This window comes from Ranitomeya imitator, chromosome 3 (genome assembly GCF_032444005.1).
Source record: "Ranitomeya imitator isolate aRanImi1 chromosome 3, aRanImi1.pri, whole genome shotgun sequence".
Classification (NCBI taxonomy): Eukaryota; Metazoa; Chordata; class Amphibia; order Anura; family Dendrobatidae; genus Ranitomeya; species Ranitomeya imitator.
Window position 1 is genome coordinate 227,430,013 of NC_091284.1, and position 288,358 is coordinate 227,718,370.

Consider the following 288,358-nt stretch of genomic DNA (forward strand, 5'->3'; position numbering starts at 1 on the left):
TGACACCATTCTAAAAACTGCCCCTCTCAAGGTGCTCAAAACCACATTCAAGAAGTTTATTTACTCTTCAGGTGCTTCACAGCAGCAGAGGCAACATCAAAGGAAAAAAATGAACATTTAACTTTTTAGTCACAAAAATTATCTTTTAGCAACAATTTTTTTATTTTCCCAAGGGTAAAAAGAGAAACTGTACCCAAAAGTTATTGTACAATTTGTCTTGAGTACACCGATACCCCATATGTGGGGGGGAACCACTGTTTGGGCGCACGACAGGGCTCGGAAGGGAAGGAGCACCATTTGACTTTTTCAATGAAAAATTGGCTCCAATCTTTAGCGGACACCATGTCGCGTTTGGAGAGCCCCTGTGTGCCTAAACATTGGAGCTCCCCCACAAGTGACCCCATTTTGGAAACTAGAGCCCCAAGGAGCTTATCTAGATGCAAAGTGAGCACTTTGAACCCCAGGTGCTTCACAAATTGATCCATAAAAATGAAAAAGTACTTTTTTTTCACAAAAACTTTCTTTTAGCCTCAATTTTTTCATTTTCACATGGGCAACAGGATAAAATGGATCTTAAAATGTATTGGGCAATTTCTCCTGAGTACACTGATACCTCACATGTGGGGGTAAACCACTGTTTGGGCACACGGCAGGGCTCGGAAGGGAAGGAGCGCCATTAGACTTGAAAAATTAGCTCCAATCGTTAGCGGACACCATTTCGCGTTTGGAGAGCCCCTGTGTGCCTAAACATTGGAGCTCCCCCACATGTGACCCCATTTTGGAAACTAGACCTCCCATGGAACTAATCTAGATGTGTGGTGACCACTTTAAACCCCCAAGTGCTTCACAGAAGTTTATAACGCAGAGCCGTGAAAATAAAAAATCATTTTTCTTTCCTCAAAAATTATTTTTTAAGCCCGCAATTTTTTATTTTCACAAGAGTAACAGGAGAAATTGGACCCCAAAAGTTGTTGTCCAGTTTGTCCTGAGTACGCTGATACCCCATATGTGGGGGGGAACCACTGTTTGGGCACACTCCGGGGCTCGGAAGGGAAGTAGTGACGTTTTGGAATGCAGACTTTGATGGAATGGTCTGCGGGCATCATGTTACTTTTGCAGAGCCCCTGATGTGCCTAAACAGTAGAAACCCCCCACAAGTGACCCCATTTTGGAAACTAGACCCCCCAAGGAACTTATCTAGATATGTGGGGAACACTTTGAACCCCCAAGTGCTTCACAGAAGTTTACCACGCAGAGCCATGAAAATAAAAAATCATTTTTCTTTCCTCAAAAATGATGTTTTAGCAAAAAACTTTTTATTTTCACAAGGGTAATAAGAGAAATTGGATGCCAATAGTTGTTACCCAGTTTGTCCTGAGTATGCTGGTACCCGATATGTGAAAATCACTCAGAAGTGAGGGAGTACCATTTGACTTTTTGAACGCAAGATTGGCTGGAATCAATGGTGGCATCATGCTGCGTTTGGAGACCCCTGATGTGCCTAAATAGTGGAAACCCCTCAATTCTAACTCCAACACTAACCCCAACACACCCCTAACCCTAATCCCAACTCTACCCATAACCCTAATCACAACCCTAACCCCAACACACCCCTAACCACAACCCTAACCCCAACACACCCCTAGCCCTAATCCCAACTCTAGTCGTGTGAGATTTTTCCACACCATTTTTGAAAAATCCGCAGGTAAAAGGCACTGCGGTTTACCTGCGGATTTACCGCGGATTTCCAGTGTTTTTTGTGCGGATTTCTATTGAGGATCAGGTGTAAAACGCTGTGGAATCCGCACAAAGAATTGACATGCTGCGGAAAATACAACGCAGCGTTTCCGCGCGGTATTTTACGCACCATGGGCACAGCGGATTTGGTTTTCCATAGGTTTACATGGTACTGTAAACCTGATAGAAAACTGCTACGAATCCGCAGCGGCCAATCCGCTACGGATCTGCAGCCAAATCCGCACCGTGTGCACATAGCCTAATTCTAAGGGTATGTGCACACGCTGCGGAAAGCACTGCAGATCCGCAGCGTTTCTACAGCTGCGGGTCCGCAGCAGTTTCCCATGAGTTTACAGTTCAATGTAAACCTATTGGAAACAAAGAACGCTGTGCACATGCTGCGGAAAAAACTGCGTGGAAACGCAGCGGTTTACATTCCACAGCATGTCACTTCTTTCTGCGGATTCCGCAGCGGTTTTACAACTGCTCCAATAGAAAACCGCAGTTGTAAAACCGCAGTGAAATCCGCAGAAAAACCGCGGTAAATCCGCGATAAATCTGCAGCGGTTTTGCACTGCGGATTTATCAGAATACGTGTGCACATAGCCTAACCCTAACCCTAATTCTAACCCTAGCCCTAACCCTAACCCTATCCCTAACCCTAGTTCTAACCCTAACCCTAGTGGAAAAATAAAAGTAAATATATTTTCTTTATTTTATTATTGTCCCTACCTATGGGGGTGATAAAGGGGGGGTTCATTTACTATTTATTTTATTTTGATCAATGTGATAGGTTTTATCACAGTGATCAAAATGTACATGGAACGAATCTGCCAGCCGGCAGATTCGGCAGGCGCACTGTGCATGCGCCCGCCATTTTGGAAGATGGTGGCACCCATGGAGAAGACGGACGGACACCGAGAGGCTCGGTAAGTATGAGGGGGTGGAGGGAGCATGGGGGGGGTGGATCGGAGCACGGGGGTGTGGATCGGAGTACGGGGGCAGCGGACAGGAGGACGGAGGGGAGCGGACCACAGAACGGAGGACTAGGTAGATCTGTGGCAGTGGCGGGGAGCAAATCAGGGTTTACAGCCACGGCTGATGATATTGCAGCAGCGGCCATGGCTGGATTGTAATATTTCACCACGTTTCATAGGTGTAATATTAGAAATTGCTCTGATTGGCTGTTTCAATTTGAACAGCCAATCAGAGCGATCGTAGCCACGGGGGGCAAACCACCCCCCTGGGCTGAAGTACCACTCCCCCTGTCCCTGCAGATCAGGTGAAATTGGAGTTAACCCTTTCACCCGATCTGCAGGGACGTGATCCCTCCATGACGCCACATAGGCGTCACAGGTCGGATTGGCATCGATTTTCATGACGCCTACGTGGCGTCACAGGTCAGGAAGGGGTTAAATACCGCATCCAAATACACAGGATAAATGGAAGATCTGCCATTCACCATATGCAGTCATCTTCTACCACCAGGTCTCCCAAGTTGGCGTGACACACTCTTGACAATACCTTGCGCTCCTCCAGCTTCCATTTGGGGATGCCCCAACAGATGCTCAATAGGCTTTATGTCTGGAAACTAGTGATGAGCCAGTGTGCTCGTTAATCGAGATGTCCGATCATGCTCGGGTGTTCTCCGAGTATCTCGGGCGTGCTCGTAGATTATGTTTTTATCTCTGCAGCTGCATGATTTGCTGCTGCTAGACAGCCGGAACACATGTGGGGATTCCCTAACAAACAGGCAATCCCTGCATGTGTTCAGGTTGTTTAACAGCCGCAAATCATGCAGCTGCGGTGACTCAAACATAATTTCAGAGCACACACAAAATACTCGGAGAACACCTGAGCATGCTCGGAAATCTCGAGTAACGAGCAAACTAGCTCATCACTACCGACAATCTGCAAGGACTTTGAAGAGTTGGGGAAGAAAGTAAAGGAACTGGATGCACAGGTAGTTTTTTCTTCTATCCTTCCAGTAGACAGGCATGGCACCAGGAGATGGAACAGGATCCTTGATGCGAACAACTGGCTAAGACGATGGTGCAGACAACAAGGATTCGGATTCCTGGACCACGGTGTGAATTACTTGTACGATGGACTCCTTGCCAGATTCGGACTACACCTCAACAAACCTGGGAAACACATTCGCCAGAAGACTCGCTACACTCATCAGGAGGGCGTTAAACTAGAAGAAGAGGGGACGGGAAGAAAAACATTAGACTTGAACAAAGAAGACCCAGGAAAACATACTCAGAAGGGAGGTAAGAACATTTCTAAAACAATCCACAGCGAGGAGATTGGAACAAAACAAAATCCTCTAAACTGCATGCTCGCAAACGCCAGAAGCCTGACAAACAAGATGGAAGAACTGGAAGCAGAAATATCTACAGGTAACTTTGACATAGTGGGAATAACCGAGACATGGTTAGATGAAAGCTATGACTGGGCAGTTAACTTACAGGGTTACAGTCTGTTTAGAAAGGATCGTAAAAATCGGAGAGGAGGAGGGGTTTGTCTCTATGTAAAGTCTTGTCTAAAGTCCACTTTAAGGGAGGATATTAGCGAAGGGAATGAGGATGTCGAGTCCATATGGGTCGAAATTCATGGAGGGAAAAATGGTAACAAAATTCTCATTGGGGTCTTTTACAAACCCCCAAATATAACGGAAACCATGGAAAGTCTACTTCTAAAGCAGATAGATGAAGCTGCAACCCATAATGAGGTCCTGGTTATGGGGGACTTTAACTACCCGGATATTAACTGGGAAACAGAAACCCATAAAGGCAACAGGTTTCTGCTAATAACCAAGAAAAATTATCTTTCACAATTGGTGCAGAATCCAACCAGAGGAGCAGCACTTTTAGACCTAATACTATCTAATAGACCTGACAGAATAACAAATCTGCAGGTGGTCGGGCATCTAGGAAATAGCGACCACAATATTGTACAGTTTCACCTGTCTTTCACTAGGGGGACTTGTCAGGGAGTCACAAGAACACTAAACTTTAGGAAGGCAAAGTTTGACCAGCTTAGAGATGCCCTTAATCTGGTAGACTGGGACAATATCCTCAGAAATAAGAATACAGATATTAAATGGAAAATGTTTAAGAACATCCTAAATAGGCACTGTAAGCGGTTTATACCTTGTGGGAATAAAAGGACTAGAAATAGGAAAAACCCAATGTGGCTAAACAAAGAAGTAAGACAGGCAATTAACAGTAAAAAGAAAGCATTTGCACTACTAAAGCAGGATGGCACCATTGAAGCTCTAAAAAACTATAGGAAGAAAAATACTTTATCTAAAAAACTAATTAAAGCTGCCAAAAAGGAAACAGAGAAGCACATTGCTGAGGAGAGTAAAACTAATCCCAAACTGTTCTTCAACTATATCAACAGTAAAAGAATAAAAACTGAAAATGTAGGCCCCTTAAAAAATAGTGAGGAAAGAATGGTTGTAGATGACGAGGAAAAAGCTAACATATTAAACACCTTCTTCTCCACGGTATTCACGGTGGAAAATGAAATGCTAGGTGAAATCCCAAGAAACAATGAAAACCCTATATTAAGGGTCACAAATCTAACCCAAGAAGAGGTGCGAAACCGGCTAAATAAGATTAAAATAGATAAATCTCCGGGTCCGGATGGCATACACCCACGAGTACTAAGAGAACTAAGTAATGTAATAGATAAACCATTATTTCTTATTTTTAGGGACGCTATAGCGACGGGGTCTGTTCCGCAGGACTGGCGCATAGCAAATGTGGTGCCAATATTCAAAAAGGGCTCTAAAAGTGAACCTGGAAATTATAGGCCAGTAAGTCTAACCTCTATTGTTGGTAAAATATTTGAAGGGTTTCTGAGGGATGTTATTCTGGATTATCTCAATGAGAATAACTGTTTAACTCCATATCAGCATGGGTTTATGAGAAATCGCTCCTGTCAAACTAATCTAATCAGTTTTTATGAAGAGGTAAGCTATAGGCTGGACCACGGTGAGTCATTGGACGTGGTATATTTCGATTGTTCCAAAGCGTTTGATACCGTGCCGCACAAGAGGTTGGTACACAAAATGAGAATGCTTGGTCTGGGGGAAAATGTGTGTAAATGGGTTAGTAACTGGCTTAGTGATAGAAAGCAGAGGGTGGTTATAAATGGTATAGTCTCTAACTGGGTCGCTGTCACCAGTGGGGTACCGCAGGGGTCGGTATTGGGACCTGTTCTCTTCAACATATTCATTAATGATCTGGTAGAAGGTTTACACAGTAAAATATCGATATTTGCAGATGATACAAAACTATGTAAAGCAGTTAATACAAGAGAAGATAGTATTCTGCTACAGATGGATCTGGATAAGTTGGAAACTTGGGCTGAAAGGTGGCAGATGAGGTTTAACAATGATAAATGTAAGGTTATACACATGGGAAGAAGGAATCAATATCACCATTACACACTGAACGGGAAACCACTGGGTAAATCTGACAGGGAGAAGGACTTGGGGATCCTAGTTAATGATAAACTTACCTGGAGCAGCCAGTGCCAGGCAGCAGCTGCCAAGGCAAACAGGATCATGGGGTGCATTAAAAGAGGTCTGGATACACATGATGAGAGCATTATACTGCCTCTGTACAAATCCCTAGTTAGACCGCACATGGAGTACTGTGTCCAGTTTTGGGCATCGGTGCTCAGGAAGGTTATAATGGAACTAGAGAGAGTACAAAGGAGGGCAACAAAATTAATAAAGGGGATGGGAGAACTACAATACCCAGATAGATTAGCGAAATTAGGATTATTTAGTCTAGAAAAAAGACGACTGAGGGGCGATCTAATAACCATGTATAAGTATATAAGGGGACAATACAAATATCTCGCTGAGGATCTGTTTATACCAAGGAAGGTGACGGGCACAAGGGGGCATTCTTTGCGTCTGGAGGAGAGAAGGTTTTTCCACCAACATAGAAGAGGATTCTTTACTGTTAGGGCAGTGAGAATCTGGAATTGCTTGCCTGAGGAGGTGGTGATGGCGAACTCAGTCGAGGGGTTCAAGAGAGGCCTGGATGTCTTCCTGGAGCAGAACAATATTGTATCATACAATTATTAGGTTCTGTAGAAGCACGTAGATCTGGGGATTTATTATGATGGAATATAGGCTGAACTGGATGGACAAATGTCTTTTTTCGGCCTTACTAACTATGTTACTATGTTACTATGTTACTACTGGAAACATGTTTGGCCAATCCAGTACCTTTACCTTCAGTTTCTTTAGCAAGGCAGTGCTTGTCTTGAAGGTGTGTTTGGAGTTGCTATCATGTTGGAATGCAGCCCAGCTTCTGAAGTGAGGGGGATCATGCTCTGTTTCAGTATGTGACAGTACAAGTTTGCAGTCATGGTTCCCTCAGTAAACTGCAGCTCCCCACAGGAGGCTATGAGTGAATTTTAATCAGTTCTAATGGTCTTGCAACTGATATCTAGAATTATCCTGAGAAGAGCTATCCTAGTTGGTGGACTGCAGCCATTAACCTAGGTAAAAAATATATTAGCTTTAGAAGAGTGATATCCCATAGACGAGTCCCAAAGAAATGCTACACAGCAATAGAGTTGAAGATTTTGCTGTCAATAGCATGTTGTTAAGCCCCATGATATTATCTGCAGAATATATTGACATATACGATGGGCTATAATACAGACTATATTAAAGCATCAATACATGCAATGTAATGCAGCATATTTACAAAGTTATTAGTATCTGTATTTATCATTTAGAGGCTATGCTTTTTTTCTGCAGACAAAACCTGCTGTCTTGGCAATAAAGAAGTTCCTTTCAAAAAGCAGGTTTTGCTGCTTTTTATGTTGCGTTTTTTTTCCCAGATTTTCTCAGGACACAAAAGTTCACCTTTGCATCCACTTTCAAAGCAGGTAGAATGCAAGGTGTTAGTCCACCAATGCAAGATGTAAAGAAAAGGGCAATTTGATCATTTTTTTAGAGGGAAAAAGTTTTTTTATGTCTTAAAAATTAGTGACAATTCTGAACAAAAAAGCTGAATTCATGGATGAAGTGCAGCAGTGAACTAAGGTACATGAGTTCATGAAAAAATACTGAATTGCAAATGTAAAACCAGAGGGGGAAGTTGATCTGGTTGTCATTGTTGACTTAACGTATTGGTAGGACTTTCAGTTGGTAGGGCGTTGTTAAGTTTCACACATTGGTAGGGAATTGTTTGCTTTCCCACTTTTGTTGGGCATTGAGTTAGTAGGCCATTGCTTACTTTCACATACTACTAATTTAATTAAACTATACTAACAGCCATGACCAGGTGAGGACACCAATACATTATGGTTTAAACTTGGGAAAATAACAAAAATAAATGGGTTTCACATCCTGTGGTACCTGTGGTTTTTTTTTACAAAAACACAAGAAAAACTGATAACAGGGTTTTTGCTGCATTTTTGCACTTACCGTATATACTCGAGTATAAGCCGAGATTTTCAGCCCCAAAAAATGGGCTGAAAGTGCCCCTCTCGGCTTATACTCGAGTCATGGAAGCCGGGGGGGTCGGCGGGTGAGGGGGAGCGACGCCTGTCAAATACTCACCTGCTCCCAGCGATCCTGGCGCGGTCCCCGCATGTCCCACGGTCTTCGGGCATGGCAGCTTCTTCCCCTGTTCAGCGGTCACATAGTACAGCTCATTAAAGTTATGAATATGGACTCCACTCCCATAGGGGTGGAGCCGCATATTCATTACTGTAATGAGTGGTACCACGTGACCGCTCACTACAGGAAGAAGCTGCCGCTCCCGGAGACGTGAAACATGCGGGGACCGCGTCAGGAGCGACAGGAGCAGGTGAGTATGTTATATTCACCTTTCCGCGTTCCACCGTCGCCTCGTGTTCTGCATCCTCTGCAGTGAACTATTCAGGTCAGAGGGCACGATGACGTATTAGTGTGCGTGCCGCCCTCTGCCTGAACAGTCCGTGCGGAGAGACTGGACGCTGAGGAGCAGCGGGCAGCGACGAGAGGTGAGTATGTCATTTTTTATTTTTTTAGTGCAGCAGCAGCATTACATGTGGCACAATGCTATATGGAGCATCTATGGGGCCATAAAGAACTGCATGGAGCATTATATGGGGCATCTATTGGGCCATAACTGAATGGAGCATTATATGGAGCATCTATGGGGCCATAACTGCATGGAGCATTATATGGGGCATTATATGGGGCATCTATGGGGCCATAAAGAACTGCATGAAGCATTATATGGAGCATCTATGGGGCCATAACTGCATGGAGCATTATATGAGGCATCTATGGGGCCATAATGAACTGCATGGAGCATTATATGGGGCATATTTGTATATGGAGCATCTATGGGGCCATAATGAACTGCATGGAGCATTATATGGGGCATATTTGTATATGGAGCATCTTATGGGGCCATAATGAACTGTATGGAGCATAATATGGGGCCTATTTTGTATGGAGCATCTTATGGGGCCCATCATAAACTTTGTGGAGCATTATATGGGGCTCCTGATTCAATATGGATATTCAAAAACACTTACCGTATTTTCCGGCGTATAAGACGACTTTTTAACCCCTAAATAGTCGGGGGTCGTCTTATACGCCGGGTGCGGGTGCACGGAGCGATCCTGGATGGTTCCCAGGGTCTGAAGGAGAGGAGACTCTCCTTTAGGCCCTGGGATCCATATTCATGTAAAAAATAAAGAATAAGAATAAAACGTCACCTGACCACTCACGTGACCGCGACGTCATCGAAGGTCCTTCACTCACTGCATTCTTAGGAACGGAGGCAGACACTTGCAGCGGTGAGAGCCAGGGTCCTTCGGAGGGGTGAGTATATCCATATTTTTTATTTGTATTCTTTATTTTTTACATGAATATGGATCCCAGGGCCTGAAGGAGAGTCTCCTCTCCTCCAGACCATGGGAACCACACGCCGTATAAGATGACTGGGCGTATAAGATGACCCCCGTCTTATTTGGCGGGTATATCCCAAATTCCATATTTTATATGGAAAAGTTGGGGATCGTCTTATACGCCCAGTCGTCTTATACACCAGAAAATACGGTAACTTACTGATGTCTCAATTAATTTTACTTTTATTGGTATCTATTTTTATCTTTGACATTTACCGGTAGCTGCTGTATTTTCCACCCTAGGCTTACTCGAGTCAATAAGTTTTCCCAGTTTTTTGTTGCAAAATTAGGGGGGTCGGCTTATACTCGGGTCGGCTTATACTCGAGTATATATAGTACTTATTCTTTCTTTGGGTGAAAAAGCACTGCAAAAATGCTGAAAGAAGTGACATGTTGCAAAAATGCAGCAGTTTTCCCAGTTTTTTATTCAGTCAGGAAAAAATAATGTGTGTGCATGACATTTTTTAAATCTCATAGCTTTTGCTGATATTGTAAAAAGCAGCTTTTAATTTGCATAAAAAACACAGCAAAAACACAACGCGTGAACATAGCTAAAAGCAGATCTGTGACCATGTTTGTAATACAAGCTACATGCACTATGAAATAGATCTCTAATACCTGAGAATCTTTGTGTAATTACCTTGAACAAAAAACATGTAAGAATGACTGTATAATCCTGATATTAAAATAAGCATTTTAAGCGTTAAGCTATCACAGTCCTTAGCTGGACGGATAAAATGCTCATTTTAATGTAAAAAATTATAACACCATTCTGTCATTCTTTAACATTAATGGTCAGGTGTAGGAGGTGTAGGATCTGTATAATAATTTATGTGACCATCCAGTCATGACCGTACAATGACATATTAATTAGTTCCCATAGTTTATAGGTTATGCTTACCTGTTTTGTTTTTTTTTTCTCTGATTTGCTACATGAAAGCTTTTCAGCTTCACTCCATGAGAACAGAGCTATGATCCGTGACTATAGTCACACACGAATCTATCACAGACTCACCAGCAAGTCACTGCTTGAAGGGCTCAATTTCAGAACATCAATGAAGAATGTTAATAAAGTGCTGAACAAAACACTGTGAAAAAAAGAACATTATAAAGTAAGTGTTGCACATCGACTGAGGAAAATGAGCTCTAGTAAATGGAAACCTGGAGGGTTGCTTAAAGAGGACCTATTTTTCTTTTCTAAATCCGACATCCAGTTCCAGAGATATGGACACTTTTATTTAACGCTAATTTTTATGGTCTTTACTAAGGGATGGGGGAGCTGCCTACAGAGTTATTATGCTGAGCAGATTAAAGATATGCTCCCATATCTGTGAGGAAGACCCCTTGTAAAGACCATAAAAATTAGTACTAAATAAAAAGGCCCAAATCTCTGGAACTATACGGTGGATTCAAGAAAGAAAAAGTACAGACAACTCAGTGTAGCAATAGAAATAACGTAAGGGCAATAATTGCCCTCTTTGACCTGGTGACAGAACCTCTTTAATATTATGGAAATGTTTGAGGGCAAACATGGTGGCTCAGTGGTTAGCACTGATGTTTTGTAGCTCAGGGTTTAAATCTCACCAAGAATAACATATACAAGGAGCTTGAGTAAATAAATGTCTATGACCCCCCAAAGAAGCTACCATAGTAGATGTCTACAATTTCTGGCCTCATAAATAAAACAAAAATCTCATACAAGAAATAAATATATTGTAACGTGGAAACAATGAGTGGCCTATGGTTAATTGTGTAATTGATTATACTGTACTTGAAACCCAGAGATGTCTCATATGAGACCTCGAATATAACAGATTTCTTCTCTCTATGCTCCATTTTCAAACACTGATGTAGGGTGCGAAATTTTCATGTGTTGAATCTGGTTCATGCTCTAAAACTGCTAAAAGCCTAGTGATAAATATTATTGGAAGTGGTAATGTTTATCTGGGAAGACACTATCCAGAGACATGAAGCAGCCAGGAGGAAAGAAATTTCAGTCTACAAATTTCACTTTCTCACATTACCTCATTTAAATGAAACAAGCAATTAGGCCGCTTTCACATGTCAGTGTCTCCGATACGTGTGGTGACAGTTTTCTCACGTACCAGAGACACTGACACACGTACACCCATTCAAATGAATGGGTCTATGCACGTCAGCGTCTTTTCATGGACCGCGTGTCCGGGTGCAAAATACGCTGACATGTCTGTTTTTGAGCAACAGCACGGATCACATGGACCCATACAAGTCAATAGATCCGTGTAAACACATACTGCACACGGATGCCACACGGATGTGACACATCGATAGCACATGGATGTGAAAACCGACACACGGACAAGAATATCTCCGGTACTGGTTTTTCCAGTATCGGAAATATCAGGACGTGTGAAACCGGTCTTACACTGAATTCTATTAGCAAATCACCACAGTCCACCGTGCACTCATCTGTTAAAATACCTATAAGGAGGTTAGGCCAACATGTTATGGCCAAAGTGTGAAGACTTACTGGAAAAGATTCAAAACAAATGCTTGATATTTAACACCTTCACCCCAAAGCCTGTTTTCACCTTCCTGACCATATGAGATTTTACAATTCTGCGCAGTGTCAATTTATGTAGTAATAACTTTGGAACGCTTCAATGTATCCCACCGATTCTGAGACTGTTTTCTTGTGACATATTGTACTTCATGATAATGGTAAAATTTGTTCGATATGACTTGCATTTACTTGTGAAAAAATCTGAAAATATTGAAAATTTGGCAATTTTCAAACTTTTAATTTTTATGACCCTAAATCAGAGAGTTATGTCACACAAAATAGTTAATAAATAACATTTGCTACATGTCTACTTTACAACAGCTCAATTTTTGAACCATATTTTGTTTTGTTAGGAAGTTATAAAGGTTGAAAGTTGATCAGCGATTTCTAATTTTGCCAACAAAATTTACAAAACCATTTTTTAGGGAGGACATCACATTTGAAGTGACTTTGAAAGGCCTATATGACAGAAAATACTCAAAAATGTTGTCATTCTAAAATCTGCACCCCTCAACGTCCTCAAAACTACATTTAAGAAGCTTATTAACCTTTCAAGTGCTTCACAGGAATTTTTTTAACTTTTTTTTTTTTTTTAATCTTGAAAGGGTAACAGGAAAAAATGGACCCCAGAATGTGTTGTGTAATGTCTCCTGAGCATGCTCCATATGTGGGGGAAAACCACTGTTTGGGCACACAGCACAGCTCTGAAGGGAAGGAGTGCCATTTGACATTTTGAATGCAAAATTTGCTGGAATCATTAGTGGACACCATGTCAAGTTTGGAGAGCCCCTGATGTGCCTAAAGAGTGGAACCCCCCACAATGAACCCCATGTTAGAAACTAGATCTCTCAAGGAACATATCTAGATGTGTGGTGAGCACCTTGAATTCCCAGCCAGGTGCTTCACAGATCTTTATAACTTTGAGCTGTAAAAATAAAAAAAAAACATTTTCCCCACAAAAATGTTTTTTAGTCCCAATATTTTTAGTTTCACAAGGGTAACAGGAGAAAATGCAACATACAATTTGTTGTGCAATTTCTCCTGAGTACACAGATACCCAATATGTGGAGGAAAACTACTGTTTGGGCACACAGCAGGTTTGAAAGGGAAGAAGCGCCATTTGACTTTTTAAATGCAACATTTTTTGTAATCATTAGCGGATGCCATGTCGCATTTGGAGAGCCCTTGATGTGCCTAAACAGTGGAAACCACCTACAAGTGACCCAATTTTAGAAACTAGCCCCCTCAGAGAACTTATTAAGATGTGTGCTGAGCACCTTCAACCACCAGGTGCTTCATAGAAGTTTGAGTGGTGAAAATTAAAATAAAAAATACCACTTTCCTCACACAAATGTTTTTGCACCAAATTTTTTATTTTTACAAGGATAACAGGAGAGAATGGACCCTAAAATTGGTTGTGCAATTTCTCCCTAATATGCCGAAGGCCCACCTGTAGGGGGAAACTACTCTTTGGGTGCACGGCAGGGTTCGGAAACGATGAAATGGAAACCCTCAAGTGACCCCATTTTGGAAATTATACTCCTCAAAGAATTAATCTAAATGTATGGTGAGCAGCTTGAACTCCCAGGTGCTTCACAAAAGTTTATAACTTGATCCATGAAAATAAAAAAATCACATTTTTAACAGAAAAATGTTCTTTTAGCCCCCAATTTTTTATCTTCACAAGGGTAACAGGAGAAAATGGACCTGAAAAATTGTTGTGCAATATCTCCTGAGCACACCAATACCCCTATCCTGTGTATAGTGGTCTTCTGGCATCACTGAGGGCCAGCTTTAGACGCCCCCTATCAGGCCTATATCAGGCATATATAGTCTTTGTTCCCCATCTCATACCCCAAAATGTCCAAAAAATTGTCAATTTTTACCTTTTAAAAATTACGAAGAGGAAAATGGGCTGATGCAAAAATGTGGGCACCCTTGGAGATGTGTGCTCAGATAACTTTGACCAAAGTTTCAGACCTTAATTAGCCAGATAGGGTTATGGCTTGTTCACTATCCTTGTTAGGAAAGGCAAGGTGATGCAAATTTCCCAGTTTTATAAAAACCTCTTTTAACCTTGTGCCAAAAAACTGCCATGTGTTCTTCTAAATGAAAATTGTGGAGGCCCACAATGCAGGAGAAGGCTATAAGAAGATAGCAAAGTGTTTTCAAGCTGCCCTTTCTTACCTTAGAAATGTCATGAAGAAATGGCAGTTAACAGGAACAGTGAAGGTCAAGATAAGGTCTGGAGCAAAATTTCAATGAGAGGTGCTCGTAGGATTGCTAGAGAGGCAAATCAGACCCTCCGCTTTACTGCAAAAGACCTTCAGAAAAATTTAGAAGACTCTGGAGTTGTGGTACATTGTTCTACTGTTCAGGCACCTGCACAAATATGGCCTTCATGGAAGAGTCATCAGAAGAATGCCTCTCCTGCGTCCTCACCATAATATTCAGCTCCAGAAGTATGCAAAAAACATCTAAACCAGTCTAATGCATTTTGAAAACAAATTCTGTACACCGATGAGGTTAAAATAGAACTTGTTGGCCGCAATGATCAAAAGGTCGTGTGGAGAAAAAAAGGCACAGAATTTCAGGAGAACATCTCACCAACCATTAAGCATGGAGGTGGATCAATCATGCTTTGGAATTGTGTTGCAGTCAATGGCAAAGAGAACATTTCACATGTACAGGGAAGAATGACTGAAATTTCAACAAATTCTTGATGCTAACATAACACCATCTGTACAAAAGCTGAAGTTGAAAAGAGGGTGGCTTATACAAATGGATAGTGATCCTAAACACAAGTCAAAATCCACAATAGACTTCCTGAAAAGGCATAAGCTGAAGGTTTTAAAATGGCCCTCACAGTCCCCTGATCTGAACATCATTGAAAATCTGTGGCTAGACCTCAAAATAGCAGTGCATGCAAGTCGCCCCAGGAATCTCACAGAATTACAAGAATTATCCAAGGAAGAATGGATGAAAGTCTCTCAAACAAGAATTAAAAGACTCTTGGCTGGCTACTGAATGATTTTATAAGCTGTGATTCTTACAAAAAGCTGTGCTACTAGGTACTAGCAATGCACGGTGCCCAAACTTTTGCATCAACCCATTTTCTGTTTTGTAATTTTTAACACGTAGATGTCAAGGATAAAGGGTGTAACTACTGCCAGGAGACTACTCGCAACAATAAGGGAGCCCAGAGCAGAACGGCGGAGAACTCACTAGGTAGCAAGCAGGACTTGAACCATGTGACAGAGGGGGAGTGGCCAGGGGCAGAGCCAGGTGACAGGGTGCAAAGGAGGCGAACGGCGCCGGAGAGTAGTCAAACATGCCGAGGTCAATAAAAAGGAGATAAGCTAGGTACTGGAGGGAGAGACAGAAGGATAGTAAGGTGGAAGCCAGAGTTCAGAAAGCCAAGAGAATCAAACAGACCAGATCTAGCACAGAGAGCAAACAAACAACACAGTGTGCACATACACACCACGGGGTCAGACACGCAGACAGAACAAAAGTATAACTGACAGAGAATCCTAGTCCAGAGTGGTTATAAATATCCCTCCCAGATCCAAAAGGAGGCCACAACAATTAACCCCGAGAGGGGAGTGCATTAACCCTGTCCAAACCATGACAGTACCCCCTCTTAATGGGGGGGCACTGGACCCCAGGCTTCTTTGGACATTTGGCATGGAAGGCCTGCACCAGACGATCGGCGTGCACTGAACTGGCAGGGACCCATGACCGATCATCAAGAGAATACCCTTTCCAATGTATCAGATACTGGAGCTTCCGGCGCGCCACCTCGTACTCCTGCTGTCTCTCTTCCAATAGTGGCAGAGTATTAGACGAGGAATCTTCCCTAACCGTCCCCACTGACTTTAACAGGGACCTGTGGAAGACATCAGATATTTTGAAGGAGGAGGGCAGCTGTAGACTGTAGGCCACCTTATTGACTACCTCCACAATTTTGTATGGACCAATAAATTTGGGGCCCAGCTTCATAGAGGGTATCTTAAGGTTGATATTACGGGTGGAAAACCACATTTTCTCCCCTACTACAAATGCTAGACCTGGCCCCCTCCTCCTGTCTGCAAATCGTTTGTACCTTTTCTGGAATTTAAAGATGTTCATCTTAACCTCCCTCCAAAGAGTTCTCAAACGTTGTGCTATGCATTAGTGTTATGGCCGCCGCTGCTCGTCCGCGTCGCGCCACTTCTGGCCGCCGGCGCGCAGCTCCTGCTTGCGCTGGCCGCACTTCGTTCGGGTCCCAGCACGTCATTCCTCCTGCTTCTTCTGCGGCGCCGGCTCCTTCCGCCGCTGCTCGTCCCCGCCGCATTACTTCCGGGGGATGGCGCGCTCGTCGTCTGCTGGCCCCGCCTCCTCCTCATCTTAATGGGGATGTTCGGTGTCTGCGCCGGCACGCGGGGGTCTCTGGAGGGCGCCTGCGCTCCTGTCTGGTTTCTCCTACTTCCGGGATCCGGCACTCCAACCAATCCCGGTGAGACCCTCACTATTTCAGGCCACCTCCCCTGCTAGGAGGTGCCTGAGTGTCAATTGCTTTTTGCTTTGTCTCTGGCCTCTTCTGCTCTAGTGCTCGTACCTTCCGGTACTTCTTGTGTTCCCTCCGCCTGTGTGTCTTTACGTTTTCCCGTCATCCCTTCCGTTTTTTCTTTGCAGTTTCGCCTTCGTCTCCTGCTTCCCTCCAGTTCAGCTTGTCTGCCAGTCTTCGTGTCTTCCATTGTGCTCCAGCTTCCCTGCCTCTGTGTATCCCGCTCCTGTGTTCCGTTCAGTGTCTTCCTTTATTGTTTCTTCCTGAGCCGTCCCTTCTGGTATCTGCTACCGGGGTAGGGTCTTCTTCGGGTCTGCCCCAGCCAATCCCTGTATAGGGGTTGGTTAACACCTGGTCCGCTCGCCCGGAGGTAGTACCTTGCCACGGTCCAGAGGGTCCACTCTCGCTTTCGTCTCAGATAGCGTAACAGAACACTCAGGCCATGGACCCCGCAGGTGCCGCGTTTTCTGCCCAAAAGGAATTGGGACATTTGCGCGACAATCAACAGCGCATCATGTCGTTTTTGAAAAATATGGAGTCCCGTTTGACCTCATTACAGGCCGCCGACCCAGTTAGTGCTTCACATCTAGCGAGCCTTCAGCAAGAGCTCTCCCAGCAGCGTGATACGCAGGCACGCATGCTGACTTATATGGCCTCCATTGACGACCGTTTATTCAACCTGCAGTCTGTCCCTACGCCCCCTATTCAGGTGGTGTCACAGGACCCAAACTCTTCCTCCTTATCTCACCCGCCGCCTCGTCTCGGCAAACCTCCCAAGTATTGCGGTGATCCCAAACTCTGTAGGGGGTTCCTAAACCAGTGCCGTCTCCACTTTGAACTTCTTCCCCAGCAATACCCGACTGATCGGGCCAAAGTGGCTTTTATTTTTTCCCATTTAGAGGGAGAGGCCTTAGCCTGGATTAATCCCCTCTGGGAGCGGGACGATCCCATAGTCTCTCAGTTAGCATTTTTTCTGGAGACCTTTCGCAAAGTTTTCGATGAGCCCGGGCGATTAGCTTCCACTACGGAGTCTCTTTTTAGTCTCCAGCAAGGCTCTCTAACGGTAGGCCAATATGCTATTCGCTTCCGCGCTTTAGCCTCTGAGCTGGGGTGGAACAACAAGGCTTTAGTCGGGGCTTTTTGGCGCGGTCTGTCCAGTCGGATAAATGATGAATTGGCTGGATGGGATACTCCCACCTCTTTGGAGGACCTCATAGCCCTCGCTACGCGCATCGATCTACGCTTCCAAGAGCGCACCCGTGAAACCGCCAAGGAGAGGAAACCTGTTCGCTCCCTACCACCAGTCCGTAGGCCGGGGAGTCCGCGCCCTGTGACGTCCTCTGCTGCCTCTGGACCTGAGCCCATGCAAGTAGATCGTGTCAAGATGGCAGAGCAGCGTCGTCGGGAGAGACGTTCCCAAGGGCTCTGCTTTTATTGTGGTAGCGCTGCTCGCTTGTTGCGATCCTGCCCTGACCGTCCGGAAAACTCCTCCACCTAGGACCGGTAAGAGAGGCCTCCCTAGGTGTTTCTGATTCCTCTCTACCCCTGTTTTTCTCTGTTTTACTTATTCTTAATCTTAAACGATTTTCCGAGGTTGCGTATGTGGATTCCGGTGCGGCGGGCAACTTTATCAGTCTTGAGGCAGTTCGGAGACTTCGCATACCAGTTATCTCTTTGGATTCCCCTCGTCTGATTGCTTCCGTGGATGGGAGACCCTTGTAAGACGCCATCACCCAAATTACGGAGGAGGTCGAACTACAGATCGGGGCCCTACATCGGGAGAAGATCACCTTTTATGTCTTGCCTCACCTTGCCCATGCTTTGTTACTTGGGTTGCCGTGGCTTCGAACTCATGAACCCACTCTGGACTGGCATTCGGGTGATGTGCTCCGTTGGGGATCTACTTGTCAAAAGCGATGCCTACTGTCCGTTAGTCCTGTAGTTCCTCCTCAGACAGTTTCCATTCCCTCCGGATTGCCCTCTCCTTATTGGACTTTTGCCGATGTTTTTGATAAAAAAGAGGCTGAGACTCTTCCGCCACATCGTTCCTATGATTGCCCGATCCAACTTCTTCCCGGTTCCATCCCACCTAGAGGAAGAATTTACCCACTTTCTTCAACTGAGACCAGAGCGATGTCTGAATACATTCAAGAGAACTTGACTAAAGGTTTCATTCGTAAGTCCTCTTCCCCTGCAGGTGCGGGATTCTTCTTTGTCAAGAAAAAGGATGGTTCGCTTCGACCCTGCATCGACTACAGAGGCTTGAACAACATTACAGTCAAGAACAAGTACTCTCTACCCCTCATTCCAGAGCTCTTTGATCGACTTAGAGGGGCCCGAATTTTTACTAAGTTAGATCTCCGGGGAGCGTACAACCTTGTCCGTATTCGTGCCGGCGATGAATGGAAGACCGCTTTTAACACCCGAGACGGCCATTATGAATACCTGGTCATGCCGTTTGGCCTCTGCAACGCTCCAGCAGTCTTCCAGGAGTTCGTTAACGATATTTTCCGTGACCTTCTCTACTCTTGTGTTGTGGTGTATTTGGATGACATCCTGGTTTTTTCTGTGGATCTGCCATCCCACAGAAGAAGTGTTCGTTTGGTCCTGCAACGATTGAGAGAGAATCGTCTTTATGCTAAATATGAGAAGTGTCTCTTCGAACAGACCTCGCTGCCCTTTCTTGGTTACATAATCTCAGATTCCGGTCTCAAGATGGACCCTGAGAAAGTGAATGCCATTCTCAATTGGCCACGTCCCTATGGAATAAAGGCTATCCAACGGTTCCTGGGATTCGCTAATTACTACAGGCAGTTCATATCCCATTTCTCGTCTGTGATTCAGCCACTTTCTGCTCTCACCCACAAGGGTTCCAACCCGAAGATTTGGACCCCGGAGGCCGAGAATGCCTTTGTTCTTCTGAAGCAGTCTTTTTCGTCCGCTCCAGTATTGCACCATCCTGAGGTTAACAAGCCATTCGTTCTTGAGGTGGATGCTTCCTCCACGGGAGCTGGAGCGGTGCTCTCTCAAAAATCCTCTATGGGTCGACTGGTTCCTTGCGGATTCTTCTCTAAAACATTTTCTGCCTCTGAACGCAATTATACCATCGGAGACTGTGAACTTTTGGCCATCAAGTTGGCTCTGGAGGAGTGGAGACATCTTCTAGAGGGAGCAGTTCATCCTTTCGTTATTCTCTCTGACCACAAGAATTTGGCCTATCTTCAAACTGCACAGAGACTAAATCCACGACAAGCTCGATGGTCTTTGTTCTTTGCTCGCTTCGACTTTGAGCTTCGCTTCCGGCCAGGTGACAAAAATATCAAGGCCGACGCACTTTCCAGACTTTCGCAGCCTGAGGAGGTCGATGAAGAACCAGCTTATATTCTGGATCCTTGCAAAGTCGTCACGGTGGCTCCTGTAAGCATGATCCATCCTCCTCCGGGTAAGACCTTTGTGGCCGAGGGGGACAGAGAGAAGGTGCTTCACTGGGGACATTCCTCGAAGTTAGCAGGCCATGCTGGCATAAAGAAGACCCACCTTCTCATTACCCGCAACTACTGGTGGCCAGCGTTACGTCAAGATATCGAGGAGTTTATTGCCTCTTGTTCTTCTTGCGCTAAGAATAAAGTGCCTAGACGATCTCCTCACGGAGGACTGCTTCCTCTTCCCGTCCCGTCTAGTCCGTGGCAGCATATAGCCATGGACTTCATCACCGATCTACCGAATTCCTCAGGTTGTACAGTCATCCTTACAGTGGTGGATCGGTTTTCCAAGATGGCTCATTTTGTTCCTCTGTCTGGTCTACCTTCGGCTCCAAAGTTGGCGAAGATCTTTGTTTCAGAAATCTTCAAACTTCACGGTTTTCCTCAAAACATCGTGTCTGACAGAGGTGTACAATTTACATCTCATTTTTGGAGGGCTTTATGCAAACTCTTAAAAGTGACTTTAGACTTTTCTTCGGCCTACCATCCTCAGACTAATGGACAAGCAGAACGAACAAATCAAATTGTGGCTGCCTACCTTCGTCACTTTTCTAACGTCCACCAGAATGATTGGGTCAGTCTTCTGCCTTGGGCTGAGTTTGCATACAATAATCACTCCCATGAATCCTCTGCAAAGTCTCCTTTTTTCATTGTGTTTGGTCAACATCCGAATATGCCTCTCCCAGTTTCCTCAGCGTCTGCAGTACCAGCTGCTGATGCAGTAATTTCGGACTTTTCTTCTATATGGGGAGAGGTTAAAGAAGCACTTGAGATGGCATCTCTGAGGATGAAAAGACATGCGGACAAAAGACGTTTAGATTCTTCCCCGTTTTCTCCCGGTGACAAGGTCTGGCTTTCTTCACGGTACATTAGACTTAAGATTCCTTCTTGTAAACTTGGTCCTCGCTACATCGGTCCTTTTGAGATTCTGAGTCGAGTCAACGATGTCGCCTACAAGCTGAAGCTGCCCGCCTCGCTCCGTATTCCCAATACCTTTCACGTATCTTTACTCAAACCTGTTATTTTTAACCGCTTTCATCCATCTTCCTGTATCTCTCCTCAGCCCGCTCGTGCTGATAACATTTTTGAGGTGAGAGATATTTTGGCTATGAAGAGGGTTCGAGGGAAAAAATTCTTTTTGGTGGATTGGATGGGTTTCGGTCCCGAGGAGAGATCTTGGGAGCCGCTGGAGAATATTAATGCACCTCATCTTCTAAACAAATTTCTATCTAGTTTTGGGAGAGGGGATCTTAAAGAGGGGGGTACTGTTACGGCCGCCGCTGCTCGTCCGCGTCGCGCCGCTTCTGGCCGCCGGCGCGCTGCTCCTGCTTGCGCTGGCCGCACTTCGTTCGGGTCCCAGCACGTCATTCCTCCTGCTTCTTCTGCGGCGCCGGCTCCTTCCGCCGCTGCTCGTCCCCGCCGCATTACTTCCGGGGGACGGCGCGCTCGTCGTCTGCTGGCCCCGCCTCCTCCTCGTCTTAATGGGGATGTTCGGTGTCTGCGCCGGCACGCGGGGGTCTCTGGAGGGCGCCTGCGCTCCTGTCTGGTTTCTCCTACTTCCGGGATCCGGCACTCCAACCAATCCCGGTGAGACCCTCACTATTTCAGGCCACCTCCCCTGCTAGGAGGTGCCTGAGTGTCAATTGCTTTTTGCTTTGTCTCTGGCCTCTTCTGCTCTAGTGCTCGTACCTTCCGGTACTTCTTGTGTTCCCTCCGCCTGTGTGTCTTTACGTTTTCCCGTCATCCCTTCCGTTTTTTCTTTGCAGTTTCGCCTTCGTCTCCTGCTTCCCTCCAGTTCAGCTTGTCTGCCAGTCTTCGTGTCTTCCATTGTGCTCCAGCTTCCCTGCCTCTGTGTATCTCGCTCCTGTGTTCCGTTCAGTGTCTTCCTTTATTGTTTCTTCCTGAGCCGTCCCTTCTGGTATCTGCTACCGTGGTAGGGTCTTCTTCGGGTCTGCCCCAGCCAATCCCTGTATAGGGGTTGGTTAACACCTGGTCCGCTCGCCCGGAGGTAGTACCTTGCCACGGTCCTTAGGGTCCACTCTCGCTTTCGTCTCAGATAGCATAACAATTAGGCTGCAGGACAACCTGAATCCATGCGGGAAAATTCCCCAAAATGTGGGTCAAACCCATAGTTGACCTGAAAGGGAGACTTTCTAATGGACTGACTCACATGAGAGTTGAATGCAAATTCTGCCATGGGCAATACCTCACACCAGTCTTCCTGTCTGGAAGAGGCCAGGCATCTCAGAATTTGCTTCAAAGATTGGTTCGTGCATTCAGTCTGTCCATTAGACTCCGGGTGATAACCAGCGGAGAAAGACAGTGTAATCCACAGCTTCTTACAAAAAGCCCACCAAAACCTGGCCACAAACTACACACCTCTGTCCGACACCACATTCACAGGCACTCCTTGCAACCGAACAACATGCTGTATAAATAAGCGGGCCAAAATTTCAGCAGACGGTAATGCGGGCAGAGGTACAAAGTGGGCTTGTTTGTAGAACCTATCTACCACCACCCATACCACTGAGTTGCCCCTGGAAGGAGGGAGATTTGTGATAAAGTCCATAGACAAATGTGTCCTGTTGTGAATTCCGCTCTTGGGCTCCCTCCGGTGGTTGTAAGTGGCACTTTTGTGAGTTCTGCTCTTGGGCTCCCTCTTGTGGTTTCTAGTGGTATGGCTGCTCCTTGGAGTTAGCTGTCATCAGCTGCCTCCACTTATCGTCTCTTCTGCTCCGCTATTTAAGTCTGGCTCTTTCTTCAGCCTGTGCCACTTGTCAATGTTTCCTGGCTGGATTCACATCTCTGCTTGGATTCTCCTGGTTTCATGACCAGTTCTGCAAAGATAAGTTCTGGCTTTGCTCATTTCGGTCCACATGTTGTGGACTTATTGTTCTGTGCATTCTATATTTGTCCAGCTTGTCAGTATGGATTATTTCTGTTAGCTGGTAGCTCTGGGAAGCAGATTTACCCTCCACACCTTTAGTAAGGTGTGGAGATTTTGTAAACTCTGTGTGGATTGTTTTGTAGTTTTTATACTGACCGCACAGTATCCTTTCCTGTCCTATCTATCAAGCTAGACTGGCCTCCTATGCTAAAATCTGTTTTCATTTCTGCGTATGTTATTTCCCCTCCTCTCACTGTCAATATTTGTGGGGGGCTATCTTTCCTTTGGGGATTTTCTCTGAGGCAAGATAGGTTTCCTGTTTCCATCTTTAGGGGAAGTTAGATCTTAGGCTGTGCCGAGGGGTCTAGGGAGCGTCAGGTACCCCCCACGGCTATTTTTAGTTGCGCTGCTAGGTTCAGGGTTTGCGGTCAGTACAGATACCACCTCCTTCAGAGCTTGTCTCATGTTGTTGCTAAACCACCAGATCATAACAGTTTCCATGGCCTATTCGGAATCGGCAAAGGCACCAATTCCCTGGCCGGCCGGGTATGAGAACTCTTGGAACGCGGGCGCACACCCCATATGTAGTCACAAACGTTTTAATATCTGATACCATAGAGGGTCACCAGAAACCTCTAGCAACTGCAATCCCAGGATGGGCACTTAACGCAGAATCATTAAACTCCTGCAGGAGTCTGAGATAGAACCATTCCGGTACAAACAATTTACCTGGAGGTTTACTACCAGGAGTCCGGGTTTGGGCCTCTAAAATCTCTTTGCAAATCGGATGAGATTTCAGCTACCACTACTCCTGGCTGAAGAATGGAGGAGGGGGGTTCTGGAGGGGACACAGAATCAAAGCTTCAGGATAAAGCATCAGCCTTATTATTTTTAGATCCCAGGAGGAATGTGATGGTAAATTGAAATCGAGAAAAAAAATCACCCACTGAGCCTGTCTGGGGGTCAATCTCTTGGCAGACTCGATATAGGCCCAATTTTTATGATCAGTGATAACTGTATTGGGGTGGACAGCCCCCTCCAGGAAATGGCTCAATTCTTCAAAAGCCAACTTAACTGCCAACAATTCCCTATTGCTGACATCATAATTTCTCTTGGCTGGAGAGAATGTGTTAGAAAAGAAGGTACACGACTTCAGACTAGTGAGTGTGGAAGGACCCTGAGACAGAACTGCCCCTACCCCCACCTCTGAAGCATCAACCTCCACAATAAAGGATCTTGACGGATCGAGTTATACCAACACATGAGCTGAAGTAAAACATTTTTTTAGTGTCAGGAAATAATTTTTTGCAGCCACGGACCAATTTTTCACATCAGCCCCCTTGAGGATGAGGTCCGTCAAAGGCTTTACCACCTGTGAAAAACCCTTAATGAGCTTCCTGTAGAAGTTAGCAAAGCCCAAAATTCGCTCCAACCCCTTCAGGTTATGAGGCTGCACCCAATTCATAATGGCCTGGAATTTTTTAGGATCCACGCGGAATCCCTCCCCTGACACAGTTAAACCCAGAAAAGACAGTTCTTGCACAAAAAAATTACATTTTTCCAGTTTAGCATATAAATGATTCTCCCTGAGTCTCCTAAGAACTATACGCAGATGGTGCAAGTGGTTTAACTGGCCGCTGAGTACACTAAAATGTCATCCAGGTAGATGACCACATAACGCCCAATTAAGTCAGAGAAAATAACATTAATGAAATTTTGAAAAATGGCAGGAGCGTTATTGAGACCAAAGGGCATAACTAAGTTTTCAAACAGCCCCTTAGTCGTCAGGAACACTTTTTTCCATTCATCCCCTTCCTGGACCTTTATAAGGTTATAAGCCCCTCGTAAATCGAGCTTAGAGAACCATTTGGCCCCTGTGAGTTGGTTACATAAATCGAGGATCAGGGGAAGAGGGTACGTGTTTTTTACTGTAATTTTGTTCAGTTCCCGAAAGTCGAGGCACGGCCACAAACCACCATCTTTCTTTTTACGAAAAAGAATCATAAGAATGAGCGGTCACATGACACTACCGCGACCAATCACAAGCCGCGACGTCATCGAAGGTCCTTAACGCACTCATTTTTAGGAAGGGAATCATGGCGGTTGCAGCGGTGACAACCAGGGCGCGTCCGAGGGTAAGTATATCAATATTTTTTATTTTTATTCTTTATTTTACACATGAATATGGATCCCAGGGCCTGAAGGAGAGTTTCCTCTCCTTCAGACCCTGGGAACCATAGAGGAATACCTTCCGATATTTGTGTCCCATTGACTTGTATTGGTATCGGGTATCGGTATCGGCGATATCCGATATTTTTCGGATATCGGCCGATACCATCCGATACCGATACTTTCAAATATCGGACGGTATCGCTCAACACTAGTCTTTAGTTATCCAAATTCCCAGATATTTTATGAAGGTCGTGGACCAGTGGAAGGGGGTCAGATTCTGAAGTTTATCTAGTTGGTAATTCGATAGAGTTACATTGAGAGCTTCTGATTTAGAGTTAGAGTTAAATTTTAAAGTTAGATAATTGGCCGAAGTGGTTGAATATGTTTAAAATTACAGGGAAAGCTTTGATTGGGTTAGTCACCACAAATAGTAGATCGTCTGCAAAGGCTAGCGTTTTTATTTCCAATTTACCTATTTGGAGACCCTCTATTTGTATGTTTTGTCTGATGCTTTGGATCAGCTTCTCAATAATCAATATAAGTAAAGATGGGGACAGCAGGCACCCCAGCCTGGTACCATTACAAATCTTTAGACTATTCGGTTCCCTCCAGTGGTTGTTGGTGGGAATGCGGTTGTCTCTGACTCGCAGTCCTGGCCAGGTGTATCGGTAATTACAATTCTGACTGGGATATTTAGGTGTGCAGGATCCTCTAGCCCTTGCCAGTTGTCAATGTTTCTCTGGAAGTGTTGGATCTCTGCCTGGCCTCTCCTGCTTATCTGCCAGTTCAGCAAAGATAAGTGTCTGTTTCTTTTCCTGTGGCACACATGCAGTGTGCTTATTTTCAGTACTGTTCGTTAGTTTTTCTTTTTTCTTTTGTCCAGATTAGACTGTGTCTGTGTTTTCTCAGTCTGGTTGGTTTCACTGGAGTTGCAGATATACGCTCCTGCATCTTTAGTTAGATGTAGGAAGTTTTTTTATATTCTGCTGTGGATTTTTTGAAGGGTTTTAATATTGACCGCACAGAACTCTGTCCTATCCTGTCCTATCTAGCTAGAGTGACCTCCTGTGCTAAATCCTGTTTTTTCTGCCTGTGTATGTTTTTTCCTCTCCGACTCACCGCCAATATTTGTGGGGGGCTGTCTATCCTTCGGGGATTTTCTCTGAGGCAAGACAGTATTCCGATTTCCATCTTTAGGGGTATTTAGGTGTGTGTGTCTAGGTGTGTTAGGTACACTCCATGGCTACTTCTAGTTGCAGTGTTAAGTTTAGGTTTGCGGTCAGTATAGTGGCCACTTTCTCCAGTGAAAGTTCTCATGCAGCTCAAAGGTCACCGGATCATAACAGTACAACTGGCTAACAATGAGTTAAATGCATCTCAGAAGAAGGGAAGGAAGCTCTTGAGCCATTTTTGTTTCTCCAGTCTGTTTTGTGTTCTCTTCCCTCTTAATATCTGGGTGGCTGAGGATCCTGGTGCAAGCATGAATGTTCAGGAATTAGCTTCTCGTGTAGACCAGCTTCCTGCTAGGGTGCAAGCTATTTCTGATTATATTGTTCAGACTCCTGCTTTAAAATCGAAGATTCCTACTCCTGATTTGTTTTCTGGTGACAGGTCTAAATTTTTGAGTTTTAAAAACAACTGTAAACTGTTTCTTGACCTGAGACCTCGATCCTCTGGTGATTCCATTCAGCAGCTAAAAATCGTAATCTCCCTGCTGCATGGCGACCCGCAGGATTGGGCATTTTCCCTGGAATCTGGGAATCCGTCTTTGCTTAATATTGACTCCTTTTTTCAGGCTTTAGGACTATTATATGATGAACCTAATTCTGTGGATCAAGCTGAGAAGACCTTGTTGGCCCTGTCTCAGGGTCAAGAGGCGGCAGAATTGTATTGTCAGAAATTCAGAAAATGGTCTGTATTGACTAAATGGAATAATGATGCTTTGGCGGCAATTTTCAGAAGGGGGCTTTCTGAATCCGTTAAAGATGTTATGGTGGGGTTTCCCACACCTTCCGGTCTGAGTGATTCTATGTCTCTGGCCATTCAGATTGACCGATGCCTGCGGGAGCGCAGAAATGTGCGCGCTGTGGCGTTATCCTCAGAGCAAATTTCTGAGCCTATGCAATGTGATAGAATTCTGTCTAGAATGGAACGACAAGGTTTCAGATGTCAAAATAGGTTGTGTTATTATTGTGGCGATGCTTCTCATGTCATTTCTGTCTGCCCCAAGCGGACAAAGAGGATCGCCAGTTCAATTACCATCAGTACTGTACAACCTAAATTTCTATTATCTGTGTCCTTGATCTGCTCATTGACATCATTTTCTGTCATGGCGTTTGTGGATTCAGGTGCCACCTTGAATTTAATGGATTTTGAGTTTGCCAAGCGTTGTGGTTTTCCCTTGCAGCCTTTGCAGAACCCTATTCCTTTAAGGGGCATTGATGCTACACCCTTGGCTAGAAATAAGCCCCAGTTTTGGACACAGGTCGATTTCTGGTGTTGCATAGCTTGCATGATGTTATCGTGCTGGGTTTTCCATGGTTGCAGGTACATAATCCTGTGTTGGACTGGAAGTCCATGTCTGTGACTAGTTGGGGTTGTCAGGGGGTTCATAATGATGTTCCTTTGATGTCAATCTCCTCTTCTTCACCTTCTGAGATTCCAGAGTTTTTGTCTGATTTTCAGGATGTATTCGATGAGCCCAAGTCCAGTTCCCTTCCACCGCACAGGGACTGTGATTGTGCTATTAGTGAAGTATAACGTGGCACAGCTGTGTCGGTGCTCAAGAGAGGTTTCCCACACCAGTAAATATAGTAGATAAATAACTTGGCACTCAACTTCCGCTCCCACTCTTTATTGTGTATCTCTACAAGGACTTTTTTGCCTATGGTGAGCAACATTATATTCTTAACTTAGTCTCCTGCCTCATAGGCTCGATTACAGTGTTTTTTCCTCTTACCCATAGTTATCCTCTGGGCACATCGACTTCCCATATATGTGACACTATCCTTATAGCCACATATCTCCCCAGACATCTAAAGTAGGTGAGACCCCTACTCCTCTACTACTCCTGTAGTTTAGTCTCACTATTAGTGACTAATTATCTATTATCCTACTTCTGCAGCTCCTTTTTCCAAGTTATCCTATTCTATATTTTCTGTGGATGAAAACTGATGACCTTATGTTCGGTTAGTACATTTCTTCCCCCTATCCTGGATATTAATATGGCACACTTCCTCATATATCGCTCTATTATGCTAGGCTATATGCCGCCATCATTTAGGTCCTACTGGATTTATACATAGGACCCCTCAGTCACACACACATAAGTGCCGTATACATTCCACCATTACAGCAGTCGGGTATGTAAAATAATTTCTTCCCTTCCTCTCCTTCCTTCCTTCCCTCCCATCACGTATTTTGTTTTTGAGATTTATCTTTTATTTCTTTCATGCTTTATTTTCGGCATTGTAATTGTCATGTTCTGTTATATATTTATGCAGTTTACTGAAGAAGGTCTTTATGTTTGACCGAAACGTTTATTTTGCTGGACTGCTACTCTAAGTAATAAATTTTGATTTTCTTGACTACCACTATCCACCAAGTTGAGTGCCAAGTTATTTATCTACTGTGATTGTGCTATTGAATTGATTCCAGGCTGTAAGTTTCCAAAGGGTCGACTTTTTAATCTATCTGTGCCAGAACATACCGTCATGCGGAGCTATATTAAAGAGTCTTTGGAGAAAGGGCATATTTGGCTATCTTCTTCACCGTTGGGAGCGGGGTTCTTTTTTGTTGCTAAAAAAGATGGTTCCTTGAGACCCTGTATAGATTACCGCCTCTTGAATAAAATCACGGTCAAGTTTCAATACCCGTTACCTTTGCTTTCCGATTTGTTTGCTAGGATTAAGGGAGCTAGTTGGTTTACCAAGATTGACCTTCGAGGGGCACATAATCTTGTACGTATTAAGCAGGGTGATGAATGGAAAACTGCGTTTAACACGCCCGAAGGCCATTTTGAATACCTTGTGATGCCATTCGGACTCTCTAATGCTCCATCTGTTTTTCAGTCCTTCATGCATGATATCTTCCGGACTTATCTTGATAAATTCTTGATTGTATATTTGGACGATATTTTGATTTTTTCCGATGATTGGGAGTCTCATGTGCAACAGGTCAGGATGGTATTTCAGATCCTTTGTGACAATGCCCTGTTTGTGAAAGGGTCTAAGTGTCTCTTTGGGGTGCAGAAAGTCTCCTTTTTGGGCTTCATTTTTTTCTCCTTCGTCTATATAGATGGATCCGGTTAAGGTTCAGGCCATTCATGATTGGATTCAGCCCACATCCGTGAAGAGCCTTCAGAAATTTTTGGGTTTTGCAAATTTTTATCGCCGTTTCATTGCTAATTTTTCCAGCGTGGTTAAACCCTTGACCGATTTGACGAAGAAGGGCGCTGATGTGGCAAATTGGTCCTCTGCGGCTGTCTCTGCCTTTCAGGAGCTTAAACGTCGATTTACTTCTGCTCCAGTGTAGCGCCAACCGGATGTTTCTCTTCTGTTTCAGGTTGAGGTTGACGCTTCTGAGATTGGGGCAGGGGCCGTTTTGTCTCAGAGGGATCCTGTTGGTTCCTTAATGAAACCGTGTGCCTTCTTTACCTGTAAGTTTTCGCCTGCTGAACGCAATTATGATGTCGGCAATCGGGAGTTGTTGGCTATGAAGTGGGCATTTGAGGAGTGGCGACATTGGCTTGAGGGAGCTAAGCACCGTATTGTGGTCTTGACCGACCATAAGAATTTGATTTACCTCGAGTCTGCTAAACGGCTGAATCCTAGACAGGCTCGTTGGTCCTTGTTTTTTTCCCGTTTTGATTTTGTGGTCTCGTACCTTCCGGGTTCTAAGAATATTAAGGCTGATGCCCTCTCTAGGAGTTTTTTGCCTGATTCTCCTGAGGTCTTAGAGCCGGTCGGTATTCTGAAAGAGGGGGTGGTCCTTTCTGCCATTTCCCCTGATTTACGACGGGTTCTTTGGGAATTTCAGGTTGACAAACCTGACCGCTGTCCTGTGGGGAAACTGTTTGTTCCTGACAGATGGACTAGTAGAGTGATTTCTGAGGTTCACTGTTCCGTGTTGGCCGGTCATCCTGGCATTTTTGGTACCAAAGATTTGGTTGGTAGGTCCTTTTTGGTGGCCTTCATTGTCATGTGATGTGCGTTCTTTTGTGCAGTCCTGTGGGACTTGTGCGCGGGCCAAGCCTTGTTGCTCCCGTGCTAGTGGGTTGCTTTTGCCATTGCCAGTCCCTGAGAGGCCCTGGACGCATATTTCGATGGATTTTATTTCTGATCTTCCTGTCTCCCAGAAGATGTCTGTTATCTGGGTTGTTTGTGACTGGTTCTCTAAGATGGTTCATTTGGTGCCCTTACCTAAATTGCCTTCCTCTTCTGATTTGGTTCCGTTGTTCTTTCAGCATGTGGTTCGTTTGCATGGTATTCCGGAGAATATTGTTTCCGACAGAGGTTCCCAGTTTGTTTCTAGATTTTGGCGGGCCTTTTGTGCTAGGCTGGGCATTGATTTGTCTTTTTCTTCTGCATTTCATCCTCAGACAAATGGCCAGACCAAGCGAACTAATCAGACCTTGGAGACTTATTTGAGATGCTTTGTGTCTGCTGATCAGGATGATTGGGTGGCTTTCTTGCCATTGGCCAAGTGTGCCCTTAATAATCGGGCTAGTTCTGCTACCTTGGTTTCGCCTTTCTTTTGTAATTTTGGTTTTCATCCTCGTTTTTCTTCTGGGCAGGTTGAGCCTTCTGACTGTCCTGGTGTGGATTCTGTGGTGGACAGGTTGCAGCAGATTTGGGCTCATGTGGTGGACAAGTTGGTGTTGCCTCAAGAGGAGGCTCAACGTTTTGCTAATCGTCGTCGGTGTATTAGTTCCCGGCTTCGGGTTGGGGATCTGGTCTGGTTGTCTTCCCGTCATGTTCCTATGAAGGTTTCTTCTCCTAAGTTTAAACCTCGGTTTATTGGTCCTTATAGGATTTCTGAGATTATTAATCCGGTGTCTTTTCGACTGGCGCTTCCAGACTCTTTTGCTATCCATAATGTCTTCCATAGATCTTTGTTGCGGAGATATGTGGTGCCCGTTGTTCCCTCTGCTGATCCTCCGGCCCCGGTGTTGGTTGAGGGAGAGTTGGAATATGAGGTTGAGAAGATTTTGGATTCCCGTTTTTCGAGGCGGAGGCTTCAGTACCTGGTCAAATGGAAGGGTTATGGCCAGGAGGATAATTCTTGGGTTTTTGCCTCTCATGTACATGCTGCTGATTTGGTCCGTGCCTTTCATCTGGCTCGTCCTGATCGTCCTGGGGGCCCTGGTGAGGGTTCGGTGACCCCTCTTCAAGGGGGGGTAATGTTGTGAATTCTGTTCTTGGGTTCCTTCCAGTGGTTGTTGGTGGGAATGCAGTTGTCTCTGACTCGCAGTCCTGGCCAGGTGTATCGGATAATTACAATTCTGACTGGGATATTTAGGTGTGCAGGATCCTCTAGCCCTTTCCAGTTGTCAATGTTTCTCTGGAAGTGTTGGATCTCTGCCTGGCCTCTCCTGCTTAGCTGCCAGTTCAGCAAAGATAAGTGTTTGTTTCTTTTCCTGTGGCACACATGCAGTGTGCTTATTTTCAGTACTGTTCGTTTGTTTTTCTTTTGTCCAGATTAGACTGTGTCTGTGTTTTCTCAGTCTGGTTGGTTTCACTGGAGTTGCAGATATACGCTCCTGCATCTTTAGTTAGATGTAGGAAGTTTTTTGTATATTCTGCTGTGGATTTTTTGAAGGGTTTTAATATTGACCGCACAGAACTCTGTCCTATCCTGTCCTATCTAGCTAGAGTGGCCTCCTGTGCTAAATCCTGTTTTTTCTGCCTATGTATGTTTTTTCCTCTCCAACTCACCACCAATATTTGTGGGGGGCTGTCTATCCTTTGGGGATTTTCTCTGAGGCAAGACAGTATTCCGATTTCCATCTTTAGGGGTACTTAGTCCTCCGGCTGTGATGAGGTGTCTAGCTGTGTTAGGTACACTCCACGGCTACTTCTAGTTGCGGTGTTAAGTTTAGGTTTGCGGTCAGTATAGTGGCCACTTTCTCCAGTGAAAGTTCTCATGGAGCTCCAAGGTCACCAGATCATAACACTCCGGTACGTGAGGTGACAGTTTCCTCACGTACCGGAGCCACTGACACACGTAGACACATTCAAATCAATGCATCTGTGTAGATGTCATTGATTTATTGCGGACCGTGTCTCCGTGTGCCAAACACGGAGACATGTCAGTGTTCGTGGGAGCGCACGGATTACACGGACCCATTAAAGTCAATGGGTCCGTGTAAAACAGATACCGCACATGGATGTTGTCCGTGTGCAGTCCATGTGCCGTGCAGGAGACAGTGCTAAAGTAAGCGCTGTCCCCCCCACATGGTGCTGAAGCCGCAATTCATATCTTCTCTGCAGCAGCGTTTGCTGTAGAGAAGATATGAATAATCCTTTTTTTTTTGTTTCTCGTGTTTAACATAAAGATCCATGTCCCCACCCCCCTCCCACCCCCTGTGCGCCCGCCCGCTGTTATTAAAATTCTCACCGGGCTCCCTCGCTGGCGCTGCTTCCTGTCCTGGCCGCACCGCTACTGTATGAACGGTCACGTGGGGCCGCTCATTTACAGTGATGAATATGCAGCTCCACCCCACCGGAATTATCTGGACGTGTGGGACTGCCCTTATGCGCCTCCCAAACCATTGGTGTGGAAGGACCAGAGAGGGAGTTTTCTTTGAAAAAAAGGTCAAGGGTGGTTGTGAATTTGGTCAAATGTGAAGTGGAATCTAGAAGTGTTTCGTTTAGTGTCCAGGTGAAAGATGGCTTAGGCAAGGAACTAGCCAATAGTTCTAAGAAGATCGGGGTGTGGTCAGACAGAGAAATAACATCTATGTCTGCTGATTTTACTAGTTGTAGATGTGAGGATTGGAATAGTAGATAGTCTATTCTATGGTAGCTATTATGAGGTGGCGAAAAAAATGTATAGTCTCTTGATGTAGGGAATAAGATTATCCACGGGTCAGTCAAATTTAAAGATTGAAGGCCCAAATGAAGTTTTCTCAGGGCTTTTTGTGAAATTGAAGATCTGCCTGATGAGGTGTCAAACAAGGGGTTAAATGAGACATTGAGATCCCCTCCCACTATCAAAAGACCCTCTTTAAACAGATTAAGAGTATCCAATACCCTGCAGAGCCAATTAATTTGATTATTATTGGGGGCATAAAGATTGCAAAAAGTAACTTGTGTGTTGGCTAAGAGCCCTTTAACCATAACATATCTCCCCTCTGGGTCCGAAAGAGTGTCTTGTAAGCTAAATGGAACATTTTTTTTAATTGCAATATTCACACCCTTGGAAGCCGAGAGACCCGTGCTATGCTACCAGGAAGGGAAAAGCGACCGTGACATATCTGGGGTTCGACCAGTTTTAAAATGGGTTTCCTGGAAAAATATAATACTGGAGTTTTTGGAGTGTAGGAATCTCATAATCTGGCCACGTTTATTTGGAGAACGTAGGCCTTTAATATTATACGAAGCTACTGTTATAATAGTATTTTTTTTTTTTTTTTGCAAACAAAAGTATCAACTAGGGTTGAGCGAAACGGGTCGAACATTTTCAAAAGTCGCCGACTTTTGGCTAAGTCGGGGTTTCATGAAACCCGATCCGACCCCTGTGCGGGGTCGGCCATGCGGTACGCGACTTTCGCGCCAAAGTCGCGTTTCAATGACGCGAAAAGCGCCATTTCTCAGCCAATGAAGGTAAACGCAGAGTGTGGGCAGCGTGATGACATAGGTCCTGGTCCCCACCATCTTAGAGAAGGGCATTGCAGTGATTGGCTTGCTGTCTGCGACGTCACAGGGGCTATAAAGAGGCGTTCCCGCCGACCGCCATCTTACTGCTGCTGATCTGAGCTTAGGGAGAGGTTGCTGCCGCTTTGTCAGAAGCAGGGATAGCGTTAGGCAGGGTCCATTAACCACAAAACCGCTTGTGCTGCAGCGATTTGCACTGTCCAACACCACCCTCGGTGTGCAGGGACAGTGGAAGTTTTTTTTTTTTTTTTTTTCCCCTCAGCGCTGTAGCTCATTGGGCTGCCCTAGAAGGCTCCCTGATAGCTGCATTGCTGTGTGTACGCCGCTGTGCAAACCAACTGCTTTTTTCAAAGCACAAATCCTCTTGTTCCTTCCTTTCTGCACAGCTATCTTTTTTGTTTGTCCACACTTTTTATTTCATTTGTGCATCAGTCCACTCCTTATTGCTGCCTGCCATACCTGGCTGAGATTACTGCAGGCAGGGAGATAGTAGCTGCCTGCCATACCTGGCTGAGATTACTGCAGGCAGGGAGATAGTAATTGTAGGACATTCCCTGTTTTTTTTTTTTTTTTTTTTTTGGTGGGAGATTAAGATTGGCAATTTGGCATTTCTGCTAGAGTGCCATCCCTGTGTGTGCCATCTCTCTCACATAGTGGGCCATAGAAAGCCTTTTCATTTTTCTGTATTTTTTTTTGTGGGGTGTATAAATTCTCCCTGATAAAAATACACTGGGAGATTAATATTGGCCTTTGGGCTTGTGTGCCAGTCCTGAGTGTGCCATCTCTCTCACAAATAGTGGGCCATAGAAAGCCTATTTTATTTTTTTTGGGGTTTTATAAATTCTCCCTGAAAAAAAGGGAGATTAATATTGGCCTCTGGGCTTGTGTGCCAGTCCTGAGCGTGCCATCTGTGCCAGCCCTAGGCGTGCCATCTCTCTCACAAATAGTGGGCCATAGAAAGCCTATTTATTTTTTTTTTTGGTTTTATAAATTCTCCCTGAAAAAAAGGGAGATTAATATTGGCCTCTGGGCTTGTGTGCCAGTCCTGAGCGTGCCATCTGTGCCAGCCCTGAGCGTGCCATCTCTCTCACAAATAGTGGGCCATAGAAAGCCTATTTAATTTTTTTTTTTGTTTTATAAATTTTCCCTGAAAAAAGGGAGATTAATATTGGCCTCTGGGCTTGTGTGCCAGTTGTGAGCGTGCCATCTGTGCCAGTCCTGAGCGTGCCATCTCTCTCACAAATAGTGGGCCATAGAAAGCCTATTTAAATATTTTTTTGGTTTTATAAATTCTCCCAGAAAAAAAGGGAGATTAATATTGGCCTCTGGGCTTCTGTGCCAGTCCTGAGCGTGCCATCTGTGCCAGTCCTGAGCGTCCCATCTCTCTCACAAATAGTGGGCCATAGAAAGCCTATTTTATTTTTTTTTGGGTTTTAGAAATTCTCCCTGAAAAAAGGGAGATTAATATTGGCCTCTGGGCTTGTGTGCCAGTTGTGAGCGTGCCATCTGTGCCAGTCCTGAGCGTGCCATCTCTCTCACAAATAGTGGGCCATAGAAAGCCTATTTAAATATTTTTTTGGTTTTATAAATTCTCCCAGAAAAAAAGGGAGATTAATATTGGCCTCTGGGCTTCTGTGCCAGTCCTGAGCGTGCCATCTGTGCCAGTCCTGAGCGTCCCATCTCTCTCACAAATAGTGGGCCATAGAAAGCCTATTTTATTTTTTTTGGGGGTTTTATAAATTCTCCCTGAAAAAAAGGGAGATTAATATTGGCCTCTGGGCTTGTGTGCCAGTCCTGAGCGTGCCATCTGTGCCAGCCCTGAGCGTGCCATCTCTCTCACAAATAGTGGGCCATAGAAAGCCTATTTAATTTTTTTTTTTGTTTTATCAATTTTCCCTGAAAAAAGGGAGATTAATATTGGCCTCTGGGCTTGTGTGCCAGTTGTGAGCGTGCCATCTGTGCCAGTCCTGAGCGTGCCATCTCTCTCACAAATAGTGGGCCATAGAAAGCCTATTTAAATATTTTTTTGGTTTTATAAATTCTCCCAGAAAAAAAGGGAGATTAATATTGGCCTCTGGGCTTCTGTGCCAGTCCTGAGCGTGCCATCTGTGCCAGTCCTGAGCGTCCCATCTCTCTCACAAATAGTGGGCCATAGAAAGCCTATTTTTTTTTTTTTTTGGGTTTTAGAAATTCTCCCTGAAAAAAGGGAGATTAATATTGGCCTCTGGGCTTGTGTGCCAGTTGTGAGCGTGCCATCTGTGCCAGTCCTGAGCGTGCCATCTCTCTCACAAATAGTGGGCCATAGAAAGCCTATTTAAATATTTTTTTGGTTTTATAAATTCTCCCAGAAAAAAAGGGAGATTAATATTGGCCTCTGGGCTTCTGTGCCAGTCCTGAGCGTGCCATCTGTGCCAGTCCTGAGCGTCCCATCTCTCTCACAAATAGTGGGCCATAGAAAGCCTATTTTATTTTTTTGGGGGGTTTTATAAATTCTCCCTGAAAAAAAGGGAGATTAATATTGGCCTCTGGGCTTGTGTGCCAGTCCTGAGCGTGCCATCTGTGCCAGCCCTGAGCGTGCCATCTCTCTCACAAATAGTGGGCCATAGAAAGCCTATTTAATTTTTTTTTTTGTTTTATAAATTTTCCCTGAAAAAAGGGAGATTAATATTGGCCTCTGGGCTTGTGTGCCAGTTGTGAGCGTGCCATCTGTGCCAGTCCTGAGCGTGCCATCTCTCTCACAAATAGTGGGCCATAGAAAGCCTATTTAAATATTTTTTTGGTTTTATAAATTCTCCCAGAAAAAAAGGGAGATTAATATTGGCCTCTGGGCTTGTGTGCCAGTCCTGAGCGTGCCATCTGTGCCAGTCCTGAGCGTCCCATCTCTCTCACAAATAGTGGGCCATAGAAAGCCTATTTTATTTTTTTTTTGGGTTTTAGAAATTCTCCCTGGAAAAAAAAAGGGAGATTAATATTGCCCTTTGGGCTTGTGTGCCAGTACTAAGCGTTCCATCTCTCTCTCTCTCTCTCAGTCAGTGGGCCATAGAACGCCTATTTTTGGTTTTATTTGTTTTCTAAATTCTCCCTGAAAAAATCATTTTATTTTATTTGGTTTCTAAATTCTTCCTGATAAAATCATATTTTTTTTATTATTTTTATTTCTAAAGTCTCCCTGAAAAAAAAAAAAAAAAAACAACCAAAAAAACAGTGGGAGATTAATATTGGCCTTTCTGCTTGTGTGCCAGTCTTGACTCCTGGGTGTGCCATCTCTCTCTCTCTCTCTCTCTCTCTCTCTCTCTCTCTCCAATTGTGGTCCATAGAAAGCCTATATTTTTTTTCCTTGATTTGGGTTCTAAAATCTACCAGAGAAAATAACTACATCAATCATTGGTAGAAAAATATTGGCCTCTGGGTTTGTGTGCCACTCCTGACTCCTGTGTGCGTCATCTCTCAGTCAGTGGGCCATAGAACGCCTATTTTTGTTTTTATTTGTTTTATAAATTCTCCCTGAAAAAATCATTTTATTTTATTTGGTTTCTAAATTCTTCCTGATAAAATCATATTTTTTTTATTATTTTTTTTTCTAAAGTCTCCCTGAAAAAAAAAAAAAAAAAAAAAAAAAAAAAAAAACAGTGGGAGATTAATATTGGCCTTTCTGCTTGTGTGCCAGTCTTGACTCCTGGGTGTGCCATCTCTCTCTCTCTCTCTCTCCAATTGTGGTCCATAGAAAGCCTACATTTTTTTTCCTTGATTTGGGTTCCAAAATCTACCAGAGAAAATAACTCCATCAATCATTGGTAGAAAAATATTGGCCTCTGGGTTTGTGTGCCACTCCTGACTCCTGTGTGCGTCATCTCTCAGTCAGTGGGCCATAGAACGCCTATTTTTGTTTTTATTTGTTTTATAAATTCTCCCTGAAAAAATCATTTTATTTTATTTGGTTTCTAAATTCTTCCTGATAAAATCATATTTTTTTTATTATTTTTTTTTCTAAAGTCTCCCTGAAAAAAAAAAAAAAAAAAACAGTGGGAGATTAATATTGGCCTTTCTGCTTGTGTGCCAGTCTTGACTCCTGGGTGTGCCATCTCTCTCTCTCTCTCTCTCCAATTGTGGTCCATAGAAAGCCTACATTTTTTTTCCTTGATTTGGGTTCCAAAATCTACCAGAGAAAATAACTCCATCAATCATTGGTAGAAAAATATTGGCCTCTGGGCTTGTGTGCCACTCCTGATTCCTGTGTGCGTCATCTCTCACTCAGTGGCCCATAGAAAGCATATAGTTTGTTACATTTGTTTTCTAAATTCTCCCTGCAAAAATCTATTTTTTTTTTTTTGGGGGGTTTCTAAAGTGTTCCTGAAAAAAATAAAAATAAAAAAAAAATAATAGTGTGACATTAATATTAACATTTGTGCTTCAGTGACAGTCCTGCGTGTGGGGCATCTCTCTAATTTGCAGCCACCAAAAAAAGAGTGTGTAACATTGGGCCTGATTTTCGCTGTGGTCTCACCAACCTGTAAAGGGGTAGCTAAATCATACTGAAGTTATAGCTCACCGTGTAAGTTGTGTGACTGCAACAAATAACGTTAGTTTGGTTACGTTTTTAAAACAATGAGGAAGTCTAGTGGAAGAGGTCGTGGCCGGGGGCGTTCATTGTCAGCTGGTAATGAGGGTAGTGGTAGTGGTGGAGCATCAGGTGGTCGTGGGGGAAAAAATATTGCACCTAAGTCTGGAGCTGTGGAGCCAGGTTCGTCGTCCGGCTACACAAGGCCTCGAACGCTCCCTTTTCTGGGATTAGGAAAACCGCTTTTAAAGCCGGAGCAGCAAGAGCAAGTTTTGGCTTATCTTGCTGACTCAGCCTCTAGCTCTTTTGCCTCATCTCGTGAAACTGGTAAAAGTAAAAGCAGCGCGTCGTTAGTGGATGTTCACGGTCAGGGACAAGTCACTTCCTTGTCCTCTTCAGCAAAAACAACAACAGAGAAGAATGCAGCAGGCGACACAACGGGTTACTCCATGGAGCTCTTTACACATACCGTCCCTGGCTTAGAAAGTGAAGCAGTTAACAGTCCATGCCCATTACAAATTGAATCTGACATGGAGTGCACTGACGCACAGCCACAGCCAGACTACTATGCTGGTCCTTTGACTCAGACCACAACATTGCCCTCGCAGGGTGCTGATCAAGAATCAGACCCTGATGAGACTATGTTGCCCCATCACGAACGCTATACCACCGAACGACACGGTGACACAGACGAAGTTGCGCAGGAGGTACAAGAAGAGTTATTAGATGACCCAGTTCTTGACCCCGATTGGCAGCCATTGGGGGAACAGGGTGCAGGCGGCAGCAGTTCTGAAGCAGAGGAGGAGGAGGGGCCGCAGCAGGCATCAACATCGCCACAGGTTCCATCTGCCGGGCCCGTATCTTGCCCAAAACGCGTGGCAAAGCCAAAACCTGGTGGAGGACAGCGTGGCCATCCGGTTAAAGCTCAGTCTGCAATGCCTGAAAAGGTATCCGATGCTAGAAAGAGTGCAGTCTGGCATTTTTTTAAACAACATCCAATTGATCAGCGCAAAGTCATCTGTCAAAAATGTTCTACTTCCTTAAGCAGAGGTCAGAATCTGAAAAGTCTCAATACTAGTTGCATGCATAGACATTTAACCACCATGCATTTGAAAGCTTGGACTAACTACCAAACGTCCCTTAAGGTTGTTGCACCCTCGGCCAATGAAGCTAGTCATCAACGCAACATCCCTTCCGGCAGTGTAGGACCACCATTTAGCGCACCACCTGCTGTATCTGTGCAGGTATCTTTGCCAGGCCAAAGCAGTCAGGGTCAGGGAATCACCAGTTTCGTAGTAGGAAACACTGCATCTAGGGCACCGGCGGCAACAATACCATCTCCCACCGTCTCTCAGTCTGCCATGTCCACCGGCACCCCCGCTAGTTCCACGATCTCCAGCTCTCCAGTCCAGCTCACCCTACATGAGACTATGGTTAGAAAAAGGAAATACTTAGCCTCGCATCCGCGTACACAGGGTTTGAACGCCCACATAGCTAGACTAATCTCGTTAGAGATGATGCCCTACCGGTTAGTTGAAAGCGAAGCTTTCAAAGACCTGATGGACTACGCTGTACCACGCTACGAGCTACCCAGTCGACACTTTTTTTCCAGAAAAGCCATCCCAGCCCTCCACCAGCATGTTAAAGAGCGCATCGTCCATGCACTCAGGCAATCTGTGAGCACAAAGGTGCACCTGACAACAGATGCATGGACCAGTAGGCATGGCCAGGGACGTTACGTGTCCATCACGGCACACTGGGTAAATGTGGTGGATTCAGGGTCCACAGGGGACAGCAAGTTTGGGACAGTTCTGCCTAGCCCACGGTCTAGTAAACAGTTGTCTGTAGCCGTTCGCACCCCCTCCTCCTCCTCCTCCTCGTCCTCCTGCAGAAGCAAGAGCTCGTCCACAGACCGCAGTCGCACAAACACTCCATCCGCACCTGCCACTGTTGCACACCAGGTCTCCCATTATGGGGCAGCTACTGGCATACGTCAGCAGGCTGTATTGGCTATGAAGTGTTTGGGCGACAATAGACACACCGCGGAAGTTCTGTCCGAGTTCTTGCAGCAAGAAACGCAGTCGTGGCTGGGCACTGTAGATCTTGAGGCAGGCAAGGTAGTGAGTGATAACGGAAGGAATTTCATGGCTGCCATCTCCCTTTCCCAACTGAAACACATTCCTTGCCTGGCTCACACCTTAAACCTGGTGGTGCAGTGCTTCCTGAAAAGTTATCCGGGGTTATCCGACCTGCTCCTCAAAGTGCGTGGACTTTGCGCACATATCCGCCGTTCGCCTGTACACTCCAGCCGTATGCAGACCTATCAGCGTTCTTTGAACCTTCCCCAGCATCGCCTAATCATAGACGTTGCAACAAGGTGGAACTCAACACTGCACATGCTTCAGAGACTGTGCGAACAGAGGCGGGCTGTTATGTTTTTGTGGGAGGATACACATACACGGGCAGGCAGTAGGATGGCAGACATGGAGTTGTCAGGTGTGCAGTGGTCGAAGATTCAAGACATGTGTCAAGTCCTTCAGTGTTTTGAGGAATGCACACGGCTGGTTAGTGCAGACAACGCCATAATAAGCATGAGCATCCCCCTAATGCGTCTGCTGATGCAAAGTTTGACGCACATAAAGGATCAGGCGTCTGCACCAGAGGAAGAGGAAAGCCTTGATGACAGTCAGCGATTGTCTGGTCAGGGCAGTGTACATGACGAGGTACCGGGCGAAGAGGAGGTGGAGGATGAGGAGGATGATGGGGATGAGTATATTTTTAATGAGGAAGCTTTCCCGGGGGCACGGGAAATTGGTGGCGTGGCAAGGCCGGGTTCTGGTTTTTTGAGGGACACAAGTGACGTAGATTTGCCTGCAACTGCCCCTCAACCAAGCACAACCGCAGATTTGACAACGGGAACTTTGGCCCACATGGCGGATTATGCCTTGCGTATCCTCAAAAGGGACACACGCATTACAAAAATGATGAACGATGACGATTACTGGTTGGCCTGCCTCCTTGATCCTCGCTATAAAGGCAAATTGCAAAATATTATGCCACATGAGAACTTGGAACTAATATTAGCAACAAAACAATCAACTCTTGTTGACCGTTTGCTTCTGGCATTCCCTGCACACAGCGCCCGTGATCGTTCTCACACGAGCTCCAGGGGCCAGCAGACCAGAGGTGTTAGAGGGGCAGAAATCAGAAGTGGCGTTGGACAGAGGGGTTTTCTGACCAGGTTGTGGAGTGATTTTTCTATGACCGCAGACAGGACAGGTACTGCAGCATCAATTCAAAGTGACAGGAGACAACATTTGTCCAGTATGGTTACAAACTATTTTTCATCCCTTATCGACGTTCTCCCTCAACCGTCATTCCCATTTGATTACTGGGCATCCAAATTAGACACCTGGCCAGAATTGGCAGAATATGCATTGCAGGAGCTTGCTTGCCCGGCAGCTAGTGTCCTATCAGAAAGAGTATTCAGTGCTGCAGGTTCAATACTAACAGAAAAAAGGACTCGTCTGGCTACCCAAAATGTAGATGATCTAACCTTCATTAAAATGAACCACAACTGGATTTCAAAATCTTTTGCCCCACCCTGCCCGGCTGACACCTAGCTTTCCTATGAAAAGGTCTTGCCTGTGGACTATTCTGAATGACTTTTCCAATCTCGTAATTTTCTTCACCTGATTGTCCAGCATACGACATGTTTCCACCTCACGAAATGGCCAAACTCCCCACACGGGGCCGTGCTATCGCCACTTTGCGCTTGGACCCTTGAGAATGCTGTTTGTCTGAAGAGGTGGGTGTGGCCGCTTTTGGTCGACGGCACTGCCACTGGGTCCCTCATAGTACAATAAAGTGTCTCTGGCGGTGGTGGTGCGCACCCAACGTCAGACACACCGTTGTAATATGAGGGGCCCTGTGCCTGTACCGCCGGCCACAAGACAGTTCCCCCCCCCAGCTCAAACAGTGCTCTACCACTAGCAAAATTATCTCTCACAGCTTCACCAATGTGTAGTCTAGCCGCTGACATCCTTCAATGCCTGGCACTGACAATACCATTGTTTTGACATTTTTGTTATGTTAGGCCTTCGAAGCCTGTCTGCGGTCCCTTCTTTCTACAACTACTACACTGACCAGGCCACTGCTGGCCGTGTTACCCTGGAACCAATTTAAAAGTGCCTACAGTCAGCCCAATTTTGTTATGTTAGGCCTTCGAAGACTGTCTGCCGTCACTCCTTCCACTAGACTTCCACTGACCATACACTGCTGCCCATGTACCCCTGGAACCAATTTAAAGTGCCTACAGCCAGCCCAATTTTGTTATGTTAGGCCTTCGAAGCCTGTCTGCGGTCACTCCTTCCACTAGACTTCCACTGACCAGACCACTGCTGCCCGTGTACCCCTGGAACCAATTTAAAAGTGCCTACAGCCAGCCCAAGTTTGTTATGTTAGGCCTTGGAAGCCTGTCTGCGGTCACTCCTTCCACTAGACTTCCACTGACCAGACCACTGCTGCCCGTGTACCCCTGGAACCAATTTAAAAGTGCCTACAGCCAGCCCAAGTTTGTTATGTTAGGCCTTGGAAGCCTGTCTGCGGTCACTCCTTCCACTAGACTTCCACTGACCAGACCACTGCTGCCCGTGTACCCCTGGAACCAATTTAAAAGTGCCTACAGCCAGCCCAAGTTTGTTATGTTAGGCCTTCTAAGCCTGTCTGCGGTCCATTCTTTCAACTACTACTACACTGACCAGGTCACTGCTGCCCGTGTACCCCTGGAACCAATTTAAAATTGCCTACAGCCAGCCCAATTTTTTTATTTTAGGCCTTCGATGCCTGTCTGCGGTCCATTCTTTCAACTACTACTACACTGACCAGGTCACTGCTGTCCGTGTACCCCTGGAACCAATTTAAAATTGCCTACAGCCATGTGTTATTATTTTAGGCCTTCGATGCCTGTCTGCGGTCACTCCTTCCACTAGGCCTCCACTGACCACACCACTGCTGTCCGTGTACCCCTGGAACCAATTTAAAATTGCCTACAGCCAGCCCAATTTTTTTATTTTAGGCCTTCGATGCCTGTCTGCGGTCCATTCTTTCAACTACTACTACACTGACCAGGTCACTGCTGCCCGTGTACCCCGGGAACCAATTTAAAATTGCCTACAGCCATGTGTTATTATTTTAGGCATTCGATGCCTGTCTGCGGTCCATTTTTTCAACTACTACTACACTGACCAGGTCACTGCTGCCCGTGTACCCCGGGAACCAATTTAAAATTGCCTACAGCCATGTGTTATTATTTTAGGCATTCGATGCCTGTCTGCGGTCCATTTTTTCAACTACTACTACACTGACCAGGTCACTGCTGCCCGTGTACCCCTGGAACCAATTTAAAATTGCCTACAGCCATGTGTTATTATTTTAGGCCTTCGATGCCTGTCTGCGGTCACTCCTTCCACTAGGCCTCCACTGACCACACCACTGCTGTCCGTGTACCCCTGGAACCAATTTAAAATTGCCTACAGCCATGTGTTATTATTTTAGGCATTCGATGCCTGTCTGCGGTCCATTTTTTCAACTACTACTACACTGACCAGGTCACTGCTGCCCGTGTACCCCTGGAACCAATTTAAAATTGCCTACAGCCATGTGTTATTATTTTAGGCCTTCGATGCCTGTCTGCGGTCACTCCTTCCACTAGGCCTCCACTGACCACACCACTGCTGTCCGTGTACCCCTGGAACCAATTTAAAATTGCCTACAGCCATGTGTTATTATTTTAGGCATTCGATGCCTGTCTGCGGTCCATTTTTTCAACTACTACTACACTGACCAGGTCACTGCTGCCCGTGTACCCCTGGAACCAATTTAAAATTGCCTACAGCCATGTGTTATTATTTTAGGCCTTCGATGCCTGTCTGCGGTCACTCCTTCCACTAGGCCTCCACTGACCACACCACTGCTGTCCGTGTACCCCTGGAACCAATTTAAAATTGCCTACAGCCAGCCCAATTTTTTTATTTTAGGCCTTCGATGCCTGTCTGCGGTCCATTCTTTCAACTACTACTACACTGACCAGGTCACTGCTGCCCGTGTACCCCTGGAACCAATTTAAAATTGCCTACAGCCATGTGTTATTATTTTAGGCCTTCGATGCCTGTCTGCGGTCACTCCTTCCACTAGGCCTCCACTGACCACACCACTGCTGTCCGTGTACCCCTGGAACCAATTTAAAATTGCCTACAGCCATGTGTTATTATTTTAGGCCTTCGATGCCTGTCTGCGGTCACTCCTTCCACTAGGCCTCCACTGACCACACCACTGCTGTCCGTGTACCCCTGGAACCAATTTAAAATTGCCTACAGCCATGTGTTATTATTTTAGGCCTTCGATGCCTGTCTGCGGTCACTCCTTCCACTAGGCCTCCACTGACCACACCACTGCTGTCCGTGTACCCCTGGAACCAATTTAAAATTGCCTACAGCCATGTGTTATTATTTTAGGCCTTCGATGCCTGTCTGCGGTCCATTCTTTCAACTACTACTACACTGACCAGGGCACTGCTGGCCGTGTACCCCTGGAACCAACATCAGAAAATATAAAAATAAGTATTTTGCTTATAAAAAAGAAAATACTGGTGAGATATCAAATGCAGACATTTTAACATTAAAAACAAACACACAACTAAAATCTGGTACAGTACTAAAAATGGCCACCAGCTACAATTACTTTCTCCTGCAAGTAGTTAACTGAAAGTTTTTTTAAATTGAAAACACACATATGGCATCCACCGAGTGTTGTCCTGTCGCGTCTTCTTTATATTATTGCCGAGAAGATGCAAAATAATGAAAATAATAAAATCATTAATTACCAAAATAATAGAGAAAGTCAACACCACATTGCAAATAAACATTCATTCCAAATAAAGAAGCAGGGCGCGTCCGAGGGTGAGTATATACCTAATAAGAATATAATCACCCTCGGACGCGCAATGCTTATTTCCAACAGCCTTCCTTCCTAAGAATCAGCCCTTCTGTCGTGTAGAGAGACGTTGTGTTACACTCCAAGGTGTTCCCCAGGTTGCCTTTCCTGAGCTTCGATCTTCCGGCTCTCGTTTAGTAGTTCTTGGAAACTACTCTGCATTAGGCCTTCAAATTGGGTATGGGGTGTAGAGAGATGGTGTGTTCCACTCCAAGGTGTTCCCCAGGTTGCCTTTCCTGAGCTTCGATCTTCCGGCTCTCGTTTAGTAGTTGTTGGAAACTACGCTGCATTAGGCCTTCAAATTGGGTATGGGGTGTAGCGAGAGGGTGTGTTACACTCCAAGGTGTTCCCCAGGTTGCCTTTCCTGAGCTTCGATCTTCCGGCTCTCGTTTAGTAGTTCTTGGAAACTACACTGCATTAGGCCTTCAAATTGGGTATGGGGTGTAGAGAGAGGGTGTGTTACACTCCAAGGTGTTCCCCAGGTTGCCTTTCCTGAGCTTCGATCTTCCGGCTCTCGTTTAGTAGTTCTTGGAAACTACACTGCATTAGGCCTTCAAATTGGGTATGGGGTGTAGAGAGAGGGTGTGTTACACTCCAAGGTGTTCCCCAGGTTGCCTTTCCTGAGCTTCGATATTCCGGCTCTCGTTTAGTAGTTGTCGGAAACTACGCTGCATTAGGCCTACAAATTGGGTATGGGGCGTAGAGAGAGGGTGTGTTACACTCCAAGGTGTTCCCCAGGTTGCCTTTCCTGAGCTTCGATATTCCGGCTCTCGTTTAGTAGTTGTCGGAAACTACGCTGCATTAGGCCTACAAATTGGGTATGGGGCGTAGAGAGAGGGTGTGTTACACTCCAAGGTGTTCCCCAGGTTGCCTTTCCTGAGCTTCGATATTCCGGCTCTCGTTTAGTAGTTGTCGGAAACTACGCTGCATTAGGCCTACAAATTGGGTATGGGGTGTAGAGAGAGGGTGTGTTACACTCCAAGGTGTTCCCCAGGTTGCCTTTCCTGAGCTTCGATTTTCATGCTCTCGTTTAGTAGTTGTCGGAAACTACGCTGCATTAGGCCTACAAATTGGGTATGGGGTGTAGAGAGAGGGTTTGTTACACTCCAAGGTGTTCCCCAGGTTGCCTTTCCTGAGCTTCGATCTTCCGGCTCTCGTTTAGTAGTTCTTGGAAACTACACTGCATTAGGCCTTCAAATTGGGTATGGGGTGTAGAGAGAGGGTGTGTTACACTCCAAGGTGTTCCCCAGGTTGCCTTTCCTGAGCTTCGATATTCCGGCTCTCGTTTAGTAGTTGTCGGAAACTACGCTGCATTAGGCCTACAAATTGGGTATGGGGTGTAGAGAGAGGGTGTGTTACACTCCAAGGTGTTCCCCAGGTTGCCTTTCCTGAGCTTCGATCTTCATGCTCTCGTTTAGTAGTTGTCGGAAACTACGCTGCATTAGGCCTACAAATTGGGTATGGGGTGTAGAGAGAGGGTTTGTTACACTCCAAGGTGTTCCCCAGGTTGCCTTTCCTGAGCTTCGATCTTCCGGCTCTCGTTTAGTAGTTGTTGGAAACTACGCTGCATTAGGCCTTCAAATTGGGTATGGGGTGTAGCGAGAGGGTGTGTTACACTCCAAGGTGTTCCCCAGGTTGCCTTTCCTGAGCTTCGATCTTCCGGCTCTCGTTTAGTAGTTCTTGGAAACTACACTGCATTAGACCTTCAAATTGGGTATGGGGTGTAGAGAGAGGGTGTGTTACACTCTAAGGTGTTCCCCAGGTTTCCTTGCCATTGCTTCGGTCTTCCGACTCTCGTTTAGTAGTTGTAGAAAAGTACACTGCATTAGGCCATACAAAATGGGTATGGGGTGGAGAGAGATGGTGTGTTACACTCCAAGGTGTTCCCCAGGTTGCCTTTCCTGAGCTTCTATCTTCAGGCTCTCATTAAATTGTGGTTAAATGGAACAACTGCATTTGGCGTACTAGTTGGTTTGGGGCCTACTATCGGTGTCTGCCACTCCTTGCTGTTCTCCTCCACTGAACAAAGCTGTGCCGCCTGTTTACTACGGTTGCCAATTTTGAACTGCATTTCGACTACTTACTGATTTGGCCCTACTCTCTGTGTCAGCCTCTCATTCCAGTTGTCCTCCACTGCAATGCCCCCTGGTTATTCCTGTGTTACCAATTTTGAACTGCATTTAGCCCACTTTCTTCTTTGGGCCTATATCTGTGTTTCCACTTCATCGTGCCCATTGCCCAGCCAGTGATAGATGAGTCTGCTGGTACATTGACCCATAACGCAACATTCCCCGTGCACGCTACACAACAACATTGTGACCCTGCTGAAAGTCAGGTTGCTCTTCCCGCATACCATACCACCTTACACGGGGACAAAGAGGAAGGTGCAGATGAAAGTGCAGGTTCCTTCATCAGGTGGGGGGAGGAATACTAGTTGGCGACGTCACTGGCACAGGGCCTCTCATAGTACGCAAAAGTGTTGCTGCCGGTGGGAGGCGCCCCCGCCGTGCAAACACACCGCTGTACTTTGAGGGGCCCTGTGCCAGTGCCAATGCCAACGAGTGGGCCCCCCCTGCTTGCTCAGGTTCACAGCACTTGCAAAGTTGAAATACTTACCTCTCCCTGCTCCACTGCCGTGACGTGGTCCAGATTTCCTGGGCCCACTAATTACTTGAACCAGCCCTACCCCCCACAACTTTAGCCAAATGACCCCCAATTTCAAATGCCTTCCAATTATTATAAGGTAAATTACGCTTGACAAGCTTCATTAAGAAGAATGGATGGTTTTGACATTAAAATGGCCACTCTAGGTGTTTTCCTGGCCCCCACTCACTGCCGACTATGCTGCCCCATTGACTTGCATTGGGTTTCGTGTTTCGGTCGATCCCGACTTTACGTCATAATCGGCCGATTTCACTCGACCCGACTTTGGACATAGTCGGGTTTCGCAAAACCCGGCTCGACTCTAAAAAGGTCAAGGTCGCTCAACTCTAGTATCAACTAAATACTAAATACCCTTATTACTGTGATTCTTTTTTTTATACAACAGAGTATTTTTGACCTCACTGTGCTCTTTTGTGTCTTCAAGTTTCTTGGTGGTGTGTGAACAGGTTCCTATAGACTTGTTCATTGTGCAAGTAGCCCATGTGTTTCTGGTTCTGTTATAGTAGCTAGTTGTGAATCTTTACCTGCCATAACTTAACAATAATGTGGCTAAAAGAGGAGCAGCACGTGTGTACCAAACTTGAAAAGTAGACATAGTAACAATTATAACAATTATAACAGCTGGGGGGAAAAAGTTTAACATATCAACATAATAAATCCCATCCACGGCGGAGGCTGGGGCACGTAGCATCCTCCAAAGTAGATAGAACAGTCGCTGGTGATAAAAAAAAAAATTATATATATTGCCAGCAAGCAATATAAGGATATCTGTGGAAAAAGGTGGTTAAGATAAAGAACAAATTGTTGTTAGTCTCATAGCTACAAGAGTTAAAGTGAAGACACAAATGAGAATAGTAAAACCAAAAACACTCAGTTTGAAAAAATGTTGCAGTAATCCGCAAGTGCTAGTAAAAGATGTAAAAAACAGGGTATTTGGTTGATACGTTTTTTGCAAAAAATGTATACTAAGCTGCTCTACCAATCTTCACGGTATACCCTTATCAGAGCAGTCCTAACTAATGTATGCAATCCCTATCTGATGTATTTAAAAACCTGATCATCTGTATATAACCTGTGTGAACAGTATTCAGAGAGGAAAAATCCATGTGTGCATACAGGGTAGAACAGCTTTTGTGCAGATAGCCCAAGAGGAGTGGTGGAACTCCCCAGTCTTGTAGACACAAGAGAACAATTATGGAAACAGGAACACATGGGCTACTTGCACAGTGAACAAGTCTGTATGATCATGTTCACACACCACCAAGAAACCTGAAGACACAAAAGAGAATAGTAAAACCAAAAACACTCAGTTTGAAAAAATGTTGCAGTAATCCGCAAGTGCTAGTAAAAGATGTAAAAAGCAGGGTATTTGGTTGATACGTTTTTTGCAAAAAATGTATACTAAGCTGCTCTACCAATCTTCACGGTATACCCTTATCAGAGCAGTCCTAACTAATGTATGCAATCCCTATCTGATGTATTTAAAAACCTGATCATCTGTATATAACCTGTGTGAACAGGGTTCAGAGAGGAAAAATCCATGTGTGCATACAGGGTAGAACAGCTTTTGTGCAGATAGCCCAAGAGGAGTGGTGGAACTCCCCAGTCTTGTAGACACAAGATAACAATTATGGAAACAGGAACACATGGGCTACTTGCACAGTGAACAAGTCTGTATGATCATGTTCACACACCACCAAGAAACCTGAAGACACAAAAGAGAATAGTAAAACCAAAAACACTCAGTTTGAAAAAATGTTGCAGTAATCCGCAAGTGCTAGTAAAAGATGTAAAAAACAGGGTATTTGGTTGATACGTTTTTTGCAAAAAATGTATACTAAGCTGCTCTACCAATCTTCACGGTATACCCTTATCAGAGCAGTCCTAACTAATGTATGCAATCCCTATCTGATGTATTTAAAAACCTGATCATCTGTATATAACCTGTGTGAACAGGGTTCAGAGAGGAAAAATCCATGTGTGCATACAGGGTAGAACAGCTTTTGTGCAGATAGCCCAAGAGGAGTGGTGGAACTCCCCAGTCTTGTAGACACAAGAGAACAATTATGGAAACAGGAACACATGGGCTACTTGCACAGTGAACAAGTCTGTATGATCATGTTCACACACCACCAAGAAACCTGAAGACACAAAAGAGAATAGTAAAACCAAAAACACTCAGTTTGAAAAAATGTTGCAGTAATCCGCAAGTGCTAGTAAAAGATGTAAAAAACAGGGTATTTGGTTGATACGTTTTTTGCAAAAAATGTATACTAAGCTGCTCTACCAATCTTCACGGTATACCCTTATCAGAGCAGTCCTAACTAATGTATGCAATCCCTATCTGATGTATTTAAAAACCTGATCATCTGTATATAACCTGTGTGAACAGGGTTCAGAGAGGAAAAATCCATGTGTGCATACAGGGTAGAACAGCTTTTGTGCAGATAGCCCAAGAGGAGTGGTGGAACTCCCCAGTCTTGTAGACACAAGAGAACAATTATGGAAACAGGAACGCATGGGCTACTTGCACAGTGAACAAGTCTGTATGATCATGTTCACACACCACCAAGAAACCTGAAGACACAAAAGAGAATAGTAAAACCAAAAACACTCAGTTTGAAAAAATGTTGCAGTAATCCGCAAGTGCTAGTAAAAGATGTAAAAAACAGGGTATTTGGTTGATACGTTTTTTGCAAAAAATGTATACTAAGCTGCTCTACCAATCTTCACGGTATACCCTTATCAGAGCAGTCCTAACTAATGTATGCAATCCCTATCTGATGTATTTAAAAACCTGATCATCTGTATATAACCTGTGTGAACAGGGTTCAGAGAGGAAAAATCCATGTGTGCATACAGGGTAGAACAGCTTTTGTGCAGATAGCCCAAGAGGAGTGGTGGAACTCCCCAGTCTTGTAGACACAAGAGAACAATTATGGAAACAGGAACACATGGGCTACTTGCACAGTGAACAAGTCTGTATGATCATGTTCACACACCACCAAGAAACCTGAAGACACAAAAGAGAATAGTAAAACCAAAAACACTCAGTTTGAAAAAATGTTGCAGTAATCCGCAAGTGCTAGTAAAAGATGTAAAAAACAGGGTATTTGGTTGATACGTTTTTTGCAAAAAATGTATACTAAGCTGCTCTACCAATCTTCACGGTATACCCTTATCAGAGCAGTCCTAACTAATGTATGCAATCCCTATCTGATGTATTTAAAAACCTGATCATCTGTATATAACCTGTGTGAACAGGGTTCAGAGAGGAAAAATCCATGTGTGCATACAGGGTAGAACAGCTTTTGTGCAGATAGCCCAAGAGGAGTGGTGGAACTCCCCAGTCTTGTAGACACAAGAGAACAATTATGGAAACAGGAACACATGGGCTACTTGCACAGTGAACAAGTCTGTATGATCATGTTCACACACCACCAAGAAACCTGAAGACACAAAAGAGAATAGTAAAACCAAAAACACTCAGTTTGAAAAAATGTTGCAGTAATCCGCAAGTGCTAGTAAAAGATGTAAAAAACAGGGTATTTGGTTGATACGTTTTTTGCAAAAAATGTATACTAAGCTGCTCTACCAATCTTCACGGTATACCCTTATCAGAGCAGTCCTAACTGATGTATGCAATCCCTATCTGATGTATTTAAAAACCTGATCATCTGTATATAACCTGTGTGAACAGGGTTCAGAGAGGAAAAATCCATGTGTGCATACAGGGTAGAACAGCTTTTGTGCAGATAGCCCAAGAGGAGTGGTGGAACTCCCCAGTCTTGTAGACACAAGAGAACAATTATGGAAACAGGAACACATGGGCTACTTGCACAGTGAACAAGTCTGTATGATCATGTTCACACACCACCAAGAAACCTGAAGACACAAAAGAGAATAGTAAAACCAAAAACACTCAGTTTGAAAAAATGTTGCAGTAATCCGCAAGTGCTAGTAAAAGATGTAAAAAACAGGGTATTTGGTTGATACGTTTTTTGCAAAAAATGTATACTAAGCTGCTCTACCAATCTTCACGGTATACCCTTATCAGAGCAGTCCTAACTAATGTATGCAATCCCTATCTGATGTATTTAAAAACCTGATCATCTGTATATAACCTGTGTGAACAGGGTTCAGAGAGGAAAAATCCATGTGTGCATACAGGGTAGAACAGCTTTTGTGCAGATAGCCCAAGAGGAGTGGTGGAACTCCCCAGTCTTGTAGACACAAGAGAACAATTATGGAAACAGGAACACATGGGCTACTTGCACAGTGAACAAGTCTGTATGATCATGTTCACACACCACCAAGAAACCTGAAGACACAAAAGAGAATAGTAAAACCTAAAACACTCAGTTTGAAAAAATGTTGCAGTAATCCGCAAGTGCTAGTAAAAGATGTAAAAAACAGGGTATTTGGTTGATACGTTTTTTGCAAAAAATGTATACTAAGCTGCTCTACCAATCTTCACGGTATACCCTTATCAGAGCAGTCCTAACTAATGTATGCAATCCCTATCTGATGTATTTAAAAACCTGATCATCTGTATATAACCTGTGTGAACAGGGTTCAGAGAGGAAAAATCCATGTGTGCATACAGGGTAGAACAGCTTTTGTGCAGATAGCCCAAGTGGAGTGGTGGAACTCCCCAGTCTTGTAGACACAAGAGAACAATTATGGAAACAGGAACGCATGGGCTACTTGCACAGTGAACAAGTCTGTATGATCATGTTCACACACCACCAAGAAACCTGAAGACACAAAAGAGAATAGTAAAACCAAAAACACTCAGTTTGAAAAAATGTTGCAGTAATCCGCAAGTGCTAGTAAAAGATGTAAAAAACAGGGTATTTGGTTGATACGTTTTTTGCAAAAAATGTATACTAAGCTGCTCTACCAATCTTCACGGTATACCCTTATCAGAGCAGTCCTAACTAATGTATGCAATCCCTATCTGATGTATTTAAAAACCTGATCATCTGTATATAACCTGTGTGAACAGGGTTCAGAGAGGAAAAATCCATGTGTGCATACAGGGTAGAACAGCTTTTGTGCAGATAGCCCAAGAGGAGTGGTGGAACTCCCCAGTCTTGTAGACACAAGAGAACAATTATGGAAACAGGAACACATGGGCTACTTGCACAGTGAACAAGTCTGTATGATCATGTTCACACACCACCAAGAAACCTGAAGACACAAAAGAGAATAGTAAAACCAAAAACACTCAGTTTGAAAAAATGTTGCAGTAATCCGCAAGTGCTAGTAAAAGATGTAAAAAACAGGGTATTTGGTTGATACGTTTTTTGCAAAAAATGTATACTAAGCTGCTCTACCAATCTTCACGGTATACCCTTATCAGAGCAGTCCTAACTGATGTATGCAATCCCTATCTGATGTATTTAAAAACCTGATCATCTGTATATAACCTGTGTGAACAGGGTTCAGAGAGGAAAAATCCATGTGTGCATACAGGGTAGAACAGCTTTTGTGCAGATAGCCCAAGAGGAGTGGTGGAACTCCCCAGTCTTGTAGACACAAGAGAACAATTATGGAAACAGGAACACATGGGCTACTTGCACAGTGAACAAGTCTGTATGATCATGTTCACACACCACCAAGAAACCTGAAGACACAAAAGAGAATAGTAAAACCAAAAACACTCAGTTTGAAAAAATGTTGCAGTAATCCGCAAGTGCTAGTAAAAGATGTAAAAAACAGGGTATTTGGTTGATACGTTTTTTGCAAAAAATGTATACTAAGCTGCTCTACCAATCTTCACGGTATACCCTTATCAGAGCAGTCCTAACTAATGTATGCAATCCCTATCTGATGTATTTAAAAACCTGATCATCTGTATATAACCTGTGTGAACAGGGTTCAGAGAGGAAAAATCCATGTGTGCATACAGGGTAGAACAGCTTTTGTGCAGATAGCCCAAGAGGAGTGGTGGAACTCCCCAGTCTTGTAGACACAAGAGAACAATTATGGAAACAGGAACACATGGGCTACTTGCACAGTGAACAAGTCTGTATGATCATGTTCACACACCACCAAGAAACCTGAAGACACAAAAGAGAATAGTAAAACCTAAAACACTCAGTTTGAAAAAATGTTGCAGTAATCCGCAAGTGCTAGTAAAAGATGTAAAAAACAGGGTATTTGGTTGATACGTTTTTTGCAAAAAATGTATACTAAGCTGCTCTACCAATCTTCACGGTATACCCTTATCAGAGCAGTCCTAACTAATGTATGCAATCCCTATCTGATGTATTTAAAAACCTGATCATCTGTATATAACCTGTGTGAACAGGGTTCAGAGAGGAAAAATCCATGTGTGCATACAGGGTAGAACAGCTTTTGTGCAGATAGCCCAAGAGGAGTGGTGGAACTCCCCAGTCTTGTAGACACAAGAGAACAATTATGGAAACAGGAACGCATGGGCTACTTGCACAGTGAACAAGTCTGTATGATCATGTTCACACACCACCAAGAAACCTGAAGACACAAAAGAGAATAGTAAAACCAAAAACACTCAGTTTGAAAAAATGTTGCAGTAATCCGCAAGTGCTAGTAAAAGATGTAAAAAACAGGGTATTTGGTTGATACGTTTTTTGCAAAAAATGTATACTAAGCTGCTCTACCAATCTTCACGGTATACCCTTATCAGAGCAGTCCTAACTAATGTATGCAATCCCTATCTGATGTATTTAAAAACCTGATCATCTGTATATAACCTGTGTGAACAGGGTTCAGAGAGGAAAAATCCATGTGTGCATACAGGGTAGAACAGCTTTTGTGCAGATAGCCCAAGAGGAGTGGTGGAACTCCCCAGTCTTGTAGACACAAGAGAACAATTATGGAAACAGGAACACATGGGCTACTTGCACAGTGAACAAGTCTGTATGATCATGTTCACACACCACCAAGAAACCTGAAGACACAAAAGAGAATAGTAAAACCAAAAACACTCAGTTTGAAAAAATGTTGCAGTAATCCGCAAGTGCTAGTAAAAGATGTAAAAAACAGGGTATTTGGTTGATACGTTTTTTGCAAAAAATGTATACTAAGCTGCTCTACCAATCTTCACGGTATACCCTTATCAGAGCAGTCCTAACTAATGTATGCAATCCCTATCTGATGTATTTAAAAACCTGATCATCTGTATATAACCTGTGTGAACAGGGTTCAGAGAGGAAAAATCCATGTGTGCATACAGGGTAGAACAGCTTTTGTGCAGATAGCCCAAGAGGAGTGGTGGAACTCCCCAGTCTTGTAGACACAAGAGAACAATTATGGAAACAGGAACACATGGGCTACTTGCACAGTGAACAAGTCTGTATGATCATGTTCACACACCACCAAGAAACCTGAAGACACAAAAGAGAATAGTAAAACCAAAAACACTCAGTTTGAAAAAATGTTGCAGTAATCCGCAAGTGCTAGTAAAAGATGTAAAAAACAGGGTATTTGGTTGATACGTTTTTTTGCAAAAAATGTATACTAAGCTGCTCTACCAATCTTCACGGTATACCCTTATCAGAGCAGTCCTAACTAATGTATGCAATCCCTATCTGAAGTATTGAAAAACCTGATCATCTGTATATAACCTGTGTGAACAGGGTTCAGAGAGGAAAAATCCATGTGTGCATACAGGGTAGAACAGCTTTTATGCAGATAGCCCAAGAGGAGTGGTGGAACTCCCCAGTCTTGTAGACACAAGAGAACAATTATGGAAACAGGAACACATGGGCTACTTGCACAGTGAACAAGTCTGTATGATCATGTTCACACACCACCAAGAAACCTGAAGACACAAAAGAGAATAGTAAAACCAAAAACACTCAGTTTGAAAAAATGTTGCAGTAATCCGCAAGTGCTAGTAAAAGATATAATAAACAGGGTATTTGGTTGATACGTTTTTTGCAAAAAATGTATACTAAGCTGCTCTACCAATCTTCACGGTATACCCTTATCAGAGCAGTCCTAACTAATGTATGCAATCCCTATCTGATGTATTTAAAAACCTGATCATCTGTATATAACCTGTGTGAACAGGGTTCAGAGAGGAAAAATCCATGTGTGCATACAGGGTAGAACAGCTTTTGTGCAGATAGCCCAAGAGGAGTGGTGGAACTCCCCAGTCTTGTAGACACAAGAGAACAATTATGGAAACAGGAACACATGGGCTACTTGCACAGTGAACAAGTCTGTATGATCATGTTCACACACCACCAAGAAACCTGAAGACACAAAAGAGAATAGTAAAACCAAAAACACTCAGTTTGAAAAAATGTTGCAGTAATCCGCAAGTGCTAGTAAAAGATGTAAAAAACAGGGTATTTGGTTGATACGTTTTTTGCAAAAAATGTATACTAAGCTGCTCTACCAATCTTCACGGTATACCCTTATCAGAGCAGTCCTAACTAATGTATGCAATCCCTATCTGATGTATTTAAAAACCTGATCATCTGTATATAACCTGTGTGAACAGGGTTCAGAGAGGAAAAATCCATGTGTGCATACAGGGTAGAACAGCATTTGTGCAGATAGCCCAAGAGGAGTGGTGGAACTCCCCAGTCTTGTAGACACAAGAGAACAATTATGGAAACAGGAACACATGGGCTACTTGCACAGTGAACAAGTCTGTATGATCATGTTCACACACCACCAAGAAACCTGAAGACACAAAAGAGAATAGTAAAACCAAAAACACTCAGTTTGAAAAAATGTTGCAGTAATCCGCAAGTGCTAGTAAAAGATGTAAAAAACAGGGTATTTGGTTGATACGTTTTTTGCAAAAAATGTATACTAAGCTGCTCTACCAATCTTCACGGTATACCCTTATCAGAGCAGTCCTAACTAATGTATGCAATCCCTATCTGATGTATTTAAAAACCTGATCATCTGTATATAACCTGTGTGAACAGGGTTCAGAGAGGAAAAATCCATGTGTGCATACAGGGTAGAACAGCTTTTGTGCAGATAGCCCAAGAGGAGTGGTGGAACTCCCCAGTCTTGTAGACACAAGAGAACAATTATGGAAACAGGAACACATGGGCTACTTGCACAGTGAACAAGTCTGTATGATCATGTTCACACACCACCAAGAAACCTGAAGACACAAAAGAGAATAGTAAAACCAAAAACACTCAGTTTGAAAAAATGTTGCAGTAATCCGCAAGTGCTAGTAAAAGATGTAAAAAACAGGGTATTTGGTTGATACGTTTTTTGCAAAAAATGTATACTAAGCTGCTCTACCAATCTTCACGGTATACCCTTATCAGAGCAGTCCTAACTAATGTATGCAATCCCTATCTGATGTATTTAAAAACCTGATCATCTGTATATAACCTGTGTGAACAGGGTTCAGAGAGGAAAAATCCATGTGTGCATACAGGGTAGAACAGCTTTTGTGCAGATAGCCCAAGAGGAGTGGTGGAACTCCCCAGTCTTGTAGACACAAGAGAACAATTATGGAAACAGGAACACATGGGCTACTTGCACAGTGAACAAGTCTGTATGATCATGTTCACACACCACCAAGAAACCTGAAGACACAAAAGAGAATAGTAAAACCAAAAACACTCAGTTTGAAAAAATGTTGCAGTAATCCGCAAGTGCTAGTAAAAGATGTAAAAAACAGGGTATTTGGTTGATATGTTTTTTGCAAAAAATGTATACTAAGCTGCTCTACCAATCTTCACGGTATACCCTTATCAGAGCAGTCCTAACTAATGTATGCAATCCCTATCTGATGTATTTAAAAACCTGATCATCTGTATATAACCTGTGTGAACAGGGTTCAGAGAGGAAAAATCCATGTGTGCATACAGGGTAGAACAGCTTTTGTGCAGATAGCCCAAGAGGAGTGGTGGAACTCCCCAGTCTTGTAGACACAAGAGAACAATTATGGAAACAGGAACACATGGGCTACTTGCACAGTGAACAAGTCTGTATGATCATGTTCACACACCACCAAGAAACCTGAAGACACAAAAGAGAATAGTAAAACCAAAAACACTCAGTTTGAAAAAATGTTGCAGTAATCCGCAAGTGCTAGTAAAAGATGTAAAAACAGGGTATTTGGTTGATACGTTTTTTGCAAAAAATGTATACTAAGCTGCTCTACCAATCTTCACGGTATACCCTTATCAGAGCAGTCCTAACTAATGTATGCAATCCCTATCTGATGTATTTAAAAACCTGATCATCTGTATATAACCTGTGTGAACAGGGTTCAGAGAGGAAAAATCCATGTGTGCATACAGGGTAGAACAGCTTTTGTGCAGATAGCCCAAGAGGAGTGGTGGAACTCCCCAGTCTTGTAGACACAAGAGAACAACAGAGTTAAAGTGGTAGCAGTAACATGTAGCCTGTAGAGCTCGCGGAAGGCGAGTGCACATTATGAAGCCTCGGGAATTCAAGGAAACTCAGGGTGGAGGTTTCTTTTTAGCTCCAGATTTCCCCTGTTTGGTGACGAAAGTCTCTTAACAGGAGACCAGTCTCCTTGGTCTTTCAATGGGCGGAGTTTAGGGGGAGTGTTCAATGAGGTGTCAAGGGGCAGCCAGGAGGGAATCTCAATTGCCTCAATTTGAAAGATATCCCAAACTTTCATAGGTTGATTTCTCAAGAATTTCATTAGAGACACTTTCCGGTATGCCTTTGATTCTAATATTTTTTCTGCAGCTCCGGTTTTCTTGGTCTTCTAAGAGCAGGGATGCAGAGTTTAGTTGTGATCGATGAAATTCTAGATGATCTTTGATGATGTTTGAGTGACTTATTATGGAAGATTGGGTAGATTCAAGGGCCTCCACCCTATTGCCAATTTGTTATATGTCTGTTCTTAGGTCTGAGACCTCAGCTATTAATGGCTTCATCGCCAAAGCTAGTGCCTTTTTGAGAAAGGATTTTGATATTCCTCCAGAGTCCAAATGGGGAACATCACTCTCCGATGCGACATCACTGGAATCAGAATCATCTATATGTTCTTCCATTGCACTATTAGAGTGAGAATTTTTATGTGCTGCACGAGCTGTAAGAGGTTTGCGTTTTAGAAATTTCTCCATTTCATTTTGTTTGTCTTGCTGTAAGATAGTAGTAGAGATTTTGCAGCGGTCTTTATTAGTTTTGACCATTATATCTGTGTTTAGCGCCTGTTTTAAAAAATATCATTTGTGCACCAGGTTGGGGTTTAGCTCATCTTAATTGCTGGAAAACTCATCCCAGCCTCTCAGTATATGATAAAGAATACAATGTCTTTGTGCTGTCTGCGGCAGCAGCTTATGCTTGTTGAACGGATTTTACTAGCAGGGCACGAAGCTCCAAGATATGCCAGGGTGTAATCTGGACCGAAAAGAAAAAGGTTGTGGGCACTGAGACCGTAGCTATAGTTTATCTGGAGAAGATCTTTGCCACTTGCTGTGTCCCACAACTTTGACCGGGGGAGGTGGGGCGGGGGGCAACAAGGAGCGGGGAGATATGAAAGCAAAGTTTCCCCCTTATCTGGGCACAGCGGTAAGACCTCAGCTGCAGACAACCCCATTCAAGGACCCAGCATCTTCACCCCCTCACAGCGGGGTACAGCGTTCCTCCCTTCAGCTCATTCACCCAGCCGACTGGCACCGAGGGTTCTCCAGACTCCCAGCTCTCACCTGAACAGCCGGCTATCGTGGGGTTAGTATGGCGTCGCTAGATGGTAACAGCCGAGGGATCCCCAGCAGGTGGACGGCTATTCTCCCCGGCGTGCAGCGGTAGTCGAGGTGTCTCCTTTCTCCTTGCACTTTCCTCTCTCGCGTGTGGCAGGATGTGTTGGGCACGTGGCAAGATGGCGCCCGTGCCTGCAGGCCGCAGCTCCAACGCTGTCTCCCCCGTCCTCCGGTCACCTCAGATCTCTTGAGAGCGTCTCAGTCCTGTCGTATGACAGTCCTGTGCCTGTTCTGGCCAAAAAACACTGCACAGGTGGGCACTAACTGGGATTTGTATGGCCTGATAGCAGGAGCCGCTCTGCAACACGTCTCCCCTGTTCAGGATTCAGGCCACACCCAATAGCCACAATTTTAACAGGATCTGTAAGCCTGATCATCCCTATCTTTAAAAAGATGTGTAATAGAGGGGTTACAAGGACACTAAACTTCAGGAGGGCAAATTTCCAACGGATGAGAGAGGATCTTGGTGCAATTAACTGGGACGATATCCTGAGACATAAAAATACACAAAGAAAATGGGAGACATTTATTAGCATCCTGGATAGGACCTGTGCACAGTATATACCGTATGGGAATAAACATACTAGAAATAGGAGGAACCCAATATGGCTAAATAGAGAGCTGTAAGGGGCGCAATAAGTGACAAAAAGAAAGCATTTAGAGAATTAAAGGAAGTAGGTAGTGAGGAGGCATTAAATAAATACAAAAAATTAAATAAATTCTGTAAAAAGCAAATCAAGGCAGCAAAGATTGAGACAGAGAGACTCATTGCCAGAGAGAGTAAAAATAATCCTAAAATATTCTTTAACTACATAAATAGTAAGAAACTAAAAAATGATAGTGTTGGCCCCCTTAAAAATAGTCTGGGTGAAATGGTGGATGAGGATGAGGAAAAAGCCAATATGCTAAATGCCTTTTTTTTTATCAGTATTTACACAAGAAAATCCCATGGCAGACAAAATGACTAGTGATATAAATTCCCAATTAAATGTCACCTGCTTAACCCAGCAGGAAGTGCGTCGTCGTCTAAAAATCACTAAAATTGACAAATCTCTGGGCCCGGATGGGATACACCCTCGAGTACTGCAGGAATTAAGTACAGTCATTGATAGACCATTATTTTTAATCTTTAAAGACTCCATAATAACAGGTCTGTACCACAGGACTGGCGTATTGCAAATGTGGTGCCAATATTCAAAAAGGGGACAAAAACTGAACTCGGAAATTATAGGCCAGTAAGCTTAACCTCTACTGTGGGTAAAATCCTGGAGGGCATTCTAAGGGATGCTATACTGGAGTATCTGAAGAGGAATAACCTCATGACCCAGTATCAGCATGGGTTTACTAGGGACCGTTCATGTCAGACTAATTTGATCAGTTTCTATGAAGAGGTAAGTTCCGGATTGGACCAAGGGAACCCAGAGGATGTAGTGTATATGGACTTTTCAAAAGCTTTTGATACGGTGCCACATAAAAGGTTGATACATAAAATTAGAATAATGGGGATAGGGGAAAATATGTGCAAGTGGGTTGAGAGCTGTCTCAGGGATACAAAACAAAGGGTGGTTATTAATGGAGCACACTCGGACTGGGTTGCGGTTAGCAGTGGGGTACCACAGGGGTCAGTATTGGGCCCTCTTCTTTTTAACATATTTATTAATGACCTTGTAGGGGGCATTCAGAGTAGAATTTCAATATTTGCAGATGACACTAAACTCTGCAGGGTAATCAATACAGAGGAGGACAATTTTATATTACAGGATGATTTATGTAAACTAGAAGCTTGGGCTGATAAATGGCAAATTAGCTTTAATGGGGATAAATGTAAGGTCATGCACTTGGGTAGAAGTAATAAGATGTATAATTATGTGCTTAATTCTAAAACTCTGAGCAAAACCGTCAATGAAAAAGACCTGGGTGTATGGGTGGATGACAAACTCATATTCAGTGGACAGTGTCAGGCAGCTGCTACAAAGGCAAATAAAATAATGGGATGCATTAAAAGAGGCATAGATGCTCATGAGGAGAACATAATTTTACCTCTATACAAGTCACTAGTTTGACCACACTTAGAATACTGTGCACAGTTCTGGTCTCCGGTGTAGCTGAACTAGAGCGGGTGCAGAGAAGAGCGACCAAGGTTATTAGAGGACTGGGGGGTCTGCAATACACTCTGAGGATTGCGGCGCCATATTGGCAAAGGGAAAAACACCCGAATGCCGTATATTTCAAAATTCACAGAAAAAGTAGAATTATGTGACTAAAATGCCAATTAATGAAGGACCGGACCCACAAGATCATGATAAATGTATTGGAAGTCCTTTGAATTTTGAAATATATGGCAGATTCGGGTGTTTTTCCCTTTGCCAATATGGCGCCGCAATCCTCAGAGTGTCTCTGCGCAACTGCGGACAGGGGCAGTATGGGTCCCTGACGTGATGTGCTGTGACATGTGCAGTAGACGGCTAAGGACGCCGAGGATTAGTTGAACATGCTGCGAGTGTAATCGTAAGTTAGTGATAATCATGTTTCATAGGATGGAGACACCTGTGCTGGCTCAATTAGATGATTGGCTTATTGAGCATTTTTATAATGTTATGACGATATGGATACTGTATTATGGATAGAGAAAATGCTTGGTAGAAAAAATATTTTAATATGCACTTTTGCACTTTTTTATGTATTGTTACGTGATGCACTATACACCTATTTGTATTATTGGACTAAATGAATTTGCTAATGAAATTTGTATGTGACTTGTATAAAAAACTGCTTCACATATGTGTTCACTGCTTGAAAAAGGATAGTATATCCGAAACGTCGCCATGCCATTCAGGCACTAAAATTCACCTTTTTCTTTAGTTACTTTTTGTGCTGTTTTCCTTTTTTTGATCTTATGTTTGGAGGTCACTGGATCGGTGGTCAGGAAAGCGTTGCACACCTGGAGGTAACACTGGATGCTGTTCCAATTTTTCTCTATGTATTTGTTCTGTGGTAACTTGCATCTACTTTTGTTTTTTTATTACATATTTGGATTTTTGCAAATTTTTTGATATTTTCGTGCACTATGGAAAACAATCTGTTTGAACCTGGCGTGTTTGCATACACTAGTGAAGATGGGGAAAGAATTGTTGGAGGAGTGGAGACTGAAGCTACATTCCTGAGTACACCATCATTATATGACTTGAAATTTAAATATGAAAATATTTTGAGGAAATCTATAACTACACAACTAAATTTGGTTACCCTCAGTGAATATTATAAGGCGAAAAAAATTCTGAGGGGTCTTCGTTCAAATATTCGCCCCAATTTAATGACTAATGACTCTTCTTTCTGTGCAAAATTCTGCATGATATCTAACAAATATGGCTTGGATATAGTCCTTCTGAATATTGAATATTTGCAGCAGGAGGTAAAAAAAAGAGAAATCAGAAATACCAGTATTGGAGTCAGAAATTAAATGTCTTATGAAGGAGGAGGAGTGGACTGGTTTTAGGGATTCGTTGAAAATTAAGCTGGATAAAATGCGGTTGGAGTTGGAGGATGTTAAACGTAGAAAATGGAATCGAGATATGGATGACTATAAAGACGGAAATATTTACAACTGGCAAAAGGAGAATTCAGGAAATTGGAGGAAAAGAGTTCATTGGGTGGAGAAAACATTTCAAAAACCTGACCGGCACATCCAAACATAGACTCAGTGTGAACAGGTGCTGAACCTAGAGTCACCAACTCGTATATAGTTAAGTAAATAAGGCAGCACACTGCAGCGCTAGAACATACAAACTTGAAAAACGAAATTTGAACTGCATTACTGCACTAGAAATATGAAAAATGAGAGCTTTTAGCGCATAAAAATAGCCAATTTTATGTGTACCTGGTAGCCCCGTTACGGCATCTCTCTTATACCAGGTCCTAAACTTGCCTTACCTTGCTGAGAATAAACGTCTCCATCTGAATGGGTACATGTGAAAACCTCTTACTAGACTAAAATTCTCTCTCTCTGTGGAGGGGTATTGGACCTGCTGTAATTAAAACATCTGAAGCTAGGAGGCGGAGTGCACGATCAGAAGGCTAAAGAATACATTTCAAAAACCTGACCGGCACATCCAAACATAGACTCAGTGTGAACAGGTGCTGAACCTAGAGTCGCCAACTCATATATAGTTAAGTAAATAAGGCAGCACACTGCAGCGCTAGAACATACAAACTAGAAAAACGAAATTTGAACTGCATTACTGCACTAGAAATATGAAAAATGAGAGCTTTTAGCGCATAAAAATGGCCAATTTTATGTGTACCTGGTAGCCCCGTTACGGCATCTCTCTTATACCAGGTCCTAAACTTGCCTTACCTCGCTGAGAATAAATGTCTCCATCTGAATGGGTACATGTGAAAACCTCTTACTAGACTAAAATTCTCTCTCTCTGTGGAGGGGTATTGGACCTGCTGTAATTAAAACACCTGAAGCTAGGAGGCGGAGTGCACGATCAGAAGGCTAAAGAATACATTTCAAAAACCTGACCGGCACATCCAAACAGACTCAGTGTGAACAGGTGCTGAACCTAGAGTTGCCAACTCGTATATAGTTAAGTAAATAAGGCAGCACACTGCAGCGCTAGAACATACAAACTTGAAAAACGAAATTTGAACTGCATTACTGCACTAGAAATATGAAAAACGAGAGCTTTTAGCGCATAAAAATGGCCAATTTTATGTGTACCTGGTAGCCCCGTTACGGCATCTCTCTTATACCAGTGTTATGGTCTGGTGATTAAGGAGCGACATGCTTCTAGCTCTGAGCAGGTGGCAACTATACTGACCGCAGTCCCTAAGCTTAACACAACACTAGAAGCAGCCGTGGAATGCTCCTAACACTGCCTATGCATCTCGTCACAGCTGGAGAACTAACTAACCCTGAAGATAGAAGCAGGAAACCTATCTTGCCTCAGAGAAATTCCCCAAAGGATAGATTAGCCCCCTACAAATAAGTATGAAACAAGATTTAGCACAGGAGGCCACTTCTAGCTAGATAGGAAAAAGTACAGGACAGAGAGCTGTGCGGTCAGTAATAAAAACTAGAAAAAGTCCACCGCAGAGAAATGCAAAAATCTCCACACCTGACTAAAGGTGTGGAGGGCAAACTCTGCTGCCCAGAGCTTCCAGCCTAGCTGAATAGATCCATACCGATAAGCTGGACAAAGAACAAAACATAGGAAGTGGAAAACCACAAGACAAAAACAAGAGAACTGCAAAATAACAAGCAAGGACTTAGCTTTTGCTGAATTGGTCAGAGTGTCAGGAAAATCCTAAGAGCAAAGACTCCAGGCAGGAACAATGACAACTGGCATTGAATGAGGGAAAAGGCCAGACTAATATAGCCGAGCCAGGAAGACAATTAGTGAAAACAGCTGCTGAAGCTAAATCCAAGAAGCAGCCATACCACTCAAAACCACAGGAGGGAGCCCAAGAACGGAATTCACAACAGTACCCCCCCCTTGAGGAGGGGTCACCGAACCCTCACCAGAGCCCCCAGGCCGATCAGGATGAGCCAAATGAAAAGCACGAACCAAATCGGCGGCATGAGCATCGGAGGCAACAACCCAAGAATTATCTTCCTGGCCATAACCCTTCCACTTGACAAGATACTGAAGCTTCCGCCTCGAAAAACGAGAAATTTTCTCAACCACATATTCCAACTCCCCCACAACCAACACCGGAGCAGGAGGATCAACAGATGGAACAACGGGCACCACATATCTCCGCAACAAAGATCTATGGAAAACATTGTGGATGGCAAAAGAGGCTGGAAGGGCCAAACGAAAAGACACAGGATTGATAATCTCAGAAATCTTATAAGGACCAATAAATCGAGGCTTGAACTTAGGGGAAGAAACCTTCATAGGAACATGACGAGAGGACAACCAGACCAAATCCCCCACACGAAGCCGAGGACCAACACACCAACGGCGGTTAGCAAAACGCTGAGCCTTTTCCTGGGACAACGTCAAATTGTCCACCACATGAGTCCAAATCTGCTGTGACCTGTCCATCACAGAATCCACACCAGGACAATCAGAAGGCTCAACCTGCCCTGAAGAAAAACGAGGATGGAAACCAAAATTACAAAAGAAAGGTGAAACCAAAGTAGCCGAACTGGCCCGATTATTAAGGGCAAACTCGGCCAACGGCAAGAAGGTCACCCAATCATCCTGATCAGCAGACACAAAGCATCTCAAATAGGTCTCCAAGGTTTGATTAGTTCGCTCAGTTTGACCATTTGTCTGAGGATGGAACGCCGAAGAAAAAGACAAATCAATACTCATCCTAGCACAAAAGGCCCGCCAAAACCTGGAAACAAAGTGGGAACCTCTGTCAGACACAATATTCTCCGGAATGCCATGCAAATGAACCACATGTTGAAAAAACAATGGAACCAAATCAGAGGAGGAAGGCAATTTAGGCAAAGGTACCAAATGGACCATTTTAGAGAACCGGTCACAAACCACCCAGATAACAGACATCCTCTGGGACACAGGAAGCTCCGAAATAAAATCCATGGAAATATGCGTCCAAGGCCTCTCCGGGACGGGCAAAGGCAAAAGCAACCCACTAGCGCGGGAACAGCAAGGCTTAGCCCGGACACAAGTCCCACAGGACTGCACAAAAGAACGTACATCCCGCGACAAGGAAGGCCACCAAAAGGACCTAGCAACCAAATCTCTGGTACCAAAAATCCCAGGATGACCAGCCAACACAGAACAATGGACCTCAGAAATTACCTTACTTGTCCATCTATCAGGAACAAACAACTTCCCCACAGGACAGCGGTCAGGTTTATCAGCCTGAAACTCCCGAAGCGCCCGCCGCAAATCAGGGGAGATGGCAGACAGAATCACCCCTTCCCTAAGAATGCCAACCGGCTCAAGGACTCCAGGAGAATCCGGCAAAAAACTCCAAGAGAGGGCATCCGCTTTAACATTCTTAGATCCTGGAAGATATGAGACCACAAAATCAAAACGGGAGAAAAACAGGGACCATCGAGCCTGTCTAGGGTTCAGCCGCTTGGCCGACTCAAGGTAAATCAGATTCTTATGATCGGTCAAGACCACAATGCGGTGCTTGGCTCCCTCAAGCCAATGTCGCCACTCCTCAAATGCCCACTTCATAGCCAACAACTCCCGATTGCCAACATCATAATTGCGTTCCGCAGGCGAAAACTTTCGGGAAAAGAAGGCACATGGCTTCATCAAGGAACCATCAGAATTCCTCTGCGACAAAACGGCCCCTGCCCCAATCTCAGAAGCGTCAACCTCAACCTGAAAGGGAAGAGAAACATCCGGCTGACGCAAGACAGGGGCAGAAGTAAATCGGCGTTTAAGCTCCTGAAAGGCCTCAACAGCCTCCGAGGACCAATTAGTGACATCAGCGCCTTTCTTCGTCAAATCGGTCAGGGGCTTAACCACACTAGAGAAGTTGGCAATGAAACGGCGATAAAAATTAGCAAAGCCCAAAAACTTCTGCAGGCACTTCACAGATGTGGGTTGAATCCAGTCATGAATGGCTTGGACCTTAACAGGATCCATTTCTATAGACGAAGGGGAAAAAATAAACCCCAAAAAAGAGACCTTCTGAACTCCAAATAGGCACTTAGACCCCTTCACAAATAGAGCATTATCACGAAGGATCTGGAACACCATCCTGACCTGCTTCACATGAGACTCCCAATCATTGGAAAAAATCAAAATATCATCCAAATACACAATCAAGAATTTGTCAAGATAATTGCGGAAAATATTATGCATAAAGGACTGAAATACAGAAGGAGCATTAGAAAGCCCGAAAGGCATCACCAGGTATTCAAAATGGCCTTCGGGCGTATTAAATGCAGTTTTCCATTCGTCACCTTGCTTGATACGAATAAGATTATATGCCACTCGAAGGTCAATCTTGGTAAACCAACAAGCCCCCTTAATCCTAGCAAACAAATCAGAGAGCAAAGGTAAAGGGTATTGGAACTTGACCGTGATCTTATTAAGAAGGCGATAATCAATACAGGGTCTTAAGGAGCCATCCTTCTTGGCAACAAAAAAGAATCCCGCTCCCAATGGTGACGAAGACGGCCGAATATGCCCCTTTTCCAAAGACTCCTTAACACAGCTCCGCATGGCGGCATGCTCTGGCACAGACAGATTGAAAAGTCGGCCCTTAGGGAACTTACAGCCAGGAATCAAGTCAATAGCACAATCACAGTCCCTATGTGGAGGAAGGGAACTGGACTTGGGCTCATCGAATACATCCTGGAAATCTGACAAAAACTCAGCAACATCAGAAGAGGGGGAAGAGGAAATTGACATTAAAGGAACGTCACTATGTACCCCTTGACAACCCCAACTAGTCACAGACATCGACTTCCAATCCAGCACTGGATTGTGAACCTGTAACCATGGGAAACCCAGCACAACAACATCATGTAAATTATGCAACACCAGAAAACGGCAATCTTCCTGATGTGCAGGAGTCATGCACATAGTCAGCTGAGTCCAATACTTAGGTTTATTCTTGGCCAATGGTGTAGCATCAATAGCCCTCAAGGGTATGGGACTCTGCAAAGGCTGCAAAGAAAAACCACAGCGCCTAGCGAACTCTAAGTCCATTAAGTTCAGAGCAGCGCCCGAATCCACAAATGTCATGACGGAAAAAGATGACAATGAGCATATCAGGGTCACAGACAGGAGAAACTTAGGCTGCACAGTACTAATGGTAACAGATCTAGCGACCCTCTTAATACGCTTAGGGCAATCAGAAATAGCATGAGTAGAATCACCACAGTAAAAACACAGCCCATTCTGACGTCTGCATCCCCTCTGTTCCGCTCTAGTCAAAATCCTATCACATTGCATGGCCTCAGGACTCTGCTCAGAGGATACTGCCATATGGTGCACCACTTTGCGTTCGTGCAGGAGCCGATCAATCTGAATGGCCAGAGACACAGATTCGCTCAAACCAACAGGCGTGGGAAACCCCACCATAACATCTTTTAGGGCTTCAGAAAGACCCTTTCTGAAAATTGCGGCCAGAGCGTCCTCATTCCATTTAGTGAGCACAGACCATTTTCTAAATTTCTGGCAGTATAATTCTGCCGCTTCCTGACCCTGACACAAGGCCAACAGTGTTTTCTCAGCATGCTCTACAGAGTTAGGTTCGTCATACAATAATCCGAGCGATTGAAAAAATGCATCTACATTAAGCAATGCCGGATTCCCTGACTCAAGTGAGAATGCCCAGTCTTGAGGGTCGCCACGCAGTAGAAAAATAACTATCTTTACTTGCTGAATGGGGTCACCAGAGGAACGGGATTTAAGGGCAAAAAACAATTTGCAGTTATTCTTAAAGTTCAAAAACTTAGATCTATCCCCGTAAAACAAATCTGGAGTAGGAATTCTAGGCTCTAAGGCCGGAGTCTGAACCATATAATCTTGAATACTCTGTACTCGTGCAGCAAGGTGCTCCACACGAGAACATAAACTCTGAACATCCATGCCTGCATCCAAATCCCGAATCACCCAGAGATCAAGAGGAAGAAAAATGACCAAACAAACTAAAGAGAGAAAAAAAAAATGGCTCAGAACTCTTTTTCTCTTCCTTCTTTTGAAAGGCAATCAGCACATTTTTGGCCAGTTGTACTGTTATGGTCTGGTGATTAAGGAGCGACATGCGTCTAGCTCTGAGCAGGTGGCAACTATACTGACCGCAGTCCCTAAGCTTAACACAACACTAGAAGCAGCCGTGGAATGCTCCTAACACTGCCTATGCATCTCGTCACAGCCGGAGAACTAACTAACCCTGAAGATAGAAGCAGGAAACCTATCTTGCCTCAGAGAAATTCCCCAAAGGATAGATTAGCCCCCCACAAATAATGACTGTGAGAGGAGAAGGAAATGACATACCTAGTATGAAACAAGATTTAGCACAAGAGGCCACTTCTAGCTAGATAGGAAAAAGTACAGGACAGAGAGCTGTGCGGTCAGTAATAAAAACTAGAAAAAGTCCACCGCAGAGAAATGCAAAAATCTCCACACCTGACTAAAGGTGTGGAGGGCAAACTCTGCTGCCCAGAGCTTCCAGCCTAGCTGAATAGATCCATACCGATAAGCTGGACAAAAGAACAAAACATAGGAAGTGGAAAACCACAAGACAAAAACAAGAGAACTGCAAAATAACAAGCAAGGACTTAGCTTTTGCTGAATTGGTCAGAGTGTCAGGAAAATCCTAAGAGCAAAGACTCCAGGCAGGAACAATGACAACTGGCATTGAATGAGGGAAAAGGCCAGACTAATATAGCCGAGCCAGGAAGTGAAAACAGCTGCTGAAGCTAAATCCAAGAAGCAGCCATACCACTCAAAACCACAAGAGGGAGCCCAAGAACGGAATTCACAACATACCAGGTCCTAAACTTGCCTTACCTCGCTGAGAATAAACGTCTCCATCTGAATGGGTACATGTGAAAACGTTTATTCTCAGCGAGGTAAGGCAAGTTTAGGACTTGGTATAAGAGAGATGCCGTAACAGGGCTACCAGGTACACATAAAATTGGCCATTTTTATGCGCTAAAAGCTCTCATTTTTCATATTTCTATTGCAGTAATGCAGTTCAAATTTCGTTTTTCAAGTTTGTATGTTCTAGCGCTGCAGTGTGCTGCCTTATTAATTAACTATATGCGAGTTGGCGACTCTAGGTTCAGCACCTGTTCACACTGAGTCTATGTTTGGATGTGCCGGTCAGGTTTTTGAAATGTATTCTTTAGCCTTCTGATCGTGCACTCCGCCTCCTAGCTTCAGGTGTTTTAATTACAGCAGGTCCAATACCCCTCCACAGAGAGAGAGAGAATTTTAGTCTAGTAAGAGGTTTTCACATGTACCCATTCAGATGGAGACGTTTATTCTCAGCGAGGTAAGGCAAGTTTAGGACCTGGTATAAGAGAGATGCCGTATCGGGGCTACCAGGTACACATAAAATTGGCCATTTTTATGCACTAAAAGCTCTCATTTTTCATATTTCTAGTGCAGGAATGCAGTTCAAATTTCGTTTTTCAAGTTTGTATGTTCTAGCGCTGCAGTGTGCTGCCTTATTTACTTAACTATATACGAGTTGGCGACTCTAGGTTCAGCACCTGTTCACACTGAGTCTATGTTTGGATGTGCCGGTCAGGTTTTTGAAATGTATTCTTTAGCCTTCTGATCGTGCACTCCGCCTCCTAGCTTCAGGTGTTTTAATTACAGCAGGTCCAATACCCCTCCACAGAGAGAGAGAATTTTAGTCTAGTAAGAGGTTTTCACATGTACCCATTCAGATGGAGACATTTATTCTCAGCGAGGTAAGGCAAGTTTAGGACCTGGTATAAGAGAGATGCCGTAACGGGGCTACCAGATACACATAAAATTGGCCATTTTTATGCGCTAAAAGCTCTCATTTTTCATATTTCTAGTGCAGTAATGCAGTTCAAATTTCGTTTTTCAAGTTTGTATGTTCTAGCGCTGCAGTGTGCTGCCTTATTTACTTAACTATATACGAGTTGGCGACTCTAGGTTCAGCACCTGTTCACACTGAGTCTATGTTTGGATGTGCCGGTCAGGTTTTTGAAATGTATTCTTTAGCCTTCTGATCGTGCACTCCGCCTCCTAGCTTCAGGTGTTTTAATTACAGCAGGTCCAATACCCCTCCACAGAGAGAGAGAGAATTTTAGTCTAGTAAGAGGTTTTCACATGTACCCATTCAGATGGAGACGTTTATTCTCAGCGAGGTAAGGCAAGTTTAGGACCTGGTATAAGAGAGATGCCGTATCGGGGCTACCAGGTACACATAAAATTGGCCATTTTTATGCACTAAAAGCTCTCATTTTTCATATTTCTAGTGCAGGAATGCAGTTCAAATTTCGTTTTTCAAGTTTGTATGTTCTAGCGCTGCAGTGTGCTGCCTTATTTACTTAACTATATACGAGTTGGCGACTCTAGGTTCAGCACCTGTTCACACTGAGTCTATGTTTGGATGTGCCGGTCAGGTTTTTGAAATGTATTCTTTAGCCTTCTGATCGTGCACTCCGCCTCCTAGCTTCAGGTGTTTTAATTACAGCAGGTCCAATACCCCTCCACAGAGAGAGAGAATTTTAGTCTAGTAAGAGGTTTTCACATGTACCCATTCAGATGGAGACATTTATTCTCAGCGAGGTAAGGCAAGTTTAGGACCTGGTATAAGAGAGATGCCGTAACGGGGCTACCAGGTACACATAAAATTGGCCATTTTTATGCGCTAAAAGCTCTCATTTTTCATATTTCTAGTGCAGTAATGCAGTTCAAATTTCGTTTTTCAAGTTTGTATGTTCTAGCGCTGCAGTGTGCTGCCTTATTTACTTAACTATATACGAGTTGGCGACTCTAGGTTCAGCACCTGTTCACACTGAGTCTATGTTTGGATGTGCCGGTCAGGTTTTTGAAATGTATTCTTTAGCCTTCTGATCGTGCACTCCGCCTCCTAGCTTCAGGTGTTTTAATTACAGCAGGTCCAATACCCCTCCACAGAGAGAGAGAATTTTAGTCTAGTAAGAGGTTTTCACATGTACCCATTCAGATGGAGACGTTTATTCTCAGCGAGGTAAGGCAAGTTTAGGACCTGGTATAAGAGAGATGCCGTAACGGGGCTACCAGGTACACATAAAATTGGCCATTTTTATGTGCTAAAAGCTCTCATTTTTCATATTTCTAGTGCAGGAATGCAGTTCAAATTTCGTTTTTCAAGTTTGTATGTTCTAGCGCTGCAGTGTGCTGCCTTATTTACTTAACTATTGGGTGGAGAAAGACTCTGTATTTTTGCATAATGATAAATCTTTGTAACCTAAGTTTGATTTTTTTGGGAACAGACCCCCCAAAGGAAAAACAGAAAACAACAGGAAAAGGGGAGGAAGGAAACACCGGAGACAACAAAAAAGAGAAAAGAGGGAAAAACAAATCATCAGTGGAAAAACAAGTGGCAACGAGGAGCAAGGATCAAGTTTAATCGTAAATATTTCAAATAAAACTCTTACGAATAATCAGATATCAGTGTTAAACAAGGGACTCTCTTTCGGATTGAGTACCCATGTAAACTGGTTCCAATTGAGCATTGATTTACACCATTTTTTTAGGTCCATTAAACTTAAAGAGTGGTTTAGTAACCATATAGAAGCACAAAAAATTAATAGTAATGAAATCAACTTAAAACAATTAGCCTTGAGAAAAAAAGAGCAATTTTACTCCACCTGAAAATTCTTCTGTCATAGAGACATTTATTTCAGCTGTAAATCGTGATATTGAAATACTAAAAAATAACTGCCCAAAAATTTTTAAACACCCTAATATGACAGTTGGGGAAATTGAAGCCTTACAGTTATTGGCCCAAGATGATGAAATAATTATAAAAAAAAGGCTGATAAGGGGGGAGCGGTGGTTGTCCTAGACAAAAATGAATACATTGAGGAAATTAAGGGGCAGTTGGCGGACCCGGGGGTGTATGAGAGACTTTCTCATGACCCCAAATTTGATATAGCTAAGGAAATAAAATCAATTTTGAATGATGCTTTAGGTCTGAAAATTATTGACCAGGATGTATATGATTTTTTGACTATTAAATTTCCGATTACGCCTGTACTGTATACTTTACCGAAGATTCATAAGTCTCTCATACAACCCCCGGGTAGACCGATTGTTTCTGGCTGTGGTTCTATCCTATTGAATATTGGTATTTTTCTTGATAAAATGCTTAATCCATTAGCTAGTAAAACAAAGTCCTTTGTTAGAGATACATTGGATTTTTTGGGAAAAGTGAATACAATTCAATTGGCTGGACAGGTGTTGTTGGCGTCATTTGACGTCACTTCACTCTACACTTCAATTGATCATGATCGAGGGCTAAATGCAATTAACAAAAAATTGTCAACCACACAATACTCTTTAGAAACCAGGAAATTTGTCCTACAACTGTTGAGATTGGTTCTGACTAATAATTATTTTTTGTTTGGGGATGACTTTTATTTGCAGCGACGCGGAGTCGCCATGGGCGCTAACATGGCGCCCGCGTATGCGAATATTGTCCTGAGTGTTCTTGAGGAGGATTTTGGCTATGTGTCCCACCACTACGGCAATGTGTCCGCGTGGTGGAGATACATAGACGACATCTCCCTCATATGGACAGGCTCTGAGAGTTCTTTATCTGAGTTTCACAATTATCTTAACACAGTTGATGAAACAATTAAATTTACCCTTGTATATTCTAATAAAAATATACAGTTTTTGGATGTAAATATCAAAATTGAAGGTGATAAACTTATCACCCAATTATATACAAAGGCCACTGATAAAAATGATTTGCTGTGCTTTAACAGCCAACATCCCAGAAAAACAAAATAATCCACTCCCTATAGTCAATTGATGCAGGTCAAAAGGATTGAAAATAGTGAAGACTCATTAAGTAAATCTATGGATATAACTCTTCAGAATTTTTCTGAGAGGCTATCCAAAAAATTTACTACAATCACAAAAGAGTAAAGTTAATGCATTGAAGAGAAGTGATCTCCTCCAGAAAAAGCCAAATGTAAAAGAACTTAATCGTATTCCATTTGTAACCTCATATTGTGAGGAAAGTAGTAGAATTTCTGATATCATATGTAAACATTGGGGAATGTTACATAAATGCCTCCCTAAAATAGAGGAATTCTCGAAGCCGCCGATCTTTTCATATAAACAAAATCGTACTATTGCTTCCACTTTGATCCGATATAGGTTCTTTAAAAAAACAATGTCAGCCAACACTCACAGGTCAAAGTAGAAGGGGATGTTTTCCATGCTTGTCCTGCATTAATTGCAGTTTGATTTTTAAGGGTTCTAGTTTCACTCATCCCATAACTAACAAGAAGTTTGAGATACAACATTTTCTGACCTGTGACTCTGAGTTTGTTATATACCTGTTACAATGCCCGTGTTCCTTATGGTATGTCGGTGAGACTACATGTGATTTCAAAACTAGAATCAATCAACACCGACATACCATAAGGAAAAAACGGATGGATTTACCAGTCTCCAAACATTTTGCAGAAAAAATGCACACTGAGAAACAATTGCGGTTTTGTATTATCGATATGATACCTGTTCAAAGAAGAGGGGGAGACCATATAAAATTACTTAAAGGGAACCTGTCACCCCGAAAATCGCGGGTGAGGTAAGCCCACCGGCATCAAGGGCTTATCTGCAGCATTCTGTAATGCTGTAGATAAGCCCCCGATGTTACCTGAAAAAGGAGAAAAAGACGTTATATTATACTCACCCAGGGGCGGTCCCGCTGCTGGTCAGGTCAGATGGGCGTCTCCGGTCCGCTGCGGCGCCTCCCATCTTCTTTCCAAGACGTCCTCTTCTGATCTTCAGCCACGGCTCCGGCGCAGGCGTACTTTGCTCTGCCCTGTTGAGGGCAGACAAAGTACTGCAGTGCAAAGGCGCCGAGCCTCTGACCTTTCCGGCGCCTGCGCACTTCAGTACTATCCTCTGCCCTCAAGAGGGCAGAGCAAAGTACGCCGGAGCCGGAGCCGTGGCTGAAGATCAGAAGAGGACGTCATGGAAAGAAGATGGGAGGCGCCGCAGCGGACCGGAGACGCCCATCCGACCTGACCAGCAGCGGGACCGCCCCTGGGTGAGTATAATCTAGCGTCTTTTTCTCCTTTTTCAGGTAACATCGGGGGCTTATCTACAGCATTACAGAATGCTGCAGATAAGCCCCTGATGCCGATGGGCTTACCTCACCCGCGATTTTCGGGGTGACAGGTTCCCTTTAAAAAGAGGTAATTGGAATGGATTACAAGATTAAATACCCTCAAACCGTTTGGTCTTAATGTAGACTTCAAATTGAACCATATTTTATAGGTTATGGTGTTGGTATACTATTCTTTCCATGTCTGTATGATCTGATTTTTTATGATATTTATATATTGATTATACTGATGTGAAACTAATTTTTAATATCTTTTCTTTTTCTTTTTTGCAGATGTCCCTATCCTATGAGACGTATAAATTTTCTTTACTTTTTTCTTTATATCATTATTTTTTTTGTTCTGTTCAATTAATAAAGAAATTTTGATGAAAAAAATGTGTGTTGCTTGTTTCTGCATCACCGGACCACTGTGATATATTTATTTATGTTAATAACTAAAATATAAAGGAACTGAGTGAGCACCACGGTTTGGGTCATTTATATATTTGACATATGGATGTAGGGGTATACAAGATATGACCAGTATTATGGGTCTTTTGGTGTCTGGTGCATGGAGCAGGAGGATTATAGGGGAACTTCCACCTCTTAAACCTCTCTGATCCGGCTGAGGAATGGGATACCCTACTTGAAATGGTGGTGTTTTCCCAGACTTCATGACACATAGTAGGACATATGTCCTGACCCGGTTTATGAATAATGGCATTGAAAAATTGTTACCCTGGTATATGTGCGGTATGTGTCTGTAATGACCCTTCGTTATGGTGCTATATCCCGCTCCTGTTGTACTTTATATAAAGGACTTCCAATACATTTATCATGATCTTGTGGGTCCGGTCCTGCATTAATTGGCATTTTAATCACATAATTCTACTTTTTCTGTGAATTTTGAAATATACGGCAGATTAGGGTGTTTTTCGCTTTGCCAATATGGTGCCGCAATCCTCAGAGTGTCTCTGCGCAACTGCGGACAGGGGCAGTATGTGTCCCTGACATGATGTGCTGTGACATGCGCAGTAGACGGCTAAGGACGCCGAGGATTAGTTGAACATGCTGCGAGTGTAATCGTAAGTTAGTGATAATCATGTTTCATAGGATGGAGACACATGTGCTGGCTCAATTAGATGATTGGCTTATTGAGCATTTTTATAATGTTATGACGATATGGATACTGTATTATGGATAGAGAAAATGCTTGGTAGAAAAAATATTTTAATATGCACTTTTGCACTTTTTTATGTATTGTTACATGATGCGCTATACATCTATTTGTATTATTGGACTAAATGAATTTGCTAATGAAATTTGTATGTAACTTGTATAAAAAACTGCTTCACATATGTATTCACTGCTTGAAAAAGGATAGTATATCCGAAACGTCGCCACGCCATTCAGGCATTAAAATTCACCTTTTCCTTTAGTTACTTTTTGTGCTGTTTTCCTTTTTTTGATCTTATGTTTGGAGATCACTGGATCAGTGGTCAGGAAAGCATTGCACACCTGGAGGTAACACTGGATGCTGTTCCAATTTCTCTCTCTCTCTCTCTCTCTATATATATACACTGATCAAAAAATAGAGGGAACACTTAAACATCAGAATATAACTCCAAGTAAATCAAACTTCTGTGAAATCAAACTGTCCACTTAGGAAGCAACACTGTTTGACAATCAGTTTCACATGCTGTTGTGCAAATGGAATAGACAACAGATGGAAATTATTGGCAATTATCAAGACACACTCAATAAAGGAGTGGTTTTGCAGGTGGGGACCACAGACCACATCTCAGTACCAATGCTTTCTGGCTGATGTTTTGGTCACTTTTGAATGTTGGTTGTGCTTTCACACTCGTGGTAGCATGAGACGGACTCTACAACCCACACAAGTGGCTCAGGTAGTGCAGCTCATCCAGGATGGCACAAAAATGTGAGCTGTGGCAAGAAGGTTTGCTGTGTCTGTCAGGTAGTGTCCAGAGGCTGTAGGCGCTACCAGGAGACAGGCCAGTACACCAGGAGACCTGGAGGGGACCGTAGGAGGGCAACAACCTAGCAACAGGACCGCTACCTCAGCCTTTGTCAAGGAGAAACAGGAGGAGCACTGTCAGAGCCCTGCAAAATGACCTCCAGCCGGCCACAAATGTGCATGTCTGCACAAACGGTTAGAAAGCGACTCCATGAGGATGTTCTAAGTGCCCGATGTCCACAGATGGGGGTTGTGCTCACAGCTCAACACCGTGCAGGACGCTTGGCATTTGCCACAGAACACCAGGATTGGCAAATTCGCTACTGGCGCCCTATGCTCTTCATAGATGAAAGCAGGTTCACACTGAGCACATGTGACAGACGTGACAGAGTCTGGAGATGCCACGGAGAGCGATCCGCTGCCTGCAACATCTTTCAGCATGACCGGTTTGGCAGTGGGTCAGTAATGGTGTGGAGTGGCATTTCTTTGGAGGGCTGCACAGCCCTCCATGTGCTCGCTAGAGATAGTCTGACTGCCAGAGATGAGCTCCTCAGACCCCTTGTGAGACCATATGCTGGTGCGGTTGGCCATGGGTTCCTCCGAATGCAGGACAATGCCAGACCTCATGTGGCTGGAGTGTGTCAGCAGTTCCTGCAAGATGAAGACATTGAAGCTATGGACTGGCCCGCCTGTTCACCAGACCTGAATCTGATTGAACACAACTGGGACATCATGTGTCGCACCATCCACCAAATTCACGTTGCACCACAGACTCTCCAGGAGTTGGCGGATGCTTTAGTCCAGGTCTGGGAAGAGATCCCTCAGGAGACAATCCGCCGCCTCATCAGGAGCATGCCCAGACATTGTAGGGAGGTCATACAGGCATGTGGAGGCGACACACACTACTGAGCATCAATTCCTTGTCTTGAGGAATTTCCAATGAAGTTGGATCAGCCTGTAACTTCATATTCCACTTTGATTTTGAGCATCATTCCAACTTCAGACCTCCGTGGGATATTAGTTGTGATTTACGTTGATAATTTTTAGGTTTTATTGTTGTCAACACATTCCACTATATAATGAATAAAGATTTAAAAAGTGAAATATTTCATTCAGTGATTTCAAGGATGTGGGATTTTAGTGTTCCCTTTATTTTTTTGAGCAGTGTATATACACATATATTTTCACACAAACACATACTCAAACACATACATACATATATACACTGCTGTATATATTGTGGCCTGGTGGAGGTCATTTTGCAGGGTTCTGGCAGTGCTCCTCCTGTTACTCCTTGCACAAAGGTGGAGTTAGTGGTCCTGCTGCTGGGTTATTGGCCTCCTACGGCCCCCTCCATGTCTCCTGGTAGCGCCTTCAGCCTCTGGACACTACCTGACAGACCCAGCAAACCTTCTTGCCACAGCTCGCATTGATGTGCCATTCTGGATGAGCTGCACTACCTGAGCTACTTGTGTGGGTTGTAGAGTCCGTCTCATACTACCACAAGTGTGAAAGCACAACCAACATTCAAAAGTGACCAAAACATCAGCCAGAAAGCATTGGTACTGAGATGTGGTCTGTGGCCCCCACCTGCAGAACCACTCCTTTATTAAAGGGACTCTGTCACCTGAATTTGGAGGGAACAATTTTCAGCCATAGAGGCGGGGTTTTCAGGTGTTTGATTCACCCTTTCCTTACCCACTGGCTGCAAAATTGGATTAAAGTTCATTCTCTGTCCTCCATAGTACACGCCTGCGCAAGGCAGCGGTGATGCGCCCTCTGCTGGATGTCCTCATATGAACTCGAGCGTGGGAAAAAATTCAGAAAAGTTCCCAGGCTCGAGTTCATGAGGACATCCAGCAGAGGGCGCCTCACCGCAACTGAAGGTAACTACAGGTCATTGACCTACTTTCCGTTCATTCGCTGGGGTTTTACAGCCATGAGCACAGCTGCATTAGCAGAGCTCCTGGGTGTAAAATTATTTAACCCCTTTAGATGGATTTACAGCGTGGGACGTGACAGATCATCGGAAGGTATGGGATATTGTTTTTTTTATTTTTCCTTTGTTACAGAGCGAGGGTCTTCAGGTGGATTAAGAGTCTAATAAAATATTACAACAACCTGTGTCTTTATTTCATTAAAAGACTTTGGAATAATGTGTGTGTGTTTTTTAACCATTTCATACAATTGGATTAATAATGGATAGGTGTCATAATTGACGCCTCTCCATTATTAACCTGGCTTAATGTCACCTTACAATAGCAAGGTGACATTAACCCTTCATTACCCCATATCCCACAGCTACACGGGATTGGGAAGAGAGTGGCCAAGTGCCAGATTAGGCGCATCTTCCAGATGTGCCTTTTCTGGGGTGGCTGGGGGCAGATGTTTTTAGCCAGGGGGGGCAATAACCATGGACCCTCTCCAGGCTATTAATATCTTCCCTCAGTCACTGGCTTTACCACTCTGGCGGAGAAAATTGCGCGGGAGCCCATGCCAATTTTTTCCGCGATTTAACCCTTAAATATAATAGCTAGAGTGCCCAAATTTTGCACATACACACTACTAACATTAGTTGGTAATTAATAATTAATTACTAATGTTAGTAGTGTGGAATATGCAAAAAAAAAAGGGGATATGAGATGGTTTACTGTATGTAAACCATGTCTCATGTCGGGTTTGTGAAGGAGATAGCAAAAGCCGGCAATTGAATTACCGGCTTTGAAACCATCTAGCGCTGCATTTTATATATATATATATATATATATATATATATATATATATATATATATATATATATATTATATATATATATATATATGTGTCTCCCTGACACATACATATATATATAATATGTGTATATATCTACTCTAATCTAACCTGTCAGTGTGATTTTACTGTACACTGCGCTGAATTACCGGCTTTTCAAAGGAGACCCATGCGTAAAAATCGGACAGCAATACGGATGTTTCAATAAAAAAAAAAAAAAAATCGCATCACACTCTCACACTCGCATACGTTACATCTGTTTTTTCGGTCTGTAATTCGGACCGTTTTTTTTCTCTCAAGTGAAAAGGGGCCCTAAAGCACAGTGGACCTACACCAGCAGATGACATGGCTCCCCAAATCATCACTGATTGTGGAAACTTCACACTAGACCTCAAGCAGCTTGGATTGTGTGCCTCTCCACTCTTCCTCCAGAATCTGGGACCTTGATTTCCAAATGAAATGCAAAATTTCCTTTCCTCTGAAAACACCCTTGACCACTGAGCAACAGTCCAGTTCTTTTTCTCCTTGGCCCAGGAAGACGATTCTGGCCTTGTCTATTGGTCATGAGTGGCTTGACACAAGGAATGCGACACTTGTAGCCTATGTCCTGGATACATGTGTGGTGGCTCCGGAAGCAATAACTACAGCAGCAGTCCACTCCTTATGAATAGTAGTTTTGAAGCTGCACTGACCGCAATAAAATGCAACATGTTGCGTTTGACGCAGGTCAGCGTAGCATCAAGATGACGCATTCGGAGGCATCCGCATACATCCGTATAACCTGCGTACCCAATGTTAAAGATAGATACATGCAGATGTAGGCAGAGCTGAAGGAAGAGGCGCGGCCTTAGGCGGGGCTTCGCTGCGAAAGAAGACTTTCGTCCGCAGCCCTGCCGAACGCTAGTGTGAAGCTAGCCTTAGGAAGCCTTTGCCAGTGTTTTTTATTCTAAGTTACTGAGATAATGACTTTTGGGTTTTCATTGGCTGTAAGCCATAATCATCAACATAAACAGAAAGAAACACTTGAAATAGATCACTCTGTGTGTAATGACTCCATATAATATATGAGATTCAATTTTTGTATTGAAGAACTGAAATAAATTAACTTTTTGATGATATTCTAGTTTTGTGAGAAACACCTGTATATATACACAACATCTCAATCTGTTATAGATTAACAAATCATTCTTGGTTACAAAAAGGTCTACATTTTTAAGGTGGGCATGGATGACTAAGCAATATTGTAAAAGACAATGGTTAGTTACATACTGTAAGAGGCAATTCATCAAAACATACATTGAGTTGTGCAAACTTTTGTTGCTTTTATGCTAAAATAGGTGGAGTTGGGAAGACGTAGCTACACCGGACTATCAAAATCATTAAAAGTGCTATGTGTTATGAACCGGTGACCTTGGAGCTGCATGAGAACTTTCACTGGAGAAAGTGGCCACTATACTGACCGCAACCCTGAACTTAACACCGCGACTAGAAGTAGCCGTGGAGTGTACCTAACACACCTAGACACCTCGTCACAGCCGGAGGACTAAATACCCCTAAAGATGGAAATCGGAATACTATCTTGCCTCAGAGAAAATCCCCAAAGGATAGACAGCCCCCCACAAATATTGGTGGTGAGTCGGAGAGGAAAAAACATACACAGGCAGAAAAAACAGGATTTAGCACAGGAGGCCACTCTAGCTAGATAGGACAGGATAGGACAGAGTTCTGTGCGGTCAGTATTAAAACCCTTCAAAAAATCCACAGCAGAATATACAAAAAACTTCCTACATCTAACTAAAGATGTAGGAGCGTATATCTGCAACTCCAGTGAATCCTACAAACAGAGCAGGAATAAACAGAAACAAGCACACAGCAGTGTGCCACAGATACAAAAACAAAACACTTATCTTTGCTGAATTTGGCAGCTAAGCAGGTGAGGCCAGGCAGAGATCCAATACTTCCAAAGAAACATTGACAACTGGCAAGGGCTAATGAATCCTGCACACTTAAATATCCCAGTCAGAACAGCAATTAGCAGATACACCTGGCCAGGACTGTGACTCAGAGACAACTGCATTCCCACCTACAAACCACTGGAGGGAACCCAAGAGCAGAATTCACAACAGCTATGGTAGACTTTTAGCATTTCTGGCAACATTCACAGAGGTGCAAACCACATAGGAGATGTGCTAAATTCAATACGTGGTGTCTGCCGCCTCATGAATTTGGCACATCGCTCTCCAGCAAGCCCTTCATTGGTGTGTACAATGAAAGTCTTAATGAATCGACCCCTAAATATGGATGTAGTAAATTGGGCAGGTTTTTTTTCTGTGTCAGTGGGTATTTGTGCCCACTACTTCCCTTTATCTTATATTGTCTCAAGTGTAAGAGAATTAGTGAAAGCTGTTCCAGGACTCTCCATACCTCATCAAGAATAAGTTTAATTTGTAACCAGCAATTGGTCTTGGGCCACAAATCATGCTGTTCGTTTCGGTCTTGAGGCTGGTGGTCAGATTGGGAATTGTAACAGTAAAACAAATGCAACAATCTCTTGCCTTCCCCCAAAAAAACTATACAAAAAAAAAAAAAAAAATCAGCAAATGGTAAAGTAACTTGTGTAATGTGTTTTAATTAAACAATTCTTGCTTAGTGAAAAATCAAGGTTGTAAGGGGAATACATTTCTTTCGTGTCCATTGGTATAGGATGCAAGTCATATTCTAAAAGTTGTTTTTTCCATGGCTACACAGAAAATAAACATTTCATAACAGAAAACAATCGAACAGCAGACCCAAAAGGTTAAATAATGGTCTGGAAAGAGATATGGTTATAACTTTTTCAAATACATTTTTGTTTTATAATAATAAAAAAAGGCAATAGGTGTATCACTTTATTCCGGAGTCTCTGCATGTTCCCCTTTCCTGCTCCTGGTAGGGATGCAGACATACTTATCACTGCAGTTGTTTCTCAGCGTCTCCCTTTCCTGCCGCAGTGCCTGGCTCCTGCGCACAAATTTTCTTTCTCTTAAAAGGGCAGTGTGCCCACTCGGAATATGCCCTCAGCCAAAAGCTTGGAGGCATCTAGTATTTAAGACTCACTCACCTGTAGGGAGGTGCCTGTAGAACGTCATCAGTGTAAGTTGAGTAGCCCATGGCAGCTAGTTGTCAGGTCCCTTGAGCTTTTGGTTATACCTGAAACCCTAGTCTTTGTGTGGCAAGGGCCTGAACCCCTGGCCCTTGGGTGGCCAGGGTCTGAATCCGAAACCGCATCGGCGGTCCCTGAACCACTGTGAGTGGTACCTGTAGCTTGACACTGTACTTGTGCCGTAAGTCGCAACTGTAGTAATTGAACACTGAAGCTGCACCAGCTACCTGCATATCATACTTATAACCAGTCTGAATTTGTCCATAATTATTTTAACAAGTTGGGGTTAATTTGAACATTTTATTGATTTTAACTGGGGTAAAGTGCCATCTAATGAGGATTTTGAATGTGTCTCTTGAAGAATTGCATTGGTGGTACAAGATTGTACTATTTTATTGGATTCTGACCTCTGGTCGAGGTGAAAAAAAATGTTTAAGACTTTTTTCCTCACTGTCCACATTGTTGGTGAGTATACCTGTTTAGTAGCCCATATTATATTGTTTATTAACCGATAAACGAATCCTGGAAAAATATAGGACCAAGAACAAGCATGGGCATCTTCAAATGGCTGAGTACCAATCAAATCAAAATGATTACTACCTCCCTTTATGCATTTTTAGCAATTTTCACCAATTCTTATTTGTCTTACTATTGTATAAATTTTGTTAAGAAATTTTGATACTGCTTTTCTAATCCTAGTTTTCTGGGTTTCTTAAACGGCCCAATTCCTTTCATTTACATGTTTAGTACCGAGCCATTTGAAGATACTCATGCTTGTTCTTGGTCACATTGTTGTTAGGGTTGGAAAATTTTAGTATTGGTTTGACTATCAGAAGGTCATTTTTGATTTTTTTATTGTAAACATTTTCTTATTTCTAGTATTTTAAATAGATCAGGGTTTTTTCATGTAAATTTGTTTAGTATGGTTTGGAAAAATATTAGACTATCATTTTTAAAGAATACATGTGAATTATTTATTCCATGTTTTCAATGGAATAACTAATTTAACCCCTTAACGACCTATGACGTGTATACCCATCATAAATAGCCTACACCTGTTTGGCGCGGAACCCGTACATTATCCGGCACATGACAGCTGATTGGATTATCCTCACCAAAAATTTATATTTTTTAATTCTATTTTTAAGTTTTATTTTCTGTGATTGAAGAGAATTATAACTTTTCAGCAGCTTGGTCAATCACAACCAAAGATGAAGATGGTATTGAAGATGGTCATGAATAATTATGTGCTGGAAAATTTAATAATTCTAAATTTATAGAAATCATCAGAAGATTACAGGGGTTTCTTTGATAATTGCTAAAAAATGGTCCATAGATTAGCGTTCAATCAATGTGCACTTTTTGGGATCTGAAAAATTCACGTAGAATCCAATCTAGATTTCAAACTATGGATATTAAAGGGTATCTGTTATGTCCCCAAATGCTATTAATATTGGTAAGTACGGCACTCCTGTGGATGGTGCTCAAGTAGGATCCTATTCCATGTAAATATTGTAGAAAACTTGTCATTCAGGTAAGTGTTGTGAGCAGATTATTTTTGGATTGCCTGCACACAATAAAATTAAGACGTTTCGGTCCTACAATGACCATCAGTCTGGCAGATTGCAGTGCGCACAGGGTTACTGGCAGAAACGAATGCTCAGAATCAAAAGCACATGAACTTCACACACTGCTGCAGCATGTGCTGCTGATCCTGAGCGTTCTTTTCTGCCTGGAACCCTGGGCACACTGCAATCTGGCTGACTGAGGAAGGTCATTGTAGGATCGAAACGTCTTTATTTTTGGATTGCCTGCACACACTAAAATAATCTGCTCACAACATTTACCTGAGTGCCAAGATTTCTACAAGACCCAAATGCTATTAAACCTGCAGATATGAGGTTAATGTAAGTTAATAGTATTCTAAAGCCGTGCAGCCACTGGGTGGTCATGATCTTTGTTCCTCCGGTCAGCCTCCAGATTTAAGTCATAGAGGCGCGTCCGGGGCAACTTCAGTTACAGATCAGCACATCGTGCACTGACAAGTAGTGTTGAGCGATACCTTCCGATATCGGAAAGTATCGGTATCGGATAGGATCGGCCGATATTCAAAAAATATCGGATATCGCCGATACCGATACCCGATCCCAATGCAAGTCAATGGGACTAAAATATCGGAATTAAAATAAACCCTTTCTTGCCTTGTAGGTTCATTCTACATGAAGGAAAACAACTAAGAATAATGCCGGATGTATTTGGGGAGGTGGCGGAGACATTAAAGTCATAGAGGTTTATCCCAATCAAATAGAATAGCATGTTTTTTGGGTTTTTTTAAGACGTTCGGAGTGACAAAGATATTGACTATGTAAATTTTTTTTTAATTTTGTCAGATATTGATGTTTCACTATTCCACGCCCTTCCCCTTCTTCTTTTTTTTTTTTTTTTTTTTACTTTTCCCACACTTTCATCTTCATCATCATCATCAGCAGCATCTTTGACATCAACTTCTTCTTCACCTTATTCATCTTCTTCTTCATCCTTTACCTTTTTTTTTTTTTTGATTACATTCTTCATATTCATTTTATTCAACTATTATTATTCTTCCTATTCTACATATTCTTTTTATTCCACTGTTATTATTCTTCCTATTCTACTTCTTCATCATATTCTCATTTGTGACAGGCATTCCCGTAGTTGTTATCTATAAAAGTTGGAAGATTACACCTTCCGTTCTGCCAGTCACAAAAGTTACATTTGTCCGCGTTCAGTTTGGCCTGCAGCATCAGGCTTTATCCAGGGGCACCACGAGGAGGAACGGACTCACCCTCATACACTGCTTAGTCTTCTTCTGCATATAATTTAGATAATATCTTTTGCTCTGATATTAAGTCTTATGCTTAATGTTCTTCTGCTCTTTGTTCTGCAGCCTCTTGTTCTTCTGCTTCTCGGTCTTCCATGTCGTCGTCTCCAGGGTCGTCGTCTCCAGTGTCGTCATCTCCGCCGTCGTCGTCTCAGCCGTCGTCGTCTCCGCCGTCGTCGTCTCCGCCGTCGTCGTCTCCGCCGTCGTCGTCATCGGGGTGGTCTTCCGGGTAGTCGTCGTCGTCATCGGGGTGGTCTTCCGGGTCGTCGACTTTAGGGTCTTCAACTTGGAAATGTAGCAGAAGGTACAAGAAGGCTGAGAAAATGCCAAGAACCAGCTGATGGAACTGGAACTCGGATGGCTACCCGAAGGTTCAAGAGCCTATGGAACTACCGAGGACCAGCTGACGTTACTGGAACCCGGTTACTAAGCAGGAGGTAACCGTGCTAAAAAGCACTACCAAGGACCGCCTGACGTTGGCGGAACTCGGATACCCAGAAGGAGGCACCTAAGCCAAAGGCTCTGCCCGGAACCAGCTGACGGTACTGGAACCAGGATGGGGAGCAGAAGGTACAAGAGCAAAAGACACTGCCGAGAACCAGCTGACGGTACTGGAACCCGGATGGGTAGCCGAAGGTCCAAGAGCCAATGGAACTACCGAGGACCAGCTGACGTTACTGGAACCCGGTTACGAAGCAGGAGGTACCCGTGCCTGAAAGCACTACCAAGGACCACCTGACGTTGGTGGAACTTGGATACCCAGAAGGAGGCACCTAAGCCAAAGGCTCTGCCCGGAACCAGCTGACGGTACTGGAACCAGGATGGGGAGCAGAAGGTACAAGAGCAAAAGACACTGCCGAGAACCAGCTGACGGTGCTGGAACCAGGTGGTGGACCTGAAGGCCCACAGGAGAGAAGAGAACAGCTAGGCCGCGAGGCAGCCGCAGTTACCGAACCCCAACAGTCCTACAGGGGGAGCTGGGCCTACTGGCACTACAGAACCAGCCTTGACTACCAGTTCACGCAGCCCACATAGGAAGCTCCTAAACTGGAGGCACCCTGGAGTTGGCTAACCCGACAGCACCACGACGGGGCAAGCATAGGCGTCTCAGTGAGCTTGACACAACCCGGAAACAGCTGACGGTGCTGAAACCAGGCTTGGCCCGAGGGAGTACCTGTGTCAAAAACACTGCCGAGAACCAGCTGGCGTTGCTGGAACCCAGATGCGTTGCCCCAGTGTGCAAGAGCCAATGGCACGACCGAGGACCAGCTGACGGTGCTGGAACCCGGTTACTAAGCTGTAGGTGCCCGCGCTTAAAAGCACTACCAAGGACCGCCTGACGTTGGCGGAACTCGGATACCCAGGAGGAGGCACCTAAGCCAAAGGCTCGGCCCGGAACCAGCTGACGGTGCTGGAACCAGGAGGTGGACCCGAAGGCCCACAGGAGAGGAGAGAACAGCTAGGCCGCGAGGCAGCCGCAGTTACCGAACCCCAACAGTCCTACAGGGGGAGCTGGGCCTACTGGCACTACAGAACCAGCCTTGACTACCAGTTCACGCAGCCCACATAGGAAGCTCCTAAACTGGAGGCACCCTGGAGTTGGCTAACCCGACCGCACCACGACGGGGCAAGCATAGGCGTCTCAGTGAACTTGACACAACCCGGAAACAGCTGACGGTGCTGAAACCAGGCTTGGCACGAGGGAGTACCTGTGACAAGAACACTGCCGAGAACCAGCTGGCGGTGCTGGAACCCAGATGCGTTGCCCCAGTGTGCAAGAGCCAATGGCACCGAGGACCAGCTGGCGGTGCTGGAACCCGGTTACTAAGCTGTAGGTGCCCGCGCTTAAAAGCACTACCAAGGACCGCCTGGCGTTGGCGGAACTCGGATACCCAGGAGGAGGCACCTAAGCCAAAGGCTCGGCCTGGAACCAGCTGACGGTGCTGGAACCAGGAGGTGGACCCGAAGGCCCACAGGAGAGGAGAGAACAGCTAGGCCGCGAGGCAGCCGCAGTTACCGAACCCCAACAGTCCTACAGGGGGAGCTGGGCCTACTGGCACTACAGAACCAGCCTTGACTACAAGTTCACGCAGCCCACATAGGAAGCTCCTAAACTGGAGGCACCCTGGAGTTGGCTAACCCGACCGCACCACGACGGGGCAAGCATAGGCGTCTCAGTGAACTTGACACAACCCGGAAACAGCTGACGGTGCTGAAACCAGGCTTGGCACGAGGGAGTACCTGTGACAAGAACACTGCCGAGAACCAGCTGGCGGTGCTGGAACCCAGATGCGTTGCCCCAGTGTGCAAGAGCCAATGGCATGACCGAGGACCAGCTGGCGGTGCTGGAACCCGGTTACTAAGCTGTAGGTGCCCGCGCTTAAAAGCACTACCAAGGACCGCCTGACGTTGGCGGAACTCGGATACCCAGGAGGAGGCACCTAAGCCAAAGGCTCGGCCCGGAACCAGCTGACGGTGCTGGAACCAGGAGGTGGACCCGAAGGCCCACAGGAGAGGAGAGAACAGCTAGGCCGCGAGGCAGCCGCAGTTACCGAACCCCAACAGTCCTACAGGGGGAGCTGGGCCTACTGGCACTACAGAACCAGCCTTGACTACCAGTTCACGCAGCCCACATAGGAAGCTCCTAAACTGGAGGCACCCTGGAGTTGGCTAACCCGACCGCACCACGACGGGGCAAGCATAGGCGTCTCAGTGAACTTGACACAACCCGGAAACAGCTGACGGTGCTGAAACCAGGCTTGGCACGAGGGAGTACCTGTGACAAGAACACTGCCGAGAACCAGCTGGCGGTGCTGGAACCCAGATGCGTTGCCCCAGTGTGCAAGAGCCAATGGCACCGAGGACCAGCTGGCGATGCTGGAACCCGGTTACTAAGCTGTAGGTGCCCGCGCTTAAACGCACTACCAAGGACCGCCTGGCGTTGGCGGAACTCGGATACCCAGGAGGAGGCACCTAAGCCAAAGGCTCGGCCTGGAACCAGCTGACGGTGCTGGAACCAGGAGGTGGACCCGAAGGCCCACAGGAGAGGAGAGAACAGCTAGGCCGCGAGGCAGCCGCAGTTACCGAACCCCAACAGTCCTACAGGGGGAGCTGGGCCTACTGGCACTACAGAACTAGCCTTGACTACCAGTTCACGCAGCCCACATAGGAAGCTCCTAAACTGGAGGCACCCTGGAGTTGGCTAACCCGACCGCACCACGACGGGGCAAGCATAGGCGTCTCAGTGAACTTGACACAACCCGGAAACTGCTGACGGTGCTGAAACCAGGCTTGGCACGAGGGAGTACCTGTGACAAGAACACTGCCGAGAACCAGCTGGCGGTGCTGGAACCCAGATGCGTTGCCCCAGTGTGCAAGAGCCAATGGCACCGAGGACCAGCTGGTGGTGCTGGAACCCGGTTACTAAGCTGTAGGTGCCCGCGCTTAAAAGCACTACCAAGGACCGCCTGACGTTGGCGGAACTCGGATACCCAGGAGGAGGCACCTAAGCCAAAGGCTCGGCCTGGAACCAGCTGACGGTGCTGGAACCAGGAGGTGGACCCGAAGGCCCACAGGAGAGGAAAGAACAGCTAGGCCGCGAGGCAGCCGCAGTTACCGAACCCCAACAGTCCTACAGGGGGAGCTGGGCCTACTGGCACTACAGAACCAGCCTTGACTACCAGTTCACGCAGCCCACATAGGAAGCTCCTAAACTGGAGGCACCCTGGAGTTGGCTAACCCGACCGCACCACGACGGGGCAAGCATAGGCGTCTCAGTGAACTTGACACAACCCGGAAACAGCTGACGGTGCTGAAACCAGGCTTGGCACGAGGGAGTACCTGTGACAAGAACACTGCCGAGAACCAGCTGGCGGTGCTGGAACCCAGATGCGTTGCCCCAGTGTGCAAGAGCCAATGGCACCGAGGACCAGCTGGCGGTGCTGGAACCCGGTTACTAAGCTGTAGGTGCCCGCGCTTAAAAGCACTACCAAGGACCGCCTGACGTTGGCGGAACTCGGATACCCAGGAGGAGGCACCTAAGCCAAAGGCTCGGCCCGGAACCAGCTGACGGTGCTGGAACCAGGAGGTGGACACGAAGGTCCACAGGAGAGGAGAGAACAGCTAGGCCGCGAGGCAGCCGCATTTACCGAACCCCAACAGTCCTACAGGGGGAGCTGGGCCTACTGGCACTACAGAACCAGCCTTGACTACCAGTTCACGCAGCCCACATAGGAAGCTCCTAAACTGGAGGCACCCTGGAGTTGGCTAACCCGACAGCACCACGACGGGGCAAGCATAGGCTTCTCAGTGAGCTTGACACAACCCGGAAACAGCTGACGGTGCTGAAACCAGGCTTGGCACGAGGGAGTACCTGTGTCAAAAACACTGCCGAGAACCAGCTGGCGGTGCTGGAACCCAGATGCGTTGCCCCAGTGTGCAAGAGCCAATGGCACGACCGAGGACCAGCTGACGGTGCTGGAACCCGGTTACTAAGCTGTAGGTGCCCGCGCTTAAAAGCACTACCAAGGACCGCCTGACGTTGGCGGAACTCGGATACCCAGGAGGAGGCACCTAAGCCAAAGGCTCGGCCCGGAACCAGCTGATGGTGCTGGAACCAGGTGGTGGACCCGAAGGTCCACAGGAGAGGAGAGAACAGCTAGGCCGCGAGGCAGCCGCAGTTACCGAACCCCAACAGTCCTACAGGGGGAGCTGGGCCTACTGGCACTACAGAACCAGCCTTGACTACCAGTTCACGCAGCCCACATAGGAAGCTCCTAAACTGGAGGCACCCTGGAGTTGGCTAACCCGACCGCACCACGACGGGGCAAGCATAGGCGTCTCAGTGAACTTGACACAACCGGGAAACAGCTGACGGTGCTGAAACCAGGTTTGGCACGAGGGAGTACCTGTGACAAAAACACTGCCGAGAACCAGCTGGCGGTGCTGGAACCCGGATGCTTTGCCTATCAAACATTGTCTTCCTACAGCCCAAACTAGCGGTGTTGGAGCAAAGGGTAAGCAGGGGGAGCAGAGTGTAGGCCGAAGCCTGCACTGGAGTCAGCTTTGTGTCTGCGTTGCGTTTGCAGGACACTTTGCCGGCTACACAGTGGGGGAACAGCAGGCGGTGCTGAACCCTACTAACACATTGGCTGGTGTTTTTCTCTGTGCAGCTAGCACTTCCGGGCAAAAACTAGCGTTGTTACAGCCCAGAGTCAGCAGGAGGAGGAGAGGAGCAGAGTGTAGACCGAAGCCTAGTTGAACCAATTTCAAAGGTAACCTTTAACCCCCCCTCAGGTGTTACAAAGTACAAGAGCCACACCTTGTGCAGCATTAATGCTGCACAAGAAAAGGTTGCTCTATTAATTTGTCTACTTGCACACGCTGAATGCAACACGTACACAATTTAGCCCATTCTACAGTCAAACTGTAGTTGAGGCGTGACTTGTATTTTTAAGGAGACACAGCATAGGTGTCCCAAATAACGCCTTTGTGCTAGGAGCTGCTTCCTGAGCGTTGTTTTTTGCTGTACAGGAGTCTGCGCTCTTGTGTTATCCCTTGGCAATGCCCTGTTAGCGCTGCCCGTCTTATGACCTCATTTCATGTTGGCCGCTGCGGTTAACGATGGCCATAAATCCCAGACCCACACTGCCTTTTCATAAAGTCACACTGCGGTGCTGGGATTCGTGGCCTTGAGCATTAAATATTTTCGACGCTCACACACGTCCTTACACCTGCTTCAGACTGGGCGGCCTCTGCTGATCCCTTTTCGCATGCCGCGGCCAGGAGGCCGCACAGTCTGAAGAAGGCGGAAGGAGATGAGTGACGACAGGCGAACATATGCACTGCTCGTGCCCATAAACCACACCCTCGCTGACAAAATAAATAAGACAACGAGGGGCGTTGTTTCACGCAGGGCGGATGCACAGGCGCAGCCAGCTAACCATGATGTCAAAAGACGGGAAGCGCTACCAAGGGGGGTGCTGCGTATCATTAGAAAGGAAAGTCACACCTCAGGGACAGTGGAATGGTCTCAATGAGACACATTTTGTACGTGTTGAGTTCCACGTGGGCAAGGAGAAAAAGTCAGCCACCTTGTACAAATGCAGCAGTACTGCTGAACAAGGTGGCTGTTATACATAGAAACACCTGGGGGTGGGGGGCAGGCTCCCTTCAATTTCAGTTCATGTGCCTGCATGGCGTTTGCAGGTCACGTTGCCGGCTACACAGCTGAGGAACAGCTGGCGGTGCTGAACCCCACTGACACATTGGCTGGTGTTTTTCTCTGTGCAGCTAGCAATTCCGGGCAAAAACTAGAGTTGTTAGAGCCCAGGGTCAGCAGGAGGAGGAGAGGAGCAGAGTGTAGGCCGAAGCCTGCACTGGTGGCAGCTTTTGATCAGTTGTGCCAGCGTGGCTTGTGCTGGACACGATGCCGGCTACACAGCAGGGGAACAGCTGGCGGTGCTGTACCCCACTAACACATTGGCTGGTGTTTTTCTCTGTGCAGCTCGCATGTCCGGGCAAAAACTGGCGGTGTTAGAGCCCAGGGTCAGCAGGAGGAGGAGAGGAGCAGAGTGTAGGCCGAAGCCTAGTTGAACCAATTTCAAAGGTAACCTTTAACCCCCCTCAGGTGTTGCAAGGTACAAGAGCCACATCTCGTGCAGCATTAATGCTGCACAAGTAAAAGGTTGCTCTCTTAATTTTTCTCCTTGCACACGCTGAATAAAACACGTACACTATTTAGCCCATTCTACTGTAAAACAGTAGTGGAGGCGTGACTTGTCTTTTTAAAGAAAAGCAGCCCAGGTGTCGAAAATAACACCTTGGTGCATGGGCGCAGCTTCCTGAGCGTTGTTATTTGCTGTACAGGAGTCTGCGCTCTTGTTATCCCTTGGCCATGCGCTGTGAGCGCTTCCTGTCTTCTGACCTCATTTCATGTCGGCCGTTGCGGTTAGCGATGGAAATGAATCCCAGACCCACAGTGTATTTTCAAAAAATCACACTGCGTGGCTGGGATTCGTGGCCTTGTGCAGTAAATATGTTTGCCGCTCACACATGTCCTTACACCTGCTTCAGACTGGGCGGCCTCATCTGATCCCTTATCGCATGCCGCGGCCATGAGGCCGCATAGTCTGAAGAAGGCGGAAGGAGATGAGTTAAGACAGGCGAACATATGCACTGCACATGCCCATCAATAACACCCTCGCAGCCAAAATATATGAGACAACGAGGGGCGTTGTGTTGGGCAGGGCGGACGCACAGGCACAGGCAGCCAACCAATGATGTCAGAAGACGGGCAGCGCTAACAAGGGTGGTGCTGCGTATCATTAGAAAGGAAAGTCACACCTCAGGGACAGTTGAATGGTCTCAATGAGACACATTTTGTACGTGTTGAGTTCCACGTGGGCAAGGAGAAAAAGTCAGCCACCTTGTACAAATGCAGCAGTACTGCTGTACAAGGTGGCTATTATACATAGAAACACCTGGGGGTGGGGGGCATGCTCCCTTCAATTTCAGTTCATGTGCCTGCGTGGCGTTTGCAGGTCACCTTGCAAGCTACACAGCAGGGGAACAGCTGGCGGTGCTGAACCCCACTAACACATTGGCTGGTGTTTTTCTCTGTGCAGCTAGCAATTCCGGGCAAAAACTAGCGGTGTTAGAGCCCAGGGTCAGCAGGAGGAGGAGATGAGCAGAGTGTAGGCCGAAGCCTCCACTGGTGGCAGCTTTTGGTCGGTTGTGCCAGCGTGGCTTGTGCTGGACACGATGCCGGCTACACAGCAGGGGAACAGCTGGCGGTGCTGAACCCCACTAACACATTGGCTGGTGTTTTTCTCTGTGCAGCTAGCAATTCCGGGCAAAAACTAGCGGTGTTAGAGCCCAGGGTCAGCAGGAGGAGGAGATGAGCAGAGTGTAGGCCGAAGCCTCCACTGATGGCAGCTTTTGGTCGGTTGTGCCAGCGTGGCTTGTGCTGGACACGATGCCGGCTACACAGCAGGGGAACAGCTGGCGGTGCTGAACCCCACTAACACATTGGCTGGTGTTTTTCTCTGTGCAGCTAGCAATTCCGGGCAAAAACTAGCGGTGTTAGAGCCCAGGGTCAGCAGGAGGAGGAGATGAGCAGAGTGTAGGTCGAAGCCTCCACTGGTGGCAGCTTTTGGTCGGTTGTGCCAGCGTGGCTTGTGCTGGACACGATGCCGGCTACACAGCAGGGGAACAGCTAGCGGTGCTGAACCCCACTAACACATTGGCTGGTGTTTTTCTCTGTGCAGCTAGCAATTCCGGGCAAAAACTAGCGGTGTTAGAGCCCAGGGTCAGCAGGAGGAGGAGATGAGCAGAGTGTAGGCCGAAGCCTCCACTGGTGGCAGCTTTTGGTCGGTTGTGCCAGCGTGGCTTGTGCTGGACACGATGCCGGCTACACAGCAGGGGAACAGCTGGCGGTGCTGAACCCCACTAACACATTGGCTGGTGTTTTTCTCTGTGCAGCTAGCACTTCAGGGCAAAAACTAGTGGTGTTAGAGCCCAGGGTCAGCAGGAGGAGGAGAGGAGCAAAGTGTAGGCCGAAGCCTAGTTGAGCCAATTTCAAAGGTAACCTTTAACCCACCCTCAGGTGTTGCAAGGTACAAGAGCCACACCTTGTCCAGTATTAATGCTGCACAAGTAAAAGGTTGCTCTATTTAGTTTGCTCCTTGCACACGCTGAATAAAACACGTACACTATTTAGCCCATTATACTGTCAAACAGTAGTGGAGGCGTGACTTTTCTTTTGAAGAAGACGCAGCACAGGTGTCAAAATTTACACCTAGGTGCTGGGCGCAGACTCCTTACCGTTGTTATTTGCAGTACAGGAGAGTACGCTCTTGTGTTAACCCTTGGCAATACCCTGTTAGTGCAGGCCGTCTTATGACCTCATTTCATGTTGGCCGGTGCGGTTAACGATGGCCATAAATCCCAGACCCACAGTGCCTTTCCATAAAGTCACACTGCGGTGCTGGGATTCGTGGCCTTGTGCAGTAAATATGTTCGCCGCTCACACATGTCCTTACACCTGCTTCAGACTGGGCGGCCTCAGCTGATCCCTTATTGCCTGCCACGGCCATGAGGCCGCACAGTCTGAAGAAGGCGGAAGGAGGGGAGTGAAGACAGGCGAACATATGCACTGCTCGTGCCCATCAATCACACCCTCGCAGTCAAAATATATGAGACAACGAGGGGGGTTGTGTCGGGCAGGGCGGACGCACAGGCACAGGCAGCCAACCAATAATGTCAGAAGACAGGCAGCGCTACCAAGGGGGGTGGTGCGTGTCATTAAAAAGTAAAGTCACACCTCAGGGACATTGTAATGGTCTCTAATGAGACACATTTTGTACGTGTTGAGTTCCACGTGGGCAAGGAGAAAAAGTCAGCCACCTTGTACAAATGCAGCAGTACTGCTGTACAAGGTGGCTGTTATACATAGAAACACCTGGGGGTGGGGGGCAGGCTCACTTCAATTTCAGTTCATGTGCCTGCGTGGCGTTTGCAGGACACGTTGCCAGCTACACAGCAGGGGAAGAGCTGGCGTTGCTGAACCCCACTGACACATTGGCTGGTGTTTTTCTCTGTGCAGCTCGCATGTCCGGGCAAAAACTGGCGGTGTTAGAGCCCAGGGTCAGCAGGAGGAGGAGAGGAGCAAAGTGTAGGCCGAAGCCTGCACTGGTGGCAGCTTTTGGTCAGTTGTGCCAGCGTGGCTTGTGCTGGACACGATGCCGGCTACACAGCAGGGAAACAGCTGGCGGTGCTGAACCCCACTAACACATTGGCTGGTGTTTTTCTCTGTGCAGCTAGCAATTCCGGGCAAAAACTAGCGTTGTTAGAGCCCAGGGTCAGCAGGAGGAGGAGAGGAGCAGAGTGTAGGCCGAAGCCTGCACTGGTGGCAGCTTTTGATCAGTTGTGCCAGCGTGGCTTGTGCTGGACACGATGCCGGCTACACAGCAGGGGAACAGCTGGTGGTGCTGAACCCCACTAACACATTGGCGGGTGTTTTTCTCTGTGCACCTAGCACTTCCAGGCTACAACTGGCGGTGTTATAGCCCGGGGTCAGCAGGAGGAGGAGAGGAGCAGAGTGTAGGCCGAAGCCTAGTTGAACCAATTTCAAAGGTAACCTTTAACCCCCCCTCAGGTGTTGCAAGGTACAAGAGCCACACCTTGTGCATCATTAATGCTGCACAAGTAAAAGGTTGCTCTCTTAATTTTTCTCCTTGCACACGCTGAATAAAACACGAACACTATTTAGCCCATTCTACTGTAGAACAGTAGTGGAGGCGTGACTTGTCTTTTTAAAGAAAAGCAGCACAGGTGTCGAAAATAACACCTTGGTGCATGGGCGCAGCTTCCTGAGCGTTGTTATTTGCTGTACAGGAGTCTGCGCTCTTGTTATCCCTTGGCCATGCGCTGTGAGCGCTTCCTGTCTTCTGACCTCATTTCATGTCGGCCGTTGCGGTTAGCGATGGACATGAATCCTAGACCCACAGTGTGTTTTCTAAAAATCACACTGCGTGGCTGGGATTCGTGGCCTTGTGCAGTAAATATGTTTGCCGCTCACACATGTCCTTACACCTGCTTCAGACTGGGCGGCCTCATCTGATCCCTTATCGCATGCCGCGGTCATGAGGCCACCCAGTCTGAAGAAGGCGGAAGGAGATGAGTGAACACAGGCAAACATATGCACTGCACATGCCCATCAATCACATCCTAGTTGTCCAAAAAAATAAGACACAGAGGGGCGTTGTTTCGAGCAGGGCAGACGCACAGGCGCAGCCAGCTAACCAATGATGTCAAAAGACGGGCAGCGCTAACAAGGGTGGTGCTGCGTATCATTAGAAAGGAAAGTCACACCTCAGGGACAGTGGAATGGTCTCAATGAGACACATTCAGTACGTGTTTAATTAAACGTGGGCAAGGAGAAAAAGTCTGCCACCTTGTACAAATGAAGCAGTACTGCTGTACAAGGTGGCTGTTATACATAGAAACACCTGGGGGTGGGGGGCAGGCTTCCTTCAATTTCAGTTCATGTGCCTGCGTGGCGTTTGCAGGACACGTTGCCAGCTACACAGCAGGGGAACAGCTGGCGTTGCTGAACCCCACTGACACATTGACTGGTGTTTTTCTCTGTGCAGCTCGCATGTCCGGGCAAAAACTGGCGGTGTTAGAGCCCAGGGTCAGCAGGAGGAGGAGAGGAGCAAAGTGTAGGCCGAAGCCTGCACTGGTGGCAGCTTTTGGTCGGTTGTGCCAGCGTGGCTTGTGCTGGACACGATGCCGGCTACACAGCAGGGGAACAGCTGGCGGTGCTGAACCCCACTAACACATTGGCTGTTGTTTTTCTCTGTGAAGCTCGCATTTCCGGGGAAAAACTAGCAGTGTTAGAGCCCAGGGTCAGCAGGAGGAGGAGAGGAGCAAAGTGTAGGTCGAAGCCTGCACTGGTGGCAGCTTTTGGTCGGTTGTGCCAGCGTGGCTTGTGCTGGACACGATGCCGGCTACACAGCAGGGGAACAGCTGGCGGTGCTGAACCCCACTAACACATTGGCTGTTGTTTTTCTCTGTGAAGCTCGCATTTCCGGGCAAAAACTAGCAGTGTTAGAGCCCAGGGTCAGCAGGAGGAGGAGAGGAGCAGAGTGTAGGCCGAAGCCTAGTTGAACCAATTTCAAAGGTAACCTTTAACCCCTCCTCAGGTGTTGCAAGGTAGAAGAGCCACACCTTGTGCAGCATTAATGCTGCACAAGTAAAAGGTTGCTCTATTTAGTTTGCTCCTTGCACACGCTGAATAAAACACGTACACTATTTAGCCCATTAAACTGTCAAACAGTAGTGGAGGCGTGACTTGTCTTTTTAAGGAGACGCAGCACAGGTGTCAAAATTTACACCTAGGTGGTGGGCGCAGATTCCGGAGCGTTGTATTAGCTGTACAGGAGTCTGCGCTATTGTGATCCCTTGGCCATGCGCTCTGAGCGCTGCCTGTCTTCTCACCTCATTTCATGTTGGCCGTTGCGGTTAGCAATGGATATGAATCCCAGTCCCACAGTGTGTTTTCAAAAAATCACACTGCGTGGCTGGGATTCGTGGCCTTGTGCAGTAAATATGTTTGCCGCTCACACATGTCCTTACACCTGCTTCAGACTGGGCGGCCTCAGCTGATCCCTTATCGCCTACCACGGCCAGGAGGCCGCACAGTCTGAAGAAGGCGGAAGGAGATGAGTTAAGACAGGCGAACATATGCACTGCACATGCCCATCAATCACACCCTCGCAGCCAAAATATATGAAACGAGGGGGGTTGTGTCGGGCAGGGCGGACGCACAGGCACAGGCAGCCAACCAATGATGTCAGAAGACGGGCAGCGCTACCAAGGGGGGTGGTGCGTGTCATTAAAAAGTAAAGTCACACCTCAGGGACATTGTAATGGTCTGTAATGAGACACATATTTTACGTGTTTAATTCTACGTGGGCAAGGATAAAAAAACAGCCACCTTGTACAAATGCAGCAGTACTGCTGTACTAGGTGGCTGTTATACATAGAAACACCTGGGGGGGTGGGGCCAGGTTCCCTTTAATTTCAGTTCATGTGCCTGCGTGGCGTTTGCAGGTCACGTTGCCGGCTACACAGCAGGGGAACAGCTGGCGGTGCTGAACCCCACTAACACATTGGCTGGTGTTTTTCTCTGTGCAGCTAGCATTTCCGGGCAAAAACTAGCGGTGTTTGAGCCCAGGGTCAGCAGGAGGAGGAGAGGAGCAGAGTCTAGCCCGAAGTCTGCACTGGTGGCAGCTTTTGTTCTGTTGTGCCAGCATGGCTTGTGCTGGACACGTTGCCGACTACACAGCAGGGGAACAGCTGGCGGTGCTGAACCCCACTGACACATCACCTAGTGTTTTTTCTGTGTAGACAACACTTCCAGGTGGCAACTGACAGTGTTGAAACCCAGGGAATCAAAGAGGAGCAGAGTGTAGGCCGAAGCCTGCAGTGGAGCAAGTTGAAAGGGAACCTTTAACCCCCCCCCCCAGGCATTTGTTGCTGAAAGAGCCATCTTGTACAGCAGTAATACTGCACATGGAAAATGGTGGCTCCGAAAATTATGCTCCTTGCAAACGCTGAAGTACACACTCATATAATGTGTCCCCTCACACCGTCAAACCATCCCGGAAGTGGGACTTTCCTTTGTAATGTGACACAGCACAGCCGTCATTCCAACCCCCTTGGTGCCGGGCGCCACCTCCTCAACGTTGTTTGGTTCTGTCACGGAGCCCGCGCTGTAATGTTATCCATTGGCCATGCACAGTTAGCGGTGCCCGTCTTCTGACATCATGTAGGTGTCAGGCTGGCAGTGCCTGTGCGTCCAAGCTGCCCGAGATCCAACCTTGCAGTGTAATCTAATGTAGTCCCACTGCGGGCCAGGGATCCATGGGCATGCGCAGTGCATATCATCGCCTCTCACTCACCTCCTTCCTGCTTCTTCAGACTGTGCGGCGTCACGGCCGTGGCATGCTATTAGGGATCAGCTGACGCCGCCTAGTCTGAAGAAGCGTGAAGAAGGGGAGTGAGAGGCTAGTATATGCACTGCGCATGGCCATGGATACCAGGCCCACTGTGGGATCACATTAGATGACACTGCGAGGTGTGATTTCGGGCAGCGTGGATGCACAGGCGCAGCCAGGACGACAACAAATGATGTCAGAGGACGGGCAGCGCAAACTGTGCATGGCCAAGGGATAACATAACAGCGCAGGGTCCATGACGGAATCAAACAACGCTAAGGAGGCAGCGCACGGTGCCAAGGGGGTAGCAATGACGGCTGTGCTGCGTCACATTACAAAGGAAAGTCCCACCTCTGGGACGGTTGGACGGTGTGAGGGGACACATTACATGAGTGTGTAGTTCAGCGTTTGCAAGGAGCATAATTTCAAGAGCGACCTTTCCCTTGTGCAGTATTAGTGCTGCACATGGTGGCTCTTTCAGTAACAAACGCCTAGGGGGGGGGGGACAGGTCCCCTTACATTTTAGTTGTGCCAGCGTGGCGGTCGCATGACACGTTGCCGGAACTGAACCCCAATAACAGAGGAGCGACTGTTGACTGTGCACACAGCACTTCCAGGCACCAACTGGCGGTGTTAGAGCCCAGGGACAGCAGGAGGAGCAGATTGGAGGTATTGCTGCACACACAGCTGGGGATCAGCTGACGTTACTGAACCCCAATAACAGAGGAGCGACTGTTGACTGTGCACACAGCACTTCCAGGCACCAACTGGCGGTGTTAGAGCCCAGGGACAGCAGGAGGAGCAGATTGGAGGTATTGCCGCACACACAGCTGGGGATAAGCTGACGTTACTGAACCCCAATAACAGAGGAGCGACTGTTGACTGTGCACACAGCACTTCCAGGCACCAACTGGCGGTGTTAGAGCCCAGGGACAGCAGGAGGAGCTGAGGAACAGAGTGTAGGCCGAAGCCTGATTGGAGCAAGTTGAAAGGGAACCTTTAACCCCCCCCCCCCCAAGACGTTTGTAGCTGAAAGAGCCATCTTGTGCAGCACTAAGGATGCAAAAGGAAAAGGTGGTTCTTTTAATTATGTTCCTTGCAAACACCGAAGTAAACACTAAAAATGTGTCCCCTTATACCGTTAAACCGTCCCGGAGGTGCGAATTTCCTTCGTAATGGGACACAGCACAGCTGTCATTCCTATCCCCTTGGTGCCGTGCGCTGCGTCCTCAGCGTTGTTTTAAGCTGTCACTGAGCCTGCGCTGTTCTGTTAGCCCTTGGCCATGCCCAATTAGCGCTGCCTGTCTTCTGACATAATTTGGTGTCAGGCTGTCAGTGCCTGTGCGTCCACGCTGCTCCAGATCCCACCTCGCAGTCTCGTCTAACGTAATCCCACTGCGGGCCTTGGAACCATGGGCATGCACAGTGCATATCCTCGACTCTCACTCCCCTCCTTCCCTCTTCTTCAGACTGTGCGGTGTCACGGCCGTGGCATGCTATTAGGGATCAGCTGACGGCGCACAGTCTAAAGAAGGCGGAGGGAAATGAGCGAGACCCCGAGGGGAAGATATGCACTGCGCATGCCCATGGATCCCAGGCCCGCAGTGTGACTCAATCAGAAGACACTGCGAGGCGGGATCTCGGGCAGCGCGGCCGCACAGGCGCAGCCAGCCTGACACCAAATTATGTCAGAAGACAGGCAGCGCAAATAGGGCATGCCCAAGGGATAACAGAACAGCGCAGGCTCCGTGACAGCTTAAAACAACGCTGAGGAGGCAGCGCATGGCACCAAGGGGGTAGGAATGACGGCTGTGCTGCGTCACATTACGAAGGAAAGTCCCAGCTCCGGGACAGTATAACGGTATCAATGAACACATTTTATAAGTATTAAGTTCTGCGTGTGCAAGGAGCTAAAAAAAAAGAGCTACCTTTTCCTTGTGCAGCATTACTGCTGCACAAGATGGCTCTTTCAGTAACAAACGACGGGGGGGGGGGGGGGGGGACAGGTTCCCTTACATTTAGGTTGTTGTGCCAGCGTGGCGGTCGCAGGACACATTGCCGGCTACACAGCTGGGGATCAGCTGACGTTACTGAAACCCAATAACACTGGGTCGTATGTTTTTACTGTGCAGCCTGCACTTCTGAGCCGCAACTGGCGGTGTTGGAGCCCAGGAATAGCAGTTCAGGTGGTAGAAAGATGAACACAGCAGGAGACCTGGATGACACCCAATTACTTAATCAGGCAGAGGAGTGGCAAATTCCTGCGAGATCCAGGCCTGGTTCATTTTCAGGAAAGTAAGCCGGTCAACGTTATCGGAGGATAGTCGCATGCGACGGTCTGTTAGTACACCACCTGCGGCACTAAAGACACGTTCCGATAAGACACTAGCCGCAGGGCAAGCCAGCACCTCCAATGCATACTGGCTTAGCTCTGGCCATGTATCCAGCTTAGAGACCCAAAACTTGAACGGGGAAGAGCCGTCAGGGAGTACAGTAAGAGGGCAAGCCATGTAGTCTGTCACCATCTGACGGAACCGTTGCCTCCTGCTGACTGGAGCCGCCGGTGATGGTGTAGACATTTGGGGCGGGCACACAAAAGTGTGCCAGAGTTGTGCCATACTGGGCTTGCCTTGGGCAGAGGCACTGCTTCTGCTCCCTCTTTGGGCAGAGCCTCCCCCACTGCCTCGACGCACTGAGCTGCTTTGTAAAGCACTAGCAGCACTCCTCTCAGTTGGACAGGAGAAGATGATGGAATTCACCAGTGTGTCGTGGTACTCCCGCAATTTACGCTCCCGGGTCAACACAGGGATGAGGTTTTGGACGTTGTCCCGGTAGCGAGGATCGAGGAGGGTGAACACCCAATAATCAGGCATGTTGAGAATGTGGTCGATGCGGCGGTCGTTTCTCAGGCACTGCAGCATGAAATCCACCATGTGCTGCAGAGTGCCAACTGGCCCAGAAACGCTGTCCCCTGCTTGAGACATGATCTCTGCCCGCTCGTCATCACCCCACCCTCGCTGTACACACTGACCACTGGACAATTGTGTCGCTCCCTCCTCTGGACAGAGCTCTTCCTCCTCCATTGACTCCTCCTCATCCTCCTCACAAATTGGCCCCTGCGTACCCCTTTGTGAGGAACCACGTGGCGCTGACTCTCCAGAAGCTGGTGGAAAAGGTGACTCCTCATCCTCCACCTCTTCCACAACATCATCCCTTAACCCTTGCAAAGTTTGCTGAAGCAGGCAGATAAGGGGGACAGTCATGCTGACTAGTGCATCATCTGCACTTGCCATCCGCGTGGAATAATCAAAAGGACGCAAAACCTGGCAGACGTCCTTCATAGTGGCCCACTCTGTGGTTGTGAAGTCTGATCGGCGCTGACTGCGACTTCTTTGCGCCTGATGCAGCTGGTACTCCATAACTGCTTGCTGCTGCTCACACAACCGCTCCAACATATGTAACGTGGAATTCCACCGGGTAGGTAGGTCACATATGATGCGGTGTTCCGGAAGGCGGAATCGGCGCTGCAGAGCAGCAATGCGGGATCTGGCCAAGCTGGAACGCCGCAAGTGAGCACACTCTAGGCGGACCTTGTGCAGCAGGGCATCAAGATCCGGATAGTCCCTCAGAAAACTCTGCACAACCAAATTGAGCACATGTGCCAGACATGGGATGTGAGTGAGGTTGCCAAGGGCCAAAGCTGCCACCAGATTTCGGCCATTGTCACACACTACCATGCCTGGCTGGAGATTCGCTGGCAGTAACCACACATCGCTCTCCTGCTTGATGGCATTCCAGAGCTCCTGCGCTGTGTGGCTTCGATGCCTCAATGAAACTAGTTTCAAGACGGCCTGCTGACGTTTGGCCACGGCTGTGCTCATGTCGGTCATAGGTAAACGTTCACGGGTCCATGTGGAGGTGGACTGTGACGGATCCTGCAGAGAGGAATCTGAGGAACTGGTGTAAGAGGAGGAGTCGATGCGTACCGACTGGATTCCTGCAATCCTTGGAGTGGGCAGGACACGTCCTGCGCCACTCGCACGATCTGCACCTGGCTCAACAACATTAACCCAATGGGCAGTGAGGGAAACATATCGCCCCTGTCCATGCTGACTGGTCCACGCATCGGTGGTGAGGTGGACCTTGCTACTGACGGCGTTCAGTAGCGCATGTTTTATGTTTGCCTCAACATGCCTGTGCAGGGCAGGGACAGCCTGCCTGCTGAAGTAAAAGCGGCTGGGCACCTTGTACTGTGGGACTGCCAATGCCATCAAGTCACGGAAGCTGTCAGTCTCCACCAGCCTGAACGAGAGCATTTCCAGGGACAACAGTTTGGCAATGCCTGCATTCAGAGCCTGTGCTCGGGGGTGGTTGGCCGAGAATGCCCGCCTTTTCTCCCATGCCTGTACTACCGATGGCTGTAGAGTAGACTGGGAGTGTGAGGATGACTGGGAAGGTGGTGCTGTGGGTGGAATTACACTAGGTCTCTGGACAACAGTGGAGGAAGAGGCAACACTAGATGAAGAGGTGGTAGCTGCCGCTGTTGGTTGGCCTACGTTTTCACTGTGTTTCTGTAACTCCACCGCGTGCCTGGTCCGCACATGTTTCCACATATTTGTGGTATTGAGGTTGCTGACATTTTTCCCTCTTTTTACTTTCTGATGACACAGCTTGCATTTGACAAAACAAATGTCATCTGCAACTGTGTCAAAAAAGGACCAGGCACTGCAAGTCTTGGGAGCGCCCTTTTTGGCTTTGGAAAGAGACAGGCTCCTAACGGGTGCCAAAGTGGAGGCTACAGGCTCCGCAGTCTTCCCCCTCCCTCTCCCTCTTTGGCCCGTAAGGGGAAGCTCTTCCTCAGAGCTGCTCCCACCACCTTCCTGTTCCTCACGCCACGATGGGTCAAGGACCTCATCATCTCCACTACCCTCTGCCACCAACTGCTCCTCCTGGGTAGTCTCGGCAGCACAGTATGCATCAGAAAGCGGCACCTGAGTTTCATCATCAGATGCGTACTGCGCTGTGGTCACCGGAGGCACTGGCCCACCTGCCTCTTCAGAGTCAGAGAGAAAAAGCTGTTGGGCATCACTGCACACTGCCTCTTCTTCCATTTCTCCAATGCTGCTTGGCTGTGCCCCCTGTTTCCAAGCCAAGAGATTCAGAGAACAGAAGTAGAGACGGCTCCTGTCCTGGGCTCTCTGACTGCCTGGCCAATTTGGCAGGTGGTGAAGAGACAGATGGCTGCTCTCCAGTGCTCTGTGCCTGAGAGGATGTGGCACTAACTGAAGTCGATGCCGAGGCGTTAGCTGCCATCCACCCGACAACGGCTTCAATTTGGTCTTCACGCAGCAGCGGTGCACGGCGCTCTCCGACAAAGCTGCGCATGAAGGACTGTTCCATGCTGAAACTGAGTGACGACGAGTCACCGGCGCCCGCAGCAGGCACAGAATCACCACGTCCTCTCCCTGCTCCGCGCCCACGTGCCTTACTCCCTGCCCTCTTCATCTTGGTTGACAGATAAAGATAAGCAGAAAAGTACTAAGGCCTTAGTGTGCTTATTCCTGAAATGCTCCTCCTAACAGGTGTAAGAAACACTAATGTTGTAAAGTGTGGACTAAACTTTATTATTTTTCAAATGTGGCCTACACAAATGTTAAGTTGTGTTTGGTGAACTTTACTTTTTTTTTTGTGCAGATCGGGCTACAGAGCTAGTTTAAATCACACGGAGACCGTGCAGACAGCCGTAAACGGCGCTGCAAGGCCAAAAAACCCTCCTCTAGGTTATCCTATGTAGTGTTTTTCCACTATTTAGCTGGAGACGGGTGGAAAGACACTAATAGGAATTTTTTTTTTTTAAATTTTAAACAGGCTGCACTATTTGAAAAAAAGGAAATTGTTTTTCAAGGTATGAGGCAGTAACGCACCCTGAGCTGAATCCAACCGGCTATGGCTGCACACAGACTACAGGGCGAGCTGCGCTCACACGGAGACCGTGCAGACAGCCGTAAACGGCGCTGCAAGGCCCAAAAACCCCCCCTCTAGGTTATTCTATGTAGTGTTTTTCCACAATTTAGCTGGAGACGGGTGGAAAAACACTAATAGGGAATTTTTTTTAAAATTTTTAAACAGGCTGCACTATTTGAAAGAAAGTAAAATTTTTCTCAAGGTATGAGCCAGTAACGAACTCTGAGCTGAATCCAACCAGCTATGGCTGCACACAGACTACAGGGCGAGCTGGGCTCACACGGAGACCGTGCAGACAGCCGTAAACGGCGCTGCAAGGCCCAAAAACCCCCCTCTAGGTTATCCTATGTAGTGTTTTTCCACAATTTAGCTGGAGACTGGTGGAAAAACACTAATAGGAAATTTGAGAAAAAATGTGCAGCAGGCTGCACTATGAGCAAAAAAGGACAACTGTGTGAGGCAGTGTGAACCCCCCTGAGCTGAATACAACCGGGTATATGGCTGCACACAGACTACAGAGTGAGCTGCACACACACACACACACAGAGACCTTGCAGAACGCTGTTAAAACAGCGCTGCAAGGCAAGAGCAAGGTGAACAGTGAAGAACACACAGCGTTTTGCTAAATTAGCCTTTGGAAAGGAAAATAAAGCAATTAGCTAGCTCAACTGGCCTTCAGTTAGAACACAGCGTCCTGTCCCTAACTGAAATCACAGCAGAGTGAGCGCAAAATGGCGGCAGCGTTTTTTATAGTGCAGAGTGACATCATTTCAGCAGCCAATCACAGCCTTGCCAGTACTTACATGCCCACCATGCTAAACAGGATGTGCCCACACTTCCAATCATTCCTCATTGGCTGCTGCGTTCAGTTTGAATTCTGGGAACTTCCGATTCCGGTATCCGATACGCGGGAAGTATCGGAATTCCGATACCGCAAATATCGGCCGATACCAGATACTTGCGGTATCGGAATGCTCAACACTACTGACAAGTGAATTTTAAAACTCCATCCATGGGTAGAAAGAGGAAGAAAAAAAAAAAGTGTCAGATCTATTTTTGCTTTGGATCTTACTGGGGAATGTCACATCTAAAAAGTTCCCTAAAAAGGAGAGCAAAATTATTCTTGCTTGCAAATAAAACCAAAGGCGGCAAAATAAACATAAGCTTTATTTCAACAGTGACAGAAATAATTTACCAGAGACAAGACATTGATCAGCCAAAACTGCTGGGCAGAGAAAACACAGACCCAGTGGCTAAAAACAGTGCACAACAATTTAAATTAGCAGCAAAAACACAGACCCCCAAAAAAATAACTTTGTGAAGACATCTACTGCTTTCTTAACTCAATTGTGTTCTATTACAAAACATGTAATGCCATGCAGAAACAAATGCTAAATGGGTCAAGGAACCTCACAACGTTACAGGGTTGAAACAAAACCTTGTTGACTCCATCTATGATTTATCACAAAGTTAAGACAATGTGGAGAACATTACAAAACGAGGGGTGACAGACCTTGTGCTTTTATACAACACAGAACCGGTACAAGACTTTTTTTTCTTATTTAAATCCAGTAATGTTTTATCGGATGCATAGTATTTTTTCCCCAATATTAGCAGTAGATTACAATTCTTTTTTGTAACTATTGTTCTCATTAGCAACCTTTATAAAAAGGGAAAACCAATACTTTTCTTCTGAGATATGACTTGTGTTAATACCTTTTTTGTCTCAATAGTATCAAGAATTGGTGGGGCGCCAAAACTGCCCTCTAAAAGGTGAATCCATCACTACACTGCAGGACTCAAAATTTTATATAGTGCCCTACTCTAAAACAATTCTTTTAAATGAACTTTATTTGAGCGGTCAGTGTACAGGGCCAGCATTTATCAGACTTTACAACCACTTCTAAAAAGTATGCCACCAATTCACATGAAACGTTATACAAATTGAACACAACAAGAACTGAACAATTGGGCATTGCTCCAAAACCTTTTCCACCGCTCCTTCTGGAAGAACGTAGCGATTATGTAAACATTTTACACTAAGGTTGCTGCACATCAGCAAGGTCTTCTGTAGCAGTGTCAAAAGGGTTTTCAGGACTGCTCTCCATTGTGATATATACAAGGACAACAAAAGCTACTATAAGAAAGATAACAATTTGAAGACGCACAGACAGCAGACGTTGTGGTTTTCCCTCAGTTACGGTTTTCGTTTGCTCCTGCATCCTGGCTCTAGTGACGATATCATCATATAGAAATTTAATAGGTCGACCAGCAGCCCCCTTTATAGGCTTCCTTCGTGTTGCACTGTAAATAAATTATAAGGGAATGTTAAAATGGAAAACTTAGCACACAGAAACATACTGATTAAGTAAATGCTCACGGGACTTCCAAAATCAAAATGTGACCCAATTCAATATGAGCAGCTTGCCTCATTTCCCATTTAATCCCCAATTTTCTCTTGTTAGAGGCTTTTATTATAAAAGGAATTTTCTTTTCATGATGGTTATACTTACTAATCATCTGAAAGGCTATTAAATATTATACATAAACAGTGCTCGCGTCCAAGAAACAGCAGCATGCCGGAAATCCATACAGTTTTACAGCTTTTTCAAACGTCAGTGTTTCCGATACGTGTGGTGAGAGTTTTCACACATACCAGAGACACTTGTATACATTTATCCATTCAAGTGAATTGGTCTGTGCACGTCAATGTGTTTCCACGCACCATGTGTCCATGGGCAAAACACGCTGACATGTCCGTTTTTTTTTTTTTAACAGCAGCACAGGCCGCAAAACGTCCTGCATACATGCACAGTGATGACACACGGATGAAATGAGATCTGAGTATCATCAGTGTGACACGTACCGGCAGCCTGGAAATCAGCTGTACTGTTCATAACTGTCCCCTGCTCGCGCTGAGATCAGCGTTAGCAGGGGAGAATGCTGAGAGCTGTATTCAACTGTTAACAGTGAAAGCAGGAGGCGACTCATGGGAGTATTCATCAGCCGCCGGCTGCGGTATAAATAAAAAACATAATGGGTCAGGCGTCTGCTGATGGAACTATTAATCCCATCAGACTACGCATGCTGCTGCTAATAACAGCGATAGTAGGCCTGGGGTCCCCTGTATTTTTGATAACCAGCCAAGCAAAACTAACAGGTTCGGGCTGCAACCCTCATGTATCACCTTTAGCAACATTTGAGTCATGTCCTGGCAAGGGCGACTTAAGTTAGCCCAATCTTTTGCATTGGCAGAACGAAACCAGAGAACAATGGTGGCTCTATATTCAGTCTGACATCTGCCAGGGCATACCAATATAACCCAGAAGGTATTCCAATGACTGAATGGAGCAGTGAGACCTGTAGATCTGCACAGCTCTGACTACATTAGATTGTGTAAGAACCTCTCAGGGAGGTGAGAGGTGAAGTACCTAAAAGAAGGAGAGCAATCTCTTTGTTAAGGTGAAAGACAGAACATGCTAAGGAAAAAGGAGGGTGCCGCTCTGTCCTGGAGAAGGATACAGACAGAAAAGAGACCCTCCTCAGAGCTTCCCATGAAATAAGAGATCGCGGTAAAAAATAAATAAATAAATTATATACATCACTCTTTCAGAAGGCCGAAATGGAAAGATTTCCATGTACAGCACAAAGAGATGACTGAATTGAAGGGCGTCCATGACCACATTGAGGTCCCCCATATTCAGGAAGGGTCAATCCGGTAGCCCCAAATTCATCCTACCTGGGCAGGCAACTTCCTACAAGTCAAGTTTCACTGGACCATAATCGTCAAGGCAGGAACCTGACCCTTGGGAGTCAAGGTTTGCTCAAGACAGACATGCAAAAATTAAAAAAGGAGGATATCGACATAGTAGCGCTGTCAACAGGGTCCCACCTATGAGCAAGAATCTTTCTAAATTTAATGGTAGAGACTAGTGATGAGCGAATATACGCGTTACTCAAGATTTCCCAAGTACGCTCGGGTGTCCTCAGAGTATTTTTTAGTGCTCGGAGATTTAGTTTTCATCGCTGCACCTGAATGATTTACATCTGTAAATGTAAACAGTGACGTGATATCACAGACCCTTTTTCCATAATTCTTGTCAGACAAACCTAATCTGAAAGCCTCAGACTTTCGGACTGCAGACCCAATAGTCCGAACTGTAAATTAAATGCCAGAGAAAAATCGGATAGAAGGAGATCGTTGGGAAAGGTCTATCTGGATGCTATGGGTGGTGCCTGGGGGAAGGATCGATAAAGAGCGGGAGTTTGAACGCAATCTGAAAAATCCCGAGTTTAGCAGGCATTTTAAATTTTCAGTCCAAAATAGGATAGAAGAATCCTGCCCTTATAGTTAAAGATCCAAATTCCTCTCGAATGAAGGAGTACCTTGTTCTCAGCACTGACCTGTAACCTACTGGCGGAAAATCTTGTGGAGGAGAATCTTGTGGAGGAGATTGTAGATTTTATGTTTGATGGTCTCACAAGAAGACAAACGCTCTGTCGGTCTAGGCAACACAACAAAAGGATCATCTGAACAACCTGACTTGGGACATGAAAAAGATGGACCTGGTCAGGGCTCCTATAGAAGGTGAAAGGGTGGGAACGACCTGGTTGAAAACTAGTAATCACCAGACATGGATTTCGGCATGGGACAGAGCGTCAGACAGGTGAGGGTTTATATACAATAAAACTATAGGATTAGTAATAGAGAGGTGTCTTATAGACAATACAAAGGTGACATCAATCCCACAAATATGAAGGAGCAGTAGTCCCATCATGAGATGCCAGTAACCAGAAGTAAACTTTTTACCTCCGATCACAGCTGTGGGCTCACGCTGTTATTTGACAGCGTGGGAACCGCAACGGTTTGACCGGCGGTAAATTACCACTGACCAGAAGCAGTGTTTGTCGTGCTGTCATGCATATGACAGCTTGACAAACACCCGGTGTTTGGGGAGGTCGAAACTGAACAGTAACAGACTTCCTGGTGAAGTCCATGACTGAACAGTAGGTGTTTGGTACGGACGCCAAACTTTACTGTTCGGGTTCGCCCGTCTCTAATTATGTTAAAATGAAGATGGTAGAATGGAATATCAGAATCAAATTTATAAAAGAGTAGTAGAGAAGGCTTATAATATAAAGTACAGCAACAAAAACGCATCGAAAGGGGTGTGTGTGTGTGTGTGTGTGTGTGTGTCTCTATATACACGCACATACATACATACATACATACATACAACACAGACTAAAAGTTTGGACACCTCATTTAAAGATTTTTCTGTATTTTCATGACTATGAAAATTGTACATTCACACTGAAGGCATCAAAACTATGAATTAACACATGTGGAATTATATACTTAACAAAAAAGTGTGAAGCAACTGAAATTATGTCTTATATTCTAGGTTCTTCAAAGTAGCCACCTATTGCTTTGATGACTGCTTTGCACACTCTTGGCATTCTCTTGATGAGCTTCAAGAGGTAGTCACCGGGAATGGTTTTCACGTCACAGGTGTGCCCTGTCAGGTTTAATAAGTGGGATTTCTTGCCTTATAAATGGGTTTGGGACCATCAGTTGTGTTGTGCAGAAGTCTGGTGGATACAAAGCTGATAGTCCTACTGAATAGACTGTTAGAATTTGTATTATGGCAAGAAAAAACACAGCTAAGTAAAGAAAAACGAGTGGCCATCATTACTTTAAGAAATGAAGGTCAGTCAGTCCAAAAAATTGGGAAAACTTTAAAAGTGTCCCCAAGTGCAGTGGCAAAAACCATCAAGCGCTGCAAAGAAACTGGCTCACATGAGGACCGCCCCAGGAAAGGAAGACCAAGAGTCACCTCTGCTTCTGAGGATAAGTTTATCCAAGTCACCAGCCTCAGAAATCGCAGGTTAACAGCAGCTCAGATTAGAGACCAGGTCAATGCCACACGGAGTTCTAGCAGCAGACACATCTCTACAACAACTGTTAAGAGGAGACTTTGTGCAGCAGGCCTTCATGGTAAAATAGCGGATAGGAAACCACTGCTAAGGACAGGCAACAAGCAGCAGAGACTTTTTGGGGCTAAATAACACAAGGAATGGACATTAGACCAGTGGAAATCTGTGCTTTGGTCTGAGGAGTCCAAATTTGAGATCTTTGGTTCCAACCACCGTGTCTTTGTGCGACGCAGAAAAGGTGAACTGATGGGCTCTATATGCCTGGTTCCCACCGTGAAGCATGGAGGAGGAGGTGTGATGGTGTGGGGGTGCTTTGCTGGTGACACGGTTAGGGATTTATTCAAAATTGAAGAAATACTGAACCAGCATGACTACCACAGCATCTTGCAGCGGCATGCTATTCCATCCGGTTTGCGTTTAGTTGGACCATCATTTATTTTTCAACAGGACAATGACCCCAAACACACCTCCAGGCTGTGTAAGGGCTATTTGACCAAGAAGGAGAGTGATGGGGTGCAACGCCAGATGACCTGGCCTCCACAGTCACCAAACCTGAACCCAATCAAGATGGTTTGCGGTGAGCTGGACCAAAGAGTGAAGGCAAGACGGCCAACAAGTGCTAAGCATCTCTGGGAACTCCTTCAAGATTGTTGGAAGACCATTCCCGGTGACTACCTCTTCAAGCTCATCAAGAGAATGCCAAGAGTGTGCAAAGCAGTCATCAAAGCAAAAGGTGGCTACTTTGAAGAACCTAGAATATAAGCCATAGCAAGAAAGTGTGAAACAACTGAAATTAAGTATATAATTCCACATGTGTTAATTCATAGTTTTGATGCCTTCAGTGTGAATGTACAATTTTCATAGTCAGGAAAATACAGAAAGATCTTTAAATGAGAAGGTGTGTCCAAACTTTTGGTCTAATATATATCTACTATATAATTGTCTAAGGGTCACTGCCGTCTTTCTGTCCTTCTGTCTGTCTGTCACGGATATTCATTGGTCGCGGCCTCTGTTTGTCATGGAAATCCAATCGCTGATTGGTTGTGGCTGTATTGCCGCGACCAATCAGCGACGGGCACAGTCCGGAAGAAAATGGCCGCTCCTTACTCCCCGAAGTCAGTGCCCGGCGCCCGCATAGTCCCCTCCGGTCACCGCTCACACAGGGTTAATGGCGGCGGTAACGGACCGCGTTATGCCGCGGGTAACGCACTCAGTTACCGCCGCTATTAACCCTGTGTGTCCTCAACTTTTTACTATTGATGCTGCCTTTGCGGCATCAATAGTAAAAAAAATGTAATGTTAAAAATAATAAAAAAACAAAAAACCTGCTATACTCACTGTTATGACCTGGTGGTCAGGACAATAATGGACCTGGTGGTTAAGAGCACACGGAATGACCTGATAGTTACTAATAATAAGGACGAGCTCTGGGACGTGGGAATTCTGCTGACCGCAATCCCTAATCCTATCATGCACACTAGAAATAGCCGTGGATTGCGCCTAACGCTCCCTATGCAACTCGGCACAGCCTAAGGAACTAGCTAGCCCTGAAGATAGAAAAATAAAGCCTACCTTGCCTCAGAGAAATTCCCCAAAGGAAAAGGCAGCCCCCCACATAATGACTGAGTAAAGATGAAAATACAAACACAGAGATGAAATAGATTTAGCAAAGTGAGGCCCGACTAACTGAACAGACTGAGGATAGGAAAGGTTGCTTTGCGGTCAGCACAAAAACCTACAAAAAGACCACGCAGAGGGCGCAAAAAGACCCTCCGCACCGACTCACGGTGCGGAGGCGCTCCCTCTGCGTCCCAGAGCTTCCAGCAAGCAAGACAACAATAAAAATAGCAAGCTGGACAGGAAAATAGCAAACCAAAGAAAAACAAGCAGGAACTTAGCTTCTGCTGGGAAGACAGGTCACAAGAACGATCCAGGAGTGAACTAGACCAATACTGGAACATTGACAGGTGGCATGGAGCAAAGATCCAAGTGGAGCTAAATAGAGCAGCCAGCTAACGAATTAACCTCGTCACCTGTGGAAGGAAACTCAGAAACACCCACCAGAGGAAGTCCATGGACAGAACCAGCCGAAGTACCATTCATGACCACAGGAGGGAGCCCGACAACAGAATTCACAACAACTCACCCTCCGTAGTCCGCCGAGTCGCTCGCGCCTGCCGCCATTCTCGTGAGACCGCTAAGTCTTCTGGGTAATTTCGCAATGCATCCTGGGAACGGAAGATGGCGGCAGCCGCGCGCCCATCGCCGTTGGATCCCAGGGGGTGAGTATGTAACTATTTTTTTTTTAACAGGGATATGTGCCCACACTGCTAAATACTGTGCGGGCTACATGGCTGCTATATACTACGTGGGCAGTACTACATACTACATGGCTGCTATATACTACGTGGACAGTACTATATACTACATGGCTGCTATATACTACGTGGGCAGTACTATATACTACATGGCTGCTATATACTACGTGGGCAGTACTATATACTACATGGCTGCTATATACTACGTGGGCAGTATTATATACTACATGGCTGCTGTATACTATGTGGCCTGTGTTAGATACTGCGTGGGCTGCGTTATATACAACGCATTGGGTATTCAACAACATGTATGTATGTATATAGCAGCCACATACTATATAGCACAGGCCACGTACTATTTGTATGCTATATACTACATGGCTCCTATATACTACGTGGCCTGTGCTATATAGTATGTGGCTGCTATAATACTAGAATACCCGATGCGTTAGAGTCGAGCCACCATCGTGTGTGTGTGTGTGTGTGTGTGTGTGTGTGTGTGTGTGTGTGTATGTGTGTATATATATATATATATATATATATATATATATATATATATATATATATATATATATATATATATATATATATATATATATATATATATATATATATATATATATATATACACACACACTTACACAGCGCCTGTTAATAAGGTCAATAGTGCAAGACATACAATGTTCTGTATGTGCCAAATGCGACCACTTAGATCTCTATGGACAGATCAAATGCCGGAGGCAGACAGATAGCAGCACAGAGTATCCTATCGTTGTGATTAGTAAAGAGCCAGACAATCTATCCCACTGAAGAGACAAAATGGTCTTTAAATCTAAAGAAGCCAGTTCATCTTACCTGAGCACCCCGAGTAGGAAAAAAAAACCAAATCAATATGGAAGTCAAAGAAAGTGCATAGACACCATGGTTTTAAGGGATTATTATTTGTATTTCAGTGATCTTTCTCTGTCCTCCTATACCCAACTGTGTCAGACAACTTGTCATTGCCTTCATTATATTCTAGCAATTTATCTCTATTAGGTAGAGAGCTGTAAAACAAAAAACGATCTTCTGAATTAATTACCTCATTCCTAGGGCAGACTGGGACAGCAGATCCGAAAAGTCGTCAGGAGAGGCGCCATCCTGCTGTCGATACATGAAGCATAAATAATTGAAGACTAAAAATTACAAACTAGCGTCCCATTTTACAAACTCACAAGGCAAAGCAATAAATAAGACCTACCCATGACAATTCTGCATAACAGGGTGAAGAAAAAAAAAAATGGTAGAATTAAACTTAAACCCAACTAACGCCACAAGTAGTATGTGCCACCTTGTGTACAAAGAAATAAAAAGCGGTGCACGGTCAACTAACAACGAAGCGCAAATCACCCATGTGACCAGAAATAAAATTAACCCATCACTGAAAATGACCACCTAACCAGATATTATGTTACAATGAAAAGTGCAGTAGGAAGAAGGTGCCCACAGTCATGGCAGTAGGAGAGGTCATTGCCTGGAGCCTGCTCGGCTTTGTAAAGACGCAGGCCTTGGGTGTGTTAGCCGGAGCTCTGTAGGTCATGGTGATCTTGTCCGCTGTAACTTTTTCCTGACAAACACAAACCCTATTATTAGGTTTATCCAATACAATCACCTGAGCTTCATGAAGCTAGAAACACTTGTGAACCTGTGATGTGCTTTGTGGTACAGTTTGACTTTGTACCAAAATACTTTCTAATGTTATAGAATTCTGGAAGTTGAGAAAAATTGTATGACTCCAAAAGAAAAAAAAAATTGTTATAGCACCCATTTTTTATTACTGCTAAAATGGGAAATGACTGCACTTACCCAAAACACTGTGCAATTCTAGTGATCCCAAATTAATACTTTGCTTTGTTTTAGTGTCTAAAAAGATTCAGCTCTTCATTAAATGTAAAATTATTGCTTTTTTGTTGTCATTTTCAGAGATAAAACATTTTATTTTTCGATCAATGAAGCTGCATGAAGGCTTGTTTGTTTGGTTATTCTTTTGCAAGGCGAGCTGACCTTTTTATTGATACAGTTTACATTTTGATTGGTTTTCAATGCATTTTTCCCCAATTTGTGACATGAAACTGAAAAAGCAATTTTGGGGTTTTGATTTTCCTTTCCTCTTTATGGCATTTACTGTAGAGAGGATTAATTCAGCTCACATTTTGATCATTCAAACTTATGGGCTCGGCAAAACAAAATATGCTTTTTTTAAAAATTTCTTTAGTTTTAAACTGGGAAAAAAAAGCGGGTGAATCAAACTTCTACAAAAATTTTTAGCCCCTTTAGGGGACTTGACCTTGCAAGTGTAGCAGTACAGTATTGCGGTGTATATTGAAAATCATGGTCTCCTATGACTGGAGTACCAAGAAGGCAAAAACGGGGACCGTCAGCAGGCCCATGATCAGGGTTGCAGTGAGGCAGATTGATGCCCGCAATGACACCCGCCTGGGATTGAGTTGTTTAAATGTTGCTGTAAAACACAGCCAGCACTTGGCGTTGGTGGAACAGCCAAGCCTGGTCCATATTCCCGCCCTCGATACGAGATATAAGTTTGGTTACACATCGGGGAGGTCTAATCTACCTAGAATCCTCTTCTAGAATTTGCTGGTAGCAACTGATCTTCCCTGAGAACAAAAGGATCAGGTTTGTTGAAATCTAACTGCCCGATCCATTCCTATGCACAGCTGCCATTGGATGTGGCAAACTCTAATATACATTAGATTAATGGCACATGACCATCTAATGTGTATAGCCTCCTTAAGAGGGGTGTCCACTAGTTGGACAACTTCTCAAATGCTATATTCCCACTTCTAAAATAACAGCCTATACGGTGAGGGCGCAGTTCCAGCAGCGTCGACACCTGGTGTTTGGGGGCTCGTATGACATTATGTCACATGAGACCTGCAGCCAACCAGCAGCTGCTCCATTCTGACATATCTGACAATCAGAGGAAGTCCGAGCAGCAACAGCAACTTCACATTCTTCCTGGTGTCAGTTTCATCCAAAGACAAAGCGGTTGCTGATTGACTGCAGAGTTTGCATGACATAAGGGAGAGCAGTCCCCAACATTGCTGGAATGGCGTCCACACTGGAGGAGAGTAGAAGGTAATATAGAAATTGAGGATGGGTTTTCCGAGTTGTGGAAAATCCCTCTAATGCCTAGCATTTCTTTAAGCAGACAAAGTATAGCATTTACAAGTATAAATGCTGCAATAAAAAAAGTTTTTTTTCCCTTTTTCATTCTTTGGAAACATTGCCATGCCTGCCAAAGTGGAAGAATAGCTCCCTTAGGGTGTTGATAATAAAGTCTGGCTGTAGATGCATTAGTACCTGGCTTTTGGAAGTCAAATTCTTGTTTTCCTGTCCGTTTCTGCAGTCTGTTGTCTGATTTAATGACGGCCTTCTTTCCATCTGCTCAGACACATGGTTGCAGAATTAAAATATGCTAATATGGTCTAAACAAAAAACTATTACCGTGGCTATACCCAAGAAAGCTATGCAATATACAACATAGATGCAGCATTACAGATCTGTCAGCAGTTCCTATATCGGCTAGACTACCCAACATAATTGTCCTCTGTTCAGGGAAACAAACTTTTTGGGGGCCTGCGACTTAACCCTGCTGTTCTGTTCGGTCTGGGGAGACCTATTTTGAACTTTGGTATTTTTTGGGGTGTTCAAGATGCGGTTCTGAAACTTGTGGTTGATTGACTTAAATGAGGATGGGTCAGTCGGCCACGGGTTTCAGAGCCGCATCTTGAATATTTTAAAGAATATTGAAGTTCAAAGTCGGTCATTTTTGACCAACAGAACAGCAGGGTTAAAGGAAACAAGTCATTTACAAACAGATTACCTAAAGACATAGGTGTAATCTGCAAATAAATAGAGTTCAAATCATGTCTGCCAGGTTTACTGGAACAGCAGCTACATGGTTAAAATGAAATTCTATTCTCCCAGCAGCCGCTCATCGGGATGGTGCAGGGAGCGGTTACATCACAGCTTACTACAAAAAGAGCGCAATTCATCACTCCCCCTGCACATTGATTGACAGACCATTTTTAAGTGTGTGTACAGAGAAGGATGTCAGGAAATTATTACAGCACGCTCATAGTATAGTAAGTGGTGACAAAGCGAGAGGCTGCAGGGAGAATACAGGTTAATTTGCTGCCTGTAGCCAATGTTCTTGTAAGCTTGCTTGTAGTGATGAGCGAGCGGGATATCAAAGCATGCTCTGGTGTTATCCGAGTATCATGGGTGTGCTTGAATAATATGTTTGAGTCCCCATGGCTGATAGACAGCAGCAACACATGCATGATTTGCCCTTTTTGTTAGGCAATCCCACATGTGTTGCGCCTGTTAGAACAATCATGCAGCTGCAGAAACTTTAACATATTATCAGAGCACACCAGAGATATTCGAATAACACCAAGGCATGCTCTGATAACATGTGAGCACGTTCGCTCATCACTAGACATATAAACACTATTTACCTGCAGATTACAACTCTGTCTGCAGGTAAATAGGGTTTCTGGAGGGGACAGGTTCTCTATATATCGTTTATCCTCAGGGCTTGTGCAGAGGGCCAGATTCTGTCGTGCAAGAGAATTTAGTCCATTCTAAAAATGACGCTCTGATCAATCTTTGATCATAGTTTGATCCGAGTGTCAGCATAATGTGATCCAATTTGCGTAGATGAAAGAAACTGAGCACACTGAGGAGAAGATGGAAAAACGGTAATTAGACCTACCAGTGATTGTATTTCCAGGAATCCATCCTGACAGCACCCTGGAGGACGTCCTTCTTATGCGTCATGGGACAGGAAACACGAGAGGTTAAAAGGACCCTCCCCCTACCAACCTTCAGTGCTTTTCAAAGTAACACCTCTAGATGGATGCAAAAATAAGGTTTATTATAACAAATTAACCAGTCATACAAGTGTTACATCACATGAGTATCAAGAATATACATTAGGGAGGGGAACTAGCCGTGCTGTCAGGATGGATTCCTGGAAATACAATTACCTGTAGGTCTAATTACCATTTTCCAGGTCACCACCTGACAGCACCCTGGACAAACACCAAAGAAGAATGGTATTTAGGGTGGGACTACTGCTTGAAGTACCTTCCTACCAAAAGCTAACTGAGCTCTTACTACATCTAGCTTGTAATGTTTCGCATAGGTTCTAAGGCTGGACCAGGATGCCGCACTGCAGATTTGTTCTGCCATAGCCTCCCCCTTTCTCCGCCCACGACGTGGCCACGCCTTAGATGAATGGGCCCTAAGGTTAACCGGGGAGGTTTTTCCCTGTGCTTCATAAGCTGAACTGATTGTAGACCTTATCCACATCGCAATGGTAGCTTTAGATGCTTTTTTCCCCTTAGTCAGTCCTCTGAACTGGACAAACAGGTTGTTATACTGTCTCCAGGGTCTAGTTAAATCAAGGTACCTGAGTACCGTTTCCCTAACATCCAAAGTATGGAAATACCTTTCCATTAGATTTTTAGGGAACTGAAAACGATGGCAAGACGATTTCCTGATTCATATTAGAATTTGAGACAACTTTAGGGGTGAAGGCTGGGTCGAGACTCAAGACTAGTCTATCATTGAAAGTTTGTAAATACGGGTTCTGTACTGATAGAGCCTGTAATTCCCCCAGTCTTTTTGCCGACGTAATCGCCACTAAGAATGCCGTTTTTAGGGAAAGCTTTCTGATCTCTATGTCCCCCGCTACATCCCATGGCTTTTCGCATAGAACATGAAGGACTAGGTTAAGATCCCACAGTGGCAGCGATCTCCTGCTGCTGCTGCTATTTGGACCCTCAACGTACTAGGTCTAAGCCCTTTCCTGAATCCTGACTACAGAAAATCAACGATCTTGGGATCATCAGTGTCAACTGTAATCTCACAAAAACTGCAAAATCGTTTCCATATTAGATAGCCAACGTTACCGGTTTTCTACTGGCTTGGAGGGTAAAGATAACATCATGACGATAGTCCTTTTGTTTTTAGGAACTGCCGTTCAGGATCCAGGCTGCCAACCCAAGAGCTTCTGGTGTAGAACTGGGCCTTGATGAAGAAGATCCTTTCTTTCAGGTAACAGGAGGGGTTTCTCTTCTGATAACTTCTTTAGTAAGGGGAACCAACTCCTCTTCGGCCAATGGGGTGCTATAAGAATGACTTTAGCTTGGTCTTCGCAGATTTTCCTGAGCGTTCTTGGAATCAATGCTAAAGGAGGGAATGCATACAGTAACCTGTTACTCCAGGGATGTGAGAAAGCATCGATCCCTGCCGGGCTTTCCCAAAGATTTCGAGAGTAGAAGGTTCTGACTTTCGCGTTCCGCTTGGAATCGAATAGGTCCACCTCCGGCTTCCCCCAGCGATGACTTCGTTGTTGAGTTCCCACTCTGTCGGGACCACACTTCTCCTGCTTAGGAATTCCGCTAACTGATTTTTGGAACCTTCCAGATGTACTGCAGAGATTGACAGTACAGACTTTTCCGCCCATCTAAAGATCTGTTCTGCCAGGCCTTGCAATGCCATATGTCTTGGACCGCCTTGATGATGAAGGAAGGCTACAGTTGTTGTATTGTGCGAAAAGACTTTTACATGCCTGTTCTTTACCAAGGACTGGGCGGCTGCTAAGACCTTCCAGACTGCATGCAGCTCCCTGTAGTTCGATGATCTCTTGCTGTCCTTCTTTCCCCAACGTCCCTGGAAATACCTTCCCTGGACGTGGCCCCCCCCCAGCCCTGCTGGCTTGCGTATGTCATATCCGATATACTTGGATTTTGAAGCCATGGCACACCAACCTGAAGATTTCTGGGAAGCATCCACCATGTTAAGGATGTTTAGACCTGAAGAGAGCCTCAGTTCCTGACTTAGCGAGTTTTGTTTTCTGTTCCAAGACGCAAGGACCTCCTGCTGTAATCACCGAGAATGAAATTGGCTCCAGTTCACGCAAGGATTGCAGGCAGTCATCAGTCCTAAAACCTTCATTATGTCTCTGATAGAATTCCGGCTTCAGGTAAATTGATGGACTTTTGCTATTATGCTATTTAGCCTCTTCTCTGGTAGGTAAGATATTCTTGCATCCAAATCCAGTATAAATAACTAAGAATTTTATTTTTGACTTGGGTACCAGATTCGACTTTGTCCAGTTTATGATCCATCCTAGACTTTCCAGTGTGAAGATGAGGGATTGACAGTAGACCCTCAGCTGGACTGTGGAGTCTGCTGCTATTAGAAAGTCGTCTAAATAAGGGATCACCATAAAGTCCCGATTTCTTAGATAGGCCACGACTTCTACCATGAGTTTTGTAAAAACCCTGGGGGCTGACGCTAGACCGAAGGGTAGGCAGCGGAATTGGTAATGGTAGATTTTTCCCTCCATTTTTACCGCAAACCTCAAAAACTTTTGATGGTCTGGGTGAATTGGTACATGGTAGTATGCACTATTTAGATCCAGAGTACACATTACCACGCCTTTTCCTAGAAGAGGAATAGTTAACCGAATTGACTCCATTTTGAATCTTTTATATGTTACCAATTTGTTTAAGTGTTTTAAATTTATTATTGTTCTTGACTCTCCCGATAGTTTTATTATTGAGAAGAGATTTGAGTAGTGACCTCTGTGATGGCGTCATTTTCTCCGGTAGTTAGACCCCGAACCTGAGTAGCTCGAGTCCTTGTTTTTGAACCTGCTCTCTCCCCCTTTTTGATAACTCCATCTACCCTGCTTCCCTTTCCCCCCTGTAATCTGGCTTTTGATTATAGCAGGGTCTACGAAAGGGCTGAAATCTTTTAGGCTTGTCTTCAGGGAACCCTTTCTTTACATCTGAGGTCTTCTCCAAAATATCAACGAGGACAGGTCCGAAGACTCTGCCCACTGAAAAGGGTACACAACAAAGTTTGTTCTTAGAATGCATATCTCCTGACCAGCTCTTGAGCCAAATAGCTCTTCTATCTGTATTGGATAGGGATTGACTCCTAGCCACGAACCTTACTGATTCTGCAGAAGCATCTGCTAAAAAAAAAGTGGTTGCTAGTTTTAACAGAGGGAGAGATTTTAAAATAGTTTCCCTAGGAGTTTTAACTGACAACTGATCTTGGAGATCATCTATCCACAGGTGCATGGAGCGAGCCACTGATGTCGCCGCTATATTAGCTCCTATGATTGCCGCTGAACTTTCCCAGGCCCTTTTTAAAATGCCATCTGCCTTCCTATCCATGGGCTCTTTTAGGTTAGGGATGTCTATTTTAGGAATGTCCACCCATGCCTTGACCTCTTCTGGGTCAAAAGGTAAGCGGAGTCTAAAGTCCTTGGGAATGGTTAGTCTTTTTTCCACCTCCTCCCATTCCTCTAAAATCATGGAGCGGATATGAGAGTTTATCAGAAAGACCTCAGAAGTCTGGGAGCGTAACCCCCCAAACATTTCATCTTGTACCGAACACAATCGGTTGAGGCTCTTCAATTTGCATAGTATGCCTTACTGCCTCTAAAAGTTCTCCTGTGTCTGCAGCGGAAAACAAGTATCTTCTTCCTTTCTCTGGAAACTCTCTACTTTCCTCCTCCTCCTCCAGATCTGAGTCAGAAAGGGACGAGTCCACTGAGGAAACCTTCTCTAGGCCTCTTCCTGGATCTTTCTGAAGGTGACGGTTGAGGGGGAACCAAGCCTGATATAGAAGCTTGAACTTCCTCTCTTATAATGGCTCTCATATTAGACATAAGAGAAGTCTGCTCTTCTACTATAATCTTGCAGGCGCATGCCTCACATAGGGCTTTCTGCCAGGCATCTTTCAGCTTAGCTGCACAGTTAGGGCATTTCCCATTTTTGCTGGGCTTCTTTATGGTCTTTTCTGGTAAAGAAGAGCCCTACAAAATATATAATTGCCACTACTACTGTAGAATTATGCTGCCATAGAATTCTAGAGCTACCGCCCTATTACTTACATGTCCGAGGACCTCCTGCCCTGCATCAGACCTAGATGCGTCCTACATGGTAGAATGAGGATCGCATGCACCACAGCCCCTCATCCCTGTATGCTTCCTGGTTGCTTCTGCTCCTGCGCGATCCGACTGCTCCAGAAGTGTTCTCCATGGAGAAAACTGACGCCCGCCCCCCTCAACCGCGAACCGGAAGTGACACGCGGCCGGAACTTGAGAACGGTGTATCGTAAGCAGAGTTCCCCTGGAAAGGCCGCTTGAAGATCCGTGATCAGCAGAGGTGATCCGGAGCATCAATACCATAGGGGGTGCGATGGAAGGGTTCAGAGCCCCTGCAGGGGAAAGCGACCCTCGGACCAGGAGCAGCGCTGCACTGGTAGGCAGAGGGACCCTCGGGCAGGTGTCGGCCTGCGGGTGCCTCATGGCGAGAAGCGGAGCCCCCCGATCCACACCTCCCGCACAGAACGGTCAGTCTCCTCTCGTCCGTTCCTATCAATCATGGGACAGGAAAAACACTGAAGGGTGGTATAGGGGGAGGGTCCTTTTAACCTCTCGTGTTTCCTGTCCCATGACGGATAAGAAGGATGTCCTCCAGGGTGCTGTCAGGTGGTGACCTGGAAAGAAAATTTCTCCATTGTGTCAGTCCGTGGAAATTGGACCACAGTCAGATGTCAGAGTGCATCCGATGATTTGCATGCACTCATTGACTTGCATGACCAAGTGCAACCTGAATGTCGGATTAAACTCTGACACGTAGTGATTTTTTCCTCAGACAGTTTGTCCGAGGAAAAATAATTGGACATCTAATCGGCCCCATAAACTAACATTGGTCCGGGTGGCATCCGATGTTTGGTCGGATCCCACTTGGACTGATAATATGGCTGTCTACACGGCCCCAAGGACAAGTGATCAATGTTTGATTAGAGTAGATTTGGCGTTACCTTTAATCATGTCACAGAAAGTCTAACGCTGGCGTCAAAGAACTGCCGATTGGTGGTTGCTTGCTGTCCAGTTTAGACAAGCCAACTGCACTTCCATGAGCACAGAATGATTGTTCTGTGGGCTTAAATCAAATTTTAGGCTTGCCAAGGATGAGGTGCTGCCATGATTGTTTTTAAGCCAGCGATTAAAGAGTATTGCATATTTGACAGGTGATCGGCAGCCTATGTAAATTCAGCTTAAAACAAATGCCTCTTTCCTTAGCATTCAAGAAGCTGCACTATATTAGAGAAGTTGGAGATGGCTTTGGTCTTAAAGAGTTAAAGGAAGGGAAGGGGGCAGATGTATGAAGAGGTTGTCTGGTTGCCAAACAACTAACAACCCCCTTAATCATATAGACGGATCATTATTAAATTTTCCAACACAATAATAATTGCTATGCTCAAAACCAATGAAACATTATGGCTGCCTAAAACCATATATTTAATTCTGGAAAATACCACAGTGAACCAAACAAGACTGAAGCACTGATCAGAGGATACATGGCTCCTAGTGCAGAACTGTACAGCTGTCATGCACTTCAATACAGGTTTCATCTAACTTAACTTCCTAGTGCTGAGCCAATTTTAATCTTAATGACCGGGCCAAATTTTTGAAGATTTTTGAAGTGAGAACAACTCACTATAAAGAGTCAGATAGAGACACTTTGGACTCAATTTGGCATTTGGTACGGTGGTGTCCATCTTTTTAGGTGTGCACAGAACTGTGGTCAACCATACTTGTGTGCTAAAAATACACCTAAAATGATGGGACACCGCCAGAACAGAGAAGAGTGACTCCATGTGCCTCAAAAGTGAGTGGTTCCGTCTGAATCACATTTATTGGTATTTACAAGGAAACCCCGATGTAAGCACTCAGTGGAGAGCGCAGGATAAATTTGTGTAGCGCTATATTCCGATTTTTGGAAGATAGAATGAACAACGACAGCAGTACAAGAATATTTTTTATTTTTATTTTTGCGAGGTTCACTCTATGGTATAAGTAATAAGATGGCTTTATTCTTCGGGTCGGTGCGATTACAGCAATATCAGATTAATATATGCTTTTTATTTTTTGGCAAACATCAGTATGAAGGCTTATTTTTTGCGCAGAGAGATGGAGATTTTTTTGGTACCATTTAGTGCACATAGCACTTCTTGACAGCTTTTTATTTCAATTTTTTTTTGTATTATACAAAGAATAAACCAAATCTAGCAATTCAATTATTGTTTTAATTTTTTTTCCCCCCACAGTTCACCATGTGGTAAAAGTGATAAAATCGATTTATTCTTCAGCTCAATACGATTAGCGATATCAGATTTCTATCCTTATTTTATGCTTTGCTACTTTTTACACACTAAAGACAATATTTTACAAAAACTGATTTGTTTTGCATCCCCATACTCAGAGCTGTAACTTATTTTTTTGCTGAATGAGCCATATAAGGGCTCGTTTTTTGCCAGATAATTTGGCGTTTTCATTTATACCATTTTTGTTTTACATACCGTATATACTTGAGTATAAGCCGACCCGAATATAAGCCAACCCCCCTAATTTTGCCACAAAAAACTGGGAAAACTTATTGACTCGAGTATAAGCCTAGGGTAGGAAATGCAGCAGCTACCGGTGAATTTCAAAAATAAAAATAGATGCTCCATACCGTTCATTATTGCCCCATAAGATGCTCCATATAATGCTGTGCCACATATAATGCTCCATACATTTCATTATTGCCCCATAGATGCTCCATATAAAACTGTGCCACATATGATGCTTCATACATTTCATTATGGCCCCATAGATGCTCCATATAAAGCTGTGCCATATATAATGCTCTGCACCGTTCATTATGGCCCCATAGATGCTCCATATAAAGCTGTGCCACATAGAATGCTCTGCACCGTTCATTATGGCCCCATAGATGCTCCATATAAATCTGTGCAATATATAATGCCGCTGCTGCAATTAAAAAAAAAAAAAAAGTGACATACTCACCTCTCTTGCTGCCCGCAGCTCCTCAGCGTCCCATCTCGGCGTCTCTCCGCACTTACTGTTCAGGCAGAGGGCGGGAAGACGGAGCGGCGCCCGGCGGGTGGAACGTGGACAGGTAAATATTTAATACTCACCTGCTCCTGGCGTCCCTGGCTCCTTATCCCGGACAGATGGTCTCCGGGTGCCGCAGCCTCTTCCTCTGTCAGCGGTCACTGGCACCGCTCATTACAGGAATGAATATGCGGCTCCACCCCTATGGGAGTGGAGTCCATATTCATAACTTTAATGAGCGGTACCACGTGACCGCTGAACAGGGGAAGAGCTGCGGCACCCGAAGACCATGGGACAGGCAGGGGGAGCGTCAGGAGCCCCGGTGAGTATGCGACAGTCCTCTCTCCCCCTCACCCGCCGACCCTGCCGCCGACCATGACTATAAGCCGAGAGGGGCACTTTCAGTCCAAAAATTTGGGCTGAAAATCTCGGCTTATACTCAAGTATATAAGGTATGTCTTTTTGATTGCTTTTTATTCCATTTTTTGTGTCAGTATGATGAAAGTGTGACATTTTTTGTGAGTTTTTTTTTTTTGTTTTTTTCCCCAAAGTGTTCGCCATACAGAACAAATAACATGCCAGTTTTATAGATTGCGGCGATACGTTTACATTATGTACTTTTTATTTTTGTTTTAACAAATGCTGTTTCGCCACTAAAAATGCAGCTTTTTGTGATTTGTGTGCGCTCTGTGTGTTAGGTTTTTTATGTAATTTTTTTTTTTCAGTAGTACCACTGTAGGACATGTATATTTTTTTCTTTGAAAGATAGTCTCATGCATTGCAGTACTCATGTACTGCAGAGTCGGAGACCTGTCGGTTTCTAACTGACAGAGCCTGTAAGACCCTGCTTATAGCTGGATCGAACAGGCCACTATACCCTAGAGTCATCAGATGACCTCAGGGTACCATGGCAACGATCGACACCCGCGATAATGAAGCAGAGGGGTTGATCATGTCAAAGGGGGCCTTTTAACCCCCTTTTAAGCACTTGGATACCGCTGTCAAGTATTTAAGGGGTTAATTGGCCCCCCATTTGCTCCAAAACTGACTAGGGAAATACTGAAGGGTGTCAGCTGCTATGTACAGCTATGGGGCGCTATTCACTTATTCCTGACCGTCTTTTTTCAAACAGCAATCTGGAATAAAGCCCTCCTCTTTTATATTTTTAACCCTCATTGTACTTATACGAAAAAAATTAAAATGTAAAATAATAAAATGTACCGAATTCAGAAAAAAATATTTAGAAGTTACTTTGCTCTAGTTCCAGAGATAGAACCGACATATGCCACAGAAAAAAAAAAATCTACCAAGATATATCTAAAAACTTTTGAGGGAACATTCTGTACGAACCTGGAAGATAAAGTAAATCACTTTACATACTAGGGAATGGATAGTGAGCTGCGGTATTCTTGCCTTTAGCAGCACAAGCATTGTAGAGTGAGCAGATCATATCATAACCTCTAAATTATTTCTCTCTGCTCAGGTGTCAGAATGCACTTTTATAATCTATTTTTTAAAAGAACATCTTGATTACTGGCTCCTGGTTTAAAGGGAATCTGTCTTCAGGTTTTTGCTACCCCATCTGAGAGCAGCATGATTTAGGGGCCCAGACTCAGATTCCAGTATCATTTACTTTACAGGGTGATAGAATTTTTTTAAATCACAGTATTACCGTATATACTTGAGTATAAGCCGAGATTCTCAGGCCAAATTTTTGGGCTGAAAGTGCCCCTCTCGGCTTATACTCGAGTCACGGTAGCGGTGGGGTCGGCGGGTGAGGGCGCTGAGGTATACTTACCTAGTCCCGGCGATCCTGGCGCTCCCCCTGCCGTCCCACGGTCTTCGGTGCTGCAGTTCTTCCCCTCTTCAGCGGTCACGTGGGACCGCTCATTAGAAAAATGAATAGGCGGCTCCACCTCCCATAGGGGTGGAGCCGCGTATTCATTTCTCTAATCAGCGGTAACGGTGACCGCTGATAGAGAAAGAGGCTGCGGCACCGAAGACAGCTGTGACAGGCAGAGGGAGCCGGACGTCGGGAGCAGGTAAGTATGTAATATTCACCTGTCCGCGTTCCAGCCGCCGGGCGTCGCTCCATCTTCCCAGCGCCTCCATCTTCCCGGCATCTCTGCGCTCTGACTGTTCAGGTCAGAGGGCGCGATGACGCATATAGTGTGCGCGGCGCCCTCTGCCTGATCAGTCAGAGCAGAGACGCCGGGAAGATGGAGGCGCCGGAACGAGACGCCGGGAGCTGCAAGCAAGAGAGGCGAGTATGTGTTTTTTTCTTTTTTATTGCAGCAGCAGTGGCACAGATTTATGTGGCGCATCTATGGGGCAGTATGAACGGTGCAGAGCACTATATGGGGCACAGCTATGGGGCACAATGAACGGTGCAGAGCACTGTATATGGGGCACAGCTATGGGGCACAATGAACGGTGCAGAGCACTGTATATGGGGCACAGCTATGGGGCACAATGAACCGTGCAGAGCACTGTATATGGGGCACAGCTATGGGGCACAATGAACGGTGCAGAGCACTGTATATGGGGCACAATGAACGGTGCAGAGCACTGTATATGGGGCACAGCTATGGGGCACAATGAACAGTGCAGAGCACTGTATATGGGGCACAGCTATGGGGCACAATGAACGGTGCAGAGCACTATACGGGGAACAGATATGGGGAACAATGAACGGTGCAGAGCACTGTATATGGGGCACAGCTATGGGGCACAATGAACGGTGCAGAGCACTGTATATGGGGCACAATGAACGGTGCAGAGCACTGTATATGGGGCACAGCTATGGGGCACAATGAACAGTGCAGAGCACTGTATATGGGGCACAGCTATGGGGCACAATGAACGGTGCAGAGCACTGTATATGGGGCACAGCTATGGGGCACAATGAACGGTGCAGAGCACTATATGGGGCACAATGAACGGTGCAGAGCACTGTATATGGGGCACAGCTATGGGGCACAATGAACGGTGCAGAGCACTGTATATGGGGCACAGCTATGGGGCACAATGAACGGTGCAGAGCACTATACGGGGAACAGATATGGGGAACAATGAACGGTGCAGAGCACTGTATGGGGCAGAGCTATGGGACAAAATGAACGGTGCAGAGCATTGTATATGGAGCACAGATATGGGGCAATAATGAACGGTGCTGAGCACAGTATGGGGCACAGCTATGGGACAAAATGAACGGTGCAGAGCATTGTATATGGGGCAATAATGAACGGTGCAGAGCACTATATGTGGCACAGCTATGGGACATAATGAACGGTGCAGAGCACTATATGGCACAGCTATGGGGAAATAATGATCTATTTTTATTTTTGAAATTCACCGGTAAATGCTGCATTTCCACCCTAGGCTTATACTCGAGTCAATAAGTTTTCCCAGTTTTTTGTGGCAAAATTAGGGGGGTCGGCTTATACTCGGGTTGGCTTATACTCGAGTATATACGGTAAATACTGCAGATCTAGTGAAGCTCTCTATAACCCACCCACACCACTGATCAACAGCTGCATACACTGTGGATAGGCAGAAAGTTGCCGATCAGTGGTGGGGGTGTGGTGGTTCTACATGGCAGGTTAACTAGTCCTCTAGTGATAATCTCCTGCTGATAAAATAGTGATTATCAAAAGTACAGCAAGCAGACCAGTAAGTGACATTCCTGACATCAGGGTTTATTTCTCTATATTATGCTGCTCTCAGATTAAGTGGCAAAAAATGGTGACAGATTCCTTTTACTGTAGACAGAATTGGTACAGTACATACAAACAGTATACATTTCTCGGTAAGCAGAGCATTGTGAGGCTGTGAATGGTTATGGATGAGGTACTGCGCTTCAGTATGTATTGTGGAGCAGAGGGGTTTTTGATAACGGATATTATATAATATATATATCTCTGAATAGATGTTCTGTCATCCAGGTCTAAAAGGCTATACTTTCCTGCTTTAACATTTTTGTAACGCTGAAATCAACTCCTAGTGCTGCAACGTTCTTATTAAACTCAGCTGCAATACATGCAGGGATCTGAAAGAACAAAAGAAAAAAATATTTTCATCTTGACAAAGTAATCACTGGTATAAAACAGTGCACAGGACCCAAAGCCAATTAAGAAAATGCCTCCAATGTTTATAAAGAAAGTGAAAAACTGGGGAAAATTTATCAAAACATGTGCAAAAAAAACAAAACAAAACAGAAGATGCTCACAGCCAATTAGTGACCAGTACTCATTTTTAGAGATTTTAAGAAGTCATAAAATATACAGGGAAACGGGGAAAAAAAAAACATTCACCCAGTGACCAGTGCTCTGTTAGGTATTAGAATTACATGTGTATAGGGCCCTGCAGGAGGAAGTGTCGCTGGGCGACTTGGTAAAGAGGATCGTCGAGAAGCTGAAACATTATGATCTGTTAACACCTAAAAAATGAATTATACAAAAGGATTACAGATTATTAAATGTAAACCAGGATATATTTCGCAATACAAGACTTAAGGCCCCGTCACACATAGCGACGCTGCAGCGATACCGACAACGATCCGGATCGCTGCAGCGTCGCTGTTTGGTCGCTGGAGAGCTGTCACACAGACAGCTCTCCAGCGACCAACGATCCCGAGGTCCCCGGTAACCAGGGTAAACATCGGGTAACTAAGCGCAGGGCCGCGCTTAGTAACCCGATGTTTACCCTGGTTACCATCGTTAAAGTAAAAAAAAAAAAACGCTACATACTTACCTATCGCTGTCTGTCCTCGGCGCTCTGCTTCTCTGGTCTGGCTGTGAGCACAGCGGCCGGAAAGCAGAGAGGTGACGTCACCGCTCTGCTTTCCGGCTGCCCGGCGCTCACAGCCAGACCAGAGAAGCAAAGCGCCGAGGACAGACAGCGATAGGTAAGTATGTAGCGTTTGTTTTTTTACTTTTAGGATGGTAACCAGGGTAAACATCGGGTTACTAAGCGCAGCCCTGCGCTTAGTTACCCGATGTTTACCCTGGTTACCAGCGAAGACATCGCTGAATCGGCGTCACACACGCCGATTCAGCGATGTCAGCGGGACCTCAACGATCAAAAAATGGCCCAGGCCATTCCGACACGACCAGCGATCTCACAGCAGGGGCCTGATCGCTGGTACGTGTCACACATAGCGAGATCGCTACTGAGATCGCTGTTGCGTCACAAAACTTGTGACTCAGCAGCGATCTCGCTAGCGATCTCGCTATGTGTGATGGGGCCTTTAAAGTGAACCAGTCAGCAGGATTTAGCTAAGTAAACTACAGGCATTGTCAGGTTGGCAGTGTTAAACTGATTAAAATGATACCTGGGGTGAAGACATCCATCTTGTGGATCTTGTATAATCAGTGTTAGACGTTTTCAGTTAATGATATGCTCATGCTCCGGGGCGGGACTGTCGGCAGAGTCTTATCTTGGTGATCTAAGCCAGAGAAACCAAGCAGAGATCTGCCCATAGGCCGCCCCAAAGCACAGTCTGTCTGTCTCTCTCTATGATGAGGAACAGGTTTGTGCTTCAGGGCGGCTTGTGGGCAGGTCTTTCCTTGGTTGGAGGCAGCATGGTGGGGCAGTGGTTAGCACTGCAGCCTAGCAGCGCTGGGGTCCTGGGTTCTAATCCCACCCAGGACAACATCTGCAAAGAGTTTGTATGTTCTCTCCGTGTTTGTGTGGGTTTCCTCCGGGTACTCCGGTTTCCTCCCACTTTCCAAAGACATACTGATAGGGATTCTAGATTGTGAGCCCCATCGGGGACAGTGATGATAATGTGTGCAAAACTGTGTAAAGCGCTGCGGAATAGGTTAGCGCTATATAAAAATAAAAGATTATTATTATTTGGTTTTTCTGGCTTAGAGCATGGGCATACCATTAACTGAAAACTTCTAACACTGATTAGAAAGTTGGGTTTTTGTGTTAGGTAATGGGTCTTCCAGCAAGACAATGACCCCAAACATACTACAAGAAGCACCCAGAAATGGATGGAGAAAAGAGCTGGAGAGTTCTGAAGTGGCCAGCAATGAGTCTGGATCTAAATCCCATTGAACACCTGTGGAGACATCTTAAAATTGCTGTTGGGAGAAAGCACCTAATATGAGAGGCCTGGAGCAGTTTGCAAAAGGAGAGTGGTCCAAAATTCCAGTTGAGAGATGCAAGAAGCTTGTGGATTGTTATAGGAAACGACTGATTGCAGTTATTAATACCAAACAGTGTGCAACCAAATATTAAGTTGTGGGTGCCAACAATTTTGTCTGTCCCAGTTTTGGGGTTGTGTGAAATAATGTCCAGTTTGCCTTTTCCCCCCTCCTCTGTACTAGAGTTTCTGGTACAATCTCAAGGGTGCCAACACCTTTACCCAAGACTATGCGTGCGTGTATTAGTGCTTATCCTATGTCTGCTAAGGTGACCTTTCACCCATTCAAAATAAATAAAAAAAATGCACATTGGGTATCCTTGGGTTCAGAAATATTCGATCTATCAAAATATAAAGTAAATTAATCCAACTGGTAAATGGCGTAGAAAAAAGAACAAATTGAAACGCTAGAATTACATTTTTATGGCTGCTGCAGCATTGCAATAAAATGCAATTAGAAGCGGTCAAAGCATTATATTTGCCCGAATAAGTCATCTCTGTGCCCAAAAAATAAGCCCATACCCAGCCAAGGATCACGAAAAATGGAAATGCTACAGGTCTGGAAAAATGGTGGCACAGGCAAATTTTTTGTCTTTTAAAAATTAACATGTTTGGTGTCTGAACTCGTAAGGACCTTGGGAATCATATTGTCAGGTCAGTTTGAGCATTTAGTGATGGTAAATAAAAAAACAATTGTGTAATTGCAATTTCACAGCACTTGGAATTTTTTCCCCCATTTTTCAGTACGCTATATGGTAAAATCAATGGTGTCACCGGTTCTATTTAACAGGACTGTCAGCACAGAATGACTGCTCAAACCAAATCAAGCACAGGCGCTCGGTGCATCATAACATGACCAAACATTTAATTACACCTCTCAATCTCCTCGTTTTCCCACAAGTAGGTGAACGTAAATGATTGGCCGCTCCACAATGCACTGAGCGCCTGTACTTGGCTTGAACAGACATTCGGAGTCTCTTCAATGCTTTTTTTTTTTTTTTTTTTTTTTTTAAAGGTGGATGGAGGTGTAAACCGATACAACAAATTTCATAGGGAAGCCGTCACCAAATTTGGTTTTCTCAGTTACTCTCAGGAGGCCACATCCCTGGGACACTAATAAGATCTCGTTAGGTTGAACTATCTAGTTCAGCAAGGGTTAATCTGGGCTGCGAATGTGGTTTTTTTTTTACAATGTAAATATTAAAAGTTGTTAAAAATGTTACAGCCAACGTGTTTGTGTTTCATTAATCAGCCAGTTGAGCCCAACTTACATTATTTTGGCTGTAGTTATCGCAACTAGGTGTTTTATTTCCTCTATCTCCATTCAGCTCACATCTCACATCCGTCAGATTCTTCACCTGAACACCTTCAAAAAATAAATAAATCAATAAATAAAAAATAAATTTAGATCTAAATAAGCAAAGTTATTAATGTGAATCCGTCATGTCTGATAACTCCATTAACCTGCAGGTTAACAGCATTATGAAGGTCTCCGGGTGCTGTACTGAAAGTGCAGAACCTGGGCAAACATTAATTCTTTCCCTAAGATGCCAGCTTTTAGTCATGCACGTTTCCCGACACATATACAGTCACCGCTTAGCACATTCACTGACAGCCAGCTCAGCAGTGCATTAATGCAGAGCGAACTGTCAATCAAAGTGCCGGGGTGTGCTCACAGCTGCTGCTCACAGTATACTGAGCAATGACAGTAGCCAGGCCGCCATGCTTGTATGAATGAAATCTGACGGCTCCTAGAAGGAATAATGTCTTCCCCAGTGTGCCGCACTTTAAGTACAGTGGCAGGTACAAATTCATACAAGTTAGTTATTCATACAAAACAATATACAGTAGGTCACTTGTAGATCAAGTGAAACTCCGTTTCCTAATAGTTTGAGATGGCAAATAACTGCAGTGGGTGATCCAGAAATGGGGCCAACATCATTCCATAACTAGGTAAATGTAGGTGGGGAAATGAGTGACAAGCCCTGTGGATGCCATACTGGAGACCACAGTTTTCACCCAGTTTACAAATTAACACAACTGCTGAAGAGCTAAAAAAAATAAAAAATAAAAAACACCCTGACCATAGAGAACTTTCTTTAAATTGTTGTCTACTCCTTTATCTTTCTTAGGTAACAAACCAATTTTAAAGGGCTACACCCACTACCGTACGCATCTCATGTCTAGATTGTGTTATCACTTTCCAAATCAGCCGGGATCCACATGATCCTTAAATACCCTTCTTCCTCAAATATATCCTAGATATAAAAACAATCACTTTCTATGATGAGCAAAACACTTAAATAGGGGTACTTTTCTTTTTTAAATTAAGGCATGGATGGATTTAAAATAAACGGAGGCATATTCACCTTCCAGCACCCCTGGGTATCCATCACAGGCCGCACAGGAGGTTTGCTTCTTTTGAAGTCACAGTTGCATTTGACTGCAGCGGTCAGGTGCATAGGAGAGCACGTCATTAGAAAAACTTCAGATGACGTGCTCTTCTAAGGGGCAGATATCACAGAGTCGGTGCGTCCTAGTGGTATGCCTTAGTTTATTAATTTTAATCAATCCATGTCTTAAAATACATACATAAATGTTACTGTCAGAGCCAACCCCTTCAACAACTTTTTCTTGTACATTTAAAAGGGTAGACAGATAGAACAATTGAGTTTTCAGGGTTAAAAACAGAGTACTTTATTAAACACGAATCAAGTGACAAAAATATACAAAAAGGTAAAATGTAACAGGATGATGTGCAAGATCACCAGCACCCACTACCCCCTAGTAATATGCATAATGCCTAAAATATATAAGGGCGTGCTCCAAATTGAAATACGTACTTGTCACAACCAAGTGGTTAATAGCTACAGAGGTGTATCAAGAGCAGCGCTTACCAGTTTAAAGTTAATGGGGGAGGTGGCACCGAATTGCATCCCAGAGTGCCCCAACGCACGTTTCGCCTGTTGGTATCCTGGCTTTGTCAAGGGGATAACTCTTTGGCCAAGCAAGGACCTTTATATCCCATTGGTGGCGTTTACAAAGCCAGTCACATGTTATGATCCGGCGAATCACTCCAGCATCTGCGGCGCGTGCGCATTGCGTGCCGCAGGTCCTGCACCGGCCGAAGGTGTCAGGCGGTCCGCGCATGCGCGGGGATATCAAAGAGGCCAAAGAGTTATCTCCTTGACAAAGCCAGGATACCAACAGGCGAAACGTGCGTTGGGGCACTCTGGGATGCAATTCGGTGCCACCTCCCCCATTAACTTTAAACTGGTAAGCGCTGCTCTTGATACACCTCTGTAGCTATTAACCATTTGTTTGTGACAAGTACATATTTCAATTTGGAGCACGCCCTTATATATTTTAGGCATTATGCATATTACTAGGGGGTAGTGGGTGCTGGTGATCTTGCACATCATCCTGTTACATTTTACCTTTTTGTATGATATTTTTGTCACTTGATTCGTGTTTAATAAAGTACTCTGTTTTTAACCCTGAAAACTCAATTGTTCTCCTATCTGTCTATGCTTATATATGGAGTAGGGTAATCTCTTTCCTCGTTTGGAGGTTTTGTTTTGCGTAACAACGCATGGTATAGTTACAATGCGGTTGTCTGGTACTCTGATTATACTAACTTTAGCTGTGTTTTCCACAGTATCCTTCCAGTCTTCCATGGACTATAGAGCACAAGATTCTATTTGGCGTGCTCAAATTGATCAAACATTTAAGGATGATGGTAATGGGGGTGCCAATGGGGCGAATAATGATCTTCAGGAAACCATGATTGGATTTAAGGAACTTCTGCGCAAAAGGACGAGAGTATGGTGGAATAAGGCTTTTTTTAGAAAAATATCTGGAAGAGGGATTGATCCCTCGTGGCCTTAGAGTTCAGGTGTTTCCGTCATTTCCAATTATGGATGAGGAGATTAAAACAAGATGGGAGGAATTCTCAAACACCTGCTCTAAAAGCCACATGGAATTATTAAAAGAAATGGATTCCAAAAACTATAGAAACAGAAATGGAAGCGTTACAATTTACCCTTAAGAGGGACATGACCATAGATGCCCTCAAACAATTCAATGATGACATAGACACAGAATTGCAGAAGTGGGTAAATGAAATACAAGCTATTAAAGCTAAAAAGTTCAAAAGGGATACGAATGACAGACTGACTGGTAATGTTTATAGATGGCGTGGACCGAATGATAGATCCCGCCCTCGTGATCGACCTTTTTCACATTCCCGGTCAAGATCCACCTCCAGAAAGTCCTATACAGCGCATGAAAAACGGACCACCCATCCACAAGCCTGTGGTGAGACTACCACATCTGTTCCACCTACCAGGGGGGTTGTTACCCGACAGGCAGCCAAACATAAGGGCCCCCAAGGAGGGAGGCCGACATCTGGACCCCAGGGTGGGCTACAGGTATATAATCTATCTTTGCGTGTTTTTTCAGATGCCCAGTTTGAAGTTCTTGGGAGTGGCCTGGCCTTCTCCCCCACTAAGTCCTTTAATTATTTTTCAGCATTGAAAGATTTGCACCTTTTCTCTCGGAAACTCATATTAAAAAAATTACATCATAAAGAAACATCTACAAATGAGACGTTGACTGAGATGGAAACAGAGGCACTGCAGAATCTTCAGGACCTCCTTGATGAACAAACCACGTTTCATCCAGGTAGGTTCCCACCAGCTGTCATGCCCAGATCTACAAGGTTTCCCCCCCTTCTCATTATGTCCGGCCGTTGAGATCTTCACAAAATTGGTAACTGAGGATCTCAAAAAATTGTCCACTCGCCGCAGATTTGATAATCTCACACAACGGCAGCGGCAGGCTCTTAAAGAACTGCAGTCGTGTAAAGATGTGGTTTACAAACCGGCTAATAAGGGGGGAAACATCGTGATCTGGCCATGTGATAAATATGAGAAAGAAGTATTCCGACAACTACGGGATGGTAACACTTATTTAAAGTTGTCATACAATCCAGTTGCCTCCTTTTTATCTCAGTTACAGCAGATTCTCATAAAGGCCCATGAGAAAGGTATTATTGATAAAAGGATGTTGGAGGGGCTGATGGTCAGGTCCCCCAAGACTCCAACTTTTTACCTCTTGCCTAAAATCCACAAAGACGCCGTCGACCCCCCTGGGCGTCCGATATTGAAGGTGTGTCTGATCCAATTTGTAAATTTATAGATTTTCTAAAACCTTTGGTGGAAAACCTACCATCTTATGTACGTGACACGATGGACGTCCTTACTAGGGTCGATGGCGTCTTTTTGGACCAACAAGTTCTGTTGGTCACCGCTGACATTCAAACCCTATATATATATATGTATCAATCATACTCATGGCCTGGACGCGGTCCGTTTCTTCCTTGGGGCCTCCGACCTGGACAGCTCTGTATGTGATTTAATCCTCGAGCTCCTGCGATTTGTCCTCACCCATAATTTTTTTGTTTTCAAAGATGTTTTTTATCTACAGAAGCGCAGCACAGCCATGGGTGCGGCCTGTGCGCCCTCGTACGCTAATCTCTTCCTTGGTTTTTGGGAGAGATTCCTTTTTGGCGACGGGGGCACGGAGGCCGCCGACCATGTGCTGTGCTGGCTTCGTTATATAGATGAAATTTTTTTCATGTGGGAGGGGGAAGACGTCGCGGCAGCTCGAGCATTTTATGCTCAAATTAAACACGAATCCATTTAATATTAAGTTTACCTATTTATACCATCCTACTAAGGTTGACTTTTTAGACATCACTCTGGAGATTGATATGTCTAGATGTATCCAGACTGACGTCTTTCGAAAACCAACCTCTGTAAATGCCTTGATTCGTGCAGATTTGGCCCACAATCCCACCACTATCAGAGCTGTCCCGGTCAGACAGTTCCTGAGGATGAGACGGATCTGCTCATCCGACCAAAAATTTCAAATTCAAGCTGCCGACTTACAGTCCCGCTTCCTTGCACGCGGCTATAGCCGCAGATGCATTAAGCGGGGCTTTGATAGGGCTAGAAAAACTCGGCGTAGTGACCTACTGTATACGAAGAAACAAAAGGCAAGAGGTAATGATAATACCATTAGATTTATTGGTACGTATAACCATGAATGGCATCAGGGGCATCTTGAATAAGCACTGGTCTATTCTGAAGACAGAGCCTACCCTGGGGGACAGCTTGGGAGATTTTCCAGCTATGACTGCCAGGGGAGCACCAAATTTAGGTAATCTCCTGGTTAGGAGTCATTATGTTCCACCTATCAAAAACATTTTTGGCACTCGGGGGCCCCTCCTGGGGTGTTTTCAGTGTGGCCACTGCCTGGCTTGCGTGAATGTCCAGCGTACCTCTACTTTTGAAACATCGGATGGCCTTAAACAGTTTGAAATTAGACAGCACATAACATGTGGCACAAGTAATGTAATCTACTATGCCACCTGTGCTTGTCCTCGGATCTACATTGGCCTCACTTCTAGAGAGCTCAGAGTGAGGGTGCGCGAACACGTTCGGGACATTCGCGCAGCGGGGACGGCGGTCGATCCCTCTGAGCTGAGGACAATCCCGCGTCATTTCAGGACGTTTCACAATTGTGATGCGGGGTCCCTTCAGATCAGGGGGATCGAGAGTCTGCATCTAGGGGTGAGGGGTGGAAACTATAAAAAAAAAAAAAACTTTTGGCCCAACGAGAGGCAAACTGGATAGTGCGCCTTAATACCATGGTACCAAGTGGACTCAATGAAGCATTAAGCTTCTCATCATTTCTATAATTCATAGATCGTTTCTGTTGTGTTTCCATCTTCTGCGTCCCCCTGATCACCAGAATTGGATTCTAATGTTGCTCTTAATGTTAATTTTAATCTTTTTATTTTCCGCTTTTATATTTTTTTCACACTTTAGGTATTTGTGTAGGGATCAAAATGTCCCATACTGCAACTCTATGTGTCTCCGGCAGACTAAGTCCTTCCCAGCCTTGAACCCGATGTATTGGCAACTCTTCAAACATTCAAGAATATTGCGTCACTAGCATGAGGATTTTGTCTTGTGAAGACTGTTTTCTGATTGATTATCATTTAGGATTGTTATAACACTTACCCAATATTGTCACGCATCTTGATGTGGGGTTATTTATGCAGGGATACATGTGGGTCGGGCTCGCTCAGCTGAGTGCGTGCGCACTGTTGTTGCGGCAGCTCCTCCTCCGGCCGCGGCGTCTATACGGCTCTCTGTGTGTGCGCGGTGATTTGATATCCCCGCGCATGCGCGGACCGCCTGACGCCTTCGGCCGGTGCAGGACCTGCGGCACGCAATGCGCACGCGCCGCAGATGCTGGAGTGATTCGCCGGATCATAACATGTGACTGGCTTTGTAAACGCCACCAATGGGATATAAAGGTCCTTGCTTGGCCAAAGAGTTATCCCCTTGACAAAGCCAGGATACCAACAGGCGAAACGTGCGTTGGGGCACTCTGGGATGCAATTCGGTGCCACCTCCCCCATTAACTTTAAACTGGTAAGCGCTGCTCTTGATACACCTCTGTAGCTGTTAACCACTTGGTTGTGACAAGTACATATTTCAATTTGGAGCACACCCTTATATATTTTAGGCATTATGCATATTACTAGGGGGTAGTGGGTGCTGGTGATCTTGCACATCATCCTGTTACATTTTACCTTTTTGTATGATATTTTTGTCACTTGATTCGTGTTTAATAAAGTACTCTGTTTTTAAACCTGAAAACTCAATTGTTCTCCTATCTGTCTATGCTTATATATGGAGTGGGGTAATCTTTTTCCTCGTTTGGAGGTTTTGTTTTGCGTAACAACGCATGGTATAGTTACAATGTGGTTGTCTGGTACTCTGATTATACATTTAAAAGGGTGTATCTGGGACTTTGGCTAAAAAAAAATAAATAAAAAAATGCACCTAAGCACTAACAGGCAGGTAATTGCAACATACCTGCCAGCTATGCCATTTTTTCCTGGCATAGAGCAGTCACAGACCACTCCTGCCTGGGATTCAGCTATATCTACAGACGCGACAGAGCGGGACTTCTGAGACCATTCTGATTGTCAGCCGGCTCACCAATTAGGTAGCGGGGATCTGGCTGTCAATCAGAATGACCTTGGATGTCCCACCCTGTGTCGACAGAGCGTAAAAGAAGCTTCCACTTTGTAGACGTGACGTCAGCAGTCTGTGACCGCTCTGTGCTGGGGGAAGAACGGCGCTGGACAGAACAGGCAGGTCAGCTGCAATTACCTGCCTGTTAGGCTTCATTCACACTTCCGTCGCTTGGGGTACGTCATACTGCAATGAAGTGACGTATCGACAGATGTTGTGAAAATAGTGAAAAGCGTGTGTAACGCATCCAGTGTTGTGATGGATGCGTCGAATGAGTTTGAGCCTGAATTTTAAAGGTACAATAGAATATAAGAGAGAGAGAGAGCGAGCGAGCGAGAAAAAAAAAAAACAAACAAAAAAAAAAACAAAAACATTCCTCAGAACGTTTTCTCCACACGACGGACCGCTATTTTCTGACGGATCCAGTGCACGACGGATGAAAAGGATGGCCATCCGTCACAATCCTTCGCTAATACAAGTCTATGGGAAAAAACAGGATCCTGCAGAAAAATTTGCAGGATCCGTTTTTTTCAAAACTCAACGGATTTCGACGGGAGGAAAAATAGGGATTTTTGTGTACTCACCGTAAATCTTTTTCTCAGATCCACTCATTGGGGGACACAGAACCATGGGTGTTATGCTGCTGTCGCTAGGAGGCTGACACTAAGTTGAGACAAAAAGTTAGCTCCTCCCCTGCAGTATACACCCTCATGCTGGCTTCCAGAGACCTAGTTCAGTGTAAAAGCAGTAGGAGATCATTAACCACATATAACATAATTATAGAGTATAACATGTCAGAGTAAGTCAAGAACCAAAAAACGAGCCATAAGGCTAACAGCGTGGGTGCTGTGTCCTTCAATGAGTGGCTTGGAGAAAAATTTTTCACGGTGAGTACACAAAAATCCCTATTTCTCCTTCGCCACATTGGGGGGCACAGAACCATGGGACGTCTCAAAGCAGTCCCTGGGTGGGGAACAATACAACCAAATAACTCCGTGTACCAACTGACTATAAATCCGCAACGGCCGCCTGCAGAATATGTCTGCCAATGGCCGCATCCGCTGAAGATTGAGTGTGGACATTGTAGTGCTTTGTGAAAGTATGCAGGCTGGACCATGTTGCGGCCTTGCAAACCTGCTCTGCCGACGCCTGGTGCCAAATGGCCTAAGAAGCACCCACCGACCGAGTTGAGTGTGCCCTAATCCCCGCCGGGATAGGTCTGCCCCTGACCCGATAAGATTCTTGAATAGCTGTTCGGATCCATCTGGCTATCGTGGCTAAACCCTTTCTGTGACCCTCAGGGAGCACAAAGAGGGAGTCCGATTTGCGGAAGGGGGCAGTCCTAGAAATGTACCTCCTGAGAGCCCTTACCATGTCCAAGGTGTGAAGGGACTTTTCAACCCTATGTGTTGGCTGTGGGCAGAAGGAGGGAAGAACGATATCTTCATTAAGGTGGAATGATGAAACCACCTTGGGAAGAAAAGACGGAGATGGACGTAGGACTACTTTGTCCTGGTGGAAGGAAAGGAACTGCGCCCGGCAGGACAGTGCGGCCAACTCTGAGACTCGCCTGATAGAGGTTACTGCCACAAGGAAGATGACCTTCCAGGAGAGAACAATCAGCGGGACATCCTGCAGAGGTTCAAAATGGGACTCCTGAAGAACACTCAGGACCAAATTGAGATCCCAAGTCTCTAACGGCATTCTATAGGGGGGTACTATGTGGGAGACCCCCTGAACAACAGTCCTGGCTTGCAAATCAGCAGCAATCTTACGTTGGAACAACATGGATAACGCGCGACGTGGCCAATCCGGGGTGACTAGGATCAAAGGAACCCCCTCCATCTTGATTTTCCAGATTACCTTCGGTAGTAAAGGAAGCGGAGGAAACACGTACGGGAAGTGGAACCGATGCCATGGGGATATCAGTGTGTCCACCCCGATGGCCTGGGGATCCCGAGAACTTGCTATGAAGTTAGGAACTTATGCGTTCAGTCTGGACACCATCAGATCCATGTCCGGAGCCCCCCAGCGATGGCAAATCTGCTGGAAGACCTCCGGATGGAGTTCCCACTCCTCCGAGGCGAGACCCTGACGGCTGAGAAAGTCCGCCGCTCAGTTTTCGGCGCCTAGAATGTGTACTGCAGAAATGGTGGAGAGGTTGTTCTCGGCCCAACGGAGAATGTGGGAGACTTCCCGCATTGCCGCCCTGCTGCGGGCCCCCCCCCCCCCTGATGGTTTATGTATGCCACAGCTGTGACGATTGAATTCGAATTGGGTGACCCGCGAGGAGGAAGTGGAAACATCTCAGGGCAAATCTGATCGCTCGAATCTCCAAGATGTTTATTGGACGTCTCTACTCCCGAATGGTCCAACGCCCCTGGGCAGTGTGGTGGCGAAATACCACTCCCCAACCGAGGAGGCTGGAGTCGGTAGTCACCACCAGCCAGTGAGTTGGGAGAAAGGACCTCCCCTGGCTGAGGGATGATTCCAAAGTCCACCATTTGAGCGCTTGCCTGATCCGCGGGGACAGAGGACTTGGCCGATCGAGGGATGACGGAAAGCCAGACATGTTGAAAGAGAAGCAGGCGTCCGCCTACTTTGGTGGTGTCGAGCGGAAGACTCCCCGAGTCATTGTGAAGGAAATGAGGCTGTGGAGGAGGACCAGAATGAGCTACTGCGAAAAGGCTGAAAATGAAAATGTTGCTGACGCTGAAAAGGAGTTTTAGGCCTGTGCTGCAGGAAGAATTTGCTTTTCCCTCCTGTAGCATCAGAAAGAAGCTGGTCTAATTTTTCTCCAAACAGACATCCGCTCTGAAAAGGCAGAGAAATCAAGACTTTTTAGAAGAGGAATCCGCACACCACTCTCTAAGCCATAGTTCTCTCCTAATGGTGACGACGTTTGAGGCAGCAATTGAAGCACAGTTTGCTGCGTCTAAAGACGCGTACATCACAGTCTCCAGCCATAGCGATTTGTTTGGCGAGATCTGGAAGAGCCTGGTCCTGAATGGATTTTGCAAGAGCATCTGCCCAGAAAACCATTGCTTTTGCGACCCATGCCGCAGCAAAGGAAGGGGATAGACAGGAACCTGAGGCTTCATACACTGAGCAAGCCAGGGAATCTGGCGTTCTGTGGGATTTTTAATCAAAGCCCCATCAGGTACGGATAAAAGGGTTTTGGTAGCCAAACGCGATACCGGAGGATCTACTAGTGGAGGTTCCGTCCAATCTTTGATAAGATCTGCGGAAAAGGGATACTTCGTTTCCAGGGCCTTTTTTCCCGTAAAGCGCTTTTCCGGTCGCTCCGTGTCGCCGGACTATATCTAAAAAATCCGGGTGAGAGGTGAACACCCTATGGGATCACTTGGTTTTTTTAAAAGATACCGCATGATCCAGAGCGGAATTAGGGTCATCATCAACCTTTAGCGCGTGATTGACAGCTCCAATGAGGGAATCCACAGTCTATTTAAACTCCGGAGAATCCTGGTCCAAAGATGCCTCAGACTCATACTCAGAGTCATGATCGCTATGAACCCCTGGAGAGGGTGAGCGAGAAGTGAAGCTACCAGAGGCTGAATGACGTGGTGACGTGCGGATCCATTTTTTTGGATGTCCGTACCTCCTTAAGGTGAGAGGTGCCCCTGCTGGCCGAAGACTCCCCTGTAAGGGAGGGGTCTCTTAACCCAGGTAGACGAGTGCCCCGCTCCTCAGAGGGGTCATGAAGAGATTCAATCGCTTTGGCTAACGAAGCCATGGATTGTGACGGTGACGCGGCCCACTCAGGGGGCTAGATACATTGGGATCGGTAGCGGCGGAGGGCTCCTGGGCACATCATTGGGCATCACAGGCTGAGCAGAGAGGGGAGGGAGAGGAGCCTGGCAGGTGGTACACGCAGTGAAAAAGGTGGTATGCACCTTTGTAGCCTTTTAAGCCCTTGACTGCGACATGATGTACCCCAATATAAGTAAAAAACACTGCTAGTAGAAGCGATGTGGGGTAAAGCTGTAGGGAAGCACCTAGTGCAGTCTCCTTACCCAGGTCCTGTAATCTGAAGATGATGGCGCTGAGTACGGAAAGACCGGCATCCAGGAGTGCTGACATGTGCAGAGGGCGGCCAGAGCTGCTGTGCAGTGGAGAAAGATGGCTGCCGAGAGCTGGGAGATAGTCTCGCAAGGAGCGAGAAGCGCCAGGTCTGGGGGCGGAGCCACACAAGTGATGCGAGCGGTAGGCGGGCCTATCGGGATGCAGCCCGCACTAGGCCGAAGCCGGGGGCTAAATTTCTGGCCGACGCGCACCCGTGGACCTCCGGAAAAGATGCCGCGGAGCCCTGTGGGGACCCTGCCGCTATGGAACCCTCCTATGACCGCCAGAAAAACGACCCCTCCTGGGTGGCACTTAGCCCGATATGAAGGGGATGGCAGATGCCGCAGGTCAGAGCTGTGCCCGGGGTAGTTAGGACGGTGCAGGGTTGGGGGGAGCCTCCATCCACTTAAAAGGGGGGTAGGGAGGAACCGTCCACCTCCTTCCATCATCCACTTTTTTCAGTGGTGATGCAGTGGGGGCTGCACGAATGCCACGATGTAGGGTGCCTCTGAGCATCCGAGGGGATAACCTGGTCGGGCAGGGCAAAACGTCCGGCAATAGGCCTGGCTGCAGAAGAGGATACGAGGAGGTGATACTCCATGTGCTCGTTTGTTAAGGTAAGGGGGGTGGGTGGGGGAGAGATCGGTGCCCTTGAGAGGATACGGAGAGGTGACACTCTCCGTGCTCACCTGTTGTTGGTTCGGGGAGATCAGAGCCTTGATAGGTTCAGTCGCCCCTTCATCCAGGTAAAAAAGTTAAATAGTAAAAAATAAAAAAATTCTGGTCTGAATAGCAGACCCAGTGTGCCTCCTATGGACACTAAGCTTGAACTGGGTATCTGGAAGCCAGCATGAGGGTGTATACTGCAGGGGAGGAGCTAACTTTTTTGTCTCAACTTAGTGTCAGCCTCCTAGCGACAGCAGCATAACACCCATGGCTCGGTGTTCCTTAATGTGGCGAAGGAGAAAGACGGAAGTGTGAAAGAGGCCTTAGTGCTCAGGTACATTTGTTAAGTCCCAGATTCCCACTTTAATAAGCTTTAACATTTAAGGTAAGGCTTCTTTCACATTTCCGTCGGGACCCTCCCGTCCTGCTGCGTCGCTGAAACGTAGCAACGGACGTTAACAAAATAGTGTCAAAAATAATGTGACGGGTGCACTGGGCCCGTCTTTCTGACGGACCAGTTGAGGCTATGTGCACCTCTTGTGTATGCGTCTTCGCGGCGGTATTCTGCTGCAAAAACGCATACACAACACAAACCAGGTTAAAAATGATAAAAAAAAAAAAAAATATATCAATATTCTCACCTACCGGCATCCCGCGCAGCGTTACCGATGCTCCCGGCAGCTAGCGTTCCTAATAATACATCGCAAAATCTGCATAGGCAGCATCAATAGTAAAAAGAGAAAGAGCAGTAGTAGAGATGAGCGGTGTTCGAGTCGAACTGTTCGCCAATTTCAAATTCGAGCTGTTTTGGGCGGTGTTCGAGTCGTTCGTCGAACCCAAACAATTTGCTTAAAAATCGGCTGTTCGAGTTTTTCAATAACTGTTCGTTCACCAAAAGCCTAGCTTGATTTGCACATTAAAACGGTGTATCATTGTTAATAGACTGTTTCAGTGTATAGTGGGCGGGGGCGAGTGAGCCGCTCGCGTCATCAAGCGGCGCCGCCCACAATGCCCCGAACCTCGGACATCAGCAGACATCTTGGATGCCACCTGGGGATGCAATTCCCGGCCGGACGAGCGGCGACATGCGCCGCATCAGGTGGAAATCATCGTAGCTGATTGCGTACATTTATATGGCACACCTAGGACATGTAGCAACACTGCCCCGACGAAGCTGACGTGAAACGCGCGTTGGGGCCACCACGTGGGTCATCCTGGTTACCAACCTTTGGGTAAGGATCAATAAGATCTATTTATGGTGTCTTTCTTTTCCCCTTCTCCTTGGCTTTTGATTATTGACCGGATGTAGTGGTCACTTAGCCTGTGCGCAGGGCTATTTATATGCATACATAGCCATTAAGTATAGACTTATAGGGGTACCCTTATACTATCTGGTCCTTTTCCCGATTACTTTGTGGCACTATGCACTTTATTAATATTAAATTGGTATCAGGATTACCTACGTGGTGTCTAATTCCATCTTTTGCTACCATTCATTCTCCTTTTCAGTTATATGTTATGTTTAATTGAATTATGATTTTTGTATATTTTTCTGGCTATGGTTGCCAATTGTTGTAAAGAATAAAACCTGATTTTTGGACTTTAACTCCATTGTTTCTTTCTTATTGCTATTGTGAGGAGTGTCCACTTTTACTATTGGTATCGAATATCTCCCTGGGTAGCTCCCCCACTTGGGGTGTGAGTATGGTGGAGGTTTCGGGTACAGTATCTTCATATTTGGTCTTTTGCTGCCATTTCCTCACTGCTGCAGCTTAGTGTTAGACGGCACCGCTGCTGCTGTGGGCGCTATACAGACTAAGAGTGTTTTTTTGGAGTGAATTGTCAGAGATAGGTTTAGGGAGTCGGGAGGAGTTGGGACTAGTTGTAATATCAGCCCTTTTCAGGGTAGGTTACAGCAGTTCATAGCACTGTTTGCCAGGCAGGTCTGTGCCAGTGCTGTGCAAGTGTTTGTCACAGCATTTGGTGTAATCTAGCTCAGCCAATCCTTTTGGGCTAGTAGCATTGTCTGATAGTCATCTGAGTAGCCCGCCTGTGAAGCTAGCTACACCGCCAGTGTATCTCAAATTTTACTGCATCTAATCCAGTTAATAGTTTAGGGCCTAGGGGCAGTGTCTGCACGTCAGCAGAGTAGCCCGCCTGTGAAACTAACTACACCGCCTGTGTCTCTCTATTTTCACTGCATCTAATCCAGTTATTAGTTTTGGGCCTAGTACCACAGTTTGGCCACTCAGTTCTGCTCAGTTTTCATCCATCGGTTGTTGTGCCAACAACTACAGATACAGAGTTGCCAATTAGTTAAGCACTAAAATGAGTGGCAAAAGGCTTGCTGCTGGTGGAAAGGGGAATAGGCATGTTGGAAAGGGAAAAAAAGGTTGTGTCCGTGGGGTAGGTGGTAAAGCAACAGTAACATCTGCAGAAGAAAGACCATCTTCCAGCCAAAGTAAGATGTCTACTTCTTTTCGTGGACAATCTGATATGATCCCTTTCTGACGACCATCGCTACAAGCATCGCCAAAAATTCCAGATAAAGCACAAAAACAGCAGGTGCTTGAACGGATATCAAGTGCTCGTTCAAGTGGGCTCTCCTCCATGTCAACCTCAACACTACTCCAGTCCTCAGAGTTGTCACCCCAATCGCACTTGCTTCCTCACAGCTCCCAAGTCTCAAGCTGCCCGTCTGAGCATTGGGTAACACACATGGATGAGTCTGTAGAGCTGTTAACTCATACTATAGCCTGGAAATCAGAGGTCTGCTCCAGAGCTTCTGTGAATCCAGACGAGGAAATGATCTGCACTGATGCCCAGAATCTTTGTGAGTCGGATCCAGGCCCAGATGAAGAAGGTTCTGAGCATAATGTAGACCCTCGTTCCCAAACTGTAACTCCTGTTGGTGGAGACAATGAGGAAGATGATGATGAGACTGAGATACCTGATTGGAACGAAAACTTGACTTTTTGATCAGGGCAGGAAGAGGTTGGCCCTAAGGACGACGGGTGTGAGAACACACAGGATGATGATGACGAGGTTGTAGACCCCACTTACTGTCAACCCCCAGTCCTCCAGTCCATGAGGTCAGCAGAGGAGGTGGAGGAGGATGTTACAGACGAGTCTTACGACGAGGTAACGGTGTGCCTTCCTGGACAGAGACGGAGTACTGGAAGCACGTCAACAAATGCATCCTCAACCCCAACTGTGCCTCAGACCAGAAATCGTGGTGGCTCTTCAGGTCGCACGGGCTCTAAGCCATGCATAGCCTGGGCATTTTTTGACATCACAAAGGATGACCCAACTCATGTGGTCTGTAAGATTTGTCAACAAAATCTCAGTAGAGGCCAAAAAATCACTAGCTTGAGTACTTCATGCATGAACCGTCACATGGATATGAGGCATAAGTTGCAGTGGGAAGCTCACTGTGCTACAATGCGGCCTAGTGGGCCGGGTCAACCACCGTCTGCCCCATCAAGTGCATCCGCGTCCTCTTCATCCTCTGTGACTGTGGGGACAGCAGTCGCACATTGTTTTGGATGCAGACCTTCCACCTCTTTACCCGCAACAGCCAGTGTGATTGGCAGGTCGTCAGGACATTTGCAAGTGGAAACACCTGCTGTTGTTGAGCACTCTCTGACATCGACACCACATTTTGATCAAGGCAACATAACATCTCCGCCTGCACCTTCCTCACAGACCAGCAGTTTGCCGGGGACACCCTACTCAACTCCGTCTAAGCACGGCAGCCAGCCCTCAGTCCCTCTAATGTGGACAAGTAAAAGATAATTTCCTCCTAGCCATGACAAAGATAAGAGGTTGAATTTCTCCATCTGCAAGCTGTTGGCTACAGAAATGCTGCCTTTCCGCCTGGTGGACACAGAGGATATTCGAGACCTTATGTCCGTCGCAGTGCCCCAGTACCAGCATGTCACACACAACATCACCGCTTCCTTAAGAAACTGTGTGACAGGGTGCATTTCACCACAGACACTTGGACGAGTAGACAAGGACAGGGGCGTTACATGTCGGTGACTGGGCACTGGGTAACTACGGCGACATCAGGAGAAGGGGCTGCTGTCCTAGTCTTGCCGTCCCCATGAGTTGCTCGTCGATCCTTTGTATCTAGTAGTTCCTCCACTGTTCTGCCTCCTCAACCTCCTCTCGGTCCTCCACCTGCACACAAAGCCTGTCTGGTAATGCCACCCACGTTGTAACTGCGCAGAAGGAATCCTGCACACCTCCTCACTATGCTATCACCAGGGCTCAATGGCATCAGGCAATGTTCACATTGAAATGTCTGGGAAATGTGAGTCACACAGCTGAGGAGTTGTGGTCAGCTCTGGAGACCGAGTTCCATCAATGGTTGTCTCCACTCAACCTGCAGCTAGGGAAGGCTGTGTGCGACAATGCTGCAAACCTGGGTGCGGCCCTTCGCTGGGGCAATGTCACACACGTGCCTTGTATGGCTCACGTTTTGAACCTGGTTGTCCAGCAATTTTTATCCCACTATCCCAGACTAGATGGGCTTCTGCAGAGGGCACGGTCGCTGTGTGCTCACTTCCGCCGTTCACATCCCGCAGCTCAACGACTTGCATCTCTACAGAAGTCGTTGGGCCTGCCAGTTCACCGGCTGAAATGCGATGTGCCCACATGGCGGAATTCAACTCTGCACATGTTGCAGCACCGACGAGCCCTGGTGCAATACGTTATGACATATAGCCTGGCCCAACGAGATCAAGAGGTGGGGCAAATCACGCTGCAGGAGTGGTCTCAGATCAGGGACCTATGCACCCTTCTGCACAGAATTGAAATAGTGACGAAGATGTTTAGTGCCGACGATGCCATTATCAGCATGACCATCCCAGTGATTTACATGCTGAAGCACACCTTATATAGTGTTCGGAGTCAGGTGGTGGAACAGGAGGAGGAGGAGGAGGAACAGGAGGAGTCGTATGCGGAAGGGATCAGATCTCCAAATTCAAGAAGGTTGGCAGCAACAAGGCGGCTGGCATTGGAGGCTGGGGGAGAGGGACTACCGAGTGCACATGGTAGCAGCCAAACTGTTGAGGAAGGTGCAGGAGGCGAGGAAGTGAAGGACCAACTGGCGCTGGGCATGGAAGACTCATCAGATGAGGGAGACCTTGATCAAATTTCTGTTGTGCGAGCTTGGGGGGAGAGGGCTGACTAAGGAAGCATGATTCTCGCCTCGCCACCACCAAGACAACAAGGACTTGGTTCTCCTGGATGCGCAAGACACACGAGTGCCTTCTTGCTGCACTACCTGCAACATGACCCTCGGATTGTCAGAATCCGAAGTAATGCCGACTACTGGGTTGCCACACTCTTAGATCCCCGGTACAAAAGCAAATTTGGCGAAATAATTCCTGCCATAGAAAGGAAGTCACGCATGCAGGAGTATCAGCAGAGACGGTTACAGAATCTAACATCTGCTTTTCCACAAAACGCCAGTGGTGCACGTAGTGAATCTCTGAGTTCTAACTTGCCAACCGTGGGACTATCGAGTCATCACTCAAACCGTAACATCGTATCTGGTGGTAACACCAATTTTTTCCAATCGTTTCAAGATTTTTAGACCATACTTTGCAAGGCCACAGGAGACAAGAAGTCTAACGCACAGCCAACGCCTAGAGAGGATGGTACAAGAGTATCTCCAAGTTAACATCGATGCCATGACTGTGGAACTGGACCCTTGCTCATTTTGGGTTTCCAATCTTGAAAAATGGACTGAGCTCGCCACTCACGCCTTGGAGATCTTGTCGTGCCCCGCAGCCAGTGTTCTCTCTGAACGTGTGTTCAGCGCTGCTGGTGGTGTGCTGACAGATAAGCGCACGCGGCTGTCCAGTGACAATGTAGACAGACTAACGTTCATCAAGATGAACAAATCCTGGATCCGCAAGGACTTTTCTACCCCTGTGTCATCTTGAGGAGACTAAAAGCTTGATGATTTTTGAAAATCACCCCACCAACCGTTTTAAAAAACTCTGGCGAAATTGATGCCACTTAAGTGGTGTCTGTGGCCGAATTTTTGGAAAAAATGGAGACCCTTATTTAGTCACCTTGCTGAGTTTTACATGACGTTGCCATCGTCAATTCTAGTTGGGTGGGGTCGTCTGCAAAGTTGTTTCCTCATACTATGGCCTGGGATTCAGAGGTCTGCTCAAAAGCTTCAGTGTCTGCTAGTCAGCAGAGTAGCCCAGCCACCCACCGCCTGTTTACCTAAGTACTATTTTTAACGGCATCTGGCCCAGGAAATCCTTTTGGGCCTAGTAGAATTTGGTGCTACTCAGCAGCGTACTTCACCCATGAAGCAAGCTACACCGCCGGTTTACCTAAGTACTATTTTTTAACAGCATTTGGCCCAGGAAATCATTTTGGGCCTAGTAGCAATTTCTGCTTCTCAGCAGAGTACCCCACCCATGAAGCAAGCTACACCGCCTTCTTTCTTTCTCAATCTAACCCCTCGGCTCTGGGGTGTCCACTCTCCCTCCAGCTCTCTCCTTCTCACAGGTGGACTACCGCGTGTTTTCACACTGTGGCGAATCTTTTGGGCCCAGGCATAAGAAGTCGTCGAGGTAATGGATAATATGTGCCGCCTTACAAACGTCCATGACGACACATTCGAGGAAGCAACTAAACGCCTCAAATAGTAAGCAGGATATGGAGCACCCCATGGGCAAACAGCGATCTATGTAGTATGCTCCTTCACAGAAGCAGCCCAATGGGAGGACACTATTCGGAGGCACAGGTAGTAACCAGAACTCCCCCTCAATGTCTGTTTTGCCCATTAGGGTGCCCCTTACCAACTTCTTGACCCACTTGATTGCCTCGTCAAAAGAGGTACAGTACATAGTTGATGTTGTCGTTTACGGACCTTCCCCTTGGATATGACAAATGGTGGATTAGTCTGAATGTATTGGGTTCATTTTTTGGCACAACTCCAAACGGGGTACCACTACGTCTTCTAAGGAAAGTGTTCTGAATGGATCCGCCGCCATTCTACCTAAAGATATTTATTTTTTTATTTTTTTTGTCAAGACGTCTGGGTGTTGGTATAGTGAGTTTAGATTTTTACTCCAGCCTTTCTTGACATGCCTATATCTGTGTCTCCTCCTCCTTTTACTCCTCCACCTCTTTTCTTTTCGCATGACTATATGTAGTTGTGACTTTTCCATGCGTTTGTTGTGTCTGAGCAGTTTGTCAGCTTTTGGACACCTTTTAAGTGTTTTCTATGTGTTTGTGTTTGCCTGCCATTGGTTTCAATGGGGTTCGACAGTGTTCGTCGAACAATTCGTTGAACACGTTCCTGTTCGATGAACCGAACCCGAACACTAGGCTCAACACTAATGTTCAGTTTGAAAAGACGGGACCAGTTGCTGGATTCCTGCTTTTCACAGTCAGCGACGCATCCTGCGCCCATAGGCTTCCATTGTAGCCAGTGACGGGCAACGCAGGATGCGTCGCTGACCGATTTTCCGACGTGCAGAAAAACGTTCCTCTGAACGTTTTCTCTGCCCGACGGACCGTTTTTTACGCAGGATCCAGTGCATGACAGATGAAACGGATGGCCATCCGTCACAATACGTCGCTAATACAAGTCTATTAAGTCTGCATTTTTTTTTGCAGGATCCTGCATTCTCAAAAATCAACGTATCTCGACGGGACCTGAAAGACGGAAGTGTGAAAGAGGCCTAAGGCTCCAGGCACATGGCTATATTAAAAGGGGCTACCCATATTAAACAGGGGGCTCCCCCACTCAACTTCTTAGAAGGGCCGCAGCCTCTTCATTGCATGATACTGATCTGACCACAGATACTAAACTCACACCCAATAATGCTCTAGCGCGGTATGCACCAACCTTCATCTTCACTATCTGAATACTGGTCCTCATGTCCACCTCCATTTTCTTTCAACTGCTTCTCTTCAAGTAGTTGCTGTAACTTCCTTTCATAAATAGCCCTGGTGGTAGCTAGACAAAATTAGGGGGGAAACAAGTATGAATTAAAATCACGATTAATACATTTCATCCCTTAGATCACACAATCCACAATGCTATACTGGATAATTTAAGAGCAGATCAGTCGAGAAATAACGCATTGCCTGCCTGGATATATTGTTTAAGCTCATTCTTCATAAAATATCGAAATGTAAAAGAAAGAAAGATGAGAACTGCAGGAGGAAAAATATGACAGCATTATGCAATCACCAAAATGAAGTCAGCACTTGTTCTCTGTAATGCACTAGAATATCTCGCCTCACAGAGGCAGACAGAAGACGTTGGGATCGTTCCTTATAAACCTGCACTGCATTTCAATCCTTGCATAATACCACATCACGGCGTGCGGTTTCTTTGTTTCCGAGAGCTTTGTTTGTACCTACATAATCATTATACCACAGCAGGCTTCATTTCTAACCAAGGCAATTGCACCTGGGGGGCTGGAGAGCCACAAAGCATATGATAGAGCCATGCTTGGTTATCTTCTTTGATCTACAGGGAATGATTCTCTGTCGTGCTGAGTAATCATTGCTTATAGACCGACGTCCTGTACATTGCTCCGACACTCCCTCACTCGTGTAAAATAGGAGATGCATACGTAAGATGGGTCCCGGGATGACCCCATGTTTCCTCAGCTGTTCCTTTATCTCGCTGTCACTCAAGCTTTTTAAGTCCATCTTGTCACTTCTCTTTTCCTCGTGGTCCCCAACGGGCTGAAGATGAGAAAGGAAACAGGAACTGTATTAGCTGGAAATCAGTCGAAGCCTGCAACACATGCTAAGGAGCACAATACATTAATGCTAACTATACTTTTGGTTTGATGAAGGGAGGGGCTGGGTTGGAACTTTTTTTTTTTTGGCTATATGGTTGTCTCCAGAATACTAGGTGCAGCAATTTACAAGTGAAAAAAAAAATCATCTTACACAATATTTAACTGATGCAACTTGTCTTGCACATGGCTGAGAAAGATATACAGTCCCTATGTTATCGTAGCATCACATCTTCTGTATCCGGCATGCAGGTATACAAGGTAACGTAAAGAATAAAGAGGACAGAGTGCAAAAAGGGCAGCATGACCTAATCAGGACAGGGCACATAATAAATAAAAAAGGGAAGAAAAAAAAAAAAAAGCATACATACATATACACGTATGTATGTATGTATGTATGTATGTATGTATGTATGTATGTATCTGTAACACCCCAGGTAACCGGTTGTTACAGTGATGTTGCCTTCCTTTCGGGGAGGGCGATACCATGCTTGGAGGGAAGGAGGATTTCCTTTACCAGGTAAAGCACCTACATGCAACACATTCTGAATAAAGGCGAGAAGGGAGAGCTCTGAACTTGGATTCAGGGGAGCTTCACCCAGAAATATGCATTCTGGTCTGGAGGATGAGTTAGTTAGTTGGTAGCAGAAATGGCTGGAGGAGAGAGGAGTGAGAGCAGAGAGTGGGGCCGAGCAGCCAGGTGTGTTCTGCAGCTCCAGGAATGGAAGATAACCTGAAGGGTTGGAATGTTAGTGAGCATCTGAGGAAAGGAGCAAAGGAGAAGGAAACAGCTTAGAGGGGAAAGGTGACCGGGCACCCTCTGAGCCGAAGCGCAGGAATCGGGCACTGGGAGCCCGAGGCTCTGTTGAACTCCAGGTCGCACAACAGAACCGGAGGGCAAAGGACTTTAGGTAATTTGTCCGCACCCACACCTGAAGGTGAAGCAGTACACAAAGAGCCCGGGTCGTGATAGAGACCCTATAAAAAAAGGCTCGCACTGCCCACAATACGGGTTACTGTCCAAGGACAGGTGAGAGAGGACTTTGTCAGGGAGCCACAGGCAGCAAGGATCTTGTAGATGAGCGTGGGCAGCAAGGCTTACGGACCTAACCTGGGAGAGAGATCCACCATTGCCTCCAGGCCAGCCGGACCACATCACCACCTGTTGCTGGCACCCTGGACTGTGGCCCGATTCAACCAGTAAACCAGGTAAAGACGTTGCAACTCTGTGTCCTCCGTTTATTTGCTGGAATTCACCACCCTTGCCCACAAGTTCATAGGCACCAAACATGTCTAGATTCTTTTTTATCTAAGTGGTAAAAAAAATATATATATATATATATATATATATATATATATATATATATATATATATATATATATATATATATATATATATATATATATATATATATATGTATATATATATATATATATATATATATATATATTTGTGCCATTTTCCGATACCTGTAGCGTTTCCATTTTTCATGATCTGGGGTTGGGTGAGGGCTTATTTTTTTCGCGCTGAGCTGACGTTTTTAGCGATATTATATTGGTGCAAATACGTTCTTTTGATCGCCCGTTATTGCATTTTAATGCAATGTCGAGGCTACCAAAAAGCCGTAATTCGTGAGTTTCTAATTTTTTTCTCGCTAAGCTGTTTAGCGGTCAGGTTAATCCTTTTTAGTTTATTGATAGATCGGGCGATTCTGAACGCGGCGATACCAAATATGTGTATATTTGATTTATTTTGAATGGGGCAAAAGGGGGGGGGGGGCGATTTAAGCTTTTATATTTTTTTTATTTCATTATTTTTTTTTTTTACTTTTGTCATGCTTCAATAGCGTCCATGGGAGGCTAGAAGCTGGCATAACTGGATTGGCCCTGCAACACAGAGGCGAAGCATAGATCGCCTCTATGTAGTAGAATTACAGGCTTGCTATGAATGCCGACCACAGGGTGGCGCTCACAGCAAGCCGGCATCAACAACCAGAGGTCTCATGGAGACCTATGGTTGTTATGGCGACGCATCACTGACCCCGATCATGTGACGGGGGTCGGTAATGAGCGCATTTCCGGCCACGTGGCCGGAAGCGGTAGTTAAATGCCGCTGTCAGCGTCTGACAGTGGCATTTAACTAGTTAATAAAGGCAGGTGGATCGCGATTTCACCCGCCGCTATTGTGGGCACATGTCAGCTGTTCAAAACAGCTGACATGTCGCGGCTTTGATGTGGGCTCACAGCCGGAGCCCACATCAAAGCAGGGAATCTGACCTCGAATGTACTATCCCGTCCGAGATCAGAAAGGGGTTAAGTACCGGACCTGGTACAGAGTACCCCTAGGCCCTGGTAGGCGACTCATATTTATCTATGCGCCAGTAGACGAAAGTAATAATGGAGGAGAGCGCGTTACAAGACACCCCCTCCCTCATCATTCCCCTCTGCCTGACACAGCGGGTGCGCGATGATGTCACTCAAATCGCTCACCATGCTGTGTGCCGGGCAGGCGGCAGTGCAGCTGCCGACACCGGAGCTGTGCCTGGAGCAGCGGGGGAACGAGGAAGAGAGGTGAGTATTGCATTTTTTATTATTACTCTGTGGGGTGGCTGCCTTATACTCTATTGGACTATGGGCAGTACATTATAATATATGTACTATATGAGACCTGCATCAGGCTGCTGTCACACTAGCAGTATTTGGTCAGTATTTTACATCAGTATTTGTAAGCCAAAGCCAGGAGTGGAACAATTAGAGGATAAGTATAATAGAAACATATGCATCACTTCTGCATTTATCACCCACTCCTGGTTTTAGCTTACAAATACTGAGGTAAAATACTGACCAAATACTGCTAGTGTGACGGCAGCCTTATACTGTATCGAGGACTATTGGGAATGCATTATACTATAAGAACAACTATGGGGTGCATTATACTATGGAGAGTGCATTGTACCACATAGAGGACTATCTGGGGTGCATTATACTTTACGGAGGACTATGAGAAGTATTATACTACTAGATGGTGGCTCGATTCGAATGCATTGGGTATTCTAGAATATGTATGTAGTTCAATTATGAAGATTTAAGAATAATGCAATGAATACACAGGATTTTCCAGGTAAAATATATACATTATCAGTGAAGCGGTGTTTAAATCCCACGCCAATATCACTGACTGGTCGCGCCCGGCCGGCCACGACCAATCAGCGAAGCGTGGTTCAAATCCCGGGCCAATTTGCGGCCGGGCCACCATCTAGTATTCATATAAACATTGGTGTTTACATTTATGTTTTAACCCATTGGACACATTGCCATTGTATTTCTCCTGTCTTTATTTTAAGAGTCAAAACTTTATTAGTCTATCGCTGTATGACAGCTCGTTTTCTTCAGGATGACTTATAGTTTTCAAAGACACCATTTATTTTACCATATGATAAACTTAAAAACGGGGAAAATTTTTATTCTCTCCCTCATACACGGTCCTCCACGTTATTCTCTCCCTCACACACTGTCCTCCATGTTATTCTCTCCCTCACAGACTGTCCTCCATGTTATTCTCTCCCTCACACACTGTCCTCCATGTTATTCTCTCCCTCATGCACTGTCCTTCATGTTATTCTCGTTGTAGTATATGTATTTAGTTTATTTATGAACGCTGATTGGTCGAGGCCGGCTGGGTGTGACAAATCAGCGACGCGGGATTTCGGTTACAAACAGACCCTTAGACAATTATATATATATATATATATATATATATATATATATATATATATATATATATATATATATATATATATATATATATATATATATATATATATATATATATATATATATATACACACACACTAGATGGTGGCCCGATTCTAACGCATCGGGTATTCTAGAATATGCATGTCCACGTAGTATATTGCCCAGCCACGTAATATATAGCCCAGCCACGTAATATATAGCCCAGCCACGTAATATATAGCCCAGCCACGTAATATATAGCCCAGCCACGTAATATATAGCCCAGCCACCTAAAATATATAGCCCAGCCACATAATATATAGCCCAGCCACATAATATGTAGCCCAGCCACATAATACGTAGCCCAGCCACATAATATGTAGCCCAGCCACATAATACATTGCCCAGCCACATAATACATTGCCCAGCAACGTAGTATATTGTCCAGCCAGGTAGTATATTGCCCAGTTACGTAGTATATTGCCCAGTTACGTAGTATATTGCCCAGTTACGTAGTATATTGCCCAGTTACGTAGTATATTGCCCAGTTACGTAGTATATTGCCCAGTTACGTAGTATATTGCCCAGTTACGTAGTATATTGCCCAGTTACGTAGTATATTGCCCAGTTACGTAGTATATTGCCCAGTTACGTAGCATACAGCACAGAGCCACGTAGCATATTGCCCAGTGACGTAATATATTGCCCAGTTACGTAGTATACAGCACAGAGCCACGTAGTATATTGCCCAGTGACGTAGTATACAGCACAGAGCCACGTAGTATATTGCCCAGCCACGTATGTCACAGGTCAAAAAATAAAAAATAAACATACTCACCTAATGATCCGAGGGCCCTTTGTAGTTCTAACATACTCACCATTCTGGTCGCTGCTCCTCAGCGCTTCCTGGGATCCAACGGCGCTGTGCAGATGGGCGCGCGGCTGCCGCCATCTTGCGTTCCCAGGATGCCTTGCAAAATTACCCAGATGACTTAGCGGTCTCGTGAGACTGCGAGGTCTTCTGGGTAATTTCGCAAAGCATCGCTGGGAAAGGAAAATGGCGCGAGCGCCTCAACGGACAACGGAGGGCGACTATAGCAGGTTTTTAGTTATTTTATACTATTTTTAACATTACTTTTTTTTTACTATTGATGCCGCATAGGCAGCATCAATAGTAAAAGGTTGGGGACACAGGGTAAATAGCGGCGGTAACGGAGTGTTACCCGCGGCATAACGCGGTCCGTTACCGCCGGCTTTAACCCTTTGTTAGCGGTGACCGGAGGGGAGTATGGAGCGGGCGCCGGCCACTGACTGCGGGGAGTAAGGAGCGGCCATTTTCTTCCGGACTGTGCCCGTCGCTGATTGGTCGTGGCTGTTTTGCGGCGACCAATCAGCGACTTGGATTTCCATGATAGACAGAGGCCACGACCAATGAATATCCGAGACAGACAGAATGACAGACGGAAGTACCCGTTAGACAATTATATAAAAGATATATAGATATATATATAGAGAGAGATATAGATATAGATAGATAGATATATATGGAGAGAGATATAGATAGATATCTATCTATCTATCTATCTATCTATCTATCTATCTATCTAGAACTGTGGGGCACATTATACTATATGGAGGACTATGGGGTGTATTATGCTACACAAGAAAAATGCTGCCTATTCATTGAGTGATTAGATTGTTTATGCCGGAACAAAATTCATTGTTCTCAGCAGCACATCGCCCGGAGAAAACTGAAGATATGCTGCTGATAACATGATACCGTATAGGGACAGACTGATCTATTAGTAATTGTTCTGTCCCCGTCATTGATCCTCAGTCGATGTAAGGAGGCTGGGAAATAAGCGAACAACTTCCAATATTGTCATTTAGTGTCCTGAACTCAGCGCATGTAAATATAACCGGAGCCCACCTCAAAGCGGGGGATACTGCCAGCTGACATACTATTCCGTCAGCTGGCAGAAAGGGGTTAACCAGCATTTTCTTGCCAGCACTCGACTATTTGCAGTGGATTTTTTTTTGCAGCAAAAAACAGTTTTGGCAAGGAAAATGCTGTGCAAAATATGTGCGGTTAGGCTGGAGTCACACTCAGCGTAAGAAAATACGGTCCGTATATTACGGCCGTAATACGCTGAAAAGTCCCCAAAATAGTGGTCCGTAGCTCCTCCGTAGGCAGGGTGTTTCAGCGTTTTTTGCGCATGGCATCCTCCGTATGTAATCCGTATGGCATCCGTACTGCGTGCTTATCTCGCAGGCTTGCAAAACCGACATACGGCTATACAAGGGATCCATGTGTCAAAAAAAAAAAAAAAACCATCTGCTATCTCCTTCCTAAACCCGACAGGATATGAGACATGGTTTACATACAGTAAACCATGTCATATCCCCATTTTTTTTGCATATTCCACACTACTAATGTTAGTAGTGTGTATATGCAAAATTTGGCCATTCTAGCTATTAAATTAAAGGGTTAAATGGCGGAAAAAATTGGCGTGGGCTCCCGCGCAATTTTCTCCGCCAGAGTAGTAAAGCCAGTGACTGAGGGCAGATATTAATAGCCTGGAGAGGGTCCATGGTTATTGGCCCCCCCTGGCTAAAAACATCTGCCCCCAGCCACCCCAGAAAAGGCACATTTGCAAGATGCGTCTATTCTGGCACTTGGCCACTCTCTTCCCATTCCCGTGTAGCGGTGGGATATGGGGTAATGAAGGGTTAATGCCACCTTGCTATTGTAAGGTGACATTAAGCCAGATTAATAATGGAGAGGCGTCAATTATGACACCTATCCATTATTAATCCAATACTAGTAAATGGTTAAAAAAAAACACAAACACATTATTAAAAATTATTTTAATGAAATAAAAACAAAGGTTGTTGTAATAATTTATTCTACGCTCAATCCTTCTGAAGACCCTCGCTCTGTAACAAAGTAAAAATAATAAACCAACAATATACATACCTTCCGAAGATCTGTAATGTCCCACGATGTAAATCCATCTGAAGGGGTTAAAATATTTTGCAGCCAGGAGCTCTGCTAATGCAGCGCTGCTCCTTGCTGCAAAACCCAGGAGAATGAAGGTAAAGTAGGTCAATGACTTATATTTACCTTCATTTGCGGTGAGGCGCCCTCTGCTGGTTGTTCCTGGAGCGTGGGAACTTTCCTAGAAAGCTCCCAGGCTCGAGTTCATATGAGAGCGCCCTCTGCTGGTTGTCCTCATATGAATCTGCGCCTACAAGTACACACAAAGTAAGAGAAGAGAAATATTTAAGTCAATGCTCACACAGGGCGTTTTTGCTGTTCTTTTATGCAAATTTTAAGCTGTATTTTACAGCACCAGCAGAAGCTGAGATTTCAGCAGAAATCTCATGCACACAGTTTTTTTTCCTGACTGAATTGGAAAACTGTTGCGCTTTAGAAAACTGCAGCGTCACTTTCATTGTTTCTGCCGCATTTTTTCACCCATAGAAAGCAATGAGCAAGTGCAAAACAGCAGCAGAAATGATGGCATCCGGTTTTTGAAGCACAAAGCTAAAGAAATTGCATCTTTTTTGGGGGGGGCACTAAACTTTATTAGCATGCGGAAGAGACAAGTGTACCCGATTTAAAAAAAAACAAAAAACGAAACCCTGCTCTTATGGCAGTAAAAAAAAGCCCGCTTACAAAAAGCAGGAATTGCCTGCAGAAAAAAAAAAGCTGCAAATTAACGTGTCAACATAGCCTAAGAGAAAAGGGAAAAATACTTAACCCTACTTTTGCTCACTACAACGCTTGATAAATGCCTTGAAGGGTGTAGTTTAGAAAATAAGGGGGGGGGGGGGGGGGGGGGGGAGTCACATCTTGGGTGTTGTGCACTTTAATTTCCCTTCTAAGCCCCATTATATTTCCTGATAAAAGATTATGTCTTCCAGGAGTGCATCTATAAAAGCAGGAAACAGCATAATTAGCAAATGTTTCCTTCACTGTGGGAGTATCTGGGCACAACATGCACATGCCGGGCACTATACATATTGGGTATCACTGTGCCCATAATGACCAAAACTATAAAATTAGCATTTCATTTATCTCATTCAGTGAACACACAAAAAAAGTCAGAGTCACTGTTTTATGCCATGTTGACCAGCAAAAAATGGAATAAACATGGTCAGTCTCATTGTGCACGAGAATGGAGCCCTTAGAAGTGGATATCACTTTCATAGTGATTGAATTTTAAGAGCAGACTGGTTACTTTAAAAAAAAGGGGGGGCCGGTGCTTGAAAATGGCGTTTTCTTTCGTTAACCATGGTTACCACCAAGGAAACGTGCAGTCATCAATGCTTTACATCAAAAGGGCTTTACAGGTAAGGACATTGCTGCTTGTGATATTGCGCCTAAATCAACTATTTATTAGATCAGAGAAATCTACACATAGAGATGCTTAATTGCCATGAAGAAGGCATCAGCATGCCCAGCAAGTGCCAGAAATGGTCTCCTAAAAATAACTCAACTAATGGATCTGTTTAACATCAGTGCAGACCTTTGGTGAGGACTGACAGCTGATGAATGTAAGAAGATCTCCACGCACATTGGGAAGACGACATTTGGAGACTGGAATGGTGTCAAAAATGAAAGCAAAAGAAAAAAAAGAAAAAAAATCAAGGACAGAAGGAAATTACGAAGAAAGTACAGGGATTAGACTGCAGAAGACTGGGGTAAAAACATTTTATTTGATAAAGCCCCAGTATCAGACATCTGCAAAGTGATTGTCTGGAGAAGTAAAAAAAGTGAGCACTACCATGAGTCCTGTGTCATGCCAACAGAAAAGCATCAGGAGACCATTTATGTTGCTGGTCATCCAAGAGAGTGAGCTCACTTACAATTTTGCCTAAAAACACTGCCATGAATAAAGAACGGGATCTAAACGTCCTCCAACAGCAATTTGTCCCAACATTCCATGTGCAATTTGGTGATTAATAGAGATGAGCGAGCACTAAAAATGTCCGGATGCTCGTTTCTCGAACCAAGCAACTCCTAATGCTTGGATGCTCATTTCGAGTAACAAGTATAATGGGAGTCAATGTGTAATCTGAGCGTTTTTCTGGCAGACACTATAAGAAGGTCTAAGGGGCAGTGAAAGTTTTGAAATGGATGGAAAAAGTGCTGAATGGAAGAACAGCATGGGGAAGACCCCGGGATGCATCGCTGACTCCCAGATCCCTGCCGAGAACAATGGTGTCACGCTTTTACTCCACTTTAAGAACTGACAATAAAACATTCCAGACCGACTAGACATTGGAGTTCACAATAAAAACAAAAATGTTAAGAAGCATTCTTTACAATAAAAGGACTTGTAAAAGGTAAAATTTAAAAAGGATTGTAAACAAATAATTTAGTATACCAAACTTGATTTTTTTCACTAAAAAAAAAAAAAAAAAAAAAATTGAAATTTTAGCGTAAATTTATGAAGGAAGCAAGAAGTGCCAAATATTAGGGACTCAGATACATCCTGTATTGAACATAAAGGAGGGCCTCACACATTCTGTTCAAATTGTCATGTAGTGGTACTCCTAGACTCAAAGGCTATTAACGAAGTACAAATCCTGCCAAGGGTCATCAATATACCCTTGAAGGCACCAACTGTAGTGCCTCATTCAAATATTGTAAACAAAGTGTAGTTGTGGTATTCCTACACTAATAAAAGCTCTGCACATGGTGCAAAGCCTGCCAATATTTACAAGCAGGGTCATCCATACACCTTTGAAGGCACCAACTTGAGTGCCTCATAAAAAAATTAATGCCGTTATGAACCAAGAAGTATAGGTACGTCATATGTCGCCTGCCAGTCGGGCTCAGACGTCGAGTCCACATGTTTTCAGGCACATGACAGCCATGGGTGGAATAATGATCCACCCGCAGCTGTTGACATGTTAAATGCAGCTGTCAATCTCTGACAGCAGCATTTAACATGGCCTGCCCTGGAAGAGCATCACTATCACGATCGCAGGGTGCCAATGCGTTGACATGGCAACCCTGTGGTGGTCATTGCTAATCTGCCATGAGCACTGCCCAGTGGCCAGAGTTCATAGCAGATGAACATTTCTACTACACATAGCAGGGCTGAAGCCCTGCTGTGTGCAGCACGAGCGATCAGACGATCACCGCTTCAATTCTATGGAGACTAATGAAAATTTGAAAAAAAAAAAAAAAAGCAAAGCCTGGAAAAAAAAAAATTATAAGTATGGTCATCACAAGAAAGCAACAACTGGCGGGCCCCATTCAAATATTGAACATTAAAAACACTATGTCCTGCTGTCATCTGGTGGTGTGGTAAAGTCGGGTCTAATCCAGGCTTTGCTCACTTATCAGAGCAAGACAGTCAGCACTTTCCGTTGACAGGCGAAAGTCAGTTTTTAATCTCCCGATGGCCCTAAAAATCTGTTCAGACAGGACACTAGCAGCAGGGCAGAATGACACCTCCAAGGCATAGAGTGACAGCTCATGCCAGGTGTCCAGCTTTGAGACCCAATAGCTGAAGGTTGCAGAGGAATAAAGGGAGTACGCTGGTTAGGTCAGCCAGGTATTAATTGACCATCTTTAAAATCTTTTCCATCCTTGTCAAAAATACCAGGTGGCATGGACTCAGAGCATCATGAAATTGGCCCAGGCATTTGACAGAACTCCTGCCTCAGATGTACCTGGTGTGTGTCTCCCTGACCTCTCCTCCTCGGTTGGGAAGGAAGCTTGCCCACTGCTGCTAGCGTGGTCTCATAGGAATTTTTTCAACATATTTTCCACAATGACCTTCTGGTATAGCACCACTTTAGAAGACCTCTCCACCTCAGGAAGAAGAGATGCAAAGTTCTCCTTGTAGCGTAGGTCTAGCAGGGTGAAAAAACAGTACTTTTTTTTTGGCCAAGATGAATGTAATGAGAGGGTCACAGGAAAGGCAGCGGCACAAAGTCTGCAATATGCGCAAAGTTCTCTATAGCCAACAATTCCCTATTTCCAACATGACGACTACTCTCCATCTCCTCCTCAGCCCATCCATGTATGAGAGATGGGACGAAGCTTGTGTGGGTACTAGCCTCTTGCCAGCTCCTGCTTCTCCACCTCCTCATTGCTACCCATCTGTGCTGAGCAGATGAGATGAGGCTGGGTAGTATCTCCTGTATATTTTCCTCTGTCTCCATCTGGTCTGCATGCAAAGCTTCATGGGCAACATGGTGGCTCAGTGAGTAGCACTGCAGCCTTGCAGGTGCTGGGATCCTAGGTTCAAATCCCACCAAGGTCAACATCTGCAAAGAGTTTGTATGTTGTCCCAGTGTTTGCGTAGGTTTCCGTCAGGTTCTCTGGTTTCCTCCCACATTCCAAAGATACCCCGATAGGGAATCTATATTGTGAGCCCCAATGAGGACAGTGCCGATAATGTCTGTAAGGCCTCTTTCACACGTCAGTGTCTCCAGTACGTGTGGTGACAGTTTTCACATGTACCGGAGACACTGACACATGTAGACCCCTTCAAATGAATAGGTCTGTGCACATATCTGTGTTTTTTCACAGACCGTGTGTCAGAGTTACCCACATGGGTTGAAATGTCCGTTTTTGTGCAGCTGCATGGATCACGTGGTCCCATTCAAGTCAATGGGCCCGTGTAAACATGTACCGCACACTGATGCCATCCGTGTGCCGCATCAGTATCACACGGACAGCTGCCGGGGGAAGAAGCACTACAGTAAGCGGCAGCGCTGTTACCAGTGGCTGGTGCTGAAGACCGCTCTCATCAGTCTTCCCTGATCTGCCGGCGATCGGTGCGAACAGAGGAGAATGAAGAGAGTTATCTTAAAGTCTGAATGATGACAGCAAGTGGGGGCATTTGGAACTCTTACTCCCATCATCCAACACCTGCTGCTACTAATAACAGTGACAGTAGGTGTGGATGATTGGGATATTCCACAGCCGCCGGCTGCGATCGAACAAAATAAATGGATAAAAAAAAACAACATGAGTTCCCCCCTATTTTCTTGAACCAACCAGGCGAAACTCACAGCTGGGGGCTGCAACCCTCAGCAAGGTTGGTTATGAATTGAGGGGTCCCCACACTGTTTAACGGCGTGGGGTTCCTCAACCATTTTTGATAACCAGCCCTGCTAAAAGCTCATAGCTGGGGGCTGGTATGGGGCCATTGATATAGCCCCCCTAGCCCAAAAACAGTAGACCGCAGCTGCCCGGAAGAGGCGTATCTATTAGATGCGCCTTTTCTGGCGCTTTGCCTGGCTCTTCCCACTTGCCCTGTAGTGGTGGCAAGTGGGGGTTCATATTACCTCTGTAATGTCAGGTGACATGAAGCCCACGGCTTAGTAATGGAGAGGTGCCTATAAGAAACCTATCCATTACTAATCCTATAGTTATATGTTAAATAAAAACACAGTTAGAATAAAATCCTTTATTTGGAAAAATTACATAGACTCCTTTAATATTCTAAATTAAACCATACTTACTGCTACAGCTAATCCCCAACGCCCTCGATCTCCTGTAATAAAAATAAAAACCAACAATATACCATACCTGTCCATTGTTCTATCTAATGCCGTAAACCAGGTCTGGGGGCTAAATAGTTTTCAACTTTGACGGTGCCAAGATGTGTGACCATCCTGGCTGAAAACCACTGGTGAATGAGCTGCTGAGAGCTCAGGATCATTGACCAGCGGTGACATCTAATACCTGCATAAAAGGATTAACAGATAGGGCTGATGTCAGAGCTACTAGGATTAAAGTTTTCAGTGCTAGTATTATCTGGCACCTCATGTTTGGTATCAAAGGGCGATCTTGACAAGACGTGGGATTAAATTTAAATCTAAATATAAACGGAGACATTTCAGAGCTGGAATAGGCCTAGACCTCTGGCATGCTTTAATGAACCTGACCACCCATCTATCCGCCGCCAATTTATAGTTGTATTGGGCCCATAAGGTGGATACTTGGACATTAAGGGTGCTGGTGGCCAGGCCCATCTCCATACCCCTCTGAAGGAACTCTAAAAATATCTCTGACTGGGACTGTACTCCCAACAGATTGCCCTGAGAAAGCCAAAAACTTAGCCCATATCCTGCCATAAATCCTAGTTGTTTTAGGCTTCCGACTCTGCATCAGAGTAGCTACCAAGGCAGAGTAGCTACCAAGGCCCTGTGTTAGCAGCGCCCTCTCAAAATCCAGGCCGTCAGATGTAGACCTGAGTTCTGAGGATGTGACACTGGGCCCTGTCTGAGACCTGGAACATCTAGGAGAATCCAGTGATCTGCTAAGGACATCCTCCTCATCCAAGAGAACCATGGTCTCTTGGGCCAAAAAGGATCAATCAGGATGACATCTGCGCTTTCCTCCCGAATCCTCCTCAAAACCGCCGGAATTAACATTAATGGGGGAAATGCATAAGCCAGACGGGAATCCCAAGGGATCTGCAGTGTGTTTACCACATATGGACCTTCTCTTCGGTTAAGGAAACAGAAGACCTCTGTCTTCCTTCTGGCAAATAAGTCCATCTCTGGTTGCCCCCAAAAATGTACAATCTGTTGAAAAGACAGATGGATCCAGTTCCCATTCTCCATGTTTTAAGGTTGTCCGGCTGAGGAAATCTGCTTCCTCGTTCTCCTTCCCCTTTATGTGTAGGGCTGATATCTGCAACTGATGTTCCTCCATAGCCTGGAGAAGCTCTCAAACTAGCCGTATTAGGGGCCGGGATCTTGTACCTTCCTATTGATTGATATAAGCTACAGAGGTTCGATTGTCCCGACATTATTCGAATGTTGGTTCCTTCCAAATAGGGAAGGAATTCTATCACTGCATTCTTGATTGCTAGCATTTCCCTGGAATAAGTTGCTTCTGACCAGACTCCATGAATTATATAGCTCCCGATCCTTCCACACTTACATCTGTCACTATAACATCTGATATTTGGAAGGACCATGGCATGCCTCACGATAGATTCCCTGGATGGGCCACCAGACCATGGAGTGTAATGCTTCCCGGGAAAGCATAATCTTCCCCTCTAGACATCCCACAAGCTTTCCTGCTGAAAGGCCCTGGAATGACACTGGGCCCACTGTACTGCTGGAATGAATGATGTCATTGATCCTAGAAGGGACATGGCATTCCTCAAAGACATGACAGGGTTGGACAACACTGCTGACACTAGGGTTATAATTTTGTCTTTCTTTTCCTCTGGTAGGAGACAGACCTGCTTCTCCGAGTCCAAAATAAGACCTTAGAAGGCTTGAAAACCTTCAGGGGCTGCAGCCTCCACTTCGATATTTATCATCCAATCGAGCATGGACATAGTGGTTCGGATGTGATTCAGTTGAGAACTGCATTAGGTCTTCCTCCCTGGCAATCACTAAAAAAAAAAAAAAAAATCGTCCAGATAAGGCACTACTAACACGTTCTTTTCCTGTAAATGTGCCGTCGCCTCCATAACAATCTTGGTGAAGATTCTCGGGACCATCGACAGACCAAAGGGCAGCGCCCTGTACTGGAAATGTCCGAGTTGCCTGTTCACATGTACTGCTACCCTTAGGAATTGCTGGTCTTCTTGATGAATGGGGACATGTAATATGCGTCCTTTAAATCCAAGACACTCATAACAGCCCGGAAACAAGATCTTTATCGCTGTTTTTATTGACTCCATCTTAAATGGTCTGTAGGTCAGGAACTTGTTGAGGCCTTTCAGACTGATAATAGTCCTGAAAGACTGGTCAGGCTTCCTTATCAGAAACAGGGGAGAATAAAATCCCCTCCCCTGCTGCTGAACCGGCACTTCCACCAGCACCCTCTTTTGAAGTAAGAGCAACACTTCTGCTTCTAGGGCCTGAGGTCGGTGGCCACCGGGAAGAATCGCCGACCAGATAGGGTCGTTCAGGCCTCCCTATGGACCGAAGGGGAAGGACCACACAATATCGCTGGGGACCTCGATACCTATATATCCTGGTCTGGGCCTCCAGGTAAGACGCTGTTCCCCGTCTCTCTGAATGTATACAGCTTGACCATGGAAAGCGACAAACCCTCTGCTCCATCTGCAGATCCCATTGTTCACCCTCCTGCCGTGAGTAGCTGGGCTGGTCCCTTTACTGTTCTGGCATGTTTGTATGGGTACTTAGTATACCTCTCTCTCTCTTTTAGGGAGAAAAGGCCTCTGCCCCAAAGAGTAAACCTAGCCGCAAGTGTGGCGTTTGTGGCTCCCGGCTACCCTCTGCCTATAAGACGACCCTGTGTCAACCATCTATGGATGACATATTACGTGCTGAACAGCCCTCTCTCCTGGACAGCATTAAAAGCTTAATTAAACAGGAGGTACAATCCTCCATGGCAGCCTTCTCCCAACCTCAAGTGTCGCATCCTCCCCCCTTAAACAAACGGAAGATGGCCCCAGTTAATACTGATTCTGAATCAGGTGAGGTCCAGTCTTCTGAGTCAGGAGACGATTGGGAGAATGAGGGCTCCACATCCACCCCTAAAACGGATGGGATAAAATATTACTTTTCCTCTGAAGATATGGATGAGCTAGTCTCCATAGTAAGAAGCACCATGAGGGTTGAGGAAGTAGAGGAAAAACATTCTGTACAGGATGTAATGTTTGGGGGCCTGAGACCCAAGCCTATAAAAGGGTTCCCTATACATGAAAATGTTCAAAATCTCATTTTCCAGGAGTTGGCTTCCCCAGAGAAGGGCCTCAGTGTCCCTTCTGACTTTAAAAAAACGGTTTCCATTAGAGGGTGATAATTATATTTGGGAGGTTCCCAAAGTGGACGTTCAGGTCTCTAAAGTCACCAAAAAGACATCCCTCCCATTTCAGGACTCTTCTTAATTAAAAGGTCCAATGGATCGAAAGATCGAGAGTCACCTAAAGAAATCTTGGGAGTCCTCTACGAATCTCCTTAAGGCAAATATTGCTTCTACTTGCGTCGCCAGGGCCCTGGTCCTCTGGCTTCGCAAATTAGAGGAACATCTCTCCCAGGGTACTTCCAGAGAGGAAATCCTGGACTCCCTTCCCCTTGTACAAAAGGCTTCGGGATTCCTAGCCGATGCCTCAGGAGAGTCCGTTCGGGTGGCTGCACGGTCCCTAGTGCTCTCAAATTCAGCCAGGAGAGCTCTATGGCTGAAATCTTGGGGAGGCGACATTACCTCTAAGACCAAACTCTGCGCCATCCCCTTTCAGGGTCACCATGTGTTCGGGGCAATACTGGATGATATCCTGGATAAGGCCTCTGATAGGAAGAAATCGCTTCCGGAACAAAAAGTTAATAGGAAGCGGTTTTTTCGTCCCCCTCGTGACCAGTCCTCCCAGAAGGATTTTAGGGGAAATGGAAAAACGGGTCGTTGGAGCTACCCGAAAGGAGGTAGTGCCTCAACAGCAGCAGACCCAGGAAAAACAGTGACTCTTCGGTCAGGGGCCGGCTCTCACGGTTTCTCACCCAATGGCGGTCCATATCCACGAACCAGTGGATCCTCCACACGTAACAATTCGGACTAAAATTGGAATTCGAGAGCCTCCCCCCCCCATTGCCTGAGAATTACCCCGGAACAACCCCAAGACCTCCCCGACTCCTTTCTCCTTCAAATCCAAGAACTTCTGTGAGAGAAAGTGATCTTCCTTCCCGAAGATCGTCAGCCAAAGAATCTTAAGATTCAAGCAACAGAGATCTCCAACTCTGAGGGAATCCATGTCTATTCTAGGATCCCTAACTTCATGTACTCAGGCAGAATCCTGGGCCCAGGCACACACACGGACACCCCAGACTCACGTTCTCCTACATTCTCGGAGGCATCAGAAGACCCTGTCCAGGAGAATCCCTCTTCCCGGACACGTGAAATCAGCCCTATCGTGGTGGCTAAAAGGTCGGAACCTTCGGCAAGGGATAAGCTGGGATCAGCTCCCTCTGAAAGTGCTCCACACAGATGCCAGCCGAAAAGGTTGGGGTGCCGTGGTGGATCAAACACTTTCAGGGTCTATGGCCCGAAAACTTAAGTTCTAGATCCTCCAATCTGAGGGAACTAAAGGCAGTGGAGGAAGCGCTGCTAGCTGCCTCACCTATAATCCAAGGCCACCATATTCGTGTCTACTCCAACAACGTGACAACTGTGGCTTATCTTTGTCACCAGGGTGGCACAAAGTATACCAGTTTGAAACTAGTGGCAGCTCGGATATTTCTCTGGGCAGACCTTTCAATCTCCGCGGTACATCTGAAGGGTTCAGACAACACCAAAGCGGATTTCCTCAGCAGGAAAGACATAGATCCTGGAGAATGGTGCCTGAACCAGGAGGTCTTCCTAACTTTAACCTCGAGATGGGGAACCCCGGAGGTCGACTTATGATCTGGTGGCCTAGGAGCAGCATGAGATGTACTCTGGAGAAGATGGTACCTGTACTGACCGCAGACCCTGAACTTAGCACCGCAACTAGAAGTAGCCATGGGATGTACCCAACACTCCCTAGACACCTCGACACAGCCTAAGAACTAACTTCCCCTAAAGATAGAAATGGGAAAACTATCTTGCCTCAGAGAAAATCCCCAAAGGAAAGACAGCACCCCACAAATATTGACTGTGAGAGGAGAGGGAAATGACATACGCAGACTGAAATCAGGATTTAGCAAAGGAGGCCTTTCTAGCTAAAAAGAAAGAATAGGACAGAGTACTATGCGGTCAGTATTAAAACACTAGAAAATATCCACCACAGAAAATACAAATCTCCACATCTGACTAAAGACATGGAGGGTATATCTGCATCTCCAGAGATACAGCTTCGCTGCAAAAAATCCCTACACAGACAAAGCTGGACAATACAAAACATGAAAATGTACTGAACTATAAGGCCCACAGCATGTGGACAGCAAAAACAAAGCCAGAACTTATCTTTGTAGAAAAGCACAGCAAAACAGGAGAGACCAGGTAGGGATGTGAATCCTCCAAAAACAATGGACAGCTGGCACTGACTAAAGGATCAAGCAAGACCAAATAGCCCAGTCCAAATTGCAATAAGTGGACACACCTGATAAATGCTGCGATCCAAAGACAGCAGCACTACCACTCATAACCACCAGAGGGAGCCCAAGAGCAGAATTCACAACAGTCGACTTGTCTGCGAATATCCAAAATGCAAAGTCAGAAATATATTTCTCCCTCAGCCCCGTGCAGGGTGCTCTGGGAATGGATGCTCTCATTCATCCTTGGACCTTCAACTTGGCTTACGCCTTTCCACCAATTCCGATGCTGTCAAAAACACTGCAGAAAATCCGGTCAGACAGAGTCACAACAATCCTGATTGCCCCATTGTGGCCAGGGCGGAGCTGGTACAGTACCTTGAAGGGAATGGCCGAGGAAGGTCCCATTCTTCTTCCTCAGAAATCCGATCTCCTCCTTTAGCCGGATCTCAAAAAATTGAATCTAGCTGCCTGGCTACTGAGACCAACATTCTAAAAGCCAGAGGTCTCTCCGATAGGGTTATCCGAACTCTCCAAAAGAGTAGGAAACCAGTGACTAATGCCATCTATGACAAAGTATGGAAGAAGTTCTCTTCCTGGTGTCTTCCCAGTGTCCCTGATCCCTTCCACCCCAACATCTCTCAAATCCTAGACTTCCTCCAGAAGGGTTTAGAATTTGGGCTCCCTCTCTCTGGAAGTTCAGGTATCGGCCCTTAGTTCCTTTTTTGACCAGGATCTAGCTGGCCACCTCTGGATCAAGCGATTCATAACGTCAGCAAGTAGACTGCGTCCTAGTCTCCCTAGTCGGATCCCTCCTTGGGATCTAAATTTAGTACTCAATAGTTTAACTCAACTACCCTTTAAACCCTTGGTTTCCCTACCCCTTAAAATCCTAACACTTAAAACGGTGTTCCTAGTCGCCATTACCACAGCTAGGCGCGTAGGAGAATTGCAGGCCTTGTCAATTCAAGAACCCTTCCTATCCATAAATTCTGATAGCATAATCTTACGACTAGACCACGCCTTTATTCCCAAAGTCGTTTCAGATTTTCATAGGGGTCAGGATGTGGTTTTGCCCTCATTTTGGCCAAACCCTTCCAACAAGAAGGAGGAAAAACTTCCATACCCTGGATGTCCGCAGGGTAGTTCTCCATTACCTGGAGGAGCAGTCCAAATCTTAGAGGGTCGACCAGAATCTATTTATCCAATTGTTAGGACAGAATAAAGGGAAGAAAGCGGCTAATAGCACGATTGCAAGCTGGATAAAACAAGCCATTTGCCTTGCATATTCGGCCAAAGATCTCGCTCTGCCGATCTCCCTGAAGGCCCATTCTAGCCGGTCGGTTTCCACATCATAGGCAGCAAAAGGAAACACCTCATCAGAACAGATATGCAGAGCCGCCACATGGTCTTCTGTTCATACCTTCATCAGACATTACAGGCTGAATTTCGACAGGGATCTGACCTTTGGCAGACGCATTCTATAGGCCGTGGTCCCTCCCTAAAGAAATTAACGTTGGTATATCTCCAAGGTGACTGTCGTGGAAGGTGACTAGAGAAAATAGAATTAGACTTACCGGTTATTCAGTTTCTAGGAACCTTCCACGACAGCACTAATTTCCCTCCCTATCTGATATTTCACTGGATGATTCCTGCACTTTAGTGGTAACTATTCACGCTACTATGGCCAGAAAAAACACTGGAGTTAGCAGGAAGGGGAGGGTTATTTAACCTCATTGTGTTACTGTCCCCCATTAGGGCGGGGAGACATCCTCCAAGGTGACTGCCGTGGAAGGTTCCTAGAAATCGAATTACCGGTAAGTCTAATTCTATTTTTTCTGACCCAAGCCCCAAAACAATGTCCTGAACTGTCCTTGTTGGCTTTGGATCAGATATGCGAATAGTGGACCTTATTGCCCTAACCAGTCTGTCAGTATTCTCAGCCAGGAAGCAGGGTCGTGTCCTCATCGAGGATGACTCCACCGGGTCCGTAGTCTCCCCCTTGAACTCCACTGGCCCTTTAGACTCTGACGACAGTGGTTCTGGCCTCCCCTCTTCCCCATCAGGTGTTTAAAGGACCCTGCACCTCTGATCTAATGATGGTCTTTAAGCCCAAAGCAATACTCGGGGGTTTCTTCCGAGATCGTCTGCAGCATACACCTAGCGCAGTCTCTTATGTTAAGTGCTGGGTAGATCTTCCTTGCACAGGGCACACTCCCTATTGTTCCGCTAGGAACTACATTTGAGGGGCCTTGCCTAGTAAAGGAACACAGAGAAAAACGGGGGCCTGTTTTAATACAGTGCACTTTCACGTAGATCACTCACCATTCAGCTGATCAATCTACGGTACCGGAGACAAAGGGTGAGCTGGTTCTGAAGAACGTTTCCCCCTGGTGGTGGGTTCATGACCAGCCTTGCCCTTCAGGCTGGTCCTGCTGCTCGTACGACTGCCATTGCGCCCCTGTCGATGCTGCTAGCGGCACTGAGAAGGCTCCTGTGTCGACTGCAGCGAAGAAGATAGAAGTGGTAGTGGTGGCTGCTGCAGCTCGTCCATGATTCGGATGCTACCAAAAGCCACCATCTTCCTGGGCACATCATTTTAAATTCCGGGTAGCCCCGCTCCTGAGCTTTCAAATCCAGTGCGCTTTGTGCACGGGTTTCCTCTAGCCCTGCGCATTGGCAGACCCAAATGGCAGCAGAAGTCCCCGGGGCGCTACGTCACCAGGACACACCTGAAATCCTCCTGCGTCCCGCGCAGACCCGGCGACCGCTTTCCGGCGCACTTGGCTCTAGGTCATGCCGGCTTCTAACGTTTCTGGCTGTGCGCAGACCCGGAAGTGAGTCATGGCACACAGCGCTGGGGCGCTCCTGCAATCTCCAGCGCACGCAGCCCCAGGACCCATGCCGGCTATGAGACCTTCACCGAAGAGGTCTCAGCCTGCACGGCGCTGCACCAACCTTCCGCTCGCTGTCCACACCCGCGGATGGCATCCTACGTTCCCGGACACCCTCCCGGGTAAGTGTACTACTTCATCTGTAGGTTCCCACGAGGACAGGAAACCGAACTGATGCGGAGGAGAGGTAGCGCCTTTTTATTCAGTAGGTTTCCTGTCCTGGTGGGCAGATACCCTCTCTCAGGTGGTGCCGTTATGGGGGGGGGGGTTGAGGGGATAAAACAAACAAAAAACAGGATTGATATGACATATGCTAACCCTCAAAGTTTTATTGAGCAATTCACACAGTTTTAGGCTAAGGTCACACGGACACATTTATAAAAAAATAAATTGACCCTTTTGTCATCCTGGAGAGTGATATTTTTTTCTCACTTGTCACCTGTGTGCTGCCCGTATACAATCAGTTTTGTTGTTTTTTTACTCAGCAGCTATTAATCTTTTACATGACTGAAGAGCAGAACAAAAATGATTACCTCAATGAACAAAAAAAAAAAAAAAAAAAAAAAAGAATTTGTGATAAATATTGACCTGTCCATTCAAGGACATTTTAGCTATAGTATGAAATCCTGTTTTTCTTGTCTGTGGAATTGCCTTTGTACTGTTTGTTGTGAAACTGCCGCCCACGAAACGGTTTTCTTTTCTTTTCTATCTCTTTGTTTAAACATGCAAAACTTGTATAACCACTAAACCTACTGAAACAACTATATAAAGAAGGGATAGCACATTGAAGGCAGGCGTGCTTCAGAGACTTCCCAGTGATACACTATACAAGACGTGTCTTGTGTATTATTTCTGGTGATTCACCACTTCCAAAGGCTGCTCCGACTGAGTGTGATCCCGACATTTCCTGGCGCCCGAACAGGGACCCGAGGTCTGTGTATTCCTTCAAGAACACCGGCAGAATACGAACGAAAAGAGAATCTGGGATAATGGACGGCAGATGAACAAAAACCTGGCCAGGTAAGAGACTGTTAGATCTCTTATATCTGCCCTGCACTGTCCGTAAGATTTTCTGTGTCGTGTTCTTTAGCGGGTAGTTCTAGTAGAGGAGGATACCTATAGCTCGGGTTCTTGAACTATTTAGGAATTGATCACCTCACGGAGTACGGCATTGAATGAGAGTGAATGTGAATAGAAGGTGTGTGGAAGTTGGGAATAGCCCTATAAGCCGCCCAGGGGGTTGAAACAGAAGAAGTGACTGTCCCACTGGGCAACGTGGTTGCGTCCTTTCGGGGAGACCTCCGCGCCTATGTTCAATCTCTGATCCTGTCTTTGACAAAAACCTGGTGACGGATAAGTGTATGATAGTATGAGCCCAGGACAGATAAATTAGCCTGGGACAAGAATACGTTGTATGTGATAGTATAAGCCCAGGACAGATCAATTAGCCTGGGACAAGATACGTTGTATGTTCTTTTTCTGTCTGGTTGCATTTGTGTTGTTTGCTATAGGTGTAGGAATCAGGATTTTCTTACATCAACACCGTTTAAACATCCTAGCTCCTTAGGAAGAAGGTAACGAGGTATTCTCATACCCAAACGCCACCTAGGGCGAGAAAAAGACATCCTAGCTCCTTAGGAAGAAGGTAACGAGGTATTCTCATACCCAAACGCCACCTAGGGCAAGAAAGCTCAGGATAAGAAAATGGGGAATAAGCAAACAAAGTCGGAACCAGAAGAATTAGATATCTATACTATCATAAAGGAGAGAAGTGGTGAAGATGCCACTAAGGGGCTGAAAAAGATTTTTAGTAAGTTTGGAGTTACTAGGGCAGAAGCTTTTAGTAGAAAACTATGGGAAGGAATTCAGGAAAGGAAAAAAGGCATAATCAGAGACAAGAAATGGATAGATCAGATCCAAGCATTGATTGATGTCTCTAGGGTAGCAGAAAATGAGGGATGGACATATAATCAACAGAGTAAAAAGTGGTGTATTAGACCCACAGGCTGTGGAGAAAAACAAAATGTGGAATCTAAAAATACCCCACCCCCATACCTTAACCCACATGCCCCATCTTTTCTCCAAACACCACCTCAAAGTTTAGCCGGACCAGGAGGATGGGTATGTCCGCACTGTGGACAACAAAATCCAGACTGGAGAAATGATTGCCTAGCCTGTGGTACACCTAGACATGGCGCTGTACTTGCCCCTGTTAGGGTAGTACCAAGACCCTTTAGGGAACCTGGTGCTGACGGAGTAATGGGAACTAGATATCACCAAACTCGACAATATTTCCCTTGGTCCCCCGCTGAAGGCATGTCTCTCTTGCACAACGCACCAGATCCCACCCAGTGTCCAGTTAGATTTGCACAATATATACAGCAAATTATGCAGACTCACGCTGGAGTTTGGGCAGATGGAGAAGAATTATGTAGAATGAAAATGACTCCTGGACTCTTCCAGGAGCTATTAGCAAATCTACAGGTACATAGGCCCCAAGCAGGAGATGGTGCCTTACAAACGATAGAATCAGGTACACAATTTGTAGATCACTTAATGGTTTTCATGAGGGAGAGACAGAGGCAGAGAGGAACAACGGGAGTGGTGGCTCAGAAATCTGGACAATCAGTAGACGAATATTATCTAAGTGTAGAAAATAATTTCAGAGATGAAGGCATGGATCTAACCGCTCCAGGAATGATGAGGTTAGTTACAAAAACCTTTATACATGGATTGTCTCCAAAAGTGAAGGAAAAGCTTAAGGCCGCAACCCCTGATTGGAGAACCTTGGAAGACCCACACCTGGCTAGACAGAAAGCTGTAGGGATAGAAATGGACTTAAGAGAAAATTCTAAGCCAGTAAGAATTGCACAGGCTAATACTGGCTCTGCTAATCAAAAGTTTACTTGTCATTACTGTAAGAAGCCAGGACATTTCCAAAGGGAATGTAGGAAGAGAAAAACAGATATAGATTCAGGAACCTTTGTACCCAAAAATAGGATAAATAACCCAGTGCCTGATCAAACAGACAGCTCAGAATGACTGAAAGTTATGCAGGTCTCTCTTCCTTCTAGAAGACCAATAATACAAGTTGAGGGTAAAAATGTACCTTTTCTGATAGATACGGGAGCAACATCCTCCATTTTAAATCAGGACTTTTTACCATATCCTGACACTATATCCTCAAAGGTTACATATGCAGAAGGGTATGATGGAAAAATTCAGGCGTTGCCCTTTACAAAACCTTTAAATGTGAGCTTTGGCCCTAAAACTTTTGTATCCAAATTTTTATTTGCTAAAGGTGCACCTACCTGCTTGTTGGGTACTGATGTCTTAAGTAAAATGCATGCAAACATCCATTTTAGAGAAGATGGCACAGTTATGCTGACCATCCCTGAAGATGCAGAAACTCTGGAACCATATGTTAGAATACAGGCAATGGAGGATTTTCCCGAAATTTACACTCAACAAGCAAAAATTGACTTGTCTCGGGTTCCTGACAGCCTATGGGCAAAAGGAGACACTGATGTAGGATTTTTATCAGTAGCTCCTATACTGTTAGAAACTGCCCCGGGAACCATATTACCTCAGCTTAGGCAATACCCCATCAGCGCCCAGCAAGAACAGGCGATTTCTCAACAAACTCAGGATTATGTGTTACAAGGTGTTTTGGTAGAAATCAGGTCACCCGCCAATACACCCTTATATCCTGTTAAAAAGAAAGTGTCCTCCAAAGAAACTATGGTGAAATATCGCATGGTGCATGACTTACGGGAAATCAATAAGGTTTTGGCACCGGTCACCCCTGTGGTACCGAATCCTCATACCTTACTGTCTCAAATTCCCAGCACTGCTGCATATTTTACGGTAATTGACTTATCAAACGCATTTTTTTCTGTGCCACTACATAAGAACTGTTGGCATTTGTTTGCCTTTACATTCAAGGGTAAACAATTAGCATGGACAAGATTGCCACAAGGTATGGTACACTCACCAACTTTGTACTCTGAAGCAATGCAGACCGTGCTAAAAAATTTCATCCCAGAACCAGGAGTAGTCATTCTACAGTATGTAGATGACTTACTTATTTGTTGCCCTGATGAACAGACGGCAGTTACCTCAACTGTTAATTTCTTAATTTTCCTAGCGCAAGAAGGCTGTAAAGTAAATAGACAGAAACTCCAGGCTTGTCAACAAACAGTCGTGTTTTTAGGTCACTGCATATCACAGGGCATCAGACACCTCACACCTCAACGTACGGAAGCCATACGTAACATGCTTGAACCCAGGAATCACAAACAGCTGCGTGCTTTCCTAGGTATTGTTTCACACTGTAGACAGTGGATCATACATGCAAGTCAACTCATGCAGCCTTTATATGACTGTATTGCCAACACACCATATTCACTCAGTGAAGAGGCTAAACAGTCATTTTCCTCTTTGAAAACAGCACTGGTATCAGCTCCGGCTTTGGGACTCCCAGACTACACTAAACCTTTTCAATTGATGGCAGCTGAGATATCCTCACATGCTACAGGGGTGCTCACACAAAAACATGGAAACAAACAGAGACCTGTGGCATACATATCAGCTCATCTGGACCCTGTAGCTAGAGCCGCACCTTCTTGTGTAAGAGTAGTAGCCGCAATTTCACTGTTATTAGATAAAGCTTCTGAGATTGTTCTTGATCACCCACTTCTAGTTCAGACCACTCATGATGTACATGGCATTCTTAACCAGGTCCAACCTAAACATATTTCAATGGCCAGACACCTCCGTCTCCAATGTTCCCTACTACTGCCGCCCAACATTTCCTTTGCCAGGATTCAGACTCAATCTCGCGTCTTTGCTCCCTTTAGAGTCTGAGGGGGGTACCATACCTGAGGAAACTGCACTCTCCAACTCCTTTGAAACTGCACTCTCCAACTCCTTTGACCCATCAAAGTCAATGCATGATTGTGTACAATTAATGGAACAAGAGACTCAGGGCTTATGTAATGTACGTGACAAGCCACTCTGTAATGCTACATTTGAACTTTTCATAGATGGCAGTAGATATGCAGATATGAATGGACAATTTCATACAGGTTATGCGGTAGTAACTCAGCATGAAGTGCTGAAAGCAGAACCTCTCCCTGCTAATCAGTCTGCACAAGAAGCAGAACTTACGGCATTAGTTGAAGCTCTAAAAATAGCCAAAGATCAGACAGCAAACATATACACTGATTCTAGATATGCACATGGCATTATTTTCGATTTTGGCGTAATATGGAGAGCCAGAGTGTCGGGATCACACTCAGTCGGAGCAGCCTTTGGAAGTGGTGAATCACCAGAAATAATACACAAGACACGTCTTGTATAGTGTATCACTGGGAAGTCTCTGAAGCACGCCTGCCTTCAATGTGCTATCCCTTCTTTATATAGCTGTTTCAGTAGGTTTAGTGGTTATACAAGTTTTGCATGTTTAAACAAAGAGATAAAACAGGAAAGAAAGAAAAGAAAAGAAAACAGTTTCGTGGGCGGCAGTTTCACAACAAACAGTACAAAGGCAATTCCACAGACAAGGAAAACAGGATTTCATACTATAGCTAAAATGTCCTTGAATGGACAGGTCAATATTTATCACAAAGTGAGGTAATCATTTTTGTTCTGCTCTTCACAATCCCCCCTTTGACATATTCCATTCAAAACCTTGTCGATCATTTTAGTCATTCTTTTTGTGAGATTACAAAAAAAAAAACTTTATATTCTTGCATCCATTACACAAAATTTATTTGTGCATACCGAGATACCCTTGAGTACAACCTTGAATAATACATATATAATTACAATAACCATAACTGTATGTATTAGGCTTTGCATAATCCCGGTAACCCACCCACCGATCCCTCTGAACCAATTGGCCGGGTTAAGAAAAGAAAAGGTATCTGACCACCAGCTATCCTTATTTTGGTCATTGTCTTTGTCATACTGATCCCTGAGTCGTTGTACGTCTTTTAATTTAAATCTCATAGTACTATTCGGGTCTATATAATGACAGCAGGTGGGTCCGATGATTTGACACATACCCCCTTGTGAGGCAGTTAGGTAATCCAATACCAGGGTATGTTGGTTAGTGACTATTATAAGCTGATTCTGTACAGCTATACTAGTATTTAATATGTCCAATATATCCCAAATCTGATCATCTAGATAATCCGTGGCTCTAACTAATTTATCCCACATTTGTGTTAACATAGGATAAATAAAAATGGTACTAGCAATTTTGTTGGGAATTCCCATTTGTACTATATGCGGCCTCCCCGAGGGACGTGGTGAGTTATCTGCAGCTCTTTTATACAGTGTGTGCTTGGGCACGGCTTGCATATTCACTTGTTTATTTGAAATTATGAAAGTAGCCGGGGTTAGGCGTCCTAATGTACAAGTACCCTTTATACCTACGGGAAGCTATTTATATGCTCCTTCTCCGCATATCCAAAATGTACCCTCAGGCAGATCCCACAAAGCTGAGTGCTGCAATACCAATCTGTGAGCCAAATCCACAAAACTAGATACATTCTGAAGCATACACCAAGAGGGTTTTTGTCCCAAGGGGCTACAGTACCCGGCTGCGGGATTCCCACATACATGCATTCCGTTGACATACTCATTGGATTCATTACAAACCAGGTTCCCCGGCTTACTTGTACAACTGTTTGCATCACCTTGGGGGAACAACTCAGAATGTTCCCATTTTCTATTATGTATGTATCTTTCCAATACTGTAGGTTTGAAAGCATCAGAGGAAGGGGTGGTTGTACTGAAACTGAGCTGTAGATTTTCAGTGGGGACCTGTCCTAAATCAGTTAATCCAGTCTTATTCCTAGGTACCCATTTTCCTCCCTTGAATGCTAAATATTGTAAGTGGTCGATTTTTCCTGTAAGATTGCCCTGCCACCAAGGAAATTCTACCCATCCCACAATTGGTATGGCGATTGTAGTATTCCATAGTCTAGTATTGCCAGGTTGGTTGTTGGCCAGGTTGTCTGAACAATTAGGCCAAGCGAATATTTCTTCAGCTGACACGGGAACTGCTAGAAAAGGTATACTTGTGGCTGATACTGGTGAATGGGTACAGATCCAACAATCTGCCAGGGGTTGCGTATTATTTAACAAGTCATGCACTAATTTTCTATGATGTTGTACGAATCTATTGTTCAAAGGGGCTAGAGAATTCAGTCTTTCCCATGCCTCCGTTGAGGTTAACATTATTAACATCAATATCATGAGTCTTATACTGCTTTTTTGCAATGGCTTGCATGTATCCATGATGCCTTTCCTTCAAGCTTGACTGCTGTTGGAGTTGTTAACAGGACTTGGAAAGGTCCGTCAAATCTCGGTTCCAGAGTCTTTCTGGTGTGTCTTTTCACGTAGACTTGATCACCAGGTTCCAACTTGTGGCCTCCTTCGAGATTTTCTGGATCTGGAAGGGAAGCAAAAACTTGCGAATGCACTTTAGTTAAACGTTTTTGTAATTCTTGTACATAAGCAGTTAAAGTCTCAGTATTCAACATCAGTTGTTGTGGAAAATAACAACCCAAATTTGCTGCTCTACCAAAAAGAATCTCATGTGGTGACAGCTTAGCCTTCCCCCTTGGGGTGTTTCGGATGGAATACAGGGCAAGTGGTAGACACTCGGTCCAAGGCTTTCCTGTTTCTGCCATGGCCTTCTGGATTTTTAATTTTATTGTCCCATTTAATCTTTCCACTTTACCTGAACTCTGTGGATGATATGGAGTGTGAAACTGGTTTTCTACTCCCAACATTTTCATAACATTCTGGAATATTTCCCCAGTAAAATGGGTACCCCTATCTGACTCGATCACCTCAGGCATGCCGTAACGGGGTATCAGTTCATGTGCTATTTTAATGGCAGTAGTTTTTGCTGAGGCTTTACGAACTGGATAAGCCTCTGGCCACCCTGAGAACATGTCCACACACACAAGCACATATTCGTATCCATTGTACCTAGGAAGTTGGATGTAGTCGATCTGGAGTCTTTGAAAGGGATACAGTGGTCTTACATGATGCTTGGTTGGGGTTTTAATGGCCTGACCTGGATTGTGTGCCAGGCATATAGCGCATGCAGCACACATGTTCCGAGCAAAATTACCAAAGCCTGGAGCCAACCACCTTTCTTTTACCTTGAGCGTCATACCATTTGCCGACACATGCGTGGGTAGGTGGAGGTCACTTGCCACTGCGGGGTACCAGGCTCTGGGTAAACACAACAAAGTTCCTTTTTTCCATAATCCTTGCTGATCTTCTGCCCCTTTTTTCTGCCACTGCCCTCGTTCTTCGTCGTCTACCTGTTTCTGAGCTTCCTTCAATCTTTCCTCATCATCTTCAGAGCTATCTAGTGTGTGGGCATGATGTAAGGGTTTACGTGCTGCCTGTTTTGCTGCCTTATCGGCTTTATCGTTACCCCTGGCTTCCTCGGTGTCGAGTCTCACATGTGCAGCTACCTTTATCACCGCTATTTCTTTAGTTTCTTGTGCTGCCTCCAGAATCTGTCTAATGAGGGAGGCATGTTTAACAGGTTGGCCTGAAGCAGTCATATAACCTCTGGCTCTCCATATTACGCCAAAATCGAAAATAATGCCATGTGCATATCTAGAATCAGTGTATATGTTTGCTGTCTGATCTTTGGCTATTTTTAGAGCTTCAACTAATGCCGTAAGTTCTGCTTCTTGTGCAGACTGATTAGCAGGGAGAGGTTCTGCTTTCAGCACTTCATGCTGAGTTACTACCGCATAACCTGTATGAAATTGTCCATTCATATCTGCATATCTACTGCCATCTATGAAAAGTTCAAATGTAGCATTACAGAGTGGCTTGTCACGTACATTACATAAGCCCTGAGTCTCTTGTTCCATTAATTGTACACAATCATGCATTGACTTTGATGGGTCAAAGGAGTTGGAGAGTGCAGTTTCAAAGGAGTTGGAGAGTGCAGTTTCCTCAGGTATGGTAACAAAGGAGTTGGAGAGTGCAGTTTCCTCAGGTATGGTACCCCCCTCAGACTCTAAAGGGAGCAAAGACGCGAGATTGAGTCTGAATCCTGGCAAAGGAAATGTTGGGCGGCAGTAGTAGGGAACATTGGAGACGGAGGTGTCTGGCCATTGAAATATGTTTAGGTTGGACCTGGTTAAGAATGCCATGTACATCATGAGTGGTCTGAACTAGAAGTGGGTGATCAAGAACAATCTCAGAAGCTTTATCTAATAACAGTGAAATTGCGGCTACTACTCTTACACAAGAAGGTGCGGCTCTAGCTACAGGGTCCAGATGAGCTGATATGTATGCCACAGGTCTCTGTTTGTTTCCATGTTTTTGTGTGAGCACCCCTGTAGCATGTGAGGATATCTCAGCTGCCATCAATTGAAAAGGTTTAGTGTAGTCTGGGAGTCCCAAAGCCGGAGCTGATACCAGTGCTGTTTTCAAAGAGGAAAATGACTGTTTAGCCTCTTCACTGAGTGAATATGGTGTGTTGGCAATACAGTCATATAAAGGCTGCATGAGTTGACTTGCATGTATGATCCACTGTCTACAGTGTGAAACAATACCTAGGAAAGCACGCAGCTGTTTGTGATTCCTGGGTTCAAGCATGTTACGTATGGCTTCCGTACGTTGAGGTGTGAGGTGTCTGATGCCCTGTGATATGCAGTGACCTAAAAACACGACTGTTTGTTGACAAGCCTGGAGTTTCTGTCTATTTACTTTACAGCCTTCTTGCGCTAGGAAAATTAAGAAATTAACAGTTGAGGTAACTGCCGTCTGTTCATCAGGGCAACAAATAAGTAAGTCATTTACATACTGTAGAATGACTACTCCTGGTTCTGGGATGAAATTTTTTAGCACGGTCTGCATTGCTTCAGAGTACAAAGTTGGTGAGTGTACCATACCTTGTGGCAATCTTGTCCATGCTAATTGTTTACCCTTGAATGTAAAGGCAAACAAATGCCAACAGTTCTTATGTAGTGGCACAGAAAAAAATGCGTTTGATAAGTCAATTACCGTAAAATATGCAGCAGTGCTGGGAATTTGAGACAGTAAGGTATGAGGATTCGGTACCACAGGGGTGACCGGTGCCAAAACCTTATTGATTTCCCGTAAGTCGTGCACCATGCGATATTTCACCATAGTTTCTTTGGAGGACACTTTCTTTTTAACAGGATATAAGGGTGTATTGGCGGGTGACCTGATTTCTACCAAAACACCTTGTAACACATAATCCTGAGTTTGTTGAGAAATCGCCTGTTCTTGCTGGGCGCTGATGGGGTATTGCCTAAGCTGAGGTAATATGGTTCCCGGGGCAGTTTCTAACAGTATAGGAGCTACTGATAAAAATCCTACATCAGTGTCTCCTTTTGCCCATAGGCTGTCAGGAACCCGAGACAAGTCAATTTTTGCTTGTTGAGTGTAAATTTCGGGAAAATCCTCCATTGCCTGTATTCTAACATATGGTTCCAGAGTTTCTGCATCTTCAGGGATGGTCAGCATAACTGTGCCATCTTCTCTAAAATGGATGTTTGCATGCATTTTACTTAAGACATCAGTACCCAACAAGCAGGTAGGTGCACCTTTAGCAAATAAAAATTTGGATACAAAAGTTTTAGGGCCAAAGCTCACATTTAAAGGTTTTGTAAAGGGCAACGCCTGAATTTTTCCATCATACCCTTCTGCATATGTAACCTTTGAGGATATAGTGTCAGGATATGGTAAAAAGTCCTGATTTAAAATGGAGGATGTTGCTCCCGTATCTATCAGAAAAGGTACATTTTTACCCTCAACTTGTATTATTGGTCTTCTAGAAGGAAGAGAGACCTGCATAACTTTCAGTCATTCTGAGCTGTCTGTTTGATCAGGCACTGGGTTATTTATCCTATTTTTGGGTACAAAGGTTCCTGAATCTATATCTGTTTTTCTCTTCCTACATTCCCTTTGGAAATGTCCTGGCTTCTTACAGTAATGACAAGTAAACTTTTGATTAGCAGAGCCAGTATTAGCCTGTGCAATTCTTACTGGCTTAGAATTTTCTCTTAAGTCCATTTCTATCCCTACAGCTTTCTGTCTAGCCAGGTGTGGGTCTTCCAAGGTTCTCCAATCAGGGGTTGCGGCCTTAAGCTTTTCCTTCACTTTTGGAGACAATCCATGTATAAAGGTTTTTGTAACTAACCTCATCATTCCTGGAGCGGTTAGATCCATGCCTTCATCTCTGAAATTATTTTCTACACTTAGATAATATTCGTCTACTGATTGTCCAGATTTCTGAGCCACCACTCCCGTTGTTCCTCTCTGCCTCTGTCTCTCCCTCATGAAAACCATTAAGTGATCTACAAATTGTGTACCTGATTCTATCGTTTGTAAGGCACCATCTCCTGCTTGGGGCCTATGTACCTGTAGATTTGCTAATAGCTCCTGGAAGAGTCCAGGAGTCATTTTCATTCTACATAATTCTTCTCCATCTGCCCAAACTCCAGCGTGAGTCTGCATAATTTGCTGTATATATTGTGCAAATCTAACTGGACACTGGGTGGGATCTGGTGCGTTGTGCAAGAGAGACATGCCTTCAGCGGGGGACCAAGGGAAATATTGTCGAGTTTGGTGATATCTAGTTCCCATTACTCCGTCAGCACCAGGTTCCCTAAAGGGTCTTGGTACTACCCTAACAGGGGCAAGTACAGCGCCATGTCTAGGTGTACCACAGGCTAGGCAATCATTTCTCCAGTCTGGATTTTGTTGTCCACAGTGCGGACATACCCATCCTCCTGGTCCGGCTAAACTTTGAGGTGGTGTTTGGAGAAAAGATGGGGCATGTGGGTTAAGGTATGGGGGTGGGGTATTTTTAGATTCCACATTTTGTTTTTCTCCACAGCCTGTGGGTCTAATACACCACTTTTTACTCTGTTGATTATATGTCCATCCCTCATTTTCTGCTACCCTAGAGACATCAATCAATGCTTGGATCTGATCTATCCATTTCTTGTCTCTGATTATGCCTTTTTTCCTTTCCTGAATTCCTTCCCATAGTTTTCTACTAAAAGCTTCTGCCCTAGTAACTCCAAACTTACTAAAAATCTTTTTCAGCCCCTTAGTGGCATCTTCACCACTTCTCTCCTTTATGATAGTATAGATATCTAATTCTTCTGGTTCCGACTTTGTTTGCTTATTCCCCATTTTCTTATCCTGAGCTTTCTTGCCCTAGGTGGCGTTTGGGTATGAGAATACCTCGTTACCTTCTTCCTAAGGAGCTAGGATGTCTTTTTCTCGCCCTAGGTGGCGTTTGGGTATGAGAATACCTCGTTACCTTCTTCCTAAGGAGCTAGGATGTTTAAACGGTGTTGATGTAAGAAAATCCTGATTCCTACACCTATAGCAAACAACACAAATGCAACCAGACAGAAAAAGAACATACAACGTATCTTGTCCCAGGCTAATTGATCTGTCCTGGGCTTATACTATCACATACAACGTATTCTTGTCCCAGGCTAATTTATCTGTCCTGGGCTCATACTATCATACACTTATCCGTCACCAGGTTTTTGTCAAAGACAGGATCAGAGATTGAACATAAGCGCGGAGGTCTCCCCGAAAGGACGCAACCACGTTGCCCAGTGGGACAGTCACTTCTTCTGTTTCAACCCCCTGGGCGGCTTGTAGGGCTATTCCCAACTTCCACACACCTTCTATTCACATTCACTCTCATTCAATGCCGTACTCCGTGAGGTGATCAATTCCTAAATAGTTCAAGAACCCGAGCTATAGGTATCCTCCTCTACTAGAACTACCCGCTAAAGAACATGACACAGAAAATCTTACGGACAGTGCAGGGCAGATATAAGAGATCTAACAGTGTCTCTTACCTGGCCAGGTTTTTTGTTCATCTGCCGTCCATTATCCCAGATTCTCTTTTCGTTCGTATTCTGCCGGTGTTCTTGAAGGAATACACAGACCTCGGGTCCCTGTTCAGGCGCCAGGAAATGTCGGGATCACACTCAGTCGGAGCAGCCTTTGGAAGTGGTGAATCACCAGAAATAATACACAAGACACGTCTTGTATAGTGTATCACTGGGAAGTCTCTGAAGCACGCCTGCCTTCAATGTGCTATCCCTTCTTTATATAGCTGTTTCAGTAGGTTTAGTGGTTATACAAGTTTTGCATGTTTAAACAAAGAGACAAAACAGGAAAGAAAGAAAAGAAAAGAAAACAGTTTCGTGGGCGGCAGTTTCACAACAAACAGTACAAAGGCAATTCCACAGACAAGAAAAACAGGATTTCATACTATAGCTAAAATGTCCTTGAATGGACAGGTCAATATTTATCACAAAGTGAGGTAATCATTTTTGTTCTGCTCTTCACACAGAGGTTATATGACTGCTTCAGGCCAACCTGTTAAACATGCCTCCCTCATTAGACAGATTCTGGAGGCAGCACAAGAAACTAAAGAAATAGCGGTGATAAAGGTAGCTGCACATGTGAGACTCGACACCGAGGAAGCCAGGGGTAACGATAAAGCCGATAAGGCAGCAAAACAGGCAGCACGTAAACCCTTACATCATGCCCACACACTAGATAGCTCTGAAGATGATGAGGAAAGATTGAAGGAAGCTCAGAAACAGGTAGACGACGAAGAACGAGGGCAGTGGCAGAAAAAAGGGGCAGAAGATCAGCAAGGATTATGGAAAAAAGGAACTTTGTTGTGTTTACCCAGAGCCTGGTACCCCGCAGTGGCAAGTGACCTCCACCTACCCACGCATGTGTCGGCAAATGGTATGACGCTCAAGGTAAAAGAAAGGTGGTTGGCTCCAGGCTTTGGTAATTTTGCTCGGAACATGTGTGCTGCATGCGCTATATGCCTGGCACACAATCCAGGTCAGGCCATTAAAACCCCAACCAAGCATCATGTAAGACCACTGTATCCCTTTCAAAGACTCCAGATCGACTACATCCAACTTCCTAGGTACAATGGATACGAATATGTGCTTGTGTGTGTGGACATGTTCTCAGGGTGGCCAGAGGCTTATCCAGTTCGTAAAGCCTCAGCAAAAACTACTGCCATTAAAATAGCACATGAACTGATACCCCGTTACGGCATGCCTGAGGTGATCGAGTCAGATAGGGGTACCCATTTTACTGGGGAAATATTCCAGAATGTTATGAAAATGTTGGGAGTAGAAAACCAGTTTCACACTCCATATCATCCACAGAGTTCAGGTAAAGTGGAAAGATTAAATGGGACAATAAAATTAAAAATCCAGAAGGCCATGGCAGAAACAGGAAAGCCTTGGACCGAGTGTCTACCACTTGCCCTGTATTCCATCCGAAACACCCCAAGGGGGAAGGCTAAGCTGTCACCACATGAGATTCTTTTTGGTAGAGCAGCAAATTTGGGTTGTTATTTTCCACAACAACTGATGTTGAATACTGAGACTTTAACTGCTTATGTACAAGAATTACAAAAACGTTTAACTAAAGTGCATTCGCAAGTTTTTGCTTCCCTTCCAGATCCAGAAAATCTCGAAGGAGGCCACAAGTTGGAACCTGGTGATCAAGTCTACGTGAAAAGACACACCAGAAAGACTCTGGAACCGAGATTTGACGGACCTTTCCAAGTCCTGTTAACAACTCCAACAGCAGTCAAGCTTGAAGGAAAGGCATCATGGATACATGCAAGCCATTGCAAAAAAGCAGTATAAGACTCATGATATTGATGTTAATAATGTTAACCTCAACGGAGGCATGGGAAAGACTGAATTCTCTAGCCCCTTTGAACAATAGATTCGTACAACATCATAGAAAATTAGTGCATGACTTGTTAAATAATACGCAACCCCTGGCAGATTGTTGGATCTGTACCCATTCACCAGTATCAGCCACAAGTATACCTTTTCTAGCAGTTCCCGTGTCAGCTGAAGAAATATTCGCTTGGCCTAATTGTTCAGACAACCTGGCCAACAACCAACCTGGCAATACTAGACTATGGAATACTACAATCGCCATACCAATTGTGGGATGGGTAGAATTTCCTTGGTGGCAGGGCAATCTTACAGGAAAAATAGACAACTTACAATATTTAGCATTCAAGGGAGGAAAATGGGTACCTAGGAATAAGACTGGATTAACTGATTTAGGACAGGTCCCCACTGAAAATCTACAGCTCAGTTTCAGTACAACCACCCCTTCCTCTGATGCTTTCAAACCTACAGTATTGGAAAGATACATACATAATAGAAAATGGGAACATTCTGAGTTGTTCCCCCAAGGTGATGCAAACAGTTGTACAAGTAAGCCGGGGAACCTGGTTTGTAATGAATCCAATGAGTATGTCAACGGAATGCATGTATGTGGGAATCCCGCAGCCGGGTACTGTAGCCCCTTGGGACAAAAACCCTCTTGGTGTATGCTTCAGAATGTATCTAGTTTTGTGGATTTGGCTCACAGATTGGTATTGCAGCACTCAGCTTTGTGGGATCTGCCTGAGGGTACATTTTGGATATGCGGAGAAGGAGCATATAAATGGCTTCCCGTAGGTATAAAGGGTACTTGTACATTAGGACGCCTAACCCCGGCTACTTTCATAATTTCAAATAAACAAGTGAATATGCAAGCCGTGCCCAAGCACACACTGTATAAAAGAGCTGCAGATAACTCACCACGTCCCTCGGGGAGGCCGCATATAGTACAAATGGGAATTCCCAACAAAATTGCTAGTACCATTTTTATTTATCCTATGTTAACACAAATGTGGGATAAATTAGTTAGAGCCACGGATTATCTAGATGATCAGATTTGGGATATATTGGACATATTAAATACTAGTATAGCTGTACAGAATCAGCTTATAATAGTCACTAACCAACATACCCTGGTATTGGATTACCTAACTGCCTCACAAGGGGGTATGTGTCAAATCATCGGACCCACCTGCTGTCATTATATAGACCCGAATAGTACTATGAGATTTAAATTAAAAGACGTACAACGACTCAGGGATCAGTATGACAAAGACAATGACCAAAATAAGGATAGCTGGTGGTCAGATACCTTTTCTTTTCTTAACCCGGCCAATTGGTTCAGAGGGATCGGTGGGTGGGTTACCGGGATTATGCAAAGCCTAATACATACAGTTATGGTTATTGTAATTATATATGTATTATTCAAGGTTGTACTCAAGGGTATCTCGGTATGCACAAATAAATTTTGTGTAATGGATGCGAGAATATAAAGTTTTTTTTTGTAATATCACAAAAAGAATGACTAAAATGATCGACAAGGTTTTGAATGGAATATGTCAAAGGGGGGATTGTGAAGAGCAGAACAAAAATGATTACCTCAATGAACAAAAATAAAAAAAAAGAATTTGTGATAAATATTGACCTGTCCATTCAAGGACATTTTAGCTATAGTATGAAATCCTGTTTTTCTTGTCTGTGGAATTGCCTTTGTACTGTTTGTTGTGAAACTGCCGCCCACGAAACGGTTTTCTTTTCTTTCTTTCCTGTTTTGTCTCTGTTTAAACATGCAAAACTTGTATAACCACTAAACCTACTGAAACAACTATATAAAGAAGGGATAGCACATTGAAGGCAGGCGTGCTTCAGAGACTTCCCAGTGATACACTATACAAGACGTGTCTTGTGTATTATTTCTGGTGATTCACCACTTCCAAAGGCTGCTCCGACTGAGTGTGATCCCGACAATGACCATTTACAGTTACCCATCTTACACAATTATAGTGTAACCATGAAAAGCAGATGCCAAATTTATGGTCCGTACGACAACTGATTTTTTCTCTCACATCTATTCACATCTTAGGGTATGTGCACACGTTGCGGATTCCATTGCGGATTTTGTGCAGATTTCTGCGTTTTTTTTTACACCTGTAGATTCCCATTATTGAATAGGTATAAAAGACTGCGGAATCCGCACAAAGAATTGCCATACTGCAGAAAATAAATCACTGCATTTCTGTGCAGAATTTTCCGCAGCATGTGCACTGCGGATTTGGTTTTTCATAGGTTTACATGGTACTGTACAACGCATGGAAAACTGCTGCGGATCCGCAGCCAAATCCGCAACATGTGCACATACCCTTAGAGTTAAATTCCAGTATGTTGCAATTTTTAGTCAAGCTGATTACAACAAGAAAAACAAAAACATCTGCAGTCTCATTGTTTAACATTGGTCCAAGTGCAATTTTTTTTTATCGGATTGCTCTTGTCCAATTTATACGGTTGTGCGAGCGAGCCCTTTAAAAACAGGTGGGCGTCTCAGGCCTGTGACTCTCGGGGAAAATCCCATGCTCAACTGTTTTATGGATTATACTCGCCCATTATTATCTATGGGGATCTGTGTAAAACAGATGAAACACAGAAGACAGACTTTGTACTTTAGAGTCACATCCATTTTTACGTAATATATTGTTAAGAGTCAGTTGATAAAAAAATAAAAAGTTTTAATTTTCCTGCTTCAGTGGGGAAAAAAAAAAAAGTTTCTTAGGGTTTTACTCACACAGCCATGTTGACACGGTTACTCTGCGGCTGAAAACCACATGAATCTTGTGCCACTGATCTGTCCACGGTTTCCCTACACAATCACTTAATCTTGCAGGGAAACAGCCGCGTCACCTGTGGACCATAGGGCTGGTCAAAATCTGCACAACCACAGGGCCATTTTGATCAGCAGTATGGTCTTGTACAGTCATGGCCAAAAGTTGAGAATGAGACAAATATTAATTTTTCCAAAGTTTACTGCTTCATTTTTTCTAATGGCAATTTGCATATACTCCTGAATGTCAGAGTGATCAGCTTAACAGCAATTACTGTACTTACAAAGTCAATATTTGCCCAGAAAATTAACTTTAACCCCCAAAACACATTTCAACATCATTGCAGTCCGCCTTAAAAGGAGCAGCTAACCGTTTTAGTGATTGATCCATTAACACAGGTGTGAGTGTTGATGAGGACAAGGCTGGCGATCAGTCATGATTAAGTAAGAATGACATCACTGGACACTTTAAAAGGAGGCTGGTACTTGGTATCATTGTTTCTCTTCAGTTAACCATGGTTATCTCTAAAGAAACACGTGCAGCGATCATTGCACTGCACAAAAATGGCCTAACAGGGAAGAGTATCGCAGCTACAAAGATTGCACCACAGTCAACAATCTATCACATCATCACGAAGTTCAAGGAGAGAGCTTCCATTGTTGTCAAAAAGGCTCCAGGGCGCCCAAGAAAGACCAGCAAGCGCCAGGACCGTATCTTAAAACTGTTTCAGCTGCGGGATCGGACTACCAGCAGTGCCGAGCTTCCTCAGGAATGGCAGCAGGCTGGTGTGAGTGCTTCTGCACGCACTGTGAGGCGGAGACTCTTTGAGAAAGGCCTGGTTTCAAGGAGGGCAGCAAAGAAGCCACTTCTCTCCAGAAAAAACATCAGGGACCGACTGATATTCTGCAAAAGCTACAGGGAGTGGACTGCTGATGACTGGGGCAAAGTCATTTTCTCTGATGAATCCCCTTTTCGATTGTTTGGGACATCTGGAAAACAGCTTATTCGGAGAAGAAGAGGTGAGCGATACCACCAGTCTTGTCTAATGCCAACTGTAAAGCATCCTGAAACCATTCATGTGTGGGGTTGCTTCTCAGCCAAGGGAATCGGCTCACTCACAGTCTTGCCTAAAAACACAGCCATGAATAAAGAATGGTACCAGAATGTCCTCCAAAAGCAACTTCTCCCAACCGTCCAAGAGCAGTTTGGTGCCCAACAATGCCTTTTCCAGCATGATGGAGGACCTTGCCATAAAGCAGAGGTGATAACTAAATGGCTCATGGAACAAAACAGAGATTTTGGGTCCATTGCCTGGAAACTCCCCAGATCTTAATCTCATTGAGAACTTGTGGTCAATCATCAAGAGACGGGTGGACAAACAAAAACCAACAAATTCTGGCAAAATGCAAGCATTGATTATGCAAGAATGGACTGCTATCAGTCAGGATTTGGTCCAGAAGTTGATTGAGAGTGTGACGCCCAAGAGACCGGGGTACCCAGCACCGGACCAATGAGGTCTGTCTCTTGAGGGGAATGTCACAGGTGGCTTGACCCGGTGCTGTGGCCTCAGGCAATGCACAGTGTAAGGGGTATCGTGAGGGGACAGGCACTTACTTGATCAGCAGCAGGTTCTCCCAGCGGTGATGATCCCAATCCTGGATAGATGGCTATTGTCCAAATGAAAGACTGAGGCACTGAAACGTTTAACCAGTTTACTTTAACATAAAAGGATTTACAACCAGTCCTGTCACCGGCGTCTGTATGGGAACTCTGAGTTACTTTGACCCTGCCGGGGTCTTCGCCTCTTATTGTGCGCAATTTCTGTGTGGCCCTGCTGCTGTATGTGAACTGGCTGCCGGCCCAATCTGTCCCCTCCGGGTCCTGGTTCGACGGGCAACCCGAGTCCTTTTATCGGCTTACCCCCTCCGGGAGTACCGCTGAACTCTGTGTCTGTTGCTGCGTCCGACCCTAGTGAAGCTGATATCACCTCACGTTTTTCCGGTTGCTGTATTATATATAATGAATACAGCCACGGATCTGGTATCCGTCTTTGCGCCTGTTCTGGGTAGTGATTAATGCTACCCGGTTCTCACAATGTCCCTTTTCTCTGTCCCTCTTCTCCTCAGGCTGGTGATTTGGGCCTGGAAACCGTCATAGGGCTGTTAGAAATTCAGCTGTATGACCTCTCACTTTCAGCTCCTTAGCCCAACTGCCATTTCTTCTCTCAGACCAGAATGGATTAAGGGGAGTCTCTGGAGCTCCCCCTTCTGGCCGGAGGTGGTAGTGCAGTTTTGCTATCTTAATATTTGTGTTTAGTGTCAGTAACTATTTTTGTGGCAAATACCCCTAGGGGTGCCACAAGAGCATGCCAGGGAGAATTGCAGAGGTCTTGAAGAAGAAGGGTCAACACTGCAAATATTGACTTGCTGCATTAACTCATTCTAACTGTCAATATAACATATTGGTACTCATAATATGATTGCAATTATATTTCTTTATGTGATATAAACATCAGACAAACACTAATAAAAACCAGAGGGCAGCAGATCATGTGAAAATATAATTTTGGTGTCATTCTCAAAACTTCTGGCCATGACTGTAGGTGACACAGCAGTTAAGTGATTGTTCAGGGGAACTGTGGAAAGACTGCAGCAGTAGAATTGTTGTGGTTTTTGTGTGAACACTGCCTCAAAGGGTTATTTCCAAAATAATCTTATCCTCTATCCACAGTCTCTAGAGAACTGGGTTCGACAACCCGGAAAGCGTGGTCTGCAGAGCCCAGTGTGGAATAGCGCAGAGATGCGCCTGCCCGACCTCGGCTCCATTCACTCAGATGCGCCTGCCCAACCTCATCTCCATTCACTCAGATGCGCCTGCCCGACCTCATCTCCATTCACTCAGATGCGCCTGCCCGACCTCATCTCCATTCACTCAGATGCGCCTGCCCGACCTCGGCTCCATTCACTCAGATGCGCATGCCAGACCTCCGCTCCATTCACTCAGATGCGCATGCCAGACCTCCGCTCCATTCACTTGTAAGGAGGTTGCTTTCCCTGCTCCTTACCTGGAACCATTTAGGCCGGCTTCACACTTGCGAGTTTTACGGACGTAAGAGCGCAGAAACTACGTCCATAAAACTCGCAAAAAATACGGCACAATTATTCTCTATGCCTCTGCTCCTATCTGCCGTATTTTACTGATCAGTATTATACGGCTATCTACGGCCGTACAAAATCGCAGCATGCTGCGTTTGTCACCGTACTGCGCAAGAAATACGCCAATGAAAGTCTATGGAAGCATGAAAAATACGGATTACACACGGACAAGCAGTGTGACATGCGAGAAATACGCAGCGGTGTTCTAGAGAAAAGCCGGCAATTCAGTGCGGTGAATGTATATATATACATCCATATATATCCGTATTTTTCGGACTATAAGATGCACCGGACCATAAGGCGCACCCCAAATTTGGGGTGAAAATTGCAGAAAAAAAGATTTTTTATAACATGGGGGTCCGTCTTATTGTCCGAATTTACAGTATCTTATGGCGGTGGCAGAGCAGGGTCACAGGAGGCTAGGAAAGTTCCCACGATCTATGAACATCCAGCAGAGGGCGCCTCACCGCAAATGAAGCTAAATATAGCTCATTGATCTATATTTAGACTCATTCCCCGGGGTTTTGCAGCGAGGAGTAGCATTGCATTAGCAAAGCTCCTTGCTGCAAAATGTTTTAACCCCTTCAGAAGGATTTACATCGTTGGACGTTACAGATCTGCGGAGGGTAAGTATATTGTTGGTTTATTATGTTTTTTCTTTCACAGAACGAGGGTCTTCAGTGACTGGATTGGGCGTAGAATAAAATACTCCAACAACCATTGTTTTTATTTCATTAAAATAATTTTAAATAATGTGTTTGTGTTTTATTTAACCCTTTACTAGTATTGGATTAATAATGGATAGGTGTCATAATTGACGCCTCTCCATTATTAATTAGGCTTAATGTCACCTTACAATAGCAAGGTGACATTATCCCTTCATTACCCCATATCCCACCGCTACACGGGAATGGGAAGAGAGTGGCCAAGTGCCAGAATAGGCGCATCTTCCAGATGTGCCTTTTCTGGGGTGGCTGGGGGCAGATATTTTTAGCCAGGGGGGGGGGGGCCCCAATAACCATGGACCCTCTCCAGGCTATTAATATATGCCCTCAGTCACTGGCTTTACTACTCTGGCGGAGAAAATTGCACGGGAGCCCACGCCAATTTTTTCCGCCATTTAACCCTTTATTTTAAGAGCTAGAATGGCCAAATTTTGCAGATACACTCTACTGACATTAGTAGTGTGGAATCTGCAAAAAAAATGGAGAGAAGACATGGTTTACTGTATGTAAACCATGTCGGGTTTTAGGAAGGAGAAAGAAAAAGCCGGTAATTGAATTACCGGCTTTCAAGCTGTATAGCGCTGGAAAAAATAGTAATATATATATACATATATGTGTCTACTGACATTATATATATATATATATATATATATATATATATATATATATATATATATATATATATATATATATATATATATATATATATATATATATATATATAATTTCTATAGCGGTATGTTGGTTTTGCAAGCCTGCGAGAAAACCACGCAGTACGGATGCCATACGGATTACATACGGAGGATGCCATGCGCAAAAAACGCTGACACACCCTGCCTACGGAGGAGCTACGGACCACTATTTTCGGGACATTTCAGCGTATTACGGCCGTAATATACGGACCGTATTTTCATACGCTGAGTGTGAAGCCGGCCTTAGACAGCTAGGTTGTGGGGGGGGGGGGGGGGGGAAGACTTTCTGCCCTGGACACAAGGGACCATGTGATGCATCATGGCTGGGGCAGGGAGGTAGAGATGGGGCTGTGGTCAGAAAAGTGCGGGAGAGCAGAGCGCGCCAGAGAGAGGGGACAGCGTGCCAGAGAGAAAGCAGGCTGCAGCGCCGCGCTCCCCATGACAGAGTGCTCCCCGTGAGGGCACTAAGACTGGAGTGAGAGTGGAGACTTGGAAGCCTCCATAATTTGAGACGATGTATCCCCCCTACAGTGACCTGAGCGCGCAGCCCCGGTTACCGCACTGACAAGCCAGGACCCCTGAGTGTGACTAAGGAAACTGCTCAGAGTGTGACTTCCTGCTTCCAGCTGCACAGGGAGAACAGGCTGCAGAGGCTTAACCCCGTAGTTTCCAGGAGACATAAGAGACTTCTATCCCCTGGTCAGTGCAGAGCCCCTGATTCCTGGCTGTGCTGTAAAAGCTAAAGACTCAGAGCCTGTGCATACCACATTAACTCCCGAAACCCCAGGCAGCAAGCTCCTAGAGACTACTCAGCCCACGGATAAGAGGGACGACAAGTGCCGCTGTTTCTCGGCGCCTACGTTGGAGAAGACGACCCTTCAAGCAAGTCCTTATCAGACTGATAAGTGTTCTTTTCTCAAGAAATCTTGCTTACTCCTGTTACATCGTTTGACTCCCACATTTTTGCACTGTTTTATTGCTAGTTATTTCCCACTGCTTCCTCCCTGCGAGGAGAACCTTATTACTGTTAATAAACCCCTCAACTGTTGGTCTGTCTGTTCCGTGATGACATACTCAGTACCTGCTACCTGCTTGCTATTACACTCTCACATGCGCCTGCCTGACCTCGGCTCCATTCACTCAGATGCGCCTGCCCGACCTTGGCTCCATTCACTCACATGCGCATGCTCGACCTCGGCTCCATTCACTCACATGTGCCTGCCCGACCTTGGCTCCATTACTCAGAGATGCGCCTGCTCGACCTCGGCACCATTCACTCACATGTGCCTGCTCGACCTCGGCTCCATCACTCAGATGCGCCTGCCCGACCTCGGCTCCATTCACTCAGATGCGCCTGCCCGACCTTGGCTCCATTCACTCACATGCGCATGCTCGACCTCGGCTCCACTCACTCACATGTGCCTGCCCGACCTTGGCTCCATTCACTCACATGTGCCTGCCTGACCTCGGCTCCATTACTCAGATGCGCCTGCCTGACCTCGGCTTCATTCACTCAGATGCGCATGCTCGACCTCGGCTTCATTCACTCAGATGCGCATGCTCGACCTAGGCTCCATTCACTCAGATGCGCCTGCCTGACCTTGGCTCCATTACTCAGATGCGCCTGCCCGACCTCGGCTTCATTCACTCAGATGCGCATGCCCGACCTCGGCTCCATCACTCAGATGCGCATGCCCGACCTCGGCTCCATCACTCAGATGCGCATGCTCGACCTAGGCTCCATTCACTGCCTGTGGGAGAGCCCAGCACAGCGCTCTGCTATCTCCAGCGGAGGTCGAGCATGTCCACTTCTGCAGAGTCCCAGCCTTCAATGAAGTAAAGTCTAGTTCCTGGGGTTTCAGGGTCTCGGGATCACGGAGGGTCCCAGCAGTTGCACCCCAGCAATCAGTAAGTGGTCCTCTAGACTTTGGGTAGGGGGTAATTTGATCTGTTTGGAATAATCGTTCAAGGTTGCATGCACATGATAGCTGTATGGTTTGGAAGGGATAAACACGTTATTATGGGGCACAGGGTGGGCAGGAGAGAAAGGGGTGAAGTATTGGGGGACTAGGGGGAAGGGAGGCCGACTACTGCCATGTACAGAGGCCGGCAGTGCGCTGGTGCTTACCATGCTGCTTCCCTCCCCTGCGTGCACGTACTGCCGTGCGGCCACTGCCTCCTCTGCGTCCTGTCAGCAGAGCCGCGGAGGCCCCGCCCTCTTCTGCTGTACACGCCAGGCCCCGCCCTCTTCTGCTGTACACGCCAGGCCCCGCCCTCTTCTGCTGTACACGCCAGGCCCCGCCCCTCTACAAGTGCCATTACCCACGGGATATCACCACAGCGGCGTGGCCGTGAGCCTAGTCTACTGACGGCGTGCGGCGCAGCTACTGCACTACAGGTCCCAGCACGGCCAGGCAATAGGGCTATTGCTGGTCCGAGCTTCACGGGCTGGAACCAATATGGCTACGTTACACAGCAACGCATGTCCAAGACAGGAAGTATCTTGTGTGCTACCGTGTACAAATAGAGGTCTGAAAAACATATTGGTGTAACCGAGGCCATTACAGTCACGATATCAGGAGAGAGGCCAGTCGCGATATCAGGATACCTCCTCGTTACAGGAAGACTCCAGCCTGCAGCCACAGTGAGCTGACAGACGGAGAGAAGGCTGCTCAGGCGCTCCCCCTACAGGTTCCAGCAGGTCATACAGCAGCAGAATGCTGATCGTCTCCAGGACAGCAGCCCACGTTCAGGATTTGCTGGGGTTTTGATGCTGCCAGATGTTACAGCATAGTGGATAGGATTTCTAGAAGTCCCATCCGTGTACCTGCGGATCACCCGTGGAGACTGACATGGGGTGCATCTTTCAGATCTGCATCATTGCAATTTCTCTTGCGGAGACTCTTAACAAATTTCCACAATAGAATGTATTGGATGTAATAAATCCACACGGTTCACATGTGGATTCACCTGTGTCAAATAGATGGCAGCAAACATGCACTACATCCAAAGCGCTGCTACCTCTGGTTGTGGTCATTAGCCTCACTGATCCAATACATTCTAGTGTGGACAATTCATTTCCCAATAATCTTTTTATTATTAATTATAGCGTCATTTATTCCATGGCGCTTTACATGTGAGGAGGGGTGTACATAATAAAACAAGTACAATAATCTTGAACAATACAAGTCACAACTGGTACAGTAGGAGAGAGGACCCTGCCCACGAAGGCTCACAATCTACAAGGGATGGGTGAGGATACAGTTGGCGAGGGTAGAGCTGGTCATGCAGCGGTTTGGTTGATCGGTGGTTACTGCAGGTTGTAGGTTTGTCTGAAGAGGTGGGTCTTCAGGTTCTTTTTGAAGGTTTCGATGGTAGGCGAGAGTCTGATATGTTGTGGTAGAGAGTTCCAGATATTATTTTTGAGTTGAAGGCGGGAGGAAGTGGAAAGGGCTTGGAGATGCGGTTTGAAGGAGAGATCAGTGTCAAGGATTACCCCGAGACAGCGAGCTTGTGGGACTATTTTGGCTATGGAGGATCTCGATAGTGTATGAGGGATCTATTATACTGTGTGGGGTGGCTGTAGGGAGGACCAGCTTACTGTGTAGGGTGGATATGGTGGACATTATACCTTCTAGAGGTCTATGGGGTACATTATACTCTGTTGAGGGCTGTGCTGACCATCATACTGTAAGTCAATTAGTAAGGGGGAGATGGATAAAGTCAGCTCACCAGGCTTCATTAGATTCCAAGGTCCATCCACGCATGGAGCCACCCTGATCAAAGGTGTAGTAAAATTGCAAGCAGACATTTTTTTACCCTTCGCCATGACAGCACCCACTGGAGAGATAGGGATCCGCCCCAAGGAACAGGAAACCTACAGAGAGATAAAAAAAGGGGTGGTCCCCCTCTCCTCCTCAGTTTAGGTTTCCTGTTCCCAGGGGACAGGATCTCTGGATTCTCTGGAAAACTACAGAGGATCATACCTGGGCCACAAGCATCCGCCTGTGCGGTCTCTGCGGGAACGGCAGGGGATGCGGGCCAGAAGCGGCGTCGGGGGAGACTCCATTAGACGGCTCCCCCCTCGTCTGTCCGGCATGTGAGTTTGCTGGGTCCAAAAAGGGGGCCGCCGAATCCTGGATATAACGCTGCGGAGGTGCGGCCGAGGGAGGCTCCGGACGTGGACTGGCAAGTAAGCGGTCCACGATCTAGGGCACTGCAGCAGCGGCAGCCGGCACACCGCTCCCAGACGCCGGCTGGAGTAATGGCGGCCGCGCATGCGGGGAGCGGTGAAAGATTCCCCTTACTGACCCGGAGGTGTTGGAGCACTTCCGGGTCACTCACACAGCAGTGAGGGAAAGCGCGGTTTCGCGCATGCGCAGTACACCGCTGTGTGAGAAAGAAGAAAAAAAAAAAAAAGAAAGGGTATGGAGTTACAAGAGCAACGTTATCCAGGTGGATAAGGGACGCTATCCGGTTGGCCTACTCCATGGAACATAAAGAACCTCCGGAGGGCATCAAAGCACATTCCACTAGAGCCATGGCTTCCTCCTGGGCCGAAAAAGGGAACGTTCCAATTGAAGACATATGTAAGGCCGCAACATGGTTGGCTCCTTCCACTTTCTATAATCACTACAGGCTTAATCTTTCATCAGACTCTGACCTACACTTTGGCAGGACTATCCTCAGCACGGTGGTCCCCCCCCCTAGGTGTTGGTCTCTGGAAATCTCTCCAGTGGGTGCTGTCATGGCAAAGGGTAAATAACCGGATTACTTACGGTAATGCTCTTTTAATGAGTCCATGACAGCACCCAGTCACATCCCTCCCTAATAAATAAAAGCCAATGTAATTACTTCTATGAAGTTTATAACCTGATGATATATTGCAATATTTGACTAACACTGGCGGTCCTCCGGGTACTCTGAAATTAAACTGAGGAGGAGAGGGGGACCGCCCCTTTTTTTTAATCTCTCTGTAGGTTTCCTGTTCCTTGGGGCGGATCCCTATCTCTCCAGTGGGTGCTGTCATGGACTCATTAAAAGAGCATTACCGTAAGTAATCCGGTTAATTTTTTTTTTAAAAAGCATTGTCTCCAGTGTAGATATTCATACGAATAAAACTTTACTTTTATTTAGGACTTTCCTAAAAACATGGTCTCAGACTTGTACAAGTTGTAGGGTCCCTGGTAAAACGCGTCGGTACCATGATTAAGACCTCATAGGTCGAAACGCATCAGTAGTTTGCCAGGGACCGTACAACTTGTACAAGCTCGAGACCATGTTTTTAGGAAAATTCTAAATAAAAGTGAAGTTTTATTCATATGAATTTCTATGCTGAGACATCCCTTTTTTTCATCATACTGCATGGGATGGTTATGAGGGACATCCTACTGTATAGGGGCTGTGGGGTCCTCATACTGTATGGGGGGCTTTCATGGACATCAGAGTATATAGGAGCTTGTGGTGGACATGATGCTGTGTGGGGGTCTGATGCCTCATGCTGTATATTGGGGCTGCGGTGAATATCATACTGTATTGAAGGCTGTGGTGACAATCTTAATGTATGGTGTGCCATGGGGCATCATACTTTGTGTAAGGTTTGTGGGACAATCATACCTGTGTGGGGTCATCACACTTTGTGGGGGCATAATATTCTACAGGAGTCATGAATGGGTTATCAGTCTCAGGGGCTTCAGTAGGAGCAATATAACTGTCTAAGTGCTGCAATACACTTCCTTCTAATTTTCTTAAAATGTTGGGAGATATGCTCTTTTACGGTGACTTGAGAGGCGCTTGTTATTTATGTATGCCCCTGCTTAGGAGCATTATTACAAGGAGTCACAATGAGGGGGGGGGATTATTATTATTAATAATCTAATAATAATAAGAAGAAGAAGAAGAAAGCACAAGGGATATTTTAATCATAGGGAGGTACAGGGTCATTATTATAAGATGTTAAGGGAGCATTATTAAAGGAGGTACAGGGGAATAATTATGAGGCATGACAAGTTGTGGTTTGTGTAGAGGTGGTAGAAGGAGAAGTGTCCTGGAAAATCAGTAAAGTCAAGATTTGTTTTTTTTTTACATTTTACAGGGACGAATCATAGATGAAATAAGAGGTTATGGCAGTCTGGACCGAATGCAAAGGAATGACAACAACCAGCAGCAAGACATCACTGGTGAGAACCTGCACAATAAACACATATATGGTCTGCAGAGCATTGGTGAGAAGCTGTACTGTGCACACATGGATGGTCTGCAGAGCACTGGTGTAGACCTGTTAGTACCATCATAAACTGACCATATAATGTTAATATCAGTCCTAGTACAGTGTTATTGGTTAGTCATTGTCCAAGTTTGAAGCTAAAGTCTGACTTCTGAATCCTCACAGAGTGCTCTCGCTGTGAGTTCTCCGGTGCTGGCACTGGGAGTTGGTGATCATGTGCAGTGGCGTGACTTGAACAGCATGGGCCCAAAGCAAGAGTTCCAATGCCTCCCCCCCCAATTGTTCCAAGTCTTCAATAGCATTGGTCTTTTTATATAGGCCAAATGGACATTTGGGGCCCTCTAGGCTCCAGGTGCAATTGCAATCTTTGCACCTACTGTAGTTACGCAATTTGCATAGAAGTGGTCACTTGCTAACTGGGTGTACATAGCCTCGCTCAATGCCAGTGAAATACGCAAAGCCGAGTATTATCAGTCAGAATGTAGCCGGAGGTGTGAAAATCACATACATGTGTTCACATGATGGCTGCTCCCAGTGCTGGTACCGGAGAATCCTCTCAGTGTGCACTATGAGGATTCAGAAGTCTGAAATTGCATAGATTTTAACCTCAACCCCTTTAACGATCAGTATGATAGCCAAATTTTACCAGCATATACAGTGTTGATAATGCTATGGTTTGTTGTTCTTTGTCTGTAACATTGCAATATTATTTTGATACAGTTATCCCCTTTCTGACATACTATCCCGTCGAGGTGGTATGGGCCTGTATGACCACCAACAGGATAGTACGTCATCACCGATCAGCCACGCTCACGGGGGGAGCGCGGCCAATCGGGGCCGGGTGTCAGCTGACTATCGCAGCTGACATCCGGCACGGACCGCTTCTGGCACAATAACCCCCGGCATACTGCGATCAAAGATGATCGTAGCGTTCCAGCGGCACAGGGAAGCATCGCGCAGGGAGGGGGCTCCCTGCGTGCTTCCCTGAGATCCTCGGAGCAACGCGATGTGATTGCGTTGCTCCGAGGGTCTCCTACCTCCTCCTCCCTGCAGGCCCGGATCCAAAGTGGCCTCAGGGGGCCTTCCGGGTCCTGCAGGGAGGTGGCTCACAAGCGCCTGCTCAGAGCAGGCGCCGGCAAGCCTCCTGCAGTGCCTGTCAGATCGCTGATCTGATACAGTGCACTGCAAAGTGTCAGATCAGCGATCTGATAATATGCAGTGATGTCCCCCCCTGGGGCAATGTAAAAAAAAAAAATATTGCTCCAATAAATACATTTCTTTATCTAAATAAATAAAAAAAAAAAATAATAAAAGTACACATTTAGTAAAAGCGCATTCGTAACGACCCGACCTATAAAACTGTTCCACTAGTCAACCCTTTCAGTGAACACCGTAAAAAATAAATAAACCGCTTTATTATCATACCACTAAACAAAAAGTGGAATAACACGTGATCAAAAACACGGATATAAATAACCATGGTACCGCTGAAAACATCATCTAGTCCCGCAAAAAACAAGCTGCCATACAGCATCATCAACGAAAAAATAAAAGAGTTATAGTCCTCAGAATAAAGCGATGCAAAAATTATTATTTTTTTATATAAAAGTTTTTATCGTATAAAAACGCCAAAACAAATATATAAATGAGGTATCGCTGTAATCGTACTGACCCAAAGAATAAAACTGCTTTATCAAGTTTACCAAACGTGGAACGGTATAAGCGACCCCCCCAAAAGAAATTCATGAATAGCTGGTTTTTGTTCATTCTACCTCACAAAAATCGGAATATAAAGGGATCAAAAAACGTCATGTGCCCGAAAATTGTACCAATAAAAACGTCAACTCGTCCGACAAAAAACAGGACCTCACATGACAACCAAAATATGGAAAAATTATAGCTCTCAAAATATGGAGACACAAAACTATTTTTTGCAATAAAAAGTGTCTTATAGTGTGTGACTGCTGCCAATCATAAAAATCCGCTAAAAAACCCACTAGTAAATCAAACCCCCCTTCATCGCCCCCTTAGGGAAAAATAATAAAATTTTAAACGTATTTATTTCCATTTTCCCATTAGAGTTAGGGTTTGGATTACATTTACGATTGGGATTAGGGTTAGGGTTTCAGTTAGAATTGAGGGGTTTCCACTGTTTAGGCACATCAGGGGCTCTTCAAACGCAACATGGCGTCCAATCACAATTCCAGCCAATTCTAAGTTGAAAATGTAAAAACAGTGCTCCTTCCCTTCCGAGCGCACCCAAATAGGGGTTTACCCCAACATATGGTGTATGAGCGTACTCGGGACAAATTGGACAACAACTTTTGGGGTCCAATTTCTCCTGTTACCCTTGGGAAAATAAAACAAAAATTGGAGCTGAAGTACATTTTGTGAAAGAAAAGTTAAATGTAATTTTTTTTTTTTTTTTTTTTTAAACATTCCAAAAATTCTTGTGAAACACCTAAAGGGTTAATAAACTTCTTGAATGTGGTTTTGTGTACCTTGAGATGTGCAGTTCTTAGAATGGTGTCACACTTGGGTATTTTCTATCATTTAGACCCCTCAAAGTGACTTCAAATGTGATGTGGTCCCTAAAAAAAAAAAAAAAAGGGTGTAAAAATGAGAAATTGCTGGTCAATTTTTAACTCTTAACTCCCTAAGGCCGGTTTCACACGTCAATGGCTCCGGTACGTGAGGTGACAGTTTCCTCACGTATCGGAGCCACTGACACACGTAGACACATTCAAATCAATGCATCTGTGCAGATGTCATTGATTTTTTGCGGACCGTGTCTCCGTGTGCCAAATACGGAGACATGTCAGTGTTTGTGGGAGCGCACGGATTACACAGACCCATTAAAGTCAATGGGTCCGTGTAAAACACGTACCGCACACGGACGTTGTCCGTGTGCCGTGCAGGGGACAGCGCTACAGTAAGCGCTGTCCCCCCCACTGGTGCTGAAGCCGCGATTCATATCTTTCCTGCAGCAGCGTTTGCTGTAAAGAATGTATGAATAATCCTTTTTTTTTTTTTTTTTTTTGTTTCTCGTGTTTAAAATAAAGATCCATGTCCCCACCCCCCTCCCACCCCCTGTGCGCCCGCCCGCTGTTCTTAAAATACTCACCCGGCTCCCTCGCTGGCTGGCGCTGCTTCCTGTCCTGGCCGCACCTTCTACTGTATGAGTGGTCACGTGGGGCCGCTCATTTACAGTGATGAATATGCGGCTCCACCCCTATGGGAGGTGGAGCCGTATATTCATGACTGTAATCGGCGGCCCTACGTAACCACTCATACAGTAGAAGGTGCGGCCAGGACAGGAAGCAGCGCCAGCCAGCGAGGGAGCCGGGTGAGTATTTTAAGAACAGTGGGAGGGCGCACAGGGGGTGGAAGGGGGGTGAGGACATGGATCTTTATTTTAATTTTAAACACGAGAAACAAAAAAAAAAAAAAAGATTATTCATACATTCTTTACAGCAAACGCTGCTGCAGAGAAGATATGAATCGCGGCTTCAGCACCAGATGCAGGGGACAGCGCTAAACTTTAGCGCTGTCTCCTGCACGGTGCGTGTGGTACCCAGTGGGCACACGTGTGCCGCACGTGTGCCACACTGATGTGCCACAGAAACGCACTGGCACACGGACACGGATAATTCCGGTACCGGAATTATCTGGACGTGCGGGACTGCCCTAACAAAAAGTTTTGGTTCCAAAATTGTGCTGATGTAAAGTAGACATGTGGGAAATGTTACTTATTAAGTATTTTCTGTGACATATCTCTGTGATTTAAGGGCATAAAAATTCAAAGTTGGAAAATTGCAAAATTTTCGCCAAATTTCCATTTTTTCACAAATAAACGCAGGTAATATCAAATAAATGTTACCACTATCATGAAGTACAATATGTCACGAGAAAAATATGTCAGAATCATCAGGATCCGTTAAAGCATTCCAGAGTTTTAACCTCATAAAGGGACAGTGGTCAGAATTGCAACAATTGGCACGGTCATTAAAGTGCAAACCACCCTTGGGGGTAAAGGGGTTATGTAATACTAGATGGTGGCCCGATTCTAACGCATCGGGTATTCTAGAATATGCATGTCCACGTAGCATATTGCCCAGCCACGTAGCATATTGCCCAGCCACGTAGTATAAAGCACAGAGCCACGTAGTATATTGCACAGCTACGTAGTATATTGCCCATCCACGTATATGTCACAGGTAAAAAAAAACAAAAAAAACATACCTTCTGAGGGCCAGTTGTAGTTCGATCACATGACCGTGACGTTATGGCAGGTCCTTGTCGCGCAGGGCCTGTGATGACATCGCGGTCACATGACCGTGACATCATGGCAGGTCCTTCTCCCATACCACCAGAACCTGCCGCTTGCATGGAGCGGTCACCGGACCGTAGCCAGGAGCAGGAAAGGTGGCGGAAGGTGAGTATATAATGATTTTTAATTTTTTTTATTATTTTTAACATTAGATGTTTTTACTATTGACGCTGCATAGGCAGCATCAATATTAAAAACTTGGTCACCCAGGGTCACACATAGCGGCGGTAACGGAGTGAGTTACCCACGGCATAACGCGGTCCGTTACCGCTGGCATTGACCCTGTGTGAGCAGTGATTGCGGGGAGTATGGAGTGGGCACCGGGCACTGACTGCAGGGGAGTAGGGAGGGACTAATCGGACTGTGGCCGTCGCTGATTGGTCGTGGCAGCCATGACAGGCAGCTGGCGAGACCAATCAGCGACTTGGATTCCATGACAGACAGATGCCGCGACCAATGAATATCTGTGACAGACAGAAAGATGGAAGTGACCCTTAGACAATTATATAGTAGATTCTATCCTGTCACTCCGCTTTTCCTATATGTGGCAGATGAATTGTTGGCTTTTCAAAAGATACCGGGGCATAAACATCGGACACCACTTTCATTGTCAGAGTGCTGTGTGATTTTTTTTTTTTTTTCCTCGCACCCATAGGCTTACATTGGTGAATCTCAGCCACAATTGCAGCATGCTGCAATTATACACGCACACAGAATACGGCTGAGAAAAACTGAGGGGAGCTGCCCCATAGATTAACACTGGGCCGAGTGCTATGCAATGTTTTCTCGCATAGCACTCGGCCCGCACCGTATTCTATGGCAGTATGACTCCAGCCTTAAACTCAGACTAGAATACCCATGCAGAGGTTGCGAGCAGGCCTGTATGGGTGAAGGGCCCACTGACAGTGCAAATTTCAACTGGATGTGTGTCCAGACACAGTAGTGCATTGTGGTGCAGAGACCTTCTTGGGCTGTGCTCTGCAATACACGCTAGCTGCCAGTCAGAGGCCACTAGCTGACGTGGGCATGCACATGACGTCTTGCGCTCCTGTTGTTTCCACTTTGAAGTCAGCTTCTGGCTTCAGGAGAGAATGAGGCGCTGTGGGGAAGGCGAGTAGAATAACTTTCTCTCTATACAATAAGGATCAGCAGCAGAATGGGGGATATAGACCAGGATGGGACCTATATACCCGGACGGAGCCCAAGATGGGGGTCATTACTTCATAATGGGGGGGGGGGGACAGGTTGCAACTTGTATGTCCTTAGGCTGGGTTCACATTACGTTATAGGCAGTCTGTTAGATGGACTTTGTTACACCACGGCATAACGCGGTGTTACGCAGTCCGTTAACGCCGCCATTAAGTCCTATGTCGACGCATCGCTAGCGCATTCCCAAAATGGGCGTGCACTAGCTATGTGCCGTCATTGAGTGACAGACCCTTGGACGCGGGCTGCAGCATTTCCTGGTCCGTCGCCATTAGCGCAGATCACATTTCGGCACTTGCGTTAACGCAGCCCATTTAACGCATGTGTTGAACGGGCTGCTTTAACGCAATATGAACATAACCTTTTAGAATTTAGAACGCTACAAGGGCCCATACATCTAACCAACATGCTCAGGGGTGATCCGGTGGCCCGGTCCAAATCTTGCATAGGGCCCCGTAAAACTTTAGTTACACCAGTACTCCAGCATTTTTTTAAGTTTCTAAGTTCCCTGCACCCCATACTTTACACCGTTTATTGGTTATCAGCGCCACTCCAGTTGGTCTTTTGCAGGTTGTGACCTCCTAAATCGCTCCAGTGTTTTAACTCTGGGTGAGCCAGAAGTCACAACTCAATGCAAGTCTGCGAGAGCCAAAACAAGGTTCTCAGACTTTCATGGCGAGATTGTGACTGTAAGGCTAGGTTCACACTGCGTTATGGTGGTCCGTTAAACGGACTACTTTACACCGCGGCATAACGCGGTGTAACGTAGTCCGTTAACGCCGCCATTGAAAGCAATGTCGGACGCATCACTAACGCACGCCCACATTGGGCGTGCGCTAGGGATGTGCCATCATTGAGTGACGGACCCTGAGACGTGGGCTGCAGCGTTTCCGGGTCCGTCACTGCTAGCGCAGATAGAGCTAGCAGATGCTCTATCTGCGCTAGCGATGTGCCAAAGTTGGTACTTGCATTCCAGCAGCCCGTTTAACGTATGTGTTGAACGGGCTGCTGTAACGCAGTGAGAACACGGCCTTACCATCCGACTTCCTGTCAGTCAGAAGTTGTAGTCACAAGATAGTGGATCTGGAGCGGAGCAGCACCAGGAAGAGCTGAAAATGGCAGATGGTGAGTATAATACTAGAGTCAGCAAACTTACATCAATGGCACCATTGCAGCACTGAAATAAAAAAAACGCTAGACTGGTGGTTCAATGCACAACATTTACAATACGTCCAAGAATTCACATAAGCACTGGATGACAAATGAGAGATTCATTACTGATCTGATAGCATCTTAAAGCAAGCAGCTTGCTTCCCTCTGTAGTACCAGCTTGTCATAGCTCTTCAGTGCAATGGTAAGTCAGCAATATTGGTTCGGATAGGCTCCCAAATATGGTGCTAGAAAAATCTATGAAAGCAAAGTCAATATATCCAGTGTTAGGCCGGAGTCACACTATACCGTAATACAGACGAGTGCAATGCGAGATAGATAGATATATATAGATAGAGATTATATATATAGATATATATAGATAGAGATTATATATATAGATATATATAGATAGAGATTATATATATATATAGATAGAGATTATAGATATAGATATAGATATAGATATAGATATATATATATATTTTTTTTTTTCCTCATATAGGGCTTGATAGCAGAAAAGCCGGTAATTCAGTTGCCGGCCTTTGCCATCTCCTTCCCAAACCCGACATATCCCTTTTTTTTTTTTTTTTTTTTTTTACATATTCCGCACTACTCATGTTAGAAGTGTCTGTGTGCAAAATTTGGGGGCTCTAGCTGTTAAAATAAAGGGTTAAATCACAGAAAACACTGACGTGGGCTCCCGCACAATTTTCTCCGCCAGAGTAGTAAAGCCAGTGACTGAGGGCAGATATTAATAGCTTAGAAAGGGACCATGGTTATTGGCCCACCCCTGGCTAAAAACATCTGCCACCAGCCACCCCAGAAAAGGCACATCTGGAAGATATCCCACCGCTACACGGGAATGGGAAGAGAGTGGCTAAGTGCCAGAATAGGTGCATCTTACAGATGTGCCTTTTCTGGGGTGGCTGGGGCAGATGTTTTTGGATTAAGAAATAAAAAATAATCGCATCCTCGCATTGAATACGGATCACCGTTCAGGAAATTTTCTGCGTATCTCAGCCATCAAAAACGGACCGTATTTTTATACGTTGTGTGTGACTCCGGTCTTACACTCACAACCAGAACTGTAGTGAGGGTCATGGTTCATAATAGGTCCAAGAAGGAGAATGAAGAATCTTTTGTTTAGTTCCCCCACCACTCCCTCCCAGTAGCCTCATATTAGTAGTTTTGGGTAGTAGTTGGAGAGTCACAGGTGGGCCCCTGTGCACCCTCTTATATGAGCAGTACTTGGCACATTATACTTGAATGACCATGTACACACAAAGGCAGAATCTTATTCATTTAACCCCTTAGTGACCGAGCCAAATTTTTGAAATCTGACCAGTGTCACTTTATGTGGTAATAACTCTGCAACGCTTCAACAAATCCCAGTGATTTTGAGATTGTTTTTTCGTGACACATTATACTTTATTATAATGGTAAATTTTGTTCAACATTTTTTGTGTTTATTTATAAAAAATATCAAAAATTTGAGAAAAATGTTAAAAAATTAGCAATTTTCTAAATTTGAATGATTATCCCTTTAATCCAGATGGTCATACGACAGCAAACCATTAATAAATAACATTTCCCACATGTTGGCTTTACATCAGCACCATTTGTAAAATATTATTTTATTTTGTTAGCATTTTAGGAGGTTTAAAAATGTAGCAGCAATTTTTCATTTTTTCAAAGAAATTTACAAAATGTATTTTTTTAGGGACTTATCCATGTTTGAAGTGACTTTAGGGGTCCCATATATTGGGACACCCACAAACGTGATACCATATTAAAAACAGCACCCCCTGACATATCAAAAACTGCGGTCAGGTAGTTTATTAACCCTTCAGGTGCTTTACAGGAATTAATGCAAAGTGGTATGACAAATGAAAATGTGTATTTTTTACCACCTAAATGTCTCTAACTTCTGAACAGATTACTACAGCCGTCAGACTCTAAGGCCGCTATTTGGTCATGAATTGCCATGGCAAACATCAGGACAACAAAATCATGATATGAGGGTACCAATTGGGACAAAGAAGAAGCCCCCACGCTCTGTTAACCATTTATAATGATGTAGTCACTATTGACAGCAGCATCTAAGGGGTTAAACAGATTTAGATGGTGCAAACACTGATCGTGGCTGGTGCAGCAAGTTGTCAGCTATAGTGTACAACCGACAGATGCTGGATTGTCATCTGTATGGGGAGGCTATTCTCTTATATCTCAGGTCAGTTAAAAGACGTATTGGCGGTCATTAAGGGGTTAACACTACCCAGGTCATTGTTACATAAATTATATAAATTTGTGATTGACAATAATGTCACATTTGCATATAGCAGAAAAGTGTGGCCCAGGAGTTGATTTTTGATGGGCTCTTGGCACCCCAGTCAGACACTGATCACAGCCATCATCTAAAGAGAATATAGTAAACTGGGTTATTCCAATGTATTCAAGATTGCACAGCACGTGTACATTTATCCAGTTCAGTGGATCTATAATCACATCAAGTGTGGCTTCACTAGCATTTCAGTTTTATTTCATGATATACTGTATCCCCCAGTGTGTTTGGCCAGAGGTTCACTGACTAAAAGGTAAACAGGTAATTTGCACCAACCATTTGGTGGATCTCGACACCTGTCTTCTTGGCAGTTTTGAAAATCTGTCTACATTTTCCCCACTAAGGATTTTGTTGCTTAGCAACATCCCTACGTGCTATGACCTTCTGCCCTGCCTGTCAGCCCTAGAAATGACTCCCAAGTCTAACGCCAAATTTAATGAGTCAGTCAAAAGCCTGTTTCCCCTCTTAGGAATCCTGACATTTGTAGTAATATTTGTCAGAAAGAAGGAAGAGCGAGGTTATATTTTACTCAAAGAAAAATGAAAGCTGTGGATTCTCAATTCCTCGTATTATCTGAATGGCCCTTCATCTAAATGGCTGCCATGTACAACTACATTACTCTTGCAGAAGCCACTGAGGAGGAAATGTCTCAGCAAAATGAGCAGTTTGCATGAGAAGCTTTTAATCAGACACAATAGGAAAAAAAAAGCGAACTGGCTCTGCTCCATCTTGTGGAACTACAGGTCCCAGGTAACCCATGTGCTTGTGGACGCGCCTCATTATCAGTGGTGCGGTGAGAATCCGTAATTAACATTGATAAAAAGAATAGGAAAAGCCTAGCAAGAATGATGGAAAGAATTGCTAGTTTTCTATCAGTGGTGTAAAAAATGGAAAATAGCCTGCTGTTTTGCATAATGCAATGCTTCAAAGACAACCCATTTAATGGGTTCAATAAGCTGTCTTCACATGTCCTTATGAAATGGGATTGCAGTACCCGTGTAACCTCAGGCTACCAGCCCCGAATTTTACTGATCAATCACCGAAATTTAATATAGTTGATCTGCGCTTATTGTTAACCTGACATAAGCCCCGTAATAGGCCATAATTCAGCATACTAATTGGAGTAATGGCCAGTAGTTTAAAAGTCTAAAGCCACATGCACACGCTGAGCATTTGGTCAGTATTTTACCTCAGTATTTGTAATCCAAAACCAGGAGTGGGTGATAATACAGAAGAGGGGGCGTGTGTCTATTATACCTTTCAAATACTGAGGTTAAAAAAAAACAAACAAAAAAAAAAAACCTCATACTCGTGTGTAGAGATGAGCGAATATATTCAGAAAACCAATCGCCAAAGATATATTCTGCACGAATATGGTACATTCGGATTCGTGATTGGTAACACAAACATTTTTCTTCAAATCGGAAAAAGTCGGTAACATTCGGTAAAAGATAGAATAAAAGCTGGCAATTCATGTGCCGCGTTCAGTAAAATCACAGCGTGATTATATATATATATATATATATATATATATATATATATATATATATATACACACACACACACACACACACACACACACACACACACACGGAGTTCAGTCCCCAGAGGTTCTCAGCCTGGACGGTCCCATCTTGGCACCGTCCAGGTTGAAGATTATTTCTCCCCAGACACAGACATGGATTACGGTGTGGGACAGAACTACGAATAGGTGAGGGATATTGTTGTTTTATTATTTTTGGTTTATTACAGGAGAACGAGGGCTTCGGTGGAATTAGGTGAGGTTGCAAGTATGGTTTAATTAAGATTATTAAGGAGTCTGTCATTTTTTTCAATTAAAAGGACTTTATTCTCTTATGTGTTTTTATACAATGTAACTATGGGGTTAGTAATGGGGGCGTCTTATTGACGCCTCTCCTTTACTAACCTTGGGGCTTGATGTCACCTGACAATACAAAGGTGACATCAACCTGACATGCCACTGCTACAGGGCAAGGGGGAAGAGCCAGGCATAGCGCCAGGATTGGCACATCTAGGCTGGGGGGTAATATCCATGGTTCCTTACCAGCCGGAGAAAACCAGCCCACAGCTGTCAGCTTTAGCAAGGCTGGTTGTCAAAAATGGGGGGTACCCCACACCGTTTTTTAAAATTATTTAAATAATTAAAAATACAGCATGGGGACCCCTCCATTATTGATAACCAATGTTGCTAACGCTGACCGCTGAGTGTTACAGCCCCCAGCTGTGAGTTTTGCCTGGCTGGTTATTAGTGATGAACAAATATACTCGTTACTCGAGATTTCGAGCACACTCGGGTGTTCTCCGAGCAGGCTCGGACTGGCCCACCGGAGAACCAGAGGATTCTCCGGTGGGCCCTGGCACTGACACCTGCTGGCATACTGACCAGCAGCTGCCTAGGGCCCCCACTGCTCCAGGGGCCCCTTGCCAGTGGCTATAGGGCCCCTGGGTCAAGGGGGCCCGTCCTGTGCCAGTAGCTGCAGCTGGAGACAGGATCGTGTCCCCGCTGCTAAAGCAGAATGAATATTCACCCTTCCCCACGCCCCTATGGGCGTGGAGAGGAGTGAATTCCATTTCTCTTTAATAGCGGGCAGCGTTAGCCGCAGGGTGCTGCTAACACTGCCCGCATGTAAAGCCCCACCACACACACACTGCACACATACACACACGCAGGCACACAGACTCACACAGAGCGCGCGTGTGTGTGTGTGTGTGTGTGTGTGTGTGTGTGTGTGTGTGTGTGTTGCTGCTGCAGGGAGGTGAGCTGTGGTGTGTGTGCTGCAGGGAGGTGAGCTGTGCGTGTGTGGTGTGTGTGCTGCAGGGAGGTGAGCTGTGTGTGTGTGTGTGTGTTGCTGCTGCTGCAGGGAGGTGAGCTGTGTGTGTGTGTGTTGCTGCTGCAGGGAGGTGAGCTGTGTGTGTGTGTGTGTTGCTGCTGCAGGGAGGTGAGCTGTGTGTGTGTGTGTGTTGCAGGGAGGTGAGCTGTGCGTGTGTGGTGTGTGTGCTGCAGGGAGGTGAGCTGTGTGTGTGTGTGTGTGTGTGTGTGTGTGTTGCTGCAGGGAGGTGAGCTGTGTGTGTTGCTGCTGCTGCAGGGAGGTGAGCTGTGTGTGTGTGTGTGTTGCAGGGAGGTGAGCTGTGCTGCGTTCGTGTGTGTGCGCGCTGCAGGGAGGTGGGATATGCTGTGTGCCTGTGTGTGTGTGGGTGCTGGCTCATCATCCCCCCCCCCCTGGTGTCGTGATATAGATCCTTGGGACGTGTGCATAAAGGGGCCCCTTGTGTGAGGTGTTGGGGCAGAGAGGGGCCACCTGTGTGGTGCTAAGATGTGGGCAGAGAGGGGCACACCCTCTGTGAGGTGGCAAAGCAGAGAGAGGCGTCCCCTGTGTGGTATTGAGACGTGGGCAGAGAGGGGCGCCTCCTGCGTGTGTGGTGGCGGGGCAAAGAAGGGTGCCCCCTGCATGTGCGGTGCGAGGCAGAGATGAGCCCCCTGTATGTAATACCAGCTACAGAGCCTCACATTTAGTGTGTGCCAGTGAGGAGTTCCCCTCATACCAAACGCCCCTATGCACCATGTGAACTAGAAAAAAAAACGCCACCATACATAGTGACTGCCCCCATAGTTTGCACCAGTCCATAGTGCTCTTATAAACATTGGCAGCCATCATGTTCCTCTGTGCCCCAATGTTCTGTGTCACTGTAGATCAGTGATAGTGGAATCATCCAGCCTGGACTTGTGACTCCAGATTCTTGCCCCGTTCATCACATCAGGAGATGTGTCCTAGTGCAGCAGTCTGTCTCCTCTTAGGCCGGGGCAACACCTGTGCATATTGTCTCTTCTAAGAGAATCGGCTCAGTTATGGAAATACTCCAATCACACTTCTCTCAGAGAAGATGGAAAAGCAAATGTCTCCATTTTGTCAGTCTGCGGAAATCTGACTGCACTTAAATGTCATCCAAGTACAGATCAATTTTATACACGCACCCATAGACTTGAATGAGTCGGTGTGTGCCATCCGATTTGGGTAGCAATTTGCATTATGCATGAAAAAAAAGAGTTGCAGATCTACAATTCCCCATAGTGTAACATTAAAATACCACATAGCACTCGGCCATGTTATACACTTGTGTGTGTGTGTGGCAGTGTTGTACTGTGTGTGTGTGTGTGTGTGTGTGGCAGTGTTGTACTGTGTGTGTGTGTGTGTGTGTGTGTGTGTGGCAGTGTTGTACTGTGTGTGTGTGTGTGTGTGTGTGTGGCAGTGTTGTACTGTGTGTGTGTGTGTGTGTGTGTGTGTCAGTGTTGTACTGTGTGTGTGTGTGTGTGTGTGTGTGTGTCAGTGTTGTACTGTGTGTGTGTGTGTGTGTGTGTGTGTCAGTGTTGTACTGTGTGTGTGTGTGTGTGTGTGTGTCAGTGTTGTACTGTGTGTGTGTGTGTGTGTGTCAGTGTTGTACTGTGTGTGTGTGTGTGTGTGTCAGTGTTGTACTGTGTGTGTGTGTGTGTGTCAGTGTTGTACTGTGTGTGTGTGTGTGTGTCAGTGTTGTACTGTGTGTGTGTGTGTGTGTGTGTGTGTGTCAGTGTTGTACTGTGTGTGTGTGTGTGTGTGAGTGTTGTACTGTGTGTGTGTGTGTGTGAGTGTTGTACTGTGTGTGTGTACTGTGTGTGTGTGTGTACTGTGTGTGTGTGTGTGTGTGTGTGTGTGTGTGTGTGTGTGGCAGTGTCCCTTTTTGTACGGATCCACTATTGCAGTGGCATGCAGTGACGTTGGCTGCAATCACACACTGTGCTTTTTACAGATTTGTTCGTGGGCTCAAGAACGGATCCGTAAAAAGAATGAGCATTTAAATTCTTTTTGTGCTTTTTGGATGTGCTTTTACTCACCTTCCCTGTGCTCCCACGGTGATCTCGCAGGTCCGGAGGCTGCAGGACCTTTGAGATGACCTGGCACAACACTATGTGACTGAGCAGGGACCTAGAGGCACAGAATGCTGCAGCCTCCGAGACAAGGGGACATCGCTGGACATCACCGTGGGGTGCGGGGAAGGTGAGTAATTAGCATGGCAGCATTCACACACACAAGACTGCGCTTTGTGAGGATGCAGTCAAAATGCTGTGTGTGAACGTAGCCTTTTTTTTGCAGTGCACTGCACTGACCTCCCAACAAAGTCAATGAGTTTCCCAGAATTGCTATTCAGACATGACCTTTTGTGAGAATCCGTATTTTCCAGGACGTCCCTCCTGACAGCACCCCGGAGGCCATCCTCCTCCTCCTCGCAGGGACAGGAAACACACGAGAGTTCAAATATCCGGTTCCACCCACCGATCCTCAGTGTTTTTCCTGTCCCTGCACGGAGGGACACACGCAGAGAAGCAGCAGGCTTACCGGGCTCAGGAGGATCGGGCGGGTCCTCCAAACCTTCCTCCTGTCAAGCGGCCCAGGGTCGAAACTCCCCGGAGGGGAGTCCCTCTACCCCAAAGGCCCGGAGCGGACGAGGCTCCGGGATCGAACCGCTCCTCCCGGTGGGAGGCTCTCGGTTCAGGACGCGGCGACGATCCATCAGCGTCTCCCTTTGGCAGCGAGCGCAGGTTGGGAGACGCTACAGCGGCGGCACTTCCGCGTATGGGGAGTCGCGTCACTTCCGGTCTCATCGGAGCCGGCAGAACGTCACTTATGGTGGCGTTCTATGAGCAGTAAAGCAGACGCTCCAGCGGGAGAAAGCCGACAGAGCGGTCGCTACTACGCTAGCGTCCAGCACCTGAGGAGGAGGCTTCACCGTCTGCTACAGGCTATGGAAGAAAGAAACGTCGAGGAGGGGGTAAGTCTGCCCTGGGCAGTACACCCCTTGTATCCAGGAAATCCCTCGTTCCATCTAGCCTATTCTCCCTATCTTATGTTGTCTAGGATAAGGGAAACCCCGCTGCTCCCCCGGTCACGACTAAAAAATCTGGGAAGGTCACGGTGAAAAGCTACAGATGTCCCGTATGCCATATCAAACTACCAGATTCCCATGGCAAGACCCTCTGTGACACCTGCACGTCTAAGATCATGAAGGACGAGCAGTCATCACTATTTACTGAGATGAGATCCCTTATCCGGGAGGAAGTGCAGGCTTCTATAGCCAGCCTATCACATTCTCGGCCTTCCAGTCCCATAGCTGGTCGCAAGCGGGCCAGGAAGGAGGAGGCGCACGAGGAGCCAGAGTATTCTTCTGATGAAGGTTCCGAGCTCAGGGACTCACTATCAGAGGAGGAGGGAGAGATTCCCGTAGAAAACCAGGACCGGGGCAGGAAATACCTCTTCCGTTTTGAAGAGACAGATGAACTAGTCCAGGCGGTCAGGAATACGATGCAGGTTGAAGACACTGCTAAGCCACAGTCCAGACAGGACTTAATGTTCAGGGGTCTCGTGGCACGAAACCAGACTGTGTTTCCCATTAGTGACCATATTAAGGCTATGATCTTGGAGGAATGGAAGGATGCTGAACGCAGACTAGTGTTATCTCGTGACTTTAAAAGTCGCCTGCCTTTCGATCCTGAGGATTTCAAGCTATGGGAGGAGATCCCTAAAATTGATGTTCCGGTTGCGAAAGTCACAAAAAAGACTGCTATACCTTTCGAAGACTCCTCTAGTCTTCGTGATCCTATGGACAGGAAGGCTGACATACTCCTTAAAAGGGCTTGGGAGGCTTCTGCAGCCCTGATTGAAACTAACATTGCGACCACTTCGGTGGCCAGATCTATGTATCTATGGATGGGGCAGTTAGAAGAGCAGTTGTCCAATAAGACCCCCAGATCTGATATCCTGCATTCCCTTCCCATAATGAAATCAGCAATGGCTTTCTTATCTGATATGACAGCTGAATCAGTTAGATTTTCAGCTTGTAATAGTTCTCTATCTAATGCGGCTAGGAGGGCGGTGTGGCTAAGGTCATGGTCAGGTGACAATGCCTCCAAATCCAAACTCTGCTCTATCCCGTTTTCGGGACAGAGGGTGTTTGGTCCAGCTTTAGACTCCATCCTCGAGTCAGCCTCGGATAAAAAGAAGGGATTTCCGGAGGACAAACCTAAACTTTCTCAGTCCTTTCGGAGAGGCTTCTTCTCCAGAAAGCAGTTCGATCAGAGGGGTCAGGTTCGGTCCAGCAGAGGATCCTACAGAGGCTCCCGGGGACAGAGTAGTAGGAACAGAGGTTCTTTCTTTAACCCAGCCTATAAGAACAAGTCTTTATGATGCCACTTGTATCGGGGGGAGGCTTCGGAAGTTTGCAGGAAATTGGGCGCAAATTACGCAAAATCAGTGGGTTCTCAGTACTGTATCCGAGGGTTACAGTATAGAACTTTATTCCCCTCCCCCAGAAAGGTACATTACTCCTACGCTAATCGTGGCAGATTCGGCCATATTAAAAGACTTACAGGAAATGATCAGGACAGAGGTAATAATTCCTGTCCCTCAGTCAGAGTTGGGGAAAGGTCACTACTCTTCCCTTTTCACTATCGCTCGGCCATCTGGCGACACCCGCACCATAATAAATTTAAAACCTTTGAACCATTGGGTGAGATACAAAAGGTTCCGCATGGAATCCATTCGTTCAGCAATCCCTCTTATAAATCAAAACGTGGTCATATGCACTATCGACCTAAAAAGGGCCTACTACCAGGTCCCAGTACATCCTTTATCTCAGAACCTGCTGAGATTTGCAGTAGCTCTGCCATCTCGGATCTGTCATTATCAATTTCAAGGCCTCCCCTTCGGTCTGGCTTCTGCTCCTCGTATTTTTACCAAGCTTGTATCAGAGATGGTGGCCTTTCTAAGGAATCAAGGCATCATAATAATTCCGTATTTAGACGATTTCCTTCTCGTGGCAGATTCCATAAAGCTTCTAGAAGATCACACAGAGCGGACTATTGCTCTAATGAGACATCTCGGATGGGTGATAAACTGGCATAAATCCGATCTCGTACCAGAACAGAGGAAAACCTTCCAGGGGGTGCTTCTGGACTCCAGACGCAGAATATCTTTATTACCCGACTTCAAGAGAATGATAATTCAGACTCGAGTCCGATACCTGTTGGAACATCGAATTTCCATAAGGACATCTATGAAGGTTCTAGGCCTAATGACTGCCTGTATACCATGCGTCATATGGGCACAGGCGCATTCAAGACCGCTACAAAAGCAGATCTTGACCACCTGGGATCGACGTCAGTCATCACTAGAGGCTCCATTAAGGCTGACGGGTCCAACTCAAAGATCTCTCATCTGGTGGATGCGATCAAAAAATCTAAAAGGTGGGAGTTCTGTGGATCACTTCCCCTTACGTAGTGATTACTACAGACGCCAGCGCATGGGGCTGGGGAGCTCATCTACAAGGCAGAATTTTGCAAGGCAGGTGGCCAGAAAGTATAAAAAACAGATCGTCCAATTTCAGAGAACTCTACGCCGTATGGCAAGCATTAAGACACAATCAGCTCAGTCTCTCAGATTGTCACGTAAGAATATTCTCAGACAACGTGACAGTCTCATTCCTGAACCATCAGGGAGGACCAAGATATCAACCACTGCAGGACCTAGCAGAGACAATCTTCAGCTGGGCAGAAGACACAGTGCTATCCATAACAGCGATCCATTTAGAAGGATCTCAGAATGTGGTAGTGGATTACCTAAGCAGGCGGAACCTTTGTCCAACAGAGTGGGAATTGGAGCAGAGCATATTTAGAAGAAAATGTCTCAGATGGGGAACTCCCAACATCGACTTATTCGCAAGCAGGAGGAACGCGAAGACCCTAAGATTCTTCTCCCTGAACCCCTCGGATTTACCAGAAGGGGTAGATGCTCTGAGCCAGCGATGGGATCAACCTCTGTCATACGCATTTCCACCACTGGCATTAATTCCCGCTGTACTATGAAAGATCAAGGAAGATCAGGCGGCAGTCATACTGATCGTACCGCATTGGCCAAGAAGGAGCTGGTTTCCAGTGCTGGGGACTCTAGCAATCGACAATCCAGTCGAATTGCCCATCAGAGGGAAGGTCATTCACCAGCAGTGCCGGCGTCAGCACCCGGGCAAATGCCGGGGCCCTGGCGAGATGGGGGGGCCCATTTATGGTAGTGTACAAGTACTTCTGTACACACACATGCGCGAGTCCTGCGGCCCCGCAGCCGGACTTCATCCCTGCTGTGTGTGACTCTTACATACACGGTGACAGTCATTCACTCGCTGAGGGTTTCGCTGGCGGTAGCGCTGCGCAGCTGCAATACTCACCTCCGCCGTCCCGTCACCATGGATACGAAGAGAGTCACTTCCGGGCCGGCGGTCATCTGTCCCTGTCACTTCCGGTCGGGTGAGTGAGAGTGTCTACTCTAGAGCTCGTCATCCAAGCAAGAGCTCAGAGAAGACCGTCCAGGACAGGTCCAGCAGCACCAAGCAGAACACGAGCAGCAGCTGCAGTCAGGTCACGGTGCACGGTCGGTCCCTGTGTCCACAACGGGGGGCAGCGGCGCCGCGTGAAGCAGTGAGTCTCAGTGATTGAGTCTTCATTCGGTCCCAATGCATTGCGGGGGCGGGGGGGATGCAGCCTGCTGAACCTGGGAGCCGACTCCTGAGGACAAGGTACGAGTACGACCTGTACAGGCGGCGGGAGTAGATAATGGTCTCAGACTCTGCAACTTGCAAGACAGACAGTACTGTCTGGGACTTGTGTGCAGCTACAATATGGTATGTTAGCGATGCTGGCTGGGACTTGTAGTCATAGACTACTGTTACTGTATATACTAAATAACTGGCTGTGTTATATACTACGTGGGCGGTGTTATATACTACGTCACGGGGCTGTGCTGTATACTGCGTGGGCTGTGTTATATACTATATGGGCTGTTATATGCTACGTGGGAAGTGCTATATACTACGTGGCTGTGTTATATGCTACGTGGGCTGTGTTATATGCGATCATGAATCGTGGTATGTGTTAAAGGGGGGTCCACTGAGACTCTTTCGCCCGGGGCCCTCAAAAACCTGGAGCCGGCCCTGTTCACCAGGGTCCAGTGTAACACCCAGACCCAAGCAAATTCCGTCTTTCAGCCTGGATCCTGAAAGGGACATCCTGAAGTCAAAAGGCTTGTCAGACCAGGTCATATCTACTATCCAGGGTAGTAGAAAACAAGTTACCTCAGCCATCTACAGTAAGATCTGGAAACGCTTTTGTCTAGAGAGAGGCAGGTCTGACGTTGTATCAGACTCGCCGGACATCCCGGGTATCTTAGACTTTCTACAGAAGGGGTTTAATTTGGATCTTCGTCCCAGCACATTGAAGGTCCAGGTGTCCGCGCTAAGTTCATTCCTGGATTACCCTTTGGCATCTCACCCATGGATAATAAGGTTCATTAGGGCCACTCAGAGAATGCGTCCCTCCATTAGACAGCTGTCTCCATCCTGGGACCTTAACTTGGTTCTTAGGGCCCTATGCAAGGGCGTCTACTCTTCGGGGGATAATATGCCTATTCCTATTCTCACTCGTAAAATAGCTTTTTTAGTGGCGATCACTACGGCTAAGGCTACGTTCACATTAGCGTTACGCTAATGTGCGTCGCTGTTGCGTCGGCGACGCAGCGGCGACGCGCCCCTATGTTTAACATAGGGGACGCGTGCGTCTTTTTGCACGCGTTTTCCGACACGTGCGTCGTTTTAGACGCTAGCGTCGGACGCAAGAAAACGCTACAAGTTGCATTTTTCTTGCGTCAGATTTCGGCAAAAAACGACGCACGCGTCGCAAAACGCGCGCGTTTTTCCGTGCGTCGCCGCTGCGTCGCCGACGCAACAGCGACGCGACGCTAATGTGAACGTAGCCTAAGAGGGTTGGAGAGATTCAGGCTCTTTGTATCAGAGATCCTTACCTACAGATCAGGGAAGACTGCCTAATCCTGAAACTAGATCCAGCCTTTATCCCGAAGGTAGCCTCTACTAAAAATAGAAATCAGAAAATTATTCTCCCTTCATTTTGTAGTAATCCAGCTAACGACAAAGAAAGGGCCCTCCATTCTCTGGATGTTAGGCAAGGGGTATTAGACTACTTAAAAGCCACAGAATCTTGGCGTTTAGATCCAAACCTTTTGATTCTGTTCGGTGGAAAGAATAAGGGTAAGAAGGCCTCTAAGGCCTCTATCGCACGTTGGATCACTAATGTGATCTCAGACGCTTATAGGTCAGAAGGTATCTCTCCCCCTTCAGGTTTAAAAGCTCATTGTACCCGTGGTGTTTCTGCCTCCTGGGCGGAGCGTGCGGGAGCTTCGGTAGAACAGATCTGTAAGGCCGCAACGTGGGCCAGGGCTGACACTTTCTGTAGACATTATAAACTTGATGTAACTTCCGGTCAGCACACGGCTTTTGGGAGGAAGGTCCTCCAAGCGGTAATCCCACCCTGAGGAGGTCCTTTGGTACTCTCCGGGGTGCTGTCAGGAGGGACGTCCTGGAAAATAGGTATTAGTCATACCGGTAATTATGTTTCCAGGAGTCCATACTGACAGCACCGGTAGTTCCCCCCCATGTATGTAATAAACTCAGGTATATTCAGACTTGTGCCTATATATTATTTTGTAATGTAATTAAGTCATTAAAATTTTATTTGCATTATTCCATGTTTTGGTTCTTGTTACAACACTGAGGATCGGTGGGTGGAACCGGATATTTGAACTCTCGTGTGTTTCCTGTCCCTGCGAGGAGGACGTCCTCCGGGGTGCTGTCAGTATGGACTCCTGGAAACATAATTACCGGTATGACTAATACCTATTTTTTGTACTGTAAGTTTTTATTTCTAAGAAATTAAACATAGGAGCCTATACTTATTAAATATTGCACTGTAAAAAATTACAGCAAAACTATAGTGTGTGAAATGAATTTGCATCGGGGCCCATAACTGTAGTTACGCCTCTGGATGGAGGTGATGGGCAGGCAATGATGGAAGTGATGGGCAGTGGTGGTGGGAGAGGCAATGATGGTGGGGGGGGAAGACAATGATGGAGGTGATGGACAATGATGGTGGTGGTGGGGAGGCCATGATGGAAGTGATGGGCAATGATGGTGGGGAGACAATGATGGAGGTGATGGGCAATCATGGTGAGGGAGGGAATGATGGAGGTGATGGGCAATGATGGTGGGGAGGCAATGATGGAGCTGATGGGCAATGATGGTGGGGGGATGCAATGATGGAGGTGGGAGGCAATGATGGAGGTGATGAAATGGACAATGATGGTGGGGGAGGAGGCAATGATGCAGGTGGTGGAATGGGCAGTAATGGAGGTGGTGGGGGAGAAGGCAATGATGGAGGTGGTGATGAGGACAATGATGGGGTGGAGAGGGGCTGCATTATACTTTATGAGGGGGCTACATTATATTCTGTGGGGGGACTGCATTCTCAGGGGACTACATTATATTATGGGAGGCTACATCATACTGTGTGAGGGGGCTACAGTATACTCTATGGGGGGCTGCATTATATTCTGTGGTGGGGCTGCATTCTCTCAGTTGACTACATTATATTCTGTGGTGGCTGCATTAAACTATATGAGGGGGGCTGCATTATACCCTATTAGGGTGCTACAGGCCTACATTATATTCTATGGTGGGGATTGCATTATATTTTGTGGGGTGCTGCATTATATTCTATGAGAGGGGACTGCGTTATATTTTATGAGGGGGCTAAATTATATTCTGTGAGGGGGCTAAATTATATTCTATGAGGGGGCTACCCCAAGCCCTGCTACATAATTAAGATGTGAACTACCTTATATTATACCCTGATATTAGCACTTTTTCACTGCACAATTGGTGGTCTTGTATCTATTTCTATGTAGCTACATAGTGGGCCCCAAGAATGATTTTCTCTGGTGGGCCCAAGGTGCTCCAGTCCGACGCTGTCTCCGAGTATTTGTTAGTGCTCAGAGATTTAGTTTTTCTTGCCCCAGCTGAATGATTTACATCTCTTAGCCAGCTTGATTACATGTGGGGATTCCCTAGCAACCAGGCAACCCCCACATGTACTTATGCTGGCTAACAGATGTAAATCATTCAGCTGCGGCGATGAAAACTAAATCTCCGAGCACTAAAAAATACTCAGGGGACCCCCGAGCGTGCTCGGGAAATCTCTAGTAACGAGTATATTCGCTCATCACTACTGGTTATCAAAAATACAGGGGAACCCACAGGTGTTTTTTTCTTTTTTAATTATTTTACAGCGCAGGTGCGGCTGATGAATACTCCCAGCTCCTGCTCTCACTGTTATTAGGCCGCTTTCACATTTCCGTCGGTACACAGCTTGGGAAACACTAGCTTTGTGTTGTGTATGTTCGGCTATATTTGCAATTTAATTGACGAATAGAGTTGAGCGACCTTGACCTTTTTAGAGTCGAGCCGGGTTTCGCGAAACCCGACTATCTCAAAAGTCGGGTCGAGTGAAATCGGCCGATTATGACGTAAAGTCGGGATCGACCGAAACAAGAAACCCAATGCAAGTCAATGGGGCAGCATAGTCGGCAGTGAGTGGGGGCCAGGAAAACACCTAGAGTGCCCATTTTAATGTCAAAACCATCCATTCTTCTTAATGAAGCTTGTCAAGCGTAATTTACCTTATAATAATTGGAAGGCATTTGAAATTGGGGGTCATTTGGCTAAAGTTGTGGTGGGTAGGGCTGGTTCAAGTAATTAGTGGGCCTAGGAAATCTGGACCACGTCACGGCAGTGGAGCAGGGAGAGGTAAGTATTTCAACTTTGCAAGTGCTGTGAACCTGAGCAAGCAGGGGGGGCCCACTCGTTGGCATTGGCACTGGCACAGGGCCCCTCAAAGTACAGCGGTGTGTTTGCACGGCGGGGGCGCCTCCCACCGGCAGCAACACTTTTGCGTACTATGAGAGGCCATGTGCCAGTGACGTCGCCAACTAGTATTCCTCCCCCCACCTGATGAAGGAACCTGCACTATCATCTGCACCTTCCTCTTTGTCCCCGTGTAAGGTGGTATGGTATGCGGGAAGAGCAACCTGACTTTCAGCAGGGTCACAATGTTGTTGTGTAGCGTGCACGGGGAATGTTGCGTTATGGGTCAATGTACCAGCAGACTCATCTATCACTGGCTGGGCAATGGGCAGGATGAGGAGGAAACACAGATATAGGCCCAAAGAATAAAGTTGGCTAAATGCAGTTCAAAATTGGTAACACAGGAATAACCAGGGGGCATTGCAGTGGAGGACAACTGGAATGAGAGGCTGACACAGAGTAGGCCCAAATCAGTAAGTAGTCGAAATGCAGTTCAAAATTGGCAACCGTAGTAAACAGGCGGCACAGCTTTGTTCAGTGGAGGAGAACAGCAAGGAGTGGCAGACACCGATAGTAGGCCCCAACCCAACTAGTAGGCCAAATGCAGTCTAACATTAACAACTACTTAACGAGCGCCTGAAAACGGAATTTCAGGACAGGAAACCAGGAGAACAGCAAGGAGCGGCAGACACTGTTAGTAGGCCCCAAACCAACTAGTACGCCAAATGCAGTTGTTCCATTTAACCACAATTTAACGAGAGCCTGAAGATAGAAGCTCAGGAAAGGCAACCTGGAGAACACCTTGGAGTGGAACACACCATCTCTCTCCACCCGATACCCATTTTGGAGGCCTAATGCAGTGTAGTTTTCTACAACTACTAAACGAGAGTCTGAAGACCGAAGCAATGGCAAGGAAACCTGGGGAACACCTTGGAGTGTAACACACCATCTCTCTCCACCCGATACCCATTTTGTAGGCCTAATGCAGTGTAGTTTTCTACAACTACTAAACGAGAGTCGGAAGACCGAAGCAATGGCAAGGAAACCTGGGGAACACCTTGGAGTGTTACACACCATCTCTCTCCACCCCATACCCAATTTGTAGGCCTAATGCAGCCTACTTTCCGACAACTACTAAACGAGAGCATGAAGATCGAAGCTCAGGAAAGGCAACCTGGGGAACACCTTGGAGTGTAACACACCCTCTCTCTACACCACGGAAGGGCTGATTCTTAGGAAGGAAGGCTGTCGGAAAGAAGCAGGGCGCGTCCGAGGGTGATTATATTCTTATTAGGTATATACTCACCCTCGGACGCGCCCTGCTTCTTTATTTGTAATGAATGTTTATTTGCAATGTGGTTTTGACTTACTCTATTTTTTTGGTAAATAATGATTTTATTATTTTCATTGTTTTGCATCTTCTTGGCAATAATATAAAGAAGACGCGACAGGACAACACTCGGTGGATGCCATATCTGTGTTTAAAATTGAAAAAACCTTTCAGTTAACTACTTGCAGGAGAAAGTTATTGTAGCTAGTGGCCATTTTTAGTACTGTACCAGATTTTTGTTGTATGTGTTTGTTTTTAATGTTAAAATGTCTGCATTTGATATCTCTCCAGTATTTTCTTTTTTATAAGCAAAATACTTATTTTTATATTTTCTGATGTTGGTTCAAGGGGTACACGGGCAGCAGTAGACAGGTCAGTGGAGGCCTAGTGGAAGGAGTGACCGCAGACAGGCTTCGAAGGCCTAACATAATAAATTGGGCTGGCTGTAGGCAATTTAAAATTGGTTCCAGGGGAACACGGGCAGCAGTGGCCTGGTCTGTGTAGTAGTAGTGGAAAGAACGGGCCGCAGACAGGCTTCGAAGGCCTAACATAACAAAAATTGGGCTGTAGGCAATTTAAAATTGGTTCCAGGGGAACACGGACAGCAGTAGACAGGTCAGTGGAGGCCTAGTGGAAGGAGTGACCGCAGACAGGCTTCGAAGGCCTAACATAAGAAAAATGTCAATACAATGGTATTGACAGTGCCAGGCATTGAAGGATGTCAGCGCATAGACTAAACATTGGTGGAGCTGTGAGATAATTTTGCAAGTGGTAGAGCACTGTTTGAGCTGGGGGGGGGGGGGGGACTGTCTTGTGGCCGGCGGTACAGGCCCAGGGCCCCTCATATTACAACGGTGTGTCTGACGTTGGGTGCGCACCACCACCGCCAGACACTTTATTGTACTATGAGGGACCTAGTGGCAGTGCCGTCGACCAAAAGCGGGCACACCCACCTCCTCAGACAAACAGTACTCTCACGGGTGCTGGCGCCAAGTGGCGATACCACGGCCCCGTGTGGGGACTTTGGCCATTTAGGGAGGTGTTAACATGTCGGATGCTGGACAATCAGGTGCTGCAAATTACGAGATTGGAAAAGTCGTTCAGAATAGTCCACAGGCAAGACCTTTACATAGGAAAGCTAGGTGTCAGCCGGGCAAGGTGGGGCAAAAGATTTCGAAATCCAGTTGTGGTTCATTTTAATGAAGGTTAGATCATCTACATTTTGGGTAGCCAGACGAGTCCTTTTTTCTGTTTAGTATTGAACCTGCAGCACTGAATACTCTTTCTGATAGGACACTAGCTGCCGGGCAAGCAAGCTCCTGCAATGCATATTCTGCCAATTCTGGCCAGGTGTCTAATTTTGATGCCCAGTAATCAAATGGGAATGACGGTTGAGGGAGAACGTCGATAAGGGATGAAAAATAGTTAGCAACCATACTGGACAAATGTTGTCTCCTGTCACTTTGAATTGATGCTGCAGTACCTGTCCTGTCTGCGGTCATAGCAAAATCACTCCACAACCTGGTCACAAAACCCCTCTGGCCAACGCCACTTCTGATTTCTGCCCCTCTAACACCTCTGGTCTGCTGGCCCCTGCAGCTCGTGTTAGAACGATCACGGGCGCTGTGTGTAGGGAATGCCAGAAGCAAACGGTCAACAAGAGTTGATTGTTGGTTGCTAATATTAGTTCCAAGTTCTCATGTGGCATTATATTTTGCAATTTGCCTTTATAGCGAGGATCAAGGAGGCAGGCCAACCAGTAATCGTCATCGTTCATCATTTTTGTTATGCGTGTGTCCCTTTTGAGGATACGTAAGGCATAATCCGCCATGTGGCCCAAAGTTCCAGTTCTCAAATCTGTGGTTGTGCTTGGTTGAGGGGCAGTTTCAGGCAAATCCACGTCACTTGTGTCCCTCCAAAAACCAGAACCCGGCCTTGCCGCGCCAACAATTTCCACTGGCCCCGGAAAAGCTTCCTCATTAAAAATATAATCATCCCCATCATCCTCCTCGTCCTCCTCCTCCTGTTCGCCCGCTACCTCGTCCTGTACACTGCCCTGGCCAGACAATGGCTGACTGTCATCAAGGCTTTCCTCTTCCTCAGCTGCAGACGCCTGATCCTTTATGTGCGTCAAACTTTGCATCAGCAGACGCATTAGGGGGATGCTCATGCTTATTATGGCGTTGTCTGCACTAACCAGCCGTGTGCATTCCTCAAAACACTGAAGGACTTGACACATGTCTTGAATCTTCGACCACTGCACACCTGACAACTCCATGTCTGCCATCCTACTGCCTGCCCGTGTATGTGTATCCTCCCACAAAAACATAACAGCCCGCCTCTGTTCGCACAGTCTCTGAAGCATGTGCAGTGTTGAGTTCCACCTTGTTGCAACGTCTATGATTAGGCGATGCTGGGGAAGGTTCAAAGAACGCTGATAGGTCTGCATACGGCTGGAGTGTACGGGCGAACGGCGGATATGTGAGCAAAGTCCACGCACTTTGAGGAGCAGGTCGGATAACCCCGGATAACTTTTCAGGAAGCACTGCACCACCAGGTTTAAGGTGTGAGCCAGGCAAGGAATGTGTTTCAGTTGGGAAAGGGAGATGGCAGCCATGAAATTCCTTCCGTTATCACTCACTACCTTGCCTGCCTCAAGATCTACAGTGCCCAGCCACGACTGCGTTTCTTTCTGCAAGAACTCGGACAGAACTTCCGCGGTGTGTCTGTTGTCGCCCAAACACTTCATAGCCAATACAGCCTGCTGACGTTTGCCAGTAGCTGCCCCATAATGGGAGACCTGGTGTGCAACAGTGGCAGCTGCGGATGGAGTGGTTGTGCGACTGCAGTCTGTGGACGAGGTCTCGCTTCTGCAGGAGGAGGAGGAGGGGGTGCGAACGGCTACAGCCAACTGTTTCCTAGACCGTGGGCTAGGCAGAACTGTCCCAAACTTGCTGTCCCCTGTGGACCCTGCATCCACCACATTTACCAAGTGTGCCGTGATGGACACGTAACGTCCCTGGCCATGCCTACTGGTCCATGCATCTGTTGTCAGGTGCACCTTTGTGCTCACAGATTGCCTGAGTGCATGGACGATGCGCTCTTTAACATGCTGGTGGAGGGCTGGGATGGCTTTTCTGGAAAAAAAGTGTCGACTGGGTAGCTCGTAGCGTGGTACAGCGTAGTCCATCAGGGCTTTGAAAGCTTCGCTTTCAACTAACCGGTAGGGCATCATCTCTAACGAGATTAGTCTAGCTATGTGGGCGTTCAAACACTGTGTACGCGGATGCGAGGCTAAGTACTTCCTTTTTCTAACCATAGTCTCATGTAGGGTGAGCTGGACTGGAGAGCTGGAGATCGTGGAACTAGCGGGGGTGCCGGTGGACATGGCAGACAGAGACGGTGGGAGATGGTATTGTTGCCGCCGGTGCCCTAGATGCAGTGTTTCCTACTACGAAACTGGTGATTCCCTGACCCTGACTGCTTTGGCCTGGCAAAGAAACCTGCACAGATACTGCAGGTGGTGCAGAAAATGGTGGCCCTACACTGCCGGAAGGGATGTTGCGTTGATGACTAGCTTCATTGGCCGAGGGTGCTACAACCTTAAGGGACGTTTGGTAGTTAGTCCAAGCTTGCAAATGCATGGTGGTTAAATGTCTATGCATGCAACTTGTATTGAGACTTTTCAGATTCTGCCCTCTGCTTAAGGTAGTTGAACATTTTTGACAGATGACTTTGCGCTGATCAATTGGATGTTGTTTAAAAAAATGCCAGACTGCACTCTTTCTAGCATCGGATACCTTTTCAGGCATTGCAGACTGAGCTTTAACCGGATGGCCACACTGTCCTCCAACAGGTTTTGACTTTGCCACGCGTTTTGGGCAAGATACGGGCCCGGCAGATGGAACCTGTTGCGATGTTGATGCCTGCTGCGGCCCCTCCTCCTCCGCTTCAGAACTGCTGCCGCCTGCACCCTGTTCCCCCAATGGCTGCCAATCGGGGTCAAGAACTGGGTCATCTATTACCTCTTCTTGTAGCTCGTGTGCAACTTCGTCTGTGTCACCGTGTCGGTCGGTGGTATAGCGTTCGTGATGGGGCAATATAGTCTCATCAGGGTCTGATTCTTGATCAGCACCCTGCGAGGGCAATGTTGTGGTCTGAGTCAAAGGACCAGCATAGTAGTCTGGCTGTGGCTGTGCATCAGTGCACTCCATGTCAGATTCAACTTGTAATGGGCATGGACTGTTAACTGCTTCACTTTCTAAGCCAGGGACGGTATGTGTAAAGAGCTCCATGGAGTAACCCGTTGTGTCGCCTGCTGCATTCTTCTCTGTTGTTGTTTTTGCTGAAGAGGACAAGGAAGCGACTTGTCCCTGACCGTGAACATCCACTAACGACGCGCTGCTTTGACATTTACCAGTTTCACGAGAGGAGGCAAAAGAGCTAGAGGCTGAGTCAGCAAGATAAGCCAAAACTTGCTCTTGCTGCTCCGGCTTTAAAAGCGGTTTTCCTACTCCCAGAAAAGGGAGCGTTCGAGGCCTTGTGTAGCCAGACGACGAACCTGGCTCCACAGCTCCAGACTTAGGTGCAATATTTTTTTTCCCACGACCACCTGATGCTCCACCACTACCACTACCCTCATTACCAGCTGACAATGAACGCCCCCGGCCACGACCTCTTCCACCAGACTTCCTCATTGTTTTAAAAACGTAACCAAACTAACGGTATTTGTTGCTGTCACACAACTTACACGGTGAGCTATAACTTCAGTATGATTTAGCTACCCCTTTACAGGTGGGTGAGACCACAACGAAAACCAGGCACAATGTTACACACTCTGTTGTTGGTGGCAACAAATGAGAGAGATGCCACACACGCAGGACTGTCACTGAAGCGCAAATGTAAATATTAATCTCCCACTGATTTGTTTTTTTTTTTTTTTTTTACAAGGGAGACTTTAGAAAAAAAAAATAATTAAAAAAATGGGTATTATTACCTACCGATAATTCGGTTTCCAGGAGTCCATCCTGACAGCACATTGGAGGACGTCCTCCTCCTCCTTGCAGGGACAGGAAACACAATACGAGAGGTTAAAAGGTCCCACTCCACCCCCTTTTCCTCAGTGTTTTGACAAGTACCACACCATGGATAGATATACTTTTGAAAACTTTATTTGACCAAACATATTACAGCATATGAACTGGCATGCATAGGGGGGGGAAATAACGGTGCTGTCAGGATGGACTCCTGGAAACCGAATTATCGGTAGGTAATAATACCCATTTTCCAGGACGTCCCCCTGACAGCACATTGGAGAATACCAAAGAAAACTACGTTTAGGGTGGGACAACTGCTTGGAGAACTTTCCTCCCATAAGACGTCTGCTGAGCTGCTACTACGTCTAGCTTATAGTGCTTACAGAACGTGTTTACTCTGGCCCAAGTTGCTGCCTTGCAAATCTGATCTAGTGACGCTCCTGCTCGCTCAGCCCATGATGCTGAAACAGCCCTAGTAGAGTGAGCTTTAATCCCTGTTGGGCACGCTATCCCTTCTGATGCGTAGGCTTTTGAAATTATAGTAGTAATCCATCTAGCTATAGACGCCTTGGAAGCTTTTTTACCTTTATTCTTACCTCCAAATAGGATAAAAAGATTAGAATCCTTCCTCCAGGAGCTAGTGGCCTCTAGATAGTTTAATACTGCCTGCCTAACATCCAGGGAGTGTAAAGCCTGTTCTTTTTCATTAGAAGGGTTCTCACAAAAGGAAGGTAAAATTATTTCCTGATCTCGATTTTTTGCTGAAGCTATTTTTGGGATAAAAGCTGGGTCTAATTTTAGGATTATATGATCCTCTCTGACTTGAAGATATGGATCCTTAATTGATAGAGCCTGAATTTCCCCTACGCGTTTAGCTGTTGTAATCGCTACCAGGAAGGCCGTCTTCCAGGTACGAACTGAAATAGGCATGTCCTCCTCTAGAGAATAGGGATCTTTACATAGAGCCCTAAGGACTAAATTTAAGTCCCATGTGGGAGCTAGCTGTCTCAAGGTAGGCCGTAATCTTTGGATAGCCCTCACAAATCTGATTATCCAGGGGTGGGAAGCTAATGGATAATCCAGAAAAGTACTAAGGGCCGAGATCTGGACTTTAATTGTACCTGCCCTGAGCCCCAAGTCAAAGCCTGCCTGTAAGAATTTTAAGACTCTAGGAACATCTAAGACCCCCGGAATCACAGCTGACCCGCCACTTCCCATACAAAATTTTTTCCAGATTTTGTGGTAGATGGCTGAGGTGACAGGCTTCCTACTAGCCTGGATGGTTGTAATTACTTCATCTGAAAGACCTCTGGATTTCAAGATGTCCCTCTCAGGATCCATGCTGATAGATGCAGTCTCTCCGGGTTTTGGTGTAAAACAGGCCCTTGATGAATTATATCCTTCCATAACGGGAGTATGATAGGGTCTTCCGTTGCCATGGCCCCCAACAATGGGAACCAACTTCTCTTTGGCCAGAATGGTACAATCGTCAGCACTGTTGCCTGGTCTTCCTGAATCTTCCTGAGCACTACTGGAATTAGTGCTATTGGTGGAAATGCGTAAGACAGAGGTTCGCTCCATGCTTGACTTAAGGCGTCGACTGCTTCCGGCATGTCTAGAGGGTTGAGGGAATAAAATCTGGGAACCTTTGAATTTTTCCTTGTGGCGAATAAATCTATCCTGGGCGTTCCCCAACGGTGGCAAAGAATTTGGAACATCTCTTGACTTAGTTCCCATTCGGTTGGAGAAACTTTCTTTCTGCTTAGATAGTCGGCTAGTATGTTCTGTGACCCTTCTAGATGCACTGCTGTTATAGATAAGACAACGTCTTCTGCCCAGGCAAATATTCTCTGCGCTAGACCTTGAAGCGCTTTGTGTTTGGAACCTCCCTGATGCCTCAAAAAGGATACCGCTGTTACATTGTCGGATAGGATTCTTACATGTTTGTCCTTTAGGCGTGAATGGTTTCTTCTGAGAGCTTCCCAGACTGCGTATAATTCTCTGTAATTTGACGACATCTGACTGATCTCCTCGGGCCACTTGTCCTGAAAGAATTTTCCTTCCAGGTGCGCTCCCCAACCCCACTGACTTGCATCTGTGGTGATTATCACACAAGGGGTTGATATCCAAGGGATGCCCTTTTTTAGATTGTAGTCCTGGATCCACCATCGTAGTGATCTTCTTGTCTTCATTGATAGCTCTAGCCTCTTGTCTAATGTGGAACGACGTCGATCCCATACCATGAGTATCTGTTCTTGTAAAGGCCTTGAGTGAGCCTGAGCCCATCTGACACACGGAATGCATGCTGTCATCTTCCCCAAGACTTTCATAGCTGCTCTTATCGTCACTGGGCTTCTTTGGAATTCTAAGATCATCTTTTTTAATGAGGTTCGTTTGTCCCTTGGTAAGAAGGACTGCCTGGTTGTAGAATCCAAGAGTACTCCTAGAAATATCTTCTGGGATTCTGGCTTTAAATGTGACTTTCCTGTTGACCACCCATCCTATTTCCTCTAATACTGCTATGACCCGATCTCTGTGTTGTAGCAGAATGGCCCTTGATCGTGCCACAACCAGAAAATCGTCCAAGTATGGAATTATTGTTATTCCTTGGTTTCTTAAGAAAGCCACCACCTCTGCTACCAATTTGGTGAAAATTCTTGGGGCGGATGCTAGACCGAAAGGGAGGCATTGAAATTGGAAGTGGCAGGTCATGTCCGAGAGACTTACCGAGAATCTCAGAAGCTTCTGAGAAGAGAGATGTATCGGGACCTGATAATACGCACTCTTCAGATCGAGAGTGCACATTACCGAATCTTTGTTTATAAGATGAATGATGGACCTGATCGACTCCATTCTGAACCGTTTGTATTTGACGAAAACGTTCAGAGGTTTTAAATTTATTATTGTACGGGATTCCCCTGACGGTTTTGGAATAGAAAAAAAGAGAGGAATAGTGACCTGCACCTATTTCTGGAGTAGGAACCCGAACTATAACCCCGGAGTCGAACAGTTTTTGTAGGTCTAGAAACATAGGGGAATCTTTGGCTAACATTGTTGGTAAGATACACCTTTGAGGTACGTGGGATGTTAACTCTATTCTGTAACCCTCTGAGATTATCTTGAGGACATAATCGTTGTCTGAGATCTGACTCCATTGTTTGAGGAAGAAACTTAATCTCCCGCCTATCCCTATGGCGTCATTGTTTCCTTGGTCTATAGCCAGAACCGAACAAGGAATTCCTACCCCTTCTATTCTGAGCGTAGGAACTCCTAAAAGATCCTCTACCTGATCTCCATTGTTCTCTATACTCTGGAAATCTGTGGGGGGGAGGGGGAGGGGGGAGAGGCCTCCTCCGAAAGGGCTGAAACTTCTTGGGTTTATCCTCGGGAAACCCTCTTTTACTATCAGCTGCTGACTCTAGGATGTCATCTAAAGCCTGACCAAATATTCTGGAACCTGAAAATGGAATGGCGCATAATTTATTTTTGGATGCATTATCCCCCGACCAAGATCTAAGCCAAATAGCCCTTTGTGTTGCATTGGACAAGGAGCTATTCCTAGCCGCAAATCTCACAGATTCAGCTGATGTATCTGCCATAAAGGCCGTGGCTGACTTAATGATAGGCAGAGAAGCAATTATATCCGCCCGTGAAGTCTTATTAATTAAATGTTCTTCCAGCTGTTCCATCCACAGGAACATGGATCTCGCTACAGAAGTAGCTGCGATGTTAGTTTTTATTAAAGCTGCTGAAGTCTCCCAGGCTCGACGTAAAAGGATATCCGCCTTGCGATCCATTGCATCCTTAAGACTAGATGAATCTTCGAAAGGTATGGATGTTTTCTTTGCCACCTTGGCTAAAGGGACATCTACCTTCGGAATCTCTTCCCATGTCTTGATCTCTTCTGAATCAAACGGAAGACGGTTTTTAAACTCTCTGGACATCACCAATCTTCGCTCCGCATCTTTCCATGCTTGTGAGATCATCTTACGTATGTGTTCACTCACCGGGAACACCGTCCGTTCCTGATATGTGAGCCCTCCGAACATCTGATCTTGTCTAGATCTCAGCTGTGGATCTTCTTTCACCTGCATCTTGTTCTTCTACTGGCAGTTCTCCTTCTTCTTGATCAGAACCTCTATATTCTGATTCCGCCTCTGACGAACCATCCTGAATCTCCTGTTCTGGATCTTTCCTTGGTCTTTTACGAGCCGGGCCCGGACTGTAAACTTCCCGTTGTGACATTGAAGCTAAGGAATTCTGGACCTCCTCCCGGATTATATTCCTCATTTCGGACAACATTGATGGTTGTTCTTCTCTGACAATTTTCTTAATACAAGAGCTGCACAGATCCTTCTTGTATGTTTCTGACAGTTTTGTGTTACAAAGAGAGCACCTCTTAGATTTAGTCAATACCTTGCCAGACTTTTTAGACTGAGGGAGGGGAGCTTGACTGGCCTCTTTATCCTAAATGTAAGAATAAGGACAAGAACGGCTCAGTGTGTGCAGGCGTATATTTGAGTACTCTGCGCATTGCGCACTTACCCCCATCTCCTCCTTCCTGTTCTCCATATCTTCTGTGGAGAAATACTACTATAAGTACATGATCTCATATGATCCCATATGTATAAAAGGGATATAGCAGCGTCTGCTGCACTCACCCTTGGTCTCCGGCATGTCTGCAGCAGACTGCTCGCACGGACCCTTCTGTCCTGCAGCAAATATTCTCCAGGGATTCACTCCGGCGCTCTCCTACCACCAGAGGAAGCGCTGGATAACCATCTGCGAGTGCCCTGAGCTTTGCGCCCTTAAAGCTGCATACTTCCGCGTTCCACCAGGTGGAACGCACGCCGAGATGGCCCCGTCCCCGGATGTGACGTCACCTTACCTGTGCCTGACACCGGACGTACTGCACTCGGTCTAACAATCCTACTTCCGCGTTCCACTCAGTGGAACGCACGCTGCTGCCGCTGGCGCCGGACCTCTTGCGGCGCCTCTTCTCCTGGCGCCCGAACCGAGAGCCCCCCACCGGGAGGAAGCGGTTCGACCCAGGAGCTCGTCCGCTCGACTGGTCTTTTGGCAGAGGGACTCCCCACCGGGAAGTTTCTGCCTGGGGCTTAGTGATGCGGGGAAAGGATATTGGCGTTAGCCGCACGATCCCCCGAGCCCTCCGGACTGGTGAGTCTTCCCGCTTGTATAGCGCTGTATCCTCTCGTGTGTCCCTCCATGCAGGGACAGGAAAAACACTGAGGAAAAGGGGGTGGAGTGGGACCTTTTAACCTCTCGTGTTGTGTTTCCTGTCCCTGCAAGGAGGAGGAGGACGTCCTCCAATGTGCTGTCAGGGGGACGTCCTGGAAAAATGATTTTTTAAGGAAGAATTTAGAAACAAAATAAAATAAAATGATTGTTTCAGGGAGAATTTAGAAAACAAATAAAAAAAAAAATAGGCTTTCTATGGCCCACTGAGTGAGAGATGGCACACACAGGAGTAAGGAGTGGCACACAAGCCCTGAGGCCAATATTAATCTCCCACTGATTGATGTAGTGATTTTTTCAGGTAGATTTTGGAACAAAAATCAAGCAAAAAAATTAATAGGCCCCAATTAATATGGCCCACAATTGGAGAGAGAGAGATGGCACACCCAGGAGTCAAGACTGGCACACAAGCAGAAAGGGCAATTTTAATCTCCCACTGATTGATTTATTGATTTTTTCAGGTAGATTTTAGAACCCAAATCAAGCAAAAAAATAAATAGGCTTTCTATGGCCCACTGAGTGAGAGATGACACAGACAGGGATGGCACTCTAGCAGAAATGCCAATCTTAATCTCCCACAAAAAAAAAAAAAGGAACTGTCCTTCAATTACTATCTCCCTGCAGTAATCTCAGCCAGGTATGGCAGGCAGCAATAAGGAGTGGACTGATGCACAAATTAAATAAAAAAAGTGTGGACAAACCAAAAAGATAGCTGTGCAGAAAGGAAGGAACAAGAGGATTTGTGCTTTGAAAAAAGCAGTTGGTTTGCACAGCGGCGTACACACAGCAGTGCAGCTATCAGGGAGCCTTCTAGGGCAGCACAATGAGCTACAGCGCTGAGGAAAAAAAAAAAAAAAAAAAATGTAGCTTCCACTGTCCCTGCACACCGAAGGTGGTGTTGGGCTGTGGAAATCGCTGCAGCACAAGCGGTTTGGTGGTTAATGGACCCTGCCTAACGCTATCCCTGCTTCTGACGAAGCGGCAGCAACCTCTCCCTAAGCTCAGATCAGCAGCAGTAACATGGCGGTCGGCGGGAACGCCCCTTTATAGCCCGTGACGCCGCGGACAGCAAGCCAATCACTGCAATGCCCTTCTCTAAGATGGTGGGGACCAGGACCTATGTCATCACGCTGCCCACACTCTGCGTTTACCTTCATTGGCTGAGAAATGGCGCTTTTCGCGTCATTGAAACGCGACTTTGGCGCGAAAGTCGCGTACCGCATGGCCGACCCCGCACAGGGGTCGGATCGGGTTTCATGAAACCCGACTTTGCCAAAAGTCGGCGACTTTTGAAAATGAACGACCCGTTTCGCTCAACCCTATTGACGAATATTGCAAATTCGGTGATCGCGAGCCTAACCGAACATTGAAATAGTCGCTCATCTCAACTTGTGTGCACGTAGCCTTAAAGGTACCTTCACACTGACCAACTTAACAACGATATCGCTAGCGATCCGTGACGTTGCAGCATCCTGGATAACGATATCGTTGTGTTTGACACGCAGCAGCGATCTGGATCCTGCTGTGACATCGTTGGTCGGAGCAGAAAGGCCAGAACTTTATTTCGTCGCTGGATCTCCCGCAGACATCGCTGAATCGGCGTGTGTGACGCCGATTCAGCGATGTCTTCACTGGTAACCAGGGTAAACATCGGGTTACTAAGCGCAGGGCCGCGCTTAGTAACCCGATGTTTACCCTGGTTACCAGTGTAAATGTAAAAAAACACACTACATACTTACATTCCGGTGTCTGTCGCGTCCCCCGGCGTTCTGCTTCCCTGCACTGTGAGCGCCGGCCGGCCGTAAAGCACAGCGGTGACGTCACCGCTCTGCTTTACAGCTGGCGCTCACACAGTGCAGGGAAGCAGAACGCCGTGGGACGGGACAGACACCGGAATGTAAGTATGTAGTGTTTGTTTTTACATTTACACTGGTAACCAGGGTAAACATCGGGTTACTAAGCGCGGCCCTGCGCTTAGTAACCCGATGTTTACCCGGGGACTTTGGCATCGTTGGTCGCTGGAGAGCTGTCTGTGTGACAACTCTCCAGCGACGCTGCAGTGATCGGCATCGTTGTCTAGATCGCTGCAGCGTCGCTAAATGTGACGGTACCTTTAGGAAGAGTCACATGACCCTATAACTCGGACAAGGATCACAGCATAATGCTCAGACTAGCCAGCAACTCTCCTGACACCGGGGTGACCGCTGCATAGAAATGCATGCTGTCGCATTTGGGTCATGCGAGCTGCCGGCCAGTGTAAGCATTGTGTTATGATCTTCAGAGGAATACAGCTGGCTTAAGTTTTCCCTAAGGCTGTGTGCCCATGATGAGTTTTTGTTGAGTTTTTAACACTGCGTATTCTCACTGGATGGGATTTATAGAAATCTCCTGCACTCTGTGCTTCTTTTACTCCGCGTAAACTGACCTGAGGCGCGTGTTTTACATCCGCAACATGTCAATTTCTCTTGCAGGAACGCTGATTTTATCATGCATATACGATTTTAATGTGTTTTCGTGCAGAAATGCATCATAAAAACATGTAATCCACACATGAATGTACCAATAAAGTTTTGTTGAAGCAAAATATCAAGAACAAAGCGGTTTAGCTTAGAACATGACACCAAGAAGAGACAAAATCCACAGCGTCAAAGACATGTTAAAAGCACATGTAGCAGGTTTTGCTGCCATTTTTGTGTGTCATTTGTCTACAATACGTTTTTTTTTACGAAAACACGTGGTTGCTTATTAACTCATTTCTTTCATATGCTGCAGATTTAAAAAAAAAAAAAAAAAAACAGCAGTTTTCTAATTCAGCCAGGAAGAAAAAAAAAATGCCATGCTTATGCAGGAGATCTCAAACCTCACAGCTTTTGCTGGTGCTGTAAAAAGCAGCCTTTTCATTTGTATGAAAAAATACTTGGGGAAAAAAACTGCTACAAAAACATAACATGTGAACACAGCTTAAAGAATCATCTTTACTATGAGAAAGCAAGTTGATACATTCCATTTTACATGGTCTAAAAGGCACGGTTTCTTGAATTAGAACTAAACATATTACGACCCCGTATGTGTTCACACTTTTTGAATATGTCTGCCACGTAGATCCCCAGCGTGAGTACGAATAAATATATATATATATATATGTGTTAGTATCCAGCATGCTGTCTTCTACAACACTGATGTTTTACCCGTGAAATCTACATATTGTATAACAATCTACACACCGTACAGTACAAAATGCCATAAGCACAAAAACCCATGAAAACCCTGATGATGGCACACACATCAACCTCAACCCTGGCAGGAGACTTACATCATTCTCTGACCACATGTCCTCATCATCGCTTGAAAAGTCAGCAGCTTCCTCATCTTTAGGGAGAATGTGCTTGAGGTAGAGCTGCAGATAGACTGCTTTTCTCTGATCACCCTGGGGCAGAGCGACTTTATGTGAAATTAACAGATTTTTCAATTGGTCTTTGGAGTACTGAGATGGATTGCCTGTACGGGTCGGCATGGCTGCCAATGGCCAGAATGAACATACAGCGAAATGTCAGACAGCTGCTAGATGTGTAACGTACACTGCCTGCTGGCAGCCCGGCTTTATTTAAGGAAACATTAATACTTGGTGAGGGACGGGGTGGGGGGGGGTGTAGGGGTCTCAGCTGCATCCACATAGGAGAAAGCTTTAATTTTGGACGCATTAATTAGAACCCAGGAAAGCATTAAGCTACTTACTGGTAGCGGCATTTTTCGGAGGCCCATGACAGCACTACGAGAGAGGGGATCCGCCCTTCAGGAACAGGAAACCTACAGATACAAAAGGGCGGTACCTCTCCCCATGCATCAGTTGTATATTAGAGCCTGAGAGGACTACCGCGGTTAGTAGCACACAAACATACATTATATACAGTTTATGTCCAAAAATAATCAATCATAATGAACTATATACCACACGTGAGATCTATCTATCTCATTATATACATTATGGGAAGTGCAACCCCCACGTGAATAGGGAGGGAACTAAGGGTGCTGTCATGGGCCTCCGAAAAATGCCGCTACCAGTAAGTAGCTTAATGCTTTATTCGGACTCCCATGACAGCACTACGAGAGAATTACAGAGATGTAAACTACCTTAGGGAGGGACTATAGCCTGTAGCACCCTTAACCCGAAGGCGAGATCAGAAGAGAACCCCAAGTCCAACCTATAGTGCTTGAAAAAGGTGGAAGGGGATGACCACGTAGCTGCCTTACATATCTGGTCGATGGAAACTCCAGATCTTTCCGCCCAGGATGCAGCCATGGCCCGAGTGGAATGTGCCCTCAGATTCTGCGGAGCTGGACCTCCACCTGCAGTATAAGCCAGAGAGATAGCCTCCCTAATCCACTTCGCTAGCGTGTACTTCGACACTCTAAGACCTTTCCTGGGACCTTGGAAAGATAGAAACAACGCCTCCTCTCTCTTCCAAGCATCAGTGACTGATATATATTCTAAGAGACATCTCCTAACATCTAACGTATGGAGTAACTCCTCTTTGGAATTAGAAGGATTAGGGAGAAATGATGGTAGAACTATCTCCTGAGATCTATGAAATTCTGAGGCCACCTTTGGTAAGTAAGCTGGATCTGGTCTGAGGACTACTCTGTCCTGTAGAAACTCTGTATAGGGGGACAGCCTAGAAAGAGCCTGTATGTCTCCTACCCTACGAGCAGATGTAATTGCCACCAAAAATGCTGTTTTGAGGGATAGTAATTTAAGTGAGGCTGAATGTAAAGGCTCAAACGGTTCTTTAGTCAAGGCTGAGAGGACTAGGTTAAGATCCCAAGGCATTGACCTATTCCTGTGTATAGGTCTGGATCTACTAGCTGCTTTGATGAACCTTGATACCCAATAATTACCAGCAATGTTGCAAGAAAATAAGGCCCCTAGGGCTGAGACTTGTACTTTTAGCGTACTCGTGGATAGATTTAGCTCTAGCCCTCTCTGCAGGAATTCTAGAATCTGGTTAATTGGTAAACCCTCTTCGATATTAAAATTTGAAGAGGCCAGAAACTTCCTCCAAGTTCTAGAGTAGATCTTAGTTGTTATGAGTTTTCTACTCTTCATAAGGGTATCAATGAGATTTGGAGAAAATCCTCTGTTTTTTAACAGTGACCTTTCAAAGACCATGCCGTCAAATGTAGACCCTTCACTTGTGGATGGTTGATCGGACCTTGATGAAGTAGGTCCGGGATGTCTGGCAGTACCCAGGGGTCTTCCACCGACATGGTCCTGAGCCAGGAGAACCAAGCCCTTCGGGGCCAGAACGGAGCGATCAGTATGATTCTCGCTTGATCCTCCCTTATCTTTCTGACCACCAGAGGCAACAGGTTTAGCGGGGGAAACGCATAAGCCAACCGGAAATCCCATCTGATCAGGAAGGCATCCACTACCAGCGGATATTCCCTGGGATTCAAGGAACAGAATTTTTTCGTTTTTCTGTTGTCCTTGTTGGCAAATAGGTCCACCTCTGGATGACCCCACCTGCGGACAATCTGGTTGAAGATTTTTGTGTTCAGAGACCACTCTCCTTGTCTTAAGGTGTTTCGACTTAGAAAGTCCGCCTTTATATTTTCCTTCCCTTTTATATGTACTGCTGCTAAAGATAGAAAATGATTTTCCGCTATCTGGAGCAGGCGGTCCGCTATTTCCATCAGGGACTCGGAGCGTGTTCCACCTTGGTGATTCACGTAGGCCACTGCCACCTGATTGTCGGAGAGGATTTTGACATGGTGACCCTGTAGATACACGAGGAGTTCCTTAATTGATAATTCAATCGCCATCAACTCCTTTTGATTAGAAGAGGCTGATGTTTGGGGGTCCCATAGACCCTGGACTACCACGTCACCCATGTGTGCCCCCCACCCTGTGGGGCTGGCGTCCGTCGTAACTACCCGAGTCACTTGAGTCACCCAGGGAACTCCTGCTGACAGATTGTCTTCCCTTAGCCACCATCTAAGAGATGTCAGAACCTCTGGACTCAATGTCATCTGACCCTGCAAGGAACCCTGTAAGACTCTGTCATAATTCAGTACGTCAAACTGTAAAGGTCTGGAGTGGAACTGGGCCCAACGGACGGCGGGAATACAGGAAGTTAGGGAACCTAACAAGGACATAGCCTGTCTAAGAGTCATGGTTGGTTCTTTAATTGCTTTTAATACCTGTTGTTGGATATGGCGCAGTTTATCAGTTGGAAGACAGCATTGTTGGGACTCGGAATCTAACAGCAGACCTAGGAATCTCTGGTTTTTTAGGGGTTGTAATCGGGATTTTTCATAATTCACGATCCAGCCCAGATTCTCTAGCTTAGATATAGCTGTTTTTACCTGAGCAAGGCAATGGTCTGCTGAGTTCCCAACTATCAGGAAATCATCCAGATAAGGGATTATGAGGATATCAGATTCACGTAAATGCGCCATGACCTCCGCAACTACTTTAGTGCATACTCGGGGAGACGTTGAGAGGCCGAAGGGAAGGGCTCTAAATTGAAAATGTCGAACAATACCCCCCATAGACACCGCCACACGTAGAAACCTCTGAAAGTTTTCATGGATAGGAACATGATAATACGCATCTTTTAAGTCCACAACTACCATGAAGCAGTGTTTGAACAACATTTTAATTGCAGAGCTGATTGACTCCATTTTAAATGTGGCTTTAACCAGGTATTCATTCAAGGATTTAAGGTTAATAATAGTCCTAAATGATCTGTCTGGTTTCTTGATCAGAAAAAGGGGAGAGTAGAATCCACTCCCTCTTTCTGACTCTGGAACTTCAATCAGCACGTTTTTGAGGCATAAACTCACAACTTCTGCCTCCAAAGCCGTCTGTTCAATAGTGGAGGAACGTAAGGGGGTTAACAAATTTATCCCGAGGCCAGTGAATAAATTCTAATTTCAGACCTTCTGAAATAATACCTCGGACCCAGTCACTATTTGAGATGTTAGACCATTCGGAAGAGAAGGCTGACAATCTCCCTCCCACAGGGATCGCTAGTCATTGGTCCGGTTTCTTACGTTCTTTTGAGGAACGGCGGAACATGTAACCCGTACCTCTCCTGCGTCTATCCTCCCATCTAAAATTCTCTCTAGCGGGTGAGGATGCGCGCTTCCTTCCGCGACCAAATCTCCTCCTGTTGAATGGACGCCGATAAGAAGATGATGACAAACTCGGGAATTTTTTCTTGTCATCTCCAGCCTTTTCAAGCAGGTCATCCAAGGTTGGTCCGAAGAGGTATTCCCCTTTGCATGGGATAGCGCATAATTTGGACCTTGATTGAATGTCACCCGACCAACATTTCAACCACAGGGCTCTACGAGCCGCGTTGGAGAGTCCTGCTGCTCTGGCCGCCATCCTGACCGAATCGACCGACGCGTCCGACAGGAAAGCCGCAGCATCTTGAATCACCGGAAGCGCACTTAGAATGGAACTTCTGGAAGCGCCTTCCTTAAGCTGGGATTCCAACTGTTCCAGCCAGACCATTAGGGATCTGGCTGTACAAGTCGCAGCCACCACTGGCCTCAACGATCCGGCTGCCATCTCCCAGGTACCTTTAAGGAAGGTATCCGCCTTCCTGTCAAGGGGGTCTTTAAGGGATCCCATATCTTCGAAAGGTAATGCGGCCTTTTTTGATGCCTTTGCTACCGCAGCATCTAATTTAGGGGCCTTGTCCCAGGTATCCACAGTCGTATCCTCAAAGGGATATCTGCGTTTTAAGGCTGGTGGTAATGAGCCTTTCTTCTCCGGTTTCTTCCATTCCCGGAGAATCAGGTCTTGAATTTTATCATTCACCGGGAAGGACCTACGCTTCTTGTGTTCCAAACCACTGAACATTAGTTGCTGACGGGAAAGCGGAGTCTTAGGTTCTTCTAGGCCCATCGTACCTCTGACCGACTTAACTAATTTATCTACCCGGTCCAGAGGCAGACAGAATCGGCCAGATTCCTCTTCTGATGATGAGGAAGAGAGATTTGAGCCATAGGAACCTTCATCCTTATCTTCCTCTGATGAATCAGAGATCACCGAGGTTCTCTGTTTTGAACTCCCCGCCTGGGACATAGACCGCAGGGATTCCCTTACTTCTGTACGGATCATCTCACGCAGATTAGCCGTAGAAGCAGATTCTTCCGCTACCTAGGGGAGGACAATAAGGGTGATACCATCTATCTAGCCTGATGTCACTCAACCCCTCCACTCCTGTAGACCTCACCGTCTGTTGTATACAGGAGGCGCATAATTTTTTAATATAAGAATCTGGTAACGGGACTTCACACAGGGCACACTCCTTATGTTTCGACTTTGCACTTTTCTTTCCCTAAAATGACAAAGTATAAGGGGCCCGCGTCACTGAGTGAGCATTCACGTAGATCTCTTACCAGTGTACGCCAAAAAAGGTACCGGAACACGAGGGGGTTCTTTGCCAGTCGATGCTCTGGATCCCTGCTTGGACGAGCTTTTACGGCTGGACTGGTCACTTCTGGCATGCTCCTTCTCCGTGGGCTTTTGTCGCACGTCCTCCGGCAACTGAAGCTGCCGCTCACCATCACTCTCCATGATGTGGATGTGACCAAAGGCAGAGCTCTATTCCCAGCTCCTGCTTAAATCCCCCTCAGATCCGGTCAGCAGGCTGCCTGGCGCCACTCCTATTGGTTCCGGCTGATGAGACTACATCTGGGGGGTCAGCGCAGTGTGTGAGGAGACCGGCGTTCAGGATCGATGGGCGCCGCCATCTTGGATGAACTGCGCATGCGCAGTCACCCAGAGACCGGAAACGCCTGCTGACTCCGCCCCCTCGACGTCACTGCACCGGAAACGCTCCAGCTAACGCTGAGAGCGATGCAGGACGCCGAAGAGCACGCAGCAGCGTTCCGGATAGCGTTCCCCTCCTGGCACCGCTACATCACCACCGTGCTGCACCACCACATGGACCGAAGGAGCGATATACTTACCGGCGCCGGCGCTAACGGAGATCAGGAATCCTCTGGACTCTGCTCCCTGCTGTCTACATCACTGACGTGCAGTCCAGCCAGGACCACCGTGATGTCTTCCAGGAGCTTCCGCACCGGTCGAGGTAGGAGACCCCCCCCGCTACCTGATTCGACCGGCCGGCCTGGGATCCATTCTACGAGATTCATCTGTAGGATCCTGCCCCTCCAGGAACAGGAAACCAACTGATGCATGGGGAGAGGTACCGCCCTTTTGTATCTGTAGGTTTCCTGTTCCTGAAGGGCGGATCCCCTCTCTCGTAGTGCTGTCATGGGAGTCCGAATAAATACATTTTCCTTCTTGTTGGATATCGACGATAAATATTAAAGTTCATAGGGTAAATATGCTTCTCCCTGCAAGCACTGGGGAAACTGGCCAATATTGATGGTCCAACCTTCAGGCTTTGTTCAGACGTGCTGAATTTTGTGGACCTGATTGGCTCCATGTGCAGTTCTGTGTGCCTGTCCGCATAGCAGATGTGTGCTGAAGTTGCCCACTATTTACGTGCACTAGTCTACTTTGTGAGTGCACAGGGGCAATAGTTCCACATGGAAAAACACCCACATGCACTAGCGCATAGAACACACGGACCAAAAATACCCTCAGACCTACAGTTATATACAGCATTGATTATCTAGCTGGTGCATAAAGAGTATGTCCCAAAACAAATGGAGTATGTCCCAAAACAAATGACCACATAAATAAAGGTGGGAAACACCTCCAATTAACTAGAGAACCAAAAATAAGGGAAGTGCAGAATCCCAATACAATCTTGAATTTTTATTGATTTAGGCAATGATCATCCATATAAATGCAGATAAAGTGCTAGTGCATGATTGTAGACCACTACATGGTGATAATCAAAAATGCAAAGTATGTAAAAAAAAAATATAAAAAGTGACAGTGCACTATATAGCAAAAAAGATAAAAGACCATTAGTGATCCCACAATATAATCCTGAATGGAATTGTTACTATGATGATACAGAGTCTAGGTACTACAATACGTTGTTTGCCTAAATTAAGCTTTTTTATATTTTAATTAGATTCCATCAATAATTCAAGATTTTATTGGGATTCTGCACTTCCCTTGCTTTTGGCTCTCTGATATGTGGAGTAGTTGGCCACTGCATTTTTTCCCCCCCCTCTCGGAGTTTGTTCACTTTTCAGGCAAATAAAACATCCATTTTTCAAATAGAAGACGCTTCAGAAATCCCTCCTTTTCTCTAAAATTTTGTAAACCTATAGCATCTTTCAGATTTGTGGTCATTTCCTGTGCTCTTTTAAAGTGTTTTTTTCCACCTGAATTTTTTTTTCTAGGGTTATTCAGATGACATGAGGGTTTTTTTTTTAAAGGCATTAAACAATTAAAAAAAAAACAACTAACTTTTTAAGCAAAATTGCTGATAAAATGCTAAAAAGACACGCTGTGTCTTTTTAGCCTAGGTATTAATTTCTATTAGAAAAGGCTAAGAGAGTCTTTATTACTATTCATTATTAAAATATGGCACAAAGGAACATACCCATATGCAAAAACAGAGGAAGGCAGGTATTCTTGGATTAATCAATGTTGTAACAACATTGCTGTATCAATCACAAAGTAATTCTTTATTGATTAGACGTTTGATTTACTCTCCATGTACATATATGTTATATCACTTTTCCTATATGTGAGATCTGCAATACATAGCAGGATTTTTTATTGAGCAGTAAATTGTATTACACATTAATCCAGGAATGCCCAGATTTCTCTGTATATGTACTGCTCTGTTTTTACATATTTGTATGCTCCTTGCTGTCATATTTTAATAATGAATAATAGTAATAAAGATTCTTTTAGTCCTTTCTAAAAGCCTCATTTCCTTAGGTGTTTTGTTTTGGATATGCTTTTGGCTTAATAATTTAAGATTGAGGATATTGGTGTATTCATTAACTTTTAAGGTACCGTCACATTAAGCGACGCTGCAGCGATATAGACAACGATGCCGATCGCTGCAGCGTCGCGTTCGTCGTTGTGTGGTCGCTGGAGAGCTGTCACACAGACAGCTCTCCAGCGACCAACGATGCCGAAGTCCCCTGGTAACCAGGGCCGCGCTTAGTAACCCGATGTTTACCCTGGTTACCATTGTAAATGTAAAAAAACAAAAACAAAACAAAAACACTACATACTTACATTCCGGTGTCTGTCGCGTCCCTCGCCTTCAGCTTCCCTGCACTGTGTAAGCGCTGGCCGTAAAGCAGAGCGGTGACGTCACCGCTGTGCTCTGCTTTACGGCCGCTGACACAGTGCAGGGAAGCTGAAGGCGGGGGACGCGACAGACACCGGAAAGTAAGTATGTAGTGTTTTTTTTTTTTTTACATTTACAATGGTAACCAGGGTAAATATCGAGTTACTAAGCGCGGCCCTGCGCTTAGTAACCCGATGTTTAGCCTGGTTACAAGTGAAGACATCGCTGAATCGGCGTCACACACGCCGATTCAGCGATGTCAGCGGGTGATCCAGCGACGAAATAAAGTTCTGGCATTCTAGCTCCGACCAGCGATCTCACAGCAGGATCCTGATTGCTGCTGCGTGTCAAACACAACGATATCGCTATCCAGGATGCTGCAACGTCACGGATCGCTATCGTTATCGTTCTAAAGTCGCTCAGTGTGAAGGTACCTTTACTGTAAAGCATGGAGTGTCTGCCTAGTGGAAAACGGAAGAAGAATGGATGATACTTCTTTTGAACACTTTGTGCCTTTTAAAGTCTGAACAGCAAGTCCTTTTTTTTTTTTTTTTTTTTGTGGACCTGGAAAAAAAAAAAAAAAAAAGGGAAGACGACGCAGTGTCACCATACCCTTAGTAATGTGGATGCTGAGCTACTGACTTGAGGAATCAATCTACAACCAATGACTTGCTGTGCATAACTATCTGAGAGTCTTAACTGCTTTAGGTTTCCAAAGATGCCAAATGAGCAGACCATTCTTCAGGAGTTTTCTGTTCTGTAGACCCCCTGTGCGCACAACTGTATTTTCGGTGTGAATGTGATCCGATGTTTTCGGTCCAAGGATTAAAAAAAAAAAAAAATATTGCAGCATTCCAGAGTTTGATCCAATATTCAGATCTCATTCTGCCATGCAAGTCATTGGGACCTTGGAAACGATTGGACTGCACTTGAATGGCATCTGAGTGAAGTCCAATTTCCACAAACTGACAGAATGAAGAAATTTTTTGGGCTATTCAAGTCTATGGGAGCACAAAAAATTTTCACATATCATACAGAGCTACGGTATATCATTAATTTTACAGATATATTGCACTTCTGTAATATAGAAAATGCTAAATGGTCTAAATGATTAATAGCAAAAAAAAAAAATGGATTGTATACATATGACAAGTGATTATAAAAATATGTACGGTATATCATCTGCGTTTCCTAGATTAAACTATATATATATATATATATATATATATATATATATATATATATATATATATATATGAGAAAATTAGACTAAGAAAATTGGTCAAGTTTTTAAGGTGAAAATAGGAAGATTTTTCACATTCTCGTCTGCAGGGGTCCTCAACCAATTAAATCTGTCTCGGTCATGAGCGCCATATGCCCATTGCTTGAAGTCAAAGCTTTTTTTTTCTGCATTTTTTAATTTTGGCAAGTGTAGTGCAAAGTTTAAATGATCGGCTGCGATCTTCAGCTTTTTACGAACAGTTTACAGAAGGGAAAATATATGCCCATCTCCAGATAGTCCACTTGTCTAAACAGGCTACCAGTCAGGAGAGGAACAAGCAAAGAAAAAAAGAAAAAAAATTGCGTTTAACGAGTAAAGTGATTTTAAAGGCCTGTGCACACATTCAGTATTTGGTGAGTTTTTTGCATCAGTATGTGTAATCCAAAATCAGGAGAGGGTAAGAAATACAGAAGTGGTGACGTGTTTCTATTATACTTTTCCTCTGATTGCTTCCTGCCAAAACCAGGAGAGGAACAATAATCTGATAGAGTTGGCCTTTTCCCGACTTGTAGTCAGTCACAGTACTGTTTGGGGTCGCAGTGCCACGTCATTCACTTGTGTTGTTATGTAGAAGCAACACCTAGCAAGTTTTGGCCGTGCGATTGGCATCCCCACCACAGTCACCGTGTAGGTATAGATGTTTAGATAAAAGTCATCATTCTAGCTCTTGTACTGTTCATATACGTGCTGCCGCATTCTATGGTCACAAAAGTATCATAATAACGATTAATGGCCATTCTGTCCACATGTGGGTTCGCATTGTCTAAACAGGCTATTAAACATGTCATGTTTGGGGGCAGCAAGCTGGCCAGTATAAATGCAACCATACAGCCCACATCAATGGTTTTCATTGTATTGCAAGTGCCTAAAGGAACACTATAAACTTCTGTACTACAGAGACAATGGGATTAAAAAGACACCATGACATTAAAAGGCTCTACTTACTGATACAAAGACAGGGGGGCTACCAATTCACATGAGGCTGCAGATAAACCACTTTGTGATGAAGGCGTTGCACAGGTGTAGCATGCTAATGAGCATCCTATCATACGCCTACAATTCAAGGGGAGGGTGGATATTTATGATGTGTGTTCCCACGATGAGCTTTTGGTGCATTTTTGATTTTCTGCATTATTTAAACTCGGGAACTTGCGTTTTTTTTTACTTGCATTTTTACTGCTGTGGTTTTTGTCCATTTTTGGTATGTCATACTTTAAATCATGTTGCTTTATCTTATTAAATCAAAACTTTATTGACATATTTAGATGCGAATTACATGTGTTTCCACCGTGGAAGTGCACTTAAAATGCATGTGCATTTCTTACCTGTGGAATCCCTGCACCTAATACGAGTCTATAGGGAAATTCTGCACAGAAAACTCAGTGTACCCACGAGAGAAACACTCAGCACAGGCGAGTTTATGCTGCGTTAAAAAAAAAGCACAGTGGGAATGAGATTCCCATGAGGCCACATGCACACATTCAGTATTTGGTCAGTATTTTACCTCAGTATTTCTCAGCCAAAACCAGGAGTGGGTGATAAATACAGAAGTTGTGTATATGTTTCTAATATACTTTTCCTCTGATTGTTCCACTCCTGGTTTTGGTTTACAAATACGGAGATAAAAAACTGACCAAATACTCAACATGTGAATGTGGCCGGTTTATATAGTTTTTTTTTTCTCATGTGGTTTTTGAGGCTGATTCTCTTCGAAATCCATAGCAAGGATATATTCATACAGGTTGTTATTTACATGGATTTTGAATGAGATTCGTTTCAGAATCCACATCAAAAACTACTTCAAATGACCTGTGATTTGGAATTTGAATCACCTCAAAAGTTTTTTTTTTTTTTTAAAGTATTGAATTTTTAATTTTTAAAGAAAAAACTTCAGCCATTAAATTTTTCACTATCATTTATAGGTTGTCAACCAATATTATTCTAATACTACCTTCTTCTCCCTGCAGGCCCCGGATCCAAAATGGCCGTGGGGCTGCATCCAGGTCCTGCAGGGAGGTGGCGTACCAGAGCCTGCTCAGAGCAGGCGCCGGGAAGCCTCCAGGAGTGCATGTCAGATCGCTTATCTGACACAGTGCACAGCAAAGTAGTCACCTTCCCCTGACGAAGACGCTCTAGCAGCATTGATACGCGTGGGGCCCCTATCCCCCCTCTTGGATCTCCCTGGTCTTAGCTTTATTCCCTGCACACCCCAGCTTTACTTAGGTGCATACGCCCTCTTATGCTTGCCGCACTTATATCTGCCTTAAGGGCACGCTTATTCACTGATATCAATGGGGTACCGACTTCTCAGTGGCTGGAAACGCTGCGTTGTACTTGGTAATGTATGATATGGGGTGTTAGAACTAGGGTAGGCTGTAAGCTAGCTATACCAGTTATCTGCCTGGTTTAGCACCTGATCCTTCTCCAGGATAGCATCTTGGATTTATTACAGGCCTGCTATGTGACTGGGGGGCATTGGTTACATTTAGGATCTGATTTTTTTTTTTGTGGGGACTTTTTCAGCTGGCAGCACAAGGTATTAGCGCAGGGCCGCGCTTAGTAACCCGATGTTTACCCTGGTTACCATTGTAAAAGTAAAAAAAAAACACTACATGCTTACATTCCTGTCGCGTCCCCCAGCGTCAGCTTCCCTGCACTGTGTAAGCGCTGGCCGGAAAGCAGAGCGGTGACGTCACCGCTGTCCTCTGCTTTACGGCCGGTGCTGACACTGGGGGACGCAGGGAAGCTGACGCTGAGGGACGTGACAGGAATGTAAGTATGTAGTGTTTTTCTTTTTTACTTTTACAATGGTAACCAGGGTAAACATCGGGTTACTAAGCGCGGCCCTGCACTTAGTAACCCGATGTTTACCCTGGTTACCAGCGAAGACATCGCTGAATCGGCGTCACACACGGCGATTCAGCGATGTCAGCGGGTGATCCAGCGACGAAATAATGTCCTGATCATTCCCCAGCGACCAACGATCTCCCAGCAGGGGCCTGATCATTGGTCGCTGTCACGCATAACGATTTCGTTAACGATATCGTTGCTACGTCACAAAAAGCAACGATATCGTTAACAATATCGTTATGTGTGACGGTAACTTTACACTATAACATGATGCCCCCCCCTGGGGCAATGTTATAGTGTAAAAAAAAATTATTCAGATGTGTAAAAAAATATATATATTGTTCCCATAAATACATTTCTTCATCTAAATAAAAATAAAATAAAAGTACACATATTTAGTATCGCCGCGTCCGTAACAACCCGACCTATAAAACTGTCCCACTAGTTAACCCCTTCAGTGAACACCGTAAAAAAATGATGCAAAAACTACGCTTTATTATCATACTGCCGAACAAAAAGTAGAATAACATGTGATCAAAAAGACAGATATAAATAACCATGGTACCGCTGAAAACGCCATCAAGTCCCGCAGATAACAAGCTGCAATACAGCATCGTCAGCGAAAAAATAAAAAAGTTATAGTCTTCAGAATAAAGCGATGCAAAAATAATTATTTTTTCTAGAAAATAGTTTTTATCGTAAAAAAGCGGCAAAACATAAAAAAAATGATATAAATGAGGTATCGCTGTAATCATACTGACCCAAAGAATAAAACTGCTTTATCCATTTTACCAAACGCGGAACGGTATAAATGCCCCCCCCCCCCCAAAAGAAATTCATGAATAGCTGGTTTTTGGTCATTCTGCCTCACAAAAATCGGAATAAAAAGCGATCAAAAAATGTCACGTGCCCGAAAATGTTACCAATAAAAACGTCAACTCGTCCCGCAAAAAAACAAGACTTCACATGACTCTGTGGACCAAAATATGGAAAAATGATAGCTCTCAAAATGTTGTAACGCAAAAAACAAAAAATATTTTTTGCAATAAAAAGCGTCTTTTAGTGTGTGACGGCTGCCAATGATAAAAATCCGCTAGAAAACTCGCTATAAAAGTAAATCAAACCCCCCTTCATCACCCCCTTAGTTGGGGAAAAATAAAAAAAATGTATTTATTTCCATTTTTCCATTAGGGTTAAGGCTAGGGTTAGGGCTAGGACTAGGTTGGGGCTAGGGTTGGGGTTAGGGTTTGGATTACATTTAGGGTTAGGGGTGTGTCAGGGTTAGGGGTGTGGTTAGGGTTATGGTTGGGGTTAGGGGTGTGGTTAGGGTTGGGATTAGGGTTAGGGGTGTGTTGGGGTTAGGGGTGTGGTTGGGGTTAGGGGTGAGTTTGGGTTAGGGTTTCAGTTAGAATTGGGGGTTTCCACTATTTAGGCACATCAGGGGCTCTCCAAACGCAACATGGCGTCCCATCTCAATTCCTGTCAATTTTGCATTGAAAAGTCAAATGGCGCTCCTTCCCTTCCGAGCTCTGCCATGTGCCCAAACAGTGGTTTACCCCCACATATGGGGTATCAGCGTACTCAGGACAAATTGTACAACAACTTTTGGGGTCCAATTTCTCCTGTTACCCTTGATAAAAACAAACAAATTGGAGCTGAAGTTAATTTTTTGTGAAAAAAAGTTAAATGTTCATTTTTTTGTAAACATTCCAAAAATTCCTGTGAAACACCTGAAGGGTTAATAAACTTTTTGAATGTGGTTTTGAGCACCTTGAGGGGTGCAGTTTTTAGAATGGTGTCACACTTGGTTATTTTCTATCATATAGACCCCTCAAAATGACTTCAAATGTGATGTGGTCCCTAAAATAAAAAATGGTGTAAAAATGAGAAATTGCTGGTCAACTTTTAACCCTCATAACTCCTTAACAAAAAAAAATTTTGGCTCCAAAATTGTGCTGATGTAAAGTATACATGTGGGAAATGTTACATATTAAGTATTTTGTGTGACATATCACTGTGATTTAAGGGCATAAAAATTCAAATTTGGAAAATTGCAAAATTTTCAAAATTTTCGCCAAATTTCCGTTTTTTTCACAAATAAACGCAGGTAATATCAAAGAAATTTTACCACTATCATGAAGTACAATATGTCTCGAGAAAACAGTGTCAGAATCTCCAGGATCCGTTGAAGCATTCCAGAGTAATAACCCCATAAAGGGACAGTGGTCAGAATTGTAAAAATTGGCTCGGTCATTAAGTACCAAATAGGCTCTGTCACTAATGGGTTAATATCTAGTATCTACAATATTCTACAGACTCCAAACACAGATTCCCTAACTAGACACTCTTCTATGCTCAAATGGTAGGAATATCTCGGTAAAACACTGACTGTGGTAGAGTGGAGAAATGTTTGGCCCAGAGCAGTCATGACTGCATCTTGTATTTCATATAAGGAAAATCACTCACCTGAATTTTTACATAAAATGGAGGTTGTATTTTTCTTTGCTATTTTTTTATTTTAATCACTGTGATAGGATCTCACAGTGACCAAAATAATAAAAAGGAAGAAATCTTCCTCTGCCGGCCAGATCATTTTCTTACCGAAGCAAGAAGCCGGCGGCCAGGAGAGGAAGCAGGAGGATCCAGGGACACCGGTAAGTATAACAGGGTCACCGATCCCCCTATTTCTCTGTCCCCTGATGTGCGATCACATCAGAGGACAGAAAATAAAACACCGCATTTTTTTTTTTTGCGGTCGCCGGTAAATAGTTATTTACCGGCAATCACAAAACGGGTCGGTAAAAACCGACCCCGATCATGTTCTTTGGGGTCTCGGCTACCCCCGGCAGACGAGACCCCAAAGATCTTCCGGGTGCACGAGGAGCAGCGGGTGAGTATCGGGGGGCGATCGGGGACCCCAGTTCTCTGTCCTCTGATGTGCGATCACATCAGAGGACAGAGAAATTAAATAGCAAATCGCTTTTTTTTTGCGACCACCAGTAAACGGTTAATTTCCGGCGATCGCAACTCGGGGGAGTCGGTAAAACTGACCCGAATCATGTTCTCTGGCGTCTCGGCTAACCCCCGGCAACTGAGACCCCAGAGAAAATCTGACTCTGGGGGGCGCTATACACTTTTTCCACAGCGCCGTGAATTCACGGCGCTGTCGTTTAAGTACCCTTAACTGCCGCCATTAAAAGGCGTATTGGCGGTCGTTAAGGGGTTAAATCTTTTGTTGTTGAAGTAGTCTTACACAGTCTCTTGAAGGAAGTAGGAATGGAGGCATGTAGATCATGGAATAATGATGAGGCAAAGTGTTTGATCTTAATGTATTGAAATAATGAAAGAGAATGGTAGCCCCCCCAAAAAATAAATATGGGGGTCTCATGGGAACACAGACCCTAATTAAACAGTTTGCTTTGGTGTTTATGATTGTACTGCATTCATGGCTTTCATGCCAAGGTCAAAAGGTCATTACAGCAATGAGTGTGGAGTCACGAGCAGGTTTATTCCAGTTCTAGCCAGTTGCTTTTGGCGCACTTTTTATGGATTTTGATTGGCTGGTTCATAAAAAAAAGGGAAAATTTTATGTATAAAAGCCCTGTTTTTTCACCAGTTCTGCCATTCACTTAAGAAGAAAAAAAGATCCCACCCTCCCTTCTCCAATGTTTATTGTTCCTTATTGTTGTGATGTTTTATTTGAGGGAAAATCTCTTTAGGTGGATTGGATTATTTGAGGTTTATTTTATTGCTATTTTAGCTATTAATTTATTAAAATATTATAAAGACTATTTTGTTACCCTAAGTAAACACTACGGCCACTATTCTTCCACAATATTGTGTGCTGTGTTTTTATTGAATGTATTTTTATGGGTTTCGAGTTACTTCTCAAGCTGGCAAGAGATAACATCAAATAAAAAAATCCTGAACTCTGTCAGAAGGGGAGTAAAAATAGAATTTTCCTCCTTTCCCCCACAAAGATTAAAGGTGACACATCTTCCATCTACAAGGCTTCAGAGAGTTCTGTATACAGAACTCCAGCAGATGCTATCCTCTGCAGTAATATCACCAGTTCCGGAAGCAGAGCAGGGCCAAGGCCACTACTCCTGGGTATTTCTTATAAAAAAGCCGAGTGGGGATTACCGGGTCATCATCAACCTGAAGTGGCTAAACCAATGCATCATGGATCGACAATTCAAAATGGAATCGGTAAAAACTAAAATACCATTAATCGGGAAAAACTTTGCCATGGCCACCATAGACCTCCAAAGGCATACTACCATGTACCCCTCCATCCAACCAACTATCGGTATCTGAGATTTGCAGTCACTCTAGGCCAGGGACTGCATCACTTCCAGCATATCATCGGCACTCCGAAGATTCACAAAGATTATGGCAGAATCTTCAGGAAGCAAGACATCTGCATCTTCCCCTACCTGGGCGACCTTCTCATTATGGCTCCTTCCAGTACCACTCTAAGAGGGCATCGTCGATCAGTCCTACACACCCTAACATCTTTAGGCTGGATTGTAAATCAAGGGAAATCAGACCTGAACCGATCAACCAAGAAAGTATTTTTAGGAATCCTCCTGGATGCTCAAAACCAGAAATCCTTTCTTCCAGTCTCCAAACAATTATGTCTAAGACTAAGGGTTCGCACCCTAAAAACCCAGAAGATGGTGACATTAAGATTTGCAATGTCATAGTAACATCCCGTAGTTATTATTAAGGTTGAAGGAAGACTTTAAGTCCATCTAGTTCAACCCATAGCCTAACCTAACATTCCCTAACATTTTAATCCAGGGGAAGGCAAAAAAAAAACCCATGTGGCAAACAGTAAGCTCCACATTGGGGAAAAAGATTCCTTCCCGACTCCACATACGGCAATCAGACTAGTTCCCTGGATCAACGCCCTATCAAGGAAACTAGAGTATATAACGTGTAACATTATACTTTTCAAGAAAGGCATCCAGTCTCCTCTTAAATTTTAGTAATGAATTACTCATTACAATATCATACGGCAGAGAGTTCCATAGTCTCACTGCTCTTACAGTAAAAAATTGCGTCTGTTATTATGCTTAAGCCTTCTTTCCTCCAGACGTAGAGGATGCCCCCTTGTCCCTGTCTCAGGTATATGATTAAAAAGATCATCAGAAAGGTCTTTGTACTGTCCCCTCATATTTATACATTAAAATAAGATCACCCCTTAGCCTTCGTTTTTCCAAACTAAATAACCCCAAGTGTAATTGTGGTGAAATATGTGTATATATATATATCTATATGTGTGTAATGACATATGTCTAGGGTTATATGTGTGACTAGTGATAATGTAACCTCTGTCCTGAAGGCAAGTTGCACCTAGGTGTTAATAGGTACTTCCTTGGGACTAGTAGAAATTGTGTCTCCATATCTCACCAGGAGGTCTAGCTAAGGCTAAGAAGAAAGGAACACTTGACACCCCTAGTGCTTGGAGGGGAGATGCTAATTGCGGCCTGAGGTTAGCTATTCCTGGAAACCATCTCACAAGTGTCTCTAGAGGAAAATAATATATATTCATTAGTAGAGCGGCCGTGCCCAATCAAACAGACCACAATTATGATATTAACCTGAGGGGCCAGTCTAGAAACGTGACCTCAGACCAAAGTTATAAATTTAGGCTGCAGACAGAGAATTGTGTTCATAAATACATATCCTGGCATATCCTGGCAACTAATACTTTGGACTATGGGTTTAGAGAATTGTGTTCACATGATGGGGGCAGCCTGAGAAGATGGTGTGATCCAATCTACATTCTTCCTACCCTCAGGGAGCAGAAAGCAACTATGAAAATAGCTGGGTAAATAATCCAATGAAATGTAAGTAGAGAAATAGCAATTGGATCCTATTAAAACTTAACCTTTAATGTATAATAGGTAATATAAAACCTGAAGTCATACCAAAAGTGCAAAAAGATGCACCACTAAAAGAGAAAAGAAAAAAGGGAAGGGGAAACCTAGTGAGGTGTACCATATAAACCATACACAGAAGGAAGGGACATATATAGTAAACAAATATAAAAAATAAAAAATGACAGTACTATTATCCTGCTAGAAACATATATACACAGGGGGATGATGTAAGTTAGTGCAGTACAAATATATCTATTAGAGATGCACAAGGTATAGCCCACACTGTTATATAAGGAGGCTTGTTACCAATTGTGCTTGTACTAGTATAACACCAAGGAATCTTGTACAAAAATGCACAAATTGAGGCTTTATGGTAGAAGCCCAACAAATTGTCAATACATGCAAAATGGAATACTGATATCTGTCTGAGAACCGGGTTGTAGCCTTGTACTGTAACGAGGAATACCCCCTGTCTTATTACATAAATGTCTCATTGACATAGATATCGCTTGAACAGGACATCATCCGCAGTATAAACCAATAGTGCGTGTGCACCTAAATGAACCAAGGTGTATTGTCATTCCCTTATAGTAACTGTCACATATAGCAGCTAGATAGCAAGGGGCTTCCAATGCCGTAATTAAATATTACCCCAATACAAACAACAAACACACATTATTCCGGAACCATGCTGTCTCATTAAATATCAATGAGCGTTCCTATGTGGTTGATTTGCGGGTATTTTTATGTAAGTTCATTTGTATGCCGGCCAATCTTGGAGCAGCATATATGAGGAAGAAAGAAACCCACAGATGTGGGTGGATCTCACCGCATGTAGGAGAGGTATTTCTTAGCCTGTGATCCCTCATAAGCGGAGAGGCAGAAACATGGAAGCCCCAGCTTAGCGTCTCCCGACGCGTTTCATCGTGATAGAATCATCAGGGGAGGTTAATACATTACATCCGCCGCTCTTACCGGTCTCCCCAGTTCTGTGTTACTTCAAGGTTTAAAACCGTGGCGCGTCAGAGGAGGCTCCGCCCCCAGCGTGCGACGCGTCTTCGGGTTCAGAGAATTACTGCCGGTATCCTTTGGAGCGCACATCCGGGTAATGAAGCGCACGTATCCCAGGGAGGTGGAACGCAAGCGTTCCCCTATACTGGGACACGGCGCTCATACGGATTATTTGCTTGATTGCTCCTATACCTAAAGATTGGGGAATATTTTACACGTACTGGTGGGTATCAAACCAGCACTTGCAGGCCCCATATCGTCCAGCTCGCATATCAATGAATGTCAGAATGTGCATAACAGACATTCCTTTGTGAGCTGGACATAAAGACAAGATAAGCGCCATCTAAATGCGCCTCATCCTGTACCCATATGGCATGATTCAGGTTAATACCCACATCTAATTATGACACTTACAGGGGAAGTCAGTGGTACCGGGTACAGTATATTGTTGTTAGGTACGGTCTTGATAAGGATTAAAGGTTTTTGAGAGAGGAATGATCATAACCCTGACCCACCGTGGGAAATAGTACTACAATAAAGTATTCCATATGACCTGTGTACGGGACACCACAGTATAAAAAGGGGAAGAAAAGAAAAACGGATATAGGGGAGTGAAAAAAGGGGGGGGGGGTATTTTGTTAGGGAACACGACAGCCTACTTCAACCTATATATCAAATAGCCTATTCTCTCTATACCCTGCCTATCGTGGAGGTTAGCACCCTAAAAAGAGACCTGCGCATATGGCGCCCCCACTCCGCGACGGCTGTCCCAAACTATATATCCCTGTTACTCCCTAAAAATAAGGGGGGGGACAGATCTAGGATAGTATAGAATATAATGCAGCCGTATATCTCTCAGATAGCTCACAATATATCATTCCATTCCTAAAGACTGTTCCCTGCCTGACGCGGGGGTTGGCACGCTAAATTCCTGCGCCAAGGGCGCCCCCACTCCACGACGGCTGTCCCTACAGGAACTATATGGCTAAAGAAAGCAGCTATAGGGCTGTAACTCATTCATGCCCAAAGGTTGGACTGTCCTAAGAGTGAAGATCCATCTGCTTTCTTTCTGTAGGATCAGTTTGTCCCAATCCCCTCCTCTTTCCGGCGGTAATATTTTATCAATCCCCACAAAGAAGATTTTTTTGGGATTACCCTGATGAAAACGGTTCATATGGGTCGCTACTGGGGTTTCCCTCTTATTAGCAATGTCACGGAGATGTTCTCCAATTCTTTTCCGGAATTCTCTTTTGGTCTTACCAACGTATTCCAGCCCACATTCACAGGTAGCTTTATATACGACCCCTTTTGTACGACAGTTGATAAAATGTCGAATGGAGTAGGTGGTATTCGTGACATTGCTATGGAAGACTTTTGTAGGTGTGATTACGGCACAAGCTTTACATCCCCCACATTTGTAGCAACCTTTCGTTTGATTCATCAGGGTAGGCCTACTTGCTGGCTGATAATGGCTGTGAACCAATCTATCCGCTAATGACCTGCCTTTTTTGTAGGTAATTTGGGGATAAGACGAGATGTGTTTCTTAATGTCTCTATCCATCTGGAGTATGGGCCAATGCTTGAATAAAATATTTCTTATGTCATCGGCCCCATTAGAGAACCTGGTGATGAACCGAATTATGCTCTCCTCATCAGGTTTGTCTTTTGGTGTCAATAATTGCCTTCTTTCTTTTTGGACCGACTCTTTATAGGCCTTTTTCAAAATCCCTTCCGGATAGCCCCTCTCTAGAAATCTTTTTTTGAGGTCGTCCGCTTGTTCATGGAAGGAGTCCATATCGGAGCAATTCCTCCGTATTCTCAGATATTGCCCCTTAGGGATGCCTCTTTTTAACGGGATGGGATGGTTACTTTCCCATCTAAGGAGAGAGTTTATGGCTGTCTCCTTTCTGTGCGTCTTAGTTTTTATCTCACCATCTATCATCCTTTCGATACAAATATCCAAGAATGCTAGCTTTGTTGGACTGGTCTCATGGGTAAAGTGTAGGCCTATATTGTTTATATTCAGGCCCTGAACAAAGCTGCCAAAATCTGCAGCATCACCTCGCCAAATTACCAAAACATCATCGATGTACCTTAACCACAGAACTATCCTCTCGTCTGGGCGGTACATCGAATCATTAAAGACCACTGTTTCCTCCCACCAGCCCAGGAGCAAGTTGGCATACGAGGGCGCACAAGGGCTGCCCATCGCGGTGCCCCTGAGCTGGTGGAAGTACTTGCGGTCAAAAAGCATTAAGCTACTTACTGGTAGCGGCATTTTTCGGAGGCCCATAACAGCACTACGAGAGAGGGGATCCGCCCTTCAGGAACAGGAAACCTACAGATACAAAAGGGCGGCACCTCTCCCCATGCATCAGTTGTATTTCAGAGCCTGAGAGGACTACCGCGGTTAGTAGCACACAAATATACATTACATACAGTTTATGTACAAAAATAATCCATCATATTGAACTATATACCACACTTGAGATCTATCTATCTCATTATATATACTATAGGAAGTGCAACCCCCACGTGAATAGGGAGGGAACTAAGGGTGCTGTCATGGGCCTCCGAAAAATGCCGCTACCAGTAAGTAGCTTAATGCTTTATTCGGATTCCCATGACAGCACTACGAGAGAATTACAGAGATGTAAACTACCTTAGGGAGGGACTATAGCCTGCAGCACCCTTAACCCGAAGGTGAGATCAGAAGAGAACCCCAAGTCCAACCTATAGTGCTTGAAAAAGGTGGAAGGGGATGACCACGTAGCTGCCTTACATATCTGGTCGATCGACACTCCAGATCTTTCAGCCCAGGATGTAGCCATGGCGCGGGTGGAATGTGCCCTCAGATTCTGCGGAGCCGGACCTCCACCTGCAGTATAAGCCAGAGAGATAGCTTCCCTAATCCACTTCGCTAGCGTGTACTTTGAAACTCTAAGACCTTTCCTGGGACCTTGGAAGGATAGAAACAACGCATCCTCTCTCTTCCAAGCATCAGTGACTGATATATATTCTAATAGACATCTCCTAACATCTAATGTATGGAGTAACTCCTCTTTGGAATTAGAAGGATTAGGGAGAAATGACGGTAACACTATCTCCTGAGATCTGTGAAAATCTGAGGCCACTTTTGGTAAATAAGCTGGATCTGGTCTGAGGACTACTCTGTCCTGTAAAAATTCTGTATAAGGGGACAGCCTAGAAAGAGCCTGTATGTCTCCTACCCTACGAGCAGATGTAATTGCCACCAAAAACGCTGTTTTGAGGGATAGTAATTTAAGTGAGGCTGAATGTAAGGGCTCAAATGGTTCCTTAGTCAAGGCTGAAAGGACTAGATTGAGATCCCAAGGCATTGACCTATTCCTGTGTATAGGTCTGGATCTACTAGATGCTTTGATAAACCTTGATACCCAATAATTACCCGCAATGTTACAAGAAAATAGAGCCCCCAGGGCTGATACTTGTACTTTTAGTGTACTTGTGGATAGAATTAGCTCTAGCCCCCTCTGCAGGAATTCTAGAATCTGGTTGATTGGTATACCCTCTTCAATATTAAAATTTGAAGAGGCCAGAAACTTCCTCCAAGTTCTAGAGTAGATCTTAGTTGTTATGTTTTTCCTACTCTTCATAAGGGTATCAATTAGGTTTGGAGAAAAACCTCTGCTTTTTAACAATGACCTCTCAAAAACCATGCCGTCAAATGGAGACCCTTCACTTGTGGATGGTTGATCGGACCTTGATGAAGTAAGTCCGGAATGTCCGGCAGCACCCAGGGGTCTTTCACGGACATGGTCCTGAGCCAGGAAAACCAAGCTCTTCTGGGCCAGAACGGAGCGATCAGTATGACTCTCGCTTGATCCTCCCTTATCTTTCTGACCACCAGCGGCAATAGATTGAGCGGGGGGAACGCATATGCCAATCGGAAATCCCATCTGATCAGGAAGGCATCCACTGCCAGTGGATATTCCCTGGGATTTAAGGAACAGAAATTTATCGTCTTTCTGTTGTGCTTGGTGGCAAATAAGTCCACTTCTGGATGACCCCACATGCGGACAATCCGGTTGAAGATCTTTGTGTTCAGAGACCATTCTCCTTGTTTTAAGGTGCTTCGACTTAGAAAGTCTGCTCTTATACTCTCTCTCCCTCTTATGTGAACTGCGGATAAAGATAGAAAATGGTTTTCTGCTGTCTGGAGCAGGCGATCCGCTACTTCCATCAGGGACTTGGAGCGTGTTCCACCCTGGTGATTCACATAGGCCACTGCCACCTGGTTGTCGGAGAGGATTTTGACATGGTGACCCTGTAGATATACGAGGAGTTCTTTAATTGAGAATTCAATTGCCATTAACTCCTTCTGATTGGAAGAGGCTGATGTTTGGGGATCACATAACCCCTGGACTACTACGTCACCCATGTGTTACCCCCACCCCGTGGGGCTGGCGTCCGTCGTAATTACCCGAGTCACTTGAGTCACCCAGGGAACTCCTGCTGACAGATTGTCTTCCTCTAGCCACCATTTAAGAGATGCCAGAACCTCTGGATTCAATGTCATCTGACCCTGCAAGGAGCCCTGTAAGACTCTATCATAATTCAGTACTTCAAACTGTAAAGGTCTGGAGTGGAACTGTGCCCAACGGACGGCGGGAATACAGGAAGTTAGGGAACCTAATAAAGACATAGCCTGTCTAAGAGTCATGGTTGGTTTATTAATTGCTTTTAATACCTGTTGTTGGATATGGAGCAGTTTATCAGGTGGAAGACGGCATTGTTGGGACTCGGAATCTAACAGCAGCCCTAGAAATCTCTGGGTTTTTAGGGGTTGTAATCGGGATTTTTCATAGTTTATAATCCAGCCCAGATGTTCTAGTTTGGACATAGCTGTTTTTACCTGAGCAAGGCAATGGTCTGCTGAGTTTCCAACTATCAGGAAATCATCCAGATAAGGGATTATGAGGATATCAGATTCACGTAAGTGCGCCATGACCTCCGCAACAACTTTAGTGAATACTCGGAGAGACGTTGAGAGGCCGAAGGGAAGGGCTCTAAATTGAAAGTGTCGAACAATACCCCCCATAGACACCGCCACACGTAGAAACCTCTGAAAGTTTTCATGGATAGGAACATGATAATACGCATCTTTTAAGTCCACAACTACCATGAAGCAGTGTTTGAACAACATTTTTATTGCAGAGCTGATTGACTCCATTTTAAATGTGGCCTTAACCAGGTATTCATTAAGGGATTTAAGGTTAATAATAGTCCTAAATGACCTGTCTGGTTTTTGAATCAGAAATAGAGGAGAGTAGAATCCACTCCCTCTATCTGACTCTGGGACCTCAATCAGCACGTTCTTAAGGCATAAACTCACAACTTCTGCCTCTAAAGCCGTCTGTTCAATAGTGGAGGAGCGTAAGGGGGTTAACATAAATTTATCCCGAGGCCAGTGAATAAATTCCAATTTCAGACCTTCTGAAATAATACCTCGGACCCAGTCACTATTTGAGATGTTAGTCCATGCGGAAGAGAAGGCTGACAATCTCCCTCCCACAGGGATTGCTAGTCATTGGTCCGGTTTCTTACGTTCTTTTGAGGAACGGCGGAACATGTAACCCGTACCTTTCCTGCGTCTATCCTCAAATCTAAAATTCTCTCTAGAGGGCGAGGATGCGCGCTTCCTTCCGCGACCAAATCTCCTCCTGTTGAATGGACGCCGATAAGAGGCTGATGACAAACTAGGGAATTTTTTCTTGTCATCTCCAGCCTTTTCAAGCAACTCATCCAAGGTTGGCCCAAAGAGATATTCCCCTTTGCATGGAATAGCGCATAATTTGGACCTTGATTGAATGTCACCCGACCAACATTTCAACCACAGGGCTCTACGAGCCGCGTTGGAGAGTCCTGCTGCTCTGGCCGCCATTCTGACCGAATCGACCGACGCGTCCGACAGGAAAGCCGCAGCATCTTGAATCACCGGAAGCGCACTTAGAATAGAACTTCTGGAAGCGCCTTCTTTAAGCTGGGATTCCAACTGTTCCAGCCAGACCATTAGGGATCTGGCTGTACAAGTCGCAGCCACTGCCGGTCTCAAGGATCCGGCTGCCATCTCCCAAGTACCTTTAAGGAAGGTATCCGCCTTCCTGTCAAGAGGGTCTTTAAGGGATCCCATGTCCTCAAAAGGTAATGCGGCTCTCTTTGATGCCTTTGCCACAGCGGCATCTAATTTAGGGGCCTTGTCCCAGGTTTCCACAGTCGTATCCTCAAAGGGATACCTGCGTTTTAAAGCTGGTGGTAATGAGCCTTTCTTCTCCGGTTTCTTCCATTCTCGGAGAATCAGGTCTTGAATTTTATCATTCACCGGGAAGGATCTACGCTTCTTGTGTTCCAAGCCACTGAACATTAGCTCAAGACGGGAAAGCTGAGTCTTAGGTTCTTCTAGGCCCATCGTACCTCTGACCGACTTAACTAATTTATCCACCCGGTCCAGAGGCAGACAGAATCGGCCAGATTCCTCTTCTGATGACGAGGAAGAGAGATTTGAGCCATAAGAACCTTCCTCTTTATCTTCCTCTGACGAATCAGAGATCACCGAGGCTCTCTGTTTTGAACTTCCCGCCTGGGACATAGACCGCAGGGATTCCCTTACTTCTGTACGGATCATCTCACGTAGATTAGCCGTAGAAGCAGATTCTTCCGCTACCTAGGGGAGGACAATAAGGGTGATACCATCTATCTAGCCTGATGTCACTCAACCCCTCCACTCCTGTAGACCTCACCGTCTGTTGTATACAGGAGGCGCATAATTTTTTAGTATAAGAATCTGGTAACGGGACTTCACACAGGGCACACTCCTTATGTTTCAACTTTGCACTTTTCTTCCCCTAGAATGACAAAGTATAAGGGGCCCGCGTCACTGAGTGAGCATTCACGTAGATCTCTTACCAGTGTACGCCAACAAAGGTACCGGAACACGAGGGGGTTCTTTGCCAGTCGATGCTCTAGATCCCTGCTTGGACGAGCTTTTACGGCTGGACTGGTCACTCCTGGCATGCTCCTTGGGCTTTTGTCGCACCTCCTCCGACAGCTGAAGCTGCCGCTCACCATCACTCTCCATGATGTGGATGTGACCAAAGGCAGAGCTCTAAATCCAGCTCCTGCTTAAATCCCCCTCAGATCCGGTCAGCAGGCTGCCTGGCGCTACTCTCATTGGTTCCTGCTGGTGAGGCAACAGCTGGGGGGTCAGCGCAGTGTGTGAGGAGTCCGGCGTTCAGGATCGATGGGCGCCGCCATCTTGGATGAACTGCGCATGCGCAGTTCCCCAGTGACCCGGAAGCGCCTGCTGACTCTGCCCCCTCGACGTCACTGCACCTGAAAACGCTCCAGCTAACGCTGAGAGCGATGCAGGACGCCGAAGAGCACGCAGCAGCGCTCCGGATAGCGTTCCCCTCCTGGCACCGCTACCTCACCACCGCGCTGCACCACCACATGAACCGAAGGAGCGCTATACTTACCGGCGCCGGCGCTGAAGGAGATCAGGAATCCTCTGGACTCTGCTCCCTGCTGTCTACGTCACTGACGTGCAGTCCAGCCAGGACCACCGTGACATCTTCCAGGGGCTTCCGCACCGGCCGAGGTAGGAGACCCCCCCGCTACCTGATTCGGTCCGGCCGGCCTGGGATCCATTACGAGATTCATCTGTTGGATCCTGTCCCTTCAGGAACAGGAAACCAACTGATGCATGGGGAGAGGTGCCGCCCTTTTGTATCTGCAGGTTTCCTGTTCCTGAAGGGCGGATCCCCTCTCTCGTAGTGCTGTCATGGGAATCCGAATAAAGAAAAACATTTCTGGTCAAACAAAATTCCAGGGCTTCTAAAACAAACTTGTTGTGTTTTTCAAATTGAATGCCTCTGGTGCTTAGATAGTGGTTCACAGCCATAAGACCCTTATCATGAGGAATGGACGAGTATAGTGCCTCTACATCTATACATCCAAGTATCATGTCAGGGTCCAGGTAAATGCCATCCAATTTGCCCAGAAGGTCTGTGGTGTCCCATACAAAGGAATTCAAGGAAACAACAAAAGGTTTTAAAATCTTGTCTATGTAGATACCCAATTTTTCCGTCAGGCTATTATTGCCTGAGACTATAGGTCTCCCTTTCAAGGGATTAGTACCCTTGTGGATCTTGGGAAGACAATAAAAAGTTGGAACCACTGGGTTGTTGGGTGTCAAAAAATCTCTCTCGTCTTCCCTATCACCCCATCACTGTACCCTTTTCCGATGATAGATTTGAGTTCATTCAGAAAATCACCCAAGGGATTTCTAGTTAGAACCTTATAGTCCTCCTTTTTGTCCAGTAGTGAAAGGCATAGAGTGTGGTAATCTGTTGTGTTCATAACCACAACATTACCCCCTTTATCAGAGGGTTTTATGGTAATGCTTTTATCCTGCTCCAAATCACATAGGCATGCCATTTCACCCCTGGACAAATTGTGTGGATTGCTATGCGGTCTTTCAGGTAAGTTCATGATGTCATCAGTGACTAAATTCAGGAAGATGTCTACAGAGCTCAGATCACCTGTGGGTGGGGGCATCTTGGAACTCTTATTTTTTAACCCTGTAAATGGGCCCCTTCCCTCCATGTTGGGATCTGGATCTCCTAAATGGAATAAAAGATGTACATCCTGTAATAGATCATCAGTAATGCCTAGTTCCGCACATTGTTTTTTATCCTCTCTGAGAAAGAATTTTTTCCATTTTAGACGTCTGACAAATAAATTGAGGTCCTTGATTACCTCAAAAGTATCCATATCAGAGGTCGGTACAAAAGAGAGGCCTTTGCTCAATAATTTAAATTCATCAGCGCTCAATGGTCTTGCAGATAGATTGATTACTTGCATGCTTATGTGGGTGGATTGGAGCGGCTTCTCAGGGGGTAACTGAGGTCTAAAAAACCACTCTTTGGGGGGGATTTTTTGTTGTACCCTCGTCCCCAATTGTTCCCCCTTCCCTTGCCTTTACCCCTTCCCCTCTGTCCACTTGGTCTAGCTTCACTATCAGAGACCTCTGCCTCAGAGGAGGAAATGTCTGTCTCAACTCTTCGTGAAAACTTGCTTGTTGAAAAAGAGTATGCTTTATTTTCTTTAAATTCTTGTAAGTCCCTTATATAGAACTTGTGCTTCTTGTCTTTAAGGTGATATTGAAACCTTTCTATAGTGTTTTGCAATTGAATTTCTTTTTTAGAAAAATCAGGTTCTGATGAAAATTTTTTTGTAATTTCAATATGTTCTTTTAGTAACTCATTTAAAGCATTGAGATTCTGTTTTTCCTCCTCAAGCAGAAGTCTCATTAGTCTTAGTGAACTATCTGTTGCTTCTTTCTCCCATTTTGCCAGTAACCCGGGGTTTTTATAGCGATATCCCGGTGCCAGGGTGATTCTTAAGTGTCTCGGGACAATGTTTGATTTTATATAATTTTCTAGGCTCTGTACTTCCCACCAGGAAGCTACAGTTAGGGCCAGAAATATTTGGACAGTGACACAATTTTCGCGATTTGGGCTCTGCATGCCACCACATTGGATTTGAAATGAAACCTCTACAACAGAATTCAAGTGCAGATTGTAACGTTTAATTTGAAGGGTTGAACAAAAATATCTGATAGAAAATGTAGGAATTGTACACATTTCTTTACAAACACTCCACATTTTAGGAGGTCAAAAGTAATTGGACAAATAAACATAACCCAAACAAAATATTTTTATTTTCAATATTTTGTTGCAAATCCTTTGGAGGCAATCACTGCCTTAAGTCTGGAACCCATGGACATCACCAAACGCTGGGTTTCCTCCTTCTTAATGCTTTGCCAGGCCTTTACAGCCGCAGCCTTCAGGTCTTGCTTGTTTGTGGGTCTTTCCGTCTTAAGTCTGGATTTGAGCAAGTGAAATGCATGCTCAATTGGGTTTAGATCTGGAGATTGACTTGGCCATTGCAGAATGTTCCACTTTTTGGCACTCATGAACTCCTGGGTAGCTTTGGCTGTATGCTTGGGGTCATTGTCCATCTGTACTATGAAGCGCCGTCCAATCAACTTTGCAGCATTTGGCTGAAACTGGGCTGAAAGTATATCCCGGTACACTTCAGAATTCATCCGGCTACTCTTGTCTGCTCTTATGTCATCAATAAACACAAGTGACCCAGTGCCATTGAAAGCCATGCATGCCCATGCCATCACGTTGCCTCCACCATGTTTTACAGAGGATGTGGTGTGCCTTGGATCATGTGCCGTTCCCTTTCTTCTCCAAACTTTTTTCTTCCCATCATTCTGGTACAGGTTGATCTTTGTCTCATCTGTCCATAGAATACTTTTCCAGAACTGAGCTGGCTTCTTGAGGTGTTTTTCTGCAAATTTAACTCTGGCCTGTCTATTTTTGGTATTGATGAATGGTTTGCATCTAGATGTGAACCCTTTGTATTTACTGTCATGGAGTCTTCTCTTTACTGTTGACTTAGAGACAGATACACCTACTTCACTGAGAGTGTTCTGGACTTCAGTTGATGTTGTGAACGGGTTCTTCTTCACCAAATTAAGTATGCGGCGATCATCCACCACTGTTGTCATCCGTGGACGCCCAGGCCTTTTTGAGTTCCCAAGCTCACCAGTCAATTCCTTTTTTCTCAGAATGTACCCAACTGTTGATTTTGCTACTCCAAGCATGTCTGCTATCTCTCTGATGGATTTTTTATTTTTTTTTCAGCCTCAGGATGTTCTGCTTCACCTCAATTGAGAGTTCCTTTGACCGTATGTTGTCTGCTCACAGCAACAGCTTCCAAATGCAAAACCACACACCTGGAATCCACCCCTGACCTTTTAACTACTTCATTGATTACAGGTTAACGAGGGAGACGCCTTCAGAGTTAATTGCAGCCCTTAGAGTCCATTGTCCAATTACTTTTGGTCCCTTGAAAAAGAGGACGCTATGCATTACAGAGCTATGATTCCTAAACCCTTTCTCTGATTTGGATGTGGAAACTATCATATTGCAGCTGGGAGTGTGCACTTTCAGCCCATATTATATATATAATTGTATTTCTGAACATGTTTTTGTAAACAGCTAAAATAACAAAACTTGTGTCACTGTCCAAATATTTCTGGCCCTAACTGTATTTGATCCTTGTATACTTTGGTGAGCTCCTTGAAAGCCGCATTAAAGGACGGGACATATTTCTTTTGGGTGAAAGTTCTATCAGAAAAAACGTCTTTGGCCTCTGAAAACCACTGATTAGTGTCAATACCCGTAGTGAGGAAACCTGCCATGCCACACTCAATAGTATGAAAATAGCTGGGTAAATAATCCAATGAAATGTAAGTAGAGAAATAGCAATTGGATCCTATTAAAACTTAACCTTTAATGTATAATAGGTAATATAAAACCTGAAGTCATACCAAAAGTGCAAAAAGATGCACCACTAAAAGAGAAAAGAAAAAAGGGAAGGGGAAACCTAGTGAGGTGTACCCTATAAACCATACACAGAAGGAAGGGACATATATAGTAAACAAATATAAAAAATAAAAAATGACAGTACTATTATCCTGCTAGAAACATATATACACAGGGGGATGATGTAAGTTAGTGCAGTACAAATATATCTATTAGAGATGCACAAGGTATAGCCCACACTGTTATATAAGGAGGCTTGTTACCAATTGTGCTTGTACTAGTATAACACCAAGGAATCTTGTACAAAAATGCACAAATTGAGGCTTTATGGTAGAAGCCCAACAAATTGTCAATACATGCAAAATGGAATACTGATATCTGTCTGAGAACCGGGTTGTAGCCTTGTACTGTAACGAGGAATACCCCCTGTCTTATTACATAAATGTCTCATTGACATAGATATCGCTTGAACAGGACATCATCCGCAGTATAAACCAATAGTGCGTGTGCACCTAAATGAACCAAGGTGTATTGTCATTCCCTTATAGTAACTGTCACATATAGCAGCTAGATAGCAAGGGGCTTCCAATGCCGTAATTAAATATTACCCCAATACAAACAACAAACACACATTATTCCGGAACCATGCTGTCTCATTAAATATCAATGAGCGTTCCTATGTGGTTGATTTGCGGGTATTTTTATGTAAGTTCATTTGTATGCCGGCCAATCTTGGAGCAGCATATATGAGGAAGAAAGAAACCCACAGATGTGGGTGGATCTCACCGCATGTAGGAGAGGTATTTCTTAGCCTGTGATCCCTCATAAGCGGAGAGGCAGAAACATGGAAGCCCCAGCTTAGCGTCTCCCGACGCGTTTCATCGTGATAGAATCATCAGGGGAGGTTAATACATTGCATCCGCCGCTCTTACCGGTCTCCCCAGTTCTGTGTTACTTCAAAGTTTAGAACCGTGGCGCGTCAGAGGAGGCTCCGCCCCCAGCGTGTGACGCGTCTTCGGGTTCAGAGAATTACTGCCGGTATCCTTTGGAGCGCACATCCGGGTAATGAAGCGCACGTATCCCAGGGAGGTGGAACGCAAGCGTTCCCCTATACTGGGACACGGCGCTCATACGGATTATATATCCGTTTTTCTTTTCTTCCCCTTTTTATACTGTGGTGTCCCGTACACAGGTCATATGGAATACTTTATTGTAGTACTATTTCCCACAGGTGGGTCAGGGTTATGATCATTCCTCTCTCAAAAACCTTTAATCCTTATCAAGACCGTACCTAACAACAATATACTGTACCCGGTACCACTGACTTCCCCTGTAAGTGTCATAATTAGATGTGGGTATTAACCTGAATCATGCCATATGGGTACAGGATGAGGCGCATTTAGATGGCGCTTATCTTGTCTTTATGTCCAGCTCACAAAGGAATGTCTGTTATGCACATTCTGACATTCATTGATATGCGAGCTGGACGATATGGGGCCTGCAAGTGCTGGTTTGATACCCACCAGTACGTGTAAAATATTCCCCAATCTTTAGGTATAGGAGCAATCAAGCAAATAATCCGTATGAGCGCCGTGTCCCAGTATAGGGGAACGCTTGCGTTCCACCTCCCTGGGATACGTGCGCTTCATTACCCAGCTGTGCGCTCCAAAGGATACCGGCAGTAATTCTCTGAACCCGAAGACGCGTCACACGCTGGGGGCGGAGCCTCCTCTGACGCGCCACGGTTCTAAACCTTGAAGTAACACAGAACTGGGGAGACCGGTAAGAGCGGCGGATGTAATGTATTAACCTCCCCTGATGATTCTATCACGATGAAACGCGTCGGGAGACGCTAAGCTGGGGCTTCCATGTTTCTGCCTCTCCGCTTATGAGGGATCACAGGCTAAGAAATACCTCTCCTACATGCGGTGAGATCCACCCACATCTGTGGGTTTCTTTCTTCCTCATATATGCTGCTCCAAGATTGGCCGGCATACAAATGAACTTACATAAAAATACCCGCAAATCAACCACATAGGAACGCTCATTGATATTTAATGAGACAGCATGGTTCCGGAATAATGTGTGTTTGTTGTTTGTATTGGGGTAATATTTAATTACGGCATTGGAAGCCCCTTGCTATCTAGCTGCTATATGTGACAGTTACTATAAGGGAATGACAATACACCTTGGTTCATTTAGGTGCACACGCACTATTGGTTTATACTGCGGATGATGTCCTGTTCAAGCGATATCTATGTCAATGAGACATTTATGTAATAAGACAGGGGGTATTCCTCGTTACAGTACAAGGCTACAACCCGGTTCTCAGACAGATATCAGTATTCCATTTTGCATGTATTGACAATTTGTTGGGCTTCTACCATAAAGCCTCAATTTGTGCATTTTTGTACAAGATTCCTTGGTGTTATACTAGTACAAGCACAATTGGTAACAAGCCTCCTTATATAACAGTGTGGGCTATACCTTGTGCATCTCTAATAGATATATTTGTACTGCACTAACTTACATCATCCCCCTGTGTATATATGTTTCTAGCAGGATAATAGTACTGTCATTTTTTATTTTTTATATTTGTTTACTATATATGTCCCTTCCTTCTGTGTATGGTTTATAGGGTACACCTCACTAGGTTTCCCCTTCCCTTTTTTCTTTTCTCTTTTAGTGGTGCATCTTTTTGCACTTTTGGTATGACTTCAGGTTTTATATTACCTATTATACATTAAAGGTTAAGTTTTAATAGGATCCAATTGCTATTTCTCTACTTACATTTCATTGGACTATTTACCCAGCTATTTTCATACTATTGAGTGTGGCATGGCAGGTTTCCTCACTACGGGTATTGACACTAATCAGTGGTTTTCAGAGGCCAAAGACGTTTTTTCTGATAGAACTTTCACCCAAAAGAAATATGTCCCGTCCTTTAATGCGGCTTTCAAGGAGCTCACCAAAGTATACAAGGATCAAATAGCTTCCTGGTGGGAAGTACAGAGCCTAGAAAATTATATAAAATCAAACATTGTCCCGAGACACTTAAGAATCACCCTGGCACCGGGATATCGCTATAAAAACCCCGGGTTACTGGCAAAATGGGAGAAAGAAGCAACAGATAGTTCACTAAGACTAATGAGACTTCTGCTTGAGGAGGAAAAACAGAATCTCAATGCTTTAAATGAGTTACTAAAAGAACATATTGAAATTACAAAAAAATTTTCATCAGAACCTGATTTTTCTAAAAAAGAAATTCAATTGCAAAACACTATAGAAAGGTTTCAATATCACCTTAAAGACAAAAAGCACAAGTTCTATATAAGGGACTTACAAGAATTTAAAGAAAATAAAGCATACTCTTTTTCAACAAGCAAGTTTTCACGAAGAGTTGAGACAGACATTTCCTCCTCTGAGGCAGAGGTCTCTGATAGTGAAGCTAGACCAAGTGGACAGAGGGGAAGGGGTAAAGGCAAGGGAAGGGGGAACAATTGGGGACGAGGGTACAACAAAAAATCCCCCCCAAAGAGTGGTTTTTTAGACCTCAGTTACCCCCTGAGAAGCCGCTCCAATCCACCCACATAAGCATGCAAGTAATCAATCTATCTGCAAGACCATTGAGCGCTGATGAATTTAAATTATTGAGCAAAGGCCTCTCTTTTGTACCGACCTCTGATATGGATACTTTTGAGGTAATCAAGGACCTCAATTTATTTGTCAGACGTCTAAAATGGAAAAAATTCTTTCTCAGAGAGGATAAAAAACAATGTGCGGAACTAGGCATTACTGATGATCTATTACAGGATGTACATCTTTTATTCCATTTAGGAGATCCAGATCCCAACATGGAGGGAAGGGGCCCATTTACAGGGTTAAAAAATAAGAGTTCCAAGATGCCCCCACCCACAGGTGATCTGAGCTCTGTAGACATCTTCCTGAATTTAGTCACTGATGACATCATGAACTTACCTGAAAGACCGCATAGCAATCCACACAATTTGTCCAGGGGTGAAATGGCATGCCTATGTGATTTGGAGCAGGATAAAAGCATTACCATAAAACCCTCTGATAAAGGGGGTAATGTTGTGGTTATGAACACAACAGATTACCACACTCTATGCCTTTCACTACTGGACAAAAAGGAGGACTATAAGGTTCTAACTAGAAATCCCTTGGGTGATTTTCTGAATGAACTCAAATCTATCATCGGAAAAGGGTACAGTGATGGGGTGATAGGGAAGACGAGAGAGATTTTTTGACACCCAACAACCCAGTGGTTCCAACTTTTTATTGTCTTCCCAAGATCCACAAGGGTACTAATCCCTTGAAAGGGAGACCTATAGTCTCAGGCAATAATAGCCTGACGGAAAAATTGGGTATCTACATAGACAAGATTTTAAAACCTTTTGTTGTTTCCTTGAATTCCTTTGTATGGGACACCACAGACCTTCTGGGCAAATTGGATGGCATTTACCTGGACCCTGACATGATACTTGGATGTATAGATGTAGAGGCACTATACTCGTCCATTCCTCATGATAAGGGTCTTATGGCTGTGAACCACTATCTAAGCACCAGAGGCATTCAATTTGAAAAACACAACAAGTTTGTTTTAGAAGCCCTGGAATTTTGTTTGACCAGAAATGTTTTTCTTTTTGACCGCAAGTACTTCCACCAGCTCAGGGGCACCGCGATGGGCAGCCCTTGTGCGCCCTCGTATGCCAACTTGCTCCTGGGCTGGTGGGAGGAAACAGTGGTCTTTAATGATTCGATGTACCGCCCAGACGAGAGGATAGTTCTGTGGTTAAGGTACATCGATGATGTTTTGGTAATTTGGCGAGGTGATGCTGCAGATTTTGGCAGCTTTGTTCAGGGCCTGAATATAAACAATATAGGCCTACACTTTACCCATGAGACCAGTCCAACAAAGCTAGCATTCTTGGATATTTGTATCGAAAGGATGATAGACGGTGAGATAAAAACTAAGACGCACAGAAAGGAGACAGCCACAAACTCTCTCCTTAGATGGGAAAGTAACCATCCCATCCCATTAAAAAGAGGCATCCCTAAGGGGCAATATCTGAGAATACGGAGGAATTGCTCCGATATGGACTCCTTCCATGAACAAGCGGACGACCTCAAAAAAAGATTTCTAGAGAGGGGCTATCCGGAAGGGATTTTGAAAAAGGCCTATAAAGAGTCGGTCCAAAAAGAAAGAAGGCAATTATTGACACCAAAAGACAAACCTGATGAGGAGAGCATAATTCGGTTCATCACCAGGTTCTCTAATGGGGCCGATGACATAAGAAATATTTTATTCAAGCATTGGCCCATACTCCAGATGGATAGAGACATTAAGAAACACATCTCATCTTATCCCCAAATTACCTACAAAAAAGGCAGGTCATTAGCGGATAGATTGGTTCACAGCCATTATCAGCCAGCAAGTAGGCCTACCCTGATGAATCAAACGAAAGGTTGCTACAAATGTGGGGGATGTAAAGCTTGTGCCGTAATCACACCTACAAAAGTCTTCCATAGCAATGTCACGAATACCACCTACTCCATTCGACATTTTATCAACTGTCGTACAAAAGGGGTCGTATATAAAGCTACCTGTGAATGTGGGCTGGAATACGTTGGTAAGACCAAAAGAGAATTCCGGAAAAGAATTGGAGAACATCTCCGTGACATTGCTAATAAGAGGGAAACCCCAGTAGCGACCCATATGAACCGTTTTCATCAGGGTAATCCCAAAAAAATCTTCTTTGTGGGGATTGATAAAATATTACCGCCGGAAAGAGGAGGGGATTGGGACAAACTGATCCTACAGAAAGAAAGCAGATGGATCTTCACTCTTAGGACAGTCCAACCTTTGGGCATGAATGAGTTACAGCCCTATAGCTGCTTTCTTTAGCCATATAGTTCCTGTAGGGACAGCCGTCGTGGAGTGGGGGCGCCCTTGGCGCAGGAATTTAGGGTGCCAACCCCCGCGTCAGGCAGGGAACAGTCTTTAGGAATGGAATGACATATTGTGAGCTATCTGAGAGATATACGGCTGCATTATATTCTATACTATCCTAGATCTGTCCCCCCCCCCCTTATTTTTAGGGAGTAACAGGGATATATAGTTTGGGACAGCGGTCGCGGAGTGGGGGCGCCATATGCGCAGGTCTCTTTTTAGGGTGCCAACCTCCACGATAGGCAGGGTATAGCGAGAATAGGCTATTTGATATATAGGTTGAAGTAGGCCGTCGTGTTCCCTAACAAAATACCCCCCCCCCCCTTTTTTCACTCCCCTATATCCGTTTTTCTTTTCTTCCCCTTTTTATACTGTGGTGTCCCGTACACAGGTCATATGGAATACTTTATTGTAGTACTATTTCCCACAGGTGGGTCAGGGTTATGATCATTCCTCTCTCAAAAACCTTTAATCCTTATCAAGACCGTACCTAACAACAATATACTGTACCCGGTGCCACTGACTTCCCCTGTAAGTGTCATAATTAGATGTGGGTATTAACCTGAATCATGCCATATGGGTACAGGATGAGGCGCATTTAGATGGCGCTTATCTTGTCTTTATGTCCAGCTCACAAAGGAATGTCTGTTATGCACATTCTGACATTCATTGATATGCGAGCTGGATGATATGGGGCCTGCAAGTGCTGGTTTGATACCCACCAGTACGTGTAAAATATTCCCCAATCTTTAGGTATAGGAGCAATCAAGCAAATAATCCGTATGAGCGCCGTGTCCCTGCGTTCCACCTCCCTGGGTACGTGCGCTTCATTACCCGGATGTGCGCTCCAAAGGATACCGGCAGTAATTCTCTGAACCCGAAGACGCGTCACACGCTGGGGGCGGAGCCTCCTCTGACGCGCCACGGTTCTAAACCTTGAAGTAACACAGAACTGGGGAGACCGGTAAGAGCGGCGGATGTAATGTATTAACCTCCCCTGATGATTCTATCACGATGAAACGCGTCGGGAGACGCTAAGCTGGGGCTTCCATGTTTCTGCCTCTCCGCTTATGAGGGATCACAGGCTAAGAAATACCTCTCCTACATGCGGTGAGATCCACCCACATCTGTGGGTTTCTTTCTTCCTCATATATGCTGCTCCAAGATTGGCCGGCATACAAATGAACTTACATAAAAATACCCGCAAATCAACCACATAGGAACGCTCATTGATATTTAATGAGACAGCATGGTTCCGGAATAATGTGTGTTTGTTGTTTGTATTGGGGTAATATTTAATTACGGCACTATTGGTTTATACTGCGGATGATGTCCTGTTCAAGCGATATCTATGTCAATGAGACATTTATGTAATAAGACAGGGGGTATTCCTCGTTACAGTACAAGGCTACAACCCGGTTCTCAGACAGATATCAGTATTCCATTTTGCATGTATTGACAATTTGTTGGGCTTCTACCATAAAGCCTCAATTTGTGCATTTTTGTACAAGATTCCTTGGTGTTATACTAGTACAAGCACAATTGGTAACAAGCCTCCTTATATAACAGTGTGGGCTATACCTTGTGCATCTCTAATAGATATATTTGTACTGCACTAACTTACATCATCCCCCTGTGTATATATGTTTCTAGCAGGATAATAGTACTGTCATTTTTTATTTTTTATATTTGTTTACTATATATGTCCCTTCCTTCTGTGTATGGTTTATAGGGTACACCTCACTAGGTTTCCCCTTCCCTTTTTTCTTTTCTCTTTTAGTGGTGCATCTTTTTGCACTTTTGGTATGACTTCAGGTTTTATATTACCTATTATACATTAAAGGTTAAGTTTTAATAGGATCCAATTGCTATTTCTCTACTCTCAGCAGAAAGCAACTACCAGTTAGATAATTTCTGTAAGTTTCTCCTGTTTATTTTGATACTGTTTTGCATAAGTTGTATGTCTTTTTATTATCATATTTTTATACCTTTTTCTTATTGTAAGCATTGAACCTTTTGTTATTAAAGTATAAAACTTTAACAAGTTGAACCTTGCATGTTCTAAAAGAATCCATAACCTAAGGTGTGTGAGCCTTATGAGTGATAGACATATTTTTATTAGTATTATTATTTCCGGGACTCATCGCCCGTGTGTTCGGTGAGAGGTGGCAGCGTGTATGAGCGGGTGTGTGGCCTGGGTCGGTGTGTGATTTATGCTCCCATTACAGCATAGGACAGAGGTTGAATGCTGGACTGAGAGTGGGGAGATAGATTAACCCTTGCAGGCACAACCCCAAGTCACGTGTGAGAGCAGGCACGTGACGAATAAGTGACACCATGGAGAAGGGATCTGTAACAGTAATAATCTATCTTGGTATTGCAGACCCGCACCCGCTCTAGTTCAGCTATGTCTTTCTTATACACAGGAGACCAGAACTGTACACAGTATTCTAAGTGTGGACGAACTAGTGACTTGTATAGAGGTAAAATTATGTTCTCCTCATGAGCATCTATGCCTCTTTTCATGCATCATTTTCATGCAATGTGAGTTTGTCATCCACCCATACACTCAGGTCTTTTTCATTGATGGTTTTGCTCAGAGTTTTAGAATTAAGCACAGAGTTATACATCTTACTACTTCTACCCAAGTGCATGACCTTACATTTATCCCCTTTAAAGCTCATTTGCCATTTATCAGCCCAAGCTTCTAGTTTATATAAATCATCCTGTAATATAAAATTGTCTTCCTCTGTATTGATTATTCTGCAGAGTTTAGTGTCATCTTCAAATATTGAAATTCTGCTCTGTATGCCCCCACAAGGTCATTAATGAATATGTTAAAAAGAAGAGGGCCCAATACTGACCCCTGTGGTACCCCACTGCTAACCGTGACCCAGTCCTAGTGTGCTCCATTAATAACCACCCTTTGTTTCCTATCCCTGAGCCAGCTCTTAACCCACTTACACATATTTTCCCCTATCCCCATTATTCTCATTTTATGTATCAACCTTTTGTGTGGCACCGTATCAAAAGCTTTTGAAAAGTCCATATACACTACGTCCACTGGGTTCCCTTGGTCCAGTCCGGAACTTACCTCTTCATAGAAATTGATCAGATTAGTCTGAGAGGAACGGTCCTTAGTAAACCCATGTTGATATGTCAGTACTGGGATTAATGACATCATGTATTCAGGCAATTCCCTGGGCCCGAGCTCACTCAAGGATAATCCAGAAGTTTATCCTCTGCCTCTGGAACAGAACCCCAGAGACACTCAGTGCAAGAATCTCTCTTCCTCATCATGTTATTATTATTATTATTTATTGTTATAGCGCCATTTATTCCATGGCGCTTTACATGTGAGGAGGGGTATACATAATAAAAACAAGTACAATAATCTTAAACAATACAAGTCATAACTGGTACAGGAGGAATGAGGACCCTGCCCGCGAAGGCTCACAATCTACAAGGGATGGGTGAGAATACAGTAGGTGTAAAACTATCCCTCAACTGGTGGCTCAAAGGAGAAAATCTGGCAAAGGGTATACCTTGAATTCAATATGCAATGTTGTCAGTTACAACAGGCACCAGCAAACGCGGTTGGGGAACTGTGACATCTCAGGGAGTCTTTCAGGGAATCTGACCCAAAAAGATGAACAACCAGTCCTGAAATTTCAGAGAATTGAGAGTGGTAGAGGAAGCCCTGAGAGCAGCAAAACCAATAATCCAGGGAACTCATGTCCGAGTTTACTCTGACAACATGACCTCCGTTGCCCATCTATGTTATCAGAGCAACACAAAATTTGAAAGTCTGAAGCAGGTCTTAGCAAGAATTTTTTTTGTTGGGCAGAATATCACCTCCTGTCTTTGTCGGCTCTCCACCTAAAAGGATCCGACAACATCGAAGCAGACTTTCTGAGCACGACAGATAAACCCAGGGGATTGGAGCCTTAATATGAGAGTATTCCAGGATATAAAAAAAAAATGGGGTCTCTCGGAGGTGGACCTATTCGCAAACTGAGGAAATGCCAAAACAAAACTTTATTTCCTCATAGGTCCAAACGAAACCCAAACAAGGGTGGATGCCTTTGCTCATCCGTGGAACTTCAAGCTAGCCTACGCATTCCCTCCAATTCCGTTGTAACAGACAGGGTCAAAATCATCCTGATCGTCCCTCTCTGGCCAAAGAGGAGCTGGTTCGGAGCTCTGAAACTGATGACCTTAGAAGAACCTCTGACCCTGCCACTGGACCACGACCTTCTACATCAAGATCCCATTTTTCACCCGGCTCCTCACAGCCTACGCTTGGCAGCCTGGCTTCTGAAACCACAATTCTGAAAGCCAGAGGCCTCTCAGATGCCGTCATATCCACTTTACAGAAAAGTAAGAAACAGGTCACAAATGCTATCTATTCCAAAATATGGAAGACCTTGTCGGTGTGGTATGGTTCCACTCCCATAGATCCCTTTTACCCTGACATGGCAAAAATCCTAGACTTTCTACATGACGGCTTATCTAAAGGACTAAAACCAAGCACCTTGAAGGTCCAGGTGTTGGCCCTAAGCTCCTACTTCAATCAGAACCTGGCAGACTAACGATGGATAAGGAGGTTAATGTCGGCTGCCTCCAGAAAAGTTACATCAAAGTTCCATCTTGGGATTTGAATATAGTATTGAAAGGTCTAACTATTCCACCGTTCGAGCCTATAGACCAGATCCAGATAGACTATCCTGGAAAGCGGCACTGCTTGTAACCATTACAACGGCAAGAATTGGGCGAGATTCAGGCCCTATCCATTATGGAGCCTTATTTAAGAATTTTGGATGACAGAATAATATTCTGCCTAGATCCGTCTTTCTTACCAAAAGTGTCATCTGACTTCCACAGATCCCAAGAAATAATTCTATCCTCCTGTGACAATCCAAGGGAGAGAGAGAAGCAGGATTACATTCTCTGGATGTTGGATGGATGGTTCTCTTCTACTTGAATTAAACAAAACCTTGGAGGAAAGATCAGAATCTCTTTGTCCAGTATGGTGGACCAAACAAGGGAAAGAAAGCCTTCAAGAGCTCTCAGGCAAATTGGATCAAGAAAGCAATCATGGACACTTATAGAAATCAGGACCTACCTCCTCCTGAATCACTAAAAGCCAATTCTACTAGAGCTGTCGCCATCTCCTGGGCAGAAAGGGCCAATGCGTCCATCGAGCAGATTTGCAGAGCTGCTACCTGGTCCTCGGTCCATACCTTCACTAAACGCTACAGATTAGATCTAATGTCTATAAGAGATCTAGCTTTTGGCAGGAAAGTCCTGCAGGTTTTTGTCACTCCCTAACCATTATTCTTTGGTATTTCTCCTGTGTGCTGTCATGAAGGGGATTAGAGAAAACAGAATTACACTTACTGGTAATTGGGTTTCTAAGACCCTCCACGACAGCATAGGTAATTTCCACCACCCCCCCCCCCCCCAATAAGTTATGTTCATTGCATTCCTTAGTGTAAATAAAAAAAACTCAAGCATTCATTCTGTGTGGTCCTTGGAAAACACTGGGGATTGAGGGGAGGGGAGAGCTATTTAAACCTCTTGTTTCCTGTCCCTAATTAGGATGGGGAGGCAACTTCCTGTGTGCTGTCGTGGAGGGTCTTAGAAACCCAATTACCGGTAATTGTAATTCTATTTTTTTCTTTATATATTTGCATTCTATGCAACCCGGGGTGTGGCCTCCCTCTCTCCTAAGCTAGAAATAACATTTAAAGGTTTCCCCAGACTGGTGCCCACAGGTCGGGACCCGGTCCTTTTGTCTGTCCTTACACATTGAGGTCAACTCTGACACATGGTAAGGTTTTTAATATTAGACAGCGTAGGACCGTCCCTATCAGGGTCACCTTGTCGATGGTGTGGTGTCTTTTATGCTATTTTTTTTAATCAAAACCAGTAAGTTCACTTGCAGTAGCTGAACAACAAATTTTGTGGTCCATTTTTTTTTGTTACTATTGAAAGTAGAAAATATTGGGTCTAAATTAAAAATTTTATGATAAAAAGTTAAATGTTCATTTTTTTCCTTCCACATTCCATTAATTAGATAAATGAAAGGGTTAATGTGGATATGGTCCACGCTGCTGAATAATCGTAGGCCCAAAATGTTTCACATGAAGAATGATGATTTCATTCATCGCATTTCAAAGTCTGAACGACTTGTTCATCAGGAAATACCACACAATTACAGAATCAGAAGAGAGTTACTGTCTTAAATAGGTAGAATTTAAAAAAACGGCGCCAATGGGATCACATGACAAACAGACGATGTCAGAGTTCACAGATACGGCACATGATCTGTTAATAAATTGATGCTTAAATTGGCATAATAAAATATAATATACAATATTATTTCATGATGTTAACAATTTTTTCATTTCATAGTACCAAAGATGAAAAAAGAATGACATTTTTGAGATGAAGGAAATTCCTAAGAAAAATGACTACAACTTGCATCAAAAAGTGGACATGATCAAACAGTGATCTAACAAAGAGGCAATCCCCACATGTATTCAAGCTGCCTATAGCAGCCGCAAATCATGCAGCTGCGTTGCCATAAACTAAATCTCCGAGCACGCTGAAATACTCGGAGACCACCCGAGCATGCTCGTAGAAACTCGAGTAACGAGCATACTCGCTCATCACTATGTATAATCAAAACAGAAATAGAACGGATGGGACCAGACATGCAGCAGACACTGGAGGACTAGGCTGGACACTGGAGAACTAAAACATCTGGAGAGGCACCGTAAGCTACCGTATATACTCGAGTATAAGCCGAGATTTTCAGCCCAAATTTTAGGGCTGAAAGTGCCCCCCTCGGCTTATACTCGAGTCACGGTAGCGGTGGGGTCGGCGGGTGAGGGGGTGAGGGCGCTGGGGTATACTTACCTAGTCCCAGCGATCCTCGCGCTGTCCCTGCCGTCCCACGGGCTTCGGCGCTGCAGCTTCTTCCTCTCTTCAGCGGTCACGTGGGACCGCTCATTACAGAAATGAATAAGCGGCTCCACCTCCCATAGGGGCGGAGCCGCTTATTCATTTCTCTAATCAGCGGTGCCGGTGACCGCTGATAGAGAAAGAAGCTGCAGCGCCGAAGACAGGAGGGGACAGCGCGAGGATCGCCAGGACTAGGTGAGTATGTTATATTCACCTGTCCTCGTTCCAGCCGCCGGGCGCCGATCCATCTTCCCGGCCGGCGCCTCCATCTTCCCGGCGTCTGCGCTCTCTGACTGATCAGGCAGAGGGCGCGATGACGCATATAGTGTGCGCGGCGCCCTCTGCCTGATCAGTCAGAGCAGAGACGCCGGGAAGATGGAGGCGCCGGAACGAGACGCCGGGAGCTGCAATCAAGGGAGGTGAGTATGTGGTTTTTTTTTTTTATTGCAGCAGCGGCGGCGGCGGCAGAGATTAATGTGGAGCATCTATGGGGCACAGTGAATGGTGCAGAGCACCGTATAAGGCACAGCTATGGGGCACAGTGAACGGTGCAGAGCACCGTATAAGGCACAGCTAGGGGGCACAATGAACGGTGCAGAGCACCGTATAAGGCACAGCTAGGGGGCACAGTGAACGGTGCAGAGCACCGTATAAGGCACAGCTAGGGGGCACAGTGAACGGTGCAGAGCACCGTATAAGGCACAGCTAGGGGGCACAATGAACGGTGCAGAGCACCGTATATGGCACAGCTATGGGGCACAGTGAACGGTGCAGAGCACCGTATAAGGCACAGCTAGGGGGCACAGTGAACGGTGCAGAGCACCGTATAAGGCACATCTAGGGGGCACAGTGAACGGTGCAGAGCACTATATGGGGCACAGCTATGGGGAAATATGAATGGTGTAGAGCACTATATGGCACAGCTATGGGGAAATAATGATCTATTTTTATTTTTGAAATTCACCGGTAAATGCTGCATTTCCACCCTAGGCTTATACTCGAGTCAATAAGTTTTCCCAGTTTTTTGTGGCAAAATTAGGGGGGTCGGCTTATACTCGGGTCGGCTTATACTCGAGTATATACGGTATATTATAATTAGTTTGACATTATTTGGAACAGGAATTCTGTAAACCAACGATGTAGGAGAAGAAGGGGGATACGAGTTATAGTCTTATATTGGCGCATGTACTGAAAGCCACAATCTTATATATAGCAGATGAAGCTCATCCATTCAGATCAACTATGGAGCAGAGATGCTGGGATATCACCCCTCAGAATGAATTTTCTATATTGTACATAGAATGGATTTAGTTTTTATGACAAATTAAATTCTAATAAATTGTTGTTTTATACAGTGCCTTGCGAAAGTATTCAGCTCCCTGGAACTTTTCAACCTTTTCCCACATATCATGCTTCAAACATGAGAAGAATCAACAACAAGTGGAACACAATTGTGAAGTTGAACGAAATTTATTGGTTATTTTAATTTTTTGTGGAAATTCAAAAACTGAAAAGTGGGCCGTGCAATATTATTCAGCCCCTTTAACTTAATACTTTGTTGTGCCACCTTTTGCTGCAATTACAGCTGCAAGTTCCTTGGGGTATGTCTCTATCAGTTTTGTACATCGAGAGACTGAAATTCTTGCCCATTCTTCCTTGGCAAACAGCTTGAGGTCAGTGAGGTTTAATGGAGATCGTATGTAAACAACAGTTTTCAGCTCTTTCCACAGATTCTCGATTGTATTGAGGTCTGGACTTTGGGTACCGTCACACAGTGGCACTTTTGTCGCTACGACGGTACGATTCGTGATGTTCCAGCGATATCCATATGATATCGCTGTGTCTGACATGCAGCAGTGATCAGGGATCCTGCTGAGAATCGTACGTCGTAGCAGATCGTTTGGAACTTTCTTTCGTCGCTGGATCTCCCGCTGTCATCGCTGGATCGGTGTGTGTGACACCGATCTAGCGATGCGTTCGCTTGTAACCAGGGTAAACATCGGGTTACTAAGCGCAGGACCGCGCTTAGTAACCCGATGTTTACCCTGGTTACCAGCGTAAATGTAAAAAAAAAAAAACAGTACATACTTACATTCCGGTGTCCGTCAGGTCCCTTGCCGTCTGCTTCCCACACTCACTGACTGCCGGCCGTAAAGTGAAAGCAGAGCACAGCGGTGACGTCACCGCTGTGCTGTGCTTTCACTTTACTGCCGGCAGTCGGTTAGTGCGGGAAGCAGACGGCAAGGGACAGACACCGGAATGCAAGTATGTACTGTTTGTTTTTTTTTACGCTGGTAACCAGGGTAAACATCGGGTTACTAAGCGCGGTCCTGCGCTTAGTAACCCAATGTTTACCCTGGTTACCCGGGGACTTCGGCATCGTTGGTCGCTGGAGAGCTGTCTGTGTGACAGCTCTCCAGCGACCACACAACGACTTACCAACGATCACGGCCAGGTCGTATCGCTGGTCGTGATCGTAGGTAAATCGTATAGTGTGACGGTACCCTTTGACTTGGCCATTCTAACACCTGGATATGTTTATTTGTGAACCATTCCATTGTAGATTTTGCTTTATGTTTGGGATCATTGTCTTGTTGGAAGACAAATCTCCATCCCAGTCTCAGGTCTTTTGCAGACTCAAACAGGTTTTCTTCAAGAATGGTCCTGTACAGTCATGGCCAAAAGTTTTGAGAATGACACCAAAATTATATTTTCACATGATCTGCTGCCCTCTGGTTTTTATTAGTGTTTGTCTGATGTTTGTATCACATACAGAAATATAATTGCAATCATATTATGAGTACCAATCTATATATAAAATTGTCTAAGGGTTTTTCCGTCTGTCTGTCTGTCTGTCCTGGAAATCCCGGCTCTCTGATTGGTCGAGGCCACCAGGCCTCGACCAATCAGCAATGGGCACAGCGACGATGATGTCATAATGGTTGCCATGGCGACGATGATGTCATAAAGGTTGCCTCGACCAATCAGCGACGGGCACAGTCTGCCGCAAATTCTGGAATCATCATTGTCCATATACTACGGGGACATGCATATTCTAGAATACCCGATGCGTTAGAATCAGGCCACAATGTAGTAGGTTATATTGACAGTTAGAATGAGTTAATGCAGCAAGTCAATATTTGCAGTGTTGAAGCTTCTTCTTCATGACCTCTGCAATTCTCCCGGGCATGCTCTCAATCAACTTCTGGACCAAATCCTGACTGATTGCAGTCCATTCTTGCATAATCAATGCTTGCATTTTGCCAGAATTTGTTGGTTTTTGTTTGTCCACCCGTCTCTTGATGATTGACCACAAGTTCTCAATGGGATTAAGTTTTGGAGTTTCCAGGCCATGGACCCAAAATCTCTATGTTTTGTTCCATGAGCCATTTAGTTATCACCTTTGCTTTATGGCAAGGTGCTCCATCATGCTGGAAAAAGGCATTGTTGGGTGCCAAACTGCTCTTGGACGGTTGGGAGAAGTTGCTCTTGGAGGACATTCTGGTACCATTCTTTATTCATGGCTGTGTTTTTAGGCAAGACTGTGAGTGAGCCGATTCCCTTGGCTGAGAAGCAACCCCACACATGAATGGTTTCAGGATGCTTTACAGTTGGCATGAGACAAGACTGGTGGTATCGCTCACCTCTTCTTCTCCAAATAAGCTGTTTTCCAGATGTCCCAAACAATCGAAAAGGGGATTATCAGAGAAAATGACTTTGCCCCAGTCCTCAGCAGTCCACTCCCTGTACCTTTTGCAGAATATCAGTCGGTCCCTGATGTTTTTTCTGGAGAGAAGTGGCTTCTTTGCTGCCCTCCTTGAAACCAGGCCTTGCTCAAAGAGTCTCCGCCTCACAGTGCGTGCAGAAGCACTCACACCAGCCTGCTGCCATTCCTGAGCAAGCTCGGCACTGCTGGTAGTTCGATCTCGCAGCTGAAACAGTTTTAAGATACGGTCCTGGCGCTTGCTGGTCTTTCTTGGGCGCCCTGGAGCCTTTTTGACAACAATGGAAGCTCTCTCCTTGAAGTTCTTGATGATGCGATAGATTGTTGACTGAGGTGCAATCTTTGTAGCTGCGATACTCTTCCCTGTTAGGCCATTT

At 45.3% G+C, this 288,358-nt stretch overlaps 1 protein-coding gene and 1 long non-coding RNA gene across 6 annotated transcripts; one reads left to right on the plus strand and one right to left on the minus strand.

Annotated features, from left to right (window-relative positions):
• Positions 1-107,249: 107,249 nt before the first annotated feature.
• LEMD1 (LEM domain containing 1) lies at positions 107,250-241,126 on the minus strand. Of its 5 annotated transcripts, XM_069756223.1 has the most exons (9): positions 240,913-241,015; positions 153,987-154,101; positions 153,251-153,361; positions 133,774-133,868; positions 130,316-130,399; positions 117,717-117,797; positions 115,870-115,962; positions 115,438-115,499; positions 107,250-108,405 (listed from the first exon to the last, which is right to left on the minus strand). In XM_069756223.1, exons 1-9 carry the CDS (start codon positions 240,928-240,930, stop codon positions 108,141-108,143), a joined length of 924 nt encoding a protein of 307 aa, XP_069612324.1. In that variant the 5' UTR covers positions 240,931-241,015; the 3' UTR covers positions 107,250-108,140. The 5 variants fall into 5 exon arrangements, with proteins under 5 accessions (XP_069612324.1, XP_069612322.1, XP_069612323.1 ...); XM_069756221.1 differs by lacking the exon at positions 115,870-115,962; XM_069756222.1 differs by lacking the exons at positions 115,870-115,962; positions 240,913-241,015 and adding an exon at positions 199,045-199,168.
• A 36,628-nt stretch (positions 241,127-277,754) lies between these two features.
• LOC138672010 (uncharacterized) lies at positions 277,755-285,727 on the plus strand. The gene is made up of 3 exons (XR_011319530.1): positions 277,755-277,819; positions 283,706-284,069; positions 285,613-285,727. It is a non-coding gene; the product is annotated as an uncharacterized lncRNA (long non-coding RNA).
• The last annotated feature ends 2,631 nt before the right edge of the window (positions 285,728-288,358 follow it).

What these genes read in the sequence shown, in the direction of transcription:
- LEMD1 (XM_069756219.1), bottom strand. Translation starts at nt 241,113, where the DNA reads ATGCCGACCCGTACAGGCAATCCATCTCAGTACTCCAAAGACCAATTG. An exon ending in TTCAGATAGTGAAGATGAAG is followed by an intron (nt 133,869 to 153,250) that starts GTTGGTGCATAC and finishes TATTTTTTGAAG; the next exon opens with GTGTTCAGGTGAAGAATCTG. An exon ending in ATTTGACTTCCAAAAGCCAG is followed by an intron (nt 115,500 to 117,716) that starts GTACTAATGCAT and finishes ATGTATCGACAG; the next exon opens with CAGGATGGCGCCTCTCCTGA.